This window comes from Antechinus flavipes, chromosome 2 (assembly GCF_016432865.1).
Source record: "Antechinus flavipes isolate AdamAnt ecotype Samford, QLD, Australia chromosome 2, AdamAnt_v2, whole genome shotgun sequence".
NCBI lineage: Eukaryota > Metazoa > Chordata > Mammalia > Dasyuromorphia > Dasyuridae > Antechinus > Antechinus flavipes.
In genome coordinates, this window is record NC_067399.1 from 119,711,261 (window position 1) to 119,999,618 (window position 288,358).

Consider the following 288,358-nt stretch of genomic DNA (forward strand, 5'->3'; position numbering starts at 1 on the left):
TGAAAAGATGCAATAGATAATGTGTCTAGCCAATTCTCTCTCTTTGTAGCCAGCCTAGTGATACTACTGGAATTGAGTGTGGATCACAACAAAACATTTTCACTTCTTTGTTGTTGTTTGCTTGAATTTTATTTTCTTTCTCATTTTTTTCCTTTTTGATCTGGTTCTTCTTGTGCAGCAAGATAATTGTATAAATAGGTATGCCTATATTGGATTTACATATATTTTTTACTATGTTTAACATATATTGAATTACTTGCCATCAAAGAGAGGAGGTGAGGGGAAGGGAGGGAAATTGGAACATAAGGTTTTATAAGGGTCAGTGGTGAAAAACTATCCTTGCACATGTTTTAATAACAAAAAGCTTCAATTAAAAAAGAAAGAAAAAAATAAACATTGATTAAATTCCTTCTTGTGCAAGGCACCATGCAGGGTGATGGGCATACTAAGATAAAAATGACAGTCTCTGATCTCAGGGAACTTCCCTAAGATGACTGAGATTCTTCCTCTGCCCAAAATGTAATTACAAAGTCAGTAGGTTTTGCGGCAGACAAAATGAAAAAATAAAGATGGAATGAAGACAGACAGTGGTTGAAAATTAATGATCTTGTCTCCTTAGCTTACCTTCTAATTCATTCTTGTATATTTGTTCTCATTCACTTTCTCACTAAACCAGAAATGATTTTGGGGAATATCTCCCATTAAATTACATAGTTATCCCAGTTAAATAGAAGGCTTTGATTTCCCCTGGGGAGTTAGTAGGACTTCATGGTTGAAAAATTCAGAGATCATCTTCCCCTAGAGGCTGTCTCTGTATCTTATTAGCTACTTTTACTAGCCATGACTGAAGAACTCTAACCCTTTCCTTATCAGGGAGAAGTTTTTGTCACTAAACCCTAGTAGAAAGGCATTGAGATAGTTTGAGTGGCCCAGTGTTAAGGGACAGGTCAATTCCCCAAGAGACTCCACAATTGTGGATCATAGCATCTGAAGGAGGTGCAGGGCAGCCTTTGCTGACACAGGTGTTGCAGACTGGGAATGAGACGAATTAGAAGCAGAGGGAAGAGGAGAGAGGTCAGATAGTGCAATGGCCTGCTCAGAGAACAGCAACTTCCTCTCAGTCTCCTTGTATCATCCTCTCACATGAGGAGATACAGTCTGGGTTGGATCTCCAGCAGCCACTGTCAGGTGGCTCCCGTGTATTCTAACAACCCAGAATAAATAAACAAAGAAGTCTGTAGTCCAACGAAACATTCAACAGACATTACATTGTTCCCACAAGCCATCAGAGCAAGTTGGGATTATGTGCCAAGCATTCACAATAAGACCACTACAAACCAAAAGAGCAATATACCCATGGAAATACCAGAGGCCAGCAAAGCAGTACAACAGACAAGACAATATGCAAAAACATTGGCTATCACAAAATAACATTCCCAGTAGAAATAGTAGCCAGGAGAAAGCCAATCCCACAAGAGCAAGATGAGGACAATACCAGCAGACACTAATGATTCTGCAGCGTCAGAAGTCTGATTAGCCTCTTCATGCATCTGCCCTGTGAGCTGCCCCTGTGATCATGAGTTATCCATCTACATAAATGACCTGGCCATCTATATTCCTCATCTACCCTTCATGTATGGTCCTCTGTACGCTTATTCTTCCCATTGAAGATGTATGTGTTACCAGGACAATATACTTAGGTTAACAAGAGCTATGTTCTATTTTAAATTTTCTTGGTAGATTATTTTATTATATGCCTTTGCTTTAAACTAATTTGTCTTCAGGTTGAGTAGAGGAAAATTAAACCCATCACTGAGGGCTCACAAGCTTTGAATGGTTGTAGATCCACAGTGTACCTAGAAGATAGGTTAGCTTTTCTGAGTCCCCATATTTGATAAAGGGGTACCCCAAAATCTATGCTTTTAATTTGGGGGGTGAAGCTATCAGGGTTAAATGACTTATTCAGGGTCACGTAGCCAGTAAATGTCAAGTATCTAAGACTGGATTTGAACTCAGGTCCTCGTGATCCAGGGCCAATGCTCTATCCATTGTACCACCCAGCTGTCCTTTCATGTTTATAATTTACTGGGAGGGGAGTTTTATAATATGTTCCCTTCTCCCTACTCACAGACTTCTTAGATGGATAGCTAATGGAGCCTCTTAATTAGTCTGCCCATCTATTACCTCAGTCTCCAACCTGGTGCCAGAATAATACTGAAGCACAAATCAGACTGGGTCATTCTCCACCCCAGGAAATTCAGATTGTTTCCTATTCCCTTCAGGGTCCAATACAAACTCATCTATGTGGCATTAAAGGCTTTCATAACTTAGCTCCAACACACTTTAATAGCTTTTTGGCACATTACTCCCTTCACTCACACTACTGTACAGCCAGTACAGTAGCTGTTTCTTGCTGTTCTCCAGATACAACTTCCTGCCTCCAGGCTTTTGCATAAGCTATCTCCCAGGCCTGGAATGTAATCCTTCTCTCTCTAATTTCCTTCAAAGTTCAGCTCAGTACTATCTTCTATATGAGGCTTTTCCCGATCCCTCCAGCAGCTGGTACTCTCATCTCCCCATTTAATACATTGTTGTGTATTGTTATTGTTCATTCTTTTTGGTCCCAACTCTTCATGACCCAATTTGGGGTTTGCTTGCAAAGATACTAGTTAGTTTTGCCTTTTTATTCTCCAGATCATTTTTACAGATAAGGAAACTAAGGTCACACAGCTAGTATGTCAGGCAGGTTTTGAACTCAGGAATATGAGTCTTCTGGACTCCGAAGCCTGACATTCCATCCACGGTACCACCTAGCTGATCTTTTATATAATTACTTTTCATATGTATGTATATATACTTGTATTTATTTATGTTTCTCCCAAAAGTCCTTGGGTATTTTTTTCTATATATCTCCAGTGGTTAGCACAGTGCTGACACATAATAGGTGGTTCATAAATGTTGAATGAAGTAAATACAAAGTGTATGCATAATAATACAAAGTAATTTCAAATAGGAGCACTAAAAACCATGGGAATGAGAAAAAGCTTCATGAAGAAGTTGACATCTAAGTCGTGTTCCCAAGCAAGCTAGGGATTCAATAAGCCTGAGTGGCAGAGAGAGTTCATTGGAAACTTCAGGGTCCACTGAGCCAAAGGAAGAGCTGCCATGTATAAAACTGAAAATAAGTTGGCTAATGTTTAACATATATTGGACGACTTGCCATCTAGGAGAGGGGTTGACGGAAGGGGGGAAATTGGAACACAAGGTTTTGCAAGGGTTAATGTCAAAGAATTATCCATGAATATGTTCTGAAAAATAAAAAACTAATAAAATAAATCACATATTAAAAAAAAAAGAAAGAAAGAAAATAAGTTGTCTAAAAAAAACATTCAGGAGGAGGAAACAGAGTGGATAACAAAAAAAAAAAATGGAAAATATCAGTGAATCAGTGAACTCTCTGAGGACTAGGATGACTCACAGAGAATGAAAAATGCACGCATGGATGAAGGAATAACAACAAAATGAGCACTATTTGATGTTGGCAACCTCCCACAACTCTTTCTAGCCCCTTGCCCCTGCCAATTATGACTCCCTCACCCAGACTATCCTGTTTCCATTCACAAACCTCTGATCTTTCCTAATATTCTAGGCAGTAAATTTGCTCTTTACTATGTAAACATTAAATGGAAAAATCCTTCAAATGCAAAGAAACAACTATCTTGTAGTGGGATATATCAGTGTAATATACAAGATTTCATATCATTTCATGCTCCTGTTCTGTTAGAGCAAATTGAAAGACTCTTGTTCAAAGTAATTCTGCCATTTGGAATAATAGTTATGAAATGTATGAATGATTAGTGATTAATACCCCCAGGAAAAGAAACTCTTTAACAATGAGAGGAATGTGGGGAGGTGAGGATTCCAACACTGTGTTATCTTCTCTTCTATGTGACTTTCTTTCATACCCTCATATCATGAACAAGGAACACGGTCAACCACAGAGGTTTATAAGAAATAAGATGGATCAGTCAGATGCAGTCTTTCACATAATAGAACATGCTTAAAATACAGCTACCAGTCCCACTTAGGTGAAGGAAAGGCAAAGGAAAGGGTTAGGAACAACTAGTTCTTCTGTATTCCCCACAACATATTCCCCAAAACACATTTTGTTGCGGGGAGAGTTTCTTCTCTGTGTTCCCACTATCTGAACTAGCACCCTTGACACAAATACAGTCAGGTATCTTGCTTCTTGGAAATCTCCACTGTGTTCAGAAGCAAGGGTGGCAGGAGGAGGAAATGCCAATTTTGCCACCACTGCTGCCCTAATCTCAGGGCACTGTGCCATTTTCTTGTCTCAAAAGATAAGCATAAAACTACATAATCCAAGAAGTTTATTCAGTTTTAGGCCATTCTTAATCCCTCAAGAGGTGGTATTACAGCAGCATGGGAAAGATCTCTTTGGCAAGTGTGGTGGTGAGAATGAATTATGTAAGCAGCCACCTGCTCTGCCTCTGCGTAAACTTAACCCATCAAGGCTGTATTCTCTAAATGTGGGAGAGAAGCAATCTTATTATGTCTGCATTTATAGCCACAAAACCTGAATTTTCTATAGCACTAGCTCAAATAACCAGTCTCCAATCAGTAAATCCAAGACTTTGGTGTTTCTCTAAAGCTGGTGGGTCATGATTAGATACATGATTTAAGGGTTGATTAGGCAAATCTAGAAGAAACATGACAAAGCAATGATATTTTATTCAACAAATATGTATTAAATTATAAATTTCAGAACTATGTCTCATCCTAGAACTGCTGGCTCATCCTAGAAGTTTCCTCTGTGTTTTGGACCTCCTTAACCCAGCAACCTCCTATCCCTATGGTCTGCTCAAGTTGGGCTATTTTCCTCTACAAGGCCCACCCTTTTCTTCCATTGGTGAGTTTCTCCTAGTAAAGGGCCCTGACCAGTCAGACTTCATTCCCCTCCTGACTGATACTGTCTTTGTGAACCACAAACTATGTCATGAATGGGGTATCTTGTGCTCCCCTCTGCTTCCCTTTAGTGTGTTGTCTTCCTCATTAGAATGCAAGGCCAATGGGGCAGCCAGGTGGTGCAGTAGATAGAGCAGCAGCCCTAAAGTCAGGAAGCCCTGAGTTTAAATTTGATCTCAGACACTCAACACTTCCTAGCTGTGTGACCTTGGGCAAGTCACTTAACTCCAGTTGCTTCAGAAAAAAAAAAGAAAGAAAGAAAAAGAAAAAGAAAAAGAAAGAATGCAAGGCCAGGGACTAGCTTTCTTTTTGCTTTTATCCTTATCATTTAGGGACTCTCCCTCCCCCCCATATCACTCCTGGTGCTCATAAAATCATAGGTCTGAGGGGTAGGGGCAGTAGAAAGAAACATATTAATTAATTAATTAACCTTTCTTTCTTTCTTCCTTTTTCCTTCCTTTCTTCCTTCCTTTCTTCTTTTCTTCCTTCCTTCCTTCCTTCCTTCCTTCCTTCCTTTTTCCTTCTTTCTTTTTTCCTCCCTTCCTTCTTTCCTTTCTTCCTTCCCTTTTCCTTCATTCTTTTTTCTTTCTTTTTATTTTCTTCCTTTTTTACTTCCTTTTCTCTCGCTCTCTCTCTTTCTTTCTCTTTTCTGTCTTCTTTCCTTTCTCCCTTCCTGACTCCTTTCCTTCCTTCCTTCTTTTACAAAAGAAGGGAAGAAAGGTTGTGAAATGTGCCAAGCTAGACCCCCTGGAAAAGCTCTCAAGGAGTTTATATTCAATGGAAAGAGAAATCGAATGTATATATAGAAATACAATATAAATTAAATATAATGAGTGAATTAGAAAAATATAAATCTTAGAATATGAGGTAGTCTACTATTGTGGCTTGAAAACTGACTTCAGAGGCAGAAGTTGTGGGTTCAAGTCTTATCCATGACAGATATTGACTATGTTGTACTTTAGGAAGATCACTTGATCTCTTGGTGCATGGTGGGTGGGGAGGAAAATGGTAAGAAGGGGAAGAAGAAGAGGAGAAAGAGGAGAAGAGGGAACTCTAAAAGAACTATAAGCTGGCACAGTGGGTAGAGCACTGGCCCTGAAGTCAAGAGTACCTGAGTTCAAATTTGGCCTCTGACATTTAATACTTCCTAGCTATATGACCCTGGGAAAGTTACTTAACCCCAGTTGCCTCACAAAAACAAACAAAAACTATAGATAGATAGATAGATAGATAGATAGATAGATAGATAGATAGATAGATAGATAGATAGAAAGAAAGAAAGAAATAGAGAAAAGGCATTAGGCAATGTTGTAGGAAATTCCTCAAAGAGCTCGCAGTTGCTCATGAAATCATAAATCTGAGGGGCAGGGGCAGTAGAAAGAAACATACTAATTACTAGAAAACCATAAAGGAAACTTAAGTTCTAAATTCATAAGCCATCCTCTACCATTACTACTGACATCTCTACATTGGGATATATTGCTTAGAAAACTTAAACATGCTATGTGACCTCTAGCAAGCTATGTAATCTCAGACTCAATTACTTTATCTGGAAAATGGAGGCAACGATAGCACCGACCTCACAAAATTGTTGTGAGGATTAAATCACATTTAAAGCATTTTAAAAGAGACAAAAGTTAAAAATGCTAGATATTTGCTAGCTATTTTTATATAGCATTTAAAGATTTAAGAAGCACTATCCCAGCTAAGTGACCCAGTGGATAGAGTGCTGGACCTGGAAACAAAAGGAGCTGAATTCAAATTTGACCTCTAACACTTATTATGTGACCCTGGGCAAATGTAATCCTGTTTACTTCAGTTTCCTCATTTGTAATGAGTTGGAGAAGGAAATGACAGACCACTCCAATATCTTTGCCAAGAAAACCCCAGATGTGGTCATAAAGAGTCAGACATGACTGAGCAACAACAATGGCAAAAGGAAAGTAATTGTTATCTCTCTTCTATAGAAAAGGAATCCTATGCACCAAGCTAGTGAAGTAAACTTATACAAGATTACACGAATAATAATAACTGCTGGAAAAAAGGTTCAAATTCAAGTTTTCTGATTGTCTGTCCTCTATCCACTACACCCCCTCTACCTCTTTCAATTAAAGAAGTATCTCTAGTCTAGAAATATCTCTAATTAAATGTGAGCACATATGCCTATGGAAAAAGATAAGAAACCAGTGGGCAGTGATTGTCTCTCTTTGGCACTTATTTGCTTCTCCTCCTTCATTCCTATATTTGAGCTCTTCAGTGAATTCAAAGATTTAGCTGTTAAAAGAAAAACTCTGAGTTGCTAGGAAAAGGAAAATGGTTTATTGACAGATTATTGCTTTTTTTTTTTTTTACCAGCTTTGTTATTTCATCAATAAAAGAGTTCCTGGCAGAGCACCTCTTCTACCAATGAGGAAGTGTGGGCTTTTTGTTTGTTTGTTTTTGTTTTTGTTTTGGGCAATTTATCATCCTAGATAATTGCATAGGGCATAAAGAATAACTTGCCCAAGTATTTGCTTATACTCATTTATATTCATTGGAAGAGAAAGTAAATGTATATCAATAAAATACAATACAAATTAAATATGACAGGAGACAGGATTTGAACCTAGATTTTCTTGACTAGTAAACTAATTTATTCTCTTTTTTCCATGGCCCTATAACTAAATCTCAATAGCTGATTATTTGTTGTTCAGTCATTTTCACTCATGTCCCATTCTTCATAACCCCACTTGAGGTTTTCTTGGCAAAAATACTGGAGTGGTTTGCCATTTCCTTCTCCAGCTCACTTTATAGATGAGAAAACTGGATTTTCATTTTACAGATGAGGCAAATAAGTTTAAGTGACTTGCTCAAGATCACACAGCTCACACAGCTAGTACGTGTCTGAGACCAGATTTGAATTCAGGAAGATAAGTTTTCCTGACTCCAGGCTTGTCACTCTGTACACTGCCCCACTAACCTGCCACATCAGTTTATAGAATATTGGCAGAGATCTTTAAGACTACACAACACCGATATCAGTGAAACTTTCACACATCCCACTCAGACCACTATTTGTCCCCAAAAGTATAGTTTTTAGAAATTTGCAATAGAAGAGTAAAAGCCAGGAAGTATAGACTTAGAGTTTGACCAAAGGTAAAAAAAAATGCTTGGGAATACTGCACGATAGCATTTTTATTAAGCCATGGTCTGTAAAGTTCCACATTGAAGGTAAGATCCCTTTTCTATTGGTTATACTGCTTGGAAAGTATCCCCTTATAGGAAAAATGAGTGGTTCCTGGTTAGATTTTTATATACAATGGAGAGAAGTGCTGATGAAGACTAGGGACATTTTTATCCCAGTAGGATGAAAAAACAGGAAATGGTGGTGGTTTTTTACAGAGCCATTTGGGAGAAGCTCCAAAGCAGCCAAGGTTAATCAAGGCTGCAGATGCTCAGGTTCACTCAACTTGGAGAGAGGGTCATTGGGAATTTTTCCAGCCCAGAAGGTTGCTGTAAAACTAGCCATTTCTGAAATGTCTGCTGAACTTCTATCTTGTTGGCTTAGGATATTTTGTGAATATAAAATGAAGCTCCAAAAATGATCTTCACAAATGCCTCAACAATGTTATCTTGGTGAAATCTCTAACAAGAAGTCCTAAATTCCAGTTTTAAAAAGGTTTATTAATCATGAAACTATTCAAACTCTCTGAGCCTCAATACTCTCATCTGTAAAATGGATATGATACACTTGTACTCAAAGGACTATTGTAAGCAAACTATTTGATATGTCATATACCTGTGACTTTATATTATCCCTATTATCTTTCAGAAGTCTAGAAAAAGGGAAGAAGAAATTCCCTGAAATGGTGATTCAGTGAAGACTTAGATAAGAAGGCAAGGAAAGAAAAGATGGAAATGAGTCAAATACAGAAAAGACAAAATTTTCTGAACTATTTTGATTTGATGAGATAGAATCATAGGATTGAAAGGAATCTCAAGATGTTATCTAAATATTACATTTCTTTGATGCAATTAGCTATGGTGCTGAACTATATTTTCTTTTTTAAATCTTTCTCACTAAGTAAGATTCACTGAATAGGAGAGGAATATGTGTGTTGTTATTGTTTGGGGGGCAGTTAGGGTGGAGTGAACAGTGTGTGTGTGTGTGTGTGTGTGTGTGTGTGTGTGTGTGTATGGGTATGCATGTGCATGAGCAAGCACAGCTAGGTGCAGTGGATAGAGCACTGGGCTTAGAATCTGAAAGACTCAACTTTAAGAGATCAAATCCAGCCTCAGATTTGTGACTTTTTTGGTCACTTTGTGATGCTGGCCATGTGATCAGAAAAGGCTTCTAACAGAAGGTATGATTTTAGTTGAAACTTAAAGGAAACTAGGGAAACCAAAAGGTAGAGAAGAGGAGAGAAAAAGTTCTAGGTATAGGGGACTGCCAGTTAAAATGCTCAAACAGGAAATGGGATGTCTTGTGAAAGGAACTGCAAAGAAGTCAGTAATGGTGGATTACAGAGAAGTAAGAGGGAGGGAAATATAACCTAGTAATGTTGAGGTCTAGCTTTGGGGTACCTAAATGAAATTAGGGTTAAGGTCTAGTGGCAGGTTTGGGGTACAGATTCGTCACAAGGAGGTCTAGTAGCGGCACGAGTTCCCAATAAAAGCATTTATTGGCCCAGAGAACTAGATTGATAAAAGAGGTTTATTATTGGGTAAGCAAAGTTAAAGTATAGGCGAAGGTAGAGATAAGGAGGGCACTGGACAGAGGGTCCTCACATGGTAGCCATGTTTGGAATCTCTGCAAAGAGGGGTTCCCAGTGTGGCCTTTTTATATCCGGGTGGGGCTGGGAACAGGTCAGATCTTCTATTGGAATTCAGAGGGACCAGGATTTGTGAGTTAAAGGGCAATTTACATTATTAACTAGGAGAGGGTGGGAATCTAGAAAGGAATCTTTCCCGCATCAGTAAGGTTAAGGTCCCCATTCCACAGTGCTTCCCCAAATCAATATCTATTTACACTTAGTCTCTCCCATATATATCCCCGAATGATTAATATGCCAGTAACATTTAGCCAAAGTCAATTAGCTCTTTTAAATGGTTCTCCAGCATTACAGTACTTACTGATAAGATATTGCAAAAACTTAAGTTACAAAGCATTTTTCTTCAGTGATTGGGTAGAGGATATACTTCCTAAATACCACCAATGTCCTTGGAAAGCAGGCTCAAATTTGAAATGATTTTTATGAATATTTTTCTTCCTTCTAAATGTGGTATAGCCAATGAATGAATTACTCCTTGTATGCATTCAATCGAAATGATGTGGGGAACCCTGAATCTGTCCTGACTTTGGAGTAAACACTTGAGAACTCCTTGAACTCTGGTGAAGCTCTCCCCTGAGAAAGACCTGCCCTGGGGAATCAAGATAAAGTGGTTTCATTCTGTTATCTTTGTAGGACTAGTTGAGTCCAGGACTGTTCCTACTTAGCCCGGAGCTGGAGAACTATTGAGTTGGAGATTAGTCCAGGGACACTCATTCAAATGGAAAATTTCTATTCAATTAGAAAATTTCGTCTGATTTCAACTCAAACTGCCCCAGCTGCTAGCCAACTTTCAAATTCCTTATAAAAAGGGGCAATTGGGCTCAACTCCTTGCAGAGGGCCAAAAGCAGGAATCATGCCAAGGAACCTCTCTCTCTCTTGGCATAGCTGTCTTTGAGGACCCTCAGCCTTACTCCCTCTTTATCTCTTTCACCAATTTCTCTAACAGGATCACACCCCTCTTTACCTCTCTGTAATGTTCTTTTTTTGGTTTTCTGGAGGTCTCTGGGGCAGCCTCCCTTTCAGTTCAGTCGTCACCACAAGAGTAGGTGTTAAAGTCCAAATCCTTTATTTTTCTCCCTCACAATCTTGTCTCCTTGCCTGGGGCTTCAGCTAGCTTTTGTAAAGGCCTTCCGCAGTCTTGGTTTCAGTGGAGAAGCAAAGGAGGAGAGCCATCCACCACGGTGGTGTGAGATGGGATGAATGAATCTGAGTCCAAGGGCTTGTTCTTCAGCCTCCAGTCCGCTTGTCTTCCCGAGCTCTGAACCTGGCTGAGGCTCCTAACTTATATGCTTTACACTGAGTATAAACCAATCATTATATCACTAGGAAACCATTATTTGTTGTAAGATTAAATAAAAATCAAATACTGAACTTGAGAACTACTAAGCACCACACTAAACTAGATAACCATTGTCTCATCAATTCCACTTAGTTAGTACCTTGTAAGAATCCTTGTTTGAAGTTCAGAGTTCTGGTCCATAACACCTCTCTGTCAGGATTTCTCTGCTAGGAGATTTTTCTGCTGGGAACTTTATCTCTCTTTCTGTTGGGACCAAAAAAGTCAGTCTTCCTAGCAAAGGCTGACTTCTCAGTGCCAATAAACTTCTTTTTTCCAGTCTAATTTTTCAGGTTCGTAAATTCTTTTACGAAGGACCTATGCTGACCAGAAGGGATTCCCACAACTCTCTGCCCTGCACCGAACCTCATCAAATCCATTGCTTTTACTGGGTCACATATGTCATTCCAAATGATTTCAGTCTTCTCTAGGCTGTCCACAAATCTGACATGAACTCCAGCTCCCACGTTTCCAGTGGCTCATTCTCTTGACATTTCAAAGCTCACAAGGTCACTTGGGAAGTTTCTACTGGTGTTGCCTTTGAGAGAGCTAGGTGATTAATTGAATAGAATCTTGAAGTGGGAAGAACTGAGTTTGAATTCCAGTCCTCACAAACTCATAAGCTTTGTGATCCTAAGCAAGTTATTTAACCTCTTTAGGCCTGTTTCCCCAGCACCTGCCTTTGTACAATTTTAAGAAAAATTTAATGAAATAATATTTATAAAGAACATAGCACATATGATAGGTTCTATGTAAATGTTTATTCTCTTCCTCCCTCTTTCCTTTCCCCTTTTCCAGAGAAGGATATTTAGCTTCTTCTGTATGGATTGGGAGCAAGTAAAGCACACTCTGCATGCTCTTGGTTCTCATAGACCCGGTTCCCTGTTAAAAATATAACAGAGAGCTATACATTCTCCAGATCCTTTCTATTTAGCAACCAAATGAATGTGAATCAGAACAAAAGCAATCTGAGTAAACGTACAATGTTGACCCTTAGAACAGTCAGACCCAGATCATTCTGGCTCTAGTCCTCAGAACTGCCTTCAACCCCCACCCCAAACCTACTTGTTAGGTTTCTGCCAATTTCCTTGTGCAGCCTCCCTATTTGGAAGACCAAAGCCTCAGGCTTCTGCTCCTGGAATGTCTCCACAGGAGATGGATTTTGGCTTCAGGCTGGTTTCCTAGGGTATCTCCAGAACCCTGTTGACACTGGACTTAATGTTTTCCCCTACCTTCTCACCCAGAAGGCCTCGACCCCCTGGAGTAGTCCTTGCTTCAAATCTTATCTTCAGGTCCATTTTTTTGTTTTTTTGCGAGGCAATTAGGATTAAGTGACTTGCTGAGAGTTGCACAACTAGGAAGTATTAAATATCTGAAGCAGGATTTGAATTCAGGTCCTCCTGATGAGGGATGGAGGTTAGGCAGGAATGGGTGAGTTTCTATCCTCCAAGGCAAGGGTTAGGGACAAAGGAATTCACTAAACCCAAAGGCTATGGTAAAAAAAAAAAAGCTTTATTGTTAAAGAAACACCAAGAGGGATTCTCTTGGTGGGCATATCATTCTCAAGAAAGAAGTAATCTGGCAGAGCCAAAATGATGGAAAAGACACACATGACATTCTAAGCTCCTCTCACACCCTCACTACCAATTACCAAATTCAGCCTCAAAAATAGTGCTTGACTGGTAAAATCTACTAATATTGGAAGTACAACAACTTACCAGCAGAAGATAATCTGGAAGATCGCTAGAAAAGGTTTGTCCTGATAGGCAGGAGCAGGCTAGTTCAGGCAGGGAGATAGAACCAGAGGCTAGCACATAGAACGGAACAGGGTGGGGTGATCTCCATGTGGGTGGAGATTTTACAGGGAGGACTCTACCACAGGCTGGCTGGTCTACTTTGGTTGCAAAGCAGTAGATCGGCAGAGAAGTTACACAAACCCCAAATGTAGCATGTACCCCCAAACACCAGAGTTTCACAGGACCTGGCCACATCCACCCAGCACTGGAAGTGAGTGACTCAGCACAGACCACAGCACAACTGTACAGCTGCATTCTGCAGCACAGGGCTTTTGCCTGAGGCAGCCACACTTCTGCAAGACAGGGGTGTTCAGCAGGGGGCAGCCTCTAATTTGCATAGTAGAGGTAGGGGGATTCTGCCCAGGGCAGCCACAAATCTGCATAGCAAGAGGGTTCTGTGTGGGGCAATAGAACTTCAGCAAGGCTGCTGTGCTTACCAGGGCAGAAATACTTACAATGAGGGGTTCTTCCCAGGGTAGCTGCTAATCCACACACAGCAGAATTGTGCCTGGAGCAGTGACACTTTTACTGCTCAGCCATTAGACCAAGGGCAGCTGCTGATCCATGAGACTATTCCCAGGGCAGAAACACTTCTGGTGTAGGGCTCTTCCCAGAGCACTCTTGCAACTTGGCCACTCTTAGCAGCTCATTTACAGGACAACTACTATCCATCTATCTATCCCTGTTCTGTAGAGGAAGCTGGTCATCGCCTTACCCTGAAGGCTTTTTTAAAAAATGAATAAAAAAGCCAAGAGAACTCTAACCATCAGACAGCTTCTATCCAGAAAGAGAGCAGGTTTTCAACCCTGAGGAAACTATTAGCAGATAGTTTACAGACAAAACCCCAAAGGGGATATAACCTGTTCCCCATCACACAAGGCTCTTCTAGAAGAAATTATAAAAAATCTTTTTAAAGAGATAGAAGAAAAATGGGGAAAGAAAAGAGAAGCTATGCAAGAGAGTACAGAAAAGACTTATAATTCACTTTTTAAAAATTTGATAAAGTGGAAAAAGAAAACAACTACCTGAAATGTGAATTGGAAAAGATAAAGAATTCCCAAGGAGTGCAGGGAAACAGAACTTGTGAATTGGAAAACATAAAGAACTCCCAGGAAAGTAGGATTTGTGAATTGGAAAAAGAAAATAACTCAATAAAAAAAATTTAGTGAAATGGAAAAAAACTCCATAAAGCAAAACAACTCACTTAAAAACTCAATTGGACATATACAAAAAGAAATAAAAAGCTAATGAAAAACATAACCCATTAAAAATCAGAACTAAACAAATAGAAATGAATGATTCATTGAGACATCAAGAATCAGTCAAGCGAAACCAAAAAAAAATTTAAAAATAGGGAAAAAAATGTTAAATATCTACTTGGAAAAACAACAGACCTGGAAAATAGATCTAGGAGAGATAACCTGAGGATTATTGGACTTTCTGAAAATTATGATGAAAAAAAGAGCTTAGACACTATTTTACAGGAAATCATGAAAGAGAATTGCCCAGAGATAATAGAATCAGAAGGTAAAATAGGCATTGAAAGAATTCATCAAGCACCTTCTGAAAAAGATCCTAAAATAAAAAACCCAAGGAATATTGTGGCTAAATTTCAGAACTACTAGACTAAGGAAAAAATATTACAAGCAGTCAGAAAAAAAAACCATTTAAATATCGAGGAGCCTCAATAAGGATCACTCAGGATCTAGCTGCTTCCACATTAAAGGATCAAAAGGCTTGGAATCTGATATTCCGAAAAGCAAAGAACTTGGAATGCAGCCAAGAATAAACTACCCAGCTCAGCTGAGTATTTTCTTCCAGGGAAGAAGATGGACATTTAATGACACAGGTGAATTCCATTTGTTTCTAATGAAAAAAACCAGAACTAAACAAAAACTTTGACCTCCAAATATAGGACTCAAGAGAAGCAGAAAAAGGTAAAAAGAACTCTTGAGAACTGTATTTCTGTTATGGACATACATAAAGAGTGCATGTATAATTTGATTTTACTGACATAATATAAAAACGGGGAAGTAGAAATGGAAAGGGGATAGTATCAGAAAAAGGGAAAGGGGGAGATAAAAAGAGGGAAACTACATCCCACAAAGAGGCAAAAAAAACCCTATAATATCTGAGGGAATTTAGGGAGGGAGAAGACCATTGTGTGAATCTTACTCTCATAAGATTTGGCTCAAAGAGAAAATAACTGACATATTTGGTTTACAGAGAAACTTCTCTTACCTCATTAAAAAGTGGGAGAGGGAAAAAGGAAAAGAGTAATAAGGGAAAAGTATAAGAAGGGGAAGGGATTCAAAGAGGGCAGGAGGGACTATAAAGAGGAAGAGCTACATGAGGCAAATGGTGCCCATAAGTTCAATACTGGGGAGGGGGGGTAAGGGAGATAAGAAAAAGAAAATCATAATCTGGGGATAATAAGATGGAGGAAATATAGAATTAGTTATTTTAACCATTAATGTGAACGGGATGAACTCTCCCATAAGTTAGGTATGATAGATCTTAGGAGAAAACTGAATGGAGACAGAAAGGAGTACACTTTTTTCTCAGCAGTTCATGGAACTTATACAAAAATTGACCATATATTAGGACATAAAGACCTCAAAATTAAATGCAGAAAGGCAGAAATAGTAAATGCATTCTTTTCAGATCACGATGCAATAAAAACTACATTCAACAAAAAGCTAGGGGTAAATAGACCAAAAAGTAATTGGAAACTAAATGATCTCATCTTAAAGAATGATTGGGTGAAACAGCAAATCATAGACACAATTAATAATTTCACCCAAGAGAATGACAACGATGAGTGATTTGGAACTATGCTCAAAAAGTTATCAGACACTGCATACCTTTTGAACCAGCACTTATATCCCAAAGAGATATTAAAGAAGGGAAAGGGATCTATATGTGCAAGAATGTTTGTGGCAGCACTCTTTGTAGTGGCCCCAAACTGGAAACTGAGTGGATACCCATCAATTGGAAAATGGCTGAATAAATTGTGGTATATGAATGTTATGGAATATTATTGTTCTATAAGAAATGACTAGCAAGATGAATACAGAGAAGTTTGGAGAGACTTACATGAACTGATGCTAAGTGAAATGAGCAGAACCAGGAGATCATTATATACTTCAACAACAATACTGTATAAGGATATAGTCTGATGGAAGTGGATTTCTTCAACTAAGAGAAGATCTAATTCAGTTCCAGTTGATCAATGGTGGACAGAAGCAGCTACACCCAAAAAAAGAACATTGGGAAATGAGTGTAAACTGTTTGCTTTTTGTTTTTCTTGCCAGGTTACTTTTACCTTCTGAATCCAATTCTTCCTGTGCAATAAGAGAACTGTTTGACTCTGCACACATATATTGTATCTAGGATATACTATAACTTATTTAACATGTATAAGACTGCTTGCCATCTAGGGGAGGGGGTAGAGAGAGGGAAGGGAAAAGTCAGAACAGAAGTGAGTACAAGGGATAATGTTGTAAAAAATTACCCAGGCATATGTTCTGTCAATAAAAAGTTACAATTTTTTAAAAAAGAATTTATATATATATATATATATATAATATCTGTGCCTATATAACAAACATTAAATTTAACATGTATATAATAAAATTTACTGAATTTAGAACATAATATAATAAATATTAAATTAAGAAAGTGTAGAAAATATTTTTTTTTCATTTCATGTCTAAAAGTTTTTCTTCTAGTCACAAGTTGTATCTTTCATCACTTTTCAAGAAAATCCAGAACAAGTATATCTGACTAAATAGACCAAGATGGATGCCTATGCATAATTATAACACTGTCAATGTGACCCCAACAGGCTTTATGAAATAAAACAATCTGTTCCTCTATGCTGGGTGCTTCATGGCATCCAGCAGGCTGAATACACAAGTCAATTCAGTGTAATGGAAAGAGCATTATCAAATTCAAAATCAAATGACATCTATGAGATTCAGTTTCTTCTACTGTAAAATGAAAATGCTGAGCTACATTATCTCTAAATTTCTTTCTAGCTCTAAAGTGGTTAATCCTGGGAGCCCAGCTGTCCCTTAAGACTTGGTTTTATCTTCTGGTCTATCACTGCTGCCATCTCTTATCTCTGAACTAGGTTCCTGACTGCTTAGCTTGAAGAGAAATTTTTTTAAATAACACTTTATATTTCCATATGGCTTTAATACATAACAAAGCTATGCTGTGGAAGAAAGAGTCAATATACATCAAATTAATAAGCCCCTTGCATTAAACATATTTACTATAAAGTCTAAATAAAGATTATATGCTATTTTCAGGGAACAGGGTGAGTAAGAAGATAATATCAAGTTGATTCTATCTATATAAAGTATTTTTAAAAGCTAGGCATAAGATATGCTTTCAAGGGAATTATTAATTTGATGTATGACTTGTAATTTATTATGACATGTGACAAAAGATGTTGGATTGAGACCAGAAGTTTGGGTTTAAATTTCAGCTCTTCTGCTTTGTTAATGATATAACTTTGTGGGGCAGCTAGGTGGTACAATGGATAGTGCACCAGCCCTGAAGTCAGGAGGACCTGAGTTCAAATTTGGTCTCAGATACTTAACACTTCCTGGCTGTGTGACCCTGGGTAAGTTATTTAACTCCAATAGCCTCAGGGGAAAAAATCATATATCTTTGTACAAGTTAGTCAACTAGCATTTATAGTGTCTACTATGCACTGGGCACTGTGCAAATAAAGTAAAAAAAAAAAATCCTTGCTTTTAAAGAGCTCACAATTTAATGAGGGTAAGAATATGTAATTAACTATGTATAAACAAGAATATAGATAGATAGATAGATAGATATAAAATACACATATATACACACACACACATATATATACATACATACCAATCAATAAACATTTATTAAGTGCTTACTATCTGTCAAGCACTATGTTGTTGTTCAGTCATTTCCGACTCTTTATAACCCATTTGGAGTTTTCTTGGCAAAAATACTGGAGTGATTTGCCATTTCCTTCTCTGACTCATTTTATATATGAGGAAACTGAAGCAAACAGAGTTATGTGACTTGCCCAGGGTAATACAGCTATTGTGTCTGAGGCTGGATTTGAATTCAGGTCTTTCTGATTTCGTGCCCAGTGCTCTATCCATTGAACTACTTAGCTGCCTCTCTGTACCTCTGTACATAGGGTTGTCCTTGGTTTTCCAAGAGAACCAAAATGACATCACTATGTTAGATTGAGTTACAGTGTGTTTAATTGTGACTGATCAGCTTACAGGCTGGACACAAAACCTGTGAACATTTGGAATAGTTCCTCAAACTTTGTGCATCTTGCATTTCTTCTGAGCTAATTCAATTCCGCTTTGTCATATAGCACAGCATCTTCTCTGATGAGAGCACACCATCATGGTGGTCCTGTGCCACTGTCTTCTATAGCATACAATCAATTCTAGAATTCTTAAGAGAGACTGAGAGTGTTCTTGTATCACTTTTTCTGAACACCTTGTGAGCGCTTGCTCTGTGTGAATTCTCCATAAAATAATTTTTTTGACAAGCATACATTTGACATTTAAACAATGTGGCCAGCCCAACAGAGTTATGCTCTCTGCAATTGTAGAGTTGGAGTGTTTAGCAGTTTGATTGTGCACTCAGTGCTGCCCCTGAAGTGGAGATGCAAGAAAGTATGGATCAATTCTCTGCTACTTGTGCTAATTTGGGCTTAACAATTAACACCAAGAAAACACAGTCCTCCATCAGCCAGCACCACACCATCCATATGCGGAACCATCAATTACAGGAAATGGTGAAGTTTTTTTTTTGTTTTGTTTTTTTTTTAATAGACCATTAAGGCAACTAAGTCCTAATGAACTACTTATAACAAGAGGAAAGATGCCATAAGGCAGGCAAAGTTACTAGAGAATTTGCTGCCATAAAGTAAACAGTTCCCAAAGAACCTGCTATTGTGATACTTTGTAAGCCAGCTAAAAGAAATTACTCAGAGAAGGGGTGGGGATTTCACCACTGACTGGCAGGTGAACTCTAAAATGAGTTAGCAAAGAAGTAGAGTACAGGTGGATTCTTTTAGAGGAGAAAAATAGTCTGGGATGGAGGTGGGGGGTGGGGGTTAACATCTATAGCTTGGTATTCGGATTGGATACAATAATACTGGAGTCATGATAATTTTATCAATGCAAGGAATAAGAAGATAAATCCTGACAATGCTCCTCCCTTCTTGCCTCAGAGAGGAGCTATGAGAATTAAAGTAGGTAGAGCCTACTGGAGAAGGTCCACTTAAAATCAACTAAAACCTTTTCTTTGTACTAGATGGTACAATGGACAGAGCACAGGAGTCAGAAGGATCTGAGTTCAAATGTGACCTCAGGCATTTAACACTAGTTAGCTGTGTGACCCCAGGCAAGTCTCTTAACCTCAGTTGCCTCAAAAGAGTAAAACAAACAAATAAATTTTAAAAAACAAGCCTTCTCCTGTCAATGCCTCTCTGTATGGGAGGGGGAGGGGCCCTGGGATTGCTAAACATTGGGTTGCTAGCAGGGACATGGTCTTTTGCTTTTACCCTATCACTTAGAATGGCAATATGGAGAAAAATCACTAAAAAAATAAAGTAAGCACAACTTCTGGTGAGGATGGCAGTTTTAACAGAGGCAGAATATCTAGTTTCCATGCACATACTTCAAAAACCTCAAACTCATACCAGATTGAAAAAAAAAAAAAGATGAATACATTGAATGAAAAGCCACAATGAATTCTTCTGTGGCAGATATGAACAAAAAGTCAGCCAAAAATACAGTACCTACCACAGAGTAAACACTGAATAAATTCTTGTAGCCTGACTGCCAGAATCCCATAGGTAATAGGAAAAGAGGCAACAATTAATACCAGTGCCAATACAGGTAAATAAGTTAACAACCAGAGGAAGATTCTAGGAAGATGGTGGAATAGGTTAGTAAATTTCAAGCTCTCCCATTTCCCCACAAATAGAACAAATTTGCGCCTCAGGGCAAACATAGACTGGTGAAAAATGAGAAGACTTGGGGCAGAACAGGGGTCCTCCTGATACAAATGGACAAAATCTGGAGAAAGATCCTGGGCCAGAATTAGCCTTTTGAAGTGCAAACATTTCTGGGCTAACTCCACAGAAGCACCAAGCAGAGCCCCTCCAGGCTAACTGGTTGTGGCCAGAGCTTAATAGGAACCACAGACACTTTCACCTCCCCAACTGTCCAGTGGGGGGTTGAGTCCAAGAAGATAGATCGAACCTTGATTGATTGGGGATGGCCTGGCCCAGCAGTGCTTCTGAAATGCAGTTCTGGGCAAGAAGGAAATGGCACACCTGTGAGTGCAGAGGCAGTGGGGCAGAGGTGCTGCTGGCTATGGGGACTTGTAGCCGTTCTTGATTTGGGGTTCCTGGTCAGAGTGGAGAGCTGAAGGGAAGCTTGAGGCATCATTCTTCCCCACCCCATTATTAGAAGTGCTTACACTAATACCTCTTATTAAAAAAAAATGAACCATCAAAGAAAAAAACCCCATCATTGAAACATAATATGGGAACAGAGAAGACCGAGATTCGTCTTCAGAGGAGGACACTTAATTTTTTTTTTTGATGTTTACAATATTTCTTTTTTTTTATGCTGATTTTGCTATCCCCACATTCTTTTTTTAATTTAAGTTTTTTATTTACAAAACATATACATGGATAATTTTTCAACATTGACCTTTGCAAAACGTTTTGTCCCAAATTTTCCCCTCCTTCCCTCCACCCCCTCCCTTAGCTAGCAGGTAATCCAATACATGTTAGATATGTTAAAATATATGTTAAATTCAATACATGTATACATATTTATACAGTAATTTTGCTGCACAAGAAAAATCAGCTCAAGAAGGAAGGAAAATAAAACTGAGAAAGAAAATAAAATGCAAGCAAATAACAACAGAATGAGAATGCTATTTTGTGGTCAACATTCAGTTCCCATAGTCCTCTCTTTGGGTTTGAATCAGCTCATTATTGAAGAGAGCCATGTCCATTAGAATTGATCGTTGTATGGTCTTGTTGTTATCTTGTATAATGATCTCCTGCTCATTTCACTTAGCAGTGGAGGACACTTTAGTTAAAAAAAAAAAAAAAAAAAAAAAAAAGCTTCTACCTTAAAGAGTGATATGAAATGGTTCCCTTCCCAGCCAGAATTTATAGAAGAACTCAGAAAAGAATTTAAAAATCAAATGAGACATTGAGGAAAAACTAAAGAAAAAAATTACAATCATCCATGAAAAACAAGAAGATTATGAAAAAAAGTTAGCCTATTAGAAAAGGAGATACAGAATCTCAAAGATGAAAATAATTCTTTGAAAATTAGGATTGGGCAAGGGGAAGCCAGTGAAGCTATGAGAAACAAAGAAATAACAAATCAGATTACAAAGAATGATAAAATAGAACAGAATGTGAAACATCTCACTAAAAAAAAAAAAAAGAAACAGAAACAGAAAAAATATAAGAATAATAGAACTGTCAGAAAGTTGTGACCAAAAAGAGAAACAATAATGCAGGAAATAATCCAAGAAAATTGTCCTGGAGTGATGGAACATGAGGGGAAAGTAGAAATAGGAAAAAATCTACCAATTGCCACCTCAAAGAGATTCTTTGTGGAAAGCTTATAGGAATATTACTGCCAAATTTTGAAACCCCAAAATCAAAAAGAAAATTTTGCAAGAAACAAAAATAATAATTCAAATATGTTAGAGCTATAATTAGAATTGTACAAGACTTAGCAGCAGCTAAAATTCCAGACTGCAGGTCTTGGAATTATATCTATAGATAAGCAAAAGAACTAGTCTTGTGGCCAAAAATGTCATATCCAACAAAATTATCTATAATTTTCAATGAGAAAAAGTGGACATTGAACAAGTCCCTAGTACTCTATCCTGAATGCCATAAGATATCTTGAAGATCCATTATCCTTACTCTCAAATTGAGGGTACCTAATTTGGGTCAGTATAAAGGATTCAGAGTATCTACAGTGAATTTTCTAAGAAGGGCAAATAACTATCCCAAAGTATAGAAGCAGATAGAATCTAGTCTTGTCACAAAACTCCCAATTCAGAAATTAAATCAGGAAAACCGTAAACAAAGGAAGAGATCAATCATGAAAAGTTATTTTACATCTAGATTCTCCTCCAAAGGAAAGAAACAAAAAAACTAGAATTGAAAGAAGTGACTACCAATAAGTTGAGCAATAGTTGAAAAAAACTCTAGTATATAAATGTAATTGAATATTATTACTTCAGAAGAAATGACCCAAACCAGATAATTTCATGGAATACAGGAAAATATGAATTGATACTGTGTAAATTCAGCAGAATTACTGAGAACAATTTATCCAAGGATAACATTGTAAAGAAAAACAACTCAGAAATAATTTAACAACCCTGATCAACACAATGATCGGCTATGTCTCCAGGGAATGTATTACAAAACATGCTACCCAGCTTCCTGACAGATTGCTAAGGGATTCAATATGCAGAAAGCAAAATATATTTCTAGCTATGGTCACTATATTAATGTATTTTTATTCATTATTCTTATTTGTTACAAGAGTGTCTTTTTTTTTTTAACCCTTTTTCTCAGTTTTTAATGGGGGGAGGGGAACTTCAAGGGATGAAGAGAGATTAGCAATAATAATGACCAAGAAATAGTCATTTAAACTTTTTTTATGTACAAATGAGATTAAGAAACAAGTTCAGAAGATAATAAAATCAAGCAGAAAAAAAAAAAGCAGATGTTAATGGGAGAAACTAATGAAGATCTTATGGGAATATTGTCTTGAGACTTTGCAATAATAAATTGAGTTATAACTAAAAAGCTGCAGGTGGTCAATTGTCTTGGATAAATATTTCTCCTATTTCCCCCAACTTTTAATTACTTCTTTGTAGGGCTATGATGGCTTTGGGAATTCAGGTAACAGAATTCTTTCATCCAAGAATATTTTTGCATAGCAATTCTCTATGGAAATTTGAATGAAGAGTTTGTTATTAAGATTCTTTTGTTTCTGGGATAGACTTCTATGTTTAGAGTTTAAGCCTGGACTCCCCCAAACAATGGGAGAAAAGTTGGAGGGGGAATGTCTGTGTTCAGGGTCTAATTAATTTTGTGTTTTGCAGTTTGTGATTTGCATTTCTCTACCAACACCTTGTCTATTGGGAGTTGCCCTTTCAAGAGAGATCATAATAAATCCTTTTTTTTGCCTTTTTTTACTTTGAGAATATCTGATTTTTTTTGTGTGTGTGTGTGGTCACTATTGTCCCACACAATGTGGGGACTCATTTGGAGCTATTTCCTGTTTGAGATGGGCCTCTCCAGTATTAAATCCTTGGGCAGGTGCCCTCCGAAGAGTTCTCCAGTGGTCCTTGAATTCCATTTGGAAATGCCCACTCTGATTAGATAAACTCCTGAAGAGAGGATCTTGGAGAAAGCAAAAATGGAAGTAGGCTAGCAGAGATAAAGGATTAATTTGATCCAGGAGATAAATCAGCTGTGAAAAGTCTGAAGTCAGGTATGGAACAACCCACAGGGCAAAAAACTAGTGAAGGGGGTGGAGACTAAAAAGAAGATAAGATATTGTGAACCTTGGGAAAGACTCATTTTCCTTGGTAAGAACAGATGAGCCCTCCATACCCTTCCTCTGCCAAGAACTGGTGAGGCTCATAGGGGTGACTGGGATTGGGATTAAGAGAATTTAGGTGGTTAGAATCCATAAAAGGCTTTTTATTTCCCTTTGATGTCCCTTTGATATTGGGAAAATTCTAACCAGTTCAAGTCTATAAGGATTCTCCCATTTTCTTTGATAAGATAGGTAAGTCCTCCAGAAAGAAAATAAAATACTGTGAACCTAGGGGAAGGATCTAAGATAGCTGTCTATTTGCGATTTTAAAATGCCTTGTTTTGTGCATGATTGGACTTATACAAATAGCTTTAGCTAGAGAGAGGAAGGACTAGTTTTGAGATGGGGGAAGTTTTTAATTGTCACACCAAAAAAGAAAAAAACCTGACATTTCTGTGGACTTAGAACTGACTGATTTGGGTCTGCAGAAATAGTTAAAATTATAGAACTGCTAAACTATTTTAACAGATTCTAAGATTTTTGAAACTAAGTTTTAAGTTGCTTGGCACTATCTCTGTCAGCTAAATTGAATTAGTCTATTGTACTTTTCAGTAGGCTTAATTTAAAAGCCTTCCGAGGACCTGAACTTGAGGCTTATGGGAAAAACTGCAAAAGGAAAAAAAAATGCACTCTGGTATTTTCCAAGCTTCTCTCCCTTGGAAAGCCCTTGTCCTTAGAAGGCTGGTGTACCTGGCCTGGACTCTACTCAGTTTCTTAAAGATCTGTAGACAGATTTGAAAGGCCAGTTTTCTGCCACCTTAAATTTTGGAGCTGCGTGTGTTTAAACTGGAATTCTGATTCTGAAATTGTATGAGAAAATTACTAGTTACTAGTGCTAGTGCATGCTAGTAGCTAGTGCACAATTAGTGCATCATAAAATTGTGAACTCATTTATTCTGGTATATATTGAATTTAAAACCTATCTACTTAGATATGAAGATAAGCTATGAACTTTTTAGGATGATATGTGATCCTTTGCCTGAAGCTTTGATTAATGAGACTTGCTATTTGAGATAAAATCTCTGATATTAAAATGATTTTTGTAATTTGGAGTTTTATAGTCACGTCACTCCTTTTTCTCCTTACATCCAATTTCTATAATTTTTATTAAACTTTTTTATTTTCAAAACATATTCACCCTTGCAAAACTTTGTGTTCCAAATTTTTTTTCTCCCTCCCTTGTCCCCACTCCCTCCCTAGATGGTAACTTATCCAATATATGTTAAACATGTGCAATTCTTCTATATATATTTCCACAATTATCATGCTGCACAAGAAAAATCATTGCAAAAAGGAAAAAAAAATGAAAAAGAAAACAACATGCAAGCAAACGATTTTTTTGAAAGGTGAAAGTACTATGTTTTGATCCATACTCAGTCCTCTCTGGGTATAAATGGTTCTCTCTATCCCAAGACCATTGGAATTTGCCTGAATCACCTCACTGTTGAAAAGAGCCATACCCATCATAATTGAAAATCTTATAATATTGTTGTTGTTGTATACAATGTTCTCTTGGTTCTACTCACTTCATTTTGCATCAGTTCATATAAGTCTTTCTAGGCCTTTCTGAAATCAACATGATGATCATTTCTTATAGAACAATAACATTCCATAACATTCATAGATCATAACTTATTCAGCCATTCTCCAACTGATGGCATCTATTGTTGCCAGTTCTTGCTACTATAAAAAGGACTGCTATAAACATTTTGCACATGTGGGTCCTTTTTTCCTTTTTTATGATCTCTTTGGGATACAGGCCCAGTAGAAATACTGCTGGATCAGAAGGGATGCACAGTTTGATAGCTCTTTGGGCATAGTTCCATATTGCTTTCCAGAATGGTTGGATCAGTTCATAACTCTACATTGTTATGTATTAGTGTCCCAGTTTTCCCACATACCCTCCAACATTCATCATCTTTTCCTGTCATCATGGTCAATCTAAGAGTTATGTAGTGGTACCTCACACTTATCTTAATTTGCATTTCTCTGATCAATAGTGATTTCGAGCACCTCTTCATATGACTAGAAATGGTTTAATTTATTTCACAATTTATTAGTTAAAGAATGGCTTCTAGAAAAGGATAGATTCATAGATCTTAACTATTCTGTCCCTGTAATAGCTGATGTTAAATCATTGCAGTACAAAATGACTCTTACAATAGAGAGAAGACATGATCAGCAGAAACAGCAATAAGAACCTCAGGATCACTGGGTAGATAATGATACTTCTGAAATAGTCCTATAACTCTAATTCCAGATTATCTGTAGTGTTACATTTAAAATTAAGGTAAACTAAGAGACCAAATCCCAACTCAATCTATTTATTAGTTAGGTTTGCAGTAACCAATAAATTGGGTCAATGGTATGTCTCAATGACAAAAATTGAGTGAAAGCTAACAGAGTCTTTTATAACAATTAGCAAAATGCTAACATTTTAGAGTAACATAAGAGTTTTCTTCTGATTGGCTATCAATGACATAATAATGACAATGTAATCGAAATGACATCCTTTGGATCCCCTCTTCAGAAATCCTCATAACCTCAGTCTAGACTAGATTCTTAGGGTCATAAAATAAAGGTTCCTTGTGATGGGATTTGTTATAATTGTTTAAATTGATGAGATTTGACTTTTTAGATTATTCAAGCTTCTTTGAAAAGGTGATGAGTGAAGTTACAAAGGTGGGGGTAATTACAAGACAAAAGTTTGACCTATAGGCAAGTTTCTCTAGGATGTGAATGATAGGATGAAGTTTACCAGGGGAAAGGGTTTCAAGGGAATATTAACTCCAGCATAAGTCAGATCAAGATAAAATTAAAATCAATTTTTAATTTTACAGGAGCAAGGTAATTGAAGTCATTATCTTTTGCATGCAGTTAATCTCATTGCCCAGATCAATGCCCAGATTTAATTTGTATCTTCCCAATTCAGTGTTCCCTGACCAGGACTTTAAATGGAAGTCAGCTGGTAGGGGATGAAGCAGGAGATCCTGAATCTTCGTCCCATTTGAGGCTTTTGCTGAAGGCTTGCCCACCAATTCTCTTTGGCCCAGATACATACTTTCATCTACCCCTTCTGACCAGAAAGCAGGGAATGTACCCAAACTCATCCTTCAGGTCTCTAAGCCCCACATGGTAAGAAAGTGTCTTAACTACTGGGTACTCTATTAGTAGTAACATGGAAACACCTCATCAATTCCAGACTGCCAGAGATAGAGAACTACTACGAACCTGCATGTGTCAATTCCACTCTGCCACTTCTAGGACCAATAATGATGCTTCTGGGAACCATTTTATTTGTCTTTGCCTCTGGACCACATACTACTACCTGTCCTGCTAGGGTCCATCACTCTGAACTGAGTGCTAAGCACTTTCTCTTCAGTCCATGCTAAGTTCACCCTTCCCTTTCCCCCCTCCTCCCACTCTGCTACAGTCAAAAGGAAGAAACAGCTTTCACTCTCTTTCTGGAATTGTGAACTGTATGTAACTTTTCCACTGGGACTTCTAGTGAGAGATAGAGGAGGGGCACCAAGGAATGGGCCTGGTGCCTTCTACGCCTCAGACACTTATTAGCTGTGTGACCCTGGATAAGATGCAGAACCTTTGGCTCAGTTTCTTCATCTGTAAAATGAGGATAGTAATAGCACCTACCTTCCAGGGTTGTTGTGAAGATAAAATGAGATAATGTCTTTATAAACCTAAAAGCAAACCTTAGTTATTATATTACATGTGGCTGAGCTTAAAAAAACAAACAACAAAAAAAGAGGTGATAAAAAACAAAAGAAAGAATTTCTGTATAAAGAGGCCTGTGGAAATGATCTTATTTTGTGACTATGAAATGGTTTTCATTTTGTAATGAATCTTTGTTTTTAAAAATTGGAATAGCAGCACGGAAAGAGAGTGAGAGTCATATTCAAAGATCTAGGATTGAATCTCAGCTTTGTCATTTTCTAGCTGTATCACCTTGTGCAAGTCATGTATTTAAAACTGAAAGAGATTCTCCAGTTAATATAAATCTTCTTTAGGACCCATAGAGAGAAGTAATCTCAATTTAATTCAATAAAAATTTATTAAACATCTAATATGTGTATTCTTTGAGAGCAGGATCTATTTATTGCTAGACACCAGGGATATAAAAACAATAAATAGATCCTGCCTTCAAAGAATGCACATTCTACTGGGGGGATACTCTGTGTGTGTGTGTGTGTGTGTGTGTGTGTGTGTGTGTGTACACATACATTCTCCCTATATCTGTAAACATATATGTATAAAAATTATGTATTTTTTTTATGAGAACAATGAAGAAAAAAGTCCTTGCCCTCAAGCATTCCATTGTGAGGGGTGGGGGGGAGGGAAGAGGACACAATAACATATCTGTATTTCTGTATACATATATCCATAATATAAATCATATGTATATTGTATATGTATGCACACACACAGGTAAAGATGGATTGTTTTTGTTGTTCGAATGCCAAAAATACATTTGCCTAAAAGACTATTTTACAGAGAACTCACACAAGACTATTGCTCACGTGGAGGTCAGAAGAAGCCTTAAAAGGACACTCAAAGTCTTTCTGAAGAACTTTGGGATTGATTGCATGATATGGGAGATACTGGCACAGGACCATGCAGCATGGTGTGTCCATCTCAAAGAAGGTGCTCTAGACCAAAAGAGATTTGCAGTGGCTCAAAAGAAATGTAGGATGTGCAAATTTAGAGACATCCCCATTCCAAATGTTCATGTGGATTATTTGTACCTATCTATGGTAGATTGAGCATTCTGAGCTCTTATTAGTCTCTTCAGCCACACTGTAACTTGATTCTAACACAGTGATGTCATTTCTGTCCTCTTCAAGGAGGCGCAATGACCACACATTTGTGTGTATGCATGTGTATATGTATATATGCACATATGTGCAAGGATAGATGTTTCTCTGTATATGTACAACCAGAAAGATCCATTTTCCTGAATTCAAATCTAGCTGTGTGACCCTGGGCAAATCACCTGTTTGTCTCAGTTTCCTCATCTGTAAAATGAGCTGGTGACAAGTGTCAAACCACTTTAGTATCTTTCCACTATCACCTTTCTGAATCTTAGTTTTCTCATCTGTGAAAGAGCTAGAAATTGTGAACTTCAAAGGATTAAAAAAGAGTTAATATTTATGTGTTATCTAAGTTTAATTGAATCAATCAACAAGTATTTAAGTGCCTATGTACTAGGTGCCAGAGGTACAAGTACAAAGAATAAAACTGTCCTGAAGGGCAAACTATTTCCTCAGCTCTGGGTATTTCTTGCCTGAACAGAGGAATTAGAAGATAGGAATTGCATTTGGGAAGGAGAGAGGGACAGGGAAGGGACTACTTTCTTCCCCTTCTTTGATCTGGCCTTCCTCCATCTAAGAACTTTAATTTTTTCTTGGACCCTATCTCTTTCCCTCTACTTCTAATAGAACTAGCGGATAGGGGAAGCAGAAGGCAGTCTTAGTAGAAAGCGCACTGAACCTGGACACGCAAAGATCTGAGTTCAAATTCACATTCATATATTCATATTGACATATATCTCAACTTTTTGTTGTTGATGGATAGGAATACAAAAACAAAACCATCTTTCTCTGTCTCTCACTCTCTCACGGCATTTAAGCACTTTAGGCCACATTTTTCTCAAACGGCCTTGGATTGATTGGCCTCTAAAGTTCCTTTCAGTTCTAAATCTACCCTCCTCCCAACCCGGCACAACCTTTTTGTCCAGTGTTCAAACCTTTCTCCCCTCTCTAGGCCTCAGTTTCCCCAGTCACAAAATTGAGGGTGAGGGATGACTACTGAATGAGCTTAAAGATCTCTTCCAGCTCGATCTCGTCAAACTCCCTCACTCAGCAAGCAGGGAAAGGCGGGGCAAGAACAGAACACTGGGGTTGGGGCCGCCCCTTCTTTTCAGGATCCCCTCCAGCTAGGCCGGACTACGCTAGATAGGGAAGACCCATTACCCGAGCAGCCCCAGACTTGCCGTTTGGGGCGTCTCCGGATGGGAGGAGTTACAGGGGCGGAGGCTGGAGTCTGGCGTGACCACTGCGGGCTCGGAGGAAGGCGGAAGGAGCCCAGGGAGGACGAAGTTGCTTTTGGCTGAGCTGCAGCCAAAGGGAGGTGGGCAACTTGCAAGTGGAGCCTCGGACCCAGAGCAGCCATGGAGGCGGGGCTGCTCTTGCAATTCTGCAACTGGAGCACGCTAGTGGTGTGCATGGTCATCAAGTTCCCGCAGATCTTCGCCCTGCTTTCGGCTAAGAGCTCGCGGGGTGTCAGTCTGAAAAGTTTGCTTCTGGAGCTAACTGGGTAAGGATGGAGACGAGACGGGAACCAGGACCGGCCAGGGGCCAGGGTCTTCCTCCTGGAGAAAACCCTTTCGCAATAAAGAAACTCCTGCATTGTCCCTCCTAGGAGTATTGAGTGGCAGATTTGGGCTCTGTTTAAGAAAAAAATAAAAATAAACTAACAATTAGAACTGCCCAAGAGTGGAATGCTGTCCTAAGTGAGAGTGAATTTTGGGTCACTGGAAGTACGCACGAGATGTTTTCCTGTATGGCCTTTGAGATCCCTTCACAATTTGAGATTCTAGGGTAATTGTCACGTTTTCTCTCTTGCACTGAGCCCGGGAGATGGCTCATCCGGGAGGGAGAGCGCATGAGAGTAAGCCCTAGCTTCTGGGAAAGCTTCCTGGGGGCAAGGTCTCTACCAGCAGCCTCGGGGTGTGGCCTGAGCTGGGTGCATTCCTGTCTGCTCACTTAAATGTTCCTGCCTCGCTTACCTTCCCCTTGTTTGCTAGATACATACTTGAGAAGCTGTGACAATTTACTAGAGTGTAAACCTAGTGTTGTTAACTATAGCTTTGGGAATCTGAAGGACTTCAATTTAGGCATTTGCCAATTTATAATTTCTGTAGTAATAAATTCTACTCACTTAAGTGCTATACTCGTAGTAGGAGCTTTTAATGACTATCTGCGCGTTTTGTTGTGGTTGATGGATAGGGATACAAATTTAAAACCCAGACAGCTTTACCATGAGGATCTTCTGTTTGGGGGCTGTCACACGATTACAAAAGTCTTGGGAAACTGTTACCATTTGTAAGCCTCAGTTTCCTCATTTGCAAAATGAGGTTTTTTGTTTTGGTCAGGTTCTTAACTTGGAATCTGTAAATTTGTTTTTGTTTCTTTCAACATTTTTGATCACTATATTTCAATATGTTTGATTTCTTTTGTAATTTTATATATTTTACTTCATGTATTTTATTATTATTATTATTTTTTATTTTATTTATTTATTTTTGCTGAGGCGATTGTGATTATGTGGCTTTCCCAAGGTCACACAGCTAGGAAGTGTGAAGTGTCTGAAGTCATATTTGAATTCAGGTCCTCTTGACTTCAGGGTTGGTGCAATTTCATGTATTTTAAAACATTCAGCCATTCCAGCTGGCTTCATATTGCAGAAAGGGGCCATGTTACTAAAAAAGCTTAGAACTTTTGGACTAGGTGGCCTCTGAAGGCTTTTGCTTTTGATCTGTGATCTTGCAAATTTATAAATTACATGGAAAGACAAACTAATTTGTAAATACTAGGAAAGCATTCTAGCCTTTGGAAAAAGAGGAGCAAAATGTTTTTTAAACCAAGCTTTGAAAGGAAAGAGTATTCTGGGAGATGTGGACAACTGTTGTCTCTGGGAATTCGTGGAGGTGAGAGCTAAAACATGCAATTAGGTGAAAGGCTATTAAGACATTTTATTGGGAACTAGGAGTCCTGGAAGAGGAGTGATCAAACAATCAATATTTATTCAGCTCCTTTGTGCTTAATGCTGGGAATACAAAAAAAAAAAAAAAAAAAAAAAAAAGGGAAAGGACAGTCCTGCTCTCAGAAAGCTGACACTCTTCATGGAGTAGTCCATGAAATAAGTCTGGAAAGTGCAATCGGAGCCATGTCAGAGAATATCCTAAATGCTAGGCTTAGGAAATTATATTTTAGGAAATTCTTAGGATTTCAGCAGGGAAATAATTTAGCCAAAGTTGAATCCTCAGGGTTTTTTTTGTATTTGTTGTTCTTGCTTTTTGCAATAGGGTGGCCCTTTATAATCTATTTTCAATCACTTTGACCAAATTTCATGTTCTTTTCACCTATTCTTTTTGCAAGCCAAATTAGACTTCTCCCAACTCCACATCCAGTTTCTCACCTTTATGCTTTCTTACAGGTTATCCCTCACCCTTGGAATATACACCCTACTCAATTTTCAGAATCATCCACTCAGATGCTACAAGATCTTTCTTGGAAATCTTCTTTAGTATTCTCTTCCTTTTAGAAATCTCCTAGATCACAATTAGTCTCTTTCTTGTCGCCTTCATTCATCAATCCTCATGGGTGCAATGATCATCTTTCTGCTGATGATTTTGAAATTTACTTATCAAGCCTTAAAATATCTACTGCCTTCCAGTTTTGTATATCCAAATGTCTTTTGGATATCTTATAATGAATGCTTGTCTAAAATTATGTCCAAAACTAATCATTATGCCAAACTCTTCCTTCTTCCTAACTACTCTTATATAGGGGTTACAGAGAAAGCCTGAAGCACTTGATAAGATTGTAAAACTCCCAGAGGCAGGATAGGAACAGCACTGATTAACCCACCCTGGCATCCTGCTTCATGATGTAAGTCTTTCCCCCCACTTCCCTCCATTCACTTCATGGTATCTTTGTCCTTCTCATATATAGCAAATTCCTTTAGCTTTTAGGGTTACCTGCCAGTCAGTGGTGTAACCTCCTTTCCTTGCTAACAATAATATTTCTATTTTTCTCCCGAATTTATTTCACATTTGCTACTCCTGGTGTCTACTTTACATCTTCATTTTGTCTGTAATCTCTTCTTGTAAATAAAGGTAACTTTTGGCAAAAAGAATGTCATTGTGGATTCTTCACTTGTTCCTTGAGCCTTGCACCTTTTACCTCGCACCTTGTATATTGAATTAAGAATTGCTGCCTTGTCCTATCAAGAGTAACTTAATAAATCTGACATTTTGGCCTTCTGAGTAGTGATCTTTTCACCATAAGCTCTTATTGCCTCCCCCAGTCAGTAGGAATACTAATATAAAATGTCTACTACTGCTGGGTGTCATAGGAGATACAGGAAATGTTTAATGGTCTTTGAGACCAGCTTTGAGAAGCTAATAGTTTGGTCTTGGAAGCAAAATATACAACTATAAAATGCAGCAGAAAATAATGCAATTCAAAAAAAATCTCTAATCAGTTCCCACTTTTTATGGTATTGCTAGTAGAAACTAGAGCATTCTGAGTAAGGCAGCATAGTTGTAGCCAAAAGGGCACCAGACTTTCAGAGACCTGGGTCTCAGACTGCTGTCTGTGCTGCTTAGCTGTTCTGGAGCTTTGAGCAAATTATTAATGGTGTCTTTGCTTCATTTTGTGCTACTAGATCTCTAATGACTTGCACAGTATCCGACAGATATATGTGCCTGATATAAGTTAAATTTACTTGATTGAACATTTGCACCTTTCCCTGTTTTCATCAGCAAAACGAGGTCAGGAAGACTTTTCTCTTGCCTTTCTCATCAATGTTAGAAGATTTCAGTAAGATAATGGATCTGAGAATTGTCTATACACTAAAGTGCTTTACCAATGGAATAAAAAAATTAATAATAAATAACATAATGTTATTTGAATCTGTAGTCTCATCAATTTAAAAGTCCACTGATGATAGAGATTGCTTTCTCATCCTTCTGTATTATTCCATTATTCCACTAAATTGTTTGTTTAGCTGATTTGAATTTTTTGAATACTTAATTCCCCGCCCCCCATTTATGACTACTATCACTAAGGGGGATAGTGGGGGGAGGCTTATTTATTCCACAAGCCCACTTATCTTCTGTGTGTATTTTCCCCAAATGCCTAGAAGGGAGAATAGATTTCTTAACAATAACAGGCCATTCTTAGGAAATGTACAAGTGGGATAAAAGAGAAAGATAGTAGAAAATAAGTTTCTCAGCTGGAGTCTTACTAATCACTTAGCTTATAAAATTTTCACCTAAGAAGTATAAAAAATTTTATCCTAATTTTACAGATGAGGAAAATGAAGCTCAGAGAGACTAACTTGCCCAGTCACACAGGTAGTAAAGTAGAGAGCTGAATCCTCTAATTCCAAATCCATGCTTTTGCCATTACATAACAGCTCCAAATTTACTTATCCCTCATTCAAGCCTTTCAGTCTGTTTTCAATCTATCTTTCCAATCTTCTTATTGAAAAAGACTGAGTCTTTTTCAGTCATGTCCCACTCTTTGTGGCTCCATTTAGGGTTTGGTTGGCAAAGAGCCCAGTGGTTTGCCATTTCTTTCTCCAGCTCATTTTATGGATAATGGAACTAAGGCAGAGTGAAATGATTTGCCCAGGGTGACACAGCTCGTAAGTATTTTAGGGCAGTTTTGAGCTGAGGTCTTTTTGACTGTCCACTACTCCACCAAATTGCTTTTCCAGCCTTACTTCCTTAAATGCATTTTACTTCTTTTCTGTTTTGTATTTTTGCCTCTGAACAGGATAGTCTTGGTGGTTCAGTAGAAGAGTGCTGGGTGTGGAGTCAAAAATACCTTCTCAAATCTGGCCTTAGATATATGAGTAAGTCACTTAATCTGTTTTCCTCAATCCCCTGGAGAAGGAAGTGGCGAACAGCTCTAGTATCTTTGCCAAGAAAACCTCATGGACAGTATGGCCCATGGGGGCATGAAGAGTCAGACACAACTGTATGAAACAACTCTGAATGAAGTCGTTTTGAGATCAGATCTGAATTGCCCTTGGGAAAATGATTAAAAATCATATTTCTTATGCTGCAAAACTGAGAAAGGAAGACTAGGACGTCTTAAAGTTCATAAATATAATATTCTGTGAGATGAGACTTGGTTTGAATAAGCTAAACACTTGTCCATTGGACCCAGAACTGAGAAGGCAGCAAGGTGAGATGGAAAAAGCAGCAAGGTGAGGTGCAAAAAGCCTTTACCATCCAGTAGCTTGAGTTTGGGCCATAACCTTAGCACTCTTAATTATGTTGACAAATCATCATTTAACCTCCCTTGACTTCAGTTTCCTTCTCCAAAATGTACTAAAAAGAAATCCTCCCCATCTTCTAAGGTCTTTTTGTGAATAAAAGTACTTTATAAAAGTGAATTGCTGTAAACTAACAATATGGTACTGATGATGGCAGTGAATAACTTCTTTCTCTGAAAGTGCTGGACCTACTACCTTGCTGTCAAGGAACTGTGAGAGGATGAGTGCTGACTATGATCAGGAAAACATCTTGGTATCCCCCAGGCCTGACTTCACCCAGAGACCGTGGTTCTTGAAGTTCACTTTAATTCTGATCAGAAAAAAACTGGAAAGAGGATAGAGTCTATATTTTGGAAGAGAAAGGAGACAAAGAGTACATATTTGGTCTTCTTTTTTCATTCATAGCTTTGTGTGGGCTATATCATTAGGAGATGACTTCATCAGGCTAGGTCATAAATTATAGATCTAGCAGAGGCTCAAAAGCTATATAGTCTGTCTAAACCTGTGTTTTATAGAAAGAACCAAAACACAGAAAACAAATTTGAAGTCATCAGCGTACAGAGCTAAAATTCAAATCCATGCTTCTTTGAACTATATCATGCTTCCTCTTTAAAAACAGAAAGGTATTAAGTATACATAGAGTCTAGAAAAGGGATAGTTGGGTCCTAAAAAGACCCCATAAGTTCCCTGAGGTAGGAATTGTCTTTTGCCTCTTTTTGTATCTGTAGTACTTAGCACAGTATCTGGTTCTTCCTTCTTTTTTCCCTTCCTTCCTTGTTTCTTTCTTTCCTTTTTTCTCCTGCTCTTCTTCCTCTTCCTCCTTTACCTTAATATCTTCGTATAAAATGAGCAAACTGGACTAAGTCATCCCTAAAAGCTCATCTAGCTCTAAATCTTATGATCCTGAAAGCTGTTCAAGCATTACCTGAACCATCCTCCATAATAAACACATATTGGAGGGTAAAAATGGGGATGGGCTGAGACCAGAAAGTTTGTGCATTTGTTTTTAAGACTGTTTCACATGGAAAGTATAGGTAACCTGATTGTTTAAATGTTCAACTTGGGCATGTCGTTGCATAGATTACTCAGAAAATTACAGTTCTAAATTCAGCCATCTCCTAATCATTGTCCCGTAATTAGAGTGGCTCATTGAACTGAGGGTTTCCTTTTCTTTTCTTTCTTTCAGCTAATTTTGTCTTGTCAAAATGTATTAGTTCAGCTTTGGTCAAAATTGGGGGTGGGGGATGGAATGCCATATTCTAAGCTTTGCAGATTTTTCACTTCTACTAAGAACCCAGCAGCCAACTTCTTTGTCCTGCTTCCTTTCTTATTCCTGATATAAAGCAGCAGCCATGGAAAAATGGCAAGGAAGAAAAAAGTATCAACATTCCCATTATTCATCCTCATCCCAAATCCAAGTTCCTGGCTTACTTTTTTAAAGACAATTCAGGTTAAATGACATGCCTGGAATTGTACAGCTAGTAATTCAGATTTTAACTCAGATCTTCCTGACTCCAGGGCCAGTACTGTATCTACTGTACCACCTACCTGTCTTTCCTCTTCATTTGACTTCTACCCTCATCAAAAGTTGGCTCAAATACTACTTCTTCTTTTTAGCTTTTTCTAGTCATTCCAAGTTGAAGAAGCAGTCTGTACAGTGGAAATAACACTGTATTTGGAGTCACAGGACCTGGATTCAAATTCTTTTTTCTACTATTGATTTTTTCTTGACTTCAGTTTCCTCATCTGTAGAATGTGGAACTGGAATAGATGGGATCAGCTGTGATCTGGATTTGCTGGAGTAATAGTTTGCCAACTCCTGAACTAGACAGCTGATCATGAACATCCACGAATATCTTTTCAGCCCAAAGAAGTGATCTCTCCCTCCTATAAATTACCTTATTGCTTAACTATCTTTCACAGAATACATCCTTAAGACTGTATGAATGGGGCAGCTAGGTGGCGAAATGGATAAAGCACTAGCAGACACTTAATACTTCCTAGTTGTGTGACCCTGGTCAAGGCACTTAACCCCGATTGCCTCAGAAAAAAAAAAAAAAAAACTAAGCATAAATGACGTTGCAAAGGACTCAAGAGCTCATTTCCTCCAAACCCTTCATTGTATAGGGTTGGCTAGGTGGCACAGCAAAAACAGTGCTGGGTTTGAAAACAAGAAGACTCCTTAGTAAGTGTGACCCTGGGAAAGTCACTTAATCCTATTTGCCTCAGTTTCCTAAATGGGATCACAAAGAGTTGGGCACGACTGAAAAACGACACAAAACTACAATTTGTTTAGTCATTTCCCATTTGATAGGCATAAACTTTGTTTCCAATTCTTAGCTATCACAACAAATGTTCCTGTGAATATTTTGGAGTATATGGGGACTTTTTCCTGTACTGATGGCTTCCTTGTGGATATAATTCTAGTTGTGGAGTTTCTGTTTTAAAGGATATGGACATTTTATATGTTTAGCAAGATTGTACATGTATACCCTATGTCAAATTGCTTGCTATCTTGGAGTGAGGAAAAGGAGGGATGGAAGGAAAAAATTTGGAATTTTTTCAAAATTGAAAAAAAAAAGTACAAGTTGTTTTTACATATAATTGGAAAAAATAAAATATTTTTTAAAAACCTAAAGGGTATGGATGCTTTAGTCACTTTGTGTAATTCCAGAATGTTTTCCAAAATGCTTGCACCATTTCAAAGCTCCAACAATTCCTCCAGCATTGATGGTTGTCACTTTTGTCATTTTTGCCAATTTTCAGGGTATAAATTGAAACCTTAAGGATTTTTTAAAATGTGCATTTTCTTTATTATTAGTGATCTGGAGACTTTTCATGTAATTATGAATACTTTGCAGTTCTTTTAAGAACTATTTATTCATATCTACTTGGGAATGGCTTTGTCTATGTTTCTATCTTGGATGTTAAATTTTTATTAGAAAAATTCTATACAAAGATTTTTCCCATTTGACTACTTCTTATTTTATCCAAGATACAATAATGTTGGGTATGTAAAAGCTTTTAGTTCAAGTAATCAAAGTTATCTATTTTTATCTTTTGTAATTCCCTCTATTTCTTGTTTGGTTAATCCTATGAGATCCATTTGTCTTTAAACTCCCTCAATCTTCAGATGAGGAAACTAAGCAAGCGATTTGCATAGGGTCACACAGCATGTTAGTGGCAAAACCAGTAATTAATATCATTGAGAGCCAAAAGGGAACTTAGATATTATCTAATTCTATACCCTCATTTTACAGAGGCAGAAATTACCAGTAAATTGTTACTTGCCCAAGGTCACACAGAGGCAGAGATGATATTAGAACCCAGGTCCCCTGGCTTAAAATCTAGAATTTTTTCTGCTCTACCCCACTGCAGTCTTTTATTTTATTTCTTGTTTATTATTTGTATCTGTTTTCCCTGTGAAATTGAAAATTGAAAAATGAGAGATTAATGTATGTGGTATACAGCATGCCACTGCCATGTTCACTTGAAGTATTTGTTGTTTTTCATGAATAGTTTTTTTCTTTCTCTTTTTTATTCTTCGTTATTTGGGGAAAAGGGATATATCTGGAAGTGAAAGTGACACAAAACCCCAAGAATCAATAGAGATAAATAAAATAAAATTGGCAGTCTGTGAATGGTATAAATGGCAACTTTTAAATCACTTATGAATGAAGATACCATATTTTCAGCCATTTTGGATAAACCTGTATTAATTAAGTCCAATACCCAAATAAGGAGAGAAGCAGCTTCATTCCTAATCCCTTTTGGGGGGTAATAGAAGCCAAGCAACTGAGATTTTATGTAACTGGTAAATGAAGAAGGAATGATAACTTTTTCTCATATGTACAGTTTTCACATCATTAGGCCAAAGTGCTTATTATTATTTGGCTCTTGGTAAGTTAAGGGACATTCAAATCAATTGTAAAAGCTTATGATTTCATAGATTTATTGCCCGATTCATAACATCTCACCTAATGTTTTTTAAGCACCCTGGCTATGTGGTCAAAACCTAGCCCTGGCCCTTAACCTATACTCGCTTACCAGGTTACTTAAGTACAGCTTCAATATTCCCACAAAGAACCTTCAAAGATATAGTTTCTGATCCTTGGAAGAGTATATAATCCAAGACAAATACTGATGGGTGTGGAGATAAAAGGTACAAAAGTTCCTTAGAGAGCAGAATGATAAAGTGATATCAAATAGACCAGATGATACCCAGGTTTTGCTAAGATTGTTCCTCTAACAATAATAGCTTATATTTCTATAGTACTTTAATATTTATAATACACTTTATCCTCATAAACAGTCTTTTGAAGTATATGCTATTATTAATCTCATTTTATAGTTGAAAAAATGAGGGAGATGGGCAAAATGACCTGCTTAGGATCACAAAGCTGGTGTCTGAGGTAATGGGCCAGAACTCTGGAGAAATGTACTTAAAACAAAGATTCTTACAACAAGGTATTAATTTAGTCAGTGAAATTGATGAGACAATGGTTATCTAGTTTAGCATGGTGATTAATAGTTCTCTAGTTCAGTATGATTGATTTAATATTACAACAAATAATGGTTCCCTAGTGATATACTTATATTCCGTATACTGCACATAAACTGGGACAAACTCAGCCAGAAAAGGGCTTGGAGACAGAGCCAGAGAAGACAGAGGACTGGAGGCTGGAGCATAAGCCCTAGGATTCAGACATTCATTCCACCTCCCACCACTGTGGGGTATTAGAACACATTCAGAGAAGATAGAGGACTGGAAGTTGGCCTGTCCTTCTACTTCCCCCACTGAGACCAAGGTTCATCTGAAGGGCGTCCAAAAAGCTAGCTGAGCCCCAGACAAGGAGACAAGATTGTGAAGGAGATAATAAAGAATTTGGACTTTATCTCTGGCTATTATCGTGGTGATTACTCAGCTGAAACAAAGGCTGGTCCAAAGACCTCCAGAAAACCAACCAGAACATTACAGTCTGAGGCAGCATTTGAATTCAGATCTTTTTTCAAATGGTGTATCTAGCTCTCTATTCTCTGTGCTACTTCACCCCTGAAGAGGGTACTGTGTCAAGACAGCTGGCAGATTTCCTTCATGATTAAGGCTGAGACCTGTTCTGGAGTCTATCCGGAGCTTTATTAGGGAAAACTTTAATTATATGAAGGATAGACCTGGGTGTTCTGTAAATAGTGGCAAGACTTTGTGAATTCCTAGCGAGTTAGAGAGGAATTCCATCAGAAATTCTTCTGAGTTGGGTAGTACATGGGAAACTTTTGGAGGAGAATGTGGAATTTGGAGTTAGGAATATCTAGATTCAAATTCTCACCTTTGATCCTCACTATGTGACTATGAGAGAGTCATATGACTTCTGATAATACCTGTAGTAAAGTGACTGCTTCAGGCTTCAAATGAGGTTTAAGGCAGCCAGACATGGTGTACAAGGCTCTGGGCTTGCAATCAGGAAGAAGTGGATTCATAATGACCTGTCTGATACTTAGTATCCTTGACAGTAAATCATTCCCTTTTTTATGCACCTTTTATTTGTCATCTATAAAATGGAAATAATAATATTTATGCATTGACTTCATAGGACTATTGTGAGGCTCATGTGAGATTATGTCTGTACAGCAGACATTTAAAACTTTAAAGTATTATGTAAATGCCAGTTATATTAATAATAACAATAATAAACAAAGATGAACAGGAAGTCTGTAGACTTGGGTTCTCTTAAACCTATTTCCAAGTTTTCACTAACTTTTTCTCACTGTAAAGTGAGCTTTAAAGGAACTTTAAACTTTTTCCAATTGTTTAAGATTTGTCATTCTATGAAATCCCAAGAATAAAAAGCATACTAAAATTCCTGTCTGTGCTAATGAAATTGTATTTTAAGGGGGGGGGAAAGTCCATGAATGACTTTTGTGACTTATAGTCACAATGTTCTAACTGGAAGTCAAGTAAAAGGAAGGGATTCAATAAAAGGATGAGCATGATGAAGGCTGGAGGTGTGCAGCCAGGTGGGAGATGGCTTGGATCCCTATTAATAAAGGATCTGGAAGGAGCTTTCCTCACAGTAGCCTTGGGGGGTGGGGGGGGAGGAAGGGGGGAGGAGAGAGGGAAGTACAGTACAAGTATTACTGTGCCCATTATACAGAGGAACCAGAAAGAGAGTTAGGGAGTAAGGTAAAATAATTTTCCCAGGGTACAAACAATACCCAAGTGTTGGGATCACAACTTGAATCCAGTTCTTCTGTTTGTTGAACAAATGCTTAAAAACAGAAGAAAACAAACCTCAATACATGTGAGAAAGAAACTGTTCATAAATAAAAATACTCTCTTCCCCTTGGATTTAGTTTCAAAGTTTTTATGCCTGTAAAGTATCTGACATTGTGAATTATATTTTCTTGAATAGTGGTTTTGCTGAAGCCTGTTTTCCCAGTTTAAATGACCAGATTGGACTAAAGGAGTGAGCCCTTGCCTTAGATCTGGCATGATGAAGTCACTTAATTCCTCTCTACTCAGGTTTCAGAGTTCCTGTACCCTCAGCTTCTCCCTAGGACATTGGCAGGAATGGTGCAAAGAAGCATTCTTAGTGCCACTAAGGGAGGGGCAGTGAATTAGCAACTGAAGTGAGCATGGGCTTAAGGGTATCCTCTCCCGCCCCTTACCCCTCACCGCCAAGGATAAGGCATCTTAAAAGATACCCGAGAAACAGGCTGCAGGCATAACAATGATAAATATGATGACATTTTGGGGTAAATGAGTGAAGAATTGAAACTGTTTTGAATTTGGGTGATTGGGAAGATGATGGTACCCTGGACAACAGGAAGAGGGAAGATCAGAGGAAAAATACTGAGCTTTCCTTTGGACTTTTGAGCTTGGGATACTTACAGGATATTCAATTAGATATGTCCAAAATGATGGTAGTGATGATGGACTACAACTCAGGAGAGAGCGTAAGGTTGAATATAAAAAGCTGATAATCATTTGCATAGAGATGATAATTTGATACCATGTGAACTAATGAGATCACATAGAAGGAAAAAAAGAAGAGGCACCAGTAAAGAGTCTGGGTGGAAGGCACTCATAATTAAATGTTTATATATAACAAGGATGAAAATCCAGAAAAAGACAGGAGAAGTGGCCAAACAGGTAGGAAGAGAATGGAGAAATCAATGTCACTAAAACCTAGAGGGAAAAGATCATTCAAGAAGTCATCAGCAGAGAGATCAAGAAAGAAGACTGAGGAAAGGCTATTAACTAGAATATTGCTAAAAGGAGAACCTGGGCTTGAGTCTCAACTCTAGTAGTGATCCAGAAAGGGGGCTTAGAAGACTCCTAAATCCAACATTTCATTTTATAAAGAGTAGAAGCATTATGGAAAAATGAGAAAAAGTGTTAAACTTGGAGTCAACTGGATTTGGTTCAAAACCTGTATCTGCAACAGGTTTAACCATGGACAAGTCTTTTCTGGACCTCAATTTCCCCATTGATAAAATAAGGAGATTAGGCTGAATGACTGCTAATGTCCCTTCTAGCGCTGTACACAGCAAGAGTAAGATTGTGTGATGATCAACTATGAAAGACTTGGTTCTTTCTCAGTGGTTCCGTGACCCAAGGCAATTCCAATAAACTTTGAATAGAAAACCCCATCTGTATCCAGAGAAAGAACTGTGGAGAAAGAATGTAAACCAACAAATACTACATTTGCTTTTTTTCTTTTTCTTCTGTTTTTTTTTTCCCTTTTGTGGCTTTTCTCTTTTATTCTGATTTTTCTCTCCCAACATGCTTCATAAAGAAATGTGTGTTTAAAAAATAATAATGTACATGTATAACTAGGAAAAAAAAAAGAAAACAATAAAAAAGGTTAGAAAAAAAGAATACTTGCTGAAGTGAATAGGGATTGGATCAGATGATCTCTAAAGTCTCTCCTGGCTAGTTTCTCCTGGCTCTAAATCTACCTTTAAGCTTGGAACTTTCAACCTGCTCTACCTGTCTCACTTGATGATAGAATGAAGTTAAAGAGACAAAGTATCAAAAGCAGGTCAAAGATTAGAACAGTCTGTAAGGTCTTTACTACCTCTACCCCTGTTGCTTTAGCATTTTGTTGAAGTCAGTCAGTTTCAAGTATAGTCTTTTAAGAAAAAAAATGGTAGGAATTGTATTATATGATTGTACCTGTAAAGAGGCTTTTCATTTATTTTAGGTTTATAGACATAGATTTATATGTTTACACATATTTAATGAGCTAATCCAACTATACTGATGTATGTGTGTGTGTGTATATATGTATATATAAGCTTTAATATATTTAAAGTATAGTAAGATTGGACTCCCAGTTAAGATGGCGGAGAGGAGGCTCACAGCTGCATAAGCTCCACGCTTTCTCTCACTATCCATTTCATTACAAGCCTCTGAATCAATGCTTGACTGAAAAAAACCCACATATAGTTACTAAGAGAAGCCATCCTTGAGATCCGCCAAGAAAGGTCTGTCTTTACTGGAGGGCTGGGACGGTTTTAGATCGGGCGCAGGCGGCGGGCAGCAGCAGTGAGAGCACGGGAGCAGACTGGAGAGGGGGTGGAGAGTGATCGCAGCCGTCTCTGCGGGGAGAGCTTCGCTACAGGACTGGATACTTTGCTCCGGCAGCAAGTCAGCAGCCCAGCAGAGAAGCTAAAAACACCGGGGCTGAAGAATACAACCCCAAACAGCTGGAGTCTCTCAGGACCTGGCCGCTCCCCTCCTTCTCCCCCCACAGTGACTCAGCACGCTTTGGGATCTCAGAGCACAGGCGCAGCACAGTCCTGCTAGTGCCTCACTGCTGCCCCCTGCAGTCTGTAGAGGAAGCTCGATAACACACCCAGCCCCCCCCCCCCCAAAGAAAGACTCCAGTTTTTTCTGTTTTTCTTTGGTAGTTTGTCTCTGATTAATAGACAGAATGAGCAAGAAGCTGAAGAGGACTTTAACCCTTGACAGCTTCTATACAGATAGAGAGCAGACTCTAAATCCTGAGGAGACTAAAAACAGGCAGTCCCCAGGTGAATCCCCAAAGGAGGAGAGCATCTGTTCCTCAGCACAGATGAACCTCATAGAAGTGATTAAAAAGGCTCTCACAAGGGAGCTAGAAGAAAAATGGGAAAAGGAGAGGGAGGCTTGGCAAAAGAGCCTGGAGAAGTCAGTTAAAGAGAGAGTGGATAAAGAAGTAAAATCCTTGAAAAATAGGATTAGTGAACTGGAAACATAAAACAGCTCTCTAAAAAACAAAATTGGCGAAATAGAAAAAAATTCCACAGAACAAAAGAACTCAATTGGACAATTAGAAAAAGATTTTAAAAAAGTGAGTGAAGAGAACACTTCACTGAAAATCAGACTTGAACAAGTGGAATTGAATGACTCGAGGAGATAAGAAGAATCAGTCAAGCAAATCCAAAAAAATCAAACAATGGAGAAAAATGTGAAATACCTTCTGGGGAAGACAACAGACCTGGAAAACAGATCCAGGAGAGACAATCTGAGAATCATTGGACTCCCAGAAAAACATGATGAAAAAAAGAGCCTGGACACTATTTTCCAGGAAATTATCAAAGAGAACTGCCCAGAAGTCATAGGAACAGAGGAAAAAATAAACGTTGAAAGGATTCATCGATCACCCACTGAAAGGGATCCTAAAATCAAAACACCAAGGAATATAGTGGCCAAATGCCAGAACCCTCAGATGAAGGAAAAAATATTGCAAGTGGCTAGAAAAACCCAATTCAAGTATCAAGGAGCCACAATAAGGATCACCCAGGATCTGGCAGCATCCACATTAAAAGATCGAAGGGCCTGGAATATAATATTCCTAAAGGCTAAGGAACTTGGTATGCAACCAAAAATAACTTACCCAGCGAGAATGAGCATCTTTTTCCAGGGAAGAAGATGGACATTCAACGAAGTAAGCGAATTTCATCTATTTCTGATGAAAAAACCAGAACTTAACAAAAAGTTTGATCTACAAATATAGAACTCAAGAGAAATCTAAAAAGGTAAAGATTAATCTTGGGAACTATATTTTGACTATATAGATGTATAAAGAATACATGTATACCTTGTTCTAGAAATTGATGTGGAAAGGACATTGTACCAGAAAAAGGGTAAAGTGGGGGTAGTACATCTCATGAAGAGGCAAAGGAAACCTATTATATCTGAGAGAAAGAATGGAGGGGGATGAATATAGTGGGTATCTTACTGCCTTCAGAATTGACTTTAAGTGAAAAATCTTAAGACATATTCAATCTATGGTGAAACTTCTCCCATCTCATTGAAAAGTGAGAAGGGAAAAGTGAAAAGGGAAGGAATAAGCTAAGGGGAAGGGAATACGGGAACTGGGAGGGAAAGGGGTAAGATAGGGGGAGGGATACTAAAAAGGGAGGGCTGTGAGAAGCAAGTGGTGCTCACAAGCTTAATACTGGGAAGGGGGGGAAAGGGGAAAGAAGGGAGGAAAGCATAAACCAGGGTTAACAAGATGGCAAGTAATACAGAATTGGTCATTCTAACCATAAACGTGAACGGGGTAAACTCCCCCATAAAGAGGAAGCGGTTAGCAGAATGGATTAAAAGCCAGAATCCTACAATATGTTGTTTACAGGAAACACACCTGAAGCGGGGAGATACATGCAGGTTAAAGGTAAAAGGTTGGAGCAAAATCTACTATGCTTCAGGTGAAGTCAGAAAAGCAGGGGTAGCCATCCTGATCTCAGATCAAGCTAAAGCAAAAATTGATCTAATTAAAAGAGATAAGGAAGGACACTATATCTTGCTAAAGGGTAGCATGGATAATGAAGCACTATCTATATTAAACATATATGCACCAAGTGGGGTAGCATCTAAATTCTTAAAAGAGAAACTAAGAGAGCTGCAAGAAGAAATAGACAGTAAAACTATAATAGTGGGAGATCTCAACCTTGCACTCTCAGAATTAGATAAATCAAACCACAAAATAAATAAGAAAGAAGTCAAAGAGGTAAATAGAATACTAGAAAAGTTAGATATGATAGATCTCTGGAGAAAATGTAATGGAGACAGAAAGGAATACACTTTCTTTTCAGCAGTTCATGGAACCTATACAAAAATTGACCATATATTAGGACATAAAAACCTCAAACTCAAATGTAGTAAGGCAGAAATAGTAAATGCATCCTTTTCAGACCACGATGCAATGAAAATTACATTCAACAAAAAAGCAGGGGGAAGTAGACCAAAAAATAATTGGAAACTAAATAATCTCATACTAAAGAATGATTGGGTGAAACAGCAAATCATAGACATAATTAATAACTTCACCCAAGAAAACGATAATAATGAGACATCATACCAAAATGTATGGGATGCAGCCAAAGCGGTAATAAGGGGAAATTTCATATCTCTAGAGGCCTATTTGTATAAAATAGAGAAAGAGAAGGTCAATGAATTGGGTTTGCAATTAAAAATGCTAGAAAAGGAACATATTAAAAACCCCCAGTCAAACACTAAACTTGAAATTCTAAAAATAAAAGGTGAGATCAATAAAATTGAAAGTAAAAAAACTATTGAATTGATTAATAAAACTAAGAGTTGGTTCTATGAAAAAACCAACAAAATAGACAAACCCTTAGTAAATCTGATTAAAAAAAGGAAAGAGGAAAATCAAATTGTTAGTCTTAAAAATGAAAAGGGAGAACTCACCACTAACGAAGAGGAAATTAGAGCAATAATTAGGAGTTACTTTGCCCAACTTTATGCCAATAAATTCGACAACTTAAATGAAATAGAAAAATACCTCCAAAAATACAGCTTGCCCAAACTAACAGAGGAAGAAGTAAATATCCTAAACAGTCCCATCTCAGAAAAAGAAATAGAACAAACTATCAATCAACTCCCTAAAGTATAGTAAGATTTTTGGAGCACCTTGTATGTATGATGAAATCTTTACACATAGAGACTTCTTCTAATAAGACTGTCAGGAACATAGAATTCTACAGTACTAGATCTTGGAGGCACCTTGAGATATTATCTGATTTAGCCTCTTCATTGTACAGATGGAGGAAAATGAAATAGCATTGCCTAAAAACCAAATAGCTGGACTCAGATGTAGAACTGGAAGGGACCTTATGAACTATCAACAGGAAGAACTGAGTTCCTTCTTGTCTCAGATACTAAATTGTGCCCAGGGCAAATCATTTAATCTCTCTCAGCTATTTCTTTTCTTTTCTTTTTCTTCTTTCTCTTCCCTTCCCTTTCCTTTCCTTCCATCCTTCCTTCCTTCCTTCCTTCCTTTCTTCCTTCCTTCCTTCCTTCCTTCCTTCTTTCCTTTCTTTCTCTGAGGCAATTGGGGTTAAGTGACTTGCCCAGGGTCACACAGCTAGGAAATGTTAAGTATCTGGGACCAGATTTGAATTTGGGTCCTCCTGACTTTAGGGTTGGTGCTCTATCCACCCCATCACCTAGCTGCCCTCAGCCATTTCTTTACCTGTAAAATTGGAATAATAGCAACTACCACATAAAGTTCTTGTTAAATATATGTTCATATTGATGGAGGGAGTCCCAAAATGCTTTCTTACTCTCTCAGACTTTGGGAGGGAAAGCTTGAGAAACTCCCTCAGAGAAGCTCTCCTCTGAGAGACCCACCCTAGAGAATCAAGATAAAGTGATTTCCTTCTGTTATCTGGGTGGGAATAGTTGAGTCCAGGACCACTTCTACTTGGCCCGAGCTGGAGATGAGATTTCTATACAACTCTATTGAGTTGGAGATTAGTCCAGGGATACCCATTCAATTTGAAGATTCTCTATTCCGATTCTGCTCCCACCAACAGCTACCCATATAACAAGCTTCCTTCAGCTCAGTTCCTTGCAGAGGACCTAAAAGCAGGAATCATGACAAGGAACCTCTCCCCTTGGCAAAGCTGTGACCCTCTGCCTGTTGAAAAGACATTCCCTTTTCAGTGTTACTCCCTCTTTATCTCTCTCACCTGTTTTCCTAACAGGACCCTATTCACTTCTCTGTTGGGATCTCGCCACTAAGGAAGTCAGAATAATAAACTTCTTTTGCCAGTTTAACTTTTCGGGTTTATAAATTCATTTACGAAGGACCTGCACCAACTAGAAGAGGGTTCCCACAACTCCCTACTCTGTGCTGAACCTCATCAATATGATTTAGCAAATCTTAAAGGACTTTGGAAATGAAATAGTAGTTGTGGTGTTGTGGTAGTAGTAATAATCCAACCATTTTATTTTACAGTGGAGGAAATTAAGAACATCAAAAGACAAGTTCGTCATCACATGTGTAACAGTTGCTAGAGGTAGGACTTGATGCGTGCTCTGATTCCAAAGCCATTATTCTGTTTCCCTCAAAATGTAACTCTTTGAGAAGAGCCGCTTCTTTGTATCTCCAGTATGTAACAGCACATGGCATGTAATAACACTTAACAATAATAATAATGTTAAATTGCTACTATTTGTAGTTAGATTTTTTTAAAATGTCCTGAATTCAAATTTGCTCTTAGAAACTTTCTAGCTGTGTGATCCTGGAAAAGTCACTTAACTTCTTTCTGCCTCAACTGCACAATGGGAATAATCCCTCCCAGGTCTATTATGAACATCAAGTGAAATAATATTTTTAAAGTGTCGACCACAGTGCCTACCAAGTAGTAGGTGCTATATAAATGCATATTATATTCAACTCATTACTTCCCAGTATATCCCAGGACATCCCATCCAAAACCTATTTAGTCCCTTTCCTGGTTTCCTTGCAGGTTGCTCGTGTGGGTGGAAAGAACTGAGGGAATTAAGAGATGAGATTCATGGCTAGGAGAAAATTCCCTCCCCAAAAATGCAGCAGCTTGTGTTGGGCTGCCGGGCCTCAGTTGATCCCAAACTCAGCTTAGTGAAAAACAAAATACCAGGAAGACACAATTTAAGAAGATTTATTTGTTTTCTTTTTCTAAGTTCATGTTTCTTCATTGCCTTTTTATCGTTTGGAAAATTGCAGATGGTTATTATAAGAGTAATTGTTGGAATACACGAGAGCTGTTGGAATACATAGTGGTTGCTGGAGATCCAACCCAGAATGGATCTCCTCTTGTGAGAGGGTGATACAAGGAGACTGAGAGGCAGTTGCTGTTCTCTGACCTCTCTCCTCTTCCCTCTGCCTCCAGTTTATCTCATTCCCAGTCTGCAACACCCATGTCAGCAAAAGCTGACTTGCAACTCCTTCAGATGCTATGTTCCACAGCTGTGGAGGCTCTCGAAGAATTGACCTGTCCCTTAACAAGTAATGAGTTGAACGCTCTGAATTACTTAGGGACCAACATCGGGGAAATTTTTGACTTTGATTGTCTTAAGAGCCAGTGGTTTGGTGAAGCCAGAAGTTTGGTTCAGGAGATGGTACCTGAAGTCCTATGGAAACAGCCCTGGATTTGGAAGTGGAAGTCTTGGGTACAAATCCTGATTCTGCCACTTAGTGGATAATAAGTCACTTTGGAAAATTAAATATTTAAGCCTGTTTACTCATCTTTAAAATGAGGTTAGATTATGTCAGAAGTCCCCTCCAATTCTAAATCTAGGATCCTATGCAGAGCTCTAATTTGTAACCTATGGACAGCTTGATGCCACCATAGTACATACAGTGCCAGGCCAGGAGTCAGTAAGACTAATCTTCCTGAGTTCAAGTCCAATCTCAAACACTTCTTAGCTGTACGATCCTGGGCAAGTCACTTCACTCTGTTTGCCTCAGTTTCCTCATCTGTAAAGTGTGCTGGAGAAGGAAATAGCAAAGCATTCCAGTATCTTTGTCAATAAATCCCCAATGGGATCACAGTTGTGTATGACTGAAATGACTGAACAACAAAGACTTGTAACCAGAAATGAGCAATAAACTGGAATGTGAGAGGCAGCGTAGTTTAGAGCAACAATTTTTTTAGTCTCAAGACCCCTTTATATGCTTAAAAATTAATGAGCAAAAGTCCTATCTCAGAAACCTGAGGGCATCCTTGACTGATTGATGGAGTAGAATGGCCTGCACTTGGAGAAGGTAAGCCCATACAGGACTTTTTTTTTCTTGTTTCTGTGTTTCTAGAGCATAGCACAGAGTCCAGCATCTTGTTGTTCAGTCATTCTAATTCTTCATGATTCTACTTAGGATTTTTTTGATCAAGATACTGGAGTGATTTGCCATTTTCTCCTCCAGTTCATTTTGTTGTTGTTGTTATTGTTGTTTTTGCTGAGGTAATTGGGGTTAAATGACTTGCCCAGGATCACATAGCTAGGAAGTATTAAGAGTCTGAAGTCACATTTGAATTCAGGTCCTCTTGACTTCAGGACTAGTGCTCTATCCACTGTGCCACCTATCTGCCTGTGTTTTGTTGTTTTTTAATAGTTGTTTATTTTCAAAATATATACAAAGATAGTTTTCAACATTTACTTTTGCAAAATCATGTGCTCAAAATTTTTTCTCTTCTCCCTACTCCTTTCCCTTAGATAACAAGTAATCCAATACAGGTTAAACAGGTGCAATTCTTCTAAACATATTTCCACATCTATTATGCTACACAAGAAAAATCTAGTCAAAAGGGGAAAAAAAGAAAACAACAGCAAAAAAAAGTGAAAATACTATGTTGTGATCTACATTCAATCCTCATGGTCCGTTGTCTGGATCACGTCTATTGAACTTGGCCTGAATCACTTCATTGTTGAAAAGAGCCAAGTCTATCACATTTGATCATCACATAATCTTGTTGCTGTGTACAATGTTCTCTTGGTTCTACTCATTTCACTTAGCATCAGTTCATGTAAGTCTCTCCAGGTCTTTCTGAAATCATCCTGCTGATCATTTCTTATAGAATATGAATAATCCACTCCATTCATATATCATAACTTTTTCAGCCATTCCCCAATTAATGGGTATCCACTCAGTTTCCAGTTCCTTGCCACCACAAAAAGGGCTGAGAAACATTTTTACACATGTTCTCCAGTTCATTTTTGAGGAAACTGAGGCAAACAGGGTTAAGTGACATGACCAGGGTCAGACAGCTAGCATCCCAGGCCAGGTCTGAATGCAGAAGATGAGTCTTCCTGACTGGGTCTTACATTGTGCCCACTCTTCCACCTAGCTGTTCATATGTGGCACCTCACAGGTGCTTAATAAATGTAAATTGAATTGAATTGTACATTGGAATTTGGGGGTTCCAGATTGCAGTAGTGTTAATTCAGGCACAAATATGACAAACCCCAGGCATCAGAGAGTCATCTCATGCTGCCTAAGGAGGGAAAACTGGTCCAGGTTGCAAATTGAACAGGTCAAAGCTTCCGCACCTATTAGCAATGCCTGGGCCCATTAGTGGCCACTACACTTCTAGCCTAGGTGAAATAGACATGCATCTTTAGCAGGACAAAAGAAAATTGCTTTATTTATATGTTGCTTTCCCCTGGTGTTGTGGGATGGTTGTTTTGATATATATGTATACATATATATTAGCTTAAAACATCACTAAGACTTTTGGAATTCTCTGTGTATCCATATGATAAAAAGAAAAAAAAATTCAGAGCCTTGCTTACCATAGTCACTTAAAAACTGTTGGATGATTATGTTTTTTCTTAGCTTTACTCTTCTCAGAGACCAGTTCTACTGATGAGTTTTATCATTGCCAATTGATTCTAAAAAAGGCCCTTCTGAGCAGAATCCATTTCTTTTTTCCGATCCAGATTCCTTGTGTTCTTACGATACCAGAGTTATTACAACTACCCCCTACTGACCTACCTGGAGTACCCAATCCTCATTGCACAAGGTAATTATTACCTTTGGGGCTGGTTTTGGACAAGTGCTCAGATTTCATTGGTGAAATTCTTTGGGAAGAGAACTTCCTCTAAAAATTCGTAATGGCTCCTGCTCTGCAAATTTTAGTCTTAAAGAATTGCCAGGAGACTGGAATCCTAAATGTGTTTCACAGCTAATCTATTTTAAAGGTAAAATTTGAACCCAGGTCTCCTGACTCCATGTGGACAGTCTGCCTCTCTCATTATGGCTTTTATTTTAAATATTCGTTTGTCTCTTCTCTCACCTCTAACTAGATATTTTTCTCTTTCAGATATCGTACTCTTGCTATGTGTTTTTCATTATGATGGAAGCATGAAGCAGGCCATACCATATATTGCCATGTATCCTTTTAGTGTCTTCAGGAAGCCAAAATGCCAATAGTATTTGTTATTTGTTGATAGTATGTGAATTGTTATTTGGAGTTTGCTTGGTTCTTTTTGGTGGCAGGATGAAGATGGGAGTCAGTGTCTAGGATAATATGTATGCATGAACAGAGACAGAAATGTACATGTGCAAGCCTTAAATTCACTGATTCCATACAGTAAAAGAGGGTCTTTCTTCTTCCAGCATAATTGGCAGTATCTTAAGTCTTTCTTGCCAGATGTTTTCATGAGCTTCTTGTCTCCCCTTGATAGTCTATTTCTGCATAAAGCCTAGTGAAAGATCAGTCATTACTAACAACAGTAGTTTGCAACTTGATTAATTTAAAACAGGGATTCTTATTTTTTGTATGTCATGGAACCCCTTGGGTAGACTATTGAGATCTTTTGACTTTTTTTCAGAATGATATTTTAAAATACATAAAAATATATACTTAGGATTACAAAGGAAGCCAATTATTTTAAAGTACAGTTATCAAAGGGGCAGCTAAGTGGCAAAGTAGATAGAGCACAGGACTTGGAGTCAGAAAGCCAAGAAGACTTGAGTTCAAATCCAGTTTCAGATGCTTACCTAGGTGTGTGACCCTAGGCAAATTATTCAATATTGGTTGCTTCAACTTCCTCATCTGTAAATTGAGAGAAGGAAATAGCAAATTACTCCAGTGTCTGCCAAGAAAACCTCAAATAGGGTCACAAAGAGTTAGACAAGGCCAAAAAACTGATTGCACAAAACACTTATCACAAAGTTTGTGCACCTCAGATTAAGGTCTCTCCCTGGTTCAAACTGTTTCATTGGTGGCATAGGGAAAAAAAAAAAAAAGTATAAAAACTGTCAGTGGTTGTAGAACAGGAAAAGTCCAAAAAATGAGATGGTCTGAGTCAATTAAGTCAAGAATATTGGGCGATGCATTTTAAGAACATTTTAAGCTAGGACATGTTCAAGGGGAAGACAACTACAAGAGCAGAAGGCTTCAACCCTATGCCACATGGAAATTCATTGAAAGAACTGATGTTTTGTCTAGAAAAAAAGATTTAGTTGTCTAAGTATTTGAAAGATGAGCATGTATAAGAAAGATTAGACATTATTTTTGGCTCCAAGGGCAGGAAGTTGTAAAGAGATAAGTAGCCCTAATGTAATGAAAAACTTTGTAGCAATGACAGATGTCTCCAAAATGGCATGGATTGCCTCAGGAGGGAGTGGTTTTTATTATGTTTTTTTACCTTTGGGAAGGGCTTTCAGAGAAGGTTGAAGACCCAATAATTAGGTTTATTGTAGAAGGGACTATGATTCAGGTATTATGTATTAGAATACATGGCCCTTAAGTCCCTACTAACATTAGAATTTTGAGACTGCCAAAATATAGTCTTGTCTTGTAGTGAGAATGAGGCTTCACTGGCATCCTTTTTTTTTTTTTTTTTTTAATTTATTAACTGAGATTCCATATCTTGCCCAGGCTAAAAGTGCAGTTGTCACTCACAAGTTGTAAGACCATTTATTTAAGGGTATAGTTCATTACTAATGTGGCCTTCATCAGTAACACTCCTGAGTGCAGATCCAAGTAGTTTAAAACATAATTGGGAAATAATTAGAAATTACACATTAGAACATATATATGCTAATATATGGCCTTCATGGACCACATATACAGTTAGTGACCCTATTTCTATTTCAGTTTGACACTTCTGGTATAACTGACCCAACATCAGAGAATTCCAAAGAGAAATTTTTATGAACATGGGCAGGTTTTCCCTAAGAGTATATGGTTTACTGGGATATCACAAAATTCATAAATAAACTTTATGATTGTGATGAATGAACTGGATTCTCACTGCTACTAGAGTATCCTGAAAATTAATTAGGCTAGATTTGAGCAATTTGGTAGAGCTGTTACTGGATTTATAGCAAAAAAAATCATATCAAGTATATTTTTCTCTTCTTATCTGGTAGCATAGCTTCTGCAAAGGGTTTATTCTTTGTGAGCAGAAATTGTAGTCTGAAGGGCAGAAGGAAAGACAAATCTCCATGTATTGCCTTATATTTTCATTTTTTCTGAAACCTTTCTCATAGGCTTCCCTGTTACTAGACATTTCTCAAAAATTATGGAATTAGATGCTTAGATTTGAAAAGGAACTCAGCATTTAATATAAATCTAGTTAAAGCTCTCCTGAAAAACAGAACATAGGGTTCTCAAATATTCTTTGAACTTAATTGCTGAATTGTTTAAATACCTTCAGAAATGGGAAAGTCACTGCCTTATAATGTATATAAACCCATTGTACTTTTGAAGTGTGCTAATTGTTAGGAAGCTTTTCTTCATATTAAACTAAAATTTGCTTTCCTGTAATGTACCTGTTGCTCTTTGCTTGGACTTCTAAGCCAATTGCAACTCTTCAGATATTTAAAGATGAGTATCATGCCCCCATTCCTCTCCTTCCTCTCTGATTATCCTCCACAAATCTTCCTTTCTCAAGGCTAAACTTCTGTTCCTTCAGCCATGTTGTGTAAGTCATGATCTGATCACCCTGGTTATCACTTCTGGACGTGATTGGGTTTGTCTGACTTTTTGTAAATATGCTAGCCTTCTGGTGAAAGGATAAGGAGGGTCAGAATATAAGTGACCTCGTATGAAAATGGCCAGGAAGTCCCTGGTTCTAGGCAAGGCAAGGTTCATTGATCAGAGGCCATGTACCAGGGACAGTCTCAGTTCTGGTAGGCAGAGGTTGAGGATTAAAGCAAAGGCACCATGACTTGGAAATGGCTGGAAAATTATAAACTACAAAATTTTTGCATGGACAAAATTAACACACACACACACACACACACACACACACCCATATACACACATCTTTCCTATCCCTCTTGACTCTTTAATTAAATTCTGCTCCATAACTTGCCTTGCAATTAACCTCCTCCCATTCAAGGATCCCTCCTTTGTCTCCTTTCCTCAGTCTTTGCTTCCCCATCCACTCAAACCTCCCCCCTTATTTCTTTGTAGATTTTGAAGGGTGTCCCTCATGGCATATATGTAGTGTTGCATATTGAACCCATTCCTGATGTGAGTAGATTTTCAGAACTATGAGTCGTAGTCCTCCTTCTCCTCCTCCTCCTCCTCCTCTTCTAATGGTTGTGTTTATTCTTCCTCTGCAGCTCATTTTTATAATATGATTACTATTTTTACCTTAACTCTGTCAGTCTTCCTTTTAAGCGACCCTATTGTTGAGGCAAATCTTAAACATATAGTATGCATTTCCCATGTTAAAAAAAATAAAAACATAAACAATTTGTCCATATTTAAACAATTTGTCCATGTTAAGTTCCTTAAAATTGATCTTTGATATTGGCTCTTACATGTTGTTTTGTGTTAAGTTGGGTTTGGTTGATAGAAAGTCCTGAAAACTTGCAAGTTTGTTGTATGTCATTTTTTTTTCTCATTCAAAATTATAGATAATTTTGCTGGATATGATATTTTTGGCCACAGGCCTACTTCTTCTGATTGTTGGTAGATAGGATTCCAGGACCTGTGGTCTTTTATTGTAACTACTGCTGTCTTGTATGATTCTTTTTTTTTTTTTTTAACTTTTTTTTAACCTTTATCTCATTTTATTTTATTTTTTTTATTTTTAATACACATCACTTTATAAATCATATTGAAAAAGAAAAAATCAGAGCAAAAGGGAAAAACCATGGGAGAGAAAAAAAACAAAAAACATACAAGAAGTGAACATAACATGTGTTGATTTACATTCAATCTCCATAATTCTTTTTCTGGATGTAGATGGCATTTTCTGTCCAAAGTCTGTTGACATTGTTTTGGATCAAACTACTGAGAAGTACCAAATTTTTCATAGCCGATCATTGCACATTCTTGCTTTTATTGTATGTAATGTATTATTGGTTCTGTGTAAATCTTTCGAGGCCACGTCTATCAGAACTGATCATCGTATAATTTTGTTGTTGCCATATACAATGATCTCATTCTGCTCATTTCACTTAGCATCAGTTCGTGTAAGTCTCTGCAGGTCTCTCTGAAATCATTTCTTACAGAACAATAATATTCCATAACATTCATATACCACAATTTATTTAGCCATTCTCCAATTGATAGGCATCCATTCAGTTTCCAGTTTTTTGCCACTATAAAAAGGGCTTCCACAAACATTTTTTGCACTCCACATGGAATTTATAACCCAACTGGGGATCACAGGATTATAAATCTGGGGCTGAAAGGGACCATTAGTCCACCGTCATTCCCCATTTTCCAGTTGACAAACATAAGTCTCAGGAAGGTTCATTTACTTAGTCAAGTAAGAGTGTGCAGGTGATATTAATCAGAGGCAGGATTTGACCAGTGCAGATGCTCTTTCCACTGTCCCATACTACCTTCCTGATCCCCACATGGAGTTTATATTCCACAAGAGCATTAGAAACAGATAACCATAATGCACAATTTATTTGGAAGGCAAAACTTTTATATAAGAGGATCTGGGTTTTATTAAATACTTATATGTCAAACATTGTGCTTAAGCCCCAGAGATACAAAATTAAAGTGAAAATAGTTCCATTCAGGGAGCTTATATTTTTAAGGGAGAGTACATAAAGAGGTATGAACAGGACCTGATACAAAGCAGATACAAAGAAGTTTTCAAGGGAAAAGGATCCTCTGGGAATACAAATACAGATACTTAGTACAGTGCTTGAAAAATAGTTAAGTGCTTAATAAATGTGTTTTCACCCCATTTGTTTATTCACTCAAGGAGCTGACATTCTAATGGGAATAGAATACATACTGGGAAGTGGTAGTCTAGAAAAAGGGAGCTTTGCAAGACATTCAGAGATTGTGTACACAGCCATTGGGCAGTAGATTGTTACTCCCTTTTAAGCGGCAGTATGTATTGAATTATGGTTGATTGAGTAGTTATGACGCTATCATAAATCATTTGTTGTTGTATGACTTAACACTGACAGATTTCTGGGTGGATGGTACTTTCTGACTCTTCAAAAATGGATAATAGACTTGGCAATGGTAAGTTTTTCATCTCTCCTTGAAAATGTGTATCTCAAATCTTGTCATTATCAACATTTATTGAACATCTACTATGAAGTAATGGATATGAAAGTTCTAAGTAGGGATATTACTAAGCTGCTAGTTTTTACACAGTCTGTAACTTGAAAGTCTTGTATGCTAAGACGTGCCAGACTTTGTGTTTTGCTGGCATGATGGCCTTTATGAACCCATAGTCACTTCTATGTTACAATGGCATGGTGGCATTAATATGTTATTATCACATAATAACTTGCAATGATATTTATTATTGTGCTATAATTAATTTGCCACCATGGCAACAGTATGCTTGATATAAGCAACATGAAGATTAACTACATAAATTATGATGTAAAAATAATGTCAAGTGTAATCAAGATATTCAGTTAAGCAAGAGGGGTATTTTATGTGTATGTGTGTGTGTATATATATATATATATATATATATAATTACACACACACAACACTATACCTTGTATTGTTTTCATGCCCTTTTTTTTTAAAGCCCACTTGTTAGACGTATATCTAGCTATGTCTTGATGAATACTTACAAGTACCACATTTTAAACAATGTTTATCATATAAACTTATTCCCAATGATAAAAGACCTAGGTTTCTTTCATTCTAGGTTCAACCTTGTGAACAGCAAATCCAGTACTTTGGGCCTCATTGGCTTCCATACAGTGAAGTTGTTTATATAGTGAAGGGAATTGTGATGGAGGATGAAGAGCACTGGCTTTAGCGCTAGGGTAGGGTACAGTTAATATTGAGGCTATTTCTTTGTCATTTCTAACATTAAAAGGCTTTTTCCCATTAATTTTCCATGTTAAAAAAAAAAGTGAATAGTGAATAGAATGACTTATCCAGAGTTACACAGGAAACAGAGCCGACCTTTGAACTTAGCTCACCTGATTCCAGAATACCTGGGAGTTGACCCTGGCCACCTCTCGATTTCTGTAGTTCAGTAACTAAATTTTAAAAGGTATCCCTTTAATTAATCATTCCCAAGAATATATTAAGTGCCTACTATAGGGGCCTTTACTGGGCACTGGAGAGAAAAACACAAAGAAATCCATCTGAAGGAATTTTTATTTCCCAATATTTGGTAGATAAAAACAAATGGAGATTTTGATCTCACACAGTTTGAAAAGAAACTTAAGCTTTCATAAAACTATATCTTGACTTTGATTCTTTCCCTTTTTCTCTGAAACAGAATTTGTGCACCTTTATTAGTGCTGCCAGCAAGTTTGCCCAGCTCCAGTACCTGTGGGAGACAAGGGATTCTGGTGCAGTGAGTGCCCTAACCTGGAGCATGTCTGCCTATACTTGTGCAAGTAAGGAAAGGTGGGGGCGGGAAGAGTGATGTACTCCTGAGTTTGCTAAAGTCTTAGGAGTAATAAAATGCACTGTTACATACTAACATATATCGACTATAATAATATGTATAATACAAATTGCTATATCACTATAAGATCTGCTAGATCCTCACAACAATGTTGGGAAATTGTTGTATTATTACCTGTTTTGTAAATCAGAAACACTGAGAAGGGGTGACTTGTCCAGGGATATATAGATAATAAGTGGGATTTGAGTCTTTCTGACTCAAAAGTCCAGCATTATTCCAGCCTCCCTCTCCTTCATGTACTTAGACTAGAATAAAAACCAGATATAAGGGAGCTTTGTGCTGAGGACATGATGGTTATTCTCCCTAGGTAGGAAAAAAATATACACTGATTTTCCTCAAAATTTGTTCCTACATATATTAATACAGATATTGACACATAAGGTTGATAGGATGTAATGTGTCCTTTTTGCCTAAAAGAATATTCACTAAAATAAAACCTTGGTGTTTTACAACATGCAGTAGACATTCTACTAGACAGTATTTCAGTACCAGCAATACTTTCTCCTAGAATAATATGAACTAGAATGCTAAAACAACTATGTTTGTTGTTGTTCATTCATTTCAATTATGTCCACTTAATTGTGATCACATTTGGGGTTTTCTTGATAGAAATACAAAAGTGATTTCCAGTTCCTTCTTTAAGTTATTTTACAGATGGGGAAACTGAGGCAAACGGGATTAACTAATTTGCCCAGGATCACATTATTAGTGTCTTGAGACTGAATTTTAAAATCTTCCTGACTTCAAGCCCTGTACTCTATCTAGCTATCCCATTAACTGTCAACATGAAAAAAATATTTAAGGTAATTTTTTTCTTAAAAAGAAAAAACTTCAGATTTTTACTTCTGAAAATAGGCCTCTAACTTTAGTTCCAAAACTTCCTCAGCTCAACTTCTTTCTGTAGAAGTACTGAATTTTTCCCTTTTTTATCTGGTTTTTCTTGTGCAGCAAGATGATTGTATAAATATATATATATATACATATATTGGATTTAACATATTTTTAACATGTTTAACATGTATTGAATTACTTGTCATCTAAGGGAGGAAATGGAAGAAAGGAGGGAAATTTGGAACACAAGACTTTGCAAAGGTCAATGTTGAAAAGTTATCCATGCTTATGTTTTGAAAATAAAAAGCTTTAACAATAATAATAATAAAGATAAAGAGATCCAACCAGCTAGGAGGTCAAGAAGACTTAGCTAATGATACAGCTAGTGTCATATGTCAAATATGAGGCCATATTTGAACATAGGTCTCCCTGACTTTAAGCCAAACACTGTTTCTACATAGTTCTCCACAGAGGTTGTTACCTTAGGCCAGCACTTATGAATCTCTTCTATATAGAACAGGTTCAGAGGCGTTCCATGACCAAATTAATTTGGGAAATACAAGATTGTGCTCTTTTCTCACAACATGATGAAATGGCTTAAAAACCATTCTTCCCTTCAAACATCTGACCTAATATTAGCTGTTCTCTGTTGCTTCTCTGAATGATGTCATGAAAATTTCTTAATGAAATTCAGTTTGTCTTTGAATAATTTAGAGCACTTAAGAGCAGGGGTGGAGAACATTTGCTAAGGCAAATGTAAAACTTTTGGAAGGTAAAACTTTCCACTGTTTGAGTTCTAATAAGTTGATACTTTTGCATGGGCATCAAATGATGTTATAGCCAAATGGTCCTTAGCAGAAAAAAAAAATTCCCTACCTCTGCATTAGATAGATTTATGAGATAGTTGTAAATAGAACTTGGGGTTAATTCAAGGTTGTGATCCTATATTATTGCTTCATCATCAATGATAATTTCTTGTACTACTTGTTCATTACAGGAATGTTGAACTCAGTGAAAATATTGAGTGAAAACATTTTTACAAAATGACATATGCTATATATTTGTCATATGCCCAGAAATTACTGCTAGAACATTTCTCTTTAAGGAAATTTGTGATTTAAGTCATTTACAATTTTTTTGAAGACTGTCAGCAGCACAGTGCTAGGTATGTCATGATGAGAGCTTACATTTCTCTTGGGCCTAAAGAGTTTATAAAGCAGTTTTCTAACTTTATTCTTGTGCAAACAACATTCCCATTATATAGAACAGGAAGCTGAAATTTTAGACTTCTTGGCCAAGCTGTCTAAGGGGCTGTTAAGGAGTAGAATTAGGGCTCAAACCCAGATCCATCCAATGCCAAGTTAAGTGTTCTTTGTCATTTTAGACTTCTTCTCATTGGTGGGTGACTACTAATTGTTGAACAAGTGATGTTGCATTAAAGATGAAATTGAGAGACTAAAGTTAGGATTTGTATATGAGCTAGCCATGGAGAAAGCATTAGCTTTCTCTGGTTCCAATCTATGGATTAAATTATGGGAGACTTCATAAAGCATTGTACAAATGATGAGACATAGCTACTTTATTATTACCTTTCTGGTGATGGATTAAGGTTTTCTTTAATGATTGTCAGGATTGAGAAACAGAAATTTTCCAGTATCATTATTGCAAAGTAAATATAATTTGTTAGTTACTCTATTCAGTTCATTGGCACTATATGCAGGTTTCATATTCTCTTGAAAATGTAAAAACATTGCGGGGGGAAGAGAATTACCCCACCTGGAAAGTTGGGTTTTGAATTCTTCATTCAACATTTTGTCAGTTGCCTTCCTTGTGCAATGAAATTTGAAGATACTGGGTCGAGTAAAAGGCTTCATGTATGTCTTTGAGGAGATGTAATTTAAAGAGTCTGATTTCATTAGTGTGGAAGGACTCCTTATCAACTCAGTAGTTTTGTAAGCTACTGTAGTATCCTGTGATTATCTTCTGGTGGCTTTTGGATGTTAGAAATGGTCCATCAATGGGCCAAACTTCATTTTTGCAACAGAGAATTAAATATAGAGTATAAGAGTGTATATAATTGCAAAAGTTACTAGCTGTTCAAAGATTAAGTGGAAGAACTCATTTTATATATTCGTGCATTCCAAGTACTTAAGGAAAGGTGCTTTCCAATTTGGTTTAGAACATCTTGCAGTAAAGAACTTGCATGGGAATGTGTGTGAGACTGGGAATCAGGAAACCCTATACTTAAAATCTCATTCTCTGACACTTTTTAGCTTTGTGATTGGCAAATCACTTAGTGCATTTGAACTGTAATATCTTCATCTGTAAAATGAATTAATAGAACTCTTCAGGCTATTGTGAGCTTTGGAAGCTCACAACTGAGGTATGTTAAATAACAGCCATTGTTTAAATTTCAATTTAAGTTTTAGTTTCTGAAAATTTGGCAGGGGTGAGGGCAGGAACAGTTCAGGTTACATGATTTCTAAAGTCCTTACCAGATTTAACATTCTATGACTGATATACAGATTGATAGTTGTTCTTTATATGTAACATAATTTGCACATTATAACTATAATAAAAAATTATAAAAGTAACTTTGATTATTTTAACTTTTAGCAAGGGTAATAACAACTTTAATGACCACACGTGATCTTATGGGTAAGCATACTTTCCTTGTCTCTTTCTAATTCACACTCAACCTTTTATTTCATAAGACACATTTTCTTTCATATAATCCAGAGTGGGTTTTCATGACTAAACAGGGACAGCTTTTCATAGGTCTTAAGCAGCTGCTGTGAACTTTGGGCAGTTCATGTATTAAAAGGTGTGTGCACCCAGCCCCTTGTAATATACTCTAAATCCTCTGAATCTCACCTGTAATTCTCCTCCTCCCCAGGATATACTTTGCAGAAAGAAGTGAATGAGAGGGTGGTAGACTATCCAGTCTTTTCTCACACTGGGTTTGTAAAATGTGTGTTCTATTGCATATAGGAAAGAATTTGTTTTCTCATATATAAGAGGTCACTTCATCTTACATCTAAGATGAAGACCACTCCTTCCAATATTATCTCGAAAGCCTTTACCTGAGAAGTAGCTTTTAAAGCTACTTCAGTAGGTTCTAAAGAATAAAAAATCAAAGTGACTACATCTTCAAGCTTCCACACTTCCAAAAACCTAAAGTTAAAAAGATTTTTGTTTTCAAGATTGTGTTATGTTTTGAAAATTATGTCCAAGTCATTATCTAGAAGCTCTTAGTAACGATTTCAATTGTAATGGCTGATTTTGGGATTACTCAACCATCACAGCAGACTTCATTTCCCCAGGGTATGTGCCAGTTTGGTATAATGAATGATTTTGTCTTCCATCTTAAAAAAGAATAATATTTAACATTTTGGTGTTTTAGTTGTTTACATTTAATATTATTTTTGTATTTCAGTTCTTATCCGTTTCCTGATCATGCTAGCTCTAAATATATGGGTAACAACTACAATACTTCGATATAGAAGAATAACTACAAAGCATGAGTAACAGAGCATCTCCAGAATGAAACACAACTCAAACTGGAGCAACTTATCTTCTCCAGCATGATTGAAGACATTTGGGTTTTAAAATCAGGATGATTTTAAGTGTGGCAACCTTACTATCTAAACATTTTTTTCTACTTTCAGTTTGAAGCTAGAAGTAAATTTTCCCCTGAGGAAAAATTTTGAACAGAGTGAGCTGGAATTATATCCCAGAGATTTAATTTCAGTAACCAGAAGGGAGCTTATTAGTCATCTAATCCAAATCTTGAGGTATTGGGTGTGTGTGGATGTAAAGGGAAAGTCACTTGACTTAAGATAGTGACTTGATACCTTGGCCAGTGTTTTTTCCATTGTACCACTTTAGCCTCAAATTGTCATTAAAAATCTCACTGTCTTGGTCATTTCCTAATGGATGATGAGATACTACACATGCAACAATGCCATTTTGATGCTTAGTTTCACATAAGGCCTCTATTATTTGAAAAAACACACAATTATCTTCACTGGATTTTGAAACTAAGGTAGCTGAACAAGACCAGTTTTTGTTTTTTGAAAAGAAAATATATGGGCTCATAAAATTTAAGTGGAAGGGACCTTTTTCTTTATCATTGCCCTTTTCTAGATCATAAAATTAAAAAATAAAAAATTTGTTGATCTCATAGTTCAAGTGAAGATAAATTCAGAGGAGGACAAATGACTGGCCCAGGATAGAATCAGTATTAGAATACTAACCATACTAAATCACAAGGGGTTAATGACTAATTCAATGATGTGAACATAAGCTTTCTACTATCTACTGCTGTCATTTGAGCACAATTCTCATACATTATACCTTTCCCTTTTTTTGACTTTATAATTAGATGGGAATGAAGCAATAACTTAAAGAAAAAAATACCTGCTTGTTTGCATGCAAATTTGATTTTTAAAAAGCATGTAAAAAATAAACATTGATACTTTTTATATTGGCTTGTATAAAACTGAATTTCTGGGAACTGGTCATGATTTTTCAAAAATTTGCAAGGATACCATTAGTGGACATTCTTTTAGGGGATTTTGTTGACAAAATTTTTATCATTTAGTGGATTATTTCCCCATAGGTAGCTTGTAACAATTAAGCAAATTGTCTACTTTCCAGCTTAGCTGGGCATGTCAGAGCTTGCATGTTGTTGGCAAATCTTTGGGAACCCAAGTCATGGTGAAGCACTTCAGAAAGACGAGTTGTATGATTGATAGCTTTTAAACTGCTTAAATAGTTGTTAACCCTTTCATGGTGGGGCCAAAAAGAAGAGAAAATACTTTATATCTCAATAAAACATTCTTTCCTTAATTAAATCACAATGTTATTATTATTTGTATTAAAAATCACCTCTCCCATGCAGGCAAATTGTATAATTTTGTAATGACAAAATAGTAATTTTGTGAATTCTTTCTAGATGGATTCCCATACTTTAATCAGCAGAAAAAATAAAGGGTAATCTAGAGTGATAAAATGGTGGGCTGGGGTTAGGTTAAGAAGTAACTTTGACAATTATCAAAATTCAAATAATACAGACTAGAGTATCTGGACTTTCACACTTACCAGAAATGGACAGGACAAGAGAAAAAAACACTGAAAAATATGTAATTATAGATCTAGAGCTTCAAAAGATCTTAGTAGTTCCTTCACTTTATATCTGAGGAAACAAAGTTGTAAGCTCACAGTGTTAAGAGACAGATCTTAGGTGCTTTTAGTTCCAAAGACAGACAGTGCTTTCTAGCACATTAAGCTACATCAAAAAGTCTTTGTGAATTTTTAAGCTGTTAAGATTTGAAAAGCAAGGGAATATTTTCATCAAAATCACCTTGTGAATTCTAAGTGAGGAACTCAAGGTTCAGAGGTAAAATGACTTGCTTGTGGTCACAAAACTGGAAAGAAGTACAGTTAAGAGTACAGACCTAAATTTAGTTTACTATAGAATTGATACCTGTGGTATTTGTCATTATAAAAATTTTGTAATTTAAAGGGGAAAAAAATGTTTTAACCAAATTAAGGACCCCTCTTATTTGTTTCATTTCCATAAATTTCATGTTTAGAAATATTTCTAGTATCATCAAAAAGCTTGGTCATGAATAGAGGCTTTTGACTAAAATTTTGATTTATAGTTTTTCATGACTCTCAGGCACAGACCCAAGTTTGATTACCTAAGTCAGAAGTAAGTCCGCCACACCCATCTTTCACTGAAGGAAAATTCCTGTGGTAAATTTTAAGAAGCTGAAGCATTCCAGGATTGTATTTGACAGGAAAAGTATGAAAATACATACTTCTCAATTCCTTTTATTTAATTTTCTTTTCAAAAGCAGGCATGGGATACAATCACAATGCTACAAAGATGTGACAAGTTTCCAAAAGTTAAATCAAGGGCTTATGATTCCTTTTTTTTTTTTTTTTTTTAATATTTAAAAGGAAAAAAAAAGGTACCTGATCAAATATTTGTCTAATTATTATATAATATGTATATTTCATAATTCATTCAAAACCATTTCCAATAAAATTTATGGATGAGGGGCAGAAGGACGACAGGACTAAACCTGGCATAACATCTCAGTGCTTCTTAAAAGTGCTTAATAAAACATTCTATTGTATCTTCACAACACAACTGGGGATTTAGGGAGGCCCAAAAATTTCTTTAAAAATTCAAGACAAGAATAAGGAGCAATTTATAAATTCAAATATGCCTGGGCTCTGCTTTTATCATTGGGCTAGTGCACCTTGGATATAAGAAATCTTTGTAGAATCTAATCTTTAAGCAAAGTATTATTAATAAATCAAGGCATTATAATTATCTCCTTTTTCTTACAAAGGATAGCATAAGACTTATTAACAGCAGCAATATTTACTAAAATGTAATTTGGCTATCCACTTTATGTAATGTTAAGGATTTTTAAGTTAAGTATAGGGTCACTGAAGTCACTGAAGATTACAATGGCTCAGCTTTACAGGCTATCCCTTTATTTTATTTTTATTGGTATGCCTATATATTCAGTTGACTCCAAAGCCCTTTTGCTTTCTTATGGATAAAAGAAATGTTTATTTGAGGTGTATTTTAAATTTGCACTAAAATCACTGATATGACAGATAAACATAATAGCATAATCCTTTTCCCACCTGACATTTCCTGGCTTCAGGGGAAATATTTATGTTTATAATAGAGGTCTTGTCTAAGGAGATACAACAGGCTTTACAGTTAAACTATTTTTGAACTTAAATAATCCATAGAATGCTTAATTTGGGGATTTGCCAGGATAGTAGGAAAATGGAGATTGGCACAATTAGGTGTCCATGTCAAAGGAATGTCATAAGCTGAAAATATTGCATTTGAATAGGGATATGCACGCACAGAGCATGATTTAGGGTTACAAAGAGGAAAATGTCAAATTCTGATCCGAAGCTGGAATAATAATTAGGAAAAGAATTATCATTATTTGAAATGGGGAACCAACCTTATAAACCTTGACTATGTCAATAAGATGAAATGTAGAAAATCTCCATGGGAGAGAATTTTTTTCTTAGCAAATTATCTAATTTTCTGAAACTTCACATTCCCCCACTCCCCCCACCCCCATATAGAAGAGATGTCATGATTCTTCATACTCTTGATTATTTACATCTTCTGAGATTTACTTTTTAACACATACACTTTTGCCTTCTATATTAAAATATTTCAATTACCGTCTATAAACTTAAAACTATTTCACCTTAAAACAGTTTATTTAAAAATATATATATATATATTTATATATTCTCTCCAATTCAGAATAATAGGATAGAACTTCCCACAATGTAACAAAATCTTTATATAAAATATTTATGCATTCAGTCTCATTTAAACAAGTCTAATGAATGGAAATATTTACTCTATATAAATTTTATATATTTTTTTCACGCTTTAAAAAAACATGCTGTGCTTTAAAACTAGATTGCAACAAACCATATTTGCAATTGAAGTGGCATGCACATTCTAGTTTTAAGGGTCCACAGCCAACATGAAAGAGTGCAGATTCAATAAATCAATTTTGTTAAAGGTGAGAGGAAGGGGGCAGGAAGAGAGAGAATTTAGTTTTCATACATCAATGGCCAAAGACTTCAGCTTCCCATGATAGTGTTTTATACTTGTGGTCCTAATTTTTTAAACATTTCTGTTGTCTCAAAGGAACAATGAAATGTTTACTTCCTTCATTGAAATGTTAGATGGTGTATTTTAATTATCACACATTCTCTCTATATATAGAGAGAGACCGATCAGTTAGAAGCTACATAATTTCTTTACTATTAAATATCTTTAACATTGTAGCATACTATAGTTGTATAAACATGCAATTTTCTGGGACAGTGATGTATAACACATGTATAAGCCCAGAAAAACTATTTTTATACAAGATTGAATTTAAAAAATGAAATCCAATTTAGTTCTTCTAGGCCCCTTCTTCCCGAGTATCAGTTCTCATTAGCACACAACTCAAATAATATACAGCCATGTCCTTGAGAACAGTACTAAAAAATTTAAGATCTATCTACAGTATGTTTTAGTTTTTTTCAAAGTTTATGATAACTCTGGAACACTTGTGTGTGAAAATGTAAAAGATATTCAGAGATGACCTGCCCACCCCCACCCACCCCCATCTTCCCACAAAAACAAAACAAAAAAACAGCCAGGATACAAAACAAGGCAAAACAAAGCTTCATAGCACTTAATGAGGGTAATACAAAGTCACTGAATAATACTGAGGTTTGTAAAAAGGGTTGGATGAAAAATTACCAGTACACATTGAAGTTATGTTAGTTCTTATACTATAAGTTATTATTTCTGGTAACCAATGCCTTCCTGCCAAAAAAACAAAACCCATTCACTATACATTCAAAATAGGCTGACATTGCTATAACTATCATGTGTAAAAATAGTGCTCTATTTTTTTTTTTCCACAAAGCAAATTTGTATTCTAAGAACTGGTAAACATTTTTTTCCTTTATCATTTTAAATAGAGAGTGGGCCAAGACTCAGGAGTAGGGAAAGGGAGGTGGAAGTAAAGGACTTAAATTAAGGCATTCAAATGGCAAAGTAGGGTTGTCCATCATGAAGCAATATTAAACTCATATGATTAACTTCAAAGTTTTCATTACACCAACTGCTCAAACACACTGACATGCAGCTTTTTTGGATATATATGAATGGATAATATCAACTTCAACCTTATGGCTTTATACAAGTGCATAGTTGCAACTGCAATAAGTAATGGTATCTGATCAATGTGTATAAAAAATAAAGTGGAAAGTCTTAAAAATCCTCTTGCAGTATTACAGTACTATACACACACACACACACACACACACACACACACACACACATACACACACACACACACAGTATAATGGTCACTTCTTAAGGATGCAGTCTATATCACTATCGTAGAAATCTTTCCCAATCCACAATTCTTCTGGTAACCTTAATATGCTGGTGAAATCTCTCCATTGAAGCTGAAAGATAAATTGCTTTTATTTCAACTCTTCTCAATCCTCTTGCAAAATGTAGTGTCATCCAGTAAAGTTTTGTAGATCAAGACTTTGGAGTGGGGTGGTATTCCTACAGTGTCTTTATTGCAAATAACTCTTGGTTCAATCAGACACCTTCAAAGATTTGAGAAAAACTTTCCAAGATTATTATTTATATTGCAGCACTCCCCTCCACTCTACCCCTGTTCCAGGAAAACCACTAATTTATACATATGCATACATGTATGTGTGTGTGTGTGTGTGTGTATATATATATATATGTGTGTGTGTGTGTTTGTGTGTGTGAATGGACACACAGACACACATATATATATCTTAATCTCTCAGGAAAATATAGCTTCTTTCTTTCATTTAATAAATTTGGGGATATCACATTTCAGTCTTGTCCATAACAGGCAGAAAATGATCACCATGGATAGTGACTGCATTCACAGAAGGCAGTTAGCTGGAGAGAAAAAAAAAAAGATTGTCATTGTCAGGAGCTGTTTTGTCAAAATATAATTCTTTCCAAGGCTACCTAATTTAAAAGATATTCTGACATATCACTATATATTATATCTACATAGCTTCTTTTAAAAATATATATCTTATCATCAATGGGAATAGTTATTAAGCCTTAGTGAAACTAATTTTCATAAATTTCACTTAATGATAATATTATAAGTTATATAGTAGAGCATTTGTCATGACTGATGTGGTAGCAACAATTCGAGGATTTGCAAAATTAAATCTATTCTGCCCAAGATATATTACTAACAAATATATTCTTCAAAATAAACAGGAAAATATTCCAATTTTACCCAGGATGATTCTGAAATTACATGGCTATAGTGAAATAAGCACAATTCTTTCAAACTAGATTGCAGCTGAAAAGATAAAATAAGATTATTTTCTCTTAGACAAACATAGCACTGATTATTTGAATTACTTTGCATTTATATGACAGCTATTAGGACAATCAGCATTACTGCTTGAATTATTCTCCAAGTTTAGAATTAGAAAACAAGCTAGCAAACACTTCACACCACTACAAATAAGCCAAGTCAGAAAAGGATATTTCACAGCATTATCAAGAAATTGAAAGCTCTTGCAGTTTCGACTTTGCAAGTCTAAAGAAAAGGAAACAGGGAGAATACACCATTTTCACAGATGAACTTACTTTCCCCTTCAAAATGACTTAGTTGGAATAGGCAGGCGTTCCTGAATTACCTTCTTCTGTTATCATTTTTTTGAGATTCTACTTCAAGGTGCCATTCCAAGCATACAAAAATTTATCAAAATGTATCTGTACATATTATTTGATTTTCAAAAGTTTAATTGGACTTTCTGAAATTTAACTTTTAACAACTAACTTTTAAACAATATTTTAAAATGGTGGGGAAAAAAAGCCTAGGCAACATGAAAGCCCAAATCCAAACCACATGCTCTAGGTAGAAAGGAAATCATCCATTTCTCATTTGAATTACCCCATTCATTTCTTCAGAAATCAAAAACATCGTCATCATCATCACCATCATCATCAATATCATCAAATGACCAATCCCAGTCCTTAAATGCCAAATCAAGGAATCTGCAATAGGAGGTTTACATATTTACACTTGGCTATACTCCAAATTGTAATGACCCCATTGTGAAATCATCATATATAATACTGTCTTGTAAGCATTTTCTTCAACATTTCACTTCCACTCACAATTTAAAATATGGATATAAGTGGAAATAGGTGGTTACTAAAAAACAACAACAAACAAAAAAAACACCTTGCAACTTTCCAAGAGGCAATTAGTACTTATGTCCAATTCTGGGCCCAATTCATTATTCATCCACAGTATCTGTCCAAGATACAGATATTCTGATGGACAAGCTCTATGGCTTGTTCAATTCCAACTATATACTGTATGCTATTCTGTCTCCTTCAACAAACTACTCATTCTCCATTCTATTACTTATTTTCAGCCTCTCCCTACTGCCTAGAAACATGCCCATGTCTCCCTCATTTTCAAAAAGCCTTCAAACGATTCTTCAATTCTAATCTCCCTGTAAAGCCAATTACACTCTCCTTACACTCTTCTTAGTCTTATAATCTGGCTTCCAACTTTAACACTCTACCAAAGTTACTAATGACTTCTTAACTTTTAAATGCAATCATCTTTTCTCAATCTTCATTCTGCAGCCTGTGAGACACTTTTGATTTCTCTTTTTTCTAGATTTTCAGCCTTAATTTTCTCCTTTTCCTTCTATCAGATAGCTAGTTCCTTTTCAATCTCCTCTGATGGATCCTCATTCAGATCATTTTAATCTCCCTCTATTGCTTCATTTGGTAACCTTATTTAATTATCAAATTTATGTTGACAATTCTTCAATCAACCTATCGTGGGGTAACCTTTCTGCTGACCACTAATCTTCAGCCTGCAGTTCAAACAATTTGAACTGGATCTCCAGTAGCTATTTCAAACTTAACACATCCAAAATTGAACTCATTCCCTTTCATTTTTCTCTTACCATAGATGCAACACTATCCTCCTAGTCCCTCAATTTCCAAACTCTATGTCATCTTCAACTTTTCATTCTCTCTCAATCTCTGATATCTAATCTGTTGCTAAGGTTAGCTACAGATTTCACATTTGCAACATCTCTCAAATATAACCCCTTTTCTCCTCTACCACTGTTCCTTATCACCTCACACCTGAACTATCAAAATAGCCTTGGGGTGGAGGGGGAAGGAGGCAGACTGTGAAGGAGGGAGGTCTGATTTACTCAAATCTCCCCAACTCTAATCCATCCTCCATTTGACCATTAAAAGAAACCAAGTCTGACGTGGAGAAACTCCAGTGGCTCCCTATTGCTTTCAGGATGAAATACAAAATTCTCTGATCTGAATGCAGATCCCTTTATAATCTGATTTCCTCCCTTATTTCCTGCCACATGTTCTTCAATCTAATTACATTAGCTTCCTGGCTGTTACAAAAATAAGACACCTTGGCTCTGGGTATTTTCTCTAGCTATTCCTCATGTCTCAAATGTTCTCCCTCCTCATTTGCTTACTGGGCTCCTTGAAGTCTCAACAAAAATCGCATTTTTTACAGAAAGGCTTTTAAAATATCTATTGATTCTAGTGCCTTCTCTCTTTTAATTACTGTTTATACATTATTGCTTGTTGTCTAATCTATTAGATTTTAACATCCTTCAGGACAAGGACTATTTTTATCTCTTTTGGTATCCAATAGGCACTTAATAAATGTTTATCAACTGACTGATATTTTAGATAGCAGCCATTACTAATCAAATCAAATAACACAACATATGTAAACCTGTGAAAATTATATAAATACCAGCTATTAATTTGCCAAACTCTTCAGAATGATTATAAGTCTCATTTGAGAGAATTATCCAATGTTCTGAAAGTTGATGCAATCAATAAGTATAATGTGAGTCACAAATAGGAACATCCTAACTTCTATATCCACAGGAATCCCTCTTCAACTTAGCATCTATTTGCTCTGGACATCATTCCTGATAATGGTGAATACTTCTCGTGAACACAGATTTACTGTTTATCTCTTGGCTAGATACCAATGCTCAGAATGTTGAATAAGATTATCTCAGTTCTTAAGTATCTTTCAAGGAACCTTACATAAAGATACCCTGTTTGAATTCTGCCAAAGAATCACATGCTCTTTTTATAATTAAAAAATAAGTACAGTTTATTCTTATATTCACTACATCTTTCCATCAACTATAAGATGGTAAAGTTATGGCTTGCTTGTTTTTCTTAATACTTAAATTCAAGAACATCCTTAAGATGTGTTCCATATTCTCAATTTTGTATGGGTCTATAGTTATTTGTGGCTTCTTATTGTACTGTGGTGGTCAGAGGTGAGTTTCCCCCCAGGGAATTTTTCCTGCTTTTATATATTTTGAGACTTGATCATAAAATACCGTCAAAATTATGTCAATGATGGCATGCATCTCTTTGTGGATAACTCACTTAATACAACTATTTTTTCAATTTTAATTTTCTTTAGTGCCACTTCCAGTTCTTATACAAGCACATCTAGGAATGTGACATTAGAATCTGATTGTGGTGTTCATTATACTTGATGATTAAAAAGTTGGTTACAAAAATTTCTGTTGATATTTTCCATGGTGTTTTTTTTTCCCTTAAATTAAATACCTTTGAGAATACTTTGCTTAGTTGAATCTCTACCAAATTTTCTTTAAACTGATTTCTTCCATTCTGAATTGCAGTTTCATTAGATAATATTGTTCATAATTTTGAACCATTCTTTCTTGATACCATCTTTCTTAATTTGATAAGTAAGCCAAAAGTTTGCTGCCTCAGGTAATTTTTCCTCTCTTCTTGTTTCTTGTTATTACAACTAACTTATGATGGTTAACTTTTGTGTGATATTTACCATAAAATAACGATAATGATGTTCTTCCATTTCCCTTTTTTTTTTTGCACTGAGGAGTGGTTAATATAGCTTATTCTCATTTTTATTAATATTTCTAGTTTTGTATTAATTTTGATCCTTGTTCTAATTAGCTGATAGTCCAACTATATATCTATATTTAAATATAAAGACGATTCATAAATCTCACATCAATAAAAATTTCTTATATAATAATCACTTTGCATAAGTATGATCAATTTCATTTTTATATTCATATTTATATTTTATACTTGTGTCTAACACTGGTTTTCTTCCCCTCTAATCTCCTCCCCCAAAAATCATTATTACAAGTCTTTAGATTGTGACCCCAGTGTTAGGCCTGGAGTCAGGGAAGACCTTAATTCAAATCTGACCTCGGACTACTTACAGCTATGTGATCCTGGAGAAGTCACTTAACAATATTTCCCTCAATTTACTCATCAATTTGCTCAAATGGGAATATATTGGAATAGGAAATGGCAAACAATTCCAATATTTTAGCCAATAAAACTACCGAAAGGGGTCATAGAGTCAAACATTGAGAAAAACAACTGAATAAACAAAAATTACTTCTCTCCAACCATATTTCTGAACATCTTTCAGTCCTCACCTATTTCCATCTTTGCACTGAAGTTACTAAATATCAAGATATATACTGATTTAAACTGAAGGACTTTATTTTAAATCTTCATAAAACTTCTTATGCAATTATTTCCATGTTGTTTTTATCACATATACTACATTATAAGGCGACCAAATGTTCTATAAAATGGTGTTTCCTGTTGACTTCTGACATATAAAATCATTAAAATTATGCTTTTTCTCTTGAAGGGGGAACCTTTGAATCATCATTCCATTTAGCTTCAATTTCCTTCTTATTATTTATTAAGTGAGTGTAAATACTGTTATAATTCAGTTTCTCCATCAATACAAAATGTTCATTGGATAAGAACTTTACATTTAGGAAACCAATAGCTAAGCTGATATTTATAGATATTAATATTATTCTTAGCTCCCCACTTTTCTATAGAAGTAGGGGTTTGGGAGGGAAGGGTACATTTATATTACTGATGATTATGTTTTTTTCTGTATTTCATAGCTTGCCATGGTCAAAGTAATAATCATCAACTGGTCAACCTACTGATTGATGGGCATTCATCCTTAGCTAGACTACCTAGCTAGGATCAGACCAAAAAAGGTAACAAAAAACTTCCTAAAGCTCAAAACTCTCAAAAGCTTTGTAAACAGAATTCTGTTGTCTCCACATTATCTTCATCTATGTTTCAAATGAAGTTAATTCTCTAATAAATGAGTCCTTATACTTGGATATTATGTGAGATTACCTACAAATGGAATTGTGAATTAAAGTGAGACTCAGATCTTATAAAGAATAAAAACGAGAGTACATAAGTTCCTCAAAATACAAAGTAATTTTTTTAAGATCTGAAGAATTTTAAATGAAACATCTTTTTTTATTTTAAGAAGTTTTCATCAGTTATGAGTGAGTTTTGATGGTTAGTTTTTATCTACATGCAACACTATAAAAAAATCCCTATTACTTACTGTTATGACAAAATGTACAAAAAAAATCAATGAAGAATAATTCGAAGGGGAGGGCCAGAACTAAAAAAAAAAAAAAAAAAATTTAAAAAAATTTTAAAGAGTATATAGCTTTTGTAGCTTTTTTCTTTCTTTAACTCATTCATACCTACAAGAAGGGAAAAAAAGCATAGTTTGTGATGACATGATGATCAGTTCTCAATGCTACTGTCACTGAAATATTTGTTGAGATAGAACTGTCCTCAAAAGTTACATGGCTTTTCTTGTATACCATTGTTTATTTGGCAACCTCAGCACATTAATTCATATATAATATTCTAGTATATTTAAATTAGGAACTCTATTGTATAATCTGTATTTGAGCTTGATATCAATTTGATAAATTGGTTCCTTTGGGATGTAGGAAGAAGACTCTAGCTTACTTAGTGATAACAGGTGATATTTATATAATATTTTAAAGCTCACAAAATACCAATGATCTAGATTCATCAATGCCTCACTGATTATTAAATGGATCCCTCTTTCTAAAAAGTCTGAAGTTATTTGTAAATTTTCTTCAACAGTTTTACCATCAAATTATAAGACTTGACCAAAAAACCCTACTTCTGTTCACATTTTTACCATTTAAATATACTTGAATATTTAAGATTGCAATTTAAGTAAATGTATATAGCATGTTCATACATGTAAATGTAAAAGTAAAGCTGACAAATTTCTAGTATTTGAAATTCAAGATTTCATTAGAATTCTGAAAACAAGATGAAAAAAAAGATGTGGTAGGATAATTTTAATAATGGCAATACATAAAATTTCATTAACTCATTTGAGAAATTAGTTTGGATGTTATAGATTACTTTTTAAATTTACCTTGGTTTGCTTGGGGGAAGCTGTCGACTTGGCCGTCTTATAGACTGGTTAGGCTGTACCTTCATAGAAGTTCTAGGAGATGATCGAGCAAAAGGATCTGGTGCTGGGGGTTTCTTAGGTATCTTTTTTATTAACCGACTAACCCACTTCTGCTGATCCTCTGTAGAATTAGCTAATAACAGCAGATTCTTTGCCGATGAAATGTCATAGTATACTGAAATGAAATATTTCAAACAATAACATCATGTTTAATCATGATCAGTACATGCCTTTTCCACATAGATTCACTCTAATAATCGAATAGCTGGTTCTCTACTATCTCTTTCCTAAAATATCTTTCATATTCCTGCCATGAAAGGGTTTTTTATGCATAAATCTGATCTTTTTATTCCATTACCAAAAATCATTACTTTTTTTTTTTTAATTGATGGACCCAGTTGAAGTTCCTTTCCCTGGTATAAAGCCCTATACATGATATGTAGTACAAAACCTTTTCATCACTTAGCCTCCTTTTCCTACTCTCCCCTATAACTGCAGCCCCACTCCCATCCCTACACTCCAGTCATTCTCTTTATGCTCTAAACAAACTGAACTATTTTCTGAATTCTCCTCTCCTTAAATGCACTAAGATCTCCAGTCTTCATGAATGACTTTGTTTATGCTGGTGTCTATCTCTGGAAAACTTCTACTTCCTGTTGAATTTTTAATCATCCTTTACAACTTAACTGTAAGCCTATATGTCATTTCCTTTGAGAAGCCTTCCCCGATTCTGTGGGCAGCAACAGCCTTCACTCATGGGATGGAGGGAAGGGGGAATTGGGAGAGGGAAAGGGATCATATACCACTATTTTGTAGCTGTCTAATCCACTTAGTGAAGCAATAGCCTTCACTTGGGGTTAGGGTATTACATCACATAATACTATTTTGTACTGCTTTAATTCACTGAGGATGCAATATTGTGTAGTACTGTTATTTTGAATGTCTAATCCCTTTACTATTATCTAAGCTCTATGAGAGATCATTTTTAACTGTATCTCCTTTAAAGCCTAAAATACCACTCTAAAGATAGTAAATATTCACTATAATGTAGAGTAAACGGATGCTTATATTTATCCACATTCTCATTAAAAAAATCTATTGATGGGAGCAGCGAGGTGGCTCAGTAGATAGAGCACCAGCCCTGAAGTCAGGAGAACCTGAGTTCAAATCTGGTCTCAGACACTTAACACTTCCTGGCTGTGTGACCCTGGGCAAATCATTTAACCCCAATTGCCTCAGGAAAACCCAAAACAAAACAAAACAAAAACAAAAACCTATTGAAGAGATAAGTTTCTGTAGAAAACAATTTGTTTCTTAGAGACAGCTAGAATAGGCATATATAATTTCATTATTTACCTTTGCAAGGTGCTATGATTTCCTCCTTTTTGTCCATGTGGTCTTTATGGCATTTGATATGGCAGCGGCGGCACTCAAGAGCAGGGGGAGGTTTAAACATGTGCCAAAGTGGCTTCATACAGGCTTCACAGTTAGTTGGGAAATGATAAAGAGTGGGAATAAATTCATGTCCTTTGTGACAGATGCAGTTTGACTTCTCCCCAACTGGTTCCACGGGAAATTCTTGATCTTTTTTGCTTTCCCCTTCATTAGCATACAGAATCTAGATATGTCAGATATATCAAGAGAGACATCCACATGTCATTTCCAGATAAAATCTACATATTTAATAAAAAAGTCACATTTGGACAAGCCAAGTAAAAAGTTATATTGATATAAAGTATGGAATAAGATTAAAATTTGAAGTCAAAACATGTGATTTTGTCATATAATGGTAAATGTTCCTTAGGGGGAGGGAAGATTATTAGATTTTTTTTTTAAATCAATCTTTAACCTGTTCAAGTCTCAATAAAAGAAAATCAAATTATTTTTACTTTAGAAGGTCCCAATCCCCTCTTGTCTTTCCTTTTGGAATTAAAAAAAAAAAAAACCTATGTTTTAGAAATTTCACTAGAAGATGAATGTATACCAAAAGTCTAAGTTTTGGGAAAATGATCAATTAACAAAACATTTACTGATGCTACTTGTTTCATTCTTAAATGTTAACATAATTATGTTCATACTTGGGTTTAGGTAAAAATAAATCCAATGATAAACTAAGAAAAATAACAAAAACCTAACAATTGAATAGGTAATATTCGACATGGGGATTTGAAGGGAGGAAGCAATTGGGATTAAGTGGCTTGCTCAGGGTAAGACAGCTCGGAAGTATTACATGTCTGAGGCTGGATTTGAACTCAGATCCTTCAAACTCCAAGGCTGATGCTCTATCCACTGAGCCATTTAGCTGTCCTGCTATGTTATTAAAAGAGATAAAAAAAACCACTAAGTTCCTTTACAAAAAAGTATATTTTAAAATTCCAAACTCTCATTAGAAATGAAAAAGATAAAACAGTTTTAAAATCTGTTGTCAGTGATTAACAGATTCTATTATGTGTGAAGGACTTAAGAACATCTCTAAAGATGGCTCACAAACTCTCTAAGTAGGAAGCAGGAAAAGCAATGACAGTGAAAAAGTTTGATCACAGGAATCTTGCATGTTATATTTCAAAGAGGAAAGGGTAAAAAAGGCCACATATTACCTGAAATATCCTTGGAATCTCTTTGGAATCAGCTCTATAAACATCTGTCTGTGTGACTGGCCTGACATGGAACAACTTGCTATAATAGGTGTTAAGGAAAAGAAATAAAATATCAGAAAAGTATAAAATTATGTCAATTATTATTTCGAGAGGTATCAAATTAACTTCATATTTGGTACAAGATTAAAATATGTAGAACTTCTCTCAAATTTTAAGTTTCTATACTCCACTTAGTAATTCATAATTTAGCTCCAAATAAAATATATTCTTTAAAAACTCAAAATAAAAATGAATCTTAAACAATTTTTAAAAAACAATCATATAAAGCCTGACTAATAAAGGAAATAAATAAAATAAATGAAGAAAATTTTAGACCACATACCATCACTTGTTTAAATAAGTGTCTCCAAGATAGATAGATATAAAAATAATGGCTACATTCTACAGGAATAATACCACATTTCCAAATGGGATGCTGGCATCAATTTGTTTAAGGAATAGGAAAAAATATATCACTATTCAAATAAGGCCATCTTAATTTAATATTTAAAGAAAATATATATTTATCAACCATCCTGTATTTAAAATACTTACTCTATATCTAACACCATGTAGGGATTAGATTGTTCTTTATCTTGTTCACTATCATAGAAAAGAATCTTCTTGCTGCTTACAATTACATACTGTATGAAGAGAAAAATAGCAGAATATTAAGATTCACATTTTTATAGTCTTTTTTTCAAATGTTCCTTTTTGCAAGCATATTATACAACAATAAAAATTAATGATAACAGAAAAAGAATTAATGGGATAGAGACTTGAAAGGTAAAAAATGTTATTATTTAAAGTAATAGTTAATAATTTTTACTCGAAATGTTTTTCAACAGGATTTAATTACATAATATGATGAAGAAGGTTATAAAATAAGATGGGACTGACTCCAAATCACTGTCACTAGCATAATAATGAAGGAAATATTTGATAATCTTCAGATATGCTTTCTATCTAAAATTGACTTAATTAGTAGGGTTGTTTGAGGAGTATTAAGTTTAATCAAGTTTGTTGAATATACCAATGGTACTAGATTTGCATGCTTAACAAAACTTTACTATACCGCTATTACATAAACAAAACATCAAAACTTATATACATGTCAGAATCATATTTAATCAAGCTATTTTCCAACTGATAAATGGTCAAAGGATATGAACAGACAATTTTCAGATAAAGAAACTGAAACTATTTCTAGTCATATGAAAAGGTGCTCTAAATCACTACTGATCAGAGAAATGCAAATTATGACAACTGAGATATCATTACATACCTCTGAAATTGGCTAAGATGACAAGAAAAGATAATGACAAATGTTGGAGGGGATGTGGGAAAACAGGGACACTGATACATTTTTGGTGAAGCTGTGAATACATCCAGCCATTCTGGAGAGCAATTTGGAACTATGCTCAAAAAGTTATCAAACTCTGCATACCCTTTGAGAGGCCTAGAGAGACTTATATGAACTGATGCTAAATGAAATGAGCACAACCAGGAGACCATTGTACATGCCAAGAACAAGATTATATGATGATCAATTCTGACAAACATGGGATCTCTTCAACAATAAGATGATTCAAACCAGTTCTAATTGTTCAGTTATGAAGAGAGCCATCTACATCCAGAGAGAGACCTGTGGGAACTGAGTGTGTTTACAACATAGCATTTTCACTATTTTTGTTGTTGTTTGTTTGCATTTTATTATGCTTCTCTTTTCTTTTCTTATGCAGCACAATAATTGTAAATATGTATACATGTGTTGGATTTGTATCTCTATCATGTTTAACATGTATTGGACTACTTGCCATCTTGGGGAAGGTGTAGGAACACAGGAGTTTGCAAAGGCTAATGTTGAAGAAAATGTTTTGAAAAATAAAAAGCTTTAATAAAAAAATTAAAAAATAATAATCATATTTAAAAGTGATATAGTGAAGAAATAAACTAAAGATAAACTTTTGCTAACATTTTTCCTTCTCCTGCCGATGAATGTATTTTTCCATTGTTAAGAAAAGCTCATTTAAATGGCATTCTGAAGATTTTGTTCAATGATTTTCTAATTAAGAAGAATTGAAGCTAATTTGGAATGTGCAATGGTCCCTTTCTGCAGCAAAGTCACTGTACAAACTCATTTGCTACAACTGCACTTTGCAAACAACACAATTAATTTTTGTGATTAGCAGCTAATATATAAATCTTCTTATAATGAACACTTTTCAAGGTCTGGACCAAAAAAGAATCATAACTAAAGGAGAACTCAAAGATTATATAAAATGTGCAAGAGGCCTATAAACTATTTTTAGGAAAATAATGCTATAATTTCTAACCATATAGTACTAAATTACCTTTTTAACCCATCCAAACTTCTTTGTGTTGTTTCGTACGGGCAATGAAAGCCATCCCTCTAATCTTGATTCTGCAGACAAATAAAGAATGATAAATCAAAAAACAAATATTTTCTAAGTTTTATTGATGTAGGATTTCCATCTAGTTATCATAAAGCAAGATTAATCTGTTCTTCAATGTTTATGATTACATTTTTTTACAAATCCATAAATATAGTTGTTATAAGCAAATAAAAATATTTCAAAAAGAGCATTACAATGAAAATAAGACTTGCATCTTATAGTTCTTTTAATTCAGGCAAGAAGTCCTGTGGAACTTGTCTAAAAATGCATTTGTGATATTGGGAAAGCATTAGCAAACTAGTAACTATAATCATATTTTGATGGCATATTTCCTTAAATACTTAACATTTTATTTGTGCAGCATGATGAATATGGAAATATGTTTAGAAGAATTGCACATATTTAATCTATACTGGATTGTTTGCTAATTTGGAGAGGAGGAAAGGGAGAAAAATTTGAAACACAAAATTTTGCAAAGACGAATGTCGATTAATGTTGAAAATTATCTTGTATTTGGAAAATACAATTTCCTTTATGCACGCATTTGGAAAAATAAAATACTATTAAAATATTTATCATCTAAACAATTGAAAAAATATCAATTGCTCATGGGTAGGCCAAGCTAATATAATGAAAATGACAATGCAACCTAAATTAATCTACTTATTTAGAGCCATACCAATCAAATTGCCAAAAATTTATTTTATAGAGTTAAAAAAAATTACAACAAAATTCATCTGCAAGAACAAAAGGTCAAGAATATCAAGAAAATCAATGGGGGAAAAATGCAAAGGAAGATGGCCTTGATCTTAGGCTAGATGTAAAATTGTATTATAAAGCAGCACTCATCAAAACCATTGGTACTGGCTAAGAAATAAGAGTGGCATATGACTAAGTACATATGGCACACCCATCAGTAATCTAATTTACTGTTTGATAATTCCAAAAACTCCAACTTGTGGAATAAAAGCTCATTATGTGACAAAAATTGCTAGGAAAACTTAAAAATGGTATGGCAGAAACCAGTCATAGACCAACATCTCATACCTTATACAAAGATGAGGTCAAAATAGGTTCATAATTTAGACATAAAAAGTGATAGCAATTTAGGAGAGCAAGAGATAGTTTACCTGTCAAATCTGTAGATAAAGGAGGAATTCATGACCAAATAAGAAATAGAAAACATTTGAAAATACAAAATAGATAATTCTGATTAAATTTAAAATGTTTACAGAAACACAACTAATGCAGCCAAGACTAGAGGGGAAGCAGAAAGTTGGAAAATGATATTTACAACCATTGTTTCTGAATCAGGACTAATTTTTTAAATATGTAGAACTGACTCAAATATATAAGAATCAGTCATTCTCCAATTGATAACTGGTCAAATGATATGAACAGATGAGGAAATTAAAGACATCATATAAAAAAATGTTCTAAATTACTATTGATAAGAAATGGCAACAAAAACAATTAAGATACCACCTCATAGCTATCAAATTGGTTAAAATGACAGGAAAAGATAATGAAAAATGAACAGGATGTGGGAAAACTGGTACACTAATTGCATTGCTGGTGGAGTTGTGAATTGATCCAATCATTCTGGAGAGCAATTTGGATTTATGCCTGAAGGGCATACTGTGCATATACCCTTTGATCCAGTGCCCCTACTAGGTCTATTATCTCAAAGAGATCATAAAAGAGGAAAAAGAAACTACATATGCAAAAATGTTTATAGCAACTTTTTTTTTGTGGTAGCAACAAACTAGAAATTGAATGGATGTGCTTCAGTTAGGGAATTGTTGAATAAGTTGTGGCATTCCAATGTAATAGAATACTATTGTTCTGTAAGTAATGATGAACAGCTGATTTCAGAAAAACCTGAAAAGACTAATATGAACTGATGATGAATGAAATGAGCAGAATCGGGAAACTATACATAATAACAGCAAGATAGTATGACAATCAACTATAATAGATTTAGCTCTTCTTAGCAACTACAGTGATCCAAGACAATTCCAACAGATTTTGGATGGAAAATGCCATCAGAATTCAAAAATGAATGTTGAAGACTATATGTAATTGGAAAAAATAAAATACTATTAAGTGCAGGGAAAAAATAACTATCATGTTGGAAATACTTAACTTCAGTTGTAATAGACCTTTCCATTGAAGATAATATACCTTTAAAAACTAAAACATTTATCAATAAAAGGCTGGAAAACACTGGACATGAAAATAAAAAAAGGAAGTTGCCATTCATTCATAGTTTTTGTTGTTTTTTTTTTTTTAAACAAAAAAATGACATGAGTATAGAGATTTTGCAAAATATAGAACCCCACTAAAGTTTTAAAAGGAAATACTATCATAAACAGATAGTTTTAATCCCTGGTATTATTTAGACCTCATCACTTACTGAAACAAAGAGGCCAGATAACCAAAGATACCAGATAATCTTATAATTTCAGGATTAAATAATATTTTACTTAAAAAAAAAATCAAAGTTGGTACTTTAAAATGGCATTTTCTTAATGTTTTATAGGAATTATCTTAATAAGGAATGAGGAAAAACTATTAGGAGAAAATGAAAAGAACAAATGCATTTCACTGCAGTTATTTCACTTGACAAAATTCATTAGATCAATTCATTAAAATTGATCTAAAATTAAACTCTCACAGCTAAATATTTATGTACTCAATCACATACTGCCTTGGATTATATGTGTGTATACACACATATGTTTTATGTGTTTATGCCATCCTCCAGTCAAGTCCTATTTCAATGTCTCACATATCTGGTGGAGATCCTGGATACATGAAGGTTATGACAGTAGAATATAAGTTCTATCTAGCAAACTGCAAAAGTTTCCAGTATACCCTAGTGATAGAAAGTATCTGTATCTAAGGACCAGCACAGCTAAATTAAGAAAAGCTGATGATCAAAGGATTAAAGCCTTTGGGTGAAGAATATTTTTTTCTCCACCAGAGCAAACTCATTAACTCATAAAACTACCACAACATATGATCCATATATGTAAATAGACTATACATAGGAATATAAATCCCTGTTAAAATACTGAAATGTTTACCTATCTTCTCCCCATTAGGTTGTAAGCTCTTTTAGTGCACAGACCACATAGTAATTCTTTCATAATCCCTCATAGTATCCGGTCCCACTAAGCTGAGGTTTAAGTACTGAATATGCTTATTGTGTGCATGTATTGATCACAAAAAAAGTTCTGTATCTTTAAACTGTGATCAAATATTAACATTCATATTCATTTGTCTGAAAATAACTCAGAAATTCCAGGAGCTTTGAAGCCATGCCATTTTCCTATTTCTCTTGCAAAATCAAGACACTCCACTTTCCGCATGGTAGCAAGTTGGAAAACGAATTGAGTTTTAAAATCTATTTTAGGATTAATAGGTTAGAAAAATATTTAAATAATAATTCTTTGTGCATGTAGCATTTTTAGTAGGTCTAATGAAAGTCTATAAGAGTTAGTGGATATAATATTATGAAAATGTTTCAACAGTAATGAAGTTAGAAGGAGAAAAAACAATCCATAAGTGAAATGGTTTTCAGGATGTCACCTGCACTATCAGGTTCCGAAGAAATGGGTGCACAAGATAAGGATTCTTCCTCTGAGTCAGAATCAGAGTCGAGAAGCATGTGAGAACTGGAAGGCTTAGTAGCAATATTGAGAGAGGTAGAAGAACGTTGATAGGTGAAAGACATGGATTCCATAGTATGTGACTGAGTAATATGGACTAAATACCCAACATAAAAGAAAGGAAAAGTGTAAAAAAAAAAAAAAGTTAACATAAAAATCAGACACTGAACAGCTTTTAAAAAATTAGTTAATACATTATACAAGCTATTAAAATAAAAGTGAAAGTAAATTAGTTTTCCTTTTTAAAAAATATTAGAAGTATCAAAAAAAAATTAAATGATGGAAAATGATAAAACTAAAATATGTTTACCTATATATATAAATTTCCTGGCATTGACACCTAGCTGGAAAAAAAAAGTGTCACAAGCCTTGAGATAATCAATTATATGATTTTGATTCTGGGTCATAAGTCTTTTTATAAAAATAATTAAAAGCACTGAAAACAAACCTGTACCTGGGAACCCATCATCTGCCTCAGCTTCTCCTGGTCCACTACCTATACTGGAACTATCCAGGCCAATATGTAAGGCCTGGAGTTGTGATCGAAGCTGTTCAATATCACTGTCTTTACTGTCCAGAGTCATTTGCAATTCAATTCGAATTTGGCTTTCTTCAGCTATTTGCTGTAAAAGAAAAAAGTTCATTTTTGCTTAAAGTTACATATGATAATATGTAAAAAGAGGGTGTGTGTATGTGTTTGGATTGTGCATGCACTCTACCAATATAAAGTAACAACTTGTCCATAACTTAAGTAGACAACGCGTGCAGCACACAGGTTAAATGACTTGTAGGTCAGTGTCTTAGAACACATAAATGGTTTCAGAAAGGGAAGGGAGTGAGATCTGACCTCAGCATTCTATTTGTTATGACTCATTGCCCTACATGTGACATATAACTTATTTAATTAGCTTATTTATTCTTGAAGCAATATTTTCTGAAACAGACTAGCAATGAAAAATAAAATATACAAAAACTTTGAAGTGCTATCCAACCACCAAGAAAATTTCCCAAAAAACAATTCTTACAGCTTGCATTTCATTTAATTCTTTCTGATATTTGATCATTTGCTGAGTTAATTTTTCACGTTCTGATTTTAGTTCCATATGTAGCTTTCTGTTCTCCTTCTCTTTCCTTCTCACATCTGTGTCAGCACCACGCCTGGGAGGTTCTTTTCGATTCATAATCTCAGCCAATTTATTCACAGCCTAGAAAGGACAAAAGTAAAACTGTTTGCTGTCTATTGTTTTCCATATAGCCCACTATCCATTGTACAAATATTTGTAACATCCTCCATATCACATAATAAACCATAAAATACTATCTACAACTTTTTAAATAAGATGCCTTTATTCTTTGGTCATTTTAAGTACTGGAATATGTAAATTCCAGTTACCTTCATTTGCTCTCAATTATGTCCCCACCAAAACCCTGTTGCTATCCCTTAGAAGTATTCTAAGAGTTCTAGCATTAACTGTTTCAAGACAGGACTGGTACCACTTTTAATTCTTCAAAGAATAATACTTCTACAAGAGAAAAATCTCCATTTTCTTCTTTCATAAAAGAAGCTTTATCTGAAACTCATCAACACTTATCAACTTAAGAGCATGTCGAATGGTCAATAGTTTAAAAAAAAATTTTAAGGGAACTAAGCTTGATCAACATTCAACAACTGAACTGTTCCAAAACAAGCCACTTCACTTCTCAAGACTTGTTTTATCCTGGGACACTAATACATTGTCGGTCAAGTTGTGAACTAATTCAACCGTTCTGGAGAGCAATTTGGAACTATGCCCAAGAGACTCTCAAATTGTGTATATCTTTGATCCAGCAGTGTTTCTACTGGTCCTGTATCCCAAAGAGAACATAAAAAAGGGAAAAAGAACTACAGGTGTAAAAATGCTTGTAGCAGCCCTTTTTGTGGTAGCAAGGAATTGGAAAATGAGTGAAAATCTCACTCATCACTGATCTCCATCTGCTAGAGAATAGTTGAATAAGTTATGTATATGAATGTTATGGAATATTATTGTTTTATAAGAAACAATCAGCAGGATGATTTCATAAAGGCCTGGAGAGAGAAGAACTGATGGTAAGTAAAATGAGTAGAACCAGGAGAACATTATACATAGCAACAATAAGATTATGTAATGATCAACCTTGATGGATGTGGCTCTTTTTACCAATGAAGTAATTCAGGCTAATTCCAATAGACTTGTGATGGAGAGAGCCATCAGAATCCAGAGAGAGGACTAAAGGAATTGAGCATGAATCATGACATAATATTTTCACCTTTGCTTTTTGTTGTTGTTTCCTTGCTTTTTTTTTTTTTTCCCCTTTCTCCCCTTTTGATCTGATTTTTCTTGTGGAGCATGATAAATGTGGAAATATGTTTAGAAGAAATGCACATATTTGAGCTATGTTGGATTACTTTTCTGTTTAGAGTGGGAAGAGGGAGGAAGAGAGGGGAGAGAAATTTGAAACATTAGGTTTTGTGGGGGGTGAATGTTGAAAACTATCTTTGCATGGATTTTGGAATGTTTTCTACTTATGAAATGAAGATGAAGATTAAGATGAACTTTAAAGGTTCAGATTTAAGTCTTCTGTGAAAAATACTTTCTTTGAAATACTAACACAAATCCTCCATGCAGACCTAAGTCACTATATAAATTCTCAAACAGAAAAAGTTAAATGAGTTTACAATAAAAACATTAAGATTTTTAATCTAATAAAGATAACTGATTTCAACTCAATAAATCACAGTTTTACTCCATGACTATCTATATAGGAAAAGGATCAAATTAAATTAAATTAAATACAGTTATGTCATAAATAACATACTGGAAATAACCTCTACATCACACTGAGCCTTTATTAAAAGCTTATAAAAATATATATGTTATAAAGGTTTCATTACCCACAAAAAATTAGCATAAAATAGACAAACATCCAGAATATACTTATATTTTTTATTGTACTTACCTGAGTTTTCAGTGTTCTCTCATTTAATAGTTGTTTCTCAAATTGTGTTTTAATAACTGATATATTTGTTTCTTCATCTTTCAACCTTGAGATTTCTGAAAATAAAAATTTTGCTTATAAAATTTTCTTTAAAATAAACTCTTAAGCAGAATAAAAATATATTTTAATTCTAATCAATACATACGTTCTTGGACTTCTTTAACTTTATTATTTAGTTCTTCCTTCTCATTTGCAAGATTAGCCACATCACTAGTTAGTGTCCTATTAGCTTCCTCAAGCTAGAAAATGGAAAAAAAAAAAAAAGTAAAATTCCTTAAATTCTAATTAACTGCTAAAACTTTTATATTTTCATTTGTCACTTCTATTCTATTCCTTCTTTGGAGGAAACTTTTGGAAACTCATTTTTACCTCTCTCAGTCTGTTTCCAGTAAAAATGCTACTATTCAAATTTCTTTTTCTCACTAAAATACATGTTATAACCTAACGAAGATTCCTCTGATCTCAAAACTGTACAGATTTTGGAAATAAAATTATGTGACTTTTGACTTCAAGTAGGCTTCTTGGAGGAGGGGAAAAGTAGCAACCATATGAATAAGATCATTTCTGGGTATCTCAGAAGTGGCTTGAAAAAATATTAAGTGTTTGAGAACCATAACCCTAAATCTCTTGGGTTCCAAATAAAATTTTCTGCCTTTATATTTTAAGCCTAGCACTATTCAGACTGTGTGTGTAAATTTTCTCTTACTTCTAATAATTTGCTTTATTCATACATTTTCTAAAAATATTTTATAAGGGCACAAAGTTCAGACAAAATTGAGCAAACAATAAAAACTTTTTTTTGTTTGTGTTTTTGCTGAAGCAACTGGGGTTAAGTGACTTGCCCAGGGTCACACAACTAGGAAGTGTTAAGTGTATGAGACTAGATTTGAACACAGGTTCTCCTGACTTCACCACCTAGCTATCCTACAACAAAAACATTTTATCCTTTAATCTTTCATCCATCTCCATCCATACCTCTTCCTTACAGCTTTAATGAGAACGACAGATCAAAGCTTCTCTCTTTTGTGATATGCAGTATCAAATACATTTATAATATGTGATTTAGCAGTAATAATATTAAAAAAAGGGGGGGGCAGTAAATAAACATAATTGAGAAGAATTTGATGGACTGAGTTCTAAATTTCACTGAAAATTAACAAAAATTGCTATACTGCTTTAATGAAATAATTTTTTTTATTTTTATTTAGGTACACTTTGGTGTTATTCTAAGAATGGATGGAGGAAAAAAAAGTGATTTGCTTATATAAAGTAATTAAGTTTTGCTTAGTTTTTTTTTTTTTCCTAACATTCCCAAACTAGCTTAAAGGTTCTTTTAAAAATATGCTTTTGGAGAAAAATAAACATAAAATTTCCTTACTTCATAAGGATAATATACTTCACTTATACAGTACTTTGTGATTTACAAAGTACTTTCCACTCTATTTTTAAGGGAGACTATATATAATTAGCCTTATTTAAAAGACAAGAAAAGTAAATCTCACATAAATGAATTACTTGGGACCACACCAAAAGTAAATATCAAAATTAGTTTCAAATTTAGGTCTCCTCTAATTCTAAGATAATGTTCTGTTCTTAGATTAGATCACTGCCAGATTTCTCTGCAACTACATTGTATTTGTTCAGGTTATTCCTCAAATTTTTACTGCATTATTATGAGGGAGTTAAGAGTTAAATAAGTAATATTTGCTTAGAACTGTAAAATTTTTACAATTTCTCTGGAAAAGATTTATCATGGAATAATATCAACTTTACTAAATTAAAATTTTTAAGAGAGATAATTTACTTACAGATGCTATTGTAGCATCTTTTTCTGCAAGTTCTTGTTTGTGTCGAGCCATCATCTCTTTAATTTCCAACTCTTTCATGATCTTCTCTTTTTCCAAATCAGAATACTGTTCTTCAGCAATAGAACGAGCTAGCTGTTCTGAGTCGGCTTTTGTCAAGGTGATCTCAAGTTGTGCAGCCAAGGAGTCCCTGTATTTTTAGAGATACAGCAATATAACAGAAACATACATTTTGTTTGTGCCTAACCCAGTGCCTAGAACATAGTAGGTGTGTAATAAATGCGTGCTGAGTGACTATGAATTCAGCTTTGCTTTAGTTTTCTTTTCGTGCTCCTTCTTGTCTTGTTGGAGAACAGAATTTAACCCTCACCTTTCATCCTGTAATTCCTGGCTCTTCTGCTGCATTTCTTTGCAAAGCTTGGTCTTCTCTTGACATTCTTCTTTAAGCTCTCGAACTTGTGTTTTATATAGAGTCTAAATTTCAAAATATAAGAACAAAATGTAAAAAGCAATAATTGCTTTCACAAAGAATAAGACTTAACTTTCTATTTTTAGGACGACTCAAGATGTCCTTAGTCTCCCTATGGTCAAAAAAAAAACAACTGGCTAATAGTACTTTTCTAGGACCTAGAAATGGTCTATGGAGCTATGATTTCAGCAAAATGTCCCTTAGGTAGGAGATACCTATGTCACATGATTCAAGGATTATAGCAGAAAAGTTTTGATGGGCTAATAGGCTATTTCTATTTCTGGGTATTTGACTCAGAAGATGTTTGGTGAATGCAGTTAGATGGGTCTTGTCTAATGGCGATGTTTTGAAATACTAAAGTGTACAATTAGAAATAATAGTTCAAAGTGGCAGAAGCACATTGTGGCTTGATATTAGAGAAAACTCTGTAATGTTACAACTGTCCAAAAGTAACATCTGTTGAATCTGCAGTCAATGAATTCTCTGTAACTTCAAAGTCTTTAAGTGAAGACTAGATGACTACTTATTATAACTGCTGTAGAAGGAATTCTTGTTCAGATATGGGTTGGACTGACTTTTGAATTATTTCCAATTCCTTTTCTTTGAAATTCTTCCAATTCAATTTCTTTCCATTTTTAAATGATTTCTGAATTAAATACTTATTAAAACAAAAGCTGAACTTTGGATAGTATAAAGAATTCATTTTCACAATTTAGAAATGTACATTTAATAAGAAAAATTAATTGGGTGGCATGTAATTTTTGCATCTGTTTTCAAATTATAAGTAAAAGTGTCTGTGATACAACTATACCATTAACTAGGAAAAATTTTGGTCTAAATCACTGCTTTTTCCTCTTCGTCACATGACTTACCAACCATACTAATCTTTGTAATTAGAATCCTCTTTAAAACTTCCCTAAGACATTTAGATTTAGTCATACCTCAAAGTTGGTACATTCATCTTAGTGAATGGTAATAAAATCAAACAACTGATTTTTAATAAGGGAAAAAAAACTAATGAAATTATATATATATCCATCCATATGTTTACGTTTAGAAGGACTAGATCAGTCAAAGAGGATTTTCCAGTTTTTAAGACTTTATAACTATTCATTGTTTGAAGTTATTTCTTAGGAAATTAAGATCAATAAAATGATTTATGTACATTGATTTTTTTGAAGTTAACCTTTGGGGTTATTTTCAATGTGTGTATAGCCAAAGCCCAACAAAGAATTCTAGAACAAAGAGTACATATGTGTTAGTACACATATACCACTATTAATTTCATAGTGGGAAGATATTGGGAAGGGCTGTAGAAACATATCCTATTGATAATGGCCAAAAATATCATTAGTACTGCGAACTTTTTCATTAAAAATAAACAAACGAAACTCTCAACGACTACATTATTTCTAGTGATTTCCTCCCTTTCCCCCCTCCTCTCCCCCCCCCCCCCCCCAACTTGTAGGGAATAGTAAGCTATGTAAAATAAAATTTGGCCTGGTAAAACATTTTTAACTTAAATCTATGGGAATGATTATTCCACAGGTTAAAAAAACAAACCAAAAAAAAAAACAAAAAACAAAAACACTCTATCTTTCAGCTTCATAGAAAGCATAAAAAGTCCTATCAACCAAAAATATGAGACAGCTTTTCAATGGAAATATTTGGTACTTACTGAGAAATATTGTTCTGCTTCAAGCTGATCTTGGAGCTCTTTCATTTGTCCATCTGCATCTTGCCGTTCTCTATTACAACATTAATTCATATTCAATAACACATATACTGACAATGCATAGCAATATGATCATAGGAGAGATTATCTAGCTCAACTCTCATTTTAGAATGAGACTCTAGAGAGGTGAAATGAATTGACTTAGGTCCCACAATTAATTAGTGGTAGTATCTTACAGAAGGCTAATCATGCAAAGGATAAACTATAATCTAATAATTTAGTTTTAACAATCTAAATGAAAAGCTAGAAGGAAATGATGCAGCCATTCACTCAATTTTTGCTCTAATGAAGAAGTGGAAATCCTAACATTATACGAAATGCCAATTCTGTCATTCGATAACCAGGTAACTTTAGAGAAACTCAGCTTCCCCATCCACAGTCAATGGCAGTGTGAAGTGGTGGACAAAAAGTCAGCTATAGGTCAAAAGACCTAGTTTCAACTTCTCTTTTACCACATGTTTAATCACTCACTTTTTAGTATCTCAGGCAACTTTTTAGGATTTTAAGTTTCATAGAAAAGGTGCAGATGCACATTGGCAAAAGACATTCCTCACCCAATACTTACTATACTGATATATACTATACTATATTCCAAAGTCTAATTAAAAAAAAAAAATAAGCCACACCACAATACTTGCACTACTATATACTTAAAAGGGTCATAGTAATAAAACATCATAAATCTTAAAGTAGTAATGAAAAGCAATGAGACCCCCCCTTAATGTAATTTAGATTAATAAGCACTGAATTTTTCTCTATTAAATTTTAAAATGTCATGGCTTTTGTATTACTTTAAAAACCTAAAGAATCAGAGCAATCACCAATGATTAGAGAAAACCTCCTACTGATTTCCTTCGAATGAAACTGACAAACCACTTTATTCACTTTTATTTTAGTAAAAATTGAGAGACACTTATCTTTATTTTGAGCTGACCAATAACTGTTGAAGCAAATGGAATTAAACTGGTTATCTTATTTCCATTTATATAGTACATTGAAAATTCTTAGGAATACTGATACTAAATTTCTGTCTATTTTTGTGAAAACTACATAAAAGGGGTTTTCAAATTTGGCTCTTTTGAATGAATGTCATAAACTATTCAAAAATCACAATAATCCTTCTTTTTACTAGCTTGACCAAAGTACCCTGTATTTTAAGGACAATCCATGAATAGGAAAATTGGGTACCGGATGTTTAAGAGGTGCCAAAATTTACTTACTTCCGAAGTTCAATATTTTGCTTTTCCAGACTCATTTTGATTTCCATAAGATGATTATTTTCTTGTTTCATTTGTTTTTCAGACATTTTCAGTGTGTTGACTTGTTGTGTTTGCATCTTCAGGTCATTTTGTGTGAGGCAGCGCTTTTGTGTTTCTTGTTCTATTTTTAAGGTCAAATTCCTAACCTAAAAAACATTGTCCCACCTTGATACATTAGATAAATATGAGTAACTTCCTTACCAAATAAAGATGACACATGACAAAGAACAAAGATCTTCCTGTTATTCTTAATTATACATTCAATGTTATATTTAAGTAAATTTTGGGGAAAAGTTTTTCTTCCCAAAATGAAAGGTCTTATAGTCAATTACTAATTTGAAAAGAAACTGAAAATAATAAGTAGTGATATTTAAAGAGTCCTTTCAGGCTTATAAAGTACTTTTTTATAATAATCCCATTAAGTAAGTAGCATATGATTATACTGACTTTGCAAATAGGGATAATAAGCAAGGTAAGATATAAACCTAGTTTTCTGTCCTACTTGCCCTTTATTCTATCATCTAAGTTCTCAACATACAGTCTGAATCTTCTGAAATAGATGTACAGTATTATATCACAATACATTTTCATACAATTATGAAGCACATGCCAAGGGGGATTATTTCAAATACATAAATAATTTTAACATTCAACACTTATAAAAATCCTTCTTACATCCTCATTTAGTTTGTCCTTCTGTTTCAAGAGTTCGTTGACTTTCTGTTGGGATTGTTTGAGATCACAGTCTAACAGTGAACATCTTTTTTCAGCTTCCAAGAGAAGGTTTTCCACCTTTTGCTTTAAAGTTCTTTCCTCTAGAAGTTTCTTCTCCATTTCTATTGGAGCATGGGAAAGAGAAAGAAAGAGAAGAAATTATTAGAATAATGAATCAATTTGAACAAAATGGAAGGGTACCAAAAAAAATCTAAAAAGGGAAAACAAAAAACAAAAAATCACTGGGCTTCCTTAAGTCATCTAGGCTTGCATTATAGGGCTGTTCAAAGGCTTAAGTTCTATTTCTGACTGGGTCTGGTTCAAGATTTTTCTCTCCCTAGCCAATCTGTTTCTGGTGGCCACTCTATCAAGTACAGACAATCAATTGGCTTATTATCTCATTGTAGCTCAGAACTACCAAACTTCAGAGACCTGCTAATCTGACTCTTCCTGTAGCAGAGACTATACACATGCAGCATCATACCCAACACAGAGATTTAGCTTTAACTTAATGCAAAATTTTACATAAAAGGCAAATAGTCTGAATACTATTATTAATGTCCATTTTTCAAAAGGTATTCCTATTTGTCTATTCAATTTCCAAATGTTTAAAATTCTCATCAATCTTCTAGTTCATATAATCTGAAATCACTTAAGTTTTGTTTTATTTCAATAATCATCCAATTTAGCAGGAACAAGTCAGTGAGAATTCTGTTTGTCTAACCCTATAATTTCCCAAGATAATTTAAATAATTCTTTAAATAGGTTTCCAAAATTTTGACATCCCCAATTGCTTGGAAAAAAGTAGAAGCCATTTGCTGGTAGCTCCTAACCCCCAACCCAATTTTGGTGTTAAAACATTCCTATGCTTGTTACATAATTTCTATTATATATTTTCACAAACAGCTTTTCCCTTCTACTCAAAAATTATTTTATCCTAAAAATCTTTTATGGCTTGCACAGAAGCATTAGCAATATAAATGAAATTATCTTTTGATGTTTATCCTAACTACAATTTGTCTACACGCAGTTATAATTACATACGACATAATATGAAATGAGTCTATCTTAAACAAAATAGTTCCTGTTTAACTAAAATTATATGTTTGTCTTTGGTAGCATTAGAGGAAGGAACTATACCTCATCTGATTCATGATTCAAAATGAGGATGAATTAAGTAGCCTGACCATTTTACTCTAGATATGTATACAGAAATCCAAACCCATCATTTCCATTCCTCTAGAGAAAACCTGATCTTAAGACATCTAATCACAGCAATGCAAAGTTTATTTTATCACTTTCTCCTCAACTAGAGCAGGAATATACTGGACATAATAGGAATCTTTTCTTTTACCATGCCTAGCTGGTATTTAGGTAAGACATGGCCACTTTTTTCTTGGACAGCTACATTCATTTGAGCTAGATAGTTCCATTATAATGAAATTCAATATTAAAGCCTAAATGGTGATGTGTGGCAATCCACCTCTCATTTCTGAATATCCAGGTTTTAAAGCTTTAAATGGAAATTATCTTTGTTTACATTCACAAAAAACACTGAGTTTATCAAATCCAAATGTAAATACATATAATTGGAGAGGATGTATTATCCAGTAATTCTGAAAATGTTTTCTCAATGCTCTTGAAATTCTGTCTTATTTAATATATTGGGGGTTTGTTGGCTCTCTTATCTTGGTGAGATCTTAATAAAGAAGTTAATTTTGTCTGATATTCAGCACTGAATGAAAGTTGTTCTGTGATTAAACCAGACTAGAATCTTCATCATACCACAATTTAAATTAAACAATGAGAAATGGTGAAGAGATAAAGACTTGTTTCCATTTCACCTTTCCCTGAAATCCTAGTTCAATATTTTTTCAAAGATGCTAACAAAACATCAAAATATCCTAAATGAAAATGAATTATATTCAATTCCTCTTTTTAATACTGACTATGGCAATTACAAAGTTACATAGTTTCAAAGATAACTTGAAAAAGACTTAGTTTTTAGGTCCATTATAGTTACTAATTTTGCCTGTGAATATTCATTAAATGATCCAACTCTTTTAAGCTTCTCCAATATGTTCCCTTAATCCCTTATTCACAAATTTTTCTTAAAATCTCAGAGCCACTCTTCATCAATGAGATGAACCAGTTCCATCCATTCAATAATGAATAGAATCAATTACACCCATAGAAAGAACTCTAGGAAATGAGTGTGAACCACTATATAGCATTTCCAATACCTCTTTTAATCCATTTGCATTTTTTATTTCCTTATTAGGTTAATTTTATCTTATTTCAAAGTCTGATTCTTCTTGTATAGCAAAATAACTGTATGGAGATATATATATATATATATATATATATATATATATATATATATATATATATACACATACACAAATTACTGTATTTAACATGTATTGGTCTACATGCCATCTGGGGAAGGGAGTGGGGGGAAGAAGGGGAAAAGTTGTAACAGAAGGTTTTGCAACGGTCAATGTTGAAAAATTACCCATGCACATATCTTGTAAATAAAAAGCTATAATAATAATTTTTAAAAACCTCAGATCCACCATCCCTTCTTCATTTGTGAATCTTTAAAGTGGTTTTTTATACACCAAGATATAATTTTATAACAGCATTATCAAATGTAGAAAAATAGTAATCATAACAATATCAATATATTTCAACTTAACAGCTTTTGATAGATGATTACAACTTCCAAACATAACTATACAACTTACCCAAATGAAGGAAAAATGCGTAATTTTTCAGCTGTCACTCCAAAACACAATCTTAACTAGAGATAGTTATATATAGTAATTATTTTAAAATATATTTATGATTAAACAAATATCAGAATTCCAGATACCCAAATCCTTGTCCAAAAACACAAGAATACTCAATAAAATACTATGCTTACTCAACAATGATTCACAAGTGTTTTTGAATGGACCTAGGATTTCATCAATGTAAGAAGCTCTAAGAGGGGAAATTTCACTATCAATACAATCAGAAATTATTTTTACAACTTATATTCTTAGTAGCTAGAAGGGGAGAAGAAAGAAGTTAACAGATTACAAATGAATTCTACTATAATATTACTTGGACATCTGTCCAAAATAAAATGGTTAGCAATAACCTCAATGCTTATACATTCATTAATTCATCTAAGCAAAAATAGCTACCATATGGTAATTGTATAACCATAAATATGATTTCTATGAAACAAAATATAACATGTAACTGTTTCATCTCATATTTTGTTTTTTGAGGCCCAATTAGATTGACTAGCAAGGTATATATCCTGAAAGATTGCAATATAGGAAAAGACTGTGAAGGGCATATTGAACAAAAAACTAAGAACTTCTAAATCTAAATTGCAAAGAAGTAGCTTTCCGAATTCTATATTTTTACCCCTCTGTGGTAAGACAAAGATGGAATCTACTGAACTTCAAGTATAATGCAAGATCCATCAACTAACTGTAAATAGGTAGATAAATTGCTTTTGCTTTTAAAATGACTCTGGACCAAACTTTAAATTACTCTAAAGTATATGAATTTGAAACAACTAAGACTAGGAGGAAACTCCAGAAGTCATCAAACTGACTTTAATTTCAGAATAAGAATCCTAAATCAAAACAATATGGTTCATAATAACTTTAAGCAAAATAAGTAAAACAATAAATAATATAATAGTTTCATCATTCTGAAAGAATTATCAATGAATGTAAAATATAGTTCTAATTCTAGCAATTCACATTCTATAAATGTATCTTTGTGAGTGACAGATGAATACTAAGAAAACATTAAAACTTACTCTTTTTAAGACCTAAAGATCTTGATGTTTTTGTTTTTCAAATTATTTATTTTTAAGTTTTTCTTTTTTCATAATAGCCTTTTATTTTTCAAAATATATGCAAAGATACTTTTCAATATTCACCCTTGCAAAATCTTGTGTTTCAAATTTTTATTCCTCTTTCTCCATTTCCCCTTCTCTAGATGGCAAACAATCCAAGATCAATTAAACATGGAAACACATTTTAAGAAGGAAAAAAAGTTGTGGGACATAGATGTTTCAGCATGTATGTTTCTAGTATATAGTTATAAAATACAGAAATTATCTTCAGATCACAAAAGTTGATTTTCTTTTGGGAAAAATTGGAAAGCATGCTACATTAAAATACATACCCTTCATAGCTTCAGACTTAGCCTCTTCGATAGATTCATATATCTTGTTCTTATCTGCTAACCGTGCTTTTGTAGCTTTATGTTCTGCTTCTTCCTGTTCCAAGCTTTGTTGTATAACTTTCAGTTTGTATGTCATGTCTATTTCCATATTACTTTTTTCCTATTAAAGAACATTACAAATGAACACTCTAAATGAAAAATTAATGGGAGGGAAGAAAAGAGAATAAGCATTTATTAAGTGCCTACTATATACCAGGCACTGTGTGAAGTACTTTAAAAATACATTATTTGAGATAGTTCATGGACCTACAATCTTTAAACAGACATTCTGAAGCAGGGTATTTTTTGGGGAGCTGTGGCAAGATAGGAAAAACTAAGCTGGATTTAAGACGGAACAAAATATAAGTTTATCCAACTGCTATATATTACAGATATGATTTATTGCTTTGTCGTGTCTTATCACTTGAAACAAAGAGTTATAATTCCACACCAATAATTCCTTGCATCATAGAGTAGTTAACAGTTTTTAAAGTGTTTTCATAAAAATTATCTTATCTGATCTCCCAACAACACTGAGAAGTAGAAAGGATATGTATTATGATCTCCAAATTGCAAATGATAAAATTAAGACCCAGAGGTTAAGTGAATTATCCAAACAAAACAGGAACATAGAGGAATAAGGATTTCTTCTAAGCACTCAGGCTTCTGAATTCTCAATCAGAATGTTACATTAAAGAGCGATTTGTAAATAATGAGAAAAGTTATAAATCTAGATGTTTTATTTCCTTTAGCTTATAAAAACACTTCCTCTCTCCCATAAAAGAGCTGTACTTTCACTCATTCATGTGGGCAAGAAGCACTACTTATGAGTTACAGGATCCAGGTACAAATGCTGGCCCTTACTTTGTGTGACTATGGGAAAGTTAACTAATCTAAGTCTCAGTTTTCTCCTATATAAAATGAAGGGATATCTCAAGTCCCTTCCAGCTTTAAACTTTATGATCTAAACATGACAAATATTTAGTTTTGCATAGGCTCCTCTCATCAAATCAAGATTATCCCTTATAACACTTTCAATTTATTTTGGAGGAATTCTAATAACTGTAGAAGTTGCCTGAGCAATATAATTATAATAGGTGATATCCCAACCATCCATTTGCCTGACTGAATTATTATATAACATAAATAGCTACTTATTTCCCAAAACTTGGGGCAAACATGCTTCAATTTCATCTTCTTCACTACACCTTATTTAAAAGTGTCCATGTCATCCATCTCAAATCTTAAAAGATTCCATGAAATATAAAATTTGTTCTATTTTAACATTTACCTTTTCTAAATCTGTAAATCTCTCCTGTAGTTGTCTCTTCTCTAGCTCCATTTTTGCTAATGAAATTTTACCATTTTTAATATCTTCTTCCAATCCAGATATTCTACCTAAAAAGGAAAAATTATCTATTTAAATAAAGGATCTCATAAGGTAACATTATTGTTTGAGAATATGAAATATATCATACTTGTAATTTATTATTTTAAAATTTTATCTATACAGATAACATAGAGGTATAAGTATCTATATGCACTCATAGAATATGAATTAAGAACAAGTGCTCTTGACTGAACTAGGTATGCCTTATAAGCAAACCTAGAATTAGGTATGCCTTATAAGCATACAAAAGAATTAAATTTTCCTTCTGGAGTACTTTGAATAAGGCCCAATTTCTAAATTTTAAATTTGATGCAAATAGCTATTTAAGAAAAAAATTTACTTTAAAAATCAGACAAAAAGATTATTTATCTAAAACTATCAATAAAACTTGAATCATTACACTTAATTCAATATACCTTAATCTTTACATCATAATACCTTGTAAATCATTAATCATCTCAGATCCATGGGTTCTATCTCTCCGTTCAGATTCTAGAGCTGACTGAAGATTGATGAATTCCTTTTCAAGTTTCAGTTTAGCATTCTCTAGCATGCAATTTTTGTCTTGTAACTCCCTATTATTAGATTCCAGCTGCTGAATTTGTTTTGAACTTTCTGTCTGGTTTTTCCGTAACCTGGCTGCAGTATCAGACTCAGTTCGCAGCAAAGCATTGGCTTCATCCAACTGTTGATTCATAAAACAAAAACAAACACATAATTTCCAATGGGGGAAAAAAAAATATCTAAATTAAAGAAAAACATTTGCTAGGGATTTAAAAAAAAAAAAAAAAACAAGCAAAATAAATAATTAATTTTATATCAAGGACCTGTGACTTTATTTAGCATAGGGACACCTCGTATCCAAGAAGATAAAAATTCCAACACAGTTTGGTAGACAATCTTTCTGAGTTACTATGGCTGAAAAATTCATTATACTGACATCCTGAAAAATCATGTGATAAATATTTCTGAATACATTTCGACTGCTCCTCAGACAACAGACATATATAATCTGACATTAGGCCCATCTTGATAAAATATCCAAAGTTCTTTACCCTCAGTAACTTTCTACTTCAATTCATCATGTAAATCATTGGTAAAATAATCTTATCTTGATCATATCGTCTTATTGAACACAAACTTCTACTTGCTATAAATTATACACTGTTCTACAGTTAAAGGTATTCATTAAAAATCTGGCAACAGCCTATCTTTCCAATTATGTGTCCCATTACTACTCTTCACAGGCTTCTGCTATAATAAAGACTAGACTTATTTTCAGTTTTTAAAATATCTCTCAAATTTATCATGCTGTATAATAGTTATTTTTATACATGGTTCATCTTTTCTAGTAGATCTTAACATCTTTTAAGTTAAGGATCATGTTATTTCTCTTTATATCTTCCAGGGTACAGGGCAATACCTTAAATAAGTATAAATATTTGCTGAATCCATACATTCCAATTTAATATTATCATGAATTCATGATAGCTTACTTGTCTTTGGAGCTGATTGACTTGTTCATTAGATATTTGAGAGTTTTGATTTCTTTTTTTCAAATCTTCAAGCTGATCTTTCAAACTGTTAACTGAAATAAACAGGTGTTTCAATGGGAAAATTCAATATATCACTAAATTTTTACTGATGGCAGAGGAATATTAAATTTAATTTCAAAAAATTATTTCACATTTAATAGGCCACATCACAAACCATCATTTTCCAGATTCCGTTTTTTGTCTGCTTCATGTTCTGCCTTCCGCTGATATTCTGTATTTTTGTGTTGAAGAAGAGCCTTCTCTCTTTCCAATTGTCTTAATGTAGATTCTACATTCTTTCTTGAGGTTACCTGAAATAATCATAAAGCTTTAGTCAAAGAAACTAAAAAAAAATTTAATGTATTACGTAAATCACAAATATAACTAAATGACAAAGGAAGTAACATTCTATTTACTACAAAAAACATTTTATTGTAACTTATTTTATCATGAAACTATAATTAATATTTGCCAAAGAGCTCCCATAATATTCTATAGGGTGAATTGGTCCCATCCTACAAATAGGTGTTATTAAAACAGTAATCACTATATCCCGTAATATATGATGCAATTCTACATTTTTATTAAGGCAAATAAGGGGGAAAATATTTTAAAGGAAAACATTTTAAAAGCCAATTGGATAAAGAAGAATTACCTCTTCTTCTAGTTCTTTTGTTATCTTCTCTAGTCGAGTGCTAACCAATCTAAAGAATTTTAAAAGAAATAAAAATAAAACAATAAAGACTGAATAACATTTCTTACATTTGTATCATTATTTTAAAAAACTTCTTTTGTCCACAAAAATTCAAATTTTAGTTATTTAAAAAACATACTTGCACTTCTGGTCCAGATCCTCTTTGGCTTGTATCTCATTTTTGAGGTGTTCTTCTAATAAATATAGTTTTTTTTGAATCTGTACAGATTGCTAGGAAAAAAATAAAGCGCAAATATATTTTATCAAAAAGAAAAAAGATATGTAATAAATTAAACTAAAACAATCATTAATTTTTAAGGTCAAAGGGAAGAGTATCATTTGTGATAAAATTCTCTTATAAAAAAAAACTGCATTTAAAATAAAACATTTTCTAAAGATTCCTTTTAAGCATACTTTTCAAAATGATACATGGTACCTTAGTTCTATTACTGGACATAGTTTTTAAAAATCTGAACTGTCAAAAAAGCTGAGCTACAGCTTCCTGGGATGGTAGGAAAATGACAATAAAACAAAGCATTATGTTAATATTCTATGGGAAGGCAGAAGAATCGATAATAAGTGTGTTCAAATAAGAGAAAGGTTGGGATTCTATCTGAATAATTACAAAACACATACAATATTTCCATCTCTCACCAGTTGCTCTGTTTGGACTCCAGTAATATCATGAGTTCCCTAAGACTAAGTCATTACCGGAAATCTCTTTATGAAGATTGATTTTAACTTAGTATGAACACCTCCTTTGTAACCTCAGTTGCCTTTCTTCTCTGATTGAAGGGCTGAAAAGTGAGTAAAAAAGTCTTCCCCAAGTCTCCCTTTGGGTTCAGAATTTCTGATCAATTCATTTTTCAATGGTTACTTTTGGAGGGTTTCATTCTATGAACATCATTTCGCCCACTCACTCCTACAACTTCCTATTGTACTACTGCTTCCCTCCATTAGATTAGAAGCCCCTTGAGAGCTCAGATTGTCATTCTTTTCCTTATTTATACTCCCTAGTATTTAAGCACAGTGCTTGAGGCAAAATAGGAATTTAAGTGTTTACTACTGAATGTATAGTTATTAAAGTCTTTATACAAATAAAAATTACAAGAAAATGCCCAGTACACACACATTTAACATTTAGCTGCATTGTTTTGTTGTCCTTTAGTAATTTTTCAGTTATATCCAAATTTCCATCCCTTCTGGGTTTTTTGGGGCAAAGATACCAGGGTGGATGTGCCAGGTCCTTCTTCAGCTCATTTTATGGATGAAGAACTGAGGCAGATAGGGTTAAATGACTTGCCCAGCGTCACAGAACTAGTGTCTGAAGCCAGATTTGAACTAAGGAAAAAGTCCTCCTGACTCTAGACCTAGTGTTCTACCCCCTTGTAGAATTGCCCCAAAGAGATTTCAAGGGTCATCAAATATCTTAGATGTGTTAGTAGTCATGTACTCTACTAGTTATTTCATGCTACATACTTGTATCTCAGCATCGAGTACAATATCTAGAGTATAAAATAATGCTTAATAAATGCTTGCTGATTGATTGATAAGCCACATAAAAGGAATTTTAACCTTCCAAATAATGAAACTTTTAGATGTTCTAACTATTTTTAGATATAACATTAAAAAATTGCATTTTTATTGTGGTATGCTATGCACAATTTTGTATATTGATACATCTCTATTGTAATTACTATATCATGAATAGTTGTATATTGTGTAAAACAATACAATTGGCAGCTTTTTAGAATTTTTTCATACTTTAAAATGCAAATTTATTTCCTGATTTTTCCATAAAAATGCACATATATGCACACGCGCGTGCACACGCGCGTGCGCACGCACACACACACACACACATTAAATCCCCCACCCTCATATTTATTTATAGCAAAGTGGCCCAGGAGATAAAAATGCTGAAGATGGAGTCCAGAAAAGTTGAGTTATATGACCTTGGGCAAGTCACTCAACTTGCTTGCTTGCCTCAGTTTCTTTAACTGTAAAATAGGGTTAATAGCACCAATCTCCTATTGTTGTTCAAACAATTTAATAATATTTGTACAACACTTAGCACAGTGCATATATAAAGTGCTATATAAACATTAACTATTATTATTATTAAATAGCTTCATTGAAACAGGATATATATCAACAAAATTCCCACTAGATATTTCTTCACACTGAAGGTATTTGAAGGTCATTATGTATTTTAAAATTGCTTCCAACATCAAAGATCTGTAATTTCATTCCTTTTACTAACTCACATGGCAAACCCTCTATAGAATTCTTTCAGAATCACCTTAATGAGGAGCCTCTCCAAAATTAGCTAGGCATGTTCTTGAAAAACAAACCTAAAGTTTATTACGGGGTCCGATATTTTAAAATTTATTGGAACATGTCAGAAGTTAAGTTTACTTAACTTTTGGGAACTTAGGATCATTTCTACATCATGAAGAGACCATAAATGATTGAACTTGGAGACAAATGGTTAATAAGAATAGGGTTGAGGGACAGGGAAAAGGTAATTATAAATTTCTAATGACTAAAGAGTAAATATAAATTTTTTTAATATTATTTATTTTATTCTATACTTATTTTTATTTGTTGGGTGGCTTGGTGGGTAGGGACAGACTGACAAACTTGGAGTCAGCAAGGCCTAATTTGACATCTTAGTTATGTGACCCTGAGCTTGCTCATCTGTAAAAGGGTGATGACAGCACTGACCTCATAATATTATTGTGAAGATAAAATAAGATAATCTATATAAAGCATCTTTCAAACCTTAAAGGTATTAGAGAAAAATAATACAATTTTCCATGGATTCACTATTTACAGGATATAACTAACCGTAAACAAATTATTTTCTCAAAAATAATCATCATATAATTATGGAAATATGTACAGAAGAATTGTACATGTTTAATATACATTGGATTACTTGCCACCTAAAGAAGTAATTCGATATATGTTAAACATGGGCAATTGCCATAAGGGAGTGAGGGGAAAGGAAGAAGAAAAAAAATTGGAACATAAGATTTTGCAAAGATGAATGTTGAAAACTATGCATGTGTTTTGAAAATAAAAAGCCTTATTTTTTTTAAGTAATTATTATAAATATAAAATTATTCTGAAGTACTTTTGCAATTGGACAGCTCAATGAAAAATTTATGTCAATGCTGTAGGGGTGGGATAGGGAATAGAAGCTATGACAATTGCATCTGCCTCTAGCATAACCATTCAGCAATTCAGAAGCAAATGTTACAAGTAGTTATAAGGGAGTTTCTTTTCATGCAAATACTAGTAAAATGTAATTTAGAGTTAACACTTTCAAATATACTGACCTCATTTTTCCTTGATTGTACTGAATCATTTTCTGTACTGGAAGAAGGAGCATCACCTAATAACCTGAAAGTTTTTTTTAAAAAACAAATTAAGTTCCCCATAATTTAAATACCAGGATGTTGTCAATTTCTTAATTAGCACACCTAATAACATTTTATCAATCTTTATCCTCCTTGATCTCTCTGCTACATTTAATAATGTCGACAACTGTTTTTTTTTCTCTGATACTTTCTTCAATTTGGGTTTTTGAGACACTGCTTACTCCTGGTCCTTTTCTCTCCCATGTATCTCTGCTCATTCTCAGTTTCCTTTGTTACTATCCATATCTTTTTCACTTTACATTCTCTCACTTGATGATCTCATTATTTCCCATAGGTTCAATGATCATTTCTGTGTTGACTTCCAGATCTATATTTTCAATTTCCTTTCTGATATTCACTAGTTGGCTATCAGACATTTCAAATTGGATGTTCCCAGGAACATTTTAAAATTCGACAGGAACAAAACATAATTCCATACCTTCTCCTAAAATCCACTGTTCTTCCAAATTTCCCTATTACACCCAAAATTACCATCATGTTGTTCTCAAATACTCACTGATACTCACTTCACATATCCAATGAGCTGCCAAATCTTGGGTCATTTTTATCTCAGCAATATTGCTAGCTTATACATCCCCTCTTCTCTACCCAGAGATCCAACACTTTGGTTCACCATATCAAAGCCAGTTTGACCTTCTGCAATTCCCTGACTCAACCCCTCTCATCATTCTAATTTATCATAGAGATACTAAAATTAATTTCCTCTATTTAGCATTTAAAGTTCTTCACAAACTGCACCATTTTTTGTCTTTCCAGTCTTCTTTATTTCTTTTTCCTTACTTTGTGATCCAGCCATCCTTGACCACCAGCTTCTCTGAATACCTCAAGAACCATCTTCCATTTCCCCCTTCCATACTTTGCACTGGCTTCAACCTGGGCCTTGAGTACACTTCCTCCTCATCTTTGCTTTTTGGATGTTTTAGTTTTCTTCTAGACATAGTTCAAGTGCCACCTTCTTCATGAAGCTTTATTCAACCCATAGCTAATAGTGCAACTTTTCCAATATTACTTTTTATTTATTTTCTATAAATGTTCTGCACATAGTTAAATGTAAAAGGTGGCTTCCCCGTTAGAATGTGTGCTTTGAGATTAGACAGTTTCATTTTTGTTTCTGTATTCAAGATGTTTAACTCATTGCTTGACATATATCAAGCATTTAAGGAGTGTTGATTGATGTTCTGTAGGCATCTCAAATTCATTGTATTCAAAACAGGACTCAATTACTACCCCCTTAATTCTGCTCCTCTATGTGACTGTAATTTCTGTTATAGCACCAACATGATTCACACTTAGAAGTCATCCTCTATATTCTTCATCTTCACTCACTCTCCAGGCAACAGTTGCCAAGTTTAGAGGATTCCCTCCTTCCTTGAAATCTCTTACAACTGCCACCTCTCTACTCACATTATGTTTCTGATTCAGAATTTTTTGTCTGAATCTCTCTGGATCTCTCATTTGGGCAATCCTCCAAATTAGTCTCATATAGTTTCTTCTATGCAATATGTTCTCCACACTCTACTGAAGTTATATTTCTAAAGCATTTTTTTTGTTGTCATTTTGTAGTCACTTCTAATTCTTCATGACCACATTTGGTTTTCTATGCAAAAATATAGTTTCCTTCTCCAGCTCATTTTACAGATGAGAAAACTAAGGTAAACAGGTTTAAATGTCTTGCCATGGGTTACACAGCTAGTAAGTATATGAGGCTAGATTTGAACTCAGGAAGATGAGTCTTCCTAACTGTACCACCTTATACTTGATCATATTATTAGTCTATCAACCAACAAACATTTTACCAACCACAGTTCTAAATTCCAGGAATAATAAAACTGGGAACTCCCCCTGCTCCCAAAGAACTTACAAGCTATTAAATTTGTGAAGTGTTTATGATATGAGTAAGGAACTTAGCCCTAAGAAAAGAACCCCCTCCATCAACAGACAGATAAACAACCAGCAGATCACAACCATCTAAGTAGTAGAATTCTAGGAAGTTGCCTGAGACACATAAGATTAAATGACTAGCCTAAAGTTGTATAGCTAACAAAGTCAGGAAAAAGTGATAACTCCTTTAATTTCTCTCCCTCTCCAAAATCCAGTTGATTCCTAGCTCTTGGAGAGACAGCTTGACAGATTATATTTCATCCAGTTGAAGGGTCTTCCAATCTCAAATTTCATCCCACTGCAAATCATCTTCTATTTGGCCACTAAAATAATTCTTCTAAAACCTCGGAATGGTCATATCACCTCAGCTATTCCCTATTGATTCCAGTATCAAATACAAAATGCTGTTTGGCATTCAAAGTCCTTCATAACTTAGCCTTCCTCCTACCTTTCCGGACTTCTTAAATATTACTATCTGCAACATATTCTATGATCCAATTATACTGGTCTCCTTGCTGTTTCACAAAGGAGGCCCTCCACCTTTCTGTACTTTCCCTGATTATCACCCAGAAATGGAATGCACTTCCTCTTCATTTCTGCCTACTGGCTTCCTTTAAGTACCAACTAAAAGTTAAAAGCCTTTTTCCATAAGGCCCCATCTTCTTCTATATAAAACCTTTCCCAATTTATCTTAATTATAGTGCCTCTCTCTCTTAATTATTTCCATTTATCTAGTATATATCTACTTTGTACACATTTATGCTTTTGCTCTTTCTCCCATCAGACTACATGTTCCTTGAGGGAAATTTTTTGGATCCCCGTCCTTAGCAAAGTACCGGCACAAAATGGAAGTGCTTAAAAAATATTTACTGAATATCCCCCCAAAAATTTTTCTCTTTTATTTCTTTACTGCCAAACAAATTGGAATATGGTCTATACTAAAGCCTCCTAAACTACTGACTGAAAATGGGAAATCAGTAAATGTTTGATTTATATACTTTTAATATTCTTATGTAGCTGAAATCAAATAAAAATTTCTCAGGTTACAAGTAGAAAAAGTTTAAGAGCCCTGGTCTACATCAATGTCATCTATTTCCTTATCATCCACTTTTTTAGAATCTGGATTCCCAACTTATTTATTTTTTCAGTTATTATAGAAGAATGAACTCTTTATGGCCAAAGCTTAGCAATTATAGACACTTAATAAATGCTTATTGACCTCAGATGATCTAGTTTCAATCATTCCATATAATTAAGGAAAAAGGATACCCCATCCCTTGCCTATTCTATTCTACATAACACTGCCCGGAATAAGCTTCCTAAAGAACACATTAACTCTATATTGAGAAAATGTAAGGGGCTTCCCACATTACCTGCCAAATTACACTCCAGCCACCCTAACTTAATATTCAAAGCCTTTCATGAGCTAGTTATCAATATGCTTTTTTTTACCTTAGCTCTTCAAAACTTCCCATTCTCTCTGCACTCTACCTGAATTTCTACAAATGTTCTAAAGTCTTTACATTTCTCTTCAAAGTATTCCTTTGACCTAGAATGCTATTACCCCTAAGTTCTATTCATTCTTCAAGGCCTAGTTCAAATACCAATTTTTCCATTGAAGAATGAACCTATTCTGGATCTAACCTAATCTCTAACCCTGCACTGCATAAAAACATTTTCTTATGATTACTTGTATGCTTATCTTATTTCACCTACTCAACCTGAAACTCCAAAAGACTAGGGTCTACCATTTGTCTTTGTATGCTCCAGAATAACCAGTAAAGTCTCACACTTTCTATACATTTGTTAAATGAATGACTCATAAAGCAAATAAAACCTAGTGAACAAAACTATTTTGTTTAAGTTGTGTAGAACAGGGTCATAAAACTTTATAGACTACATATTATGTTAGACATTTCTAGGCTAAAAATTATTAACAAAGCACATTTCGATATTAAAAAATTAATCTTTCACATTTAAATCCAAACAATACAAACTAAAATCTGTTGCATATTTAAAATTTTAGTAAGTTAAAGAAAACACTATTTTTAATGAATCACATACAAATTTTCGCTATAATAGGTAAAACCTATAAAAGGCAGTTGATTTCCCACAAAGGCTTTAGGAATTGGAAAGGTTTCCACATCTCCTTTATCATCTTCAATGTCATCAAAATTGCTGCTATCTATGTCACTGCTGAGTTCAGGTACTACTGGAGCTGCAGCTTTAAGGAAAAAAAACAAAATACCGATTTTGTTCCTTGTCAAAATGTAAAAGGAAGAATTTTTTATAAATACATAAAATATATTTTAATGGTATATTTTTATTATGAATTTACATTTAAAAGAAAAATATTAAATCCATTTTAAAAATGAGGAACCAAGAGAGATATTAGTAAGTAAAATGATTTTTACCTGAGACTAAAAAAAGGGAATTATCTAATTTTAACAAATACTCCAACTGTAATCTTAAGCTGCTAAATGAACATTTTCTTTATCATATAATTATCACTTTAGGATAATAACCTTAAAGAAGCACTTTCTTTAGGGTAAAAATCTGCTATAAAAGTTATATGTTTATTTTGCACAAATATTAAGAAAGGTTTGATATCACATAAAAACATCTCTTTTCTGAAGCAAATTTTTTTTTGCTTATTGACCTCAATATTTTTACAACTGCCAGGATTTTAAAAAAAATCTTAAGTAGAAAAATAAAATTTTTCTATTTCTACATAATAATTTTCTTTGTTTAAAAAATTATACAAAATATGAATTAAGTTAAAATAAATTCATTGTACTTAGCAATGTTTATCACACAGGAGGCTCTTTTCAATAAAAGTATTTGAATAACTTGTTTAATTACATTTTAATTTTCCCTATTTGATAATAAAAATTGCATGATTCCTTAAACTAGACACAATTTAAAACCTTTTGATGTCATAAAACTATAAGTCCAATAACATCATTAAAATAGTTTTAAAAAATTACATTTAGTTATGTTAAATACTGTACAGAAAAAGTATACAGAGACATCTCTTAATTGAGAAATGAATACTCTTATTAATCCAAAATAGATTATCAGCTTATCAATTTTCAAATGATGGCATGACATATTTTAATTGAAATACTTACTTTCTCTTATGTTATCCCAATTCCATTGATCACTTTTAAAGAAAGAGTGCTGTTTGATTTCTTCTACCCCATTTCTCCCAAGTCGCACCTCCCTAAACATACCAATTGATTCAAAGTTACATTATGAAAAGGGGGGAAGTCTCTGGAAGTATTCAAATAATGACAGACTCCTTTCAGCAATAATCTGATATCTCTTTAATTATTAAATCCAAAAGAGAATCAGAAAAGAATTAGGAACAAATTTTACTTTGTCAGCATTTAAAGGATGTACCAAAATGGCTGTAAGGGTAAATGTGCCACGTGAGAAGAACATTTTTCCTTCTCAATTTGGTGTGGAAAGAGAGCACACAGTACAGTTTTAAAATTAAATAAATAAATAAACCATAAATGCAAAGGCTGCCAAACCACACTACAAACTGTAAGACGTACATGAAGGGAGCTTTGGCTTAGGACACACAAAAGAGTTATTCAAAATTTTTCTGATATATTTTTAAAAATCCACCACCCCTTCAACTTTAAAAAAAAAAAAAAAAGAACCCTCTCAGTATTTTTGCCAAGATATCTGAATTAAAAAATGTGAAATTTTATATATGACTATCTCTCTTCTATTTATATGTAAAAGCTACAGCACTTGTGCAAACAATTTCATCCTTCCCAAGTGTGTCAATTGTAATCATGTAGTTGTTTTTAAATAAATTCCCAAAGTTATGCTTAATATAAATAGTAAAAACTGCACATATTTGGGAGGAAATATTCCTGGCCACATTTATGGTATTAAACTCTACTTAAGTATCTCTTCTCTACCCACTAATCATTCCTTCAACTACAGAAGAAGAAAACTACTGAAGCAGCCCTTTCATGAGTGAATTCTTTTCCTTGACAGAAGCCTCACTCAACATGCTTTTACAATCCTGTTTTCTGCAACAAATCACACTCCCATCAGATTTTTTTTTTTTTTAAAGACAGCACTTCAACTTTTTCATTACATAGATACGTGGACGTACAATATATTAAATACAAACACAGGCACTAAGATTTGTTTTTACTTAAATATTTTTCTCTATTATAAGGGATGGCTTATTAGGCAAGTGAGAGAAGATATAACCAAAAATAATTAGTGTAAGAACAAAAGGTATCAATAAAAATAAATGTTCTTTCCCCCTAAAAGAGAAAGTATTTCCCTCCCTGGCAATTGGGGTTAAGTGACTTGCCCAGGATCACATAGCTAGAAAGTGTTAAGTGTCTGAGGTCACATTTGAACTCGAGTCCTCAATTCACTGTTCAATTCATTGCACCACCTAGCTGCCCCCAGAAGTCAATTTCTCCAATGTTTTATTTTACAAATGAGAAAAGTATAAGTAATTGCAAGATTACAAGATCTTCAGACTCCAAATGCAGTGTTTATTCTTCTGCATTATATTAACTCTTTCTCATAAAACTTTCACTGGAATTGTTAAACAATTAGCAACAATTAACAATTTAAATTTAACAATTTAAAATTCCCCCCCTTCCTCCTCTCTTTTAGCTCTATTATAATTTATCTTCAAATTACTTATGATTTGGGGTAAAAATCAGTTACTAAGAAAATCCTTTTAAATCTAAAAACTTCACGATGCCAGGGGACATGACGAGACAATGAAGATGGAACAAAATTATTATAGTTAGTCCTTCATCCTTCAAGAGGACCATGGCATCAGGTAGGTGATGTCACAGCAAATGAACTGGATTTAAGTGAGGGAGGGCTGTGCAAGACCACCTGCCTCTTTTTCCCATCCAGAGCCATCTGGGTCCAGTGACAAGATATAGATCAAGACAACTGGAGATGGCACTGGATGAAATGGGAAACGGCTTTTTAAAGCTAAGGTCTTCAACAGGTCTGAGTTGGATTAAGGCCATACCCATTCAGTGATTAAGGCAAAGGAGCAATTGAGACAAAGAATCTCCTCTTTCACTTAGTCAAAAAAAATATATATATATATATAAATAAATAAATGCATGAATGAATCTGGGAAGAGAAGACCCTCAGGGTTTCTGCCCAAAGCAGAATTAACAGCTATTTACATTCAATTTGAGTCAAGCAGGATCCCATTTGGTCAGGGAATCACAAAATCTTTTTCAAATCAAATCAAAAAAGCTTTTCATTTTATAGAGAAAGAGACTGAAGCCTGAGAAAGTTGAAAGTCAAGGAGCAAAAGTTGTCATTTTAGTACTCCTTTCAGGCAGTATTCGACCTTAATATTTTAAGACATTCATCTAAATGGATATGCTATGCATTTGTTAATAAAAGATGAGGCCTAAGAATGAATTGAGCAAATAGTACTTCTGCTCCATCACAGGTCTTTAGAGCATGGGAAAACTACTTAGCTTCAAAGGTTTATGAACTTGCAGCTCATGAAGTCTCAGATTCAAATGTAAATTAAAAAGCATTCTAATGACAAACAAATGGTTTTGAAGTTTGGGACATTCTGCCACACAAATAGCTCTCTTCAATTAAGAAGGTATAATATTAATCATATTAAAGGAAGTTAAAGTATTGATCATTCAAGAAAAACAGCTGTCTTCAGATTGCATTCTGTGATTTTGTTTTTCAGAAGGCTGACTTTAATGTATTTATTCAGATTCATTTTAAAAGACATTTTATTCTGGTAGACCCATTAAGACATGACTTAATAACAGTCAAAGCAATTGGAAAGGGCTAATCCAATATGTTGGCTAACCCAGGATTTTTAAATGTTGGATTACCCTCAAAGTCACACCATATAACAGCAACAAATATTTGTACAAAATTTCTATTTGCAAAACAAAAAGGCTACACTTTGTGCCCATCATCTTATTTGATCCTTATAATCTGGTAAGTGATAGGAATATTATCATTTCTATTTTATAGATGAGGGAATACTGAAGAACAATCTTCCTAAGTGCTAGTTTAGTGTCCTATTTCTTAAACTATTTTGTAATGTAATTACTTTGTATTGGATTTAATTTACTCATTTTATATTTACTCTGAATAGACATTTTTTAAAAAGGAAATTCTTCCTATTATTGTAGGTCAACAACTGCTCTATACCCTATAATTCAAAAAGCACTATCTGGTATCAAGTGACAAGATGTTGAAAGGTTCAGCAACATACCACAGACAAATTCTACAATGAGTTCAAGTCATAGAGCAGATCTCAAGTCAAGTCATTGTTTTGACTGTAAGGTCTCTATCTGGTATACCATAGTGTCTTTTAATAATGAAATATACACAAAGTTTTAAAAATACTGAACATCTAGATTTCAACCCTATGACATAAGGAAATTAATTTCTTCTTCATGGGTATCAGTTTCCTTCTTTACTGTACTGGATGACCTCTATAGTCTCTCTAAGCTCTAATATATTGTGATTAGGTATTCTAGATTATTTTACATGTTAATAACTGGGAATTATATGTTCATTTATAACAAATTTCAAAGAATTTATTGGCAAAGAAATTAAAGGTATACCTACCTATCAGTCAAGAAAGCACATATGAGATTCTTTGCATGCTTGGATATTTCTGCATCTTCTGGAAAATTTAATGAATTTTTATGATCCATGATTTTACTATATGTTCCCACAAGTGAATCTGCATAAAATGGAGTGTCCCCTAAAATTCAAAGAAAATAATGAAAAGTAAATTGAGTAGAAACATATTGAAACAAACAAATGTTAGTTGCAAAATTCGTATTCATTTATTTCTCATATGGATGTAGGTAATGATGATTTAAAAGATACAATGCCAGATAAGTCAGAATATTAATTATTAAAACAGATCAAATTAAACCCTATTCAATATTAAGTCTTCAGTTTTTAAAATGTCGAGTGTTAGTAGAATCAAAATAAAAAATGAGCTTATGAAAAGAATTGGTTCTTTTTTTTTGCTTAAACTTCTATGTCCTTATTCTACTGTTCCTTTCCTAAATTTTGAGGATATGATATATAATATTAGAGCTAATTTTAAAAGGATTCACCTTTAAGCCTAACAGCCTTCTATGGCCTTAACAATGAGTCTCTTATTCCCTGAATATTCTTGGGAGCAATTCTGCTAGTCCTGAATTAAACTAAGTATTCAAGTACTCACCCCTATATTCCTCTTCTACTTTCCAGAACCCCAGAAAGAATCTAGGTAATTTTTAGAGACCAAAGAATATCCTTCATACAGTAGGTCCAGAAATATAATATGTAATCATAATATAATCTCTTGTGAATGCTCCTTATAGAGTCCAAAGTAGCAACTTACATCTAAGGAATAGTGAGAAACCAACTGATCTCAGAGTAAGTAAAATTATGGGTAAGTTCTGAGAAAGAATGTTATATTTTTAACAATGTAAAAGAAAGATAGCTGCTTTCTCCAAATAAGTTACTACTTTCAAGAAATACTTTTTAATTTCTAGAAGAAGAATATGATTATAGTGATAATACTCCAAAAGGGTATTGGATTCATTCTAATGCAACATCAGAGGGAAGAGGGAGAACCAGTTAGATGACAAAAGAAGGTACTAACAAAGAGAACAAGAACAAAGAATAAAAAACAAAGTCCTCAAATGAAGTAGGCCATTCTCTGACTGGGTCACACTCTGACGTACAAAGAAGAAAGGTAAAATGATCTATTTTGCATACTTAGGGCAGGAGATTAAGAGATCAGAAAATAACCTGCATCTGAAGAAGGCATTTCAAACCATAAGAACAAAGCCCTACTACTTCTGTTACCTATTAATTCCCTTGATTAATTAATAACCCTTGAGAATGGTTTTAACAATTATACTACTAATGAAATTTTTTTTCAGGTTTATCTTCTCTAGAAACAATCTTTGTCCAAAAAAAAAATAAAAAACAAAACAAAACAAAAAAAGTGTACACTCCTCTACTAAGTTTTCCAAGTTAAGTGTAATTCAAATATTAATTCTATCATATTTTCATTATGAGAATAAAGCCACCTAATTTAATTTAATTAATTGTGTTTAAGGAAATTAATGAATAAAGCATTTATTGTGAGCTTAATATATGAGAAGCATTGTGCTAAGCACTGAAGATACAAATAGAAAATGTAAGACAAGAGTAGAAGCTGTCTAGAGAAGTCACATTGTATTAGGGGAGACAACACATTGGAGAAGACAAAACACTGCAATTTTGGCTGCAATTAATATGGAAAGGTCCCCATAGTACTTAGGGTATATTAGTAAAGCAGATAGTAATGCTGTTTCTTTAATGTCATTTCCATTGATAAAGATCTTATCACAGTTTCTGACAGTGAATCATTTGACAGTGCCAAGGATTTTGATGGTAAGAACTTTCTTTGTTAGGTTCTCAGATGGGTAAGTCCACAGGAATTGCTTCCCAGGATTCTGATTGAAGGCACAAAGCCGGAAGCATAGCTATTCCCAATGCACTTAGATTCAGGGTCCTAAGCTATCTTCACTGGTGTCTGAGAAGAGATGATGATTAAGATGGGGTAGAAATCTGTCCAATTTGGCACATGCCTCCTCCTGGTTCTCCCTCAGGATACCTTGTTACCTACTATGTGAATGAGTGTGTGTATGTGAGGAAGGGAAGAGAAGTAGGGGGAAATGACGAGTAAGAGAGATTCCAAGTCAGAGAAAGAAAAACAAATATACTTAAAATTGTTCACAAATCTTGATTTGGTCGTAAGGAGAAGAGAAATATTAATGCATCCAACTCAAAATTTTCTCTTATTAAAATGTAATGATTAAATACATTAAGGTTGAACCTAATACCAGAAAGATTCATTTTTCTAATAAAGTCTGTTGTCCTTGGACTAAAAAATTTAAAAATGTCTTACACAAATAATCCAAATAGAATGAGAAACACTTAGCTAAGATCAGTACCATCAGAGAAGATGTTAATTAAATTTGGTGTCCAGTAATTTTAGAAACCCAGAGTATATATGAAAGTATAAATGTATGTGTTCTATTATGTTAGCTATTTAAAATTCAATCTAATTTAATGCCCTGAATCTTTATAAATCCTGAATAGAACTATACCTAAAAAAGCATTCAACAATCACTTTGAAACTACCCTTGATCAAATGTCATCTTTGACATTGGTAGCTTTGACTACCTATTAAAATGAATATCAAAGATCTCATGATACATCAAAACAACCATGAAGTGAAAATCAAGAGACCTGAGCTCTAGTCTAGCATTGTTACTATGTAATGTTGGGCATCTCAAATTTGCTGAGTCTCTGTTTCATCTTTAAAATGTATAGGTTTGAGTAAAGTAACAATTAGATCCTTTCTAGTACTAAAATTTTATGATTTTTTTGAGGAATAAAATGTTTTCAACCAATATCCTTGATGAAACAAGAGAACAGAAATGACGTCAGTTATAATTCTATTTCTTTGGTCAATCCACCTTTAGCATAAAAAGCTTTTATGGGAAAATGAAGTCTTCCTGTTAAGATCCTTTTTATACTCCATTCTGTTCAAATTAAACCCTGGAAATAAATCCTGAGATAATTTTCCACCATGCCAAGAACACAGGATATATCCAATGAACAATTTATTAAAATTCTCCTAAAATTTTGCTTTATCTTCAATATTTCTTAATTACAGGAAATGCCACAGTCCTCCTCACTCCTACCTTACCTGAAGATACAACTGCTATGAAGTCATCACAGATAAGTGTAACAATGTCTCAACTTCCTTTCTCTCAATCTTCTTAAATTTCTTGCCTTATGGCTTCTGATCTTCTCAAGAGATTGAAAGAGGTCTCTGCTGTTACAATGACCTCTTAATTGCCAAATCTAATTGCTTTTTCTCAATTCTCATCCTTCTTAACTTTCTTCGTCCTTTGACACTGCTAATCATCCTCTTCTCTTTGATACTTTGTCCTCTCTGGGTCTTCATGACCTTGTTCTCTCCTATCTATCTAACTGGCTGCTTCTTCTAGTCTCTCTTTTTTTTAATGAATCTTTGTACAAATTGTGCACTGGGTGCCCCTCAGAATTATGTCCTAGGACCTCTCCACTTTTTCCTCTGGATTAGCTCTCTTGGTGATCTCATCAACTCCCATTAATTCAATTATCTATGTAGATGACTCCCAGATTTATTTAGCTATCCCTAATCTCTTCTCTGAAAACTATTATTGCATCTGTAATAATTTATTAGACATCTTGAAATAGATGTCCCACAAATATCTCAAACTCAACATATCCAAAAACTTTTCCTCCAAACCCCTCCTGTTCCAAATTTCCTTATTACTGTCAAGGGCTACACCATCCTCCTCACTTCCCAGACTCAAAACCTAAGAACCATCCTCAAATCCTCTTTTTCATCCCCCATATCCAATCAGTTGTCATGTACTGTCTTCTTTGTAACATTTCTCATAAATGGCTGGTCACTAACTGAGTTTCAATGGATAAATGATGGACAGAAACAGCTACACCCAAAGAAAGAACACTGGGAAACGAATATGAACTATTTCCATTTTTGTTTTTCTTCCCGAGTTATTTTTACCTTCTGAATCCAATTCTCCCTATGCAACAAGAGAACTGTTCGGTTCTGCAAACATATATTATATCTAGGATATACTGCAACATATCTAACATATATAGGACTGCTTGCCATCTAGGGGAGGGGGTGGAGGGAGGGAGGGGAAAAATCGAAACAGAAGCGAGTGCAAGGGATAATGTTGTAAAAAAAAAAAATTACCCTGGCATGGATTCTGTCAATATAAAGTTATTATTAAATAAAACAAAATAAAATAAATAAATAAATGGCTGGTCACCTTACACTTTAACCCTCCACTTTGCCTTCTAACATATTCTGTAATTCAGTGACACTGGCTTCCTTGCTATTCCTTGAATAAAACATTCCATTGCCTTATTCCATACATAACCCTAACCCTCTTCACACACACACCCACACCCCACACCCTCCCCAATCTATAATTCTTTCCTCTGCATCTCAGCTTTTTGACTTCCCTCCAATTCTCAGCTCAATCTCACTTTCTGCATGAAGTCCTTCCGGATCTCCCTTAATGTTAGTGCTTTCCTTTTTGGGGTCACCTCCAATTTATCCTTCAGATAGCTTGTTTGTACACAATTCTTTTCATGTTGTCTATCTCATTAATCTGTGAGCTCCCTGAGAGGAAGGAATGGTATTTCCCCTGTGTTTTCATCCTAACTTAACACAGTGCCTAAAACTTAATAAATTATTGTTAACTTGACTTACACACCCATAATTTTGTCTACTCAAGCTCTCAAACTAAAATTTTGTTGGGTGAAAGGAGGAGAAAAAGGAAGAAGATCAGGAGAACGTGTTTACTCACCAACAAGCATCTCAAAAAGGAAAACACCTACAGACCACCAATCACACTCTCGTCCATAGTAGCCATCACCACCTTGTGACTTCAGAACTTCAGGTGATATATAATCAGGTGTTCCTACTGCTGTATCACAACGTACCATGCCTGTCTGGATAAAGAGAACAAGCAAATAATATGGCTCAAAGAAAAGGTAAATTCAGCTTAAAATAGTGTCCCTTTTTAGTGAGCTAATTTCCACTGATATAGTGCTTCACATTTCTGAGAGGAAATTAAACTGGGCTTTAGAAACTGGTATTTTAAAAGAGAACAAATTTCATATCAGCCCAGACATAAAAAAAAGTATTTCTTAAGTGCTTTGTACATGACAGGCACTAAACTAAATTCCTTTTGTACGAAGTAAAAATTCAGGCATTTATATTATCACTGTAAATGGTACTGCTCCATTAATTATCTTGGATAAAGAGTTAGAACTCTTGTTGACTAAAGCAAATAGAACACAGTTCAATCAAGACCTATACATGTCACAAAATCAATCAAAATCAATGTGTGGAAGACTTGGTACTGTTCTATGAAATCTGTATAAAAAGGATAGAGATTCTAAGGGTCTGGAAGTAAAAAGGACAGAACAGGCAGGGTGAGAAAGAGCTGAACCAAGAACTAATTGGAGAAAAAGACAGGACTGAATTATGAGACTGTATATCTAAGAAGTGCTAAGCACAGTACCTGATATCTAAGGTTTCTCCCTTCCCTTCCCTATATCACATAAGAGAGCTATCATGAAGAGCCAGTGGCTCTTAGAGCAGAAGATTAGGATTAACATCATCTGTGAACTTATACACTAAATCAAGTTCCAAGAATGTCTTTTCTTATCCAATTTCCCTTCCTGATGCCTACATAATTTGCTGTTTTATAAGGACCAAATGGCATCAGTATGTTAAAATCGGGTTACAGTGAGTCCAACTGTGACCAATCAGATCATACAAAATTGGAATGCTCTGGAATACAGTTTAAATACAAACAGTTCATATGAACATTTGAGATACCTTCTCTAATTTTGTTTATTCCATATTTCCTTCACTAATTCAATTCTGTTTTGCTTATAGAGCACACAGCACCTTCTCTGATGAGGGTACATCATGCTAGATGGTTCTGTACCACTGTCTTTCACATCATACAATTGATTCTACAGTTCTTAAGAGATACCTTAGAGTATACTTGTATCACTTGTCCTATATTTCTGCCTAAATGATAAAAATTTCACTATCTGAGGTATTATGCTAATTGTTATTTAACTTTTTTCTTTTTTTTTCTGGTTATTCACGTACATTCATTTTTAAATACACATTTCTTTATGAATCATGTTGGAGAACTCAACTTTTTATTCAAAGTAGATTCCTTAGAACTACAGACGAGGAATATTTGGAGGATATATAATGCATTAAAATGTAAGAGAGCATTGCGTCAACAACAAAGAGTACATTTTGTGTGCATCCAACAAAAGAATATCAGGTACCTCCATAGCCAGATAAGGGAAAAGAAGGTGGAGAAATTCCTAATGCTTTCAATTAATCAAAGGGTAGTTCTAAAGAGAAAAATTTGCAGTAAATATAGAAATGAAGGAACAGAATAGGGCTGAAGGAATAAGTTTAAACGTATTCAGTTCAACAACCTGGGAATGCTTAGTTTTTAAACTGGTAGAAAGATAATTAAATATAGTCCCAGTCTTCCAGGAATTTAGCCTATGGAAAAAAGAACAGGATAAGACAAAGATACATTTGAACAATGTGAAACAATACAATGGAAGACATATAGTTGGACTTTGGATATTGTTACCCACCTTTTTCCTTAAAAGTACAATAAAAATTATCATGAAAACATTTTAGGACCTTAAGAAGATTCAACATAATTCTTAAATGCAATTCACATCAAATTTCTTTAAATTCTTGGCGAGTTGGGAGTTTTTTTAGGTTCAGAAAACAATGAGTCCATTATTTGTCCTCTACTTTGGTGTATATGTGACAAATTATAGTTTAGTTCATGAGATTTCATAACAATCTTCAAGTTGATGGAGATGACCAAGATCACTAATTAACAAATCTTAGAAAAGTTTTCAAGCAAAGGTATAGATTAAGGGTTCTTGGTCTCTTAATTTTTTGCTGTGTTACATACCCATTTTCTGGCAGTCTGGTGAAGACAAACCTATTCAATATATATTTTTTTTAATCCACAAAACATTTAAGATTACAAAGGAAACCAATTCTTTTGTATTGATTACCAAAATATTTATAAAAAAAAAAAATTCGAAGATCCCAGGTTAAGAATATCTGGTTTAGATTAAGTGATAAAAATATTCATGATATACACATAAAACATGGAATTTTTTTAAAAGATTCAGAATAACAGGTATTTCTTTGAATTTTCCTTAAACTTCTAACTCTATGATTCTAAGAAAATGTGTAGGAAGAATGACCATCCCTGGCAAAGGTATTTGGGGTAAAGATCCAGGTTTAAAGCTAATCTCAAAACGTATCTTGAGAAAACTGATAAATTTTCATTTTATAAATAAAATATACTCCAATTTTATTAAATGCTTTGTACACCTTACAGAATTTTCATTTTTTATTTTATTGACATGAATAGCTCGTGTTATTGAACTATTTGATAGAAAATTCATTTTAATGAATTTTTATGGATCTTTCAGACACTAAATAATAATAATAAATAAGTCCAGGCTAACTCTCTGGAGGGCCTCCGGATCAGTCAAAGTCCTTGGTCTTTAGGGGGAGAAGGGAAGGAGGCAGGGAAGCTGCAGTATTATCCATATCCATAAATTTATTCCAAAACCAAGAAGGGAAGAGAAGCAGGTGTTGTGAAGCACTTAAACTGTGGTTAGACATCAAGGATATCAAGGTCATCCACTGCAGAGTGAAGCTGATGGTTTCATGCAACTCTACCTCACTCTCACACACAAATGAAAAGACATCATTTCCACCCTCAAAGCCCTGTCGCAATGGGTGAGTGATGAAGCACAAGTGAGGATATATTGGAAGGTATACCCACAACCCTGCACACAGGCAGCCTAGGTTATAAGGTCATCCTCTCACTGGAAGCAGCAGTGGGATTTGACAGCCCCTAGGTATCTAAACAGCCTTTTAAGGACTGCACTGTTTACCTCCATATGTGAGAAAGGGCCTAGAAAAGGTACCTAAAAATTGTCTGCTTACCCAACTCTAGCCTGATTACCGAGGCAAGCAGGGATCCCACCATGAAGTCAAAACACTAAAAAAATGTACAAAAACTTCTGCAAAATTGATCCATTCACCATTGATACTTGGAATATGTGCATACTTATAAACAACACAAAATCCAGTAGTTCTGAAAGACAAGCAGTTCTTGTTGCAAGAGAACTCAATAAATATCACATCCAAAATGCAGCCCTGAGTGAAACAAGGCTGACAAATGAAGGAGCTGAATACAATTTTCCTGGAATGGCCACAGTGAAAGACAGCACTGTGACGCTGGTGTATCAAAACTAATCTAATAAACAAGCTCACATGCTTCCCAAAATGCAACTGCCACTTAGAGGAAAATACCATGTCACCATCATCAGTGCCTGTGCTTCCAAGTGATGAAGCTTGATGAGATCAGAGAAAAATTTTATAAAGATCTAGAGACCCTTATCATCAATGTGCCAAAAGCTTATAATTCTGGATGACCTATGCTTGAATAGGCTCAGACTATCGGACATGGAAAGGAGTCACTGGGAGGAATGGAGTTGGTAGGAACAGCAATGGTCACTTATTACTGACATCACGAACACTGTTTTCTGTTTACCTAAATGCAATAAAAATTTGGATACATCTTCACAGCAAATATTAGATTTTAATTTTAATGTGATGATTGTATGAAGAAAAGATAGGATGGTGAGAGTAACTAAGCCACTGTGTGGTGCACCAATGCTGGACTGATCACAGACTTATTCTCTCCAAGCTGAATATTCACATTCAAATGTGAATATTGATATATGAATATGAATATATATGTATACATAAATATATATATATATTCAACAATATAATATGTGAATATTCAACACAAGTGTTGACCCCAAAGCCAAAAAAAACAACTAGTAGAGGAATTAATGTCAACAGATTAGAGCACTTCTTTGATAGCAAGCAGTTTGTTGCCAACTTGGAAGGTAAATTGAGCCAACACATAGTTGGCAGCAGTGGAGAAGAAAATGAATGAGCAACCTTTAGAGATTTGGTGTATAGCACTGTATTTGCTCATCTGGGTTAGAACATTAATAAATCTCAAGCCTGGTTTAATGAAAATGATAGACAAATTTAGAAGCTGCTAAATGAAAAATAGAATTCCACAGGGTATATACACTAGCAGGGTAGTTCATCCATCTTGAAGAAGATAGCTTTCAATTCCATCAAAAATAAGTATAACTGAAACAGAGATACAGGATTCTTGGCTCAGTAAAAAAGCAGGTGAAATTCAGTTTTATGCTGAAAGTAACAATCCAAAGCATTTTTATGATGCATTGAAAGCTATTTAGGGGCCAAAGACCTATCACAACTATTCAGTGTTGATGAAGTCACACCGATTAGTGATTCTAGAGAAATGAGCTGGACACTTCTATAATGTCCTCAAGACATTATCAATCAAAGCTGAAGTAATTGATTGTTTACCTCAAATTGAAATCAATCCCTCCCTGGCTAAAGTTCCAATTGAAGAAGAGATTTTAAATGCCATTAGGCTACTTTCATGTGGCAAAGTACCTGATGCTGATTCTGTTTCAACTAAGATTTACAAGATGGAGTGGGGGGGGAGGGGAGAGGGGCTCATTGTTCATACAAAAGCTGAAATTTTCTAGATTATATGGCAAAAAGAGGCTATGCCCCAGGAGGTCAAGGATGCCTCCATTGTTCATTTTTATAAAGATAAAGTGAATAGATTGTCCTGTGACACTCTGGAGGAAGGGGGGAATGATCTCTCTCTTAGTCACTGTTGACAAGACTCTTGCTAGAGTCATCCTTAATAGTGTGATCCCACACCTGAAAAGGGTCATCTACCTGAGAGTCAGTGTGGCTTCAGTAGTGGCCAAGGAACAGTCGTCATGATGTTTACTGCCTGACAATTCCTGGAAAAATGCCAGCAACAGGACAAAGATCTGTATACAGCATTCATAGGTCTGACAAAGGCCTTTGGTAGTGTCAGTCATCAAGGCTTATGGAAAATTATATCAAAATTGGGTTATCCAGAAGTTATTAGCATAGTACATCAATTTCATGAGGGGATGCTTATGGACCAGAACTTGTACTTAAAACAAGGATTCTTACAAGGTGCTAACTCAGTGGAATTGGTTCAGTACATGTACTTAGAACTTAATATAGTACCACAATATTCACACCTATAATCATGTAATTAGAACAGAGCATATAAAGCTGGGACAAACTCATTTGGACACAGAGCCAGAGAAGACAAAAGGACTGGAGGTGGGAGCTTAAGCTCTTGGAGCCAAGGAGAGACAGATTCATTCCATTGTCCATCTTTGTGGTGGCTGGAGCTGAAGCACAAGCCCTCGGATGCTTCACTTCATCTCACACCACTGTGGTGGCCTGTCCCCCTGCATTTTCTCCACTGAAACCAAGTCCACGAGAAAGCTAGTTGAGCACTAGGGGAAGGAGACAAAAAAGAATTTGGAGTTTGGAAACCTGGCTATTCCCCTGGTAATTAATCAACTGAAAAGAAGGCTGCTCCAGAAACCTCCAAAAAACTAACAAAGAACACTACACATGCTTGTCTGGGTTCCAGACAATGGGCAATGCTCTTCAGCTTTCCTAGTTGCCAATGGAGTGAAACAAGTCTGTGTGCTTGCTTCCCATGGTTTTTAGCATGATATTTTCAGTCATATTTTCAAACATCTTCAATGAGAACAAACATCAAATTAAAGCCAGCTTCCACACTGATGGCAAATTCTTCAATTTCAAAAGGCTATAAGCCAAAAAAAAAAAAAAATTGTTGGTGCATGATTTTATGTTTGCAGATGATTTTGCAATCAATGCAGCTTCTGAGGCCAAGATGCAACAAAGTATGATTTGATTCTCTACGGCTTTTCCTAATTTGACCTAACAATTAACACCAAGATAACAGAGGTACTTCATTAGTCAGCACTATACCACCCATATATGGAACTATTGGTTACGGCAAATGGAGAAAATCTGAAAGCTGTGGATCAACTCATGTGTATTAGAAATGCTAGCTGGTAAACAGTCAAGGTTTCATAGATTCACAACAATAAAATCAGCACAACAGCTGATCTACAGCCTTCAAACTATCCATTTGCTGTAATTAATGGTTCCATGTATGGATTATGCAGGACTGACTAATGGAGAACTTGTTTTCTTATCATTGGTTGTCAAACCAAAAACACCACAGGTGGCAGAGAGTACATACTTCACTGCCTATTGGCTTCAGAGGTCACAGTAAGTACACAATTAGCTGAAAACAAAAAGTTGCACAGCAACTTTCCCTCCACTTTAGCGTTGGTTTTTAATCTTTGAAGTTAAAGAATTATCCATAGCTGACCTTGGTACTGTTTTCATCTTCATTGAAAGCATCTGAAAATATTCGGGAAAAAATCATGCTTTTTACAAAATATGAAAACACGCATACAGCCCCATTTCACTCCATTGGTGACTGAGAAAATTGTCATTTATCCAGAACCTGATAAGCATGCCATCATGAAAGTGATGAACTCTGGGTCAACAAATTTCACAATCAAGTTCCATAATCCTTCATGACTGACAATATCAAAGGCCATGGTCAGGTTGACTAACATTAATTCCAAAAAACTGAACCACTTCCATATCAGTTATCTTAGGAAGGTCCTCAAGAATATCTGGCAAGATAAGGTACTGGACACAAAGGTCCTCTCACACGCTAACTTCATTCAAACTCTAAGATAGAAAGCACAACTCCAATGAGCCAGCCATGTGGTTTGAATACCCAGATGTTCACACACAAGTCAGAAGAAGCAATAAAAGGCAAGTCTTAAGACCTCTCTGAAGAACTTTGGTATTGATTGTGAGACATGAGAGACACTGGGCACAGGACTGCCTATCATAGCATGCATTCAAAGAAGGCACTGTGCTCTATCAGCAATCACAGTAGCACAAAGGAAATATGAGATGTGCAACTCTAGAGACATCTCTATACTAAATGTTCAAATGAACTATTTATGTCCAACCTGTGGTAGAGCCTTCCAAACTTCTATCAGCCACAGTTAAATATGCTGTGCCTTGACCCCTAACATCATGGTGTCACTAGTCCTCATCAAGTACACAGGATGAACAACAAAAGAGTATAGTAATAAGACAAGAAAAATAAATAAAAATAGACAATGAGAAATCAAACTATCACTTTTTGCAGATGATGTGTTGGTGTACTTAGAAAACCCTACTGAATCAACTAAAACCTAATTGAAACAATGAACAATTTTAGCAAATTTGCAGGATGAAAAAAAAAAATCAAACCCACACAAATCATTGGCATTTCTATATCTTACCAAGAAAGGCCAGAAGCAAGAGATAATTCCATTTGAAATAACAAAGACAGTTCTTTTTAATGTGAAATTATGTTAGACTAGTCTAAGTACAGAACATTTAATTTATGAACCCATTCATCCAGTCTGTGGAGATAGTTTTGGATTGTATTTTTTCAACTACCAATTTATGTCCTTCCCAAATTTGTGGATGATTTACCTATCCATAGATCTGGTAAGCATACCATCCTCTGTCTTCACCCAAGTCAAAGTAAAAATGTTGAACTAAGTAAGGATGGAGGCAATGTCTTATTCTATGATTCAGACTCTGTGATAATTACCCTAAGGCATCTTACTAGAAACCTCCCAGGAAGTTCATTCATTAATCAACAATTTTTGGTAACAGTAACCCAGCATCTAGGCCATATTCTTACATTTTATACACAAAGACATCTTGAGGCCTTTTATTAGAAGTCTTACCGAGATAACACATACACATATATGCATAAATACGTACGTGTGTGTGTGTGTGTGTTTATATGTTGTTTCCTAGTTACCAGTCTAACCTATTTGAAAAATAAAATGAGGTTAGTTTGAAATAAGTGCTTTTTAGTATCCAAGTTTGCTCCTGAAGAATCACTGCTTTCTTCTTTTTACTGTTTGGGGGTGGTATGTGGGGAGGAGCACCAACTTTTCCTTTATTAAATCCTAATACCATTAATTTGTAATCAGAATTTTTTATTTTGATTATAGTTTGTGATTTCAAAAGGAATGATGTGTGTTTTGAATTCTATAATCCCTATAGAGTTATAAGAAGTGATTTATACTGTCTATTCCATTGGGCTTTCATCAAGGCCATCATTTTGTTATTCTTGTTGTCTGTTCAATCCAAAAATGGTTTGTGTAACAGTCTTCATGATTTTGTCTCAAGCTGGATATAATTTCAAGAAGTTTGACTATTTAAAACACATCGACTTTTACTGATGGCAGTTGAATTTCTTTATTTTGTTTGATTTTAAAGTAGATTAGCATTTCATAAAGAATGCTGTTAATAGTTAAATTTGAACTGCTAGCTATGTCATATGAAATTTTATTTCTTAAAAACCTTTTTAAAGAAGTAAATTATCTTACTATCTTACTAAAAATACTGCAAAAATAAATATTTGAATGACAAACAAAAATACTGCAGACAATAATAATACTTGGGACTCTATCTGCCAAGACAAACTGAGTGATTATATGAACACAATCAAAAAACACTTTTCACAAAAATAATATCAGGCCTAAATAATTGGAGAAATAGTAACTATTTGTGAGTAGACCAAGCCAATATAATAAAAAATGATAACTTTACATTTGCAAGTTTGCAAAGTGACCTTTTTTTTTTTTTGGAGGGAAAGAGTATTGGGTCTAAGGCATCAGTGTAGAGAACTGCCAGAGAAAAACTTTCCATCACTTAAACAAATTAGCAAATAGCTAATGTCTTAAGTTTTTCTGTTTGTCAGGGGCACTGAGTGGTCAGTGATTTGTTCTTAGTCTCAATTTCAGTGTTTCCAAAACAGAACTTGAACCTAAGACTTCCTCATTCCAAGGCCAGCCCTCTAGCCGCCACAATATCACATCGCTTCTCTATAACAATTTAAAATAATACATGACATTTAGATAGCACTATAAAGATTCCCAAAGTATAACATAAAACATGTTATTTGACATACATGTCATCATCATTAAGCTACACATATTAGTATCTTTTTAATTAAGCAGGAAACTTAGCTTGAATCAGCTACTTATAATTTTGAATAAAACAGGCTTGCTTCAAATATTTTTCCCAGTTAACTTTTTACCTTTTAATTTTAGCACTGGTTTTGTTTGTGATCTTAATCTGTTCAATTGTGAATTCTTTCCCTATCAATAATTCTGAAAGGTTATTTCCTTTCTTGCTTCTCAAAACTGATTTATGTTGTTCCCTTTTATATCTAAGTTATATGTTCATTGGAACCTTGATATAAGAACTTGAGCTGAACCACTTTTCAGCAAGATTTTTTTCCAGTTTCCCAGATTTTTTAATGAATACTGAGTCCTTAGTCCAATAATTGGGTTCTTTATTTGTAATGGGCTGAGGCTTGAGTTGATGCACTGAGGTCCCAAGCACATGAGGCTAAATAGTAATTGGACCATAATCTATTAATATATAAGCTTGGAGAAAGAATGGCCCCCACCCACTCTTTGTGCAAGTCCTGATGTGTTGTATAGGAAATGACGATTTTGGTGGTTGGAGGCAGGGGAGTGGAAAAGGAAGGGGAGGAAAGACTGCTTGCATTGCCATTGCGACGGCCTTTCAGCTCAGGTCTCTCTCTGCTAGCTGGCTTCCTGTCACAGCTGCCCATATTGCTATCGCAATCTTTCTTGCCCATATTGCTATCGCAATCCTTTTTCACCTCTTCACTTCAGTAAAGATTGAAGACTTTTCCCTTAACCTGAATTCCTGACTCCGGCTGATTTTAAATACGACATCATTACATTTATTATCTTTGCTTTCTATTATATGTGGTAAACTAACCTGTAAAGCAGACATAGTTTCAGGCCAGAAAAGAGTACCTGTGGTTGTTCTCAAAAACCAGCACAAGCCAGTAGCAGAGACCATAGCTCTCCTTAGATCATACCCACTTTGGAAGAACTAAAAACTTGCAGATCCTCAGATTTGGATCTATAAACAACAGCAAGAAAAAACCTGAAGCTTGGGACAATGCACCCTCCACTCCAGAGGTATAGCGCAAAGCCCATTTTTTTACAAAGTTAAAAATAGATAGGGTGGGAAGATAAGCAAATAACTCCCCCAAAATACTCCCCAAAACCATAGAAAGTTACTATGATGACGGGGAAGATCAAAACACAAAAGCAAAAGAAACGATAAAAATCAAAACTGCTATTTATATTTACAGTCTCAAAGAAAAATGTGCATTTGTCTCAGACCCAAAAAGATCTCCTGGAAGAGCTCAAAAAGGATTTAAAATTTATATAACAGAGGCAGTGAGAAATGAGAGTGATATAAAAAAATCATTTAAAAAAAAAAAAAAAAGAATCAAGAACTTGGAAAAGGAGGCACAAAAAGTATTGAAGAAAATAACACCTTAAAAAACAGAATAGGCCAAATGGTAAAAGAGATACAAAAATCCACTGACCAGAAAAAAAAACTACTTAAAAAGCAGAACTGGCCAAATAGAAAAAAAGATAAACAAGAAATTCACCTAAGAAAAGAATTCCTTAAAAAGCAGAATTAGCTGAATTTGGAAAAAGAGGTACAAGAATCCCCCCCCCAATTAATTCCTGAAAAATTAGAATTGGGTAAGTAGAAGCTAATGAGACACCAAGAAGCATACATGAAAATTTTTAAAGAGAAAAAAATAGAAGAAAACAACTGACCTGTAAAATAAATTGAGAGTTAAAGACTCACTTGATTTCTTAAAATAGTTGTGATTTTTTTTTAAAGGTTAATCATCATATTTCAAGAAATTATCAAGCAAAACTTCCCTGATATCCCAGAACCAGAGAATAACATACAGATTAAAAGAATCTATCAATCATCCTATAAGAGATTTCAAAATGAAAACGTTACGGAAAATTCCAGAGCTCCCAAAATATTACCAGCAACTAGAACAACAGTTCAGAAATCCTGGATAACACAAAATTTAGCAAGTTCTACATTACAGGATCTGAGGGCATGGAATAAGATATTTTAGAGGACAATGGAGCTAAAGTTATAACCCAATAAAACTGAGTATAATCCTTTAGAAGGAAAATGGAAATTTAGTGCAATCAAGGACAGCATTCCTGACGAAAAGATCAGAATTGAAGAGAAAATCTGATTTCCAAATATAGAGACACAAAAGCACAAAAAGGTAAACAGGAAAGAAGAAATAAAAGATTCAATAAAGGTGAAACTGTTTACATCCCTACTTGGGAAGACAATACTTGCTAACTCCTAAGAATTTATCATTATTATGGTAGTTAGGAGGAGTACACACACAGACAGGAGACATGGATCTGACAACTCTGATGGAATGATATCTTAAAAAAAAATTAAGGAGTCAGAAAGAGGGACACAGTGGGAGAAGGAAGGGAAAGGTATGGGATAAATTTTCTTACATAAAAGAGATTTTACAGTAGAGGGGGAAAGGGATAGTAGAAAATGCTTGAAGAGAAAGGAAGATTAGGAAGAACTTTATATACTCTGATTATATGTATACAAAGAGGGATGGTGATTAGAGTAAGGAAGGGAGCAATTGACACTTAAATTTCACTCTGATCTGAAAGAGTCAAAGGAGGGAAGAATATATAGTTGGGTGCAGAAATGCATTTGACTCAACAGAAAAATTGAAGGGAAGGAGAAATAGGGGAAATTTTAGGAAGGGTAAATTAAGAGAGACTATTCCAAACAATTTTCAAAACACAATAATGTACAAAAATAAGAATAGTTCTTCTTGAATGTCTAAGGGATGCCCATAAATTGGGCAATGGCTAAATGTGGCATGGTATATAAATACGATGGAAGAGGTTGGTTTCAGAGAGACCTGAGAACTGACACAGAGTAAAATGAATAGAACAAGGAGAAAATTTTTCCTAACAACAACTTAGAAAAAATTAGAAATTCCAATAAGAGTAGTGACCATGCATGACTCCAGAGGACTGGTGATTAAATTTGCTATCAAGCTCTTGATAGAAATGTTAAAGACTCATAGTGTAAAATGATCCCCATTTGTTTGGACACAGCCTAAAGGGAAATTTGTTTTGGTTATTTTGTTATTCAACTGTTTCAGTCATGTGTCTGTGATCTATTTGATTTTCTTGGAGGGGCTTGCCATTTCCTTCTCTAGTTCATTTTACAGAGGAGAAAACAGGATTAAGTGACTCACCCAGGGTCACACTAGCTAGCTAACAAGTGCATAAGACTAGATTTGAACTCGGGAAGATGAGTCTTCTTCACTTTAGGCCGGCACTCTGTCTATTAAGTCACCTAGGTATTTGTTTTTTTCATTCTCAAAGTGTACAGGGCATGGGATATGGGAAGGGATTTGGGTAAGAGAAAAAGAAAGCAGATTTTTGCTGATTAAAAAATAAAAACCCAAGGAGATAAATAATATACGAAAGTAGACATCACAAATATATAATTGTAAAGTACAAACGGTGTAAAGATATCATCAAAAAAATGCATAGACAAAAAAGACAGGCTGATCACATGTAAGAAGATCATATGAAGGTGAGGAAGACCTCCCTCCAATCCTCCCCTCCTCACATTACATAAATCCTTCTGTATCAAATTCATGGAAAGATTAATAAGTGTTACAGGATGAACAAGGATGGCTGAATAGCAAAATGTACTACTATAGTAAATAACACTTAACATCTCAGATCCATTTGAGCATTTCAATTATCAATAAACATTTGCTAAAGTCCTACTATATATGCATGCTAAATACTATAGATAATGACAAAAATGTCATTCTCCTTGTCCTCAAGCACCTTACACATGCATATGTAAATGCACATGCGCACATAGACATACACACATATATACACATACATATTTGGAGAATAGGCAATCTTGGTGGGAAGGGGAAGTCATTATTAACTAAGGTAATAAGAAAAGGTCTTATATGTAGAAACTAGCATGTGAATTGAGGATGTAAATCAGAGATTCCAAAAGGCAGAGGTACGAATCGAATATATAACAGGAAAAGAAACAGCCAGTGCAAAGGCACTGAGTGGAGAAATGATGTCATATGTCAGTAATGGCAAAATAGCCAATTGTATGGATCACAGAGTACAGAAGCAGAAGATCTAATGAGAATGAAAAGGAAGATTAGGGGCAAGTTGTGAAGAGTTAATAATTGATTCCAGAAGCAATAAGGAGTCACTACAATTCACTGGGGAAAGGGGAGGAAGATAACCAGTATCTTAACATGGTTAGATCTATACTTTAGAAAAATTATTTTGCTGTCTGTATCAGTGATGAGTTGGAATGCTGAGAGGTGACTTAGGGACCCCAATTAAGAGTCTATAGTAATCATCCAAGGAATAAGTGGTAAGGAGTTATAACTAGATAGTAGTCAGCTTAGAAAGGGTTTAGAACAAAATGAGAGGAAAAGAAGTAGAAACAAATACTGTACTTGGATTTGGCCCAAGAAAGGTAAAAGGAGATTTAGGCTATCAGGGAAGATAGAATTTAATGGAAGATCTTAAAGAGTGCGAGAGATCTGGGTGTGTTTTTTAGGCAGCAAGGAAATAAAAATTAGGTAGGAAGAGACTGAGTATATTGAGGAGGGGAATTATAGTGAGGACAATTTGTTGGATAGGATGGGATTGAGATTGTAATTGATATTCTCACTCTCCAAACCCCAGTCTCTTTTTAACTGTTGTGTTCCTTTTTTTTTCCCCCCCATTTTTCCCCCCTTTTATTCCTTCATTAAGGTTCAGAAACTTTGTTCTCCTTGCACGTATTCCCTCTTTGGTATTACCTTCCCTCTTAAGTAACTATCTACTTGTTAACTTGGTGAATATGTTGTCAAACCAAACTGTTTGCATGAGTATACTCAACTTTCCTTTGTCCATTTAAAGTAAGAATGAGGTTCATCAAATGCTCTCTGCCTCCATCTTTCCTTCATGTTTGTATAATCTTCTTATATACTCCAATTTGAGAAACTGCAAGTCTTATCCTTTTCTTCCTCCTTTCTGTGGTAGTGGGCTCCTTTTCTCCTTCCTTCTTTACCCTCTTAAAATTTTCACAACAAAATCAGTCTGCTCTCATGGACTTCTGGTATCTTATTTAACTCTTTCAACAATCTTAAGGATATTAAGGGAAACTTGCTTCTCTTACCCATCAGAATATAAGTTGTTTCCCGTTATTCAAATAAATTTACTTTTAAAGAATTCTCTTAATCCTTATATTTACATTTCAAAGTTCATACATAGCTCTGGTCTATCAATAAAAAATATATTCAAAGTCCCTATTACACAAAAGGCCTATTTTTTCATCTGTAACATTATATATTCAGCTTTGCTAAGTTTTTTCTTTTTTGTAAGGACAATGTCTTTTGCCTTTCAGATTAATAAACTCCCAAACCTTTCATTTGTTAATAAAAGCTAATTCCTTTATACCTAGATCCATTTTTTCTGGATGCTTACAATATTTTTTTCTTTGATGTGAGAGTTCTGATCTTTTGGATATGACATAGATATTCCTAGGATTTTTCCTCTTTAGAGGCCAGGAAATAATTGATTCTATCTTCACTTTGTCCTGTTTCTAATACATCTATCTGGTTGGGTTTCATTTATGACTTTATAGAGTATCCAGATTTTCTTTTTCTTTTTACATTAGTCATGATTTCCATATAATATTATGAATTTCAATTTCTCTCTCAATCTTTTTTCAGGCCATTAATTTTTTTATATCATCTTACATTTCATTTTATTTTCTTCAAGTTTTGTCACTGTGCTAAAAGTATTTGCTATCATACGGAATCACTTATTTCTGATAGTTTATCTTGATTTAGGGGCATTGTAATTTGAATAAAGTCTGCTACTTTCTCTTCTGGGCTTTTAAATTTTTCCTTACAATTCTTTCCTCAAGATTAAATTTCATGTCTTAATCTCATTCTACATTTTAAAGGAAATTCATGTAGTCTTTATGAAAAATCCAACTTTTTCTATGAGTCTGTTTCAATTGTTACAGAATTTTTTTCTCATTGTTTTGGAGTAATCTCTAAATTTATTAGAACTGGTTAGAGTATGTAGTATATTTATTATTTTACAGAATACACAACACAATTATATTCAGCTAGATAGAAAGGAAGCAACAACACAGTGAAGAAGTTGGTTAATTTTCAAAATAATGTAGCCAGGTGGGAAACTGAACCTCTGTGATTGACTTCTGTCCTTAAATGGAGCTTTCAGAGTTCCTGTTTCCACCCTGCAAACAGAGGGCAGAGGGTAATGATGAGGTGTGAATACCAAGGCTAAGTGAAACTTCTCAGGATGAAGAGATTTTTCCATTGCTAATTTTCAAAGAGAAACAGCTCCATTTATATCAACAAAGGCAAGATTACACTAGCAGAATATCCCCAAAATTCCATGTCACTACATATCAAAAAGCCTGCACATATATATATGTGTGTGTGTGTGTGTGTGTGTGTGTGTGTGTGTGTGTGTGTGTGTGTGTGTTTAAAGGCAATGTTAAGGGCCCTTAAGATGGGAAAAGATAAGATGGTAATTCCAGAAGGAAAATATCCCCATTTCTTTGGAATTCAGACTACACAATCCATTATGACTCTGCAATTTGTTCCCTTGCATGCTGTACCTGCTGTAATGGTCCATCTTACTCTATTGAGAACACTGTGGTATTAAGAGATGGTAATGGTGATTCCACAGCCATCCAAGAATTGCTTGTCAAAGGAGATGGCCTCTTCAAAAATGGTTTCAGTGTGGAGAGGTAGAGATTGGAGGTAAAAAGCCAGTAAAAGAGGCAAGTCAAAGAACATGCTGTTACTTGAACAGGCCCTTCCTACTTTTCTGACTAATAATGATCTGTTAGAATTTTTGATATTACTTTTTGGTTTGATTTACTTCTCTAGCTTTACTTCCTGAATAGGGCTTTGTGCCCAAAACAAGAAGCTGACCAGGGAGTTTTCTAGTAAATTGGTCAACCCTGCTAGCTCTCTGGGAGGTCCTATACTGACTCCTCTTCTGAGGTTAGCCTGAGGAGTATCCTTGTTTCTTCTATACCAGCAAAGATTGCTGGTTTTTCTTGGGCTAACTCCCCTACTGTAAGTTTACAACTATCCTGGGGCTTTATGGGGAAGGAAAGAGGAGAAGAAGTAGTTTACTCTTGTGCCTGGAGCTATAAAGCCTCTTAGGCTTAAGAATCTCATTTTTCTGGGGCAGTGCTGAGATCTGTATTTTTCTATACACAAGCACTGGCTTTCTTGCTATCTTCCTTTCTTCCTGCCCTTGTAATGACATTTTATCCAGTTCTGAGACAGAAGAAATTCTTTATTGTAGTTTTTCACTGTAGTTTCCTGATCATCTTTCAGTTTGGCACCAAAGTAAGATTTTTGCTGGCTTAGGTATAAGGAAATTGGGGAGTCTCTTTGTTCAAGGAACCATTCCCCCCCCCCCCAAAGTCTTTTCACTGCCACCATTTCTGTTTACCTATTTTTATTTTTTTTTTTAATTTCATAGTTACTCCTTAGAATTCCCTTTTGATCATTATCCCATTATAGTTTTCATTTTTTGGACTACATGGATCCTCACTCTATAGTCATGAATTTATCTCTCAATGACAATTTTGTCCACATCAGGTTGACAGACAAAATATTCTAAAAATACTCTCAAACAATATATCAAGTTCATATTCATATCACCAAGATGACTGATGCATCCTACTGCTTCCAGAAGAACAATATAATAAATCAATTGATTTGCAAATTAACCATACCAATATCATAAGTACCAAAACATGATCCTTTCTGGAAACAATATTTTCTTCCTTTGGTTTTTTCATCCATTGTTTCAGACATGGGTGACTATCTAAGACAGTTAGACACTGCCTTAGACAATAAAAAGCACGACTTCTTAGTAAAAGTCTTTTGCATTGACCATAAATGATAAGAAGGGGGATTATATAATGTTAAGGTTCACATCTGTATGGGAATAAATAACAGTTTTAGATCTAGTATGAACAGTTTAAACATATTTGTCAAGTTATATTATAACCATTCCTTCTAGTTGTTTATGAACAGAATTTTTTAGACAGGATTTGCTCAACTATGAGGCCTTCTTTTAGTTTTATAAACTACTGATTATTTTTTCAGTCTTGGTTAAGGCAGCCTTAGGTAATCTTAAATAATATGATTTATATGCCAAACAGTAAAAGTAATGACTGGTCTGGGGCAAGCCAGCATTTTAAGGGCATATAATAAGGATACAGGTGAGAGTTGGATGGAACCCAATTAAGGAGACATGGTCTTAATATTTTATATTAAGTATAAGATCTCCAGTATAAGATCTTATACTGAAGTATAAGATTACTTGTGTTTGTTAAAGTAATACCACAAGTTTATAGGTGTTCTCTAGTTTCTCATATCTCTAAGAAGACCCATAAGAACTTCTGATTCTTTCCACTCTTACTGTCCAATTGAGACCCGTTTATTTTCTTTGCAGCATTTCTCCTGTAGATGTTACAGCTAGTTTTTCCCAAATTGATCCTGAGAATGATTCAAATTAAACAAACATTTTTTTTAAAGTATGGGTTTTAAAGTACAAGAGTTACAAAAAACAAAAGTGACATTCCTTGATATACTCAAGGAACTACGTTAATGATGGGATGAAACAATGTGCATAAAAAGCTAAAAAAGAAGAAAAAGAGAGGGTTCTTTTAGACAATGACATATAAACTGCAACTTGAGGGTAGCTTATGGTTCTAAGAGAAAGGGGTGGGGAGGGAAAACATTCCAGAAATGGGGTATAACCTTGTAAAGGTATGGGAAGGGGGAATTGAAGTAATAGAGAATAAAAAGTAGACCAATATGCCTAAAATAAAGCCTATATATTAGGTGAGGAAAGAATCTTCAGATAAGGGGCAACAGAGTACATAGAGCACCAGCCTTGAAGTCAGGAGGACCTGACTTCAAATCTGACCTCAAGATACTTAATACTTCCCCACTGTGTGACCCTGGGCAAGTCACTGAACCACAATTGCCTCAGGGGGAGGAAATCTTCAGCATTTACGATTGGAAAACATTTTGTTCCAATTTTCCAATTCCTCGCCCCCACCCCCTCCTCCATGACAGGTTGACTAATACATGTTAAATATGTTTAAGTATATGTTAAATACAATATATGCATACATATCTATACAGTTATTTTGCTGCACAAAAAGAATCAGACTTTGAAATTAACCTGTGAAGGAAATCAAAAATGCAGGTGGACAAAAATGGAGGGGTTGGGAATTCTATGTAGTGGTTCATACTAATTTCTCAAAATTCTTTTGCTGGATGTATCTGGAATACATTTATTACTGCCCTATTGGAACTTATTTAGTTCATTTCATTGTTGAAGAGGGCCATGTCCATCAGAATTGATCATCATATAATATTGTTGTTTAAGTATATAATGATCTCCTGGTCCTGCTCATTTTACTCAGCATCAGTTAGCGTAAGGTCTTTCTGAAATCGTCCTGTTGGTCATTTCTTACCGAACAATAATATTCCATAACATTCATATACCACAATTTAAGACTACAAAGACAGATTGAAGCCAATTCATGAAAGGGTTTAAATGCCTTGAAGAGTTATTTTATACTAGAGGCAATAGAAAGCTACTGAAGCTTCTTGAACTTCTGAATGATGTGATTAAACTTAAGGTTTAGGAATACCAATTTCGCAGGTATATTCAGAATGGGATTAGAGACTGTAGGAAGCAGGGAAATCAATTAGGAGGCTATTATACTTGTCCAGGTCAGCAGTTGGAAGAGACTGACTTGGGCTGACTTGGAAATGAGTGGAGAGAAGGACATAATCGTACAATATAATTGTTGTGGATCTATAATGAACAAGACTTGGTAACTGCTTGGATATGGATCGTGAAGGGAAAATGAAACGTAAGAGTATGATTTCTAAAAAGTGCTAATCTGAAGTTATAAAATAGGATGGATTTGAAGGAAAGATAATAAAGTTCTATATTATACATGTTGAATTTAAGATATCACTATAAGACATTCAGGTGGAAATGTCAAGCAGATAGTTCAAAAAATGACATTAAACTGCAGAGCAGAGATGAAGGCTGAAAATGTAGATTTGGGAGCCACTAGAAGAAGAAACTGTTTTGTTACATTTTTTTATTCACAGAAATGAATATAGTCCCTGGTATATAACAGGCATATTGACTACCTATTCTTGCCAATTTAAGACATGACGGTAAATTCTCAGAATGAGGCACTTTACCACCATACCTTCTTTTCTCACAAACTCTTAGAAGTAGTAGTCAGTTATTACTAATATGAACTAGTACTTAACAGAGAATTAGTAAGTTAATTATTTATTAATTTATTAATTAATTAGTAAGAGAATAAGTAAGACTACTAGAATATATAGTGCTTTTTAGTCTATTTGTCTATAGAGTCATCAAGGTCCAGTGTGGGTCATTCAATACATGTTTACAATCACAACGTTCATTTTTATTAGAACATCCTTGCAGAAATAGTTACATTGTTGTCTTAGGGTTAAAGAGACTTCAATGAAAGACCATCCCTCCAAGTATTCCTTGCACATCTCATTCAGCATTTCTATAGCTTTCAAAGTATTCTTAAAGAGGTGTTGCTCTTGAAATTCAAATTTGGAGATTCTGAAACACTATTTCTCTAAGCACTCCTGGGTTCAGAGAATTCTATGAACATCCTGACCAAGCTGGAAACTCTTGACAACCATCTGTCAAAAACAGCAATAGGAACATATTGTCTAGAAATCTATGCCAAATAAATTCATGGTTATTCCTGGAAATCATAGACTGAGTGATTTTATCCCTTTTAGAACACACACACACACACACACACACACACACACACACATAAACACACACACACACACACACACAATTTTTAAGGAAAGATGAACGAAAGTTATATTTCTGCCCTTATTCAAATCATTTTTTGATTCTGCCTTTCCTCTGTCAAAAAAAGGAAGAATAAATATGGCTGAGGCAGAACTGAAGACCAGAGGAGGTAAGGAAATTATAAGAGGTTATATATGCGCTTTAAACTAGTTCAAGTATTAGACAAATTCCCTAAATTGATAGATTTAGAGATATGAACTGGGAAGAAACATGGAGAATGGAAGAAATGCCACAAGATTGGAGAATGGGCAATATTTTGATTTCAAAAAATAGAAAAAAGTGAATTCTACAAAATATAGTGAGAGTCACATCAATCTCTGAAGAAATTCTCTAAGATTATCAACCAGATGATTTTTAGAAAGAGAAATGATAATTTTTTGGAGTTAAACAATTGTTTTCTTTTTGTTATCTGTTAAAAATAGGGTATCCCCTCAATCAGCTCTTTTACTATATTATTCTAGCCTCATTTGTGTCATGAGCTTCAATTTATTTTGGGCATAGCTTTCCCTAGCAATATTTATATGAATCTTTGTTACCAATTCTTTATACATAGTAGATTACAAAAGTGAAAGATGTATACATAGTAGATTACAAAAGTGAAAGATTTTTAAAAGTCATTTAGCCTATATTCCTCATTTTACAGATGAGGAAATTAAGACCCCCAAAGTTATGTGACATTTAGTTCAATGATATATAAGTATTGGAGGTGGAATGTAAGAACAAGGATTTGAAGCTAGATCTTTTGATCTCTTTCATCTTTCCTCCCTACTTCTCAATTTGTTCAATTGTTCCTCCTTCTTTCATACCAAAAAATGAGTTCATCAGATCTCTTTAGATGAAATATTTATAAAAAGCTAACCTTGGTTCGCTAAAAAGTTGTCATACCAAACTTCTTTATCTGCTTGAATGAATAAAGACAACTTTGAAATGTAGGGTTCAAACTTAAAATGTGACATCTTTGTAAGGATAAAATATGTATGTTTACTTGAAATTATTATCCAAAATGGCCACATCCAAACATGTTTACAATATTCTAATTCAATTAAAGTTGAATACCTAGAATCTATTGGATTAGATCTAATAGATTATATTAGATTAATTATAATAGAGTACATTATAATTATAATATATTTTAATTATATATGTATATATATTATAATTATATTAGATCTAATAGATTAGATCTATTAGAATACCTAAATAATAAATGATAACAAATATCTGTTGAAGAGTTAAAATTTTATTGTGACTGATCTTCATCTTGATCATTTTCATTATTTATTCCCCTTAATCTCATAATGTTGATTATTAAAAGTCAGACAGATATATATTTACACACACACACAAATAGGATTTGGGAGGTGAAAAGGGAAGTACTGCTGAAATTGAGATTATCTAAGACATAGACAACCACAAAAGATTCTAATTATAACATAATTATCTCATACACATACCAAATCACAGATATTCAATATATCTTATATCACAGTCTAAAAAGGGAAGCAATATGCAACTATAAGCAACTAAAATAAACTAAGGCAAATTGAAGATAATCAAGCATATCTGTAGAAAAAGTCCAACCTTGCATAAGACACATTCATAAGCAAAGAATTTCCTATTTCAAAATGTTCACACAATCTAAAGGAGGAGACAATAGGAAAACAACTATATATAAACAAGACATATATAGGATAAATTCAAGATCATCAACAGAGATATGGCAATATTATTAAGGAAGAGCTGGAAAATTTCTTGTAGAAAGTAGGATTTTAAATTAGGACTTGATATTTTGAGATGGAGATGAGGAAATAGAATTCTAGGCATAGAGGACAGCCAGTAAAAATAAAAAAGTTCAGAGATACAGTGTCCTGTCAGAGATACAGCGAGAAAATAAGGATCACAAAATATGTGGAGGGGAAAAAGATACAAGAAAAATTCAAAAGTAGGAAGGGGATAAGTGAAGAAGGGTTTTCATGAAAAGACCAATTTGACAGCAGAGAACAGGGAGAGATTTAAGGCAAGAAGACTAACCAATAGCCTACTAAAATAGTATTGATGTGAGGTGATGGGGGTCCTGAACCAGGACAGTGGCAGTATTAGAGGAGAAAAGGAGAGACATAAGAAAAGTATGTTTATAGTTCTAAAATTTCAGTTTACTTATTAACATGTTTTACAGTTATCAATAAATTGCAACAATTTTCGTTCTATACTTACTTCATCCATTTTCATACAAGTGCCAAAATCTGCTAATTTCAGATGTCCATTTTTATCCAAAAGCATGTTGTCAGGCTTCACATCTCTGTGTATTAAACCCATGGAGTGTATTGCATCCAAAGCCAGAACAACTTCAGCTGTATAAAATTTGGCCCATTTTTCAGGTACATCATAGTTACTCATAAGATTTACAAGGTCTCCACCAGGCATGTATTCCATTACCATATAAAGATATCTATCATCTTGAAAGGCACAAAAGAGCTGGAGGGGGAAAAAAAAAGACAGTAATAAAAGACACATTACAATTACTTTTAAGAAAAACAATATTGGTTATAAACACACACTGAAAAAAATTATTTTCAATCTTCTGTCTTATATTTGGGTATGGCTTATTTTATTCTGTCTCTATGTGAGGGGGGGAAAAAACACAAATCTTGTGCATATGCTTCTCTTATGAGCATACATTCAAAACAAACATAAATTAATCATTGTCCTCTCAGGGGAAGATAATTAATTATATTTTTCAGCAAAAGTACTTAACTAACTAAATGTAGAAAAGCAGGCATAGAATCCACAGGCAGCCAGCATTCAAAGAATTTTTACTGAATAGTAATACATTGCATGTATTAGCTTTGTAGAAGCAAAAATTTTAAATTGGAAAAAAAAAAAAAAAACCAAGAAAGGAGATGACAACAATCTATCACAAGTATCATATACAATGAAAAGGATTTATACAGGTTTAATATCAGGAAAACTATCAGCATAACTGATCATATCACATAATAAATAATTGATTATATCAATAATAAAACCTATAGAAATCATATAATTATCTCAATAGATTCAGAAAAAAACTTTTGACAAAATATAACACCCATTCCTATTAAAAACTCTAGAGAGCAGAGAAATAAATGGAGCTTACTTTAAAATGAGTATCCATCTAAAAACAAAAGCAAACATTATCTGTAATGGGGATAACCTAAAAGGCTTCCCTATAAGATCAAAGGTGAATCAAAGATGTCTACTATCACCATTATTATTCAATATTGTACTAGAAATGTTAGCTATAACAATAAAAGAAAAAGAAATTGATGGAATTAGAGCAGGTAAAGAGGAAACAAAATTATCACTCTTTGTAGATGATATGATGGTATACTTAGAGAATCCTAAAGAATCATCCAAAAACCTATCTGAAACAACTAAAAACTGGAAAAAAAAATCAATTATATATAAGAAGGACCAGCCATTTTAATTTTTAAAAATTGATAATTCCACCTAAATTAATTTGCTTATTCAGTGCCATACCAATCAAACTACCAAAATTCATCTGGGAAAACAAAAGGTCAAAAAAATCGAGGGAAAATAAAAACAAATATGAAGGAAGGTGGCCTAGGGATCCTAGATCTCTTACTGTATTATCAAATGATAATCGTTAAAATTGCATGGGACTAGCCAATAAATAGAATGGTATATCATTGTCTAGACACAGTAATAAATGACCACAGTAATTTCATATTTGAAAAAATTTCTTATCATAAAGAATTAAAGGCCTAGTAAGTTTTTCACGTTTTGATGGAGGTAATAATATTCAGAAAAGAGACAATTTTTTTTGGAAATACATTATTTCCATATCTAAATAATTCTACAATAAATTAAAGGTATTTAAAATACTTTGTAAACCTTACAGCACTATATACATTGCTATTATCATTTGTATACAATGTTATCACAGATGTAGGTATTTTTTAAAGTAATTTTTTTAAAAAAGGAATATCATGAAACAAATACAAACTCATGCTATATGCCTATGGCTTCTAACAGGGATTTGTTCTTTATCTTCAGTCTATAACATTCTAATGCTCAATAAAGTCAATTAGGAATGATGATACCACCTAACAGTAATTCCTTCTAAAAACTGAAATGATGGTAAGGAAATGTGCCTGTAATAGATGCTTAATTTTTTATTTTATCATGATGATTAACTCTGACTTATTTGTAACCAAAAATAACAATACACTCAGCAAATGAACAAACATCAGAAAGATTTGAAGGAAAAACTTCCTAAAAGTGCTATCAAAAAGTGGATTGGGCTGTTTTGCATATTATTATTACATAACCCTTACTAGTTAGAAGACTCGTTTTCTCTCTTCCTCATCCTCTCCCATCCCACCTCCTTTCCTATTTTTCCCCCCAACTAGAGGCTTGCTTACCACCCTAAATTATATGAAGATCAAATGAGAAGGTATATGCCAATACTATGAATGTTATCAAGCTACATATCAAAGGAGGGGGAAATTGTTATTATTCTATGTTTTTTATTTGGTAGTCAGCAACCAGAACTATGTTTTCCCACAATAAGCATTTAATAAATGTTGAACTAAGAATAAATGACCAAAGGCATCAATTTATGATAGTAGGCTAGGGTAACATCTGTCACCAAAACAACAACAAAAAAGTAATAATAAAGCTAACTAGTTAATCTATATAAATATAAAATATTCTTATACATTATCCCACTTTTGCTAGCCACATAATATGTAATTCCCTAAAACATTTTAATTGTGATAGATGCTTCTGAATTTGTATTTATAAACTATAAAGTTCAATTCAGCAAGCATTTACTAAATGATAATTGTTGACAGGCATTATACTAAGACCTGAAATAAAATTAGGAAAAAGAAGAAAAACTTGGTAATATTCCTTACTTTTACTGTTTTGTTACAAATTTTTAATCCTAAATTAGATTTCCTTGGCACTCACCACACTTCTGAACCATTTCTCAGCTGAAATATTTGCATATGTCATCATTTTCATGAATTATGTTATTATAGTTCTGAGTTTCTTATTTCTTCTGCTGGACTGTAAATTCCAGGAAAGCAAAAAGTATGTCTTATTTAAACTTTATATCTAATACATAATATAGCGCTTTGCATACATAGTAGGCAGTTCATAAATATTAATAAAATTCAACTGATACATAATCAACTGTTTTAATAAATAACATATTTAAAGTAATTTTTGGGAGGGTATAGTTAATGTTAAATGTTTGAAAATACTTACATGACCCCTAATTTATTGATTTATTTATTTGTTTATGGGGGAGGGGGTTAATTAAAAAAATTTTTTATTATTTATTTAAATTATTATTTAAAATGATAATTAAAGAATTTCATTTAAAATTTATGTTTTAAAGTTTGGTCTTTTTATTTCAAAAACAGAATAATAAATGTTACTCTGAAGCACTGAAGATAGTTTAACGTGTCAAAAGCTATTAATATTAAACTACAGTGATGAAAATTTATAAATATCATATAACAAAGATAAACACATTTGAATTCCAACAAATTATAAGCCATTTCATGCATAACTTAAATTTATAAAGTATACAGTAAATTAATAAAGTAATCCTGCTTACCTGAACAATCCAGGGACTATTGGCAAAGGCCATGATATCTCGTTCTTCCCAAAAGAAAGCAGAATCTGATCTTTTTATCATTTCAAATTTACTAAGAAGCTTCATGGCATAAACATTCTGTGATGCTTTATGACGAACCTGTTGATTTATAAATGGCAAAATTGTCATTTGTTCTTTTTAAACAAGAGATATTAATGAACTGAGTACTTGATCTGAGTGATTTTATTTATTAGTTGCAAAATATGCTATAATAAATTAACATAAATCCTTAATAGAGGAAAAAAATTTGAAAAAATCAGTGACAGAACATCTGTCTAATGTTAACTATAAGAGCATCATTTCATTAACCAACACTCAACATCAATTCCATAAATTACTGGATTAAATAAACAAAAGAAGAAAGCACCACTTCAAAGAAAATATGGAGATGTTAACTAATGGGGATAAACTACATGGTTACAAGTTGTTTTAAATAGTAACCTTGCTAGAAACTTGGTATTTCTACAAAGGAAGGAAGGAAGAAAGACAGGAGAGCAAGGATCAAAAGAAGAGAATAAATATATTTCTAATAAAATAGTATTGTATTTTCAACACTAAACTCAACTCCTAACGGAGAAAAAAAATGTATCCAAATAAACAAAACTTTAATTCTTAATTCTTCTTTCAGCAGGGTTTCTTAAACTTTTTTCCACTTGTGAGACCCTTTTTAGACAACCAATTTTTATGCAACCTCAAGTATATAGGTATATAAAATAGCTATACAAATCAAATATTTATTGATAATAAATCATAATTCTGTGACTTTCCCCTCCTCCCCATTCAATTACATGATCCATGATGGGTTTGTGAACCACAGTGTAAGAAACTTTGCTCTAGGCAACTTCCTATTTTTTTTTTTTGAGTAGAAAAACCCAGATAGAGTTCAATGTACCTCTCTCACTTTTATCAGAAATAGTAAAGAAAGAGATATAATGAAATTAGTGGAAAAGAAATATAACCTGACATGCAGGAAAAAGTAAAAGAAAATTGAGCAGAAACTAAAGTTAAAAGTAAAAGGCTAAGTAGACAGCTGCTTTAATGATTAATGATTCAGTCCTTCACTCCTCAGTCCCTACTCCTGACACTCTAAACTTCATTCTCCCCCACATCCAACAGCTTTCTCACTCAGGAAGATAGCCCCTTTGATCATCAGTTCTTCTGGAAACCTTCATTTTCAGCAAAGTGCCCAGGTCAACTATGTCCACTCTTACTGCTTTCCAGCTTGTGACTCTCTGCACTTCTTTTTTCATAATCTCTCTTCCTATGTCACAGAAGGACTCTTCCCAAGAACCCTTCTTTTCAGTTACCTTTATTTGTAGTCTTCTGTCTTGAGAATGTAAACTCCCTAAGGCCATGTGCTATTATTTTTTTTCTTGTATTTTTTAATCTCCAAAAGTAAAACTAAGTGGCTAGCACAAAATAAGCATATAATAAATATTTACTGACTAAATGTTAATAATAATAATATGAAAACTGAAGGGTTTAACACAAGACCATTGACATAAGAAACTACAGGAGGACTTAAGGAGGACTGATTTAGTAATCTACATATATTATGTAATGAAATGGTATAATATATCATTACTGGTTATAAAAATTAAACATAGGCTAAATATGTATGAAGAACTGATAGTTTGAATAATCCATTTAAGTTCATTATCTTTTATGGACTGATAGATGACATATGTCCATATTATAAATTAACACCTCAAAATATTCTGGATAACATCAATAAATTGTATTGGAACCAGACCACTATAAGAGACCAACCAAATTATTGCCCACAATGTCCTGAATATAAATGACTCATTCCTAGAAATTGGGTAAGAAACAATTTTAAGACAAATCCCAACTGAAGAAATAAAAAGTTTTCAAATTAGAAAAACCTGGCCAAGACAATTAAAATGAGGTAGAGAGATGATAAAGCACATATCACTATTGTCTGTTCACAAAGAATAGTTTATTTCAGTGAGCCTAGAGCAGTATAATAAGTTTACATCTCTCTTAAAAATTAAAAAATAGTAATTTTATCCATCTGTAAATTAGTCTTCAAAATGTTAAATACAAAAGAATAAAAAAGAATAGCAATTTGTTCCAAGACTGTTTCTATCAGGAGTTCTTAAGCTGGGGGCTGAAGGAGGTTTGTAAAATTATTTTAAGAAATATTTTGATAAGTACGTTATTTCAACAGGATTACCTTCCTTTGCAATCCTATGTATTTTATTTTGTTCACTTATTTTATTCAATTATGAAAAGATTTATAAGTTTCAGAATGTCAAGAATCTAAGATATGAACAAGATTAAGAACTCATAATATAATTAAACTATGAAAAAATAACAAAATAATAATAAAGGAACTTTTATCTTTTAGCATTTCTAATTCTTATAAACATGCTTTGCTTGCATTGTTCTTTTTGATACTCATAACTCTGTGAAGTAGCTGCTATTTCTGCCCCAATAATATAACGAAATGGAAGTCCAGGGAGGAGAGAGGTTACTTGAGTCTACCTGCACTCCTAATAAACATCCAAAGGTATAGTTAAATACAGGCCTTTCAGACAGCAAGCCCCAAAAAGATATCAATGCATCTGGGGTAATATGGGATCAATTTTTTGATTTTTCAAAAATAAAATCCACATAATTAAATACCCCAAAATTCAGATTTCTATCATCTATTTTGTGATAAGCTGAGGCAGTCTATAATAATTGAAGGCATAAAGATGTGGACGAACAGTAACAAACAGGAAGTGGGATCTGTCTAAGTCACATACATATTGTATCCTGCCTCTATCAAAAAAAAGAATGTAGAGCAAAATGTTTGTTTTGTTGCTCCCTTCTAAAGGAATTAAGTCACTTCCTAACCAGCTATTGTCTCTACCAAATTCACTGCTTTAGAAGAGAAGGCAAAACAAAAACACAGGTTAAATTCGATTTTAATACAAACAAAAATACTAGACAGATTCTATAATGGATTTATGAATAGTAAGATACAAAGACAGTTCAGGATCACAATTTCCTGAAAAGATTCCAACAACTATTATATATCCATAATTAAATGCAACTTCTTTTTATTTTCTATTTTATTTCTCCATTATTTTGATGGTTTGCAATTTCACAAGAATTAACTCCATATAGAGAGCTCAAGTACATGACAATAAATATTTCTTGGATAAATGATCAGTGTTTTGTTTCAAGACAAAAAGTAGAATCAAATTCATTCCTAACTTTTTCTAATCACAAGTAAGATGTGAGCTCATTATATGCTAAAAGAACTTTTTCAAAAGGAAATTCACACAAATCAAAGTGAATCATTTTTAAGCTGAGGTAACAGGATATAACAGAATGTTGGTAGACATTTATAATATACTTTTTATATGAAATGCTTTATCATTGTTCCTTTAGGCACCACAGATATTACTACTCTCATTTTACAGAAGTGGACACTGTGACTTAAGTGAAGTTAAGTGACTTGCCTATGGTCACATAAATAGAAAGTGTCAGAAGCATGATTCAAAGAATACTATTTATTCCGCTGTACCATACTACTATACTTAAAATATCAAGTTATAAGAACTGAGTTCAAATGCTGGCAAACTGGAGTTATGAGTATTATAAGTCTCAATTTTGCCAATTGTAAAATGAAGATAAATCTATTTAACAAAACTGCTGTGGGAAAGAAAATTTGAAAACTTTAAAGTATAATAAGTTATTGTTATTATTATTATTGAAATTCACAGATGATAAAATGAAAATATCATTTCAGGCATTATCACTTATAAAAAAAGATACTCATAGAAGTTAAGAGCCAGTAAGAATATGAGACCTTATCTATTGGAAAATGACTTGCCTATGGTCACAAAGTTGAGTAACAGTACGCATCAGGTCTCCTGATTCTCAGTTTCATACTATTCCCAACATATTATGCTATTAACAGCATAAAAACAACAACAAAATAAACAAATCAAAAAGCTGCTGTCTTTCTTTTTTGCTTGTTTTAATTAAGATTTGGAAAATTAAGATATTTCAAGCATTTTCTCCCTACTCCCATATGAAAGAGTAAATTTCGGTTGAAGACATTTTCTTTTTTGGCTTCTTAGACTACCCTGAATAAATTTTGTTTAATTATGTTGATAAAACCAAAACATATTCATTAATCTATTTTGTAATCCCTATATTGATGTGTTTGGGGAGGCAGGAAGAGGGAGCAGAAGGGAAAAGAGCCAGGAGATGAATAAATGCTAAAAATAAAGGCTAAAAAAATTTCATAGGAAAATAAATTTAAAATTGGAAGGGATCTTAGAAGTCATTTAGCGCAAATTTTTCATTTTACAGATACATAAAATGAAAATTAGAGCAGTTAAATAACATAAAACAAACCTAAAATACGAATCTAGGTCTTTGGTCTCCAAATCTGTCTTTCTACTGAATTATGCTTCCTTGGATATAAATGTGGTTTTAAAGTAAATTTTTATTTACTTCCTGTATTTTTACATAACTTGTATTTCCCACTTTATAATTCTCCAACCACTTCCTTCACAGCTATCCCTTACAACAGAAAATATGGAGCCTGAGATATGATGGAAATTCTCCCCCTACTAATCCTTTTTCTTATCCTACGTGCATTAAATTTGCCCACGAGAAAGCTTTTCAAGTTATGTAATAAAAGCTTTCCATTTTATGTTCTTCAGTTGCTTCTGTTCTTTCTAAAAAATTTTCTGGTTAAAAATTCACACTTACTGAGAACTTGGAAAAAGTATATGACCTGCTCTTCTTTCAACATTTTAATGATTTTAACTTTAATATTCATCTTATATATTACAACTTGTATAAATATCCTTCAAATGATAAATATAGGAATAAAAGGAGGCAAACTAAATTCTTACCAGCTGAACTTCACCAAAAGCACCTCTTCCAATAACTTTAATAACATCAAAATCTTCTGCCTTCATCTGTAGGCATCTAATTTTTGTCACAGTTTTTTCATCTGCAACGAATTGAAAAATACAAGTACTCATAAATACAAATTCCACAATTAGTAGTCAAAGTTGTTCAAAATACATTCCTATGGATAGTTTACCTCTCAGATTTGTGAAGGAGGAAGGAATTTGTGACCAAAGAAGAACTAGAGATCATTATTGATCATAAAATAGATAATTTTGATTATATTAAGTTAAAAAGTTATTGTACAAACAAAACTAATGCAGACAATATTAGAAAGGAAGCAATAAACTGGGAAAACATTTTTACATCCAAAGAATCTGAGAAAGGCCTCATTTCTAAAATATACAGAGAATTGACTCAAATATTTAATAGCTCAAGCCATTCTCCAACTGATAAATGGTCAAAGGATATGAACAGATAATTTTCAGATGAAGAAACTGAAACTCCAAATCACTATTGATCATAAAAATGCAAATTATGACAACTCTGAGATACCACTACACCCCTGTCAGATTGGCTAGGATGACAGGAAAAGATAATGACAGGTGTTGGAGGAGATGTGGGAAAACTGGGACACTGATACATTGTTGGTGGACCTGTGAACGAATCCAACCATTCTGGAGAGCAGCTCAGAACTATGCTCAAAAAGTTATCAAACTGTGCATATCCTTTGATCCAGCAGTGTTTCTGCTGGGATTATATCCCAAAGAGATCCTAAAGGAGGGAAAGGGACCCACATGTGCAAAATTTTTGTGGCAGCCCTTTTGGTAGTAGCAAGAAACTGAAAACAGAATGGATGCCCATCAATTGGAGAATGGCTGAATAAATTATGGTATATGAATGCTATGGAATACTATTTTTGTGTAAAAAATGACCAGCAGAATGATTTCAGAGAGGCCTGGAGAGACCTACAGAACTGATGCAAAGTGAAATGATCAGAACCAGGAGATCATTGTACATGGCAACAAGAAGACTATAAGATGATCAATTCTGATGATGAGGCTCTCTTCAATATTGAGATGATTCAAACTAGTTACACTTGTGCTGTGATGAAGAGAGCCACCTACACCAAGAGAGAGAAGCATGGGAACAGAATGAGGAACACAACATAGTATTCTCACTCTCTCTGTTATTTGCTTGCATTTTGTGTTCTTTTTCTTCCTTCTTGATCTGATTTTTCTTGCACAAGAAGATAACTGTATAAATATGTATACATATTTAACATGTATTGGACTATCTACCAATTTGGGGGGGAGGGGGGACGGGGGGCAAGGAGGAAAAAATTTGGAACAAAAGGTTATGCATATGCTTTGTAAATAAAGTTTTAATTAAAATAATAATAATAAAAGGCATTTTCATAAAAATGGAAAATAAATAAAAAATTACATTCCTATGAACAGGATTTGGCTTTCAACTAAACCTGTGTGGATAAAGCTTTGAAATTTACTATCAATGTCTTAAGGCATTCTATCATTATAATGCTCTGCCCCTTCGGACCATAATCTTCTTAGTCCCAGATGTCTGACCTGCCACTGGTTCTCAGAGTTCTTACAATCTATCCTGTTACCTTCCCTATTAGAAACTAAGCATTATTTGGACTTTCAATATGCTACATTGTAACAGGGACATAAGACCTCCTTTTCAGATTTGTCAGTCTTCCATTAAATATATGACCTACTTGGGAGTAAGATATTGTCTAATTTTCTCTTTGTGTTACAAGCACTCAACACAATGCTTATCATATAGTGGGCACATAAAATTAAATCCATTATTCAATAGATAAAATTATTAAGAAACTAAATATATCACTGTCTTCATATTTATTTCAGATCTTCAAACAAAGATTGTATTTAAAAATTGCAATTAAATTACAATAACAGCTTATTTAGTGTTTTATCAATCTGAATGTTCCATCATAATTATGACCCTACAATTTATATTGAATAGCCAAAAAAGAATATTGATGTAATTTTAAGTTCCTTTTTGAGATAGTATGATTTGGGATCAAATCCTAATGCTTACACATTCTGGCTGCACAACTCTGGACAAATCACTTAATCTGTCTGAGCTCTAGGAAATTTGCTAAGAACAAATCTTGCAGAAAAGGAATCAGCCTTAGTTGATAATACTCATCTGAGAGATTTCTAAATCAATGAAATCACAAGTGTAATTTTTATCTCTAGTTTTACTATGTTTATTGCATCTATTGGAATTATAATTCTTTGCAAACAAGTAACTACATAGTCTATATCTGCACAGTTCTTTGACTAATCAAAATATTAATCAGCACTATTTATATGTTTAAATCCATTTAGTATAAGTAAAATTATTTACTGTATACCTATGTCATGCTGACTTTAAAAAAAAAAATTCATTCTTAACACCCTTCGATACATTTGTATGCTGGCAGATTATTACCAATATCATTAAATATGTACTAGACAATATCTTTTACATAGCAAAAGACATTATAATATTCATCTTTATGAATATTTCAAAGAAATGATCACATCACTGATGAATATACAATAGCTTAGTAAATATTCTTCTTAACATATTACAGTGGTCAAAAACAAAAACAATTTTCTCTCCAGACATGTGTACAAGTTTGTATAAATGACATTTCCCTTTACATATAAGTTTCTTCATTTGTTAAATAAAGGGATTCCATTAGACTTCTGAAGTTTTTTTCAGTTCTAAATCTATTACCTAATTAGCTGAGAATTAATTATTATTCTCTATCCTGTCAATGTTTGTTAAACTCCAATCAGAAATATAATTCTCCATTATTTTGCCCTAAAATTAAAAGATTTATAGTTTTAACAAAAGTCTAGCTAAAATTTTAATACCATTACAATCTGAAGATGTTTTTATGAATCCTTTGAAATAGTCATAAGGCTATATGACGTTTAAAAAAAAAAGCTCAATGCAACTTACATCTAATTAAGAAATTTTCAATATTCTTGTTTTTCCTCAGAGCAGGAAAATCCAAATCAAAGAACAAGGAAGTTATGCCATCCTGTTAGGGAAAAAAAGAAATAAAACATGGTTAAAATTATCCAACTTCTATAAACATTTATTTTCAATCTTCAAATTTTAGTTTGATATATTTCTACCATGTTTAACCTATATTGGACTATTTGTCATTGGGGGGAGGGGGAAGGTGAGGGAAGGGAGGGGAAACTGAAACAAAGTTTTGCAAGGGCTAATGTTGAATAATTGTCCATGTATATGTTTTGAAAAATAAAAGGCTTTAATAAAGGAAAAAAAATTAATTTTATAAAGATTTTAATGTGCCACTTTAAATGATCTATGACTTTATTCATCACAATTCCATCTAAGAGATTTTAGTTTTGCTTCAACCAATAAAATTGGCTGATGGCCAACTTACTGGTGATGTGGCTTTCTAAGTTTTAAGTTATCACTACATGAAATGCAACTTGAGATAGTGGGTAAAAAAAATAATCAGTTTTCAACTCAGAAAACAGTTTCCATTCCCACCTCTGACACATATTAGATGTGTGACCCTGGCCTAATCATATAACCTACCATTGTTTTGGGCAATTTGCTAAAATTATAAATTGCACAGAATCCAACTGCTCTGTATTTAGACAGAAAGAGTTCCTTATATTGGTAAAATCACAGGGAATTTACTAAGTGTTTACTGCATGCCAAAACTTAGTACTATGTTTTAAGTTTTAAGAACATAAACATAAGGAAGCCAGTCCTTATCTTCAAAGAAATTATATTCCAGTAGAAAAATGGTGATCGGAAGGGTGTTTATAAGAGTAAAGAATTATTAGAAGCATAGAATATGTCCAAGAATGGTATTATTAATTCCACTACTCTTTTTGAAAATAAAGGGGAAAAGGAGAACTATAATAAAGAAAGTAGTGAAGTAGCATTGTGGTCAAGATAAAATGAATGCTCACCAGAGCCCCAGAATCAAAGAAACACAAACAGTTGAGGTTTAAAAATCAAATGAGAGACATTGAGAAAAAACTAAAAAAGTAAAAATAACAACCATCCAAGATAAAGCAAGATTATGCAGGGGGAAAGGGGGATTTAATCAACTAGAAAGGTAGATACAAAGTCTCAAAGATGAAAATAATTTTCAAAATTACGAACTGGGAAAGTGAAAGCCAGTAAAGCTATGAGACCAAGAAGTAACAAAACAGATTCTCTTTCTTTAGAACAAAATGTGAAACATCTTATAAGGAAATTTCTTATAAGACACAGCAAATAGATCAAGAAGAGAAAATATAAGAATTGGTTTGTCTGAAAATTGTGACCAAAAAAGGAACCTTGACATAATAACGCAAGAAATAATCCAAGAAAATTGTCCTAGATGATAGAACATAAGGAAAATTAGAAATAAAAAAAAATCAGGAATCACCACCTCAACAAAACCGTTTGTGGAAAACACACAGGAATATTATTGCCAAATTTTGAAACACCCACATTAAAGAGAAAATTTTGCGAGAAACAAGGAAAAAAAAAACAATTCAAATATACTCAAGCTCCAACAGGATTTATCAGCAGCCACAAAAAAGGATCACAGGTAGTAGAATTATATCTATCATATCAAAAGAACTAGGCCTGTGATCAAAAATATATCAGAAAATCTATAATACTGAAAAACGGACATTTAACGAACTTGCAGATTTTCAGGACTTTTTACCAACCAAACCCCAACTTATAGAAAATTTAACATATAAGAGCCAGTATCAAAAATCAATTCCAAGGAACTCAAAATAAACAAAAAAAAAATTTTTTTTAAACATGGGAAATGTATACCATACATTTAATATTAACATGAGTAATAGGGTAGCTCAAAAGAAAGTTTGGGTCAAAGTAAAGATAAAAATAGTAATTATGTTTTACATATGAGGGACAGAGAAAGAATAGACACAGAAACATCAAAGAGGAGGAGAGCTCATAGTTCTCAAAACCTATTTACATTAGGAATGGATTAAAGAGGCAACGCTACATATATCATGAAGAGTACAGCACACTCCAAAATTTATAAAGAAATAAGGTGACAGGATGGGTGGATAGGGAACCAAAGAGTGAGGGGAAAAAACAAAGGGGGAGGTCAAGTAATAGCAAACAAGTTAAGGAGCCGAATTAAAGCAAAGAGTAAGTAGGGATAGGAAAGATATGGAGGGGAGTAGTGGTGTGCATATATGCATGTATATATCTACATATGCATACATAAATATATCCTTTATTAATTAACTTGCTGGGGGGGGGCAGGAATTTTAAAAAGTGTGCAGCAGAGAACAAAAGAACATTTTAAAAAGAAGATAGATACTTATAAATATAATATCTTCTACTAATATATATACTTTCTTAAACCAGTAGTTTGTTGTTATATATTCTAAATCCTCCCGGATGTTCTGCTGGGCCCATGACAATGTTCTCTTTTGTTTTATTTTGTTATTGTATTCCTTTTTTTTTCTTATTGATTTTTAAATAAAATTTTAAAATAAAAACTAATGTTTCATATTTTTTGTTAGTGTTAATTTTTAGACCTCTTCTCCAGCAAATAATTTTCCATGCATAAGCTAAGATCATAGGGTAGTTCGTTTCCATGGTAGGCCTTCTTGTCACACTGCCCCAAATCTGAGGTACTCAAGATTTTGATGGTAATGAATATAACACGAAATTGGTGACAAATACACTTTTAACAATATCTTCTTAAGCTTTTATCTTTCTACTCGGTGTGCTTAAATCAAAAGGTGTAGTATCCTGGCAAACCTCACTGGTGGCATCAAAAGCACCACAATTATCTCAATCAATTGTGATGAGTTTCCCCCAGAGTACTAGATGGTATTTGGGAAACTGTGTGACACTTTATACAAACTCAAGATGCTTCTTGACAAAAACCCCTATCTTTTTTCAAAACATTAGAATTTTCCCAGGATACAAAATAAATCCACATAAGTCATCAGCATTCTTATAGATCACTAACAAAACCCAACAGTTAGAGATACAAAAAGAAATTCCATTTAAAGTAACTACTGATTGTATAAAACATTTAAGAATCTATCTGCCAAGGGAAAATCAGAAACTTTATGAGCAAAACTACAAAACATGTTCCACACAAATTAAGTCTGATCTAAGCATATGGAAAAATATTAAATGCTTTTGGATTGGGCAAGCAAATATAATAAAGATGACAATACTCCCTAAACTAATCTATTTATTTAGCGCTATACCAGACTCCCAAAAAACTATTTTGATGACCTAGAAAAAATAACAACAAAGTTCATATGGAAAAGCAAAAGGTCCAGAATTTCAAGGGAATTAATGAAAAAAAAAAATCAAATGAAGGTGGCCTAGCTGTACCAGACCTAAAATTATATTATAAAGGAGCAGTTACTAAAATCATCTGGCATTGGCTAAGAAATAGACTAGTTGATCAATGGAATAGGTTAGGTTCAAAGGACAAAACAGCCAATAACTTTAATAATCTAGTGTTTGACAAACCCAAAGACCCCAATTTTGGGGATAAGAACGCAGTATTTGACAAAAATTGCTGGGAAATTTGGAAATTAGTATGGCAGAAACTAGGCATTGACCCACACTTTACACCGTACACCAAGATAAGGTCAAAATGGGTTCATGACCTAGGCATAAAGAATGAGATTATAAATAAATTGGAAGAGCATAGGATAGTTTACCTCTCAGACCTGTGGAAGAGGGAGAAATTTATGACCAAAGAAGAACTAGAGATCATATTGACCACAAAATAGAAAATTTTGATTATATCAAGTTGAAAAGTTTTTGTACAAACAAAACAAATGCCGACAAAATTAGAAGGGAAACAATAAACTGGGAAAACATTTTTACAGTCAAAAGTTCTGATAAAGGCCTCATTTCCAAAATACATAGATAATTGACTCTAATTTATAAGAAATCAAGCCATTCTCCAATTGATAAATGGTCAAAGGATATGAAAAGACAATTCTCAGATGAAGAAATTGAAACTATTTATAGACATATGAAAATATGCTCCAAATCATTATTAATCAGAGAAATGCAAATTAAGACAACTGAGACACCACTACACACCTGTCAGATTGGCTAGAATGACAGGGAAAGATAATGGGGAATGTTGGAGGGTATGTGGGAAAACAGGGACACTGATACATTGTTGGTGGAATTGTGAACACATCCAGCCATTCTGAAGAGCAATTTGGAATTATGCTCAAAAAATTATCAAACTGTGCATACCCTTTGATCCAGCAGTGTTTCTACTTGGCTTATACCCCAAAAAGATACTAAAGAAGGGAAAGGGGCCTGTATGTGCCAAAATGTTTGTGGCAGCCCGGTTTGTAGTGGCTAGAAGCTGGAAAATGAATGGATGCCCATCAATTGGAGAATGGTTGAGTAAATTGTGGTATATGAACGTTATGGAATATTATTGTTCTTTAAGAAATGACCAGCAGGATGAATACAGAGAGGACTGGCGAGACTTACATGAACTGATGCTAAGTGAAATGAGCAGAACCAGGAGATCATTACATATCTCAACAACGATACTGTATGAGCATGTATTCTGATGGAAGTGGATCTCTTCAATAAAAGAGAGCTAATTCAGTTTCAATTGATCAAGGATGGACAGAAGCAGCTACACCCAAAGAAAGAATACTGGGAAATGAATATAAACTGCTTACATTGTTATTTTTCTTCCCGGATTATTTATACCTTCTGAATCCAATTCTTCCTGTGCAACAAGAGAACTGTTCAGTTCTGCACACATATTTTGTATCTAGGATATACTGTAACCTATTTAACATGAAAAGGACTGCTTGCCATCTGGGGGAAGGAGTGGAGGGAAGGAGGGAGGAGAAAAATCCAAACAGAAGTGAGTGCAAAAAAATTATCCTGGCATGGGTTCTGTCAATAAAAAGTTATTTCTAAATAAATAAATAAAATGGGGAAAAAAAGAATTTTCCCAATGGTACTACATAATATAGCAAATCCCAAAATCATTTCCCAAAATGTGCTACAGAAAGATGCAGAGAAAGGTTTCTAGCTCAGAGGGATTACAGCATGATTTATTAAATGCAAAATGCAGGTATGTCCTCAAAAACACTCAAATGTGTTCAAATATAGATTTAAAAATCTATATTTAGTAATGCACCCAAATAATTTGCTTAAGTACATTCTTTTTCTTACAAATATGGCCAATTTTCCTTCTTCTAAATGAAATCTAATTTTCTTTGCTTCTATATTCACCACTAATTTATCTCTCACCAAGACTACTGCAAAGAATGGGCACTCGATTTAGAATTCAAAAACCTTTGTTACTTATTCTCTGGATCTAGTTTCTTCAACTGTAAAACAAGAGTTAGACTAGGCAACTGATAATATCTTCATGAACACTAATTATTTGTTCCTATCATGTTCCTATCCTAAGGTATTGTAAATAACATTCCCGTGTTGTGATTTTATCTCAGAAACAAGTCATTTTAAATAAATGTTTCCTGCTTTAAAAATTTTAAACTTCTTTTCATTACAAATTATGATTGATATTTTGGCCTGTGATAACTTAACTATCCACTTGAAGAAATGGCAAAATAATTTGGGGTATTTATTTTGGGGAAAAAAATTGGATCCTGGAAGGGATATTGGATTTGACATCAGAGAGCTTGAGTTCAAATTAGGACTCTGTTATATTCTAACTATATGATATAAGAAAAAGTTTGTTTTTTCCCCTCTGTAGACCTGTTTCCTTACCTATAAAATTAGGTGAATTAGACTAGATAATAAGTATTTTATATCTCTAAATTCTATTATTTTACAATTTTAAATTATAATAATTAAACAATGACATTTTCTTTTCTCAGTTCTTTCAAAGGAAAGGCCACCTGGAAAAACATTAAGAAAAATTGAAGAAAACAACACCGTGTACCTGCTATATACCAACATACATGTTGTTATCCCTTGCATCATACAGAATAATTCCCTTTACTATGTAATCGTGTAGCCCATTTTCTATTTAATTAAGTATAAGAATAGTACTCTGACTTGCTTATCTAAAGTTCTAGATTCACAAAACTTGAATAAGAACAGCTTTAAAGGCATAATCCTGGCTCAATCAACACCATAAATATTCTTCTAATAAAGAACTGGATACTTACTACGTCAGCATTTATTTATAGAAAGGCTTTTGAGACTTACATGGAAAATAACATTGTCCTATTATAAATCAAAGGCTAGAGATAGAGAGTCTCAGAACTCTGTAAATAAAAGTAAAGTGTGCTTCACTAATGTAAAAAATGTTTCCAATTAAACTAATTGTTAATCCTAGTTAAAAGTATAGAAGCTCTCTAATAAATGAAGAAAAGTATTTGCTTTAAATTCATATTAACAACTTAACTAACTGCAAAAATATTTAAAAGAGATCTTAAAAGGTAAGAATGAACATGGAATGTTTTAATATAATTCAGTAGGCAAAGATTGTATGGAAGCATTATAGACTGGGCTAAAATCAAAACACCTGGATTTACCATTTATAAGCCTTGACAAAGTCATAAATTTAGCTCTGAGAATATTATTTTCTTTTATATAATGATATAAATATCTGCATCAACTTTCTTAAAGGCACTGGGTTAAAACTTAAAGCAGATTAGAAATGTAATCTGTTAATATTATTACTTACTAATATGCAAATAAACTTGGGTATTCAAAAGCTAAGTAAAGCAATCACAAGTTAAGTCAGGCTCTACAGCAGGGGTTCTTGGTTTCCTCTGTAATTCTTGGAAGTTTATTCCATCTTCCACTGAAAGCCTTTCCCAATCCCTCTTAATTCTAGTGACTTCCTGGTGTTAATTATTTCCTAGCTGTCCTATATATAGTTTGTTTCTATGTATTTGTCTGTAGTCTGTTCCATATTATGAGTTCCTGGAGGGCAGGGACTGTCTTTTGCCTTTTTTTGTATCCTCAGTACAATATCTGACACATAATTGTTGCTGTTTAGTTGTTTTCAATTATGTCAGACTCTTTATGACCCTATTTGGGATTTTCTTGAAGTGATTTTACTTCCTTCTCCAACTCATTTAACAGAAAAACTGAGGCAGAGTTAAGTGACATACATGCCCAGGGTCATATAGCTAGTAAGTGTGAAGCCAGACTAGAACACAGTACTTGCTGAATCCAGGCACAGCATCCACTGTGCTAACGGGCTGCCCAAGCTGAAACACAGCAAGTACTCCATAAATTCTTCTTAACTGACTGAATTATGCACTTAATATTATTTTGAGCAGATCCAAAGGCCTCAGACTGATAATATGGGTCCATAACATAAGCAAAAGTTAATAACCCTTGCTCTGCAAAAAGGCTTCAAAGATGAGCCCCAGAAACAGATCATGCATCTGTCATCAGAGGACTAGTTCAACTAAATGTAGAGACGGCTATCATCAGAAAATTGGCTTCTTATGATCAAAACAATTATAAAAACTTCTGTACTAAGCCCTTATTGTAGGAGACCAATCTTCTGAAATAATAAAGAATTACTTTGTTTATAGGATTATTCATTTGAACAACTTCTGGCAATTATACAGATTAGCTATGAGGAGCAAATGAAGTCACTAAACAAGTTTTTATTTTTCCTTTAGACTGGTATAGCAACCTTTTTGTACACTTCTGTGATGCATGCTACATAATCAGTTGAGTCCTTTCTTCTAGATAATAGAAGTTCTTGAGTTTTTTACTTTTTAAAATAGTTTTTGATAATTATTTAATCATTAATTTTATGATTCGATATATATACATATTTTAAATTTAAAACATTATTCTGAGAAAGTGATCCATAGATTTCACCAAATACCCTGAAAAGAAGTCAATGACAAGGTGAACCCTTGTTATAGGATAAGGGACAACCACATTTTTCATTCCTGAGCCAGATACTTAGAAATTATATGTGAGTAGTTCTTAAGTTTATTTTTAATCACATTCCATTTTAAACATATTGCTAATTAATTTAAGCTCTTTAGCAAGATTCCCTATAAAAAGTAAACAATAGTAATAATGAGCAACTAATAAATATTTATTCATTTGGGATTTCTGACTTGTTTTGCTAGTAAATTTATTTATTTATATCAACATATTTATAATTTGACCAAGTGGCCCAATGAACTATATGTGAAGACTAAAGAATCCTAATTCAAACATTTATTAAATTCATATTAAGTGTTGTTAAACATGGGAGATATAAAGATAAAAACTTCAAGTGCCTATCTCTGACAACTTATTTGTATTTCAGTGGAAGGAGAGAATTTATAAATAGCTGTCTTTATCAATGTGGAATTCTTCTACATGAATTATCAATATGGAAGAATTAGCAACACCTTTGAAATTTATGCCAAGTATTATGATTTTGCTTAGATGAGCATAAATGTGATTTTTTTTCTTTTCAATTTTATTTTATTTTCAGGTCCAAATTCTTCCTCCCACCATTGAGAAGGCAGGAAATATAAATCTTATTACAAACGAAGTCATGCAAAACAAATTTTCAAATTAACATTGTTTGGGGGAGGGGAGAGAAATCAAGAAAAAACAATCTTCAATCTACAAAGTTGAATGCAATCATCATTTTTTTTTAAAAGCAATGATAATGAGCAGAAGCCTCTTTCTTGGCTTTAGGAATATATAAATAATTACTATTAGTCACTTCGACAAGTTATTGCAACATGTTCACTTTATACATAAGAACTGAAGCATTAAAAAAAAAATTAATTTCGACACATTCACTCAGCCATTAGGGAAAAAATTAGTATTCAATGCTGTGTTTCTAGTTTTGCTTGAATTATGATCCTTTACTTTTTTTTAAACAAGAAAAAGTAGAGTTTGCCCATATGATTTTCCACCCACAAAATCCTTAATACACAAAATCATTTTTTCTTTAAGTGTAGCTAAATTCCAGACTCATTTGTAAACTGGTACTGTATGTACTAGAATTTTCAGTGTTGTTTATTTTAATTATGATTCCTTATGTTTGTGATTTGGGAATTAAGAGTTACATTAAAAGAGAAGAAAAAGTTACTTCACAAAATATAACTACTGAAAAGTAACTTATTGATTTATACACCTTTCTGCCCATCTACAACAGCTACATATACTACTGAGGGAATGTATATGACCTTATCCTTTTGCTCTACCACCAACTGAATATTTGCCCTGGAGGGAAATTCTGTACCTCACCAACTAGTCCTTATAATTAAGCCAGTAATAACCGATGCCTAAAATCATACAATTTTATGATAACTCATTAAGTGTTATTTGTGAATCCAAATAAAAGATGCCTAACAATTTTATCTATGTGTTGTTATAAACTTCTGAATTTTAATGACTCAATTACACCTCTCATAAAGGGAAAAAAAGTCATAAAGAAACATTTCGTTTTTTACCCTAGAATTTCACAGTTATGGGAGTATTATCATTATTTGACTTACTCAAAAAAGCACTGTACAGTACAAAATTAGTTATATTGTGCATATTTTTCTTTGGAATACGTTTATCGATGACTCATTTCTCAGCCAGAAATTCAATCTATTTTAAATTCCAAAAATCTCACTGTCTTGTTTCTCCCCCAATTCATATGTTGCTGTCTTCTCTTTGAAGTTGAATAATACAGCAAATCCATCTTTTTACATCCATATCCAAATATCCCCCATTTTAAAAAAACCTATTTCAGTATGATTTCCCCCATCCCAAAATACAGCTGGTCTGGAAACCCCAACTATTCAGAACATAGCCAAGAGTCAGAAAATAATACAAATGTTCTCCACCCCAACCCCCAATCCAAAACAGATGTCTAGACATTCAGCCACTTGCCCACACATCTCATGCACTTTACTAAAAAATGTGCCATTTAGACCCTTCCTTCCTTTGCCTATTTACTTTCTTCTAATATTTCACATCCAATTCTGACAAACCTGGTTATTGGCTTTCTTAGCCTACCATTGATTAAAAAGAGAAAATTAGAAAGTAGTAGAGAGATGTTTTTGTAAGGTGAACTGATAGAAAGAAGACTAGATAGCCTAACAAGAGAGGTGACAGAAAAAAAATTTTAAAAAAAAAATCAAGCTGGTGTCATTTAGTATAAGCCAAACAGACCTCACTAGCCCCTGGGGCATCACTGTTTTACATATATATTACCAAAAGAGATGTTCAAATGATGACACTAAATCATTAAAAACAAATCTCGTTATGTTTTCTGTTTAAGATGTTAGTGGAGTATACAATACATTTTAGAAAATTTCTATAAAAGATGGTCAAAATTTTAAAAGTTCTGATGCTAAAATGGTTAAGAAAAAAAAGCTGAAAATCTTCATCCACTAAACCTCAACCATCCTGAACAATTCAATCCCAGAAGGATGCAATTAGTCAAGATTTTACTGAATAGAATATTTTATGCTCAAACAAAGTTGTAATCTCAACAATTCAGGAATTCTCTCCATCAATACAGATTATAATGCACCCATAACTGTCTTATCTTTTGTACTTCTTTGAGTTATATTCTCCCAAAAAGTTTGTCAAAGGGACTCCATCCAAAATGTTAGAGACATTCTTCAATCTTTCATGACATTACACATACACCATTAAAGCACTCTGACTAGCAACCCCATAATCCTGTTTTTCTTGTTTTTTGTCTGTTACATGTTGCTCTATGTTCATACTTGCCATGTATGCCCCTCTGTATGATATTCATCTTCAGTTCTTTAGGTACAGTGATATTCTAGGACTCCATTGTAAAACAACAATACTGGTAAAATGTTTCTACTGAAAAGATGAATCATTGTTTTCATTAGAAAGGTAAGATCAGTAAAAGAGCTTTATGATCAAGTACACTGTATTGCTTTCCTTCTCAAATCTAGGAGCACCCCATTTAATTTTCTATTTTTATCTACTATGGGTTAGACTATTCAGCCATTCCCATATGTGGATAATTACCCAATTCATTTTTTTGTGCAACCAGAACAAACTATGCCTTGAATATTTTGATCATCTTTCATTTGCTCAGTCACTGACTCATTTACATGAACCATTTCTTCATCCTGACAATAATTTCCAGATCTTCCAGCCTTCAGTACTGTTCCATCAAACTTTAGTCCCTAGTTGTACTTCCTGTCTTTCCCAATCTTAACCCTATCATAACTAGTTCAACATTTCACTGTCCTCTGCTTACAACATGTAAAATATTTCCATTAGTTTTGTGTAGGAAGACTCAAATAAAAAAGAAAGAAAAAATGAAAAATTGCATGCCTTGGTCTGTTCAGTCAATATCAGCTCACTAGAAGTTGATATTGTATACTTCATTAATTCTTTGAGATTTCTTGGATCACTGTATTTCTGGGAATAGTTAAGTCAATCACAATTGAATTCAAATCCAGTCTCAAACTGGTTACTACCAGTTGAATCCGGACAAGTCATTTGTTTAACTTTTGTTTATATCAGTTTCTTCATCTATAAAATGAAGAAAATAATAGCATCTACCTACAAGTTGCAAAGATCAAAAGTTCTAGTTTTAAAATCTTAGTGCTGAGGCATTACTGTGCAAATTAATGGTAGTGTGAGGAGAGACAAGAATTTTTGAAAAGCACTAAGTTCTAGTCCCAGTTGTGTCAATCAAATAACTATGACTTTTACCTCTCATCCTCATTTTCTTAATGTATAAAATGATAATAGTAGTGTCAAACTCAAATAGAAAGGATTCCTAGCAATCAGCTTAGAAAACTATAAATTAATAGTATTTATGTTGCATCATATTTTTATTTATTTGGTAAAGGTTTCTCAATTATAATGTTGTTCAAGCCTCACTGTCCAGTCCCTTTCAGTTCTAGAATACTATGATTTTATTTCTCCAAAATCCCTTCATGCTTAACCATTCACAGTTATGTTCTTTTCACACTTTAATATAAATATAATTTTTAACTTAAGAACTATGCTTAACTTTCTATTCATGTGAATAAGAAGATAACTTTCTATTTATGGAAAACAAATTGATAATTTATGCATGCACAAAATAATATAAAAGTTAAAATTTCAAAAAGATAATTCAGTACACTGTGGTATATACTTTCATGCTAATTCTTTCTCTGAATCCTGATGTTACCTTCCATTCTTCATAAATATCATTCTATATTTATAATATCTCATCTAGAAACACCTCTCATTTTCATTAGATGCTTTAAAAAGAATTCTTCAAGAATCTATCTTTTTTGTAAAATCTGGAAGGCACTTATATTTTCTCATAGGTTTCTCAATAACTCTATGAAGGAGATATAAGGAAATTATCCAGTTTCCTTTGTAAATTCAGCATCATACTCTGAGTGCAAATAAGACCAGTGGCATTTTTAAGTACCAAACTTATGCTTCAAAATACTGACTCACATATCCTAGGGAAAAGCCTAACTAGGCAACTGCTAGTATTACACTAAGCAGCTGAGACCTCTTTCACATCAACTCATGCTAGCAACATTCAAAAGCTTCAGCAAATTCTGTACAAATCTACTATTTAAATTAACTTCCCAAAGCACTTTTTAATGATAGGAAAACAGCTAAACAAAAAAGAAATATACTCTTTCCCCATCTTTTACCCCTAGTTTTCAAAAAGAAATAATGTATTTATCTTCATATAATCTTTTCTATTGTTCATAGAATACTATTATTGTTCATAAATCACAGCAAAAATGAAGGGTCAGAGAACTTGAGAGAGATAAGTGACCTTAGAAATAATTTGGTCCAACTTCCTATCTTTATCAATCAGTTAACTGAAGTTCAGAGAAATAACTAATAAACCCAAGATTTTCCTGGTTGTATGTAATTGATTTGATTCCAAATTCATCATTTTCTGCTATCTGTATCCACGCTGCCTCCCCCATTTCTAGTTCCCCCAAACCAGAAAAGCAACAAAGGATAACAGTGGGTTTAATGTATTTTTATATCCAAACACCTAGAAATTATTGTGTTTTCTTGCTATTAGTATTAATCAGATGTAAAATGTTTTAGTTCACTAGATAAATAGTAAGCATGTTTGTACATTACCCTATTACTATCTTGATTTGGTCTACAAGCATTGCTTATGATAGTTGATTTGATATAGCATTTTTAAAGTTTAAAAAGACTCACAATAATCCTAACATGTCTGCACTACAGATATATTTAATTTTATATAGCAATTCCCAAAAAGTCATGTTGACTATTTAAAAATATTAAAATTTTCATTCCACAATACTCTGAGTTTTCATATAGGAGAATTAAAATGAAAGCCCCACCTCCAATCCTAAAATCTTTTAAAGACTTTTCAAGAATAAATATGATTAATACTCTACAACTATTTATTCCTGGTACGAAGCCTTCAGAAATTCTACTTTGAAGAAAACTGCTGTTTGGGATGACCACAGGAACACATGCCAATAAAAATATGCTATGAGAATAATCTCAGAGAGTATCAAGATGTAATCAGGATATAATCTATAATCCTTCTTTCTCTCCATCCCCAAACCTAACAAAATTATTTGTTTCAAAAGTGGGGAGGAATCGCATTAATGAAAAGCACATTTATGAATTACTTTACAACTTATAAAATGTATTTCTCAAAATAATTCAATGCTATAATCAGTATATCTGTTATCTCCATTTACAGTTAAAGGAAACCAAGGCTCATAAAGGGAATTGAGCAAGCTTCTTGCATCCTATGATTATAGATTTAAAATCAGCTAATATTTTCTTTTCACTCTCTCTAGTAGGCAATGAAGGTTAAGTGACTTGCCCAGGATCACACAACTAGTATTAACTGTCTTGAGGTCAACTTTGAACTCAGGTTCCTCCTTCTTCATCCACTGTGCCATCTAACTGCCCTTAACTTTCTCATTTTACAGAAAGAAATTCAGAGATATTGTTTGCCCAAGGAGACACGGGCAATAAATTACAAAGGCAGAATTTGAACAAAGCTCCTCAAATTTTAAAAATCAAGTAACCTTTTCCACTGTACCACCATATAACTGTGAACAGGATGTCTTCATATTTTTATGCCTCATTTGATATTAATAATTAGAAAATGGTAGAAGAAAATTATCTCTGTAGTTGCACCCATTAACTAATGCCATAATGATTTCATATAGTCATGGGAGTCAGAGAAGATGTTTTAGGTCGGCTTTTTTTTGGAAGGGAGGATTGGGGGAGGAGGGGGATGCGGGGAACCAGGCCAGTGATTTCCTCAGTATAGGAAGCTATAAGTGAGGAAATTCTTCTAAAATGGATAAAGATTCCAGACAACAGTTTCGCAATTGACAGTTGACTGGGGCACTGAAAGCTTAAAGTGATCTGCCTGGAGTCAGAGGCTACCTAAACACTAGTCATCAAAAGTCAACAGCAACAGGTTCTCAGCAGGGGTCCTCAAACTTTTTAAATAGGAGGCCAGTTCACTGTCCCTCAGACTGTTGGAGGGCCGGACTATAGTAAAAACAAAAACTTTGTTTTGTGGGCCTTTAAATAAAGAAACTTCATAGCCCTGGGTGAGGGGATAAACGTCCTCAGCTGCCGCATCTGGCCCGCAGGCCGTAGTTTGAGGACCCCGGATTCTAGTGCATATGCTATTTATCTCCCAAGGCTGTATTAGGCTTTACCAATTCAATCCAATGAAAAACCAACTCAACACATACTTGTTAAATGCCTACTCCAACTCAGGTTTTCATACTCAAAGTCAAGTAAATATTCTTTCTAGTATAATATATTTATTATATACAGAGAATATATATAGGGTATATATTCTATATAAATAAATATATTTATGAATGAAATGAGACATTACTCTGCTCTAAAGCAAGACTTTATGCTTTAAAGCAACATATATGACAGATAAAAATACCCAAAAAAGAAGAGATTTCTTCAAGGAGTAATATTAATAGTAAACAAAAGGTAACCGTTGATTTGGATGTGTTTCCTATTTCACGGAATCTTAAAAAAAAAAAAAAGGGGGGGGGGTGTTTCAGGAAGGTGTGCTGGTATACAACACAGAAAACATAATATATCCCTTTTTTATCTTAATGAGTTAAGGACAAGTACCTAGATGCAAAAGGATAGAAAAAAATTCACAAACAAGTTCTTCAGGAGGGGCAGGTAGATGGTGCAAGTGGATAGAACACTGGTCCTTAAGTCAGGAGGACCTGAGTTCAAATCCGACTCAGAAACTTAATGCTGTCTAGCTGTGTAACCCTGGGCAAGTCACTTAACCCCCATTATCTAAAAAAAAAAAAAAAACCCACTGATTGTTCAAGCTCAGATCTAATACATACACATAACCATTAAGTATCCAGGAGGCAGCATATGCCAAATTAAAGCCTTTTAAACCACCCAGACTGTATTTGGAGATGACAAAGGACTCTATGCCCTAGAGTCTAAATAATAGCAGTTCTTAGACACCACCACCAAGAAAGTACAGACCTTCAGGCCACCATCACCCAAGAAAAAATACTTGGGAAGATTCAACTAGCTTCTACAAATATTTCATCACGTTAGCTATTAAAGACCAAGAAAAGCTTAAAGTCCTTAGCACTTTCAAATGATTAACATATAGTTACAGCTTAATTGGTGGAGACAACACGAAAAAAAAATTATACTCTGCTTTACACTGAACCCAAAGGACCATGAGACCTTTCCATGGAACTCACAGTTCAAACCTCCAATATGTGCTGTCTCCCTAAAGAGCAAGGGCTATCTTGTTATTTATTTATATCCCTAGTACTTAGCATATTCCACTCATTTCTTCATTCATTCATAACCATGGAGGAAATACAATGTACAAATCAAAAGAAGAGGGATTCACTCGCTGTCTTTTTTTTTTTTTTTTTTTGCTGAGGCAATTGGGATTAAGTGACTTGCCCAGGGTCACAGAGCTAGGAAGTGTTAGGTATCTAAGACCAGATTTGAACTCGGGTCCTCCTGACTTGAGGACTAGTGCTCTTAACCACTGGACCACCTAGCTGCCCCAAGGGATTCTCTTTAAAGATAAAAGGTCCGATTTACTGGATGAGTCCTACCCCCTACCCCCTCCACTCCTACTCACAAACTGCTTGAATGGAGCTGGAGGAAATTCTACAGTTGTGCCAATAGGGCATAAAACAATTCCCTTCACTGAAGCAAGATAGTCATTTTATTCCTCTCTGATTCTCTATATCTCACTCCCTGCAGAAGTTATTCCAAATCTTTTGTTCACTCCATAAAAAACCTTTTCTTCATTTAGTAAAAAACCAATAATAATAAGATAAAAAAATAAGGAAATGTCTTGCTATACAAGGAATCAAATGGTTAAGGGAGAAATAAGAGAGTAGGTGTTAGGTAAATTAAAGGAGGGTAGACCAACATAGAGGAATTTAAAAAGGGGAAAGGGAAGGATAAGAACCTGTAGTCAAGCACTGGGGAATCTACTGGAAAAGCCAGAAGGGAATAGAATCATAATTCACATTTTATATGAGGTTTACAAGGAATCCTACACACGGCAAGGCAGCTAGGCAACAATGTAAGGGGTTAGATTTGAAGCCAGTAAGACTCAAGTCAGGAAATCACCAAGTTCAAATTCTATCTTAGCTACCAACTAGCTAGGTGACCTTGAACATTTTTCAGCTTCATTTTCTTATCTAAAAAATGGGGATAATAACATTTACCTCACGGAGTTTCTGTAAGGACTAAAGGAAACAAATCTTTCAAAGCTAATAAATAAATGCTACTTGTTATTTATATTTCTATCGTCTTAGTTTGCTTGATCCTCACAACCACCCTGACACAGATGTTATTATTCTCATTTTACATGAAGAAAAGTAGATTTAAAAGTTAAATACCACTCAGGGTCATTTGAGCCTAATAAGAACCTGAAACAGGATTCTAATTAAGATTAGCATTCTACACACTATGCCACACAATCAAGATTCATGCTATCTAAAGTTCTTTGTAGGATCACAGTAGCATAGAACAAAGAATCAGACAGATAGAAAAGACAGAGCTCATCTAGTTCAATCTCTTATAGATGTGTAAACAGAGAGCCACAGAGTTTCAGTGCCTTTCCCAAGTTCACAGATATTAAGTGACAGAAGCAGGACCTGAACCCAAGCCTTCTAACTCTACATCGAGTGCTTTTTACATACTAAACAAAAAGCAATCCTCACTTTATAGAGATCTTCAATTTTTCAAAACCCTTTTATCATAACATTCCTATGAAGTAATGCAAACAAGTGCTATTAACCCACATTTTTGCAGAAGAAAACTGAACTTATGAATTCCTCAGTCAGAGATAGCAAATGGTAGGGCTGTCTTGAACTCAAGTCTTCTTAATTCCATTAAAGCAAAATATAACAATAAGCTTCTAAACAGAAGTGAATCAATCAGGAATGTTGATCCAGAAGGGAAATCTAGTTTTCATTTTCAGACCATTCAATTCCTAGAGGTCTTGGTCAATTTGATATGGAGCCAGGAATTTGTACTACTCTCACAGACACCAGGGACCAAGAATAATAAGTCAGAATTAAATTCAGGAGGAGTAAAAGAGATAAAGACATAAAATCTTAAACTGTTCTCTTCTTTAAATTTGCAATCATTTGTTTTTCTGTTTTTAGAGTGCCCTTTTTTCCTCCCCACCTCTTTTAACTTCACACTGATAGCAGAAAGTAAAACTTACTGTTAATAATGGACTAAAATAAACTTATAAACTTAGGTATGTATATGTACAGATTAAACTGATCTAATAATCTCACAAGATCATGCTACACTGAAATTCAGCCACCAATCACATCATACCTTTTGCCCAGATATATTGCCCAGTTTAAAAATGTAGTTCCTTCCTAATAGTTAAATCACACTGTGCCATGTTATGGACTGTGTTCAAAATATAAATATTGATCACACATACTTCAAGGTTCATATCCTTAAAAGTATTCTCTTAATAACCTTAAATAAAATATGCAATAGCACCCCTTTGTACAAGGAAGGTAGTAACTAAAAATTATTTGAGAGTCTAAAATCATTCCTATTTATCTGAATTTGCAGCACAGAAATATCTTTGGAAGTTTGGAAACTATGTTTATGTTTAAAAATACTGAAAAGTAACACATTATATGTTCCATTCAGGTTTTATACAAGTAAGAATTGTGTGAAAATGTAACCTATTATCAAAACAATATAATCCCATCCAAAACAATATAAGACTCATCCAATAAAAAACATAATAATATAATGCGAAGTGACTTCAGGTCAAAGAGACAAGTATAAATATAACCTCTGACAACAGCTATGTGGACCAGACCAGGGAAAATGGAGTTTGTCTAATCTCTCTAAGCCTCAATTCCCACAGTGATAAAATGGGATTGAATAGACACCTTGGGATTATTTTGAGAACCAAATTAAATTACTTTGTGAAACACTTTGTAAACCCTAAAAGACTTATGTAAAAAGTTATTATTCCTATCATTGCTATTTATATTATTTTAATAATAAGTATCAACAAGATAGCACAAGGACCCTATTAAATATACCTCTGTATATACACTGTACTAAGCAAAAGAAAGTACATATATGATATCTGTTAAAATGAGAAGCTACATTCTAATAATATTCTAGCTCAGAAACATTATTTGGAATATTGTTACACACAATACCTGACAGAGGCAGAATAGATGAAAGTAGAGAATCCTTACCCTACAACTACAATACAGAGCAACAAGGCTCCATTACCTGCATACAGACGCTTTGGCATTCATTTTGATTCTCTGTTCATTCTACAGATGCCTTGCCAACCAGGAAGTATCCCCAGCTTTTCACTTCAATTACATTATCACAAGAGATTATTTTACTTTGATAACAAAATTTACCCACAACTTCTTATGCAAACCCTTTAGCAGGTGGCTAGGCACTAGTAGCCTATTTGTCAGGTGATACCATAGTATGAGTGTTTCCCTAAAAAAGCAACTTGGTACAGTGGAAATAACACTAATTTTAGAGTCAGAAAACACACACACACACACACACACACACACACACACACACACACACACACACCCCTTCTGTGGCCTTGAACAAGTCATTTATCTTCTTACTCCTCAGTTTTTCCATTTGTAAAATGAAGAAATTGGACTACCCGAATTCAGAGGCCACTTCTAGTTCCAAATCTATAACCCTGTGTCCCTCTGACATGAACAATGTTCTATCTGTACACAAGAGCGGAGGTTGTAGGTATCCTAGATGCATGCAGTGTGACTACAAACAGAAAGTTTTGAAATAATGAAGACATCTGCAGGATATTACAGATTAGTATTTCATCTAACCAGAACATCTTACAGGCAAAAAATATTTCAAATTCTCACAAGGAAGGATTCTATACCAAGTTCCTTCATTTTCCACACTGCCCAGGTGATCCTTTGCTTCTCAAAAATATATTTGTTCTAATTCCAATAAATTCAAGAAACATTTACTAAATACCTATTATGGATAAGATACTATGCTAGGAACTGGGAATAAAAACATTTATTAAACTTTTACTGCACAGTTCTATGCCCTGGGGAAACAAATGCAAAACTGAAAAAATTCTGTCCCTTAGGAGCTTATTATGTCTAATAGCATAAGAAGAGATAAAAGGCAGTAGTAGCCAGAGTAATTTTATTTGGGAAGTTGCCAGAATGGTGAAAAGGGTTAAGGGAGTAGACTGGCACATAGTTCCCACAAAATATTCTTCTGAAAATGGTTTTAAAACTTAAAAAGGAATGGGGCTAGTGGAGAGTGTACAAAAGTGCATTGGAAAGACAACTGAGGAGTAAAGTGTGACTGAGAACTGCCAAAAATACTGAGACAGGAAGACATACTCACCAGTTAAATCAGGGCCTCAGAGGGAGAACTCACTCTCTTTAAAAAATTGGGGTGGGGGGGAAAGGAGCAGAGAGAAAGACCCTGCTCTCCAAAACCTTACATTCTAATGGAGAATACAACACAAAAATACAAAATAATATGAGTTAAGGAAAGGGCATTAAAAATTAGGGAGAAAAAATGTTACAAATATTTTTACTATAGAATACTTTTAATAGGATGAGATTAAACAGTTTCTTCTTGGCAACAAGGTATACAGAAGCCTAAAGCAAGCAAGAAAAAACAGACAAGGTAGAATCTCCATTGGCCTCAGTTTCCTTATGTAAAACAGGAAGGCTAGATTATATTATCTTTAAATATTCTTTTAGCTGGAAACCCTGTGAAACTATAAGGCTGCAATTTTGCAGCACCTACGTGTGTGTGTGTGTATGTATGTATATATATAGAGAGAGAGAATTATATTGAATTGAATTTGTAATTTCCACAATCATTTAAAAATAAATCATGCTAGATTTATGTAAATAAATATAAACATTAAGAGATTCTATGGCAGGAATTTGTGAGCAGCTGAAAAAAGCAAATTCTTCTACAGTATTTCATTTCCTGTACCCCAAAGAAGAAAAGACTCAAAAAACTAAAAGGTTATACAAACACTGTCTTATTCTCAATAGACCTGGCATCTGTTACAACTACTCAAAGAATTTCTTTTTCAGGTAAGCAATAGAATCCTTTTCAATCTCACTCACTTAATAGATAACAGGCAAAACAGGTTTTAGAACACCCTGGGTTGGGAAAAAATTATTGCATTATTATTCTGCAAGAATACATGGCAAAACCAAAAATTAAATGGATTTCTTTAATAATTAAATGTTTTCTCTAAAACTGTACTTGAAGCAAATTTTGGAACTGTCAGACTCATAACTGTTAGACAATCCATACATTCTCTGGCTGTTATTAAATTATATCATTCCAGAACAATAAGAGAAGTTAAAATTATTTAGAAACAGAATAAAAGATGAAAAAATATCATTCCAAAACTTCTACGAATTATAAGGTTGAAAAAAATTCAAAGAAGTCGTCTTCTTTTAGTGTTCCTCCCTCCTCAAAATTACTTTGTATTCACATTTTGTATATATTTTGTATTTACTTTTCTGTATAAATATTGTTTCTCTCCAGTAAGAAGGTAAACTGTTTTTGGGATTTGTTTGTTTTTTGGCTTTGAATAATCCCTATACTACATATAGGTGCTTCATAAATGCTTCTACAACTTACAGGAACTGTTACAGAGTAATTTGTATGATGATCAGTTGGGAATGACTTCGCTATTGTCAGCAACACAATGACTCAGTAGGGAAAATGCTATTCACTTCCAGAGAAAGAATTGAAGGAGTCTGAATGCACAGCAAAGCATACTATTTTTCACTTTTTTATTGTTTTTTTTTTATTATTTTCTTTCACAACATGACTAATATGAAAATGTTATACATGACTGCACATGCATAATTTACATCACAATGCTTACCATCTAAGGAAGGGACTGAGGGGAGGAAGAAAGAGAATTTCGAACTCAAATCTTTTTTTTTTTTAATGTTAAAAATTGTTTTTACATGTAATTGGGGAAAAAAAATTTTTTAAAACTTGTTTCTTGAACTGAATTCTTAGTCTTATTAATTCTAAGTGGAGAAGAAATAGTATTTTATTAATCCCCTACCCTAGGAAAGCTTAAAATGATTCAGTTATCTATTCCAAGCTGGTCCTCCGTTTAGTTCTCAGGATGATGATCTTAATTTCTCCATAAGAGATAGTCATTGAAGTAAATAGGACTAATGTTCTAAATAGCATTCACCTCATGTACAAGCCTACAAACATATATATATATATACATTTAAATAAGCTCTTCCTAACCTAACTCTAGTTTCAGTTACTATCAGTAACTAAAAGTTTTAATGATTACAAACCTAATCTTAGGAGAAAAAATTACAATTAATTAGGTTAAAGTTAAGTTTATATTAATCATCTTTTTTTTCATTGGCTTCTTCCAGAAATTCTGAGGAGAAATCCTAGATAACCTAATGACCACTTTATAAATAAGGCAGCTCATGTGAATTTTGCAGGAAGCCAGGAGGTTTTAAAAGTTCCAGAGAGGTTAAATGTCTTGCTCAAGGTAGTAGGTAGGAGGGGCACCATCCTACTCTCCATCTTAGAATTCTACACAACAGAAAAATCTATGAGGATACCTTCAAGAGTCAAAATCATCGCTAGGCACTAGTAAAACAGAACCTGGTATCAGTGTCTCAGTTTTTCCACATTACCTCCAACATTCCTCATTATTTTTCCCTGTCATCTTAGCCAATCTGAAAGGTGTGTAGTGGTATCTGAGAGTTGTCTTAATTTGAATTTCTCTGATCGATAGTGATTTAGAACACCTTTTGATAAAGTAGAAATAGTTTCAATTTCTTCAACTGAAAATTGTCTGTTCATATCCTTTGACCATTTATCAACTGGAGAATGGCTTGAACTATTATAAATTTGAGTCAATTCTCTATATATTTTGGAAATGAGGTCTTTATCAAATCTTTAACTGTAAAAATGTTTTCCTAGTTTATTGCTTCTCTTCAAATCTTGTTTGCATTAGTTTTGTTTGTACAAAACTTAATATAATCAAAATTATCTATTTTGTGATCAATAATGATCTTTGGTCACAAATTCCTTCCTCCTCCACAAGTCTGAGAGGTAAACTCTTATGTTCTTCTAATTTATTTATAATATCATTCTTTATGCCTAGATCATGACCCATTTTGACCTTATGTTGGTATACAGTGTTAAGTGTAGGTCAATGCCTAGTTTCTGCCATATCAATTTCCAATTTTCCCAGCAGTTTTTGTCAAACAGTGAATGCTTATCCCAAAAGCTGTAGTCTTTGGGTTTGTCAAACACTAGATTGCTATAGTTATTGACTATTTTGTCCCATGAACCTAACTTATTCCACTGATCAACTAGTCTATTTCTTAGCTTAGTACCAAATGGTTTTGATGACTGCTGCTTTATAATATAGTTTTAGATCTGGTACAGCTAGGCCACCTTCATTTGATTTTTTTATTTTATTAGTTCCCTTAAAATTCTTGACCTTTTGTTCTTCCAGATGAATTCTGTTGTTATATTTTTCTAATTGTCTAACAATTTTTTTAAAAGTAGGATTTAAGCCTTCAATTGTATTAGAGATGTTGAATCCATTACTCAGGCATTGCCTAAAGTTTGAAAAATTTGCTGTTCAGGATGAATACCCAGAGGCTTGGAGAAACTTACATGAACTGATGCTGAGTGAAATGAGCAGAACCAGGAGATCATTATATACTTCCACAACGATACTGTATGAGGATGTATTTTGATGGAAGTAGATTTCTTTGACAAAGAGACCTAACTCAGTTTCAATTGATAAATGATGGTCAGAAGCAGCTACACCCAAAGAAAGAACACTGGGAAATGAATGTAAACTATTTGCATTTTTGTTTTTTTTCCCGGGTTATTTTTTACCTTTTGAATCCAATTCTCCCTGTGCAACAAGAGATCTGTTTGGTTCTGCAAACATATATTGTATCTAGGATATACCGCAACATATTTAACATATATAGGACTGCTTGCCATCTAGGGGAGGGGGTAGAGGGAGGGAGGGGAAAAATCTGAACAGAAGTGAGTGCAAAGGATAATACTGTTTAAAAAATTACCCTGGCATGGGTTCTGTCAATAAAAAGTTATTATTTTTTTAAAAATTTGATGTTAGCCATAAGGATTTTTTTTTCCTGTAGCAAGATTTAACCTCACATAAAAGATATGGCCCTACCTTGACTGTGAAATTTAACTCTCCTAAGGTTTGATTTCTTTATGCAGGAACTTAGGATATTAAAACAATGTCTCTGTCAAAATACCTAAAAACCACAGCAATTGACATAGTAACAGATAGGATTACTACTTAGAACATAGTGGTTCTGATCAAGCAAAATCACAATATAACACAACTAGTATCAAGATGAAAATTTCAATTGCAAAATACTATGATTTCTCAATCAGTTAATAAGCAATCATATCTATTCATTGTTTTTCTTACATTCATGCATCATAATTGTGGGTATCATAAAGTTCAGTAAACTCAGAATCCAAACTTATACACTTGAATGCTAGAGGGAATGAAACGCATTCAACAGTGGATCTAACAGGTCTTGCATCCTGACCCAAAAATATCACTTATAATTATTCATCTAGTTAAGATTAAGGAGTAAAGACCTGCTCAGTTAACTAACTGTAGGACATGAGACAATCATGAATATCATTAAGTTTTTTTTTTATTTTAGAATATAGAAATTTTATTTTATAGAATTAAAATATATATTTTCTAGCGAAATCTCTAACTTTAAAATTGTATATAATATGTAAAAGGAATTATTTGGAAAAACCACATGCAAAACTTTATTTCTTCTTAATGCAGCTCTTTGAGTCCAAAACAGTTGGTCAACATGGTGCTAACCTTTCACAGAATCAAAGGAAAAGGGGTTTTTGATCACAATTGGTCCAGAACACAGCCACTTCCTAAGTAGAATACTATAGTTCCAGATGGCACTAATGTCCCACCTCCTGGAATTTAAAGGCAAGATGCGGAGGGCAATTCTAAAGGCCCTGTAGCAACATTTTCCTTTCTACTTCCTCATCTTTCCAACACTTTTCTAACATTCTGAAATACTGACCACCATTGCCTATTTTCGTCCCCATACTACACATCCAGAGTGCTAATCAAAATACTATCTATTCCCCATAAAAATTTTAAAAAGCTAATAATTAAAATAACTAGTGGCCATCCAAATTACTTTGTTTTTAACTAGTCAATAAAATAGTCTACTTTCATGCCAAAAAACAAAAAGTAGTATATGCCACCGATGCTATACCACCAGCTTCTACCTCAACAAAATCTGCTAACATGCTAGTAGAAGCAGCCCAGGATCCAAAAGCTCCAACAAGCAGTAGTATTACTCAGATCTTATTTCTAATCTAAATCCAGATATCATCATATTAGGAAGCAAAACTTGCATAGATCTCACCTAGCAATTACTACCTCTGCAAATACCCAGCTTCACTACCTATGTGACCAAGAAAATCACTTCCCAAATCTGGTCCTTAAATTTCCATATTTGCAAAATAAAAGGGTTTGAAACAGATTTTTAAAATTCCTTCAAAAAGTCCATATTCCTATAGTTAGCATTCATTTCATTCCTGTTTCATATCCTATACCTAAAATCGTAAGATCACATATTGGGAGTTGAAATGGACCTAAAGGTCACTAGTTCAATTCCTTACTTTACAGCTGAGAAAATAGAGCTTCAAAGAAGCTAACATGATTTTATCAAGGCTGTGCTTTTGGAGGAATACAGGGATCTGAGCCCAATTACCTAATTCCAAAAAGAATAATGGCTCCTTCAGTAACTAAATGTATCTAAGTTTGTATCAACTCATCAACAGGTTTAATTCTTTAAAAATCATGAAAAATCTAAGTCTTACTCTGGAAGCAGTTTTTTTCTAAACCAGTTTTCAACATTTCATTTGGTTTTCTAAACAATAATCTAAAAGCCAACAAAAATTTAAAGCATTTATATTTGTTATCCAAAGGCAGCTTCATCCTAAATGGTCTGACTACTAAACAATTAAACTGATCTAAGTCAAATGAACCCTACACTTCTCAGATTTAAAAATATGTTCTAATTTTAAAATTTCCAGAAAGCTCTACTTTGAGGAAATTCTGTTTTTGAAATACAGTCTGCAAAAAGTTTCACTAAAAATCCCGGGGCTTCAGATGTGCAACAAAATACTCTAAAAAGGTCTTAAATTTCAATGTATGAAAAAACAAATGCAACAATTTCCCAATGTTTTACAGGTACTGTAATTTTGCCTATGGAGGATACAAAATATAGTGAATGGGGAAAAGTCTACTCATGTCCAAGAAATAGCCCCAAAAAAAAAAAAAAGAAGAGAAAGAAGCTTTACAAAATTTGTACAAGGAATCCAGATTTTAAACTTTATTTTGCTCAAAATTATTACAAAATATTGGTTCAAATATATTATCTTTGATATCAAGTATTACAAAAATTTTTGCTCTGGTCATACTTCAAAATCATCTTTGATTCTTATCTCTTCCTAATCCGCAGAGACAGTTCAAATGATTTTTCATTACACATATTTCTATCTATTCCCTCCTACTGTAACCATTTTGCAGAAAGAAGCCTTCTCAATGAGTGGGATATTTTGTCTTGACAGAAAAAGTAGAAGACATTTCTCTCTCTTACTTCAATCTCTCCCTTTCCCAACAGCCTCCAATACATCCTATTCACAACTACAAGATTACTTTCATGTTCAAATACTTTTTTACTAAAATTTACAAAAATTCCTACACTTTTTGAACTAGAGGTTCATTACTATTACTAAAGTTATATCCTGAGGAAGTCACTGATAAGAAAATCTTCATATACTCCAAAATAGTAACAGCAACAATTTTTGTGACAACTAAGAATTATAAAGTAGATGCCCATCAACTAGAAGATAGTTCTATATGAACTAATGAAGACACAAGAAAATAAGGTCCACAGTAATTACTACAATGTAAATGGAAAGAACAACATACCACAATCTGAAAAGTAAATGTTACAAAATAAAGAGACATCTTCAACTCGGCCCTTGGTAGAGGTTCACACTGAACACGTTCGGAACTTTTTCAATGTGATCAGTTGTTTTGATTTTTTTTTTCATTTTCTAAGAAATATATGAGATTATTTTCTAGAAGGGAGAGTGGAGTAGATAACTAGAGTGATAAAGAAACAGAAAATTTCAATTAAAACTTATTTCAAAAAATAAATGTCATGTACAAGTGCAGATTTTCCACTTTTGCAAATGATGGGCTGAGTGTCTTCTCATATCCCTTTCTCCAAGCCATACTTGTTCTTAATTTTCCAAAATTCACTTTTGATAAGGAAAAGAAAGGCGTTAACTCTTTACAATTATTTTATTATTTATGTGTGTTGTTTTCTTCATTCTCCTTACTTCACTCTAACTCAGTTCATGTGAGATTTTTCCATGCTTCTCTGTTACCCGTTATAATTTTTTACAATATGGTAATATTCCTAGTTATTTAAGCTATTCTTTATTTCTAAAAGGAGCACTTTGTAACTGAGTAAACTTTTTCTAATGCCTTATTAGATTTATTTTTCCTTCCATTTGTCTCTAAGACTGGAGGCTTTTCCTTTCTTCCTCTGTAAACATAGTATTATGTCTCAACAATTATTTCAACTTTATATTAAGGCAATCTTATTGTCAATGGTTCTCTTCCCTGCCATTTGTTATCTCTTTGGTTCTGAGATTTTGCTAAAGCCATTAATTTCTTTTTTTTTTTTTTACAACCTTTCTCTAGTTACTTAATTCCTATCCTTCCCTCCTCTGACTCAGTTAAGTATAGTAAATTCTTCCTTTCTTCCTTCTTTAACTTTTGTTTGTTGGGTTTTAAATTTCATTTTCTAGAAAGATATTTTCTTCCATATTATTCTGATTCATTTTCCATTTATTCTAGACTCACAATCCTTATACTTATATAGTTCTGTAGTATATTTTCCATATGTTATTTCCTCAAAAGTTTTTGTATTAAGTGTCTTGTAAACCTTCCCCCCTTTTTTTCCTGTTATTCCTATCTTAGAAATACCTATTTCTGCAGATGATATAGGAGATGTTGCCTCATGATACCATACTCTTTATACTATACTATATTCCTGTTATTCAGGACATTTTTGACCTTTGCTCTTCTTATATTCATTTTTTCCCATTCCCCACCCTCCCACACTTCTGGGTGTCAGCTCAGAAGCTCTGGTTCTTCTGAGGTAAGATGACTAGCCCTTATAAGCAACAAATTCTCATAGACTATCCTCAATTGTAAGATCCTGATTTCCATTCATAGAATAGTTTTCTTCTTCTACAGGAGTATTCATCAGTGGTATTACCTTCTACTACTAAAACAATAATTTCACATTTCTTTTATTTCACTCCTTTTGCTTATTCACCCACTCTCCTTTAAGGTCTCTTCTTCCTGAGCAACTACAAGTTATTTTCCCTTCATTTATTTCTTTGACTCGATTAGGATATCTACCTTCTATCCTGCCTTTTATAGGCCCTCTCATTCTACAATTTAGTTCCACCAAACACACACAAACACACACACACACACACACACTGAATGAATAAACATAAAGGCAACAAAATTAAGTAATATACAACATCAATGATATTGTCAAAGTTAAAGAATGCATCCTTCTTTTCTGTTAATAAACAAGAATGTATTTTTCTGGGAATGTACATTGTAAGCAGGTTAGTTTGGGTAACTGTAGAGAAATATTAAGCCAAAATATATATATATATATATTTCTTTTTTTTTTCTTTTTTTTTTTTTTTTTTGCTGAAGCAATTGGGGTTAAGTGACTTGCCTAGGTTAAAACAGGTAGGCAGTGGTAAGTGTTCAGACCAGATTTGAACTCAGGCACTCCTTTCACTTTAAAATTTCCATGGTGTACTAAATCATTCTACATTCTTTAGTTTGGTCATTTCATACACAATCTCGCTTACAGGCCTTTTTACTTACAATTTGATTAAATACTAAATGCTGAACTGAAATTTTTTGTACACACATAAATTTCCTCCATATTTTTCTTTAGATAACCCCTGTGCCTATAATGCTTTCCTTCATCTCCACTTGCTACTTACCTTCATCTTTCATGTCCCCACTCAAAGATTCTCTTTTTCATTTCCACTGATCCTTTCTACTGATCTTTCTAATAGGATCTTTTATCTTACCATTCAAATGCTATTCTATATGCTAATTAGTTTGTAGGTTTTATAGTGTTGATTCTATAAATCTTATTGACTGTCAAGTATTGGTCTAATGATCTTTGTAATTATGCTCAAAATACCCAAGACATACTTACACCATGTAAATATTCTATAGCAATTCAACTGGGACCAAAGAGAATTCCTAATCAAATGAGAATGGAATGACATGTGAGGCTATAAATGAATATAAAGATTTCTTGACTATCTTGAAGTACAGGAAAAAATGCACACAGACCTGCTAACAGACAAAAATAGCCACCTAAAATAGTTGCAAAATGACTAATAATTTGATACCAAGGCTTTACGCAAAGCTTTTCAGCTTTCTAGCTTGACAGGACTTTATTAACAAAGCTTTTAAGAACCTAAATCCACCTTCCAAAATGATGAGGGATCCAAAAGGGATCTCAGTAAAATTTATCTGTACTATCAAAACAAAAGATGTTTATACTACAACCCTTAAAGGCTATATAATATTTATTCTTTTTCTTATTCATTAATTATGTACCTGCTTAAGATTTTAAATAATCTTGTAACATCACTTTTGGAGCACAATAAAGGCCCACAAAATGCCTTTGGGCACAGTTCCAAATTGTTCTCAAGAACGGTTGGATCACTTCACAATTCCATCAACAATGTGTTAGTGTCCCAGTTTTCTCACATCCCCTCTAACATTTGTTATTGTCTTTTCCTGTCATTTTAGCCAATCTGAGAGATGTAAAGTGGTAGCTCAGAGTTATCTTAATTTTCATTTCTCTGATCAACAATGCTTTAGGGCACCTTTTCATATGACTAGAAATGGTTTCCATTTCTTCATCTGAAAATTATCTGTTCATATCCTTTGACCCTCTATCAATTGGAGAATGGCTTAAATTCTTATAAATTTGTGTAAATTCTCTCTATATTTTAGAAATGAGGCCTTTATTAGAACCCTTGAATGTAAAAATGTTTTCCCTATCTATTGCTTCCCTTCTAATCTTGTCTGCATTTGTAACTTCTTAATTTTTTAAAAGAAGGGAAGGAAGTTCACAAAGAATCACCAACCAGAATAGTTTTGAAAGTAATATGTAGAATTTTATTATGTACTTTTTAAAATCAAATGCTATAAGACAGATTCAGTTTTATAAAATCTTTTTGGGCTCTGTTGTATAAAAGGAAATGCTATTATTTGGCATTTAAGAATTTAAAATAAGAAAACAACGAATTCCAAAGGATCATCCATATATATTTTTGTTATAAACCATCAAATAAGAAAAACAATTGAAGATTTTGTTGCAGAAATTTTTGTCATTAATTTAGGATGATTAAATTTGTGCAAGACATTTAAAATGCCAAATTATGAACTTTTAGAATATACAATGCAAGTTATATAGGATCAAAGTAAACAACAGGAAAGGTGACAAGAGGATGAAATTCAACATAACATTAATATTGGATGATAACATTTAGTCATCATCAACAAACAACGAAGAAGCTTTCCATAAGCTACTATGTGCCAAATACAGTAGAAAGCACAAGAAACACAAAAACAAAAATAACATAATCCTTTCCCTCAAAAAACTTATATTCTATCAAAGGAAATAACACACATATACAAGTCAATACAAAATATACACAAAGTAAATAAGTTTAGGAGGAAGAGATCTGGAAATGCAAAGTGGAAGTACTTTGACCTGAACTCTGAAATACAACTGAAAACTGTTAATGACAACTGCAAAAATCTCTCTTCAAAAACCTAACACTGTTAGTTCATTTTCTAAGCTCCTAAAAATGAAAATTTCACAGACTAATTATGTACTAAAGATGCCCTCTGTCTATTACTAAATTCATTTTTACTTTTGCCCTCTTTTCTCCTATTATGCAAATTCACAGAAAGTGAAGTACTGATAAGTTTTTATTAAGCAAGCAAAGCAAAATTTCAAATGCTTCATTCAATACAGCTCTTCTGAACCAAAATATACATTTACAACAGAAATTGATTTAAAACTATAAGCAAAACATTTTGACAGATTTTCTAATTCCTCACTATATTAGTTCTATTTTTATGACCAACTAAATCCCAACATTTATTAAATTCCTAGTTTTTACATATTAATATGTTAAGCATAGAGGAGGCTGTAAAGATAAATACGACAAGTTTCTAATATCAAGTAGAATTCTCAAAATAAAAAGGAATACCTTATTTTTGTGTTTTAACCAGCAATTTCTCTGGTGCAGGAAAGAAAATTTTCTCTTCCAATGATCTATAACTACCCTACCCTTCAAATTAGTCATAACTTGTCTGGACACAGAGAGATGAAGTTACTTGCCAGAGTCACAGTCAGTAGTGTCAGAAGTAATGATACCTGAACCCAGGACTTCCACAATAAAATGCAGGCTCTTCGGAAGGAAAATATATATAAATAACTATAATAAAAGAATAACTAATTAAATGCAAATTTAAAAAATAAGACCATGTATCATCAAAAATCTGAAGAATTTTTGGCTATTAAGTAAGGGCAGCATGTCTCTAATGTCAGAGCTACATTAAAATCCAAGCTCAGAATGATGCTTATGATGTTGGCCAAGTCATTTAACTTCTCTACTCCTCAATTTCCTCATATACACAATAAGAGAGTTTGACTAAGATGGTCTCTGAGGTCTCTTCATAAAAGCTAAAGTTATGACCCTAAAAGGCTTCAAGAAAGAGAGAGAACGTAAGGTGGGGCAAGAAAGGAGATAGGGACTTTAAACAGATGAAAATGGGAAGTGAAAGGAGTCTCTTTCAGGCATTGAATACCACCTAATCAAAGGCATAGAGGTAAGCAAGGTAACAGGTAGTTTAAAAAAGGAGAAAAAAAAATTTAATTTGATTGGTACATAAAAGTACATGAAGAAGAATAGATAAGGCTAAAAGACAGACTACAGTCTTAAGTGCAAAGTTCCTGAATGGCAGAACATACAATCAAAAAGTTATTCCTTATAATTCCTTAAACATGACAAGTTTTCTTAATAAAGGAATAATATGAACAGAGTAGCATTTTAGGAAGATAACCTAGGTATCAGTTTGAAGGAAAAGCTGAAGAAAGGTGAGAACTAAAACGAAAAAAAATAGTTGTCAAAAAGTTATCAAACTGTGCATACCCTTTGATCCAGCAGTGTTTCTACTGGGCTTATACCCCAAAGAGATACTAAAGAAAGGAAAGGGACCTGTATGTGCCAAAATGTTCGTGGCAGCCCTGTTTGTAGTGGCTAGAAGCTGGAAAATGAAAGGATGTCCATCAATTGGAGAATGGTTGAGTAAATTGTGGTATATGAATGTTATGGAATATTATTGTTCTGTAAGGAATGACCAGCAGGATGAATACAGAGAGGACTGGCGAGACTTACATGAACTGATGCTGAGTGAAATGAGCAGAACCAGGAGATCATTATATACCTCAACAACGACACTGTTTGAGGATGTATTCTGATGGAAGTGGATCTCTTCGATAAAGAGAGCCTTAATTGATCAAAGATGGACAGAAGCAGCTACACCCAGAGAAAGAACACGGGGAAATGAATATAAACTGCTTGCATTTTTGTTTTTCTTCCCGGGTCATTTATACCTTCTGAATCCAATTCTCCCTATGCAACAAGAGAACTGTTCGGTTCTGCAAACATATATTGTATCTAGGATATACTGCAACATATCCAACATATAAAGGACTGCTTGCCATCTAAGGGAGGGGGTGGAGGGAGGGAGGGAAAAAAAAAATCGGAACAGAAACGAGTGTCAATATAAAGTAATTATTAAATAAAAAATTTAAAAAAAAAATAAAAATAAATAAAAAATAAAAAAAAAATAAAAATAAAATAAAAAATAAAAAATAAAAATTTAAAAAATTTAAAAAATTTAAAAAAAAAAAAAAGGACTACTTGCCATCTGGGGGAAGGGGTGGAGGGAGGGAGGGAGAAAATCGTAACAGAAATGAATGCAAGGGATAATGCTGTAAAAAATTACCCTGGCATGCGTTCTATCAATAAAAAGATATTAAAAAAAAATAGTTGTAAGACTATTATTATAGCACATCAGATAGGTGAGGAGTAAGAGAAATAAGTTTCCCCTTGGATAGTTGAGGTGATAGCATAGAGGAGGATACAGGGGAAAAAAAAAAAAAAGGAATTGACTGGATGTTACAAAAGAGGAAAGAATGAAAGGTAAGATCTTAGGTCAGAAGACTAGAACAACTGTGGTACCATCAACAGAAAGACACATGGAAGAGAGAAACTGGGGAGTTGAGAAGGAAAATAAAGTGATGAAGACAATAGAGTAAGATTTGAATAAATTGAATTTTAGGCAACTGTGGCACATTAAAATGCAGGCATTCCATCAATCAATTAAGTATTTAGTTTTTAAGCATTTGCATTTTTTTTTCCTGAGACAACTGGGGTTAAGTGACTTGCCCAGGATCACACATCTAGGAAGTGTTAACTGTCTGAGATCAAATTTGAACTCAGGTCCTCCTGACTTCAAGGCTGGTTCTCTGTTCACTACACCACCCAGCTGTCCCAAGCATCTGCATTTTTTATACAGCACCCAACACTATGAATACAAAGGGTCAATAATAACTTTGAAGAATAACCACATTTAAGGAACAGGAAAAAATGAAGTCAGAAGAAGAGGAGGAGAGGCAGGAAAAACATGAGAGGTGTTAAAGAAGTCAAGGGGAGGGAACATCAGAAAAGAAAGGGTAGACAACAGTATTAAATGCTATAAAAGGATGAAGGAAAAAGGCAGAGAGAACATTGGATTTGTTACTATGGAGCCACAGAAAGAACTATCTCAAATTTTTTTTTAAAAAAATAAAGCCAGATTACAAGAGTTTGAAGAATGAATGATTGACAAGAAGCAACAGCAACTTACTTTCTGTAAGTTTTTCACTAAAGGGTAAGAAAACAATCATTTGAAAGAATAGGAGAAATAAGGTGTTTTTGAAGAAACTTGAACATATATTTGAAAGAAAAATGTTTTTTTTTTAAAAAAAGAATAATACTGTAGAATCAATGATAGAGCAAAGTCCCAATTGAAGCAGTATGACACAACAAGATAAAAGATGGAAGGCAAAGCTTGGGCAAGAAAATGTACAAACCAAGCAGTGTGAGGATGAGGAATAAAGTCGGAGAGACTGGCGCTCCTCCTCCCCTTCCCCGCCACTACCACCCACTTCACAGCTGCCTCTGCTCCTGCCCCTCCACCATCACCACTATGCCCAAGAGAAAGGATGAAGGAGACATTAAGGGAAACAAGACTAAGGTTAAGGACACACCATAGAGGAGATCTACATGGTTATCTGCTAAACCTGCCCCTCTGAAGCCAGAATCCAAACCTAAAAAGGCACCAGGCAAAGAAGAGAGAAGTTATCCAAAGGAAAAAAATGAAAAGGTTGACTCCGTTAAGGATGGGAACAACCCTGCAGAGAATGGAGATGCCAAAACAGACTAGGCAAAGAAAGTTGAATGTGCTGGAGTTGCCAAATGACTTGTGTGAGAATTTTTGATAACTGTGTACTTCTGTTGACTCTATGGTTTGAAAAACTATTTTTTATCAAGTTTTATAAAAATGCAGAATTTTGTTTTACTTTTTTTTAAAAGCTATATTGTTAGCACACAGAATGTTTATTATTGTTTTGAGGGAATGCGACATTTGTTACAGACAGGATGTCTCAGAGGCTGAGTTGAAATGGATGGGGATTTTTTCCCCTCTTAGTTTTTGAGAAGACTTCTCTTGGATACTAAGAAGAGGTTCCAACACACACACACACCCCCATACAAAGATGCATAGATGTGAACACTGATACCCTCAGCCAGTCTGGTGAGTGTAGGAATGGATAACTTAAAAAATGCATATTTCTTTCCTGTCTGCCATAAAGATCAACTTGACTCCTGAAACCAGGGGCCTCTTAGGACCTGGGCCTATTTTCCTCTTTGCTCCTACCCTCAAATCAGCTGTGTTGGATACCAATTTTTCAGGTAATCTGAATTACGGCCCTAAGGAGGCCTCCCACCAAAAAGCCACAGTTCCTTTTTCATTGAGAAACTTTTCTAATTAAGAATTCTGCAGTTTTCATTTCCTCAAAGTCAGGGCAGGCTTGTGAAAAGTTGTTAAACAACATATATTCAATGTGAAAATCTCTACCCTCACTCTAAACTTTTCCCTGTTAAAGTATAAAATACTGTTCATTGAGTTTTATAGTGACTTTATGCTTTTGGTAGTCCACAGAGGAGGGGAGTTTGATAGTTGTATAATATTGCCAATCATAGTCCATGTCCTGCCTGAATTACCATGATTATGGATGGCTTCAATTTTCTCAATAAAGTAGAAGGCAAGGTTATCTGAAGAATTATCTGAACTAAATGAAAAGGGAAAGGGTAAGTTAAGGACTTAAAGACATGCCTTGAAATAGTAGGTACCTAATAAATGTTTATTAAATGTAAGGAACAAGTTGGAAACAGCCAGTGTGAAAATTATGATAACAAGAAATGAATAAAAATGATTGACATTTATCAATGAGAGACCAGTTGAAATGATAAGAAAAAAAATTTTAGATTAAATCACTGTGCTTTAACTTCTAACTGTGCTCTACACCCAGAGAAGGAATAGAAACAGGAAGCAGAGGAAAAACATTACCCAGTTTTGAAGATTACTCAAGAAGAACAATTAAAAGGAATTAAAGGAACCTTGCATGTAATAAACACTTAATAAATGCCTACTGAATTAAACTAGAAGAAAGGGCTAAACCCAGTGATAAGACTAGTTAAAAGTGGGAGAAGGAGAGAGGAGGCTTGTGAAGAGGGAAAGTTAATGATAAAAAAGTCACAATTAAGATTTACAGATAGGAGATAGGAAACTTGAAAATTGGGGGTGGGGGAAAGGCATATGGACTGGTGATCAGAAAGGAAATTTTCTTAAAACAACTCTGAGATACCACTACACATCTCTGAGATTGGCTAAGATGTTAGGAAAAGATAATGAGGAATGTTGGAGTGGATGTGGGAAAACTGGGACACTGGTACATTGTTGGTGGAGTTGTGAATGAATCCAACCATTCTGGAGAGCAATTTGGAACTATGCTCAAAAAAGTTATCAAACTGTGCATATCTTTTGACCCAGAAGTGTTTCTACTGCACTTATACCCCAGAGAAATCTCAAAAGAAGGAAAGGGACCCACATGTGCAAAAATGTTTGTGGGAGCCCTTTTTGTAGTGGCTAGAAATTGAAAACTGAATGGATGCCCATCCATTGGAGAATGGTTGGGTAAATTGTGGTATATGAATGTTATGAAATATTACTGTTCTGTAAGAAATGTTCAGTAGGGTGATTTTAGAAAGGCCTGGAGAGACTTACATGAACTGACACTAAGTGAAATGAGCAGAACCAAGAGAACATTGTACACAGCAACAAGATTATGTGATGATCAGCTCTGATGGACTTGGCTCTTTTCAACAATAAAGTGGTTCAGGCCAATTCCAACAGACTTGTGATGGAGTGTCAGCTGCGTCCAGAGAGAGGACTGTGGGACCTGAATGTGGATCATGACATAGTATTTTCACCTTTTTTGTTGTAGTTGTTTTCTTGGTTTTTTTTTTCTTTCTCCTTTTTTTTAACTTTTTGATCTGATTTTTCTTGTGCAGTTGGATAAAAGTAGAAATATGTTTAGAAGAACTGCACATGTTTAATCTATTTTGAATTACTTGCTATCTAGAAGAGGGAGGAGAGTAGGGGAAAAGGGAGAGAGAGAGAAAAATTTGGAAAGCAAGGTTTTACAATAGTGAAAACTGAAATTTGAAATTTAAATTTAAAAATTATCTCTGCATATGTTTTGAAAAATAAAGTTATAATTGTAAAAAAGAAAGTGAAAATAAATTATGTTCAGATAAATAACAAAAAAAATCACTTACTTTTGCTAAAAAAAATCAACTATGAGTTTTACATGTTAGTTATATTTTTATATACTTTAGAAAATAAAGTGAAATATACAAGGATTATATCATTTACTCAAGTTTTTAAATATTAAAAATAAAAGTATAGAAATTCCAACTTTTGATTTGTCTACTATTCTCACACTTAGACCCTCAAAGTGTCATCTAGTCTAAAGTTTTTTAAATAGTAGGTTGAGACTCCATATGGGGTCACATAACTGTAACATAACTTGTAAAAATTGACAATAGCAAAGAATATAAAATATCCTGCAAAAATTTAATTCTTCATGTAAAAATAAGCAAGCAATTAGTCTCACTAGTATGCAAATTTGCTTTCATCTTTAATAAATGGTAAAATTATATGTATACCAAAGAACTGTTCTAAAATCAGTAAATATTTGGTTTGTATATTTATTTTATATGCCTATTTACCCTGGATCCATAAAAATTTCTTTGGGGGGGAGGGGTCAGAAATGAGAAAAGTTTAAAAAGCCCTGATCTTGAAGAAGTCCTATATTTTATCAATGAGGAAAATAAGGCCAAAGCTTTTATGACTTGCCTAAGATTATACAAGCAGCAAATGGAAAGGCAGAGAGATGATTTAAATAAGCATCCTTCAAAAACTAACTAGAGATTCCAAATTCTTGAGCAATATGTCTCTAAGAAATAAAATAAATTGACTGGGTGGCATGTAATCTCTCTCTCTCTCTCTCTCTCTCTGGAAAAGTGGTTGTCATTCAGCATCTGTAGTTTTCAGTTTTACATTATGTTATCATTTAAGGGGAATAGCTGTAAATAAGATATATTTCAAAACTCTGAAACAGAAGTATTTTCATTATCAAAATTCAGGCACTAAGAAAAGTGAACTTCAAAATTTTAAGAAAAATAAGCTGGCAGGAACAGCTAGTTGGTGTAGTAGATAAGACTACAAGCCCTGAAGTCAGTAGGATCTGAGTTCAAATCTGGTCTCAGGAACTTAACACTTCCTAGCTGTATGACACTGGGCAAGTCACTTAACCCCAATTGCCTCAAGAAAAAAAAAAAAATATGAAAAAAAATTTGTTTTTTGTTGTTTCTTTTTATACTGAACTATTTTGATATATATAGTTCCTTGAATGTTTTTTTATCAACTATCAACCAAAAAAGCTCATTATAACTTAAGTGCTATGTAATCTGAGTGACAATATAACTCATATTTACATTAATCTGGATAAATTTCCCCAAGTTAAAAAGCATTTTATGGTAAAAAGATCACCAAGACTTGAAGAACCAGATGATCTGGATTCAAATTCCAGCTCCACTGTTCACTGTATGTGTAACTTTGGACAAATTACCTGGATTCTTGGAGTTTCCATTTCTTCATCTGTAGAATGAGGATTTCAGTGGATTAGATTCTTGTTAAACTGCTGTCTGCTCTAAATCTTATGAGCCTCTGGACTCTGATCATTTAAATAGTTACTTTTTTATTTAAAGCATTAAAATATTGAATCTGATAAATGTGAAGTGACTTGTCTATGATGAATAGGCTCACCAGTAAGGATTCAAATTCAACTTTTTTGACTCCAAGTCAATTTTTTGGGGCCTCTTAAATATTTTATTGCATTTCAAAAAATAAAAAGCATAATAAAACTGTAATGCTTCTCTGTTTACAAAGATGTTTAGGATTTCTTTTTATAATCGATAATTTCTTAGAGAGGAATCTGGTACCATTCTGCCTTGTAGATCCTAAAAAGAGTTGCTGTGGCATTGAAGAAAATTTCTTCCACCTTAAAAAATTAAGAAAAAGACAGAATCCACTCTCAAAGATCTCATATTCTAATGGGGTTGAGAAAACACATGAAAATAAATTTAGTCTCAAGGCAAATGGAAAGGCCCAGCAATCTGCAGGTTACAGTACTATACACAGAATCAAATTTTTTTAAAATTGTGACTAATGGGTTTAATCGGATCTGAGAAGTAGGAATGAAATAGAAACTGTTAACTGTTGATCTTTGCGAGAGAAAGTGAGAGAGAGAGAGAGAGAGAGAGAGAGAGAGAGAGAGAGAGAGAGAGAAGAGGAGTGTGTGTGTGTGTGTGTGTGTGAATATACAAGCTAAAGTTTTATGTATGCAGATATGTAAATGGATATATGGATGGCTATGTGTGTGTGCGTATATACACAGACACATATTAAATAAATGAAAAAAGCAAATCCCTTATAAAACAAATCAAAATTTTGAATGACTGTTCAAGTTTAAAGCAATTCAATATTATTAATCAGCTGAGAAATAACTACAATTCATAAAACCTAATATAACACTAAGTTTTTTATGGCTCTGTTGTTTCAATTATGTCTGACTTTGTGACCCCATTTGGATTTTTTTGGACAAAGATACTGAAGTGGTTTGCCTTCTGCACATTTTACAGATGAGGAAACAGACAAACAGGGTGATATAGAGCTAGTGTCCAAGTGTCCAAGGTCACAATTGAATTCAGAAAGTTGAATCTTCCCGACTCCAGGCCCTGCATTTAGTCCCTGCGCCATCTACATGCCCACTATCTGGGATAACATAGCACAATTAGATATAAGCAAAAAGCTATCAAGACCAATAGATGTCAATATTAAGCCCTCCAGATGGAGATAGAAACATAAGCCTAGGTTTCAAAGGGAAAATATTCAGTCGTGGAAGGTTCTGATTAAAACTTGCTTTTACTACCATTCATCATTAACAACATTTAATCCTATGAACATATTTACTGTCTGTATTCTATTTGTCCTGAGGCACTCATGAAACAATTGTACTGATGCAACATTATTCAATAGAGGCAGCAAGACAAAGAACTATAGAACTGGAAAACTGAGAATTCCCTGGATAAAATGACAAAGGTTATCTAACACCAGATAAAAGTCCCCTTTAAGTTAAATCTTTCTCAAGAAGTCTTTGGTACAACTCAAAAAATAGCTCAACATCCTTTTGACTTTCCCACCCAATTTTATCTTAGTCCAAATTCACTCTACACTAACAAGATTATTGTGATGTCATTTTAGTCCTCTTAGAGCATGGGAAGGATAAACAACAATAAATAACATGTTTTATTCCAATATGTATGTTTCTTTTTATTTATTTTTTAATAATTATAACTTTTTTATTGACAGAACCCATGCCTGGATAATTTTTTACAGCATTATCCTTTGCACTCACTTCTGTTCCAACTTTTCCCCTCCCTCCTTCCATCTCCTCCCCCAGATGGCAAGCAGTTCTATACACGTTAAATATGTCATTGTATATCCTAGATACAATATCTGTGTGTAGAACCGGACAGTTCTCTTGTTGCACAGGAAGAATTGGATTCAGAAGGTAAAAATAACCTGGGAAGAAAAACCAAAATGCAAACAGTTTGCATTCATTTCCCAGTGTTCTTTCTTTGGGTGTAGTTGCTTCTGTCCATCATTGATCAGTTGGAACTGAGGTCTCTTTGTCAAAGAAATCCACTTCCATCAGAATACATCCTCATACAGTATCGTTGTTGAAGTATATAATGATCTCCTGGTTCTGCTCATTTCACTCAGCATCAGTTCATGTAAGTCTCTCCAAGCCTCTCTGTATTCATCCTGCTGGTCATTTCTTACAGAACAATGTCAATATGTGTATTTCAATACTGCTTAAGGTCACAGACTGTTTTCATTTTTGCCTCTGCATCTGTAGCATCTAGCAAAGTAAATTCACAAAGTTCTTGCTGAACTAAAAGTGAATATCACCAGAAATGCCCCATGAGCTTGTCAATAAGAATTCAAATCTCAAGTTTATTGACTCCAAGTCAATTTTGGCTTCAAGTATACTGTGTCTTTTGTCTAAGCCTTTGCACATAACTGAAATAAAGGCAGCTCGGTGGCTCAATAGATAGTGTAGGGCATGAATAGAATCCAGCTTCATCCATTTATTGGTTATGTGACCCTGGGCAAATCACTTAACCATTTGCTTCAGTTTCCTCATCTGTCAAATGAACTAGAGAAGGAAATGGCAAACCACTTCAATATCTTTGCCAAGAAATTCACAAATGAGGTCATGAAGAATTTGACAAAAACAAATGCATGCTAATTCACTAATATTATATTACCATTTAAAAGCCACTTGCGCCAATACTGTCCCCTCAATGAAAACAAGAAAAAGACTGCCACTGTCTTCCATAGGACAAGACACACACATATATACAAACACATATATATAGCTACTCACATACACACAAAGCACACATTCTATATTAACACATTTCAGTCTTGCCTCCTCCAAGCTTAAATAATCCCAGATTCTTTATTATGATAATTCTTTAAAAAAAAACAACAACACTGTAAATGATCAAGTTATTTTTGGGCATTTGGAAAAAGTTATAGGATCATAGATAATAAAGCTGAAAGGGACCTAAGAGGATATCAAGTCTAACACCTTCATTTTATAGCTGTGGAAAGCAAAACCCATAAAGATTGTGATTTGGACAAAGACATAATAATAACAGAAGGATTTAACCCTATATCATTTGACCTAATCAGTGCCAGTGCTCTTTCTACTACACCATTCTAGGCTCTCAGAATAACATTTATGTAGCACTTTAAAGTAATCACTGGGATTATGAATTATTCATTTTTAATTATGAATAAATCATACCCAACTACTTCAATTTCTTTTTTAAAAACAATATTCCTAGAAGTTCATCTAATCTATAAGAAGCACATAACTAAATCTTTTATGATGTTTTTATGGATGATAAAATGACAGCTGAAAGAAAAAATTTTACATCCATGTGCACCTGGTTGAACAACTTTACTCACAAGGTTTTTCACACATAGAGAGCAAGTTGAAAGGAATATCAGTGTTCTGCCTCTGTGCCTAAAGCATTTTTATCAATTTTTTAAAAGATATACCTATCAAATTCATAGAGGATACAAAGGTATGAGAAAATAAAGACAATCTCACCCAGTTGGGATACTGGGCCAACATGAAATGTTATAAATGTAAAACTCTGCATTTAGGTTCAAAAATTCAAAGACAAAGACATCTAAGCTTAATGTGAGAGAGTGCTGTATAATAGCTAAGAATGGGAAATCCAATGTGACTCGTAACAGGTTTAAATCATGGGAAATAGGATTGAATCTCTAAACTAATCAGACTAATCTGAAATATTATATTCAGCTAGATCATAACCAGCTTTAGAGTCAGAAAGGCCTGAATTCAAAATGTAACTTGACACATATTTAGTTGTGCAAACCTGAAAAAATTGCTTTACCTCTCTAATAAACCTGATTTTTCATTTGCAAAACAAAGCTAGTAATAGCCCCTGTCTTACAGAATTATTAGGATCAAATGAATGCATATATGTATAGAGCTCTGCAAATCTTAAAGCACTATACAACTTGTAATTATCACTAACTTCACAAAAATATTGAAAAAGTACAGGGCATCTAACAATGATAACAAATGGCAAAAAATTTGGAAATTATGCGCCAGACAATGTTGTTTCATTTTTTTGTTTGTTTGTTTTGGGAGTTTTTTGTTGAGGCAATTGGGATTAAGTGACTCGCCAAGGGTCACACAGCTAGGAAGTGTTTAGTGTCTGAGGCCAGATTTGAACTTAGTTCTTCTTGACTTCAGGGCTTGGTATTCTATCCACTATTACCTAGCTGTCCCTGTTATTTAGTTTTTAAAGTGTGTTTTGTTAGGAAAAGAAAAAACTAATGGGAAATAGTCATATCTAAATGGGCGAAAAGCTATTATTACATAGAAGGAACAAGCTTACTGAATGTTGCTCCAGAAGAAAAAAATAAAGCAATCAGTTGAAGTGAAGTTGAAGTGAAGGAAGCCATTTAACCTATCTAGGCCTAAGCTGCTTCTATAAGTGAAAGAACTGGATTAAATAAAAACTTCAAGGTCTTTTTCAACCCTAAAGAAGCTAAAAGAATGTAGATTTCAACTCAATTCAAGAACAATTGATTAAAACTATCCAGTAGTGAAATGAGATACTTCAAGAGTAATATTCCCATTAACTTACATATATGAACAGATAGGAGATAAAAATTGCTATGCATAAAGTCTTTGTCTATACACCACTCAAAGCAATAAGGGTATCTAGGCAAAAATGTGAATTAAGTTTAATTTTTCTTTGGAATGACTTGTCTAAAAAAGACTGGGTTTGTATATCTCTCAACTTTAAAGCATTCAGAAGCATATTTTGTTTTCTCAGGTGTATCTGTGTGTTGTGGCAAGTGGAAACTCCCAAAACAGAAGTAACTCTTAACAGTGGAGAAGCATGTGTGTGAGTGAACACACAAGTATTTAAATACACAATAACTAAGAAAGAAGAATATAACAGGGGCAACTTGGTATTTCTATAGGGCCCTGGGGTAAGGAGGCTCTAAGTTCAAATCTGGCTCAAACATTTGATGCTTACTAATTGGGTTACCCTGGGCAAGTCACTCAAAGGAGGAAGAAAGGAAGGAAGGAATGAAAAAGGAACAGAGGGAGGAAGGGAGAGAGGGCACAGAGAAGGCAGGAGGGAGGGAGAAAGGAATACAAATCCTTTCTTTTTTCTGATTTATTTTGTTCAAGACAACTGAGAAATGATAAGAATATTTACTAGGAAGCTAGGGCAACTGATATTTCATTCTAAACTACATTCACTATAACCTAGTGTTCCATTCACAATATGAATTTAAGTTTTAGATCATAAAAGGGCTCAGGAAAACCTAGATAAAAATTATTTTTATCTATCAACTTTTGATTCTTGGAGCTCCGAGAGATTACTGGCAAACACGTATGAATAGAATAACTGACATGTCAACAAGAAGAGGCAGTGGAAAAAAATAAATACTTGTATCTTCTATCTTTGTCACTTAGTATTTGCATGACCTTTACAAGTCACTTAACCTCTCTGAGTCTCAGTTTTCTCACCTGTAAAATAAAGGGTAACTTTATTTTACCCTACATAACCTAAGGTCCCTTGCACTATTGATAATTTTATGAAGGTTAGAGTAGAGGTAGGCAAAAAATGCAACATACTACCTCCATGGAAAGAAAAACAAACTTATCTCTATTGCTAGTCTTACAATTACCTTCAAATTCTTTCAAACTTCTGTTTACCTCTCCTCTCAACACAACTAAAACTGTCTGCAATCAATTCATACTGTAGCATAAATTTATTTCAGAACCAGGGTTACTAGAAAACTATCCTATAATTGCTGTTGATAGAGAAGCATGTATCCTAGCTAACTAAGATACTAACAAGATACTGTACCCATTGTCTTGTATACCACAACACATTTTTCTATGCTAATATCATACTTTTTAAATTAATGTGAATAATCTCTGGAAAAGATGTGATCTTTCTCACCAGAAAGTAGAAAGCAGGGAACAAATGAATTTATTTTTCTAGGAAGTCTCAAATCTGATGGCACTAAAGTTAGGTCTGAGAAAGTGCTTAAGGTCAACCAAGAAAAGAGCACGCGCGCGCACACACACACACACACACAAAATCATCTATAAACAAAGTATTTTTTTCCTTTAGATTAGCATTAGGGCACTAATAGTATTTATTATACATGAATGTTATCTGTCATTATCCTATCATGTTGCTGCAGAGATACGGAAGGAGAAACATGGCTATTGGAAAATCAGACCCATTATCTCTTTTAATGGAAGTAAAAAAGATTAAGATTAAACTAAAGAGTACATCAAGAAAAAAATGCAACATTAATCCAATTCTCATATTGTATGAGAAGTCAGTACAAATGATAACTAAAACTCATTACAGCTTTAAATCCTATGATTCTACAATTCTTCACATGTCCCTGTCAATGTTCATATAAAAAGATTTATTTCCAATTCCCTAAGGATTTTAAGAATTAAAGCATTTCTAATGCAACAGGAATTTGGGGATGCTTTTGGAGGATACAAGAGAAAATCTTATATTTGTTTGAACTGAAAATGTCTCTTTCAGTGAATTGAATTTCAGCAAAGTGGTAAAATGAACCCCACAAGACTAAAAGAGATGAAACAAATGAGGAAACAAGAAATTGTAACAGTTATCCTAACTTGGATAGCAAAATTCTTACATCTTTATGTAAGTAAACTGTCTAATAAATGTATTTTTAGCAAGAAACAAGATAGCAGTAAGAGCACTGAATTTGGAATCAAAGACCCGATTTCAACTTTTGTCTCTGCCACTTCCTTCCTGAGTGACCTGGAGCCAGTTATTTAAACCTCTAGGCCTCAAATTCCCCCTCCTCTAAAATAAGTGTATTGAATTAGCTTATCTTTAGCATCCCAGCCATATGGTCAACCAATAAGATAGCTCACACTATCACCTGCAAATGCAGATGTTATTTCCTCCCTGTGAGCATGACAGCTAACAATCTTTTACCAGAACAAAACTTTGCACAAGTTTTGTTACCTCACTCTAATCTCAAACACTATTTCTCCTCTAACCTTGGAGACAATTCAGGATCTGATCTGACCATAAGCTTAGAGAACAGCAATGCCCCTCTCTCGACCCATTCAACTGGCCTTGCTTCCAGCCCAAGGCTCAAAGCCATTGTTCAAAGGAGCAGATTGTAAAAAAGAAACCCACCTTACCAACAAGTGTGATGGAACTGCCCCCAACAGCAGGTAAGCCCTTAAGGGTGGAAGCATCCTGCTTTCAGGCCAGCCCCCACAGCCTAGGAGTAACCTCATAAAGATTTAGTCTGGCAACTGATTCTGAAGATGCTATTGCCACAGCTACTAAAAAAAAAAAAAAGTCCTCATCACCAAAATCTTTGGTGTTGTCAAATGGTTCAACATCAGAAATGTGTAGAAATTGCAGAGAGACATTACTATTTGCTTTACAGTTGTACATTAAAGACTATGGAAACGGTCTTCTGACTTTCAGCTGAAACCTGTGTTGTCTCTCCCATTAAATAGAAGATCCTATTTGTAGCTGCAAGTGCTTCAAATATAATAGATGCTCAATGTTTGGGTTTTTTTCCATTCATTCATATTTTCAATTTTCTCTTTCACATTTTGATATGAGGCAATAGATCAAAGCACAAGAAGTATAAAAATGTGCAATATAGTTGGTACACATCCAAAGCATCCTCACCCTATTATTGTTAAACTAGTATCTAAAAGTTAAAGGTAACAAGGAACCCTCCCAATCCCAGCCTACCTCCCACATCTAAGAACAGTACTACTGATGATCCTGGGACTCTTTTACTTATGCCATTGTACATGCCATGCCAACAAGTACAAAATCCAACCATGTATCATATACTACCCCACAACCCTTTAAAAACATATGCCCTCACAACTATCAGTGATTTCTACTACATTTCCCCCTATATAACACTTGCACATATATTCCCAAAAGAATTAAGCTTCCTGAGGACAAAGACTATTAATTTTGTCTTTATAACTCTAGCACACCTAGCACATTACCTTGCACAATATAGATGACTAATAAATTTTGAATCAACTGAGTCCAGAAATCCTCCTTATCTTGCCCTTATCTCTTGAAATCTGCTCTCTGAAAATCTAAGGGTGCATGTCAGAATATATTTAACTTTCCTCTCTTTTAAAATAGACTTTAAAATGGCTTTCCTCTCTTCTGTTATCTTATTTTTCAACATGAGAACATATAAATGAAATTGCATTAAAACTAGGGGCAGCTAGGTGGCGCAGTGGATAGAGCACCAGTCCTGAAGTCAGGAGGACTTGAGTTCAAATCTAAGCTCAGACACTTAACACTTCCTCACAGTGTGACCATACGCAAGTCACTTAATACCAAAAAAAAAAAAAAAAAAGACAAAGCATTATAGAATTTTAAAGCTTTAAAAAATATATACAAATCAACTAGTTATAAATTTCTCATTTGATTCAATTTAGACCCAGAGAGATTAGATAAATATAGCAATGTTGTTATATAGCAACTTAATGGCAAAGTCAGAACTAAAACAAGTTTCATGACTCCTAGCTCAATATTCTTTCCAATGAATTTACATCTAAATGATACTTTCCAATAAAACAAATTCGTAAACTAAATAATGAGAACATATATATGGACTTCTATATTAGATAACTGAGTGGCAACCAGCTCACAAAGTCTTTAATATGGTAAATGATCAATTCACATACCTGTAAATCATAAAAGCTGAAATTTGTATAGTACTTTATAGTTTAAATGTTTGTATAAATGAGTTCATTTTAGATTCAAAATGTTACTGTAAGGTAAGTGGCACAGGTATTATTACCTTCAATTTGCAAATACAATAAAGTAAAATGTGTGAAGATATTTTATCCTTTAAATTTCAATATTTAAAATTATTTGCCTACTCTTTCCCCCACAAGCTTAGAAAACAGTTATATTATATCCAAGAATTCCATGAGTTACTATTAATCAAACTTTAGATAAAATCAATGCTTCATTGAGAACCAGCGTTATATAGTACAAAGAACACTATAATTTGGGAACAATAAAATCTAGGTGAAAGACAAATGTTGCACCTCCTATGTGTAATCTTGCACAAATATGTGTAATCCCGAAATCGGTCAGTCAGTATTTTTTGAGCAATTACTACATGTGCCAGGAACTATGTATGTTAAATGAGTAAAGGAGGAGATGGCAAGAAGACATCTAAATGATATGGAATGAGAAAACAGGGAAGGGAGTATGGGGAGGAAGCGATCTCTGTGAATGGCCTCTAATTTTTCACAGAAATATGAGACAAGATTCTCAGCTGAGAGTTGGTTGAGGAAGAAATTACAAAGGAAATCAGTAAACATTTATTAAGCACCTACTATGTCCTGCACAAGTCCATGTCAAAATTGCCTCGATATAAAATAAAGATAAGAATTATATATTGTTGTTCAGAAAGAACTTCAAAAACAGCAATATGTTACATAAACATGATTCTGATGATGACGAAAATGAAGAAAGGATCTGGTGGTCCACATGTTCCTTTGAATTTTTTAACTTTTAATTTTAAGGAGCACAAGATTTCATAAGAAGTATAAATTCTCTGGTATAACACCAAAATAGAATATCTTTTGCTAACACATTTTTTAAAACAGCATAAAATCCTACCAAAACTACTCAAAGAAACAGATCTTTCCCCAAAAGTTGACTATAAAATCCGGATACTACAAAAACAAATGTTTTTTGAACATTACAGTTCCATCAAAAACCTTTACCCCATATTCTTAATAGACAATCCCAATTATTTTGAAACCTCTTCTTTTATCTCCAAGCAATATCAAATTGTTTTAATAACCACTGCTAACATTTATAGAGTTGCAAAGTCCTTTAAATATGTTCCTTACAAAAACTCTGTGAAGTAGTGCATTTATTATCCCCATTTTACAGATTAGGAAACTGACATTCAATGATTAAGTGACTTATGGCAGGGTAAATGGCTAGAAAGAGTCTGGTATAAAGTAATCTCTCTAGAAAATAATAATTTGGTCTCTATAATCATTTCTAGCCTGCAATTAGGTGATTTTACTTTAGTATCCAAAATTATTTAGCAAAAAATATTTGCCAATGAAATAATATTCTTCTTAGGAAAAAGTAAAAAATTCTCCTTGATTTTTATTAAAGCCAAACTAGTAACCTAACCAGGCTATCAGCAGTATATACAGTATATATATAGCAGTATTTACTCAGGAAAAAAAAAAAAAACCCAACATTGTACATCTGTTCTACACTTATAATTCTGCTTTTTACAATCTTTTTACACTCTTCCAAAGTAACTTTGCTATGGAACTCATTGGGGTTTGAAACATACTAAAACATTCCCAGCAGGGGTAGTGAGATGTAGGGAGTTTTAAAGTACAAGGGAAGGAATGGAAACTGTGAAGCAAATAGGAAATTAAACTTATTTTCAAGCCTCACTTCCCAAAATGCCACAAATATTTTTTACACACAATTAATAATTTTAGATTATTTGGGAGGAGGGGTATTTTTAAAAATTTCTTCTGTTGAATTTAATAATGTTTTATACTATGCCCATTAGAAAACTACTTTAAGTTTTCTCTTGCTAAAAACCAAATACTAAAAAAAAAAAAAAAAAAACAACAAAAAAAAAAACTCATCATCTTTCTTTGACAAATCTAAAGGAAAAACATGCAAAGAAAGGCAATTTTACACATGGAATTGAGAAACAATCCTGGGGCAAAAAATTATCTGGATTGTATGTTGCATTTGAAAATTTCAAATATTTAAAATTAGTTATCAGTATCCATAGAAACAAGTTTCAAAATAGACTTATAACAAATTTTCCTTTTCATCATTTAATTAATACCAACTACTGTATATAGCTAAAGGGTAAAATTTAAACACTTAAAATTTCAAAAAGCATTCCAAGAGAATTTTAATTTGATAGTCTTATTTATCATTGTAGACCTTTAATTTTATTCAATTAAAATAACCAAAGCAATGAAAGTAGTTTTTCACTACTGATACAAACAATGAATGCCAAATTAGTAAACATCCACGTTGCAGTGTAAAAGAGAATGGATTTAAGTGTCATTGGCCCTGAAGGATTTATTATCCCACATTTATTAGCTATGTCACTAAAGTACTTTACCTCTCTATATAATACTTCCTAACCTAATAGGATTGTTGTCAGGATCAAGGGAGAATGTATTTTGTAAAGTACTTTTGTAAACTTTAAAGTACTACAAACAAATAATCAATAATTATTATAATAGCAGACTCAGTAAATATTACTCTAATAAATTAACAATTGAACTAGAAGTACTGTAGGTCAATGTGATGTTTTATAAATTTATGAAAGTGTAAGTGGAAGGTACTGCCATCTAATCCAAACTATTTTACAGATGAGAAAATGAAGCCCCACATTTTCCCAAGGAAATTAGAGTTAAGGAGGGGATTTAAAGACAAGTTTTCTGTGTCAAGGAATTTGTTCATAAAAATTTTAATTTTTAGTAATTTAAAATCATTTAGCACAATATTATCTTCTTAGTGTAAATGAGCCTAAATCCAACCTTAAAATAGCCCAATAATAACGATCATCATCTCTAAAGACTGAAATAAAGCAAAGTGTAAAAAGATTTTGACCAGAGGTTAAGTATTAACCTGATTAAAGTTTCAGATTTGCCTTACTATTTTTAACTGATCTTTCTGGCCTTAGGTCAAAGTTTTCCCAGCAAAATACCAAAGTGAAAAAGCTGGGAGTACAGCCCAGACACAATTCTTTCCCCCTCTAGCCTAGGAAAACTCATGCCCTCTATGAAGTCTATCCTATTCCAAGCCAGCACTTCCTCCAGCCAGTCGGGTCACGTGGTCAAGCAGTCCAAGCAAAAATTTAAAAACATGAAAAGAAAACTTCAAACGGTACAGATACAATGCAGCAGATCGCTACACCCAGCACATTACATAGATAGACACAAGCTGCTCAGTCAAATCCAGCTCTTTGGACAAATAGGACTGAGTCATTCTGCAAATGACTCCAATAGCCTCAAAGGATAACAGCTTGTAATAAGAAGTTAGTCAAAGGAAAGAGGAAGAGAAACAGTTTTCCTCAGGATGTAGTCAACAGGCATCTACACTGAGACTAATATCTCTAATATTTTCAGACCCTGAAGGAGACGGGGCCAGAAATCTCGGTAACTCTAGTCAGAGGGATAGTCTAATATCCAAAAGGACATTTTCTGCTTCTTTTCCAATCCAGGAAATAGAACCCTCATTCTTTCCCACATAAGCACCTCAACATTAACAAATTGTCACAATCTTTAACCTTAACAAAAATAAGAAGGAATCATGCAATCGATTCTATATTATTCATTTCAAAAGCAAATGCCCTCCTTACTGAATGATTCAAGAGTCAACTATCGACCCTTACTTGTTTATTAAGATGGAACTGAGTCTGATATACTTGGAAAGTGATGGGGTAAAGGAAGATTTCGTCCATTCTACAGTTCAAAACTGACTCAATGTCTGGCGCAACAATTCTGAGAACAATTTGAAGTTGGGAAAATTCAAAACACGTAATGTTAACATTATAGATGTTCAAGAGATGCATACAAACATTTAAGACTTTTACCTTCCCGTGATCCAACATAAAGTTGGTTAAGAAAAAGGTTAGGTAAACAAGACTAAAGGAAGGGGGGAAGGGGCAGGAGCAGGAGCAGGAGCAGAGCTGATCTCAGGCAAGTTACCTATACATTAACAATTAGGACTAGAAAAGGCTTAAGGAAGAGTCTCTCTAACCTGGAAACACAAATCTCCTACCCCAGCCCCTAACTGTAAGCCATTCCCAGTGTAGTCCATTGCTCATCTGGAGTGAGGTTCTGGCCTTGGGGGCGACACTTTAAGGCACAACCTCAGTTCCCAGAGATGTGGCTCAAATAAGGGTCCCCCCATTCCGGCCCTGAGAACAAATGGCATGGAGGTGGAGTAAGAGGGGAGTAAGACGAGTCCCCATTTTCAGACAGTGGAAGAGGTGATGGAATATAGAGTGGGGTTCCAATGTTCCGACTAGAGTTGAGGGCAAGGGTTAAGGGAGAAGGAAAACTGGGGTCCCTAATTTTATTTCAGGTGGCAGAAGGTGGAGAAAGCTGGAAGTTAAAATGAGAATCCTCCGAGACTGGGGGATGGAGAGGGGAGGAATGGCAGGATAGGGTGGGGCGGGGAGACCGACACTGAGGGCAAAGGAAGGGTCGGGATAAGGGGGTCGCCCGTCTGAAGCTGCCAAGCCCCGAGCCGGGCCGAAACAAAGCTGCCGCCGCTCCCTCCCCACCCGTGCCCGCTCACCAGGAGGCTCTCCACGTAGATGGGGGAGCGGGGGTCCCAGAGCAGGGCCTCCAGCAGCCGCTGGCGGTTCTCGAAGGCCCAGTCCCACGGCACTACCTCCGACGTGCCAGACATTTTCTCGGCCGGCGGCTGGCTCATCCTGCTCCCGCCTCCAGGGCTTGGGGCTCGGGGCCGCCCCCCCTCGCCGGGGCCTAGCGCCGCCCAGACGCGGCTGGCAAGGGGCTCGGCCTGCGCCGGCCGGGCTCGGGCTCGGGGCCGCTCCCTGTCTCACGGGCCGTCTTCTGGACTCCCGCCCAGTCGCGCCAGCATCCACGGGGCTCGACCCGAACTCGTCCCGCTCGGGGCGCCGCTCCCTTGCGGCGGGCAGAGGGGCGGAGGGTGGGCGGGAGGAAAGTAAAGCCGCCGGCGCTGCCGCTGCTCTCCCGGTCCTTCCCGGGCTGGACGCGACGGGACGGGGCTGGCCCGGAGGCCGCCTCTGCTGCCGCCGCTCACACCGCGGCTGGGGCAGCTACGGCTGCCGCTGCCGCTGCTGTCGCTGCTGTCGCTGCCGCCGCTGCCGCCTCTGCCGCCGCTCTGCCCCCATAGTCGCCCCGCCGATGCCCAGCGCGTCACGCTCTTCAGCTTTCTCTTCTCACACGCCCAGAGTGAGCTTCCCGGCTCCGGCTCCGACTCCGGCTCCGGCTCCGGCCGCCGCGGCCCCCGTTACCCACAAGCCCCTCTGCCCGAGCCTCCCGCTCCAGCCCCTCCCGCCCCGCCCCTCCCAGGCTGGGCTCCGATCTCTGCGCGACTCCCTCCTCCCCCAGCGGTTTTCCCCACCTCCTGTCCTCTCCTCCTTTCTCCTCCTTTCTCCTCCTTTCTCTTTTCTACTCTAGATACTTCTCTTTGCTCTTCTTCCTCGTCTTCCCTATTTTCTCTCCTTCTTGGTCCTTTCTTGTCCACTACTTTTTGTTCTCTCTTCTCTCCTTTTTTGTCCTTCTCTCCCTCCTTTATCCTTTTTTTTTGCACTTCCTTCTGTTCTCCCCTCCTCTCTTCTTTTTACTCTTCCATCTTTCCCTCCTTTCTCTTCTTTGCTATTCTCCCTCTTGTGTTTCTCCTTTTTTTGCTCTTCTCTCTGTCTCTTCCTTTTTTTGCTCTTACCTTTCTTTTCCCCTCTTCTTTTTAACTCTTCATTCTCTCCTTTTTCTCCTTTTTGCTAATTCTCTCTCCATCCTGTTTCTCCTTTTTGCTATTCCCTCTCTTCTCTCCTCTTCTTTTTACTCTTCCTTCTCTCCCTCCTGAATTTCTTCTTTTTTGCTCTTTCCTCTTTCCTTTCTTTCTCCTTTTTTTGCTTTTCCCTCCCTTTCCTCCTCTCTTTTTACTCTTCCTTCTCTCCCTTTCTTCCCTTTTACTATTCTCCTTCCTGTCTTTTTCCTTTTGCTCTTCCCTTTCTCCTTCCTTCTTTTTTTGTTCTCTTTTCTTTTTCCTCTTTGCTTTTCTCTCTTCCTTTTTTTACTTTTCCCTCTCCCTCTCCTTTTTTTGTCTCCTTTGTTTTTTCCTCTTCCTGTCTCTTTCTCTCCTCTTTGGTCTTCCCTCTTTCCTTTCCTTCTCTCTCTTTCCTTCTCCATCTTCCTTTTTGTCTGTCTCCCCTCCCCCTGCTCTAATACTTTCTCGTCCTAATGTATGCCCTTTCATTTCTTTTCTCCTTTTTTTTTTTTGTTCTTTCTGATGTCCCTGCTTTTATCTTTCCTCCTTTTCTTTTTCCTCCCTCCTCTTTTCCAAATTCCAGCGCTGAAAGACCAAATGGCTTCCTAGTCACCCTAGTTTTTACCTGCTGAACTCAGAGGGAGGAGTGGGAAGGAAATGAGATGCCTACTAGGGAAGAGGTGGGAGTAATTGTCAATTCGTCCTCCTCCTAACTCCATTCCCCAAATGCGCGCAGGAACCTTTCTTATTTTTATTTTAGTTCTTCCTCTCCCCCCCAACCCCCCCTCCCTTCTTCTTTCCCAGCCTAGCTAGCTCTATGCCCGGACGACTTTTGCAACTCCTTAACTGCTATTACCAGCTGCAAAACCTAAAGAAGACGTGGAGGCCACGGGGAGCCACTGGGCTGGTGGATGGAGGCAGATGGAGAAAGACCGCATTTTGCTTTGGGAAATGACTGTAATGCTGGAATCCATGTCTTGCGCAGAAAAGGGCCAGACTCCGACCCCAGCCAGCCTTCCCTCTAGGAAACACTGCAGGAGCACTCCCAAGCACCGCTGCGCAAACCTCTCCCCTGCACTGCCATGAATGAAGCGTCCTTAGATTCACAAGCCCCTAGCTGACTAAGTGTCCTGCTATGCAGGGTTTGCATCACCCACTAAAATAATAAGGATTAAAAATAAATTGCCTTTGCAAAGCAAAGTACTTAGCTTACAACAAGCCTAACCAAGCAGCAAGGTTTTTAATGGGGAAGGATGAGGTGTGTGCCGCCCCCCCCCCCTCCGCCCCTGTGCTCTATGAGCCAGGAATTCAGAGCTAAAAAAGAGAGGTGATCAAATTAAAAGATATTATCCAGGAGGAACCATTTCATACTAACCCTATGTATTTGGTCCCTAGTTAATGTTGTGGGACCTGTTGTAAATGAGCTATCCTATAAATGAAGATACAATGAGAAAGGGCTTGTAAATTCCTTTAACCAGCTGATTACATATAAAATATCACTAAATAGATTTTAAAGGTAGTATTATAACCCTGACCACATAAAAAAAAATTCTTATGCAACAAGAATGTTAGAGCATATCGTTGTATTCTCTGTTTGAATGCTCTCTTCCTAATGAAGATGAAGCATGTACATCTTATCTATATAGGATGATTTCCCCGATCCCAAATAAACTTCATAATGTTAATGGGCAGATACCTTTCAGTTTCTTTGTAAGCTCGATGGATCAATAAGCTGCCATTCTCTTAAATTCCATAACTGGACAAACCAATGCATCACCTTGCACACATACACATACACACACACACAAAATCACAGTTGATCAAAAAATCTAATCTTTCCTATATATTCTTAGTGTTCTCATAGTCTATATCAGATAATAATTTTTGAAAAATTATTCAAAGTCTACCTAAAAGGAGGAAAGGCTGCTTTCTTTCCAAATGACTTAAAACCATACTTCTAGGCATTCCATCTATGAAGTATAATAATACAATCTTACTGCTCACATGTCTTTTGTCTTATATATTCCACATAAAGGATGTTGCAATGTTCTCTTAAACACACACACACACACACACACACACACACACACACACACACCTTTTAAAATCTCATGTAATGTCTCAAATTCAAATGAGTCACTAGAAAGAACAGAAAGAGAAATGGTTACTTTTTTTTTAATAATAGCTTTTTATTTTCAAAATATATGCAAAAAAAAGTTTTTTTCACTTTCTTCCCCTAGACAGCAAGAAATCCAATATATGTTAAACAGTTGCAGTTTTATACTTATTTCCACATTTATCATGCCGCACAAGATAAATCAGATCAAAAGGGGGGGGGGGGGGGGGGGGGAGGAGAGGAGAATGAAAAAGAATACAAAAAGCAAGCAAACAATAACCAAAAAAGTGAAAATACTATGATCCACATTCAGTCCCTACAATCCTCTTTCTGGATGCAGATGGCTCTCTCCACCACAAATCTATTGGAGATCTTATGGTGAAGAAAGCCATCTGCATCCAGAGAGAGGACTATGGAGACCTAAGTGTAGATCACAATATAGTATTTTCACTTTTTGGTTATTGGCTTATGATTTGTTTTCTCATTGTTTCCCTTTTTGATCTGATTTCTTGGGTAGCATGATAATTGTAGAAATATGTATGGAAGAATTGCACATGTTTAACATATGTTGGATTACTTGCCTTTTAGGGGAGGAGGTAGGAAGAAGGGAGGGGAAAAATTTGGGAACACAAGGTTTTGTGAGGATGAATGTTGAAAATTATCTATGCATATGTTTGAAAATAAAAAGCATTAACAAAAAAAGTAGCCCATTGGAATTGGTCTGAACCATCTTACTGTTGAAGAGTTATGTCCACTGTATGTGCCAAAATGTTTGTGGCAGCCCTGTTTGTAGTGGCTAGAAGCTGGAAAATGAATGGATACCCATCAATTGAAGAATGGTTGAGTAAATTGTGGTATATGAATGTTATGGAATATTATTGTTCTGTAAGAAATGACCAGCAGGATGAATACAGAGAGGACTGGCGAGACTTATATGAACTGATGCTAAATGAAATGAGCAGCACCAGGAGATCATTATATACCTCAACAATGATACTATTTGAGCATGTATTCTGATGGAAGTGGATTTCTTCGATAAAGAGATCTAACTCAGTTTCAACTGATTAAGGATGGACAGAAGCAGCTACACCCAAAGAAAGCACACTGGGAAATGAATATAAACTGCTTGCATTTTTGTTTTTCTTCCCAGGTTATTTATACCTTCTGAATCCAATTCTCCCTGTGCAACAAGAGAACTGTTCGGTTCTGCACACATATATTGTATCTAGGATATACTGTAACCTATTTAACATGTAAAGGACTGCTTGCCATCTGGGGGAGGGGGTGGAGGGAGGGAGGGGAAAAATCAGAACAGAAATGAGTGCAAGGGATAATGCTGTAAAAAATTACCCAGGCATGGGTTCTGTCAATAAAAAGTTATTAAAAAAAAAAAAAAAAAGAGTTACATCCATCATGTGATCATCACATGATCTTGTTGTTGCAGTGTACAATGTTCTCTTGGTTCTGCTTACTTCATTCAGCATTAGTTCATGTAAATCTCTCCAGGCCTTTCTGAAATCAGCCTGCTGATTATTTCTTATCGAACAATAATATTCCATTACATTCATATACCATAACTTATTCAGCTATTTCCCAACTGATGGGCATCCACTCAAGTTTCCAGTACCTTGCTACTACAAAAAGGGCCACTACAAATATTTTTGCTCATGTGGGTTCTTTTCCATTTTTTATGGTCTTTTGGGTATACAAACCCAGTAGAGACACTGCTGGATCAAAGGAAATACACAGTTTGATAATCCTTTGGGTCACAAACACTCTCCAGAATGGTTGGATCAGTTCACAACTCCACCTATGTAGTAATGTCCCAATTTTCTCACATCCCCTTCAACATTTATCATAATTTTGGGAAATGTTTACCTTTCCTGGAAAGCTTAGTGCAAGAATAGAATAGAGGAACACACACATACACATATACACACAAAGCCTTACAGTTTATAAATTTTTTTTTACCACAATACTGATATAAATAATGCAAATCATCATCCTCATTTAATAGATGCAGAAACTGAGGAAGAGAGAGATGAAAGTGATTTGCCTATAGTCACACTGCTAATAAAAGACACAATCAAGACTCAAAAGAAGTCTTGTGACTACTAGGTTATTTCTATGACAACCCACAACCTCTCATCAATCTCCAACTAATGAGCCAAATGATCTCCAAATTAAATGTTTTAGTCTATATTTTGCTAAACAGATACCAATGTCATGATAACAGCATCAGTTTTAATGGCTTGATGCCCAGGAAATACATTATATTTCCTGGTAGAAAGGTACATGTGTGAGCAACTCCCCCATCCTTTCAACACTTGATTCTAACTAACCAACTGTTTAGTGTGAGCTACCCAACATGCTCATTTACCACAGGATCAAGGTTACAACAGATAGGAAAAGCAGCCAATCACCCCAGCCAAAAGCAGTTAGTCTTCCCACACAATATGGAGAGGATCATAGAATCTTAAAATGTCAGAGGTAAAAAGCATCTGTTTCAATCCCCTTATTTTTTAGATGAAAAAAATGAATGTCAAAGAAGATAAATGACTCTCAAGATCTCACAGCTGGTACATGATTTAACCTGGGATTCAAAACAAGGTCTTCTAACAAAATCCTGTTATCTCTTTACTGTATATCGTCTACATTCTTCCACCAACCTATTTTACAGAAGAAAAAACTGAGGGGAAGCAAATTGCCCAAGAGCATAATAAAATAATAGTATAGAATTTTCACTTGAAGAAACTAAGACCCAAAGAATTAAATTTTGCTTTCTTGATTCTCAGTTCAGAATTTTTTTCCTACATATTACATTTCCTGCAGTGCCATCTTTGTTTAATTCAAGTCAACCTTACATGAACTGATGCTAAGTGAAACGAGCAGAACCAGGAGATCATTATATACCTCAACAACGATACTGTTTGAGGATGTATTCTGATGGAAGTGGATCTCTTCGATAAAGAGAGCTAATTCAGTTTCAATTGATCAAGGATGGACAGAAGCAGCTACACCCAAAGAAAGAACACTGAGAAATGAATATAAACTGCTTGCATTTTTGTTTTTCTTCCCGGGTTATTTATACCTTCTGAATCCAATTCTCCCTGTGCAGCAAGAGAACTGTTCGGTTCTGCACACATATATTGTATCTAGGATATACTGTAACCTCTTCAACATGTAAAGGACTGCTTGCCATCTGGGGGAGTGGGTAGAGGGAGGGAGGGGAAAAATCAGAACAGAAGTGAGTGCAAGGGATAATGCTGTAAAAAATTACCCAGGCATGGGTTCTGTCAATAAATAGTTATTAAAAAAATTAATTCAAGTCAACAAGTACTAATTGACCACCTTTTACATGCCAGACATTATGCGAAGCACTGAGGATATAAAGAAAGCAAAACACAGTCCCTACTTTCAAAAAACTCAGGCTAATGGGGAAGATTACATACAAATAGCTATGTACAAACAAGATAAATACAAGTTATATTATGGATTATGTCAGCAGAAAGACACTAATATTAAGGGGAAATGGGGGAAAGATTTATTGCAAAAGGTTGGCATTTAGCTGAAACTTGAAGGAAACGAGGGAAGCAAGGAGGCAGAGATGAGAAGATAGAGAACTGCAGACATAAAAGATAGGGGAATTACTCAAAGTTGAAAGATGGAAATTTCTTATGTGAGAAACAGCAAGAAGCCTTTATTTAGCTAAAAACCCAAGACCAGAGGCAATATTATGAAGAGAAAGAGAATACTTGACATTGGTAAGCCCATATCTTCCTGTTGGGTTATTAGTAAGGGAATGCCCGTCAGGATCAGAACAGAGATGAAGGCTCTACCTAAGGCTAAATACTCAGCATACTCCTCCAAATGAGATATCATGTGACATGAAATAGCTTGGATAGCCCCACTAGATCTCAAGAAAAGCAAACTGCTACTATTACATGCAATAATATATTTTTACAATGCCAATGAAGGTGGCTTTGCTGTGCCAGATCTAAAACTATATTATAAAGCAGTGGTCACAAAAACCATTTGGTCATGGCTAAGAAATAGAATAGTTGATGAGATTAGGCTCACATGACAAAATAGTCAATAACTATAGCAATCTAGAGTTTGACAAACCCAAAGCTTTTAGGATAAGAATTCATTATCTGACAAAAATGGCTGAGAAAATTGGAAACTACTTTGGCAGAAACTAGGCATTGATCCATACCTAACACCATATATCACGATAAGGTCGAAATGGGTTCTTTAGACATAAAGAGTCATATTATAAGCAAATTAGAAGTATATAGGACAGTTTACCTCTCAGATCTGTGGAGAAGAAAGGAATTTGTGACAAAGAAGAACTAGAGATCATTATTGAATACCAAATAGATAATTTTGATTATGTTAAATTAAAAAGTTTTTGTACAAACAAAACTAATTTAAACAAGATTAGAAGGGAAGCTATAAACTAGGAAAACACTTTTAAATTTAAGGGTTCTCATAAAGACCTAATTTCTAAAATATATAGAGAATTGACTCAAATTTATAATAGTTCAAGCCATTCTTCAATTGATAAATGGTCAAAGGATATGAAAAGAAATTTTCAGATGAAGAAATTGAAACTATTTCTAGTCATGTGAAAAGATGCTCTAAATCACTATTGATCAGAGAAATGCAAAGACAACTATGAAATACCACCACATACCTCTTAGATTGGCTAAGATTACAGGAAAAGATAATAATGAATATTGGAGAGAATGTGGGAAAACTGGGACACTGATACATTGATGGTGAAATTGTGAATGGATCCAGCCATTCTGGAGAGCAATTTGGAACTATCCCCAAAGGGCTATCAAACTCTGCATACTCATTGATTCAGCAGTGCTTATAGCCCAAAGAGATCTTAAAGGACAGAAAGGGACCCACATGTGCAAAAATGTTTGTGGCAGCCCTCTTTGTAGTGGCCAGAAACTGGAAACTGAGTGGATGCCCATCAATTGGAGAATGGATGAATAAGTTATGGTAAGTGAATGTTATGGAATATTATTGTTCTATCAAGAATAATAGAAGAAACAATCAGCTGGATGATTTCAGAGAGACCTGGAGAGATTTCCATGAACTGTTGCTAAATGAAATGAGCAGAACCAGGAGATCATTGTACATGGCAACAACAAGATTATACAATAATCAATTCTGATGGACGTGACTCTTTCCAACAATGAGATGACTGAGGCCAGTTCCAGTGATTTTGAGATGAAGAAAGCCATCTACACTCAGAGAGAGGATTGTGGGAACTGAGGGAGGATCACAACATAGCATTTCCACTCTTTTTGTTGTTGTTTGTTTACATTTTGTTTTCTTTCTTTTTTTTTTTTTGATCTGATTTTTCTTGGGCAGCAAGATAATTGTATAATATGTTTACATATATTGGATTCAACATATATTTTAACATGTTTAAAATATATTGGATTATGTGCTAGCTAGGAGATGAGGTGAGGGAAAGGAGGAGAAAATTTTGAACACAAGATTTTGCAGAGGTCAATGTTGAAGAATTATCCATGCATATGTTTTGGAAATAAAAGGCTTTAAAAAGAAAAAAAATTCAAGTAGCAAAACATAAGAACTACTAGGAAGAGAAAAGGCTTTTAAGATCAATGCTGGCCCTATGAAAACCCCTGACTTTTTGCACTAAAGGCAGCATTGATATTATTAAAGGGAGCCTCATGATTCACACACACACACGCACATATACACACGTATGTATTTTTTTGTCCAAGTAGAAATGAAATATTTTAATATACCTTTCTAATAAATTTGATAAAATTTGCTTAATGGCTTGCAATGAAGCTTGTTCCTATTTTAAAAAATAGGGTGAAGATGCTAAGGAGGTAAAACACCCTATAAAATTGATTAATTTTCAATTCTCCTGGGAAATTTTTTGGATTTTTTTTTTAGCACTTACCTGTTTTCATTTTGTAATGCTGCTCCATATTGGATATGGATTTTAAATATATAACTAAAACAAAATCTGACTTTAAACCATAACTTGGAAAATACTGCTTTCTATAATTTTCCAATTTCTAAAATTTATGATGAAAAATGATCTTTGCTTTTCACTTCTTATACAGTGTTTGATTTATGTGCCAGATGTCATTGCATTGTGACTGGGGAGATTATATTGTGTTTTCCCAGCTGGAAACTTGTAAGACTGATGAAGCAGATCTATTCTCCTCTACCAGCAAATAATAACAAATTAGGAAAGTTGCCATTAATATTTGCTTTTAGTGGTCTATAATAGTATTCGTGATTTCTATTTGTCTTATGTTTTTATTTAGAACAGTTTCTTGGTCAAGAAACCTTAAATAGTCAATATCAGGCAATTTAACTTAATAGGTACTAATACAAAAGCTTCCTGAATTTTCTGAATTAATCTACTTAAGTTTTTTGTTGCTTCTTTAAACTAAATATAGTTTTTAAAAATAGAAAATATATATGTGTATATTTTACTCATTCCTATTTACATGACTTTGTGCAAAGAATTCCTTCCTTATCTAGCTATTGAAATTGTATTCATTCTTTAGATTTGGTTCAAATATCATGAAGTCAGTCCTTCCCCAACCAGAAATGACTTCTCCTTCCTCACTCAGCATACCCTTTGTTTGCCTTATATAATGGGTATAACCTGTCAACATATTAGCAAGGCTGAAAGTCAGACCAAGAAAACAATTGATGTTGAAAAGTAAAGGGAAAGACTTTTTATTCATTCAATAAAATAAATATTAAGTGTCTACTCTGTGCCAGTAAAACACATATGAGTAGCTAGGTGGATAGCATGCCAAATTGGAATAAGGAAAATTCTTATATCTGATGAGTCCAAATCTGGCCACACATACTTTCTAGCTATGTGGCCTGAGGCAAATCAGTCTTTGCCTCAGTTTCCTCATCTGCAAAATGAGTCAGAAAAGGAACTTGCAAACTACTCCTATATCACTGCTAAGAAAACTCCAAGTGGAATCATAAAGAGTTATACACACAACTGAAAAATAACTAGACCACCATAAAACCCTGTGCTTGGAAGCAAGAAACAAACTGTTTCAATACCTTTGTCTTCTGCCATTCATTTGAATAAGACCTCAAAGGGAGTGTAGACTATTTAATACCCTCACCAGATGTAAGAGAACATATTTATAAAAGGACATATTCTGAAGGAAACAGAAAGTCAAATAGGAGAGATTAGACCTAACCTACCTCTTTCCTAGAAGTGACAAACTTCAAATACAAAGTCTTGAGGGAGTTAAAAAAGAAAGGTTTCTGCCAATCCTAAACTAAGGCATTGTCCTTGTTGAAAAGACCACTACTGTACTCAGATAATTGGAAGTTGAAGGCGGTAAAGTTCATATCTGGCTATCAAAGAGTGACCCAAGGAGCCCAGTAGGAAGACCAGCTGCAGTCCAGCCAAGATGCAGAAAAAAACTGTATAGCTTAGCCCAGTTCAACAATTGAGATCTGCCTGATGCAGTCTGTCAAGATGCCTCTGCTTATCCTAGCTGCAGAATCAGTTGTTGATTCCCCATCTTATGTGAAATTCACAAAAGTTTTTCAGAGAATGAGAGAATATTGAAATCCAAACAGGAGAATGTTGGAGCCAATCTTTACTACCTAATTGTTAAATTTTCAAAGTGCACATTTATACTTTGGAAATTAGCAAACACTAAAAATAAGGGGCTGACTTTATTGCTTTTTTTTTAATTGTCCAGACTTAAAAAAAATGATAGAGGAAATAATAATGCAGATTAAATTTAAAAGTGTTTTAGGTACTTACTTTTTCCCCCCTTAGAATAATTTACCATTAGACTCCACACACAGATGTCCTAGAGCTGTGAGCTGACTTATTCCTATATGTTTGCTATCATTGTGTTTTAACTTTGTGCCTACTCTCCTCTCTTTGGACTCAGTATGTATTTATGGAAAAGCACAAAGCCCAAGTTTAGGGGGGAACTCTTTATAATTACTATTGTTGCTATATCATTTGTGTAAATATCTTTTTTAAAGACACAACTGAATGCAGTAGCTGATTGTATAGGGGAAGCCCATCAGTGAAAGTTCATAAGCTGCTTTGTAATTGGAGGGTCACCCTGAAAAGTACCCCTAGAACCTAAGATAGCAACCATGCTTCTAGTCATACAACCTGCTAGTGCCAGTAGGAGACAGAACCCAGAAGTAGTATAATACTACTAAAAGTAGTAAAATACTACTAAAACCTGTGTTTTAGTTATTGAGATACATATAATCTCACTTGCCAGAACATAGGACACCTTGTGGGAAAGGAATATATTGGAAACTTAGTGATCATCTACTTTAGACTTCTTATTCTATAAGTAAATCTCTCAAGACCATAGAATTTTGATCTGAAAGAGTCCTTAAAGAGCATATAGCAAGTTACCTTTACTTTACTATTTCCATTTTACAGATGAAAGAGCTGGGGCATTCAGAAAACAATTATTTTATCTAATGTCACACAGGTAACTGAAAATTGATGACTTGACTGGAACTTGGATCTTTGTCTCCTATAGTACCTGGTAAAATGCCATGCACTAGTAGAAATTAATCATAAATTTTTGTTGATTGAATCAAGGAATGAATGAACAGGGCTATGAAAATGGTCTAAGAAACACTAATTAAGAAGCTAAAAGTTATAGGTCAAGCAGTGAGGGAGGGAAGAAGCTTTAGCTACACAAATAAACCAAGATTTAATAACAGAATCAAGGAGGGAACCCTCATTACTATGATGTCATTATTTTATAAAATATACTACAGTGAAGGGAGTGGAGTTTAATAGTTTACGAAAGAGAGTCTCATCCAGTTTTATTCATGATTCTAGTAATGACTTTCAAGCTGACTCTGAAAAAATCATTTAACCTTTGTGAGTCAGTTTCCTCATAAGTAAATAGAAATAATGAAGCTTCTTGTCATTAGAGCTCTTTAAGATCTTTAGATGAAAGGGCAGAGGATTTAAAGTTGAAAGAAGCATTAGAGATCATCTATTCCAACACTCTCGTTTTACATATAAAGGAATTGAATCCCCAGAGAGTGGAGGTAATTTGTCCAAAAGTTCACAACTAATAAATTTTTGAGCTACCAGGATTCAGACATTTACTTATGTCTAATTCAGTGCTTATTCTATTATGCTGCCCTGCCTCTCTGCTATATTAAGAAGGAATTTCAGAGGATGAAGAGTAGATTACATAGGTGTAATTAACAAATTAAAGAAATGCCAACTTAAAATTGAAATAATATATTAACTTAGCCTCTCTTTGGCAACTTGTACCATAACTCCCCATCCAAGGCTGGAATACCGTCAAGCTGAAATTCAAATTTTAATCTTGATTGTATTGGATTGATAATATTGATCATTTTCAATTTCTGCATCTGCAAATTAGGGTTGCCATTATTTGTTTCATGGGCTATCAAGAAAAATTCATCAACAAGTAGAAAAGTCTTTAGTAATAGAAGTATTTCAATATTAAATGAGTATGTTATCCCACTAATATTGGGTTTTTCCAGTGGCACAATGTATAACTTATCTATATCTTATCATGTATGACACCTGTCTACATCCCTTTATAAATCTTCCTCTCTAAACAAATCTTATAAATCTTTTTTGTCTAAAATGCTGAATAGTATTCTCTAGACCTCTTTTATCTTGAAGTTACGTGAATATTAATGCTGGATAATGGCTGACTATCCAATATATTTTGCTTTTCCTATATGAAGGGGAAAGTAAAGGAAATGGGGAAATGAACAAACATTCATATAAAAATGATTACACTAAGTTATTTTTATAAATATTATTTCATTTGATCATCACAACAACTCTGCAAGGTAGGTATTATTATTATTATCCCCAATTTACAGTTGAGGAAGCTAAGGCAAACAGAGGTTAAGTGACTTACCTAGGTTCATACAGCTAGTAAATATAAGTATTTAAGTCTGGATTTGAATTCAGACTTTCCTAGCTCCAAATCCAATGTTCTATCCACCAGTTTTCTCTATATACTCTGGCTGACCCTTTTATTCAGTGATAACTTTCTTTGGTACAACTGTTATATTGCTTTAATATGTTTAACTATCCATAATAATGTGCTATGGACTACTTATATCAACCCATTGCCCTTTAGGTTATCTGCAATTTTATTTCTTGAAGATTGCTATATTCTATGATTCACAACTACATATCACTGTGAGGATATTAATGTTGAAAAGACAAGCGGAGTTCCCCCCAGAGTTTGAGGTGATTAAAATTGAAGCACAATTTCCTAAAAATAATTCATCCTTTTTTTCTTTTATTCAGTGCTGAGTTCAATCATTAGTGATTTGTAATATCTATCCAAGATGTGTGGAGATGAATATAATCTATGAGTTGCTGATTCAACTTCCCATGAAATAGACAATAAGACATTATCCACTTTTTTTAAAAAATTTATAACTGATTGGACCAAACTCTTTTTGAGATCTACAGGTTTCATTGAATATACTCTATAATAGTCTAAGACTTTATTTGATTAGCAATGTCTAGTGGAAACAGGAATATCTAAAGAAGTACTTCCATAGGAAATTTCTTTCTCTTATTCTCTGCATGGGATATGTTCCATGACAGTCAAGCTTATAGGTCTTTGTATAGTTCTCCTATGTAATATACTTGATTGTAACAATGAAATGATAATTGGTGGATCAAAATTATCTCTATTTTTATGTCTACCCAGGAACATTTTGTGATCTTTACATAAGCATGGGAGATACTTTGCTAGAGAAGATCTTTAATACAACATTTTTGCTCTACTGAATCAAATGATTTCTTATAGTTAATAAACAATAAGTAGTAGGATCTTGTATTATCTACTCCTTGCACCTGTGAAAATAAAGAGATGATCTGCAACTACTTCTCAAACAACTTCAATGCTTCCCTATTTTCTATGAGATAAAATTTAAACTCCTGGTAGTTAAACCCCTCTATGTTCTGACCCCCTCATACAACATTCTAGACAAACCAGTCTGCTCATTCTTCTTCAAATTCTGTGTTTGATCCCACACTACTGTGAATTACTCTTTTTCCAGGAGTGTTCTTTCTCATTTTCTCCACCCCACAGAATTTTTGAATCATTGTCTTCCATCATGATTCAACTAAGGTGCCACCTATAGCAATAAATCTTTCCTAATTTTCTTAATTATTTGTTTTCTCTCTTTTCTCAGTTTTCTTCATTTTGTATTTCTTCATGTTTTTTTTTTAATCTCTCTAGTAGAAGGTAACCACCTTGTAAATACAAATTGTCTCATTTTTGTCTTTATAACTACAATGTTCAATAGGATGGTTGGCATAAAATAGGTGCATAATAAAGTAGGTAAAAGCCTATCTGTTCCTTCTCTTATTTCCATCAAGAATATCCTTGATTTATATGTAAATTATTTTCATATTCATATTATCTCATTTCATGCTCTTGTTTTCAAACATTTTTTCACTATCCTTCCTATAAATACATTAAATTAAAATCATCAAGTATATATTAACTTAATTGAATAATTTAAAAGTAGCTAGATGACATCGATAGTGTCCTATCATCTGTGTCACCTAGCTATTCTCAAATTATTAAATTCTATTTATTTTTTATTAAATTATTAAATTCTAAGCTCAAAGCCAGAAAAACATGATCTCAAATTCAACCTCAGAAAATAGTCACATATTATAGCTATGTGACTTTTAACCTCTATCTACCTCAATTTCCCAAACTGTAAAATGGGGTTCTCTGTGGATCAAAAGAGATGACATTTGTATAGTACTTAGCACAGTGTTTGACTGACCATTAATTGATTAAAATAGAAAATGCTTAATACATGTTTTTCCTTTCTCTGTCTCTCCTTAACTTAGACTATTTTTAACTTATTCTTTATGTAATTGCTCTACTTTCTCAGCTTTTCTACCAACCAAGAGATTAATTGCTATTATTTCATAAGGGTTTTTTGGCCATGTCCCAGAAAATGAAATTTTTTGTTGTCTTAGTGAGCTATCCTTCTTATAAACTGTGATTATTAGTATCTTGTGCACTCTTCAGCCATATTTCTATGAGTATTACAGAAGTAGAAGGGAGTTATCAAGAACTAAAGACCATTTTTTAGTCTTTCTTTGTCTTATGGGATGCTATGGTGAAAGAATCCATCACTGAGTGGCTTACTTATATGGATGATAAGCTTCTTCATATTTAGATGGGCTGATCTTTCAAGAACAGACAGAATCCAATTCCATGACCATACTTGAAGCCTGTCTAGCATAGTAGAATCTGTCAAAGCTTAAGTTCCATTGCATGCCTTTTGAGAACCCAAGTTCACCTCTATTACATAATGATTCACGACAATAGTACTTTGGTGGAGGATTAATAGAAAGCACAACATGAATGCTAATGGGAACTAATGAGATTTTCATTTTCCTTTAGACATTTTTAAAATACAATCAGAAAGTTGATCTTTCATGCTTCAAGAGCTTTAGAAGCTTAATACCAAGCTAGCCTCCCTCCCCCGTGAGGAACAAAGACTCATGTCGCTTAAGAAACCAAGCCAATGCCAATTCATCTGAGATCTGCAGGCTGCCAAGTACCATCATTACCAGCATCTTAATTGGATCCTTCCAAATGGTTAATTCTATAAACTTCTATTTTTACTAATTTCCCCTACTCAGTACTCCCTGTGGCTTACTTGTCCTTCCAGCTTACCTTGCAATTTTCTAAATCACAGACTTTTATCACTGAAAATCTCAGCAACCAAGGAATCTACCCCATATCAAAAAGGGAATTCTCATTACAATGTATCTGATACATGGTCACCAAGGCTTTTCTTAACACCTCCAGTGAGAGGGAGTCTGTTATTTCCTAAATTAGTGGGAAGAAAGATAGAATTGAAATCTCTCTGCCAATTCATCAGCGAGCAGTGATCATCTCTAATTGCTAGGCTATGTCCTGGGTTCTAGAGATACAAAGACTAACAGTGAAAACTGTTCTTACCTTTCAGGAGCTCACAGTCTAATTAGACGAGACAACATGTAGCTACAAAGATAAACACAAAATAGATACAAGAATGATTTCTAGAAGGATGCACCAGCAGCTAGTACAATAAAGAAAAGCATCATAAAGAACAGGGTACTTCTTTTAAAGATAATGATGGCTTTGAATTCTCCCATCCAAGGATATCTGCTTGTTTAACAGTTCTCTGGGGAAATTTAAATTAAGAATTTATTATTGATTTGTATTCTTTTGTTTCCGGGATAGATTTCCAGGTTTAGAATGTAAGTCTGGACTCTCCCAAACAATGGGAGAAAAGGTCAAGGTGGGGAGGCTTCTGGTCTATTTAATCTTGTGCTTTTCAGTTTGTACTCTGCAGTGCTTTACTGAGAAACACCTTGTCAGATAAGAGATTGAGATCATAATAGCCCCATTTTTTGCTTTTTCTTACAAAAAAAGAAGAAGAAGAAGAAGAAGAACAGGGTGCCTAAGCAGAGCACTGATAAAAATTAGGAAAAATTAAATACTTAATATATACTGTGTAATGCTGAGCAAGTTTCTTAACCTCTGTCTCCCTGTTTCCTCAACTGTAAAATGGGGGATCATTGTTATGAGAATCACATGACATATCTGTAAAGCACTTATAATGGTGCCTGATACATAATAGGTACTTTAATAAATGCTTATTAACTTTGCCCCTTCTGCCTATCTAAAACTGCCTAATTTTTCAGATGAAGAAATTGAAAGTACTAAGTACTTTTTCAAATATTATTTCATTTGATCCTCAAAACAAACTTGCAAAAATAGATGCTGACATAATTCCCATTTTATAGTTGAAGAAATTGAGGCATAAAAAAGTTAAATGATTTGCCAGAAGTCACATAACTAATAATGTTTAAGGCTGGATTTGAACTCAAGTCTTCCTGATTCCAGACCCAGTGCTCTATCCAGTTTATCCAGTTTGACTCAATCACCTTGTATATGAAGGAAAGTAATAGATGATTTTGCTGGAAAGATAGGATGGGGCTAGTTTCATAAGTTCTTGGGGTCTCAGTTTCTTCATCTATAAATCTAGGGAGTTTGGATTAGGGACAAGGGAAGAGGAAAACAAGCATTTGTTAAAGTATTTATTATGTGCCATGAACTATGGTAATTGCTTTATAGATACCTCATTTGATCTTCACAACACTGGAAGGTAGGTACTATTATTATCCCCATTTTACATTTGAGGAAACTGAGGCAGATAGCAGTTAAATGACTTTCCCCTTGTCACATAGGTAATGAGTGCAAGGTCCTTCCCATCTCTAAATTTATGGTCTTATTAGACACTCCGTTCCTCTTGAGGCAGCTGTAGTGATCTTGAGATACATTCTTTATTTTTCTCTTCATGTCTTCCATTCATGGAAGAACACAGACGGCATGAACATGTATGACCAGAGAAGAGACACACAACAGAACATGTGGGATACACAAACATAGAACATCCAGAGCCAGGGTATATGTGTCACTAGAGCATCCTCAATTCTCTTCAAAGCTCAGTTCAGGTATCATGTCCTGTGGAAAGGCTTTACTGCTCATTCTTCAGCTGTCAGTGCCTCCCCATCAAAATGAACTTGGATATATATTGATTGCCTGTATTCAGTCATTTAATTAAAATGCTGAAAGCAATTCATTCCAACAAATACTTATTAAACATCTCTCATATATAAGGCATTGTGTTAGGTGCTGGTGATAGAAAGACAAAGAGGGGAAAGAATCTCTATTTTTAAGAAACTAATGAGGTTTTTTTGAGAGGGGAAAGGAAAGGGTATATATACTGTAACTGGAAGAAGAAGGGGAGCAGGATGAAGAGAAAAAGAAGGTAGAAGAGAAAGCACTAGAACTAGAGAGATCAAGAAAGGCTTCCCATTGGAGGAGGGCCATGTGCTGAGCAGTAAAGGAAGCTAATTATTCCAAGAGGCAGAGATAAGGGGGGAATGCATTCCAGGTGTGGAGGTTAAACTATGCAAAATCCCAGAAACAGGAGATGGAATGTAGAGGTTGAGGTACAACAAGTAGGTCAGTTTGCTTTTATCCTAGAGAGAACAACTTGATTTGAGAATGACAAGGTCAGACTTGTGTTTCAGGAAGATTGTTTTGGCAGCTGTGTGGGGGATGTATTAGAGCAAGGAGAAACAGAAAGCCAAGAGAGCAATTAGGTGATTGTTGCAATAGCCCAGGAAAGGAGATGAGGGCCTGAACCAGAATTATGATCATACATGTGAGCAGAGAGAAGTTCCCCCATATTGTAGTACTCTTAGGGGTTATGACTGTTTCTATGTCTATTTTTTCTTTCCCCAACACTTACCACATGTCTGGCATAGGGGGAAAAAAACTTTTGTGGTTATCCAGTTGTATATGACTTTATATGAACCCATGGACTTCTTGGCAAAGATACTGGAGTGATTTTCCATTTCCTTCTATAATGTGTTCCCATTTTACAGATGAGTAATTGAGGCAAATAGGGATTAAGTGATTTACCCAGGGTTACACAGTTATTAAGTGTACAGATTTGAATTCACATCTTTTTGACTTGAGGTTCTATCTATCCACTGTACCAGCTAGCTCCCCTAAAAACAAAATTTAATAAATACAAATTGAATATTTAGAAAAATTAAAAGAATGAACAGAAAAGTTGCTATAGAAGTAGAATTGACAAGATTTGGCAACTGAATGGATTAGGGCTAAGGCAGAGGGAGTGGAGGGAAAGGAAAAAATGAAGATGACTCTGAGGTTGGAAATCTAATCATTGTAATAATGATGGAATCTTCTTAGATGGAAGTAAGTTAGGAAGGGAGGTGGAATTGGGGGAAAAAATAATGTTATTTTGACCTTGTAGAGTTTGAGATGCCTGTCGGATATCCAGGTGTCTATTTCTAATAGGCATGACAGTGTATAACCAGAGTTTAGGAAAGAAAATAAGGCTGGATTATAGAGATCTGGGTGTCATTAGAAAAAGTCAACCTACTTTTCCCATTCAATTTCATTTTATTTTCGTTCCACATTTTCTCCCCTATTACTCTTTCCCTCACCCACTGAGAGCAAGAAATACAAGGCTCATTATAAATATGAAGTTAAAATTTCTTCAGAAATTAGCCATGTTAAAAACAACAACAATGAGAAAAAGAAAAGAAGAGAGAAAAATTTAATCTAAATTCTGAGTCCATCAGAATGCTATTCTCTATCTGGAGGTAGATAATATACGTTTTTTTTTTCCATCATGAATCCTTCAGAACTAAGATCATTGTGTTGATCAGTTACTGATCTTTCACAGTAGATTATCTTTATAACATTGCTATTCTTATGTAAATTGTTCTGTTGGTTCTGCTCATTTCATTCTGCATCAGTTGTTCATATAAATCTTCCCAGATTTTTTAGAAAGTGTACACTTCATCATTTCTTACAGCACAATATTATTCCACCACATTCATATATCATAATTTATTCAGTCATTCCCTAATTGATGTGTGTCCACTTAGTTTCCAATTCTTTGTAAAAAAAAAGATTTTTTTTAAATGTCAATAACAGTAAGGGGAGAAAAAAATCATTCAGTATAGCCATTCTAAGTAGTTCTTTCCCCACCTCTACATTCCTATGATTAAATGAATGCAATTTCCAAAAGACTCCAGAAAGATTACAATCTGATTCTCCACCCCTTAAAGCCCACTAATCCCCCAAGCATATCAGGGGGAGGGACACAGTTTCTTCTGAACTTGTGGCCCAATAGTATTTAGATAAGGTTAAACTGATTTTCCTTTGAGTTGGAGAAAAGATCTGAAACTTAACTGTAAATTCTGGGAATTGAAAATCCAAGAAACAGCATTTTCTCTTCTACCAGAAAAAGACCAGCACCATTAGGTGAGCATTAGGCCAGTGGGCCAACTTCAGTTGCATTGAATTTTGAAGGATACTGAAAGAGGACAAAGAGGAGAGCTTACAAAAGCATAGAAAGGAGTATAGAACAGCCAAAGCCATGACTGTAGTGAGTGCTCAGAGAGGAAGAGAAATTTTTGTAGATGTTTTGGGAATGTAGACTCAGGGTCTAACTAATGTTGTATGTCTTTTTGACCTGACTGCAAAAAGAAGTCCCTCATCTCTCTTCCTCCTTCCTTGCTGGAAAACAATTTATATATTGTTTTCCTTCATTTTCACTAAGAGGTTTCTTTTTCCTGATTTTGTTTCAAATAAAACTACCTGTGATCAATTATAATAGCAATATGATGCATGTCTATATATTAATTGTGTACCGGGAGAGGGGAGATGCAGAATGTCAACAGTAGTTGGAATATACAGAGCTAAAAATAGTCAAAGGATTAGATTTCTGTTCTGAGAGTAAGGATTTCATACCATGTAGGGAGATTCAATGAGCTATGTGAGAAGATATTTTGGTTATAATTTTATTAATAATTATTTCTAAGCCTCCCAAATGGCAGAGCTAATTGGATCCAGGATTTTCTTTTGCTCTAACCTAAAAAAAAAAAAAAAAAAAGCCATTGTTTAGCAGCCAGGTAATTTAGGACAAGCATATCTCATACATAACTTCCAGTCTTCTATAAGAAGGGGGGTAGAGAAAATATAGACTTAGGAAAAGTCACTCTACCTGAGGTCATCCATTGCGCCCAGTGTCCTATTCTTTATGACTCCATGAATAGTCCACAGAATTTTCTTGGCAAAGAGAATAGAGTGGTTTGCCATTCCCTTTTCTAAAGTGTCCCCATTTTATAGATTACGAATGGAGACAAATGGGGTTAAATGACTAGCCCAGAGTTACATAGCTAGTAAGTATCCGAGGCTGAATTTGCACTCAAATCTTTCTGACTCCAGACCCAGTGTTCCATCTGCTGTACTGTCCAGCTGCCTAGAGAAAAGTATGGTGTAGAAATATTCTGCCCCTCCTACTTGCCTGATGGGAGGATTTAGTGCCCTTTTTGTTTCAAAAGCTTGAGCTGACTTAAGATCTCTAGAAATCTCTTGTCTCAGATCTGAGGTGATCAGAGTCCTACTAGGACTCCTGGATTTGAGGAAATCATGGAAGCTTCACTTCACATATTCATTTTCTATCTTTCTTCTCTGAACACAGTCTAAGGGTTACATTCTTCTCCCCATTTATCATCACTCCCAATAACTCTGTTTTGCTTTGTTTTTTTTTAACCTCTATCTTCCAGATTTCCCAACAAACACAGTTCTTACTGGATGATGTCACCGCCCAGTGGCTAGACATAGAGCCTTCTGGAAAATCACATTCAAAGAATTTTTCCCAATAACCAGTGTTCTAGACTCCCAAGGATCATGGGAAATGAAGTCCTGGAAACTTTTCTCTTCAGTTATAACTAATACATCAAATTGATGAGATTCTATTTTCAGTGATGATAACTTACCTTATTTAACGTTTTAGGATTCATAAAGTACTTTCTTCATATCAACCCTATGAAAAGCAAAAGTAAAGTATGTAGTGTTCTCATTCCAATTTAATTTTTTATTGTTTTTTCAATGATCAAGCATTTTTAAAAAATTCTTCCTACCCTTCAAACCACTGGAGAAAAAAATGGAAAGAAAGGGAGAAAAGGAGAGAGGGAGGAAAGGGAGGAAAAGAAAGAGGGAAGAAAAGGAAAGAATGAAGGAAAGAAGAAAGGGAGGGAGGGAGGAGGAAAGGCAGAGCCCTGTCTCTCATAAGCTCAATCAAACAAAACTACAAGTCAGTTCCAAAAATGTGTTTTTTTATTCTTCATATTAGTCCATGATCTCTCTCATGAGTTAGGCAGCATTCCTCATTATCAGTCCTCTGGAATCATGGATGGTCACTTCATAAGAGTTCTTAGTGTTTTGGAATTTTTTGTTTTTACTATATTGGTGTTAAAATACAACTTGTTTTGGTCCTACTCACTTCATTTTTCATCAGTTCATACATATTTATGTATAAGTTTTTCCATGACTTTTCAAAGCTGTTTTTCCTTACTTCATACATCTTAATAGGATTCTGTGGTATCTATATGCTCCAATTTGTTCAGTCCTTTCCAATTTTACAGATGAGAGGGCTGGACCTAGGATGGAAAAATTGCTTTACTAAGGCCACACAGCTAACAAGTGGCAGAGCCAGGATTCACAATAAGGTTACTCTTATTCACAATTGATAATTCTTTCATTGATACCAAGTTGCCTTGTTGTTACTTGACTTATGTGTTTGTATGTGAGTGTGCCTGTGCATGTAAATAGGTACACATTTCTCTAATCATATTGTAAGAGCCAAGAGGGAATGAAAGTAATGTTATCTACTTTTTATGAATGTCTCATCTTTTGAGCAGGATGCTTTTAGAAAAACCAAAAAGTCCTGCATGAGCTCATGCAAAGTGAAATATACTATATATACAAAGTAATAGCAGTATTGTGGGATGATTAGCTGTGAATAACTTTGCTATTCTCAGCAATACAATGACCCAAAACTACTCTGAAAAACTTATGATGAAAAATTCTATGCATACCTGGAGAAAGAATTGAATGTGTCTGAATAGAGATTGAAGCATATTTTTTTAACTTTATTTTTCTTGAAGGTTTTTTTTTTTTGGGGGGGGGATGCAATAGGGGAGATCTATGTTTTCTTTTGCAACATGACTTTTTTGGAAAAGCTTTGCATAATTTCACATGTGCCTTCTCAGTGGGGAATTGGGGTAGGGAGGGAGGAAGGGAAAGAATCTGGAATTTAAAGTTTTTAAAAACAAATGTTAGAAAATTATTTTACATGTTACTGAGAAAAATAAAATATTAATAAGAAAAAAGTCTCATCTTTGCCATATAAGCTGTCAATTATCTTTGTATCTCTTTTTTTTTTTTACTTTGATGATGTTTAAAAATACTATAATTTATCATTATAATTGTAACATTTTTTTTCTTTTTTAATCAAGGACAGCTAGGTGGTACAGTAGAAAGAGGACTGGGCCTAGAGTCAGGAAAATCTGAGTCCAAATCAGGCCTCAAATACTAGATGTGTGAACCTGGATAATTTACTTAACTTGGTTATTATTATTATATTTTCCTCAGTTTTCTCATCTGTAAAATGATCTGAAGAGGGAAATGGCAAACCACTCCAGTATATGCCAAGAAAATCACAAAATGAAGTCATAAAGTGTTGAGCATGATTGAACAATAACATTAAAAATTTTGAAGTCCAACTTCTCTCTCTCCCTCCTTTCTCCTATTCTATTTACTGAGAAGGCAATATGATATTGACATATAGATGAAATCATGCAAAACATATTTTCATATTAACCATATTTTTAAATTTTGCACCCAGAGTTCATCAGGTCTCTCTCTGAAGGTGGATGGAACTTTTTCATTATGAATCTTTTGAAACTGTCTTGAATTATTGTCTTGATCAGAGTAGCCAAGTCTGTCACAATTGATTATCATAATATTGCTGTTACTGGGCCCTTGTTCTCCCAGTTCTTCTCAATTCACTTTGATCAGTTCATATAGGTCTTGCCATGGTTTTTCTGAAATCACCCCCTTGTTATTTTTTATAGGATAACAGTATTCCATCACAATGGCATGACCAGCTCATTCATCCATTCCTCAATTAAAAAGTATCCCCTCAATTTCCAATTCTTTGTCATCACAAAAAAAAAAAAAAAAAAGCTGCTATAATTTTTTTTTTTGGTACATATGGGTTTTTCCATTTTCCTTTGATCTCTTTAGGATACAGATCCAGCAGTAGCATTGCTGGGTCAAAAAATATACACAGTTTTATAACCCTTCAGAAAGGTTGGACCAGTTCACTACTCTAATAGCAATGCATTGGTATACCTATTTTCCCTCATTGCCTCCAGCATTTGTCATTTCTTTTTGTAGCTTTTCTGGCACTTAGCCCAGTACCTTGTGTATTCTAAATGATTATTACATTAATGAATGACCAAACCTCAATATTATATACAGGTAATCTCTCTTACTTAGTATGACTTCCTAACAACCAATCTCATTTCAAAATGAAGAAGTTGGAATAAATGACTTCTAAGGGCCTTCCAAGTCTTTATTTCTATGGTTCTCTTCTGTGGTGAATGGCAAATTTAAGCTTGCATTATTATATCTACAGAATAAAATATATCAGGAAATCCACAAGAATAAAAGCTAGTACAGTTATTCCTTCTACATTGCAGGGCAGTTGTGGGAGAAGAGTTAGGGACATAGCATACTCCCGATATGGAAAATCAGTGTAAAATTTTTTTGCTCTTCCCTTCATACCTGAGAAGAAATCTGAATTTTTTTCTTTTTATGGGGTGTTTATGATGCCTTATTGGAAAATTTGGGTTAAGTATTTAATCTTATACTCTATGTCCTTTGTTGGCCTTCATATATTGTCTGCAGCTTATGCAAAATACCAAAAAAATCCCCATTTAATATCTTATCCGAGATTTTAAAACCATGATGGAGAAAGTTGTAATGCAAAAGGGATAAATATAGTAAGATAAGCCATAACCTCAAACCAGGAGAAAGGGAACAATCTCATCTAGTGAAGAATTTATCTCAGCAGTCTCCATGAGGCTGACTCCTCAGTTTGTGGCTCAGAGGGCTACAATCAGCCATTCAAGGTTTTTCTTTCTCTTATATCTCCTTGAAACTCTTTTCTCCAGGTGTCTCTCTTGAAAAAGGTCACAAATCAATTCAATACATCTCTTAAACAGGTGATAGGTGGCTCAGCAGTTGGAGCACTGAGCCTGGAATCAGCAAAACGTGAGTTCAAATCCAGATTTAATTACTGACTAGTAATATGACACAAGCCAAATTACTTAGCTTTTGTGTGCTTCAGTTTCTTCAGTGATAAAATGGAAATGATAACCTTTACCTCCCAAAGTTGTTGTAAGATTGCAAGAGAGTTGTTGAGATTATTAAATGAGATATTACTTGTAAAGTATTAAGCCAGAGAAGAAATCTGAATTTTTTCTTTTTGTAGGGTATTTATGGTGCCTTATTGGAAAATTGGGGTTAAGTATTTGTAGATTCTATGTCCTCTGTTGGCTTTCGTGTATCATCTGTAGCTTGTGCAAAACAGCCAAAAATTTTTCATTTAATTTCTTATGCACTATATTAAAGACATAATGGGGAAAGTATCTGTTATATAATAGATATTTAATGTTTCCTTCCTTTTTTTTTTTTTTATACAGGTGTACAGCATCATGCTTTATATTCTCTCCCCCAGTTTCCACCAAACAAGTCACATCAGCGGCACACTGCTTGGGGGGAAATCTGCATTGTGACTTGCTGTACTACAATCAAAGTAATATTGTTCCATAACTTGGACAAGCTACTTACTTTTTTGTCCTTAAGAAAGTGACACATGCCACCTGTTATATCATGGAAGGTGCACTAACAATAACCTCTTGAATGAAAGATAATTTTAAAAAAACGTGTTGTCATGTCAGTCTTTCTATCATGGGTATATCCATCATTATTGAGCTGGTTTGGCTATTGTGTGGGGACTCATAAATTCCCCACAGTGAGTATCCACCAATATGTTGGGAATGTTATTTGCTCTCTCCTGACATTAAGGGAATAGCTGGGGAGTCATAGTAGGAAGCAAATGAGTTATTTTTCAATTAAGGGGGAAGAGAAGAGAGGAGGGGACTAAGCATGTATTCTAACGTAATCAGGTGATACAATGGATAGCGAACTGGGCCTGAAGGCAGGAAGAGTCACTTTTTTGAGTTCAAATCCAGTCTCAGATACTTACTAGCTTTGTGACCCTAGGCAGTCACTTAACCCTATTTGCCTCAGTTTCCTCATCTGCACAAGGAGTAGGATAAGGAATAGCAAATCATTCAGACATCTTTGCCAAGAAAACTCCAAATGGGATCTGAAAGAGCTGGACAAGACTGAACAACAGTGAACAAAGCATTTATTATGCCCATACCATATAGCAACTACTGTGATAAGAGCTTTACAAATAATATTTCTTTTCATCTTCACAAGAATCCTGGAAGGGCAGTTCTATTATTAGCCCCATTTTACAGAAAACAGGTACACAGAAGTTTGTCGTCTTGCTCAGGAATGTACAGGTAGTGTCTGTCTGACTTTGGATTTAAACTCATCTTCCTGACTCCAGATGCAGGGTTCTACCCATTTTGCCCCTCAGGAACATTTATTATATGCCTACTTTTCTAGTCTTCCAAAAAAATCTAGGAACCTCCTTGAGATAGGCATTTAAAAATTGCTGCTTGTTAATGATTATGACATTGGAATTTTACTTTCAAATTCTTATCAACTTAATAGGTCACCTACTTGTTTAGAAGAATGACTTGGTTAAGAGGATCTTTCCTTACCTTAAGTGGTAGCAGTTCCAGGGGGAGGTTTTTTGAGTTTAAACTTCACCCGACTGAGGGAAGGTGAGAGCAAATAAGGTTAGAGAGAAGTGACCTCTGCTCCAACCTAATGCTTTGCATTCACCAGGGAAGTGGACTGTGTATCTGAAAGGAATGGAAATGTCCTGGGCAACTAACTGGACAGTATTCCAGCTTTTCTAGGTTGCCACTTTCACAGTGTTCCATTACTGTGATTAAGATTGGAATAAATATTCACCAGAGATACCCACATTCAAATGTAAGTACAAATTTCCTATTCCAAGGCTGATTAAAATTATTTGAAAGTTAGTCTGTCCTAATACTTAACTCTTACAAATCTATTTCATAGAATTCCCTTCCACACAAAAAAATCCTTTCCCCATATGCACAAATCATGCATGCTTTCACTTCACTACTGCCTTTATTTATACTATTCTATATATTAGAATATATATATTCTTTCTCCTTCTTCACCTATTGAATTTAAATCCATTTTTAGAAGTGTACCTCAACTGCTACCTTCTTTGATCGTCCTATCATCTCCCATTAGCCTTCTGAAGCATTTTGCTTTGTGACTTATGAGAAAAAAAGTTAGGCAGCTACGTGACACAGTGAATAGAAGGCTTGGAGTCAGAATTCAAATCAAATCTGGCCTCAGACATTTCTTAGGTGCATGACTATGGGCAAGTTACTTACCTCTGTTTGCCTCAGTTTCCTCATCTGTCAAATGAACTGAAGAAGGAAATGTCAAGAAAAACCCCAAATGAGATCACAAAGAGTCAGACACAACTACAAAATGACTGAACAAGAAACACAGCTAGTACGTGCCAGAAGCAGGATTCAAACCCAGATCTTCTGACTCAAAAGAATAATAAAAGCTAATATTTATTAAATTATTATAATCATGGAGACTGGATTCAAATTCTAATTCTGATGTTTACATCCGATGTCACTCTGGACAAATCACTTCATTTCTCTGTGTCTCAGGTTCTCATCTGTAAGATGAAGGTGTCATCTTGGGAAGCTTCTGAGTTTTTTTTCAGCTATGATCCAATGAAAATGTCTATTTAACTAATTATAGTGGTATCTTATCCTTCTAATAGACTGTAGGGTAGAGATAATGTTTTACCTAAACTTTGTATATTAGCAGCTCAATAATTGCTTAATAAATGTTTATTTACTTTGTTTAATAACATTTCCTTCCTTCAATCAAAAAATTGGAGAGTGAAGTGTGTTATTTGGGCATGAAAATGATGATATTGTTAGGTAATGATCATTAATTCCACAGACATTTATCAAGCCTCTATCATGTGCAAGACATTGTGCTAGATGCTATGGAGATTGAGAGAAGAATGAGATATTTCCTCCCTTAAAGGGAAAGAAGACATAAAAAATAGTCAGAGATAAATAAATCCAAATTAGTTAAAAAAGACAGTAGCAATAGTAAACTTGCATTTGCATGACACTCTATAGTTTATAAAACACTAATATATTTTATTATTACCCAGGTTGTTGTGAATATATAATGGGATATTTGTAATGTCTGGCCCATAGTAGATGCCATATAAAGGTTAGTTATTATTAGTAGTAGTAATTATTTTCTGAGCTAATCTTTGTAACACACTTAGTGGTAGATATCAGTTATGATATTTTGAGAAGTAAGGAATTGAATAATGGAAAGGTGAAATGGCTAAGGTCACATAATTAGCAAGTTATTGAGCTTGGGATTTCTTTGTCAGAGAAGGCCTTATGAAAGAGTTTGGATTTCAACTAAACTTTGAAAGATGAGTAGCATTTTGAGCAATGGTATCAAATCTGAATGTAAATCTGGATCATTAAACTAAACTGGATCTTGCCAGTCCATATCAATTTGGAAAACCACATATTAACATTATCTATGCTTTCTTATATTTTTATTTTGTTAAATACTTCTTAATTATATTTTAATCAGATTCAAGCAATGCTGGGGAGCTGACCTTGTGTTTGATTTAGAGAGCCAAGAAAGGAAGAGGAAGAACTTTTCAGGGAAGAGAATGACTACAGCAAAGGTATACTGGATAGCACATTCTAGTCCATCAATAATGAGTAGATTAGCTTGACTGAAGGACAGTTTATCACAGTCTGTAGTGAGGAGTCATTACCTATGACTCAGATTGGAATCAATGCAATTCAATGGAATTCAACCAGTTATCTGTGCTCCATGGAATGATGCTAAGATAAAATGAAAACATCTCCTGCCTTTAGAGAGATTATATTCAAGAGGGGGAAGAAGGAGTAAAAGAGAGTCCTAATTTTTCATCAATATTTACTGTTTTATCGGTGTGGACAACTCTGCCTGTGGAGACATCCCTTACTGAAGCAAATCTATACCAAGTTTGGAATTTATAGCCTTTAAGAAGTGCCTTGGGGATAATAAGGGCTTGTTATATCCTCAAGGTCACCAAGGCAAATATCAAACACACATATGTGTATCAGAGGAATAACCTGAACTCGGGTATTCCTGAAAATGTAGGTTTTCTCTCATGTATTTAAAACCCAGAATGATTAACTGATTTGTTCAAAGATACACAACTAGTGTAGGGCAGTCAGTTGGAGCAGTGCATAGAGTCCTGGGCCTAGAGTCAGGAAAACTTACCTTCCTGAGTTCTGGCTTCAGACACTTGCTAGCTGTATGACTCTGAGCAAGACACTTAACTCTCTTTACCTCAGTTTCCTTATCTGTAAAATGAGCTGGAGAAGGAAATATCAAACACCAAATGAGGTCACCAAAAGGTTGGACACAACTGAAAAACAACTGAATAGTAAATATAGCTAGTACATGCCAGAATGAGGATTCAAATCCAGATCTTCTGACTCAAAAGAATGATAAAAGCTAATATTTATCTAAAATTTTAAGGTTTTAAAAAGTGCTTTATTCATATTATCTTGTTTGATCCTCACTACAACCCTGTGAAATAGGTGCTATTATTATCCTGTTTTAGAGACCAAGAAATTGAGCCTGGGACATCACCGGGGTCACATTGCTCCTGTGATCTGAGATGGGGTTGGAACTTAGATTTCTCCATCATTCCACTTAGCTACCTCTAAATCCAGAGAAAACGGGGTTTTTTTTTGCATGTATCCTACTAGTCACACACAAATGTCAATCAGGTAAGGCATTTGGGAAACAGAATCATAAAACCACAAGACAAAGTCACAAACAAATACCAAATCAGTTAAGGGATCATTTAACAAACTCAAATTGGAATGCGAATCTCAGGTCAGTATATCAGTCCAGAGATCATTTTAAGCTGTTGTCCCAAAAATTACCAGAACAAGGACTAGAACTAGAACTAGGAATTTGCAGAATTGGGATTGTGGAGAATTCCCTAATTAAATAACTTGAACTTTAGATTCATCATTAAATATACAAACCACACCCTGAAAGATTACTTAGTTGTCATAATGATAGATGATGTAATATTTGGCAGGATTTATTATACTCTGAAGCATTTGGTTACAACTCTCTCTGAGCATCCATCTACTATATACTTTTAATAGAATATTAGCTCATTGAGGGCAAAAAATAATTTTAATCTTTGGAACAACTGGGCTTGGAGTCAGGAAGATTTCAAATTTAGTCTCAGGTACTGGGCAGGTCACTTAACTCAGTCTCTTCATCTGTAAAAGAATAATAGCATCGGGAGGGGAATAAACGAAACATAAGTGATTGCAAGGGATAATGCTGTGTAAAAATTATCCTGGCATGGATTCTGTCAATACAAAGTTATTATTAAAAAAAAAAAAAAAGAATAATAGCATCTACCTTGGGGAATTGTTTTGAGGACCAAATGAAATAATATTTGTAAAAGTGTTTAGTGCAGTGCCTAGATCATTGTAGGTACTAAAATAATGCTTAATTTCTCCCCACACTTTGTACTAGTCATGAATAGTAATTATACAGTGTTTAGCAAAACTCTTTATTAAGTTAATCAACAAGCATTTATTAAGCATCTACTATAGACCAAGTACTAGGTTACAATCTAATTTGGAGATAACATGCAAACAATTATGTACAAGCAAGATATATTCAGGATTAACTGGAGATAATCTCAGAGGGTAGAAAGTAGCATTAAGAAAGATCTGGGAAGAATTCTTGTAGAGTGTGATATTTTAATTGAGATTTGAAGGAAGCCAGTGAAACTAAATGGAGATGAAGAAGGTCAGCATTCCAGATATAGGGATAGTGTCACTGGATTGTGATTGGGGAGAGAAGAAGGAATGGTGGGACTGTTTAAGGAGTGAGAAAACAGGAAAGATAGTAAGATGCCAGTTGGGAAGGGCTTCTGTTTGAATATCATCTATCCTATGTCAGAAAAACTTAACTTATTTGTGGACAAAATTTCAGGCTGTTTTAAACTTATATATTGACTAACTCACCAAAAAACCCAACCAGGTAATGAGACCTTTCCTAGTAGAGAAATTAATCAGTACTATAACCTTTGGATAGAACTATTACTAGTAGTGCCACTTGGGTAAAACTAGTTTTGTTTTGTTTTGGCTTAGAAGTCAGCATTGATGTCTCTGGGACTTGAATAGCCATTAGAACTAAATTAGCTTCCTTTCATATAGCTTCCTAACTTCTGGCCTGATTGATGTGGATTCCCAGTTTTCTAAGGGCATAAAAAGATACAATCACTTGGAATAAGGCTCTTCCCAGGATGCTAACATCCAGAAGCCACCCCCTGCCCTAGTAACCAGATGGGATTCCATAAGTTAGGTAAGGTATGTACTTGTCCAGTTATCCTCTCATTGTTACGGCTAAGTAAATCACTTTTTGTAAATTGTTGAATGACATTATTTCATGCCTCTAACAGCAATCTTCTTATAGTTTCATTCTTCCTTCTAGAAAGGATCAGAAGAAGGAATTATCAAAGCAATTCTAGATTCTTAAGCACATCACTGTCACTTTTCCAGTCTTCTTAAAGATTACTTCCCAATATGTACTTTCTCTTTTTTTTTTTTTTTTTTTTTTTGCTGAGGCAATTGGGGTTAAGTGACTTGCCCAGGGTCACACAGCTAGGAAGTATGAAGTGTCTGAGGTCGGATTTGAACTCAGGTCCTCCTGACTTCAGGGCCGGTGCTCTATCCACTACGCCATCCAGCTGTACTCAATATGTACTTTCTCATTCAGTGACAGTGACCTCCTGGCTACTGCATAAACAAAACACTCCATCTCTCAGCTTCAGGCATTTTCTTTTTTTTTTTTCTTTGCAAGGTAATTAGGGTTAAGTAACTTGCTTAGAGTCACATAGCTAATAAGTATTGGGTGTCTGAAGCTGGATTTGACCTCAGGTCCTCCTGACTTCAGGGCCCATCTAACCACTGTGCAATCTAGCTGCCCAAACTTCAGGCATTTTCTCTGACTATCCCCCTTACCTAGAATGTTCTCCTTCCTCCCATTATGACTACTGACTTCCAAGGATTCCTAAGTATCAATTAAAATCTTTTACTGGAAGCTTTCCTGCTCCTCTTAATTCTCATGCTTTCCCTCTGTTAATTATTTCCCATTTATCCTGTATAGAGTTTACTTTGTATACATTTGCTTTCAAGTTGTCTTTCCCATTAGAGTATAATTGAGAACAGGAAATATCTTTTGTTTCACAACACAGAGCTTAGTAAAGTGCCTGGCACACAGCAGACCCTTAGGAAATGCTTCTTGATTGACCTCATAATCAATAAATGATAGGATGGGAAAGTTATAAATCTGAGGGTAGAACCCGGAAACTCTCTGTAACCTTAATGAGTTTATAACCTTGACTCAGAATTATGTTAGATTTTTTCATCCAATGGCTAAGACTGTTATCAATTCAAATTCACATCCCTACGTCATACATTGTATTGATTGATTCAATCAAAGAACTAGTCCTTCTGTTATTGTTTAATTGGGGTGGAGCAGAACTCCCAATTTTATGGTTGTTTACTGGTGATCAGCCTTGTTTTTTCCTTGCCCATACCTTCTGTTTCTAAGGAAAAAACTCAGAACTTAAAGAACCACAGGCTGAAGATAAGGTTTATTTAAATAACATTCTCAACCCCCTCCCCCTCTTCCCAATTTGGACTTGTTTAATGGGGTTGTATAGAGAACACAATAAATTATAAAAAACAAACTCAGAGATCTGGAATAATTTATCACAGGAGTAAATAGCCTTATATACCTCAATGAGTCCTTAGAAAATTCACTAGAATACAGCATAAGATAATTAGATTTTGTAATTGTGGGCCTATATTAAAGAGTCTAGTGGCCTGAATGGGTCAAAAACATTTGAGGAATTTCTGACTTTCTTGGACCCAGAAACCTGGAAAAGTATATGCATTGTATTTTTAGCATATTGAAGCTAACAATGCATTGTGCAAGCACAAGATATAAAGTATTACAGGGGAAAGATTTATTAGAAGAGAGAAGATTTCAAAAGATTCTTTAATAAGCATCCATTAATTCCAAAGATGTAAATAAATTCCTTCAGTCTTAATCTTGAATATGACAGTTTCTCTGCTAGAAGTCGACTTATTAAATGAAATTACTGTTCTCTGCCAGCTAAAGGAAAGAAGAAGGCTTTTCATGCTATTTCTCATTATCCTATCATCAGTTTTCAAATCACTTTCTTTTGTATGTGTGTGTGTGTGTGTGTGTAAATGTGTATATAGATATTTATATGTATATAAATATAGATATGTAGATATATGGGAGGGAGGGAAAAAAGGTGGGGTAGAAGTGGGAAGGGAGTTTTCAATTAAGTAAACATTATTTTCCAGAATTCTGCAAATTAACTCTTCATTGTTCTGACCATTTTTCAATGGGGGAATAGCTCTTATTCTTATAAATGTGAGTAAGTCATGTTTAAATCTGTGGAAAAATACTTCTGTGAGAAAAACTTATCATAAAGATTTCCCTTCCCCCAATTTTCTGGGGTTTTTTTCCTATTTTATCTGCATTGGTTTTATTTGTGCAAAACAATTTAGTTTTAATGTGATCGAAATTGTCAATTTTATTTTCTGTGAGCCTCTCTTTGCCTTGTTTAGTGATGAACTCTTCCCCTATTCATAGATCTGACATGTAATTTCTTCTCAATTTTATTTTCTGTGAGCCTCTCTTTGCCTTGTTTAGTGAGGAACTCTTCCCCTATTCATAGATCTGACATGTAATTTCTTCCATGATTCTCTAATTTATTTACGATGTCACTTTTATGTCTAAATCATGTATGTACTTATTTAGAGCTTAGTATAGGGTGGTATACTAGTTTGGTATGCTAGTTTCTGTCAGACTGCTTTCTAGTTTTTCTAATAGTTTTTGTTGAATGGTGTGCTCTTATTCCAATATCTAGGATTTTTGGATTGATCAAACATGAGATTATTGTTCTAATTTCTATATGTTGTTTACTTAATCTGTTCTATTGACCAACCTCTCTATTTCTTGCCTAGTATCAAATTGTTCTTATGATTATGGCTTTGGGATAGTTTGAAACCTAATAATGTTAGACCTCCTCCTTCCCACTTTTTTTTCATTTATTCCCTTGATATTCTTGAAATTTTATTCCTCTGTATGAATCTTGTTGGTTCCCCCCCCCCCCCCTAGTTCTATAAAACAGACTTTTGGTTGTTTGATTTCAATGGCACTGAACAAGAAAACTAATTCAGGTAATACTGTCATTTTTGTTATATTGGCTCAGTCTACACATGAGCAATGAAAGTTTTCCCAATTATTTAAGTCTTGTCTTTATTTGTCTAAAGAGTGTTTTATAATTGTGTTTATATGCTTTCTCTGTATGACTTGGCAGAAAGACTCCTATTTTATATTGTCCATAATTATTTTAAAGAAAATTTCTCTCTAAAACTATATTATAAAGCAGCGGTTACCAAAACCATTTGGTATTTGCTAAGAAATAGACTAGTTGATCAGTGGAATAGGTTAGGTTCACAGGACAAAATAGTCAATAACTAATAATCTAGTGTTTGACAAACCCAAAGACCCCAGATTTTGGGATAAGAATTCACTATTTGACAAAAATTGCTCAGAAAATTGGAAATTAGTATGGCAGAAACTAAGCATTGACCCACACTTAACACTGTACACCAAGATAAGGTCAAAATGGGTTCATGATCTAGGCATAAAGAATGAGATTATAAATAAATTAGAAGAACATAGGATAGTTTACCCCTCAGGCCTGTGGAGGAGGAAGGAATTTGTGACCAAAGAAGAACTTGAGATCATTATTGATCACAAAATAGAAAATTCTGATTATATCAAACTGAAAAGCTTTTGTACAAACAAAATCAATGCAGACAAGATGAAAAGGGCAACAATAAACTGGGAAAACATTTTTACAGTCAAAAGTTCTGATGAAGGCCTCATTTCCAAAATATATAGAGAATTGACTCAAATTTATAAGAAATCAAGCCATTCTCCAATTGATAAATGATCAAAGGATAAGAACAGACAATTTTCAGATGAAGAAATTGAAACTGTTTCTAGTCATATGAAAAGGCACTCTAAATCATTATTGATCAGAGAAATGCAAATTAAGACAACTCTGAGATACCACTACATACTTCTTAGATTGCCTAGGATGATAGGAAAAGATGATGGTGAATGTTGGAGGGAATGTGGGAAAACTGGGACACTGATACGTTTTTGGTGGAATTGTGAACACATCCAGCCATTCTGGAGAACAATTTGGACCTATGCTCAAAAAGTTATCAAACTGTGCATATACTTTGATCCAACAGTGCTACTACTGGGCTTATATCCCAAGAAAATCTTAAAGAAGGGAAAGGGACCTGTATGTGCAAAAATGTTTGTGGAAGCCCTCTTTATAGTGTCTAGAAACTGGAAACTGAGTGGATGCCCATCAATTGGAGAATGGTTGGGTAAATTGTGGTATATGAATGTTATGAAATATTACTGTTCTGTAAGAAATGATACAAAGGATAATTTCAGAAAGCCTGGAGAGACTTATATGAACTGATGCTGAGTGAAAAGAGCAGGACCAGGAGATCATTATATACTTCAACAATAATACTATATGATGATCAATTGTGATGGATATGTCTCTCTTCAACAATGAGATGAACCAAATCAGTTCCATTTGTTCAATAATAATGAATAGAACCAGCTACACCCAGCAAAAGAACTCTGGGAAATGAGTGTGAACCAGTGCATAGAATTCCCAATCCCTCTATTTTTGTCCGCCTACATTTTTGATTTCCTTCACAGGTTAATTGTACATTATTTCAAAGTCTGATTCTTCTTGTGCAACAAATAACTATATGGATAGGTATACATATATTGTATTTAATATATACTTTAACATATTTAACATGTATTGGTCTATCTGCCATCTGGGGGAGGGGGTGGGGAGAAGGAGAGGGAAAATTGGAACAAAAAATTTTGCAATTGTCAATGCTGAGGAATTACTCATGCATATGTCTTGTAAATAAAAAGCTATTATAAAAATAAATAAATAAAAAATAAAGAAAATTTCTCTTTCTCTTTCTACTATATTTTGTGGTATTATTCACAAATGCTATATGATTGTATATCATATAACTAGTGAAGTTGCTAATTCAATTAGTTTTCAGTTGTAGACTATCATATCTGCAAAAAGGTAGTTTTTTTTCTTCTTCTTTGCCTGTGCTTATCATTTCTATTTTTCCTTGTTGCTATAGTTAGCACTTATAGCATTACATTGAATGGTAATTGTGATAACAGATGTACTTGCTTTACCCTTGATCTTATTCTCTAGCTTAATCACATTTTAGATGATACTAGTTCTTGGTTTTAGATAGATACTGCTTATCACTTTAAGGAAAGCTTTATTTATTTCTATGTTATCTAGTGTTTTAAAAGTAAGAATGGATGTGAAATTTTGTCAAAAGTCTTTTCTGCATCAATATGATCATGATGTTTGTTGTTTTTGCTACTAATATGGTTGGTTATGCTTATAGTTTTTCCTAACCATATTTCCTAATTTGAATCAACCCTGATATTCCCTAAATTCTTGGCATTAAATCAGTCTGGCCATAATATATAATATCAGTGATCTATTGCTATAGTCTCCTTCCTCAATAATATACCTCTTCATAAAGGACAAGAACAAGTCTCTCTTGTTCAGTCATTTCAATTCTAACCGGCTCTTCATTATCCCTTGGGGATTTTCTTAGCAAAAATACTGAAATGGTTTTCCATTTTCTTTTTCAGCTCATTTTATAGATGAGGAAACAGGAAAACAGGTGAGTTGCCCAGGAACATGCAGTTAATAAGTGTCTGAGATCAGGTTTATGCTCAGGAAGATGTCTTTTTGCATGATTCCCTGTTCCAAGTCTAATATTTTATCTGTTTTACCACCTCGATGCCCATAGGGATGAGGCTTTAGTATTCTCTAATCTTTCAGTGCCATTTTGCTGACACAAGATGAGTACAAAATTTCTACATTCTTTTGCCTCTGAGTACTATTGCCCTCCTCCTTTTTCCTCTCTTTTTTCCTTTCTTTCCACTCACTCCACTCAGTTTTCACTGTTCAACTTACCATTCAATTGCCATGTAAATCTTCAGAGAGAGGCATCTCCGGATGCCTCTGGAAAGAGGAAAGAGAGAAGAAAAGAGTCCATTTCCCACTACAAAACACCAGCCTGAGTAATTAATAAAAATTAAGACTTATAGTATTGAGAGCTGGAAGGCGTCTTAATAGGTTCTATTCCATTCTCTCGATTTACAACACAGGAAAAAAAGAGATCCAGAGAAGCAATGGAATTGACCAAGATGATGCTGGCAAGAGAAAGGGATGGATAAAGAAAGAGAGAGCTCTGCTCCCTATTTCTTGTGGAAGAACTAGGATTAAAAGTCACTCATAAAGCTTAATAAATAACTAAAACTCCAAAGTCAATGGTCTTGTTATCCCATCACATTTCCCTCCATTCAAAGTCTACTCATTTATTTATTTATTTTTGCTAAGGCAATTGGGGTTAAGTGACTGCCCAAGATCACACAGCTAGGTAATATTAAGATCTGAAGTCACATTTGAACTCAGGTTGCCTGACTTCAGGTTTGGTGCTCTATTCAGTGTGCCATCTAGCTGCCCCTAAAGGAGATATATATTCTTTTAAAGAAGACAGAAAGATTGTTGTTCAATAATGTGTGATTCTTTGTGATCCCCATGGACTTTTTGTCCATAGAATTTTCTTGTCAAAGATACTGGAGTGATTTGCCATTTCCTTCTCCAGTGTGTCCTCATTTTACAGATGAAGAAGTTAAGCAAATAGGGATTAAGTGATTTGCTTAAGATCACACAACTAATAAGTGTCTGAGGCTGGGTGTGAAGTCAGATCTTCTTGACTTCAGGTCAGTGCTTCATCCATCATACCACTTAGCTCCCCTGAAAGAAGGGCTGGCATATGCCCAAATGGTTTCCACTAAAAATAACCAAAATTTTAAAAGTTTTGGTCTTAAAGAAGTAAAAGTTTCAGGTATGTAGAAAATTCACTTATGGCCAAATAAGTAAAATGTTCCTATATAGGCATTGTTTATCAGCAAAAATAATGTGTATAGTTAGTGTTGCCTATTTTGTTCAGATCTTCATTACCTGACAGCCTTCAAGACCAAAGCATTCATTACACAGGTTGACCACACACCGGTTCATTCAACAGATCATATCTATAAGAGATCTTAGAAATGATCTTGACCTAGTTTAATTTTATCAAAAAGGAAAATGAGACCCAAAAGGAAAAAAAATTTCTCCATAGCTAGTAAGTGACAGAGCAAAGGTTGAAAACCAAAATGCTTTCTTCATTTCACTACTTCATTTCACTATTACTTCATTTCACTACATCCTTTCTTTAAACCTTTCTTTGATCTTATCTTTCTAAAATAATCATAGGCAAGTCTGAACTGTGTTTACTGGGGAAAATTCTTAGAAAGAGGAAGTGATGGTATTGATTAGAACTGTAAGCTCTTACGGAGTCAGTCAGTCCAGAATCAATACATGATGTTTAGGAATGAAAAGCCATTTACTATTTTGAATGCAAGCTAGAGTCTTGTTGACTGTTCTTTTTGAAGTGTTTGAATTTCTCTTATTTAATTTCATCTTAGAGAGCATCAGGTCATTGCATCCTTAAGGCTGACTATTTCCAAAACAGGAAGCAATGTGGTCTAGTGGAATAAACCCGGGTTTGGGCTCAAGAGACCCACAGCCTCCTTTTCTCATGAGTTATGTGACTCTAGGCCAAATATCCATGACTGTAAAATAGGAATGATAACATTTGCCCTACCTACCTTGAAGGAATGTGCTTTGTCAAACATTCAATGCAATAGAAATATGAGGAGGTTTTTTTGTTTTGTTTTGTTTTGTTTTGTTTTTTATTATGGAAAGAGTCAGAAGACCTGGGGTTTAGTTTTAGAGCTGCCCCTTGAGTAGTTAAATAATCTTCAACAAGACATTTCATTGCTTTCATCTTTACTTTCTTCACTTGTAAAATGAAAGGGCTAGACTAGATCTGTTCATTCCATTCATTCAATACACATTTATAAAGTGCTTAGAGCTATAGATGTTTGTGTTGAATCTAGGAAAGCTATGAAATTTATATGACAACATTCTTCCTTTCTGGAACTAATAGCCTAGTAGGAGGTGGCTAAGATACAATCATAGATAATAAAACTTCAAAATATTTCATGATACTTGCAAATACCGAATGAGCTGAATAATTGAAAGCAATATGGCACTTAGTACTGGTATGATCTTAAAATGTCAGTTTCCTAAAAGCTGGGATTCTTTTCTTTTTGTTTTTGAATCGCCAGCCAAAAAATAATAAGTGTATATTAATTGTCTTTGAGTCACCTAACTTCTTTGGTCCACATTTTTTTGCAAGTATAAAAATAGAAGGTTGGAGTGGTGGCCAATGAGAGTGCTTCAGTTCTATCTAACTTTAAGATTTGAGAAAGAGAGCAAAGTATGCTGGGATTCCCAAGAGGGGAGCTGTGAAAGCCATGTCTTTTGAGCTGGGCTTTAGAGAATGGTTAGGCATTTAGCCAATGAAGCTAGACAGGTATTATTTATTCCTTTCCTATTCTAACCTTCTAGGATTCTAAGGGGAGCATAGGAATGACTCTGGGTCACTTCCATTCAATCCAAAAAACATTTATTAAGCATGATAATGTGCTAAGTGCTAGGGAAAATAAAAAGATTGATAAGATTTAATACTTGCCCTACTGGAATTTATATTTGGTAGGGAGACGGGTATAATTCAATTGTAATACCAATTAGAATGTCATAAATGCATAAGAAAACTGTAAATAAATGAGACAGAATGGGGTAGTAGACAGAATGCTTTATTTCAAATCTGAGGGCCTGAGCACAAATACTAATGTGATTATGGGCAAGTCACTTAGTCTCTCTGGACCTCAGTTTCCTTCTCTGATTAAATGAAGAAATTAAAACACCATATTTAACTCTAAATCTATAATCTTAAGGTGTGAGGAAGAAAAAAGAAAACATTTCCAGTGCTTAATAGTAATTGCAACATTTATATAATGCTTATTATGTACCATACAGTATGTTAAAAGCTTTACAATTATTATGTCATTTGATCTTCATAACAACCCTCAGATGTAAGTGCTATTATTCCACTTTACAGATGAGGAAACTGAGGCAGGGTAAATCTATGTCTGAGGATGGATTTAAACTCAGTTCTCTTTTTTATTATTATTATAGCTTTTTATTTAAATGATATATGCATGGGTAATTTATCAGCATTCACAATTGCAACACCTTTTGTTCCAATTTTTCCCCACCTTCTCCCTATTCCCTCCCCCAGATGGCAGGTTGACCAATACATGTTAAATATGTTAAATATATGTTAAATAATATGTAAAATATATGTATACATGTCCATACAGAATCGGACTTTGAAATAGTTAAACTAGTTCTTTCTGACTCGAAGCCTGGTATTCTTTCTCTATCATCTAGTGACCCATCATTAGTATCCTGGAAGGCTTTACTACAGAAAGTGGCAACAACAGAGAGAGGTAGAACAGGACTGGTGGTGGGAGAAATCTTCCAAGTTTAGGAAATGGAATAAGCAGAGTTACAAGCAGAAAAACACAAGATGCTCCAGAAAGAGTGAATATTTCAGCTTGATAGATGAATAAAATTTATAGTGAAGGCCTAATGAGAAACAAGATAAGGAAAGAAGCTTTATACTAGGTTGTGGAAGGCCTTAAATGACAGTCCAAAAGTCTGCATTTAGGACCCCCGACTTGGAGCTGAAGGGGACTTTAGATGCCATCTATTCCACCCTTCTCATAGAGATTCATAAACCGAGATCCAGAGAGACTGGATGACTAACCTGAGGATATAGATAGTAACAGGCACAGCCAGAGTTTGAATCTGTGTCCTCTAACTGCAAATACAAGAGTCTCTTCATGACTTTTTTTTGGTAGGCAATCGGAAACTGAATCTCAGAGTCTGCGTTTAGACATTGACTTTTTATAAAACCACGGATGACTCCAATTTTAGAGTTATTAAAACAGGAGATTGTAGCACATTTATAGCTTGCAAATGTGAGGCAAGCTTTTGCTCAGACAATAGTGATCCTAATTATATAGAGGTACCACTCGTTTTGCCACTTCCTATACATAGCTAGTGTTTTAAATTATCATTTTATATGCCTTCTTTTCCATAAACTTTTGAAGTTTGTCTTCAACAAACTGCCACAGCATCCTGAACAGTGTTCTGTATAGAATATGCCCTTACTGAGGTATCATGTGTAAAGGGGACAGATACTAAGCACAACCTTGTTTAGTATGGAACTACATCTTCCAGAAGGCTGTGTGGCACTGGGCAGCTTTCTATGAGTCTAGGTTTTTTTTTTATTTTTATTTATTTATTTTGCTGAGGCAATTGGGGTTAATTGACTTGCCCAGGGTCACACAGCCAGGAAGTGTTAAGTGTCTGAGAACAGATTTGAACCAGGTCCTCCTGACTTCAGGGCTGATGCTCTATCCACTGCACCACCTAGCTGCCGCATCAATGAGTCTAATTGACAAGACTGATGGGAATTTTGTGGAGAAACAAGACAGGAAGAGAAGTCCAAGGGATGGAAATGAAGAAAAGATAACCATAACCTGGTCTTGGAATATTTTTCCCTGATTGCTGTACCAATGACCAGCATTCTTAGAAAGAATAGCTCTTAATATCATTGTTCACTCCATTCCTATGCAATCATGGGGGAGCCAATAAGAAATCCAAATCTCCCACTATAAAAATCCCCATTTCCCATGATGAGACCTTGTTATGAGTGCACTTAACCTGAAGTGACAAACTGAAAAACCCATCTCATACCATATTTTTGCTGTGGACCTAAACCTATTATCCCATCATGAGTAACCTATTTACTGTCCTTGGTGTGTTAAAAAGATGATAGGAAAAGAACAGGGACCAAATGAGAACAGGAGACAGTTCTTCCTGGGAGATGAATGGAGAAGTCATAGCTTTGAGAATAGGTAGTAAGAGGACTTCCTTCTTGATTTAACTCACTATTTAACTGGTATTCTCTTTTAAAGAAATGTCTTATGCTTTACTAGGATGTCACAAAATTATTCTGGGTCAGGAAATTTCAGTTACAAAGGGGACTTGAACTCTTCAATGATTTGCCCTTGAATATCTTAAGAATAGCCAATAAGTCCATGTTAATAAAAGTGCTTGGATTCTCCATTGGTATATACTGAAAGACTATTAGGTTTTGGCGTATCAAAAACAATAAATGGAGATAAATTAAAAATTCAGGGACATACGTTCAAGTCTTATGATAGCCCTAGATTATGTTTTTTTTTTTTTCTGAAATATGTCCCTTTCTGTTACTTGTTAAATAAGAATTATCTGCTGTGCCTATTAAGAATGTATGTAATACTTTATAATTTACAAAGGATACTCACACCCATGAATTCAATTCACAAATGTCTTTTCTTGATTTTGTAAAGATAATCAAAAGGTTATTCTACAGAACACAGTAAGAGTCAATAGGCCCTTATAGGTGCATCATATGAAAAGAACAGTAGGTTCAGCCATGAACAATACCATGTTTATGTTGGAATTATATCTCCCAGAAGTCTGTATGAACCTTAGCAGCTTTCAGTGAACTTTGTTAGAATTTGAATAGGATCTAAAGTTATAAAGAACTTTTAGACCAACTAATCTGAGCACCACATTTTTGCATGTGGTAAAACTGACTGGGGAAGTGAATTATTCATGATCACATAGGTTGAGTCAAAGAATTAGGATTGCAACCCAGGACCTTTGATTCCAAACTTACCATTCATGCTGCCTATTTTAGCCTCAAAAATTGAATCTGGGAAGTAATGCTCACTTGTTCTTTTAGGTTCTCCAACTTCTAATCCGTTGCAAGATCAAGGCAGGATCTGTCAGCAGCTAAGGCCCTTTGATTATTAATGAGTGACTGTATTTTCCCATTATCATATTGTTTACAGACGCAAGTAATAAAAACACAAATGGAAGTTCTTTTCTGAGCCTGGTTCCTTGAAATGCGTAACAATAAAGAATTTATAAGCTTTAGAGAGATTAGACAATAAGTCTCAAAATCTGCTAAAATCAGTTACAAAATCCTGGATTTTCACTCTCTGCAATAGTTTGTTGAGACTAATCAGGCTAGACTTAAAAGGAGCTATTTCTAACCATTACCAACAAAGATCCTTCCCAATAACTTTTTCCAATGTTTGAAAAAAATATTCGATCTTGAAAAGTAAATAGAAATTGAAGCTGAAGGCACAATTCTCACATTTTGCAGATGGAATAACGTGAAGTCCACAGAAGAAAATGACTTGTCTAAGATCACACAGAAAATAAATAGTATAGCCAGGAATTAAACAAAAAGTTCAGTGTTCATTCTATGATGCTAACAGGTAAAAATCATTGAGGGATAGCCAGATGGCACAATGGATGGAGTACAGAATCTGAATTTAAATCTAACTTCAGATACTTGACACTAGTTATAATGACCCCTGGGCAAGTCACTTAACCCCATCACTTCCCCCCCACAAAAAAAAATTATAGAACTATTTAGTAAGAGTTACCATAGTATATTAAGCTCAAAAAACCGATTTAATTTCACTCCTACAACGCTGGAACAACCTTGATTTTCATGCTTAAGTGTTTGAACTTCATCTCCCAGTGGAAAAACTTCTTTAAAGACAAGAAGAAAATATTTCTAGGTACAGCATATAAACATGAAAGAAGTTAGGGATGCCTACAGGAAAGCATAAAGTTTTAATAAAGAGCAAAATAGGTAACAGTAGGACACTCTATATATGGAGTGCTAGCCCAGTAATTTCATCTTGGTACCAACTTGTTAGCTGTCAGATACAGGGATGAAAAAAACAGCTGATGTTATTCAAAGAAAATGCACTTCAGAATATCTAGTCACAGCTAGGTAGAAGACAAAGAAGCTAAAAAAAAAAAAAAAACACAGACAATATAAATACTTGAGCACTTACCTGCCAAAACAAACTCAGGGACTATATGAGCACAGTTGCAAAACTCTTTTTACACATATCCAACTAGAAAAATACTAATTGCTTATGGGTAAGCTGAGCCAATATAACAAAAATGACAAGTCTAGTTACGTTAATTTACTCATTCAGTGCTATACCAATTAAATTAACAATTATTTTATAGAGCTAGAAAAAATGACAAAATTTATCTGGAAGAACAAAAGGTCAAGAATATCAAAGGCATCAATGAAAAAAAATTATGAAGGAAGGTAACCTAGCAGTACCAGATTTCAAATCATGTTACAAAATAGCAGTCATGAAAACATCCTGGGACTGGTTGAGAAATAGAATGGTGGATCAATGGAATAGATTATGTACATAATACACAGTAATAAATGACTTTAATAATTTAGTGTTGATAAATCCAAAAATCCAAACTTTAAGGATAGGAACTTGCCAGTTGACAAAAGTTTCTGGGAAAACTGGAAAGCAGTTTGAAAAAACTAGTCATAGACCAATATCTCACATTGTATCCCAAAATAAGGTCAAAATGGATAAACAATTTGGGCATAAAGGGTGAGATCATAAGTAAATTAGGGGAGCATGGAAAAAAGTCTGTCAGATCTATGGATAAGAAAAGAGTTTAAGATCAGAAAAGAGATAGAGAAGATCATAGGAAGTAAAATATATAATTTTGATTACGTGAAATTAAAAAGCTTTTACACAAATAAAACTAATACAGCTAAAATTAGAATGGAGGAAATTTATAGTCATGTTTTTCTGATCAAGTCCTGATTTCCCAAATACCTAGGGAACTGAGTCAAATTTATAAAAGTAAGAGTCATTCCTCAATTGATAAATGATCAAAAGATATAAATAGGCAATTTTCAAAAGAAGAAATCAAAACTATCAATAGTCACATGAAAAAATGCTCTAAATCATTATTAATTAGAGAAATGCAAATCAAAACAACTCTGAGGTATCACCTTTGTTGCTCCTCAATCATTTCTGATTTTTTGTGATCCTACTTGGGTTATTTTTAGCAAAAATACTAGAATGGTTTTCCATTTCCTTTTTCAGATTTCTTAGAAATGAGAAACTAAAGCATAGTGGAATTAAGGGTCAGAGAGCTAAGTATCTGAGGCCAGATTAGAATTCAAGAAGAAAAGTCTTCCTGACTCCAGGTATGGCATTCTATGTACTCAGCCACCTAGTTACCTGAGAGATCCTTACTTCTATTAGACTGGCTAATATGAGAGAAAAGGAAAAAGACAAATGCTGAAGGGAATGTGGATAAAATGGGACATTAAAACATTGTTGGTGGAATTGTGAACTAGTCTAATCATTCTGGAAAACAAATTTGAATTATGCCCAAAGGGTTATGAAACTGTACATACCCTTTGACCCAACAATACCATTACTATATTTAAGTCTAAAGAAATTTATTTTTTGACCAACAGGATGAATACAGAGAGGCTTGAAGAGACTTACATGAATTGATGCTAAGTGAAATGAGCAGAACTAGGAGATCATTATACACTTCAACAACGATACTGTATGAAGATGTATTCTGATGGAAGTGGATTTCTTTGACAAAGAGACCTATCTCAGTTTCAATTGATCAATGATGGACAGAAGCAGCTACACCCAAAGAAAGAACACTGGGAAATGAATGTAAACTATTTGCATTTTTGTTTTTCTTCCCGGGTTATTTTTACCTTCTGAATCCAATTCTCCCTGTGCAACAAAAGAACTGTTCGGTTCTGCACACATATATTGTATCTAGGATATACTGTAACCTATTTAACATGCTTGCCATCTAGGGGAGGGGGTGGAGGGAGGGAGGGGAAAAATTGGAACAGAAGTAAGTGCAAGGGATAATGTTGTAAAAAATTACCCTGGCATGGATTCTGTCAATAAAAAGTTATTATAAAATAAAATAAAATAAATACAGTATTCACAAATTGAGTCAAAAAAAAAAGAAATTTATTTTTAAAGGAGAAAAGCCTATTTGTACTAAATTTTATAGCACCTTTTTTTTGTGGAGGCAAAGAATTAGAAATTGAAGAGATGGTCATCAATTGGGCAATGAATGAACACATTGTGGTATATGATTTTAATATAATACCATTTGGCTATATGAATTGATGCAAAGTGAAGTGAGCAGAACCAGAGGAATATTGTACATAGAGTCAGAAAAAGTGTATGATAATCAATTGTAAAGGTCTTAGCTAATCTGATTATGACAATGATTTAAGACAATTCCTGTGAAGTCCAGGTTAGCTTCTGTTGACCCCAGGATCAGCCAGAATCAAGAAGAGCAAAAGTCCTTGGTCTTTAGGGGGAGATATAAAGGAGAAGGATGAAGCAGCCACAAGCTCCCTGCCCCCCGACCTCCCTTCTCCTCATTCTCCTCTAAAGTGACTCTGGCTTGTCTTACTCCACCCCTTAATCCCTCCTACAATTATTTGTATACACCAAAAGATCCAGCCAGCACAGAATAGTGGGAAGGGCCATTTTCCAAACATATACTAGTAGAGTATTGTCCAATAGGTAATTAGCCTTAAGTGCTCGGTTGTCTGATTCCAGTGTGCCTATTCAGACTTTCAGCCCTTGACAAATTCCAAAGGACCCATGCTAAAAAATTCTATTCACCTCCAGAGAGAGAATTTATGAATTCTGAAAGTAGAGTGAAGCAGATTTTAAAACATTTTTTATTTTTCTTGTTTTCCCCCTTGTTTTCTTTTGCAACATGGCCGATATGGAATTATGTTTTATGTGACTTCACATAAATAATAGATAGATGCTTGCCTTGTCGAGGAACGGGGAGGAAGAGAATATGAAATTCAAACTTAAAAAAAAAAGAATGCTAGTATTTTTACATGTAATTTGGAAATATTTAATGAAATAAATAAAAATATATTTAAAAAATAAAAATAGACTTTTTTTCCCCCTGAGACAATTGAGTCAAGTGACTTGCCCAGGGTCATACAGCCAGGAAGTATTAAGTGTCTGAGGCCGGATTTGAACTCACATCCTGCTGACTTCAGGGCTGGTGCAAAATAGGCATATTTAAATTATATTCTTTTCAAAGTCATTTTATGGTCTCATCAAGTTGCCAATGAGGATGAAAAAAACCAAGAGAAATAGTAGAGTGTGATAACTTCAAATAATCAGTCCGTAAATCTGAAACATAAGCAATGTCAGCCTAATATGAGGAATAATCATCATTATCCTGGCTTACATTTCTATAGGACTTTGAGATTTCCAAAGCACTTTTATCTCAATAATTCTATGAGATAGGACTAACAAGATAAGATGCTCCAGACATAAATGTCATCTCTGACTTCAGTATACCAGAATATCATTCACACGTTTATCTTTCCTCTCAGAGTATTCTAGGGCTACATAAGTAATCAGATATTTCAAAATTGTTCTAGTCAGGGTCAGCATTTCAAAGAAAGATAAAACCTGACATTCGGGAGGTCTAATTACAGGATTTAGTCAAAATGTACAAACTACAAGAAAGGTAGAAGAAGATATGTATATTTCCTGGGTTCTTGATTTTGTCTACTTCAGGGAAATGATGCTACATGCAAAACTGCTCCTAGGAAGAGTGACCTAGCTGTACCATAAGATGGTCCACAGATGTTAGGGGCTGTTTGGTTTCAGGTAAGGATAAGAAAACAGTAACCACTTTTGAATACAGTCCTGAGTGGGTCAAATAAAGCTGAACAATAGTGGTTGATCCAATTCTTTTGGAAACAGGGACTATACGCTTTCTTTCAATTTCAAACTTTCTTTATTTACATGATCCCTTTCCTCATCCACAAATTCTTCCCCACATGCATATATACATACATACCTCTACTGGGTGAAGGGACATGAACCACTTTACTTAGTCTGTATCAGTGCTTCCAAAAGTGGATGGACCAAATGATCTCTTAAGTCCCTCCCAATTCTAATATTCAGATTCTAATTCTTAAGAGGAATGCCTTCTGCCCCCAGAGACACACTCTACTCTTCTGCCTTTGTGCTTTTACTCATAGTGATTGCTTCATCTTGGATGTTTTCCCATGTCCTCCATATCTACTGAATTCCTACCCAATGCTTTCTAATTCAAGCTCCATATTTTCTGTAAAGTCTTCTTTGAGCTCTTTGTTTTCCTAACAACCCTGCTATCCTCACCCCCACTACATTTTGTTTTCTGCTTCCCTAGTGCATCAATATAATTTTAGATATTATAACTTATCTTTCTTTGTGAAATATCTCTCTACTAAGTTTTGAGTTCCATGAAGACGAGAACTGTCTTTTCTAAACTTTGCATATCTCCCAATGTTAATACAAAGTTCTGTATCAATTAGATACTTGATATCTGAATGGATTCATGCCTTTAGTCATGGAATAAATGAAATAGAAAAATGAAATGCTTACCATATGAAAGTCTAAATTCTCAATAAATGTTTAGAATATTTTATATTATAGAATATAAATGGAATATAAATATTTGCTCTAGGCTGGGTGTAAGGGTATATAAGAAATATCCTTGCCCTATCAAACTTCAAGTTTCTTGGAAGAGGCAAAATGTACAGAAATGGAAAAAGAACAATATCAAATAAAAAATTATCAGCCAAATTATTGATACTAACTTTGTATCATTAAAAGCTAAGGAGAGAGCATTATGGACAGAAATGCCCAGACAAGGTCTGAAAAAAAAAGGTAGATGATGATAATAATAATTAAGATGACATAGTCCTTTGAGGTTTGAAAAAGGGGTGGTTGGGTGATGTAGTAGATAGAGTACTGATCCTGGAATCAGAAGGACTTGTGTTCAAATTTGATCTCAGACACTTGACACTTATTACACTTATTAACAGGTTGACCTTGGGCAAGTCACTTAATCCTGATTGCTTTTTCAAAAAATAATTAGAAAAAAGCTTTGTACATACATTTCCTCATCTGATCATTACAAAGAGCCCATGAGGTAGGCCTTACTATTGTTTCCATTTTAGAAATAAGGAAAATAAAGCTCAAAAACATTTATTGGGTGACATTCCCAAGGTCAGATACATAATAATTGTCTTGAGTGGGATTTGAAGTTTTCTTGACTCCGATTTTAATGTTCTATGTAAGATATGTAGGTGAAAGAGGAGGATGGGAATGATATAATCAAAGACAGGAAAATCCGGAAAATCAAAGAATTCTCTAAGTAATTAATTCAACATTTATTAAGCACCTTCTATTTATACTGGTCTGTGCTAGGTACTGAAAGACATACAAAATTGAATGACATGATCTCTATCCTTCAGGGACCTTTAAACTAACAGAAGAAAGAAAATATAAGACAATTGCTCACATTTATATCCCACATTTATATATGGAGATTCAGGAAGCAAAATTTTATCTAGTTCACAGAAGAGGAAGCTTAGCATAGTACAATGGTGTTGAACTCAAATAGAAATGAATCCCTGAGACTATATCGAAGTCACAAATTAAATATTAGAAAACTAAAAATCAATGTCATTTTTGTTGTGTTCTATTTTTTTATTTATTTTGTTAGACATTTCCTAATTACATTTTAATCTGGTTTGGCTTCTGGAGTTTTATAGGCCATCTGCAGCCTCTGGCTACGAGGTGGTTATCTTTGATAATGAATCTGAAGCACCAGCCTCAAAGCCAGGGAGACCTGGATTAAAATCCCACTTCTGACACATACTGACTGTGTGACTCTAAACAACTCACTTAATCTCTTAGTGCTATAGGTTACTCTTTAAGATTAGGAGTTGAAGAGAAAGTGCCAATTTGCCTTGGTGGATGATTTTTCTATATCCATGAAATCAAAATTTCTTCCAGAAGAGGAAATTAAACCCTGGAGGTTAAGTAATGTGTCCTAGATCATATGCCTAGTAGCTAGTACATGACAAGGTGAGACTGCAAATTCAGTTCCCCTTACTCTAGGTGCAATGTACCGCATTGTTTCTCAATACAGAGCAGGATGGATAAGTGTCTAAGGGAATTACAAGCCTTGTATCCTGAGAGTGAAGAGGAAGGATAATTCATTTCTATCTGAGAGGATCAGAACAACCTTCATGGAAGATACAGGTACCGAGCTGGGCCTTAAAACTTTGGGAGGATTTCAACAGTTTGAGGTAAGGGAAAGGAGATGAATATACCTGTAAACAAGAGCACTGGGGACAGTGGATAGAACACCAACTGGGAATCAGAAGGATCTGAGTTCAAATCTAGTTTCAAACTCTTTAACACTTACTGGCTGTGTGACTGGGGAAGTCACTTAACCCTAATTGCCTAATAAACAAACAAAAATAAAAATTAAGAGCATGGGAGATATAAGAGGACAGGCCTTGAAAAATGACATGCAAGCCCTTTGACTGAAAAGGCACCAGAAATGGGAGTTGTAAAAAATAAGGTTAGAGAAGTAAGGTAGAGATAGATTTTGGTGACCAGTCTGAAGAATATTATATTTGGTAGGACAGGGAAGCCATTGAAAGGTACTGAGGAAAAGGTTAGAAAGCTAGAGCTAGCATGGACCTCAGAGGCCATCCAGGCCAATTCTTTCATCTTACAGATGCAGAGACTAATTTGCATGGAGAGTAAATGATTTGCCCAAAACCACACAAGCAGCAAGAACTGGAAGTGAGATTTGAACTAACGTCCTCTAAAACCAGTGACATTCATTCATATTTCTATTGTACTATATTGCTCCTAGAAGGAAATGGTCAGCCATTGCTTTTGTATCAAAATCTAATGACCTTCCTGTATTTAAAATATCATTGTGATGGCAATCTCCAGTCATTCTGATCTCTGATGGTTCTGGAGGAGAAAGTGAGGAGCCGATGACCTTGCACAGCCCTTCCTCACTTAAATCCAATTCACTCGAGTGTCATAGCTTCATCTTTCTGATGTCACGGTCCTCATTGAGAATGAAGGACAAACAACAAAATACTATTATACAGAATAAAAAAATATTAAAGCTTGGGAATTCTTCCTAACATAGGATTTGCCACATAATAAACCTATGACATGACTAGTACAAGTTTTTTCATCCCCATATCAGAGATGGAAAAACTGAGGCTCAGAAAAGATTTTAATTGGCTTGCCTAAGATCACTCAGGTCAGCTCTATGAGGCAGTGGATAGAAAATTTGGCCTCATACACTTACTAGGCTATGTGATCTGAGTAAGTCACTCCTGTTAGCCTTAATTTCTTCATCTATAAAATGAACCAGAGAAGGAAATAGCAAATCACTCCAGTATCTTTGTACTACTGAAAAATGACTGAACAACAAAAAGTTCATGCAGCCAGTGTCAGAGCCTGAACAACAACAGATAAAATACATTTAACTTTGCCAATGGAGCAACAGCCATGGTTAAGTTAAATAGACACCAAATAATCTCAATTGTTTTGTTATAAAAAGGATGACTAATTTATTGAATATCCACCCTGCTTCCTGCACTGTACAGATGACAGCTGGAGCCAAGGTTATTGGGAATGTGGGAAGTTGCTGAAAACATTGCTCTGATTTAAAACTACCAAATTACCATCAGCAATGCACAAGGACAAGAAACATCATGAAAGTTATTCTCGGCTTATTAAAAAAAAAAGGAGTGCTAACAGCTTCATGTAGAATATCATATTCTTTTTCATCTTCAGAAGGAACAGAGACTGAAACGTGTCCAAAAAGGGACCAAAAATGGTCAGCAATATGGTGAGAGAGAAGCTAACAAATACAGGGTTTCTTTTGCTTGGAATGAAGCATTTTTAACTTGGGGGTGCAAGTGAACTTTTTACTAAGCAGGGAGGGCTTAAGGAAAAAAAAAAAACACACCCCTCAGCTCAACTTCTTTTTATCTTTTCTTCCAAAATATGAAGATATAAAATAAGAAAGTTAAATGCAAAACAAACAGCAAATGCATCTTTGCTCAGTCTTTGGAATTCTCAGCTGTAGAAGGTTATCAAGATAAACCTTTCAGCCAGATTGAATCAAGCAGGGTTAACTGTCACGCCATTAACTTTGGCTTCCCTTCAAGCTGAGATAAGATGGTGCTTCAGGGTATAATCAAGCCGACTGAGGGGTCCCCAGGGAAATATTTTCATAGGATCATAGATGGGAAGCCTGAAGGAATCTAGATATCATCTAACCCAATTCCTTCATTTTAAAAATGAGGAGCCTGTGATCTAGAATAGCTGCTTGACTTGCCTAACATTATAGAGGTACTAAGTGACAGAATTAAGATTTGATCCTAGGTCCTCTGGTTCTAATCTTATATTTTTTTTTAGAGAAAAAAAATTGTGTATTCAGTGTTTTGTCCCTTTTTCTTTTCCCCTGATTAAATGGTAGACAAGGACATTGAGTTAATTCTAACTGTTTTTCTATACAGTCCTTTCTGGTGTTTTTGAGCCTAGCCTCTCTTATCAAGATGCTTTTGGTCTAGCCCAAGACCTCTTAATCTTTGTGCCACAATCCCTCTGGGCTCAATCCCTTTTTCAGAATGTTTTTAAATGCATAAAACAAAATACACAGAATTATAAAAGAAATCAATTATGTTGAAAAACAGTAAACAAAATGATTGAAAACAAATCAAATTACTAAATTCCAGGTTAAGAACTTCTACTAGAGTTTGTTTCCCTATTCTTTCCCAGAAACTTCTGAAATCTTCTACAGCTAGAACCTTTCCTGCCTGGAAGCTTAAATACCCCATGCTTACAGGGTAGGAGAGGGATGATGTTCATGAGCTAATCTCCAACATCCCCATCTATGACATCAAAGATGAGAAACCAATTAGATTCTCATGTCCCTCCTTATAAAATCCATAGTCTTCTCCCAAAACAGTTTCCCCTAGTATTTCCCAATAATATTTCTTCCTTTCCTTGGTCTGGTATTTGTTACTACCAGAGATGTAAATAAGGTGGGGTAAGAGAGACTTGGCCTTAGAGTATTATACTCTAGGAGTATGCTTTCTTCTCCAAGGGTTTCCATGGCTTTCATGGATCCTCCATGAGTTTCCTGTATTGAAATCACAATTGCACCACTGAGTGGCCCTAAGCAACCACTTCACCTTACAATACTCCCAGAATGTAATGAATGGTAATTGATAATTGCCAAAGTTGAGGAAAATAATCATTGTTTTCTACTACTACTGTGCATCTCACTAACCGTATCCCCTTTGCTAGGGATAAGGTAATCATCAGTTGTGTGGGGGAGGTATAGTTTAGAGTCTTTGGGAAAGCTGATGCTCCAACAATGAATAGCTTACACAGAAAACTACCCTTGGAACAATAAGGACAAAGGCTGGTACACATAATAGTTTGAATGGAATCCAAAGGCTTTCCTGCAAATATAAATGAACCTCTGGCTGGATCCTATCTTGATATTTCCTTGAGGAACATTCTCCCAAAAGTAGTTTTAGGATGTACAAAGATATATATCTCCTTATTATGGCTCAGTGCCCTGGGGATTTCTCCCACTGAGGGACTTGGGTCCCAAAGTTTTGCCTTCAGGTCTCTTTTCTGCCTTTCACTCTATTCTCTCCAGGAATCAAAATTTCTTCAGTTGCTACCCTGATGTAACAATATTAGCTGATGATCAGATGAAGCTATCCCTGTCTAATATTTGCCCTGCTTGTTGACTTCCTTTATTTCTCTTCCCCAAAAAATCTCCCTAAGCCTTCCCTTTTAAGAAGTAAAACACATTGTAATGAAATTCTTGTTCTTTAAGCATTCACCAGCTGGTCTGATCCTTTTATGAAACTTCCTTGAAGTCCCAGAATAACTACAAATAGACTGGGAGAGCTACTAACTAGGCTAAGCAAGTTTTTGGCTAACCCTATTATGGTAGTTTCTTTCCCTTGGCATCCTTTAATTGAGAACTTGGTTTCCATGAATGAGCCAGATTGATGATAGGGAAGACTCAGCCTCACCATTGCCTAATAGAATAGAGATCACTATAGAGGAGAAGCCTGGGAAGCAGTGGGGTGTGGTCAGATCCCCAGAAGAATCTCAGTCTCCAGCTGAAGCTCATTAAGCTAGAACAAGAAAGGCCAGTGCAGCACTCTGGACATTTAAGTTTTTTAAGTTTACAAGATTCTTACTACTAAAACTTCTTTGTTGTATGACTTGGGTAAACCACTTCCTCTCTCTCACCAGAAAAATATAGGAGAGGCTGCATGGTGTAATAAGAACATCACATTTGGAATGAATGGAACTGAATCCAAATGCAGTGTTTTTATCAATTGTAATTGATTATATGTAAAATCAATTATAATTAGCTACATATGGAATGCTGGTCATTTCCCTTTTCTGAGCCTCAGTTTCACTTAACTGGGTTAAATTGATTATTATTATTATTAATTGTTGGGGTGCTAGGTGGCACAGTGGAGACAGAGCACCAGCCCTGAAGTCAAGAGGAGCTGAGTTCAAATCTGTCCTCAGACACTTAACATTTCCTAGCTGTGTGACCCTGGACAAGTCACTTAATCCCAATTGCCTCAGCAAAAAAAAAAAAATAATAAAAGATTAATTTTAGCAATAATTATTATAACCAAAATGCTTTGATTGCATGATACCTGATAGAAGACTATTCATGTTTCTCTAGGTAAAACTGCCACCTGAAGGAGATAAAGAAGATAAATGAAGGATGATTCAATGTGATCTTGGGATGTTCTTAAGACTGGTTATATGGAGTACACAGGTGTGTGTGTGTGTGTGTGTGTGTGTGTGTGTGTGTGTGTATGTTTGAGGAATGTGTGTATGTGTGTGTGTGTGGGGGGGGGGGTGGCGTTTCCAAGGATGTTCACTAATTCTGAGTCCCTGTTATCATGGGATTTGGAAGACCCCTTTTTGTAAGTCAGAATAATTATAGACGAATCACAATCAACTTTAACTGGCGCTAGTTTACCTTTTATAATAAGTTTATATAGCCAAAGTATATAAAAGGATGCTCTGATTGTAAGGTATGTCTCTGGTTACTGAGAGGCCATTGACTATTATAATTGGTCATTGCTAGCCTTATCAATAAATAGATTATGCTTGAATTTTTGTGCCTCACTTTCCATTAATTGCAGATTCATCATGACACCTGTAAAATAAGGGGAGAGGACTATGTGAAGTCAAAGGTCTTTTCCAGCTCTAAAACCCCTGAATTTAGGGAGAGATAGAAATAAGCTCTAAGGAGAAGGCAGAACTTCCTCCTTCATTAAAAGGAAAATTAACTTTGAACTTGGTTGTGGCATATTTATCCAATTAGTTACCAAGCTGCCCAATAATATATTAATTTACACAATTGATTGGTAATTGTTAAGGCAATATACCTTTTGTATAGGATCCTCTGTCCTAAATTACTGAAATTATTGTATAGCAGGAGTGATCTTGACTAAATGACTGAATCTTCTAATCAACTTAAGAAAAATAAAGGATATGGGCCTTTGTTAGAAAGGCCTATTTATCCCATTAGGTAGACTAGATATGAGTTCTAGCTCTTTGTTAAGAGACATGTGCCCCACCCCTTTCCTGAAAGTACAAAGCGAACTCAAATGATTAGTTCCCAGTAATGGAATTGCCCTGAAAATGTTTAGTGACTATAAGTGAGTGGAGGGTAAGGAATATTTATGGGAAAAACTGCTCTCTATGGGCAGTGAAATTCTCTAAGTCTAAAAGAGCTCCACACCATTTTTTTTTTAATTTATTTTTTTTTTCCCCAGGGACTTGCAGAGCAGAATGTAGCAGTGGGAAAGGAGATCTCTTTCCCTCCTTCTCCAACTGAACACAGAAGGCATAATTGTTCATTGTTTTTAAAATTTTATTTTAATTGTATATTATTTTTCTAATTACATATTAATATGGTTTTCAACATTAATTTTTTTATTATAACTTTTTATTGACTAGAACATATGCATAGGTAATTTTTTTTTACATTATCCCTTGCACTCACTTCTGTTCCGACTTTTCCCTTCCCTCCCTCCACCCCTTCCCCTACATGGCAGGCAGTCTTATACATGTAAAATATTCAACATTATTTTTTTAAAAGCTTTTTATTTTCAAAACATATGCATAGTCTTCAACATTAACCCTTGTAAAACTTTGTGTTCCAAAATTTTTTCTCCCTCCCCTAAATGGCAAGTAATCCAATATTTGTTAAATATGTGCAATTCTTCTATACTTGTTTCCACAATTATCATGCTGCACAAGAAAAATCAGATCAAAAAGGAAAAAACTGAGAAAGAAAACAAAAAGCAAACAACAACGAACAAAATGTAAATACTATGTTGTGATACATATTCAGTTCTCATAGTCCTCTTTCTGGCTGCAGATGGCGCTCTCTCCACCACAAGACCATTTGAATTGACCTAAATCACCTTACTATTGAAAAGAGCCACGCCCATCAGAATTGATCATCACATAATCTTGTTGTTCCTGTGTACAATGTTTTCTTGGTTCTACTCACCTCACTTAGCATCAGTTCATGTAAGTATCTCCAGGCCTTTCTGAAATTATCCTGCTGATTGTTTCTTTTTTTTTTTCCATAATTATAACTTTTTATAGACAGAACCCATGCCTGGGTAGTTTTTTTACAACATTATCCCTTGCATTCACTTCTGTTCCGACTTTTCCCCTCTTTCCCTCCACCCCCTCCCCCAGATGGCAAGCAGTCTTATACATGTTAAATATTGTTGGAATCCTTACAAAGTGTAAAGTCATTAGAGTTGATAGAGACAATAATTATCTAATTTACTATGGTTCAGTATGATTGATCTGATCTTACAAGGAGATGTTATGGGCCAGAAGAAACAAGAAACTAAGTGGAACTGAGAAACAATGCTTGTGTTCACATCTTTAGGGAACTCATATAAGCAAGAAGCTCTTAGGGCCAGAGAGCACTCTGGGAGGAAATCCATAATCCCACTCTCTAATCCCACAATCCCACTCTCAGAGAAGGAGCTTCAGTCAGCCAGTCGAGTTAGTTCAGCTGAAAATATTGAGAGGGGAGCGTCAAGTGAGTTCAGAGAGAAGCCCTGTCTCAGAGGCAAGAGAGATTCATTCCCTCTTCCACCTTTGTGCTGGCTGGAGGCTGAAGGAAGCAGAGGCAGAAGCAAAGAACAAAGCTGCAAGAGCTCTTAGAACCAAGGAGAGAGAGAGGCCTCTAAAAAAACTAACCGGGCTATATTGAAGGACACAATAAAAGATCTGAACTTTTAGCACTTGGCTGCATTTGGGTGGTTATTACTTTTAACTGAAAGTAAGGCTGCTTCCAGATAACTTCCCCAAGAAACCCGCTCCCAGAGAACCATTATGTTTTAAAGAAGAAGAACACCACAAAATATGTCACAGTATATCCTAAATACAATATATGTGTGCAGAACCAAACAGTTCTCTTGTTGCACAGGGAGAATTGGATTCAGAAGGTAAAAATAACCCGGAAGAAAAACAAAAATGCAAACAATTTACATTCTTTTCCCAGTGTTCTTTCTTTGGGTGTAGCTGCTTCTGTCCATCATTGATCAATTGAAACTGAGTTAGATCTTCTCTTTGTCAAAGAAATCTACTTCCATCAGAATACATCCTCATACAGTATCATTGTTGAGATATATAATAATCTCCTGGTTCTGCTCATTTCACTCAGCATCAGTTCATGTAAGTCTCGCCAAGCCTCTCTGTATTCATCCTGCTGGTCATTTCTTACAGAACAATAATATTCCATAACATTCATATACCACAATTTACCCAGCCATTCTCCAACTGATGGGCATTCATTCATTTTCCAGTTTCTAGCCACTACAAACAGGGCTGCCACAAACATTTTGGCATATACAGATCTCTTTCCCTTCTTTAGTATCTCTTTGGGGTATAAGCCCAGTAATAGCACTGCTGGATCAAAGAGTATGCACATCTGGATAACTTTTTGCTGCTGATTATTTCTTATAAAACATTGATATTCCATAATATTCATATACCGTAACTTATTCAGCCATTCCCCAACTGATGGGCATCCACTCAGTTTCCAGGTCCTTGTCACTTGAAAAAGGGCTGCTACAAACATTTTTGTATATGTGGGTCCTTTTCCCCTTTTTATGATCTTTTTAGAATACAGGCCCCGTAGAGAGCCTGCTGGATCAAAAGGTATGCACAGTTTGATAGCCCTTTGGGTATAGTTCCAAATTGCTCTCCAGAATGGTTGAATCAGTTCACAACTCCACCAACAATGCATCAGTGTCTCAGTTTTCCCACAACCCCTCCAACATTCAGCATTATCTTTTCTTGTCATCTTAGCCAATCTGAGAAGTTTGTAGTCAACATTCATTTTTGTAAGATTTTGAGTTCTAAATTTTCCACTCAGTCTTTCACTTTTCTATCTGGTAGCAGATAGATGTTTCATCATTTGTTCTTCAGAATCCTAGTTGTTCAGAACAATACTATTACATCACATTCTTGTGATTCCCCAACTTGTTCATTACCCAATTTATGGGTACCTCTTCAGAGTCTCATTCTTTCCCATCTCAAAAAGGGCTCTAAATATTAGAATTTGTTTTGCTTACAACTAACCCTTCCCTTAATATATGCTTCTTCTAATTTCCTCTTTCTTTCCCCTCCTATTTTTCTATGTAGTAAAATGTATTTCTATAATCAACTCTCTGTGTGTTTGTGTGTGTGAGGGAGAGTGGAGGATGGGTAAGGGGTATATTCTTTTTTCTTCTTAACAGTTTAGATAAGAATAAGATTTAAATGTCTGCTGCTTCCCCAAACCTCTCCTCTTCATTTGTATAGATGCCTATTTATATAGCCTGATTATTTAAGAACATTTCCTCTAATCTTTCCATGTCCCTCTTCCTCACGCTTTGTTCCTCTTCCCTTCTCTTTTCAATCTTAAGATCATCAAAATATAACAAAACCAGTCCCAGACCTTGTTAAATTAGACTCTATTTATGAATTCTCGTGATGATTGAGTTCAAAGGGAACACATTTATTACCTCCCTATTAACATAATGTAAGCAATTTATCCTCAATTAGTCTTTTGTCATTATTCATTCATGTTTACCTCTTTTTATTTCTCTTTACTCCTATGTTTAAACTTTAAAATTTCTCTGCAGTTCTGGCTTTTTTATTTAGAATGATTGGAAGTCCTCAATTTTTTCATTTCATTCATTTTTCCCTAATAGTAATATTACTCAATTTTTTCTGGATAAATTATTTTTATCTGAAATTCCATGTCCTTTGTCTTTTGGAATATCATATTCCAACTTCTCTTCTTCATAATGGCGGCTGCTAAATCATTGTATCTCCTTGATACTTAAATTCTTTCTTTCTGACTGTTTGCAGTACTTTTTTTTGCTTTGACTCTAAAGCTCTGTATTTGGGCTATGGTGGTCCTAGGAGTTTTCATTTGGGGGTTTCTTTCAGGAGGTGGCCAATGGACTTTTTTCTGTGTTACTGCTGTCTGTCTCAAAGATATTTGGGCAGTTTTCTTTAAGGATTTCAAAAAACAGGATGTCTAGATTTTTGTTTTTGTTTTGATTTTTTTTTTTTGTTATGGCATTCAGATAATTTAGCGATTCTTAGTCATTTGTTCCCTTGCTTTGAGATATCTTAACATTTTCTTCAATTTTTTCAGCCTTTTGACTTTGTTTTAATATTTTTGTTGCTTCAGTAAATCACTGATTTCTATTTTGACCATTCTAATTTTCAGAGTTTATTGTTTGGGCAAGGTTTTATGCTAAACTTATGACTCCCTTTCCAATTATTGCTTCCATAGCATATATTTCTTTTCCATTTTCCCCCTTCAAATGCTGTTATTTCATTAACAAGTATACCTTTTTAACTCTTGAAAAATTTTTGTTTCATCTCTTCTAGGAATTCTAGTTGAGTTTACCCTCATGATGCATTCTTCTCTGAGGCATTGCTTGTAGAGTTTTTGGAGTCATTTTGGAATCATTTTCTTCTGGGTTTGCATCTTAAGAGTCCTTGACACAATAATAGGAGTATTTCTATCATTCGGCAATCTTGGCTCCATCTCATCCTCATTCTACTTTCTTTACTTGCTTAAGTTAAAATGTCTTCCCATGCTCTTTTAAATTATTCATAGTTCTATTTCATAAGATGTAATAATATTCAAGTACTATAGTTTGTTTAGTCATTTTCCAATCAAAGAGTATCTGCTTTGTTAATCATCCTTTACTACTACAAAGGCTATGCTATGAGTACTTTAGCACATATGAGATCTTTTTTTCTTTTTTTGCTATCCTTGGGACACATACCAGTTCTGCTGATACACCTACCCTTATGGAAAGGCATTCAAAAAAGGTAGTATGTGTGAGTGTATTTTCCTTTTAGAGATCTTTTCTACTTGTGATGTAGATTTTGCAAATGTGTAAAGAGAGGCTCTGAAAGAAGTTATATGACCTTTCCATAGTCACCAAGCTAAGAAAATGGTACTATTTAGGAGTTGTGTATGATGACTTCTACACTCATAATCAATAGATACAATATATTTCATTCTCCATCTAAGACTAATCCAACATTAAGACATAATTGAACAGGGTTTAGAGTATGACATTAAACCAGCATTCCAAGGATTGCTATTCCCCTCATTAACCCTGGAGAAGAGGTTCTTAGTCAAGGATCTGTGAACTTAATTTTTTTTTTTTGATAACTTTTAATTCAATATTGTTGGTTTCCATTGTGATACTATGTATTTTATTTTATGCATCTAAAAACATTATTCTGAGAATAGGTCCACAGACTTCATCAGACTGTCAGAGGAAAAACATAACAAAAAAAAGTTAAGAACCTCTGTCCTAAAGGCTCTGCTTTGGGTAAATAAGTAATGGGCAAATAGTTGCAAGTTTATGATTGTCCAATATCTCTTCCCCTAAGACCTCCAGATAGCATAGAATGGAAGACCACTTTTTGGGTAGCATTATGTGGAAAGAGTGCTGGGATTAGAATTTGAGTTCCTATTTTGGATCTGCTATTTAATGTCTCTGTGATCTTGGGCAATCGATTGAACTTCTATGAGCTTCAGTTTCCTCATCTATAAAACAAAGAAGTTACACTAAATGATATGAGAATGCTTCCAGAGCTCATTCAATGATTCTATGATATTGAAAATATTGTAGAGGGCATTTTGGGGTACAAATTGGTGTAGATGGTTGCTGAGGTTTCTTCCATTATTTGTTGTTCTGTGACTAAGAGTACGGAACCAAAAACAAATACCAGTAACTTCTTTCTCATGAAGGCCTTCAGAGTAAGGGCCTACTCTAGAGAAAAATGTACTGTCTTTTCTCTAGGTTGTAATAGGGTCACTGAAGTGGTCTCTTCCTTTTTGTCACCTCTAATTACAATGCCATGAAAATGGGAATGCTGAGCTAGCTTGAGATTTCCTTTAGGGGACCAGACTCCATTGGAACACCTGGTTTTGATGGGCTGTGACTCAGTCCTCCCATTTCCAAAAATAGGGGACTTGTGCTTACAAAAGGTGTGGTTACCTCAGCAGGTCCAAAGAACAATAAAGCAGAAGTTGGCAACCCTTTCCCTTTCAACTGAAAAGATGTAAAATGGTGGTATTTTGAATAGTCATTTAAAGTCTATAACCTGAACTGAAAATTACATTAATTTGTTGGAAATGATTCTAAGATTATTAAGTAGATAAAAAGCTGAACAATACATCAAGAGAGCACCTAGGTGAGCTCTAGCGCCTGTGTGTGGGTTTGGTTTTTTGTTTTTTTTTTTTTTTTTGGTCTGTGTTGTCCAAATATGGAGGGAAAAAACCTTTTCTATAAAAAGGTTCTATAGAATTTTCTTTTTTTCTGGATCAGAAAAAGTCATGAAAGCAAAAACAGGACAAGATTGTTATTTTATGTAAATAAAATATACATAAAAATAAAATACTTATAATTTGGAACTTATGGTTTTGTGGACAGTAATTTTTTAAATTTAATTTTAAATAATTAAAAAATTTGCTTATTTATTTGAATGTTGTTTAACTCTTTCTTTCCCAAATACAAATTTGTGGGATTTCTCAAAAGAGGTTTGACATTGTATAATAAGTTACATTTCTGGAGTGATTTGGAATTTTTATAAGCTATTAACATTTTATCAGATGAGGAAACTGAGGCCCTGAGGGAAGTTAAATGACTTATTCATGGTCATGTAGCTTTAAATCTCAGTATTCAAAGACAAGCTTACTTACTCTAGATCCATGAATTTTTGTTTTGTTTTTCTTTCCTTTTTTCTTTTTCTTTTTTCCTCTCTCTCTCTCTCTCTTTCTCTCTCTCTCTCTCTCTCTCTCTCTCTCTCTCTCTCTCTCTCTCTCTCTTTCTTTCTTTCTTTCTTTTTTTTTTTTTTACAATGGCTCTTTGACAGTCATTTTATCCTGGAAACAAACCCTTTATTTATTTATTTTCTTAATTTTTTAAAACTCTTCAATAGTATTTTGCATTACTAGATACATGCAAAGATAATTTTCAACATTCATTTTTGTAAAATTGTGTTCTAAATTTTTCTTCCTTTCCTACCCCCTCCCCAAGACAGCAAGCAATCTGAAATAGGTTAAATATATGCAATCCTTTTAAATATATTTCCATGTTTACCACATTGTGCAAAAAATATTTGACCAAAAGAGGAAAAAAAAACCATGAGAAAGAAGGAAACAAACAAAAAGGTGAAAATAGTATGTTTCAATGCATAATCAGTCTCCATAGTTCTCTCTTTGCATGTTATTGACATTTGCCATCCCAAATGTATTGGAATTGCCTTTAACTACCACATTGGTAAGAAGAACCAAATCCATCGCAGTTGATCATCCCATAATCACTTCAGTTAGCATCAATTCATGTAAGTCTCTCCACCCTGAAATCATCCTACTGATCATTTTTAATAGAACAATAATATTCCATAACATTCTTATACCATAACTTATTCAGCCATTCTCTGACTGATGGGCATCCACTCAGTTTTCATTCCTTGTCACTACAAAAAGGGTTGCCACAAACATTTTTGAATATGTAGGTCCCTTTCCCTCCTTTATGATCTCTATGGGGTACAGACCCAGTAGAAATATGGCTGGATCAAAGGGTTTGCACAGTTTAATAGTCCTTTGGGCATAATTCAAAATTGCTCTCCAGAATGATTGGATCATTTCACAACTCTATCAATAATGTATTAGCGTGAGTTTTTTCACATCCCCTCCAACATTTATCATTATCTTTCCCTGTCATCTTAGCCAGTCTGAGAGGTAAGAGGTTGAGAGTACTGGATCAGGTGATCTCCAGCATCCCTTTCAGTTCTGAAACTATGACTCTAATTTAAACGAGTATAGATTTAAGAAATTGGTCAATTCCTATAACATAATTTCCTCTCTCTCAATACCTGAAAGGAAAAAAAAGAGACAACTTATGAATCCTCCTTTCCTTTAAAAAAATTATAATTTGGTTTTTCTGTCATCATATTTAAGCCCACAGACTGAATGGTCTCTTCCATTTTTAATTTATGATCCTATGAGCCTCTTCTCTATCTTACTTAGAAAGCTATCCTTTGTAGCAAAGAATATAAAAGGGAGGGGTGGGGAGAGAGGAAGCAGATCAACCAATTTAATATATCAAGCAAATCCAACATTCTTTTTTTTTTTTAATGTGTAAACATATTTATACAATTCTTGCTGCACAAGAAAAATCAGATCAAAAAAGAAAGTAAATGAGTAAGAAAACAAAATGCAAGTGAACAACAACAGAAAGAGTGAGAATGTTATGTTGTGATCCACATTCAGTTCCCACAGTCCTCTCTCTGATTGAAGATGGCTCTTTTCATTACAAGATCATTGGAACTGGCATCAATCATCTCATTGTTGGAAAGAGTCACATTCATCAGACATGATCATCGTATAATATTGATGTTGCCATGTACAATGATCTCCTGGTTCTGATCATTTCATTTAGCATCAATTCATGTAAATATCTCCAGGCCTCTCTAAAAACATCCTCCTGATTGTTTCTTATAGAACAATAATATTCCATAACATTCATATACCATAACTTATTCAGCCATTCTCTAATTGATGGGCATCCATTCATTTTCCAGTTTCTTGCCACTACAAAAAGGACTGCCACAAACATTTTTGCACATGTGGGTCCCTTTCCTTCCTTTATGATCTCTTCGGGATATAGGCCCAATAGAAACATTGCTGGATCAAAGTGTATGCATAGTTTACAAATCCAACATTCTATTCAATGTTCCACACCCAATCTCCCAGCATTGTAAAGAAGCGAGGGTGGGACATGCTTATATTTCTTCCCTGGTGCCAAGCTTGGTCATTATAATTATCCAATCTTCAGTTTCAGTTTGGGGGTGTTTACATTGTTGGAAAGACTGCTCCCTTTCATTGTTGACTTTTCCCACCTGCTTCTCTTTATTGGATTCAGTGTAGCCATTGGAGAGGGTAGAAACACTAATAGTCTTAGAGCACAAAACACATTTCTAGAGTCTTTAAGTCTTTTTAGATTACTTTGCTTACCACAATCTTATAAGGAAGTGAGGGCAAATACTATTTATTCCCATTTTACAGATTAGAAAAGTGAAGTATAAAGAGATTAAATGACTTAACAAAGCTAATAAGCAGTAGACCTAGGATCAAATCCAGGCTTCCTGATTCCAGATACATTCTGTGTTATAAAGTGTGGTTATTTTTAAAAATCTAAGTTTAAAAATATATAAATATGAATTTTAGCTATTTAAAGATTCATATCAAGGCAACCAATTTTGAAAAAGAAAAACACTTTTAAAAAATAAAAGACATCTATTCCCCCTTGTAGGATAATAATTATAGGCTGCTACACATTGAAGTCTTACAGTTTCTTAATATGTAAACAAACTTAAAATTAAGAAATATGCTTTGTGTGAGATGTGTTTATATTGAAGACTTAGTTTAGCTAGAAATGGGTCAGTTCATGTCTCAACAATGTTCCCAGCCTAATGCCAACTCTTTCTAAAAGGGACAGTTCCCTAGAAGGGCCTCAATCTAATCTCTTTGGAATTCGCCAAAACAGATACACACATTGACACAGTTAGTTTTTATGCTATTACTGTGGAATGATATGTAGCTTAGTGTTTTGGCAAGAGTACTGGACTGAGAGTCAAGAGAATTGGGGGTGGGGTAAGAATAGAGGGAGAGAGATAGACACAGAGAGAAAGAGAGCGAGACAGAGGAAGAGAGGGAGGGAGAGAGAAGTTAATATAGTGTTTAAAATGCTGGCTTTGAATTCTGAAGATCTGGAAGGTTTGAATCCTGATTCTTTTGCCTATTAATGACCTTAACCAAGTCATTTCCCTTCTAAAAGTCATTTTCCCTTGTTATAAAATGAAAAAGTTAGAGGGGGATGTCAATAGATGTTTAACCACCAGCTCTCTGGTGAGAGGGGAAGGAGTAGTATAGGACACACTTTTAAGTTTCATCTGTATTAACGTTCTTTCCATTGCTTTCTTAAGTCTAGACAACCAGCAATAGTCAAAATTTGAATCATTTGCTTGTTTTCAAGATGTGAATGCTTACACTCAAAATTTAACAATGAACCCTCAAGAGTATGTTAGAACTAATTCTAGCACATCTTTGGGATGGAATGACATGATATGACAACATTTCTTTCTGCCCTGAGTACTAGAAAATCATTTAACTTTTCCACATTTCAGTCTTGTTAACTGAAAGTGGGGGTGTGGATAGGATGATGAGGTGGCAAAAGATCCAGATTAAAAGATCAGGAGACCTTGATTCTAGTATTATCTTTCTCTAATGAGATAGATATGTGCCCTTGGTGCCATGACTTTCCCTTCCTAATATTTAATATCTTCTTTTATAAGCTAAGGTTTGGGATGAATTTGAAGAAATCAGAGAAACTTGGGGAAAAGTTGCATGAACTAAAACAGTGGGGAAAAGGCAGAACCAAGACAATACACACAATAACCACAGTAAAAGAAGAGGGAAAGGGGGAAACAACCCTAAAAGATATCCAAAGTCAGATCCAGGTAATGAATACTGCACTCCAGAAGAAAGATGATGAATCATACTCTCCTTTGAGTACAGCTTGTTTTTCCATAGTTGGTTGCATATTATCTCTCTATGAGACTGTGAGCTCTCTGTGAATTCTTCCTATCCCCAGAGCTTCATACAATGCCTGGAACATAGTAGGTGTTTAATAAATGTTTGTCAACCATTTACTGACTAATTTTTTTGCTCAACCAAACATTTTAATGACAGAGGAGAATTCTGTGGGGGAAGAAGTAGTGAAAAATGACAGTGGAATCAAAAACAAACTTCAATAAAACTTTTTTTTTTTTTTTTAAATGAGAGAGCTAGTGTCTAAGGTCCCTTTATAGAAATAAATTTCTATGCCTTGAAGTGTTTTCTTTGCAAGAAGTTCCTGGCTCTTCTGTGGTTATTTTAAATAGCTCTGGAATGTCCTTCTGTGTTCTTCTTAATTTAAAGGCAAGGGGAGGGTGTGATAGAAGAAAACAATATGTTAAGAAATTACTACAATTGGGAATGGGCCCCAATCTCTTGTCTCTGCCCTGGATCCAGACCCATCATGGGTTTTCTTTATTTGATTATTCTTCACAACTAGCACCGATTCTTGCTTCTAGGATCGGATTCTGCTCCAACTCTCTTGCATCTAAAACTGTCTTTTAGTGTCACAGGAGATAAAGGTCGGTATTTGTTGTTTAAGGAAGGAGACTATTTTCTCTATTGAAAGAATTAAAAGAAAATAAAGCAAATGTGAAAAAATATTTGTGGCAACACAAGGTTCAAGAATCAAAGCATAAAATAGTGTTCACTTAGCTATACAGACCTTCTTTAGTGTCTCTCCTCTATCCCATCCCTACCTTCTGACCAGCTGCTACACTTCTGGAGAAATCCACATGTATCTCTTTCTCTTTGCCCATGACTTCAACAATCCTCCTAATGTGACATGCTCTTCTCTTCTCTCTCATCAATTTCTGGGGAGTCAAGGTTTCTATGCACCATAAACCCTCCCATTTACAAATTGAGTCAAGACTGATAGCAATCATTTCCAGCATACATCCCAACTTTCCTAGCCTCTTCTAGCCCCATCCTCTTGTTTGATGTGAGATTTATAGAGACGGCAGAGTAGCAATAGTTCTGGAAATAGAGTTCACAGTAATGGGTTAAAATCTTGGTTCTGGCACTTCACTAAACTCCAATGGTTCCTTATTACTTCCAAAAGCAAATATAAAATCCTCTAGCATTCACAACCCTCTTTCCCTGCCCTTTCCAGTCTTTTTACACCATATATCCCTCCCCTTTACTCCCTGACACTATCCTCTCTGTTCCTTGAACAAGATACTTTATCTTCATTCTGGGCATTTTCTCTGACTGTCCTGGATTGCTTTTTCTCCTCCTCTTCACCTTATAATTTCCCTGGCTTCTTTCAAATTCCCCAAAATCATCTTTTTACAGGCAGACTTTCTCAATTCTTTTTAAAATTTGAGTGTTTTCCAACTGATTATTTCCAGTTTTCCTGCATAGATCTTTTGTCCATAGTTGTTTGCATATTGTCTCCTTTACTAGATTGGGAGTTCCTTGAAGTCAAGTACTGACTTTTGCCTTTCTTTGTATCCCCAGTGCTTAGTCAAGTACTTAGTTCACTACAATGCCTGCAACATAGTAGATGCTTCATAAATGCTTATTTGACTGACTGACAATAGATAATCTTAGTCAATCAGGGAATATGTGTGTATTAAGTGCTCAATATGTTCCAGTTATGATTTGCTGCTGATATCTCTCCTTTTATACCTCAAGGGCATATACAAAGTCCTTTGCAATTTTAATCATTATATGGCATCAATAGATATTTATCAGATCTTGTCCAGGAAAAAGGATCTGGGTGCTAAAAATGTTCTCTGCTTGCCCTGGGGAGTTAGACTCACAGTCTTAAGGGAGAAACCTTAAATACTGAACTGTCCTTGGGGATTCTGTTCTGAGACTCAGATTATACATCTTATAGAAATATCAAGGTTCTAATGTGGTTTTTGATTTTTAAAAAATAAAATTTTATTGATATCTCTTAGTTTTATGTCACCTACATTTCCCATTGTATCTTTCCTCCAAAAGTAATCACTTATAACAAAATATTAGAAAAAGAGGGGAAAATACAGTCTAGCAAAACGAATACATCCTCTACTAGAATCTACTAGTTCCTTGAGTGCAGACTTTTTTTTCCCATCTCCAGAGTTTAACATGGTATTAGGCATAGAATAAGCACTTAATAAGAGGCAGATAGTTAGTTGGTTTAGTGGATGGAGTCAGAAAGATTCGTCTTTCTGAGTTCAAATATGGCCTCAGATATTTTTAAGTCATGTCACTCAGGCCAAGTCATTTAACTCTGTTTGCCTCAGTTTCCTTATTTATAAAAAGAGCTGGAGAAGGGACTGTTTGCCTCAGTTTCCTTATCCTATCTTATGAGCTGCAGAAGGGAATGGCAAACCTCTCCAGGTGTTTTGTTAACCCTAAATGATATTATTCCATTCCCATAAAAAGGAGGAAGTGCTTTTCCATAACTTTCCAGTTAAGATCAAGCTCTCTCATTATAATTTCACAGCAGTGTTTCAATTTTGTTGTTGTTGTTGTTGTTGCTGAAGGACGGCTTTACATTGCTGTCTTTGTTATATTGTTTTCCTGTTTCTACTTTGTATCAGTTTATATCTGCTCATATAAGTGTTCTCAATGCTTCTTTGTATTCATCATGTTCACTGTTTCTTGTAATATAATAATATTCCATTACATTTATCTGACAAAATTTGTTTATCCATTCCTTGATTGATGAACATATGCTATGTTTCCAGTTTTTTGTTACAACAAAATTACAGTTATAAATGTTTTGATATGCAAGGATCCATTCTTTTTATTATTGACCTTCTTGCCTAATAGGTCAGAGAACTAGTACATTTTAGTGACTTCCTTAGCATAAATTCCAAATTGTTTTCCAGAACATTTTGAACAATTCAGAACTTCACCAACACTGCCTTAATGTGCCCATCTTTCCACAAGCCCTCCAACACTAACTATTCCCGTCTGTATATTTTGACTGCTAGTTTCACTTTAGCAATAAAAATACTTAAGACTTATGACTACATTCCTAATTAGGCTCTAAGGACCAGAGTAAGTACTCAAGTGCCTACTGGAACCTGGGTAAACAAAATGCAAATAATGGCTGCTTCCTTGGAGTTCTTGCTTCTCCCCTGGCCTTGCTTTTATAACAAGGAACTTCAGTGGGGCCAACTGATTCCTTCAAAAAGATGATGCAACAGGAAGAGGAGAGATGGAGTGTGGGGCAGTGAAAGGAAAGCTGGACTCAGATGGCTGGGCATGATGATCAAGTAAATAAATTACTTTCCTTCTGTAAGCCTTGATTTTTCATCTTCAAAATGAGGAGAGAGTTATTCTCACTACTTGTTTCACAGGGTTGTTGTGAAGGAAGTACTTTTTTGCCATAACTGAAAATTATTATTATTAAAGAATCAACTTCAGTGAATTGCAATGTAAGTAGATAGGTATATAATTTGTGCTCTAAAATTTTAAAATAATTGATAAAAACTAAGCAGTAAAAAAAAAATCATTATACAGAAAATCATGAACTCAAACTATTTATAATTGTTATACTAAAATGTATATATTAACTTTAAAAAATATTGTCTATTCTTTCTAATCTTTTGTGTCTGTATTTTTTTTTTTTAGATTTTTATTGTTATGTTTTTTTTCTCATGGTAATAGATTATAGTCTGACAGAATCTCAGAGTTGAAGGGGCCTCAAAAGACCATTCTGTATCAGAGCAGAAATCTCATCTACAAAGGACAATAGCCACTAAGCTTCTACTTGTCCAGTGACATACATTGCTCTGATTTTTCAGCAATCTTTAGCTAGGGAAGCTAGGTGGTGCAATGGATAGCTGTGGAATTAATAAAACTATTTTTCCTGAGTTCACATCTGGCCTCAGACAGTTTGTAGCTGGATGAGGCTGAGCAAGTCACTTATCATTGGTTCCTCAGTTTCCTAATTTGTAAAATAAACTGGGAAAGGAAATGGCAAACTACACCAGGATCTTTGTCAATTGAACCCTAAATATGATCTTACAGAGTTGGGCTTCATTAAAAAGTGACTCAACAGCAACAACAAAATCTTTTATCTCTTGAGATTCACTGTCACTCAGTAAACATTTATTAAGTAACATTTAGTTACTATATGCTAGGGAGGGTGCTTAGTAGTAGGCATACAAAGAAAGGTGAAAGGCAGTTCCTGACCTCTAGAAACTCCCACTCTAATCTCTTCCTACTTCTTCACTTCCCACTTTTCAGAGATGGCTCTTTGGCAGTATTTTCCTTTCTTCTCTTTTTTTAAACCTATACAAATCCTTTAAGAGCTAATTCAGATTTTTCCTCTTCCATGAAGCTTTCTCTAATCTCTCCAGACCATACTCATCTCATTCACCTCTGAACTAGTGTAATAGTGATAATAACAATACCCAGCAATTATTTGTGCAAATATCTCATTTTGTTTTGGGAGGTAAATGCTAATTATTATTCCCATTTTACAGATGAGAAAACCAAAGCAATCTTGGGTCACATAGCTAATAATTATTTGATGCTAGATTTGAATTCATGGTGTTCCTGACTCTAGTCCCGGCTCTCTATCCACTTCCCCCTCCTAAGTGCTTAATATAGCACCTATAATCTGCACCATACAAACTAGCATTTGTTATTATATTGCTGTTCTTAGAATCTGGAGACCCGGGTTCAAATCTTTATTTTGCTGTCTGTGTGACTCTGGGCAAGTCATTTAATCTCCAAACCCCAGTTTCATCATCCAGGAAATGAGGATAATAACAATTGCCCTACCACTCTCATAGGATGCTCCCTTGTGTGAGCTAACCTTTATTCTTTGTTTGATTCTAGTTTTATTTCTCCAACTAAGCTATTTTTTTATGCCCCTCAATGTTTAGTACAGTCCTAGATAAATAGTTGGTGTTCAAAAAATGCCCATTGATTTAACCAGATATACCCTTTGAGCAAAAAGAGTAAAAGCAATTTGAGGAGAGAAACTATGTTATTTTTCATCTCTACTGAGGGGTCACAAATGAGTTATGTGATAATGAAAGTTTTCTGATTTCATACAGGACAGCTTTGAAAATTACATGTTGCATCTATTAGATATTTTAAAAGTAAAGCAAACTATACCTAATATTTATAGTTTGAATGCCATTTTTCTATTCTACCATGGATATATAAAGGCTTTTTTTTTTTTTTTTTTTGATACTTGTTAAGTTTAGAATTTTTTGGTTGGCTGAGGATCTGGAGGAACTAATGATTCAGTCGAGAGGAGTCTGAACTGAAGTGTGGGTACAAAAGATTCCAGTAGATGATCTCTTGATGTTTTTTCTGGCAGCTTCCAAGTGCGGAGGATTGCTTCAAGCTGCTGTGTGAACAAGTGTGGTCGTCTTTGTTTCTTTTGTCTATTTGTGCTTATTCTTTCTTGATTCTAAGTGACTGCAGAGACAGAATAAATCAGGTTGTGACCTTGTGAGCTTCCAAAGGTCAGAAGATAACCAGATAGCTAGCAACCAGACTCAGAAGCGAGACCACCAAGGCAGGAACAGCAGCAGTTGAGTCCAATGAGGAATCAGTTTTAAGTAAAAATCTGCTTGACCCAATCCAGTAGGAAATTGACCAAGCAGCCAAGACAGTTGCTTGAAAGCTTCTCCTAAAAACAAGGAAGAGATTTGTTCATTGGCTATTCTGTACTCAGATTTTAACTTGGTACAAAATTGTTAGCAGTTTTAAAACATTGTTCTTCTGAGCAATCAAAGCTTCTCAAGATGAATACATTCCTCTTGGCTATGTGTGTTCTCGAGGAAAGTTTGAATAGCTTTATGTTTCAAGTTTGAGCCCACTCTCCCGAGGGGCCTTTTGTTTGTCCATGAGTTTATGTATGAATATAGTAGTGGAGAGTATGCCTCTCTGGAGAACCCTTAGGTTTGTAACAATTGTCCTTGTTATGCTTACTTGATAAATAGCCTTTTGCAAAAGCTATTTAACTCAGGTTTATTGATGTTGGGAGGAGTCATCCCAGAAAGAGGCTGATGAGAATTAGTATCGGAAACCCTCAACCTTTCAGGGTCATCCTTAGAACTCTGAGGGGAACAGTTATCAATAACCCTTCAGGGATCCATTTTATCAATGCAAATAAAAATTGGGAGAGTGATGGCAGAGTAGGCATCACACTTGCTCCTTAAAAATTATTTACCAATTAGACAAAACTAAAATGGATTTCATAGAAATCACTATTATAGTTTTTAGAAAAGTTAATTTGGTTAATATACCCTAAAGAAATCACCCTAAACTTGAAGGAAATTGAGTAGCATAATAAAAAAAAATTGTTGCTCTCAATTTCCAATTTTACTATCCGGTTTTTCAATACTTAAAGAAATTAATTCAGACAATTTATTGCAAAGTCAAATATTGAATGTGAAACTTAAAATACTTTGTCCATATAATGAGAAAACAGGAAGTCATTTAAGGACAGGGTACAAGCATCTTGAAGATAATAATAATAGATAGCTTTATATAATATTTTAAAGTTTGCAAAGTTTCTTGCAAATATTATCTCATTTTATTTTCAAAACAACCCTGAGAGGGAGATGCTATTATTATTCCTATTTTACATATGACAAAATTGAGGCAAATAGAAAATTGAGAGTTTCCGTCACATGACAGTGTGCCTTTCACATGATGTAGCATATAACACAATTTGTTCATCACAGGATGTGGCAGTCCATCATGTGATATAGCATGTCTGGTATATCGATCAATATATGGTATATATCACATGATGTGACATGTCCATCAAATGGATGCATTGTGTGGTATGTCTATCCCATGACAGGTCACATTGCATGGCATGTCATCACATCATGGTGTGCATGTCACATGTGTGCCACACACCTTGTCATATCAATTGTAGCCTGTGGCATATCTATCACATGGCATGACATATTTACATTTTACATGGATAGACAAAGAGATCATGGAAAATACAAGAGCCCGGCATGCTATATTGTCCATTGGGTCATGAAGGTCTTCAATCATCTAAATGGATTCAGTACTTGCTGATAAAAAAATATTTTAGGAGTTGAAAGAAATTTATTAACCATAATCCAAATATTAGTTAGCCTGAAAGAGTTGCTGCTAAAGGGAAGCAAATAAATTTAAAAATATAAACTTTTTCCCTAAGGGTCTCATTATACATACTAGATGAAGCTATGAATCTAACCTTCTCTCCCTTTCCCTTTTTCCTTCTCTCCTCTCCTTTTCTCCCTCCCTCCCTCTGTCTCTCTCTCTCTCTCTGTTTCTCTCTCTGTCTCTGTCTGTCTGTTTCTCTGTCTCTGTTCCTGTCTCTCTCTCACAATACACACACTCTCTCTCTCACACACACACACATACACACACACACACACACACACACACACACACACACAACCCCAAGACTTGATAAAATCCTGATTCCACAGACTATTCACCTCCCAAAGAAGCTGCCACTATTCTCCTTTGCTATGAATATAGAGCAACGACAATTTATCAGAGAAGAAATAGGAAATGGAACTAACTGCTTAGTGGAAAACAGAGCAGTCAATGATTGCTTTAGTAGACTGCAGTTTAATAAAGAAAGCAATCCAGCAGATAATATCAGTAGACCATTGAGAGAACTCAGTAGGGAAGTACTAAAGCAAAAGCTTCAAAGTCAAAGAAGTATTCCACCTGGGATGCCCTAGGAGCATAAACTGTCCCCACTACCAACGTATCTTCTGCTATCAGGAGACCCTGCCTTAGTATATTTATGCCCACAGGAGCCAGAACTGTCCATGCTATTTATATTCTTAGACCCCTGGTTTGGTCTACTGGTTTGCTTATTCAGCTAGGCTTTTGTGTTCTGCTTCATTCTGAAAGCTCAGTTCTCAAAAATTGGGGCTAATTCTCCCTTAGTTCATAATTGGCTCCCTTCTCTGCTGCCAGGGGTTATATTCCTTGGAATTTGCTTCCTATCTTCAACTCTACAGTTGAAGACAGATCCTTGCTGTTTGTGTAACTCATAGCCAATCATTTGAAGTCTTTATGGCTCTTTTCCTCATCTACAAAATGAGGGGGTAGGACTTGATAGCCTCTAAAATCCCTTTTAGTTTTAATTCCAGGATTGTATCTTTCAGAGTTGGAAAATTTGCAGTGGGGATGGGTCAGAGAAGCTACATTTTTCATTTCTTTCTATTCTCTATTCCTGACTCACTGGATTTCTCTTTCTATCATGTCACAGCCCTCTCTTTCATCTTCCTTTTATGTATTGTCTTTTCCTTTGGTTGTTCAGTTGTATCACTTATGTCTCATTCTCCATGACCCCATTTGGGGTTTCCTTGGCAAAGATACTAAAGTGATTTATCATTTCCTTTTTCAGCTTGTTTTATAGATGAGGAAACTGAGAAAAACAAGGTTGAATGACTAGCATTACATAGCTAGTATCTGAGTTTTCCTGAATCTAAGTCCTGTAATCTATCTACTGTGCCACCTAGCTACCCGCTTTGGTCTTCCTCTACTATAATTTAAATTCCTTGAGTACAGAGGCTGTATTTCTGCTTATATTTATTTGTATTCCTAGAGTTTAGCACCTAGCCCGTAGGAAGTCTTTAATAAATGCTTGTTGGTTTGGCTGACTGTTAAGGGGTACTATAGGAAGTAGCCAAATCTTCTGCCAGCCAATGGCAAATGCCCTTATAATTCTATGGGGAGAATTCCTTCACAAGACCCAAACTGTCTTTTTTTTTTTAAACCTTATTTGGTCGTGGACTTCTTTGGAAGTCTTGTGGAACTCTTCTCAATAATTTTAAGTGCATAAATTAAAATGCATAGGATTACAAAGGACACAAATTCTTTTAAAATAGAGTTATCAAAATATTTTTTAAAAAAGCAAGTTCACAGATCCAAGATTAAAAGCCTCAGAATATTTTTTGCATTTAGTTTAACTCATTCTCTGCTTCTTCTGGTTTGCTTCTAGTTTGATCAACTAGATTGGGTGAGTAGCAGGAAACTCCTTTTCCCCACATGAAAATTCTCCATTTTTTCCTTAAAAAGCCCTGTGAGGCCTGGTAGTAGTTTTATTATTATGATAGAATTATATGATACAGTAAGTTTGGAAATATGTAAGTAATCTAGAAGCATGCAAATGATTATCAAATGCCAAGCATTAGGTTAAGTGGGGGGATATAGAGAAAGTTAAAGTTAGGAAATATGTTTTACATGATTGCATTTATATAATCTATCAAATTGCTTACCATCTTAGGGAAGGGGGAAAAGGAGGGAGGAAGAGAGAAAATTTACAACTCAAAATTTTATTTTCAAAATATGTTTATCTGGTTGATGACTATGAACCACTACATAGAATTCCCAATCCCTCTATTTTTATCTGCCTGCATTTTTTATTTCCTTCACAGGCTAATTGTACACTATTTCAAAGTCCAATTCTTTTTGTACAGCAATATACATATATTGTATATACATACATTGTATTAAACTTTAACATATTTAACATGTATTGGTCAATCTGCCATCTGGGGGAAGGGGTGGGGGGGAAGGAGAGGAAAAATTGGAACAAAAGGTTTTGCTATTGTCAATGCTGAAAAACTACCCATGCATATATCTTGTAAATAAAAAGCTATAATTAAAAATATTTTTAAAATGTTTAAAATTGACTTTATGCATCATTGGAAAAAATGAGTACTATTTTAAAAAAATAAAAATCAGTTCTTGCCTTTAAGAAGATTACATCCCTTGTCCCCAATATATATTCTTCAAATTGGTGACATCCACCTTCTTGCTGTTCTTAGAACAAGATATTCAATTTCTCTGAGCTTGGATATTTTCTCTGGCTGTCTACCATGCCTAGAATAATCTTCTTCCTCACCTCTGCCCCCTCACTTTCCTATCTTCCTTTAAATTCTAGATAAATTTCACCTTCTATAGGAAGACTTTCCCAATCCTCCTCAATTCTTTTTTTTTCTTTAATGTTTTCCCCGATTACATGTAAAAACAATTTTAAATATTCATTTTTTAAAAAATTGAGTTCTAAATTTCTTCTTTTCCCTCAGCCCCTCCCTTCCTCTCTACTTGAGAAGGCAAGCAATTTCATATAGCTTGTACATCTGCGGTCATGCAAAACGTATTTCCATATTAGTCATGTTGTGAAAGAAAAAAAAACACATACCAAAAACAAAAATGTCAAAAAAACCCTTTTTAACAAGCATGATTTTTATCTGCATTCATACATACTTTATAAGTCTTGTCTGGAGGTAAATAGCATTTTCATCATATGGACTTCAGAATTGTCTTAGATCATCATTTTGCCCAGAGTAGCCAAGTCATTCACAGTTGATTGTTAAATATTATTGTTATTATTATGTATAATTTCTTCTGGTTCTGCTTTTTTCCCTGTATATCAGTTCATGTAAGTCTTTTCAGGTTTTTAAAGAGAATCCTGATAATCATTTCTTATAGTACAATAAATGGTATTCCATCCAAATCACATGTTATAGTTTATTCAGCTATTGTACAATTGACAAGCATCCCCTCAGTTCCTATTTGTGTACCTATAGGCTCTTTTCCTTTTTGTTTTTTATCTCCTTGAAATACAGACTTAATAGTGGTATTTTGGGGTCAAAGGATATGCATAGTTTTATCACCCTTTGGGAATAATACCAAATTGCTTTCCAGAATGGCTGAATCAAATTCATAACACCACTAACAATGTATTAGTGTCTCAATTTTCCCACATCCCTCCAACATTCATCATTTTTCTTTTCTGTAATTTTTGCCAATTGATACGTGCAGGATTGTATCTCAGAGTAATTTTAATTTGCATTTCTCTAATCAATAGTGCCAACCCCCCTTAATTCTAATTCCTTCCCTCTTTTTAGGATTAGTTTTAGCTAAAAATCTCACCTTCTACAAGAAACCTTTCCCAATCCCTCTTAATGCCTTCCCTCTGTTGTTTCCTATTTATCCTGTATATCCTGTGTGGGGCTTTTTAATACATAGTTGGGCAGCTATTTGAGGTCAGGAGTCCCTTGACTTTCTTTATAATCCCAGAGCTTAGTACAGTGCTTGGAACATACCAGATACTTAATAAGAGTATATTGACTGATTGACTAATAGGAAAAACAGCATGTAAATAACTAGACAGGTAATATGAATGGAAAGAAATATTAATGGAGAGGGAATGGGACATGATGCTGCCCTTTTTTTTTTTTTTTACAGAGGAGGAAACTGAGGCTTGGAAGCACTGTGAGTTACTTGCCAAAGTTCACACAGACTTGCCCATGATTGGACAGGTGTCCTCCAGTCTGACACCCTTTCCTGGATTAAAGGGGCTATGGAAGGACAGTTCTAAAGAAAGTCACATGCAAATTGCATTTTAAAAGCTTTCCAAGGTGTGAAATCTTATCCCACTGAGATCCCACACTGTTTAAGGTATGGGAAGAAGCAGGGCAGCTGATTTCCTTGCAGAATTTGCTGCTGGCCCTTTGGTATTTACTGCCAATAGCAAAGTTTTATGGTCCATTTAACTATCCTCATCATGTAAAACCACCCTGCCAGAGTTTTTATTGGGATGGGTGTCATCACAGTGATAGGGCATCTGACCCAGGCTGTAGTGAGATGTGGTCCTTTCTCTCCACCCCACCCCCACTCTTTTTTATTGTTTCTCTGGTTAAACATGCAAAATCCCTCAAAGATTAGGGCTCAACAGGAGATGCTGGACTGGTTGATAAAGGCAAGAACATGTATTTCCCTTTTCAGGACTGTGACTGGTTCAGATAATCCTTTCCACCATTTTCTAAGGCAAAAAAATATTTTTTTCATTTCTGGCACAGAGCTCAGGGCCTAGCACAGCACTTTGCACATAGTAGGTATTTAATAAGTATTTATTAAAGTTGAAATTGGAATCTGAATGACTCTCATTCTTTTATCTATAAAAATAAGCTGTCTAAATTAAGTTCTCCCCTTCCCTATCCTGCCCCTCCCCTTTTCTTTTTTAAGCCTTCTAAAATAGCTGCATTGTGTGGTAACCTTGTCAGCTCTTGATAAATGGATTGTCCCCAGCAAATGGGGCATTTTGCCTTCTGAAAGTACTCTGCTGACTGGAAAATATTTTGAACTCTCCAACCCAGAAAGGGTTGTAGTTAGCCCCATTCTTAACAAGTACTCAGTCAACAAACATTGCGCTAAGAGTTGAAAGTAAGGTATAAGAATATAGGAATAGCTTTCAAGGATAGAGAATTTTATTTTTATTCCTAGAGATAATAAGGAATTATAGGAATTTATTAAATGGAGGTTCCAAGTTACTTAATCCCTTAGCCTAGCATTATGGATTGGGCATTCATTTTAGAGGCACAAAGACATTATGTTCAAGTCTGCTTCCACACATTCATGATAGCAAATCATTTAATCTCTGAGAGGCTCCATTTTTCATCTATCAAATGAACTGTTTGACCTAGAAGAACTCTAAAGTTCTTCCCAGCCATAAATCTTTGACCTTTTGTTCCAAATTCCAGCATTTATTATGTATCTGTGACTGACAACAAGCTTCCAGTCTTTAAGGTGCCCTACAGGTGTATTAGCTAAGGACAGCCAGAAAAGTTCCATGACATTTGACCAGGTAGCCTTGAATTAGGTTTTAAAGAGCAGGTAGGAATTCAACAGATAGAAAGGAGGTGGGGACTGAAGGAATGGGCGGGAACAATAACAAAGGAACAAAAATATTAAAAGTGAGAGGGAGACCTTTTCAAGAATAGGAAAATTTTAGAATAGTGAGACCAGAGAAAAGTTCTGTTTGCATAAAACCCCAGATTTGTGGAGGGGTCAAAGAGTCAAGCTAAAGCTGAAAAGGACTTCAGAGGTCATGAGTCCAACAGTCTCATTTTATAAATGAGGAAATTCAAGCCTTAAAAGAGAAAATGAATTTGCTCAAGATTAGACAGATAATAAGTGACTTAGAAGTGATTGAATCCCCTGCCCTCTGACTCCAAATCTAGAGTTCCTTCCATTCCACCGTCTTGGAGCTTTCAAAGGAAGGTTGATGCCAGCTCTGGAGATTCTCAAATTCTAGGCAATGAAGTTTGAACTTTTTTCAGTGGCCAGTGACTGAATATTTGTGAGTAGAGGAGTGAAAGGACCATATTTATGTATAAAGGTTATTTTGGCATTTGGCATGAAGTATGGATTGGAGGAGGGAAAAAGATTATAAAGAGGGTAAGACACCAGTCTAGGTAGATGGTAACAAGGGTCTATCTATTCTAGGTTCATAGCAATGGCAATAGAAACTAGGGGACCAATGGGAGAGAATCAGATATAGAATAAGTGTAATTTTTCCTCTGATTTCTAAGCTTAGTCAGTGGTACTTGTTTTGTGCCCAGCTTGTTTAAAGCCCAGCTTCTTAAACTGTGGGTCAAGACCCACATAACAAGACTCTCATAACTAAATGTAGTGATTGCTAAATTATGATTTATTATCAGCAAATGTTTAAATTGTATATTTATTTTATATACCTATATAGCTGGGGTCATATAAAATTTTCTCAAGAGAAAAGAAGTCATGAATAGAAAAAGTTTAAGAAATTTGGACTAAAGGACAAAATTTGTAGAAGGGAATAGGGTTAAAGGGTCATAATTAGAACTGGAAAGGCTTCAGGGCTAATGAGTCTAATGCTTTCATTTAACAAGTGAAGAAACTAAGGCCCTGAAAAGGAAGGTGACATTGAAGGTTACACAGGAAATGAGCTGGAGAGGATTTGTGCAGCAATGGCATCATCCTAAATTCAGGAAATTGGGGTAAGTTTAAGAAGGAAACAGGCTACCTGGGGAGGTCACCAATCCTGGGTTGCCTAATATCATTTGATGTGTGTTTCATGCCCCATATCCTCTGGAATCCATTATGATGGGCTTTCATAATTCCCAGCATTTGATCCTTCTGGTCTTGTTCTACTGTCAGTCTTGCTCTACTGTTGACTCTCCTTTGCCAAGGAATCTCATAGAATATAAGGGAAATGCTTGAAGATCATAACATGAAGATTTTCTAGATCAAAGCAAATGAAATATTCTGAGAACCAAACATTATTTTTATCATCCGCAATAATTGAACTCTTCGAGAATCTTTGATTTCATTGATGTGAATACTCCTGTAGATGGGGATCACAACCCTCACAATTCTCAAACATTAGTAGATTACTTTTATTGCTCCTTTCCCCCACACATAAATGCCTTGAAGGGGAGGGAATTCACTCCTTTTCCTTTGTATTCCAGTTTGTTGAACTGAATGCCAATATTCCCTCTGCAATTCTGTTTCTCCTGTATAAAATCAGGGCATTGAACTAGGTGATATCTGATATTCTGCTGTAAATCCTGTGAACCTATATAATGATAGTCAAGGTGACCTTGCCTAGACATGCTGGCAGTCACTGACTTGCTTAAAAACCCTTCATAACTTGGGCCCTCCTCCAATTTTTTTATACCTGACTCCCCCACCCAATCCTTATCTCACCCCCACACATACTCAGCAATCCAGTTACATTGGTTTCTTGGCTGTTCCACTAACAAGACATTCCATCTCTCAGCTCCAAGTATTTTCACTGGCTGCCCTGAATGCCAGGAAGGCTTTCCTTCCTCATCTCTGCCTTCTGGCTTCTCTGATTTTCTTCTAGTTTCAGCAAAATCCCACCTTTTTTTCCCCTCCTATCAAGAGGTATTTATTTCCCAACATATACACACAATTGAACATAAACCATGTATTTTAAAAACTATTCACACCCAATGGCATTTTTTCCTCACTAGTACTTTATTTTTCCAATTACACGTAAAGATAGTTTTCAGCATTCATATTTGTAAGATTTTGATTTCCAAATTTTTCCTCCTCCTTTCCCCCATCCCAAGATATCAAGCAATCTGATATAAGTTATATATGTACAATAATTTAAAACATATTTCCATATTAGTCATGTTGTAAAAGAAAAACCAGAAAAAAAGGGAAAAACCATAAGAAAGAAAAAAACAAAGTTAAAAATAGTATGCTTCTATCTACACTCAGTCTCCATTGTTCTCTCTCTAGATACAGATAGCATTTTCCATCCCAAGTCTATTGGAATTGTTTTGGATGCCTGTCACCCAATGGCATTTAAAAAAAACATCTGAAAACCTCAACAATTTGGTGATGGCTTTTTCTAATTTGGACTGGATTTTTTCCCATCAGGTGCAATCCATTTCTTTTTATATGACAATGAGTTCTCTCATTTAAATCTTGTTTGTTATATTTTGATCACAGAAGCATGTTGCCAGTGTAGAACTGGAAGTAACTTCAGAAGTCAGATCTATTCTAGTTTCCTCATTTTGTAAATGGGGAACCTGAAACCCTGAGAATAAAAAATTACTTGCAGAAGGTCACACTGGGATTAGGTATAAACTCAGTTTTAGGTCCAAGTTCTATGAAAATCCTACTTTCTTCAAAAAACCTTTCCTGATCCCTCTTGATGTTAATACCTTCCTCTGTTCTTATAACTTGTTTGCATATTGGTGTGTGAGTGTTTTCTTCATTAGATTGTGAGCTCCTTGATTGTAGGGGCTACTTAAAATTTTTTTTTCTTTGTATTTCCAGCTCTTAGCACAGTTCCTTAATAAATGTTTATTGGCTAATTGGCTGGTGAAATGGAAACTAGAATCCCCCCTTCCCCACCTCTGGCCTCAGACTTAGTAGTCTTCTAAATAAGGCAAGAAATTAAAGCTCAGTTAAACTGACTGACAGCCCAGCTCGGGGGTTGGGTACATGTGGTGATGTGAAGCTTCAGATCTCCATACAAGATTGAGGCCATGGTCCCAATGAAACAGATGAGTCAATCAGTGGGTGGTAGCTGATGGGTAGTGTGAGCCAGCCAAATTAATCTGCCTTTCCTTCGCTATTGCCTTGGAGACAACCTCTCCTTGGATGTTGCCATAGAAACAATCTCTCTCTCTCACCTGTGCCATGGAGACTGCCAATCTGTAGAGAGCTTCTATGAGCTAGTGGAGCTACATACAAATGATATAGGCTAATGTGTGTTCAGAGTCTTGTCTCCTCTGCTTCCAGACAGTATGTAATGGACAACGGAAACAGGAAATTCCCACTAAATTTAAAAACATAAAGTCATTCTTGGAGATATTCAAAATCCTGACAAAGCAATGGCATCCCCAGGGAACATTCAGCTTAAAAGGATAACTTTCCAAATTTATTTTCTCAGGACACTCTGCTAGCTGATAATAGTCAAAACTGAAGGAAATTCCCAAATGTTCATGTCTTGCAGATGCTGAAAAGTCAGCAGGGACACTTCTCAGCAGGGCGTAATGGAAAGAACCCTAGCCTGGGATTCAAGAGACCAGGGTATTTAGACCCTAACCTCTGTCACTGAACAGATGTGTGAGCTTAAGGTCAGCAGCTTCACCTCCTGAATGTGGGAGTTCTCAACTGCCATCCTTCAGCTGAGTTGGGAGGGTTTGGAGTGGGAAGGGAATACTATCTCCATAATTTGCCTGAATTGAATTCTGAACTGAATTCAGAAATCTATCTCCCAAGAGGTTCTGGCATTGCTCTGTGAAGATTAACTCACAAAGAGTGAGGATGTGAATTGAAAAATTGAACAGTTTCTGCTCTCAAAAAGGACATCTAGATGTGTGTGGACAGAACCATAAACTGATAAATTCAGATATATGCAGAGTTATATCAACTAGTTAAAAGAGGGAAAGAACCCTATCTCAGGGTACCAAGACAGGCCTTGTGGAGGAAGGAAGCAGAAGCTAAGCTGTGTTGTGCTCTAAAGGACACTGGGCATTTTTAGGGGTTGAACTAAGGAAGGAGGGCATTTCAGACATGTGAGAACATCTATTCAAGGGTAAAGAAGCTGGAGGCAAAATGTTTTGCTGGGAGGCCAGTTGAACTAGAATTGAGAATTCATGAAAATGAAAATTCTTGATACAAAATAAGATTGAAAAGATATCTAGGGTGAATACAGAGAGGACTGGCGAGACTTACATGAACTGATGCTAAGTGAAATGAGCAGAACCAGGAGATCATTATACACCTCAACAATGATATTGTTTGAGGATGTATTCTGATGGAAGTGGATCTCTTCGATAAAGAGAGCTAATTCAGTTTCAATTGATCAAGGATGGACAGAAGCAGCTACACCCAAAGAAAGAACACTGGGAAATGAATATAAACTGCTTGCATTTTTCTTTTTCTTCCTGGGTTATTTCTACCTTCTGAATCCAATTCTCCCTGTGCAACAAGAAAACTGTTCGGTTCTGCACACATATATTGTATGTAGGATATACTGTAACCTAGTCAACATGTAAAGAACTGCTTGCCATCTGGGGGAGAGGGTGGAGGGAAGAAGGGGAAAAATCGGAACAGAAGTGAGTGCAAGGGATAATCCTGTAAAAAAATTACCCTGGCATGGGTTCTGTCAATAAAAAGTTATTTAAAGGTTTCAAAAAAAAAAAAAAGATATCTAGGGGCAGCTAGTTGGTGCAGTGGATAGAGCACCAGCCCTGAAGTCAGGAGGACCTGAGTTCAAATCTGACCTCAGACAGTTAACACTTCCTGGCTGTGTGACCCTGGGCAAGTCACTTAACCCCAATTGCTTCTCAAAAAAAAAAAATTTAAAAAATATATATATAATCTTGTGGGTAGGAGAAGGGGGGGATAAAGGTTAATGAAAAGGGGGGAGTCAAGGGATAGGTTACATGTGACTAATCAGGGCAAAGATGGGACTAAAACCTAGAAATGCTGGCTCCAAATCCATGACACTTTATCAGATGAAAGAATACTTTTTCAACGATGAAAATAAGATGGTTTCTTTGTTCAATGAACTCAAAAAGATGCCATGATATTAAAATAAGTGTAATATGAAAATAAGATGGAATGGAATAGGGGCAAAAGAGGTTCCTGTTTTTAACATCTAACCCTTACTCCCTTTTTTGTTCCAGGGTGGAGTGGGTCAGATGGGGCACAAAAGCCATCGACAATCAGCACACTCTGGTCAAACCACTTCCCTTTCTTGGAAAGTTGCAAATAAGCTTCATTGTTAGGAAAAATCTTCTAATAGTGCTGCCAAAAAGTGGAATGGATTGCCTGGTGGGGAAGGAAAATTTATTGAAAGTCTTCAGACAAAGGCTAGAGGGCACTCCTCAGGTGTATTGTAGTGAAGATTCCTTTTGAATATTATTTAGCTCAGATGTTTACTGTCATTATTGTCAAGTTGAATCCAACTCTTCATAATCCACTTGGAGTTTTCTTGGCAAAGGTACTGCAGTGGTTTGCCATTTCTTTCTCCAGCTCATTTTACAGATGAGACAAACAGGGTTAAGTGACTTGCCCAGAATGATGTAGTAAGTGTCTGAAGCTGGATTTGAAGTCAGTTCTTCTAGACTTCATGCCTTGAGCTCTTTCCACTGAGCAACTTAGTTCCATCCATTGTGCCACCTGGCTGCTAGTTCCTTTCTAACTCCAAAATTTGCTGGTTCTGTGGACCTTGGTTTCCACATTTGCAAAATGGGCACTTTGGAATAGATGACCTCTAGGTCTTTTTTAGTGCCAAATCTTTGTTTGGTGATGGAAAACTTTCACCCACTTATTCCAACACTCACCCTCTCATTTTCCCCCAACTTGGAGCCATGATGATAAAGCCTGTCCACAGGCCTTAACATAGTTCTACCTCTGCCCTGTAAGTATACAATGGTAGTGACTCAGTCTTTGCCCTTGGGTGACAAGGGCTGTCCCTTCATGGAGAGGATTTGCAGCTGTCAAAGGGAACAGCCAGTCTCTGGGTTGAGTCTATCTCCAGTAAACATGCTTTTCCAGCTGGGCCCCTGGGCTCTGACAAATCCTCACAGTGACCACGATAGGACAGTGAACAATGCTTCAGTCCCTCTTAGCAGAGGCCACACTTTCCCCCTCTCAGGCTCTCCAGGCTGTGTTCCAATCAAGCTGACTCTGTGCTCTAAACACAAAGTACGTTCTCAGCATGTGTTGTGGTGACAGTGCTCAGGATGTGCTATCATTATCCTCCTGAGAAAAGGACAGGCTCTGTCAGGAAGTATGAAAGATGATATGGCTCAAGGCCAGGTGACATCAATGAAGACTGATATGTGTTTGGCTGTTCAGCTGTGTAGCAAGAACCATCTTTCT

The 288,358-nt window shown here is 34.8% G+C and overlaps 2 protein-coding genes and 1 pseudogene across 8 annotated transcripts; 2 read left to right on the forward strand and 1 right to left on the reverse strand.

The window, feature by feature from the left end:
• The first annotated feature begins 29,622 nt into the window (after positions 1–29,622).
• SLC66A3 (solute carrier family 66 member 3) lies at positions 29,623–64,037 on the forward strand. Its single transcript, XM_051975428.1, has 7 exons — positions 29,623–29,942; positions 51,412–51,494; positions 51,795–51,864; positions 56,870–56,927; positions 58,159–58,279; positions 61,798–61,839; positions 62,618–64,037. The coding sequence occupies exons 1-7, from the start codon at positions 29,797–29,799 to the stop codon at positions 62,707–62,709; spliced, it is 612 nt and encodes a 203-aa protein (XP_051831388.1). The 5' UTR covers positions 29,623–29,796; the 3' UTR covers positions 62,710–64,037.
• A 4,381-nt stretch (positions 64,038–68,418) lies between these two features.
• ROCK2 (Rho associated coiled-coil containing protein kinase 2) lies at positions 68,419–203,019 on the reverse strand. Of its 7 annotated transcripts, none has more exons than XM_051975422.1 (34): positions 202,810–203,019; positions 151,258–151,339; positions 148,263–148,363; positions 143,341–143,478; positions 139,926–140,186; positions 117,500–117,644; positions 112,677–112,815; positions 109,187–109,278; positions 108,120–108,279; positions 104,073–104,136; positions 100,868–100,959; positions 100,690–100,738; positions 100,210–100,345; positions 99,996–100,087; positions 98,938–99,184; positions 98,401–98,507; positions 97,071–97,230; positions 92,838–92,998; positions 92,124–92,308; positions 90,847–90,916; positions 89,070–89,173; positions 88,703–88,889; positions 87,040–87,133; positions 86,856–86,950; positions 84,905–85,084; positions 84,334–84,502; positions 83,800–83,976; positions 80,143–80,213; positions 78,344–78,432; positions 77,750–77,828; positions 76,509–76,770; positions 75,114–75,327; positions 69,720–69,823; positions 68,419–68,698 (listed from the first exon to the last, which is right to left on the reverse strand). In XM_051975422.1, the coding sequence occupies exons 1-33, from the start codon at positions 202,945–202,947 to the stop codon at positions 69,733–69,735; spliced, it is 4,431 nt and encodes a 1,476-aa protein (XP_051831382.1). In that variant the 5' UTR covers positions 202,948–203,019; the 3' UTR covers positions 68,419–68,698; positions 69,720–69,732. The 7 variants fall into 7 exon arrangements, with proteins under 7 accessions (XP_051831382.1, XP_051831381.1, XP_051831383.1 ...); XM_051975421.1 differs by having other exon boundaries at positions 84,328–84,502; XM_051975423.1 differs by lacking the exon at positions 69,720–69,823 and adding an exon at positions 74,250–74,309 and having other exon boundaries at positions 84,328–84,502.
• Positions 185,279–186,891, forward strand: LOC127548170 (non-histone chromosomal protein HMG-17-like; annotated as a pseudogene).
• Positions 203,020–288,358: the final 85,339 nt, after the last annotated feature.

Bases quoted from the DNA above. Each gene is read 5' to 3' on its own strand.
- SLC66A3 (XM_051975428.1), top strand. From the start codon at position 29,797: ATGGAGGCGGGGCTGCTCTTGCAATTCTGCAACTGGAGCACGCTAGTG. The intron at 51,495-51,794 runs GTAATTATTACC...TTTCTCTTTCAG, and splicing joins CCCAATCCTCATTGCACAAG to ATATCGTACTCTTGCTATGT. The intron at 51,865-56,869 runs GTATCCTTTTAG...TAACACTGACAG, and splicing joins GCCATACCATATATTGCCAT to ATTTCTGGGTGGATGGTACT.
- ROCK2 (XM_051975421.1), bottom strand. From the start codon at position 202,947: ATGAGCCAGCCGCCGGCCGAGAAAATGTCTGGCACGTCGGAGGTAGTG. The intron at 92,309-92,837 runs GTAAGAAGGATT...AATGTTTTTTAG, and splicing joins AGGACAAACTAAATGAGGAT to GTTAGGAATTTGACCTTAAA. The intron at 89,174-90,846 runs GTAAGTACCAAA...TTTGAAATTTAG, and splicing joins AAGCAGAACAATATTTCTCA to ACTCTATATAAAACACAAGT.